The following is a 288358-nucleotide window of genomic DNA, read 5'->3' on the forward strand; positions in this document are numbered from 1 at the left end:
CGGCGAAAGAAAACATCAGCAAAATGAAAAGGAAGCCAACCGTATGGGAAAATATATTTGCCAGTGATACATCAGATAGAGGTTTGATCTCCAAGATATATAAAGAACTCACTCAACTCCACTCCAAGAAGACAAATGATCCAATCAAAAAATGGGCAAAGGACCTGGGCAGACGCTTTTCCAAGGAAGAGGTACAGAGGGCCCAGAGACATTTGAAAGGATGCTCGGCATCACTAGCCATCAGAGAAATGCGGATCAAAACCGCAATGAGATACCACATCACACCAGTCAGAATGGCCATCATAAACAGATCAACAAACGACAGGTGCTGGCGAGGCTGTGGAGAAAAGGGAACCCTAGTACACTGTTGGTGGGAAGGCAGACTGGTGCAGCCAATGTGCAAAGAAGTGTGGAATTTCCTCAAAAAGCTGGAAATGGAACTGCCTTTTGATCCAGCGTTTCCCCTGCTGAGACTATACCCTAAGAATTCCAAAATGCCAATTCAAAAGAACCTATGCACCCCAATGTTCATAGCAGCACAATTTACAATAGCCAGGTGTTGGAAGCAACCTAAATGCCCATCAGTAGACGATTGGATCAAAAAACTATGACACATTTACACAGTGGAATACTATGCAGCAGAAAGGAAAAAAGAACTACTAAACTTTGCGACAGCATGGATGGAACTAGAGAGCATTATGCTAAGCGAAATCAACCAGGGGGCAAAAGACAAATACCATATGGTCTCACCGATAAGCGGAACCTAACCAACAATACAAAGATGCAAGGAAAATAAGAGCAGCAACACTGAAAGGAAAAGAAACCAACAGAGACAACAGGGAATGAAGGAGGGGTGGGCAGGGGAAAAGGAAGGGAAGGGGAAAGTCAAGGAACATATAGCAAGGACTCATGGACAAAACCAAAGGGGAAGGGTTGAGGGACAGAAGGGGGAGGGGGCCGCAGAATCTGATGGGGGAGGACAGAGTCAAATGTATTTGAAAAAATAAAAATTCACTTCTAAATAAATAAATAAAAAGACAACTGAGATAAGAAATTAAAAAAAAAAAAAAAAGGACTGGGAGACAGAAACTGCAGAAGTCCCAGACAGTTCCTCTTAAGATACCTACGCACTGACTTACTCAGACTCACTCCCTCTGAGCTCCGGCATAAATCAACAGATTAAAAAGCACCAGAGACATACAGAGAGGAACTAAATTATCTGGTAGCAGGACAGGAGCTGGGGGATAGCTTTCTCCCAAACGGAAGTGGCAGCAGAGGCCATTGTTCCTTCTCTGAGGTCTCCCCTCACATAGCCAGCAAGCAGGTGCTAGATCTGAGATTCCATCAACCTGGATTCCCTTATTCCCCACCCCACTCAACTTTGGGGCTTACCCAAGCTATTTCCAGTGGCTTTTCTATTAAAAAATTGCTTTTCTTGCTTCATATTTTCCTACATTCTCTCAAACAAGCAGTATCTGGCCTCAGTGAGCCCTGTACCTCTTGCTAAGTGATCCGGGCCCCAGCACTATCAACAGCCCATGTTGATTCACAGCTTGGCCTTGACTGGGCACCTCCAATCCCAGCACACATAGCAGCCATCTGAAGATCACTTTGTAGCTTATGCCTGGTGGCCCTGGACAGAACACAGGCAGTGGCTGACCTTGAACATGCCAACAGCAATCAAGGTTCAACTACAAAATGAGGGTGTACACAGCCTAAATGGTGGGTGTTCCTCAAGTACCCAGCTTGGGTGACAGGGGTGGCTGTGCCAATGTACCTTACAAGAGTATATTAGGTCACTCTACCGAGCCTGGGAGATGTAGCAGCTCTACCTAATACATAGAAACAAACACAGGGAGGCTACCAAAATGAGGAGACAAAGAAGCATGGCCCAATTGAAAGAACAGAACAAAACCCAAGAAAAAAAACTAAACAATTTAGAAACAAGCAACCTAGTAGATGCAGGGTTCAAAACACTGGTTATAAGGAAGCTCAGTGAACTTAGTGAGGACCTCAACAGCTCAAAAAAGACCAGTCAGAATACTGTTACCAGAATCAAGATGGCAGAGGAGTGAGTAGAAGTCACACCGACCTCCTCCCAGGACCAACCTGGAATTACAACTAAATGGTGGAGAAATCACCTGGAACAAACAACTGAACAACAGTGAGAGAGGAGCCTTGTAACCTTGGAGACAGAAGAATCAGCTTTAGCGCAATATAACTGCAGCCTGAGAGGACCCAACAACCCCGCCACCAGGAGGGACCCCACCCCACCCTGAGCTGTCTAAGGCAGCCTGCTGAGTGCAGAATGACTAGATTACTGAAGGAGGCAGTCACCGACAGTAGATTCCTGGAAGTCTCCAACAGACTGCCTGAGGTCAGACAGGGTCAAAATCTGACATCATCAGAGGCAGATCCAGAAAGAAAAAACAGTGGTCTCCTACCATAGAAGTTCACACCACAAAGTCAGAAAGTCAAGACAGATCAATTTAATAGGAGAAATATAAAAGAAGAGTCTCATAAATAATGGGGAGACAAAGAAATACCCCCCAATCGAAGGGAAAGAAAGAAACCCCAGAAAGAGAACTAAATGAAAGAGAGTCAAGTAAACTATCAGATACTGAGTTCAAAACAATGGTTCTAAGGAAGCTCAATGAGCTCAGTGAGCTCAGAGAGAATTACCAAAAACTACAGGGAAACTACAAGGAACTTACTGCAAACTATATCAGCATGAAAAATGACATAGAAACTACCAATAAGAGACAAGAGGAAATGAAGAATACAATTTCTGAATTGAAGAACTCAGTAGAAGGAATCAAAAGCAGGCTAGATGAAGCACAGGATCGAATCAGGGAGCAGAAGGGCAAGGTAGAAAAAAGCTCCCAGAAAGAGCAAGAAAAGGAAAAAAGAAACAAAAAGAATGAAGAAGCATTTAGGGAAATTCAGGCCAACCTAAAACACCATAATAACCATATAATAGGGATACCAGAGGAGAAGAGGATGAGGAAGGGATTAGAACCTGTATGAAAAAGTAATGATGGAAAACTTCCCTAATTCGGGAAGAGAAAAAGTCACACCAGTCCAGGAAGCACAGAGGGTATCACTCCAGAGGAACCCCATGAGGCCCACTCCAAGACATATCATCATTAAAATGGTAAATATCAAAGACAAACAAGAATCCTAAAGCAAGCAAGGCAGAAAGAGGTAGTAACATATAAGGCAGCCCCGGTATCACTAACAGCTGACTTCTCAACAGAAACACTGAAAGCAAGAAGCGAGTGGAAAGAAATATTCCAAGTCATGAGAAGCAAAGGTCTGCAACCAAGACTGTTCTACCCAGCAAGACTCTCAATTAAAATGGCAGGCAAAATAAGAAGTTTCCCAGACAAAAGAAGGCTAAAAGAATACACTTCCACCAAACCAGCACTGCAAAATATGATAAAGGGACTGCTTTAAGAAGATGAAGAAAAAGAGTCTATGAATAACCAGTTCCTTTCACAGTTGCCAATACTTGATATTACCAATATTTTTTAATACGTATTAATATGATTGTGACAAAGATGTATCCTTTTAATTGTCACTTTATTATTTGTTGAAACTAAACCAGTTTTTGTATATTTCTTGCCTATTTCTATTATTTTTAAAAAGCTTTAAATGACTTTTTGGTATTCTTTATCCATTTTTTGACTAAATATTTGTAGAATATTTTCTCTATAAAAAAACAAACCATTAACCCTTTTTCATATGTGTTGCAAATACTTTCTTATTCTATTACTTGTCCTTTAACTTTTTTATATGTATATTACTGTATAGTGTTAAATGTTTAATATATTGTCAATATTTTACCTTATACTTTATGGGCTTGAATATTCTACTTCAGGGTAAGAAAAATATTAGTTTGTATTTTCCTCTAAAACTCCTTAGATTCTACATATTGATTTTTAACTCACCTGAATATTTCTTGTATAATATGTGAAATAGGGCTCTATGTTTGTTTTATTTCAAGTATAGTCATACATACACCTTATTTGTTGAATAAGCCTTATTTTTCCAATTGATGTGAAATATCAACTTAATCATATATTACATTGTTAGACATATACATTTGTCTCTAGAATGCTCATTATATTTCATTGATCTACTTGATTATTTCTGTGCTGGTGTCATGTTTTCATTGCCGAGACTTTACAATGGTTTTAAATTTTTTAGTATTTTATAATTAACTTTGACATTTAAAAAATAATAAAATCAATCTGCATTAAGAAGAAAAAATAAAGAGAAGACAGAAAGAAATAAAAAAAGAAGAAAAAAAAGAAAGAAAGAAAGAAAGAAAGAAAGAAAGAAAGAAAGAAAGAAAGAGAGAGAGATGAAACTCCTACCTTTTGTGACAACATGGATGGAACTGGAGAATATTAAGCTAAGTGAAATAAGCTAATTGTTTAAAGAGAAATACCATGTGATCTCACCTATAAGTGGAATCTATTCAACAAAATAAACTAGTGAACAAAATAAATCACAGGCATGGAAACATGGAGCAGACTAAAAGTGACCAGAGGGGAGGACAATAGTGGAAAGAAGGGGAAGTGACTAGGCAAAGAACATGTATGAATGACCCATGGACATGGACAACAGAGTGCGAAGTGACTGTGGAGTGGGGGGTGGGGGTGGAATGGGTGGAGGGGGGTAAAGAGGGAACAACTGAGACAACTGTAATAGAATAAGCATGAGTTATAAATTAAAAAATAAAATAAAAATAAAATTTCAAAAAAAATAAAAAAGACCAGTCAGAAATGAAAGATACACTAATTGAAATAAAGTACAATTTACAGGGATTCAACAGTAGAATGGATGAAGCTCAGAATCAAATCAGCAATTTGGAATATAAAGAAGCAAAAAAAATCCAATCAGTACTGCAAGAAGAAAAAAGAATCCAAAAACTGAGGACAGTATAAGGAGCCTCTGGGACAACTTCAAGTGTACCAACACTCACATAATGGGGGTGTCAGAAGAAGAGAGAGGGCAAAAAATTAAAAATGTATTTGAGAAGATGGCAGCAGAGTAGGTGGAAGCTACACTAACCTCCTCCAATAACCAAACTGGGCTTACAACTAAATTACAGAAAAATCATCCCGAATAACCACTGAACACTAACTGGAGAAAAGTCTTATAACCAAGAACTTATGAAAGAAACCACCTCACCACATCGAGACTGGAAGGAACTGTTAAGGCACCAGAGGGCTGGCTGGACTCCCACAGGCAGCAGCTGAAGTTTCAGAGGGATATTTCAGTGGCCTGAGTGTTCCCCCTGGGAAGGGTTGGGTCTAAACCCCAAGCATTTTTCTCCAGCCTAGAGCACCAGAACTGGGAAAGGAATTCACATAATATCCAGCTGTGAAAAGCAATGGGGATTCTGTCTGACAGGGAGAGACAGCTAGAGAGGCAGAGGTCCTTTTATAGGGCCAAAACACAAAATTTTGTCATCAGCCACATACCCTGGGCTCCAGCAGAGGGCAGGCAGAGCAGACTAGAGCTATGTAAGGAGAGTCGGGTTTGGTGGCTCTGAGGAGAGAGCTGAAAAGTCAGCCACAAGTATCCCTGCCCTGAGTCATTCCCCATATTGCAGATGTGATCTTATTCAGGCAGAGCACTCCCATCCGTGAGGCATCAGCCTGGTAGGATGCAATAGGCCTGCCTACAGGAATTACTCTGCTCCAACCTGTGGAGCTTAGGAGTACAGCTGAAATCACTTTCACTGATTAAGCCCAACAAAAAGCCTGAAGGTGAAAGCAGACCTCTGCTCTCTGCTTTTAGAATTCAGCTGAAACTCTCCCAGACCCAGTGCTAGTAAAATCCAGCTTTTTTGCACTGCTTGGTACTTTCTGGAGACACCCAGGCACAGCAGAGGGAGCCATAAGCTGTGGCTCACTGATAGCTCCAAACAAGTTGCTCAAGACAGGACCAGTAACAGACAATGTCTGAAATAGGCATACACCAGAGTCTTTGCAGCTCTAATACATAAAAATAAATACAAAGAGGCAGCCAAAATGAGAATACAGAGAAACAGACCCAAAATATAAGAACAAAAGAATTCTCCAGAAGAACTAAATGGAGGCAAGCAATTTATCATGTAGAGAGTTTAGAGTAAGGATTATAAGGATGCTCAACAGTATGAAAAAAAAAAAGACATAGAACCCATTAAAAAAAGGACAAGTCAGAAATAAAGAATTCAATATTTTAAATAAATAACACATCGGATGAAATACAGAGTAGGTTAGAAGAAAGAGAAGACCAAATCAGCAGTTTGAAAGACAAGGTAGAAAACAACACCCAAGCAGAGCAGCAAAAAAGAAAAAAAGATTTTTAAAAAAGGATGAGAGTTTAATAAACCTTTGGGACAACGTGAAGCATAACGATATCTGTATCATGGGGATACCAGAAGGAAAAGAGAGTGAGTAAGGGACTGATAACCCATTTGATGATGAACCACTTTCCTAACTTGGTGAAGGAAAAAGACAAACAAGTCCAGGAAGTACAGAGAGTCCTAAACAAGATGGAACCAAAGAGGCCCATATCAAGACACATCTTAACTGAAATGGCAAAGCTTAAAGACAGGGAGAGAATCTTTAAAGCTGCAAGAGAAAAGAAGTTAGTTACCTAAAAGTGAGTTCCCATTAGACTGTCATCTGACTTCTCAACAGAAACATTTCAGGCCAGAAAGGATTGGCATGAAATATTCAAGGTGATGAAAAGCAAGGGCTACAACGAAAGCTACTTTACCCAGCAAGGCTATCATTTAAAACTGAAGGAGAAATAAAGAGCATCCCAGACAAGAAAAAGCTAAAGGAGTTCATTACCACCAAACCAGTATTGAAACAAATTTTAGATGGCTTGCTTTAAGAAAGATGGAGAAAGGAAGAAAGAGAACAGAGAAGAGGGAGGAGGAAGAGGAGGAGGAGAAAGAAGAAGAAGAGGAGGAGGAAGAAGAAGGAAGAAGAAGGAGGAGGAGGAGAAACAGAAACATAGTAAAAATAAAATGGCAATGAATACATATCCATCAATAATCATTTTAAATGTAAATGGCTTAAATGCTCCAATTAAAAGACATAGGGTACCTGCATGGATTAAAAAATGAGACCTGTATATGTGCTGCCTCCATAAGAACCACCTCAGAACAAAAGATACACACAGACTAAAAGTAAAGGGAAGGAAAAGGTTATTTGATGCAAATGAAATGGGAAAAAAAGTTGAGGTAGCAATTACATCTGACAAAATAGACTTTAAAAACAAGGCTATAGTAAAAGACAAAGGACAGAAATAATAATAAAAGGAACAATCCAACAAGAGGACATAGCCCTAGTAAACATTTATGGACCCAACATAGGAGCACCTAAATATGTAAAATAAATCTTCATGGACATAATGGGAGAGATCAACAGAACTACAGTCATAGTACAGGATTTTAATGTCATAATGACTACAATGGATAGATCTTCCACACAGAAAATCAACAAAGAGACAAGAGCCTTAAATGATATACTAGATCAAATGGTATTAATTGATATCTACAGAGCATTTCATTCCAAAGCAGCAGAATATATATCCTTTTGAAGTACACGTGGAATGTTTTCTAGGATAGACCATGTTAGGACACAAAACAAGTCTCAATAAATTTAAGAAGACTGATGTCATGTCAAGCATTTGCTATAACCATGACGCTATGAAACTAGGAATCAATCACAAGAGAAAAACTAAAAATCATGCAAAGACATGGAAGCTAACTAATATGAATAGGTCAAAAATGAGATCAAGAAAGAAATAAAAAGACCTTGAAACAAATGAAAATCAGAACACAAAAACCCAGAATCTGTGGGGCACAGGGAAAGCATTTCTAAGAAGGAAAATCATAGCGCTATAGGCCTTTCTCAAGGCCTATAAAAATAAATAGAGGAAACACACCTAAATATAATAAAGGCCATATATAACAAACCCATTGCCTGCATCATTCCCAACAGGCAAAAACTACAAGTATCCTGCTTAAGATTGGGAAGAAGACAGAAATATCTGCTTTCACCTCTGTTATTCAACATAGTACTGAAAGTCCTAGCCACAGCAATCAGACAAGAAGAAATGGAAGGTATCCAACTTGGAAAATAGAAGTAAAACTGTCTTTATTTTCAGATGACATGATACTGTACACAGAAAACCCTAAATATTCCACCAAGAAACTACTAGAACTGATAAATGAATTCAATAAAGTAGCAAAATACACAATTAATATCCAGATATCTATTGCATTTTTATATGCCAGTAATAAACTATCAGAAAATGAAATTAAGAAAATAATCCCGTTCACAATTGCTTCAATAAGAATACATTGCCTAGGAATAAATCTAAACTAGGATGAAAAGCACCTGTACTCAGAAAATTATAAGACACTGAAGAAAGAAATTGAAGAAGATACAAGTAAGTAGAAGCACATACTGTGTTTCCAGATAGAAAGAATTGACATCATTAAAATGCTTGTACTACTGAAGCAGTCTATAGATTAGATTCAGTGCAATTCCTATCAAGATACCAATGATGCATTTTACAGAACTAGAACAAATATATCAAAAACTTGTAAGAGCGACAGCAATCTTAAGGAATAAGAAGAAAGTTGGAGAAATTACACTAATATCAAATTATATTATAAGGTCATAGTTATCAAAACAGCATGGTGCTGGCAAAAAAAAAAAAAAAGAGAGAGATTAATGGAACAGAATAGAGAGTCAAGAAATAAACTCACACCTTAATAGTCAATTCATATTTGACAGAGGAAGCAGGCACATATTTTATTTAAAAAATGGTGTTGGGAAAATTTGACAAACACACACAGAAAAATGATACTAGACCACATTTTTACACCACACACAAGAATAAAATCAAAAGGGATTAACAACTTGAATGTTGGAGTTGAATCTATAAAAATCCTAGAAGAAATCATAGGCAGTAGGCTCTCATACATTGTTTGTAGCAGTATTTTTTCAATATATCTCCTCAAGCAAGGGAAGCAAAAGAAAAACAAGTGGACTTACATCAAGCTAAAACATTTTTGCACAGCAAAATAAACAATCAGCAAAATGAAAAGACAACCCACTGAATGGAAGGATTTATTTGTTGACACATCTGATTTAAGGGTTAATATCCAGAATTTATATAGAACTTATAAAACTCAACACCAAAAAACCACAACAATACAATTAAAAAATGGGAAAAGGACCTGAACAGACACTTCTCCAAAGAGGACATACAGATGGCCAATAGACATTTGAAAAGATGCTCAACATCACTAATCATCAGAGAAATGTAAATGAGATATCACCTCACATTGTTGAGACTGGCTAACATCAATAAATCAACTAACAAGTGCTGGTAAGAATGTGGAGAAAAGGTAAGACTCTTGCACTGTTGGTGGAAACACAGATTGGTGCAGCCACTGTGGAAAGCAGTATGGAGTTACATCATAAAATTAAAAATGAAACTGCCTTATCACCTAGTGGCTTTATTTCTGGGAATTTATCTGAAGGAACACAAAACACTAATTTGAAAGAAAATAAGCACCCCTATGCTGATTGCAACATTATTTACAATTGCCAAGATTTAGAAGCAGCCCAAGTGTCCATCAGTAGATGAGTGGATAAAACAACTATGGTACATTTACACAACATATTACTTAGCTATATAAAAGAAGAAAAATTTTCCCTTTGTGACAGCATGGATAGACCTGGTAAACAATAAGCTATGTTAAATAATCCAGTCAGAGAAAGACAGAAACCATGTGATTTAATTCATTTGTGAAATCTAATGAACAAATTGAACTAATAGCAAAATAAAGACAGGCTCAAAGATAGAGAGCATGCCAACTGCTTGGTGGGGTGAAGGGGTTTTTGGGTGGAGGGATAGAATGAAAAAGAAAAAGGACTCATGGGTATGGACAACAATGTGGTGATTGCAGGAGGGATGGGTGTGAATGGAGGTGGAGGAGGGTATATGGGGAATAAATGGTAATGGAAAAAATAAATTAAAAATAACAATAATTTTTAAAGTATAGTAAAGCATTCAAAAAATAAATTTTTAAAAAAATCTATTTGGAAAAAAAGAATAACATAAAACTTACCTAATTTGGTGAGGGAAATAAACATACAAGTCCAGGAAGCACAGACAATCCCAGTCAAGATAAACTCAAAGATACCCACTGCAGGACACATAATAATTAAAATGGCAAAGGTAAAAGACAAAGAGAGAATTTTAAAAGCAGCAAGAGAAAAGCAGTCCATTACCTACAAGGGTACTCCCATAAGACTGTCAGCTGATTTCGCAAAAGGAACTTTGCAGGTCAGGAGGGATTGGCAAGAAGTATTCAAAGTGATGAAAAAAAGCAAGGACTTACAGCCAAGATTACTCTACCCAGCAAAGCTAGCATTTAGAATTAAACGACAGATAAAGTGCTTTCCAGACAAAGTAAAGCTAAAGGAGTTCATCATCACCAAACCAGTATTATATGAAATGTTAAAGGGTCTTTTTACTAAAAAGATCAAAAATATGCACAATAAAATGGGTACAAATATATTTCTCAACAATTTAATATAAAAAAAACAAAATAAACAAACAAGCAAAACAGAAACAGAATCATAGATGCAGAGAACATTTTGATGGTCAAAAATGGTGAAGGGATTAAAAAGTACAAATTAGTAGTTAACAATAGTCATTGGGATGTACAGTACAGCATAAGGAACATAGTAGCCAAAAAACATAGATGCATGACCCATGGACAAGGACAACAGTGTGAGGATTGCGAGGGAGTGTGGGAGCTGCGTGGAGGGGAGCAAAGGGAAAAACCTTGGGACAACTAATATCATAAACAATACAATTTAAAAAATAAAATATAAAATAAAGAGACATTGCAAAATAAATGAAATGAAATTTATTCAGCAATTACCAAGTAGTCAATCAACAATATTTCTTTCCTTTTTGTCTTTGTTTTTAACTTCTCTTACCTTTATATCCACATATTTTTCTTAGGTTTTGGTGTTTTGATTCACTAATAACTAGAGAGTCTCTGAAACGTGACTCATAAATCACAAACACTATCCATCTTCAACTTAAAAAGATCTGGAATAATTTCTTATTAAACTCCTAAAAACTGTTCTGTTTAGGCTGTGACTAAGCATGGAAATTTCAGTTAAATGGAACAATTTTCTCAAAGTTACATATAAGTGAAAAAGTTCTGAGGCATTATACTTTAAAGTTGAAATATTAACCATGCCTAAGCTTCCCTAAAAATTAACCTGAATACCAAAAGGGCAAGTTATTACTGAAAAGCTAATTCTAATTAACTTCTGTGAGAAAAGTGAAGAGAGAAAACAGGCAGTTCTATGATTTGCCAATATGAGAAGTAAAGATTAGAATAAGAATTGGAATTAAAATCCATATTCCCAAATTTACACAGAACTAATTTTGTATTGTTCTGTTACAGTTTACCTAATTTTCTCCCATTGCTCTACCTTGCCCCACCCAACCCCCAGCTCCCGCAGTCAATCCCTACCCTCTTGTTCACATCCCTGGGTCATTTATACCTGTTCATTGATTAGACCCTTCCAGTTCTTTCCCCCTTAACCTCTTTTGCCCTCCCCTCTGGTCACTGTCAGTCTGTTCCTTATTTCGATGCCTCTATTTCTAATTTGGTTTTTTGTTTGTTTTGTCCATTAGGTTCCTCTTATACGTGAGATCATATGGTATTTGTCTTTCACCACCTGGCTTATTTCACTTAGCATAATAGTCTCTGGTTCCAACCAAGCTGTAGCAAAATGGAGGAATTCATTCTTACTTTCTGCTGCATAGTATTCCATTGTGAAAACGTGCAACAGTTTTTTCATCCCCTCATTTACCAATGTGCACAAAGACTCTTTCCAGCACTTGCCTATTATAAATAATGCTACTATGAACTTAAGGGTGCATAGGTTTTTTGAATTGGTGTTTCAGGATTCTTAGGGTATAATCCAAGCAGTGGAATCACTGGGTCAAAAGACAGTTCTATCTTTAGTTTTTTGAGGTAATTCCATACTGTTTTCCATAGTAGCTGCACCAGTCTGCATTCCCACTAACAGTGCTCTAGGGTTCCCTTTATTCCGCATCTTCACCAGCACTTGTTGTTCATTGATTCTTTATTGATGGTCATTCTGATCGCTCTGAGGTTCTATCTCATTGTGGTTTTAATTTGCATTTCTCTGGTGGCTAGTGACGTTGAGCATTTTTTCATGTGTCTATGGGCCCTGTGTATGTCTTCCTTGGAGAAGCGTCTGTTCATGTTCTTTGCCCATTTCGTTATATTGTTTTTTTCCCCAGTGTGGAGTCATAGGAGTTCTTTGTATATTTTGGAGATCAAACTCTTGTCCTAGGTATGGTTGGCAAATATGTTTCCCATATGGTTGTTTCCCTTTTTATTTTGCTGATGTTTTCTTTAGCTGTGCAGAGCTCTTAATTTGATATAGTCCTATTTGTTTTTTCTTTCCTTCATATCCCTTGCCCTCGAGGACATATCGATGAAAATATTGCTGTAGGAAGAATGTGAAATTTTCCTATGTTGTCCTATAGGATATTTATAGTGTCAAGACTTATATCTAAGTCTTTTATCCATTATGAATTTATTCTGGAGTGTGGTGTAAGTCGGTGGTCTAGTTTCATTTTTTTTGCATGTACTATTCCAGATCTCCCAGCACCATTTGTTGAAAGGGCTGTTTTTACTCCATTTTATGCTTCTCCCCACTTTGTCAAATATTTTTTTATTTAAAAAAATGAGGCATAAATTGGTAGGTACAAAATAGACAGGGACATGTTAAGAATAGTATAGAAAATGAAGAAGCCAAAAAAACTTACATGCATAACCCATGGGCATGATTTAGGAGTGGGGATTGCTGGAGGGAATGGGGGTAACAGGCAGAGAAGAGCAAAAGGGGAAAATTGGGACAACTGCAATAGCATTCAATAAAATATATTTTAAAAAGGAATATTAAAGTTCTTGTGTTAATAAAACAAACCACAAGGATGATGTCTAAATGATTAATTACCAGTAAGCTATGGGCATATTCCTTATATTCAGTAAATGTTGACATGCAGCTATGCAGGCATATACATACTGGACATATTCTAACAGCTCAAGGTATATAGATTTTTTTAATTTTTTATTTTTAAATCATGTTTATTCTATTACAGTTGTCTCAATTGTTCCCCCTTTACTCTCTTCCACCAATGCCACCCCACCACCCTTTCCCAACAGTCAATTCCCACTCTGTTGTTCAGTTCCATGGGTCATTCATACATGTTCCTTACCTAGTCTCTTCCCTTTCTTTCCACCATAGTCCTCCTTCCCCACCACCTCTGTTCACTTTCAGCCAGCTCCATGTTTCCATGCCTGTCATTTATTTTGTTCATTAGTTTATTTTGTTGAATAGAGTCTACTTATAGGTGAGATCGTATAGTATTTGTCTTTCAACAACTGCCTTATTTCACTTAGCTTAATATTCTCCAGTTCCATCCATGTTGTTGCAAAAGGTAGGAATTCCTTCTTTCTTTTTTTTTAAATGCCAATTGATTGCATTTATTCATTTTTAAAAGTCAAGATCCATTATAAAATATTAAAAAATGTAAAACCATTATAAAGTCTCAGCAATTAACCCAACATGACACCAGCACAGAAATAATCAAATAGATCAATGAAATAAAATGAACATTCTAGAAACAAATATATATATCTGTCAAACAATGTAGTATATGATTAAGTTGATATTTCAAATCAATGGGTAAAATAAGACTTATCCAACAAATAAGGTACATGGATGACTATTACTTGAAATAAATCAAACATAGAGCCCTATTTCACACATCATAAAAAAATTCAGGTGAGGTAAAAATCAATATGTAAAATCTAAGGAACTTTAGGAGAAAATACAAAATAATATTTTTCTTACCCTGAAGTAACATATTCAAACCCAGATGCTATAAGGTAAAATATTGACAATATGACTATATTAAACATTTAAGACTATACAGTAATATACACATTAAAAAGTTAAAGGACAAGTAATAGAATAAGAAAGGATTTGCAACACATCTAAAAAGAGATTAATACTTGGGGTTTTTTTAAGGGAAAAAATTCTACAAACATTTAGTTAAAAAATGGATAAAGAATACCAAAAAGTCATTTAGAGCTTTTTAAAAATAAAAGAAATACACAACACAGGTTTAGTTTCAACAAATAATTAAGGAACAATTAAAATAGCACATCATTGTCACAAATTAATAAGTATTAAAAATAATGGTAATATCAAGTATTGGTGACTGTGAAAGGAACTGGATATTCATAGACTCTTTTTCTTCATCTTCTTAAAGCAGTCCCTTTAGCATATTTTGCAATGCTGGTTTGGTGGAGGTGTATTCCTTTAGTTTCTTTAGTCTGGGAAAGTCCTTATTTCACTTCTCATTTTAACTGAGAGTGTTGCTGGGTAGAGTAGTCTTGGTTGCAAGCCTTTGTTTTTCATGACTTGGAATATTCCTTGCTATTCCCTTCTGACTTGTAGTGTTTCTGTTGAGAAGTCAGCCACTAGCTGTACTGGGGCTCCCTTATATGTTACTATCTCTTTCTGTTTTGCTTCCTTTAGGATTCTCTGTCTTTGATATCTGCAATTCTAATTATGATGTGTCTTGGAGTGGGCATCATGGGGTTTCTCTTGAATGGGACCCTCTGTGCTTCCTGGACTTGTGTGACTTTTTCTCTTCCTGAATTAGAGAAATCTCCCATCATTATTTTTTCAAACAGGTTCTCTATCCCTTGCTCCTCTTCTTCTCCCTCTGAGAACCCTATTATACAGATATTATTACATTTCAGATTGTTCTGCATTTCCCTAGATGCCTCTTCATTTTTTTTAGTCTTTTTTCATTTTCTTGCTCTTTTTGGGAGCTTTTTTCTACTGTATCCTCCAGCTCGCTGATTTGGTCCTCAGATTCGTCTAGCCTGCTTTTGATTCCTTCTACTGTGTTCTTCAATTCAGAAATTGTATTCTTCATTTCTTCTTGTCTCTTATTGATAGTTACTATGTCCTTTTTCATGCTGATAGAGTTTGCAGTAAGTTCCTCGTAGTTTCCCTGCAGTTTTTGGTAATTCTCCCTGAGCTCACTGAGCTCATTGAGCTTCTTTAGAACAATTGTTTTGAACTCAGTAGCTGGTAGTTGACTTGCCTCTCTTTCATTTAGTTCTCTTTCTGGGGTTTCTTTCTTTCCCTTTGATCGGGGGGTATTTCTTTGTTTCCCCATTATTTTTGAGACTCTTCTTTTTTGCTTCTGCTTCTTAAGTTGATCTGTCTTGACTTCCTGACTTTGTGGTGTGAACCTCTTTGGTAGGAGACCACTGTTTTTCCTTTCTGGATCTGCCTCCGATGATGTCAGATTTTGACCCTGTGTGACCCTAGGCAGTCTGTTCAAGACTTTCAGTAATCTACTGTCCATGACTGTCTCCTTCAGCTGTAAATCTAGTCACTATCACTCCACAGTCACGCTTAGTCACCACAGGGCAGAGCAGACTCCCTCCTGGAAGCAGGGTTTTCAGGTCCTCTCACACTGCTGCCCATACAGAGGAGTGGTCTGCCCTAGCAAGATGGCTGCTGCCATATGGGGGAGGAGTCATCACCAGGATCCCACCAGCTACTCCCCCTATTCTCTCCCCAAAGCCTTCATCTCCAGTCTTTCCTCAAGTGTCTTTAGACCACTCTGCACCCCTTTAGCCAGGGATCTACAATTCTGTGGCTCTTTTTTCAAATATTAATTGTCAAATATTAACCATAGAGACTAGGGTTTATTTCTGGGCTCTCTATTCTGTTCCATTGATCTATGTGTCTGCTCTTATATCAGTACCAGACTGTTTTGATTACAGTGGCCATGTAATATAGGTTGATATCAGGTATTGTGATCCCTCCTACTTTGTTCTTCTTTCTCAAAATTGCTGAGGCTATTCAGGGTCATTTATGCTACCATGTAAATTTTTGAAATATTTGTTTTATATCTGTGATATATGTCATTGGTATTTTAATAGGGATTGCATTGAATCTATAAATTGCGTTTGATACTATGGACATTTTAATGATGGTGATTCTTCCAATCCATGAACATGGTATATGCTCCCATTTATTTATATCTTCCTAAATTTCTTTCTTTAGTGTTCTGTAATTTTCCAAGTGCAGACCTTTTATCCCCTTGATTAAGTTTATTCCTAGGTACTTTATTTTTCTTCTTGCTATAGCAAATGGTCTTTCTGATATTTCAGTGTTGGTGTACCAAAAAAGCCTTCAATTTCTGAATATTGACTTTGTATCCCACTGTTTTGCCAAATTCACTTATTAGGTTTAGTAGGTTTTTGGTGGAGACTACAAGGTTTTCTATGTATGCTATCATGTCATCTGCAACGAATGACAGTTTTACATCCCCCTTTCCCAGTTTGGATGCCTTTATTTCTTTTTCCTTCCTGATCACTGTGGCTAGAACTTCCAATACGATGTTGAATAGAAGTGATGAAAGCAGACACCCTTGTATTGTTCCTGATATTAGTGAGAAAGCCAATATTTGCCAATATTTTGTTGAGTATTTTAGCATCTATGTTCATCAGTAATATTGGCCTTTACTTTTCTTTCTTTGTTGTGTAATTATCTGGTTTTGCGATTAGGGTAATACTGACCTTATAAAATTTGGGGGGGGGGGGTCTTCCCTCTTCTTGAATTTTTTGGAATAGCCTGAAAAGGGTGACAGTTAACTCTTCCCTTAAATGTTTAGTAAAATTCTCCTGTGAAGCTGTCCAGTCCAGGGCTTTTCTTTGCTGGAAGTTTATTATTATTATTATTATTATTATTATTATTATTACTGCTTCAACTTCACTATTTCTTTTTTGTCTATTCAGGCTTTCTGATTCTTCTTGATTCCATTTGGGAAGGTTATATTATTCTAGAAATTTGTTCATTTCACCCAGGTTTCCAAATTTCTTGGCATATAGTTATTCAAAATAATTTCTTACAGTCCTTAGTATTTCTTGTTATTAGCTGTAATTTCTCCTCTTTCATTTCTGATTTTGTTTATTTGGATCCTCTTTCTTTTTTTCTGGATGACTCTGGTTAAAATTTTTTTATTTTGTTTATCTTTTAAAGGAATTAGCTCCTTGATTTACTGATCCTTTGTAATTTTCTGTTAGTCTCTATGTCATTTAATTCTGCTCTGATCTTGATTATTTCCTTCCTTCTACTTGCTCTGGGCTTTGTTTGTTGTTGTGCTTCCATTTCTTGTAGATGTAGGCTTAGATTGTTTATTTAAAATTCTTCTATCTTTTTTAGGTAGGTCTGTATTGCTATAAACTTCCCTCTCAGGACTGCTTTCACTGTTTCCCACAGGTTTTGGACTGTTGTGTGTTCATTTTTACTTGTTGCCAGAAACTTTTTGATTTCTTATTTGATCTCATTGTTAACCTGTTTATTATTTAATGGCATGTTATTCAGTTTTCATGAATTTGAATGTTTTTGAATTTTTTTCTTGAGGTTGGTTTCTAGTTTGAAGCCATTATGGTATAAGAAGATGCTTGATATGATTTCAAATTTCTTGAATTTTTTCAGGCTTGTTTTGAGTCATATCATGTGGTCTATCTTTGAAAATGTTTCATGTGCTTTTGAAAAGAATGTACATTTGTTTCTTTGGGGTGAAAAGTTCTGTATATATCAATTAAGTCCATTTGATCCAGAGTGTTATTCAATGCCACAATATCCTTGTTGATTCTTTGCTTGGAAGATCTATCCATTGTGGATAGTGGGGTGTTAAAAAACCCTACTATGAGTGTGTTGCTGTTGATATCTTTCTTGAAGTCCTCCAAGATTTTCCTTATATATTTGGGTGCTCTTTTGCTTGGTGTATATATGTTTACAAGGGTTATATTTTCTTGGTGGATTGTTCCCCGAAGTATTATGAAGTATCCTTCCTTGTCTCCCTTGATGGTCTTTGTTTGAAATTTATTTTGTCTGATATAAGTATTTCTACCCCAGCTTTTCTTTTTCAGGTCCACTGGCTTGGAATATGTTTTTCCATCCCTTTACTTTCAGCCTGTGTAGATATTTTGTTCTTAGATGGTCTTATAGACAGCATATATGCAGGCCATGTGTTCTTATCCATTCAGCTACCCTATGTCTTTTGATTGGAACATTTAATCCATTTCCATTTAAGGTTATTATAAATACTTATTCATTATCATTGTTTCCCCTTTGTACTGTGTTCCTCTCTCTCTCTCTCACTCTTTCTTCATCTTCTTAAAGCATTCCCTGTAGCATATCTTGCAATGCTGGTTTGGTGGAGGTATATTCTTTTAGCCTTCTTTTGTCTGGAAAACTTCATATTTGGCCTTCAATTTTAAATAAGAGCCTTGTTGGGTAAAGTAGTCTTGGTTGCAGGCCTTTTCTTTTCATTATGTGGAATAATTTCATGTCATTCCCTTCTGACTTGTAGTGTTTCTGTTGAGTAATCAGCTGATACCCTTGTCAGAGCTCCTTTATGTGTCATTAGCTGTTTCTCCCTTTCTGCTTTTAAGACTCTCTTTTTGTCTTTAAATATAGCCATTTTAATTATGAGGTGTTATGGATTGATCCTCTTTGGGTTCATTGATTGGGAACCTCTGTGCTTCCTGAACTTATGTGACTTTCTCACTCATCAAGTTAGGGAAGTTTTCTGTCATTACTTTGTCAAACAGGTTTTCTATCACTTGCTCACCTTCTCCTTCTGACATCCCTATGATATGGATATTATTACATTCCATGTTGTCCTACAGCTATCTTAAACACTTTTCATTCTTTTTTAGTCATTTTTTTGCTTTGTTGCTCTTTCTGGGATTTTTTTTCTACCTTGTCCTTCAGCTTTCTGATTAAATCCTCTGCTTTATTTGCCCTGATTTTAATTACTTGTCCTCTGTTCTTCATTTCAGATATTGTATCCTTCATTTCCTTCTGGCTCTTATAGATAGTTTCTACATCTTTTTTCATACTAGTGTAGTTCACAGTAAGTTCCTTGTAGATTCCCTGGAGTTCTTTATAGCTCTCATTGATCTCATTGAGCATCCTTATAACAATTGTTTTGAACTCAATGTCTGATAATTGACTTGCCTCAATTTCATTTAGCACTCTTTCTGGGGATTCCTCCTCTCCTTTCAATCAGGGGTTGTTTGTTTGTCTCCCCATTTTATGTGACTCTCTTTTTTGTTTCTGTTTCTTAGATTAGTCTTCTTTGACTCTCTGTCTTCGTGGTGTGAACTTCTGTGGTAGGAGACCTGCAGGCTTCATTGATGTAGTCTCCCTACTATCCTGAACCTGATGCTCTTGAGATTCCATTTATGCCATTTATGTGGGCTCTCTGGTTGTAATTGGATTTGGTTGTTGTGGGGCCATTCTTTGGTGGGCCCTTCCCTCTGGCTGGCTGACTAAGAATCATTCCATCCACCATGTCTTATATGCTGTTGTACAGGTGCTGCCAGAACAAAACTAAAGAAGCCAGGAAACAAACCCACACCTAAAATATTAATCCCCACTCACAGTCACACTATCAACAGTAAATGAGCCAGTATTAATAAAGGTGTACAAAGATTAAGACTATTATAAGAAAGGAAAAATGAATACGAAATGATTAACTGAAAGAAAAATGATTTTGAGAGGGTAGGGAGCACAGGAATAATAAGACTAGAGAATAAAGACAAGGTGAAGAAAGAAAGAAAAAAATTACATTATAAATAAAAAGGAAGTGTAGAAAGTGGAATTGAGTAAGATAGGGGAAATTTGTAGTATTAGGTTTAAACAGTAATTTTTGAAAAATAAATTAAAAGTTAAAAAATAGTGAGAGAGAAAAAAAAAGGAACCAAGGTGAAGAAAAAGATCCACCACAGTGTTGTCAACAACAATGAGCAAAGATTAATGTAGGTGAGAGGGGAATATGAGGGGGAAAAAGGGAAGAAAGAAAAGCTTAAGAAATGTCTGGAGGAAAGAGAAGTGATTTTGAGATGATAGAGGGAGAGAGAGTAATAACAGTGAGGAATGAAAACTATGCTAAGACAGGGGAAAATTTAAATTTAAAATGAAAATAACAAAGGGTAAGAGGAAGGCAAAATGGAGTAGGAGAGGGGAACAGTAAAATTTCAGATTTGAAAAGCAAAAATATTGAAAATCTAGAAATAAAATTGGAGAAATGCAAGAACAACCACCATATCCACAACCAATGAGCAACGATTGATAAAAGTGGAGAGAGAATAAAGGTATTTTAAGAACAAGAAAAATAATGCGAGATGACAAATGGCAAGAAAATGGTTTTGAGAGGCTGGAGGGAGGATATAGTAAGAGTGCATAATGGGAACAATTAGTAGCAAGAGAGGAAATAAAATTTAAAACACAAATAAGAAGATAGAAGAAGGTAAAATGGAGTAACAGAAGGAAGGAGCAAAATATGGGATTTGAAATAAACTGTAATAAAAACTAGTGACTTAATATGCACAAACTTAAAGGACAGGAAATGAATGTTAAAAAGCTATGCAAGAGGGAAAATGACACAAATCACGAAGAAGACCACAGTGAAATTAATCTTACTGTTTTCTCTTTCTGCATCTGTCCCTGGTGATGTCAGATGGTGTACCAGTCTGACGCTAGGCAGCCTGTTCAAGGCTATCAGTGATCCACAGTGTGTGGCTCTCTTCTTCAGTTGTTAACCTGGTCAATGTGCAATCAGCAGTCAGGGTTAAGCACCGCAGAGTAGGGCAGAATAATTCCTGTGGATGGAGCTATTGCTTTCCCTTAGGCTGATGCCATTTGGAGGGGACTGCTCTTCCTGAGCAAGATGACTTATGAAATGTAGGGAATGGCTCAGCACAGGGGTCCTGGCAGCTGCTCCTTCAGTTCATCCTCCAAAGCCACCATCCCTAGACTCTCCTCCAGCGTCTCTAGTCCCCTCTGTCCCCGCTTTTGCTGGAGCCCAAGGTAAGTGGCCGCAAATGAAATTTTATGCGTTGGCCCTTCAAAAGGCTCTCTGTGACTCCAGCTGTCTCTCCCTGGCAGACAGAAGTTCTACTGCTGTTCACTGTGGGATATTATCTGGGTTCCTTTCCTAGCTCCTGTGTTATAGGCTGGGGACTGCAGCTTGGGGTTTCAATCCCTCACTTCTCAGGGGGAACTCCCAGTCTCTGAATTTCCCCCCAGCACTTCAGCTGTCACCCAGGGGAGCCAGGCCAGCCCTCCCATTTCTCCTCTACACTCTGTACTGTTCACATAATGGTGTAGCAGTTTCTTCTGTTTGTCTGTGGTTATAAGACCTCTCTCCACCTGTTGTTCCATTGGTTATTCCAGGAGATTTCTCTACAATTTAGTTGCAACTCCAGATTGGTCCTAGGAGGATATTAGTGTATCTTTTACTTACTCCTCCACCATCTAGAATCTCTCAGAACTTGGCTCTCTGATTGTGGTAGAATTTTGTCATTTCTATATAGCATTCACATCCCAATGAAACAAAGTCAGGGAACTCCATCACACAGTAGTGTTGTCACTATGGAACGTTTTAAACCACAAATCTCTCAAACTATTATGAGTGATAACACTACTAGCTCTTTATCTCTGTTTATCTCTGTTTTTTGTGCTATTGCTGTATATTTTTAATCTAATTTCCATCTTCACTCTTCTTTTCTCATTGTATACTTATTACTTTTCCCTTACTCCTCACCCTCTCTCATTGATTAATAAGGTGGGTATCTCAACAGGGTCAGGAGACTCCAGTTAGGGTGAGAGAAATCTTTTTAGGATCCACTGACCCAAGATGGTCATTAGTGTAACTCACCATCACTCTGAGACAGTGGTCTGGGCCACAGAAACACCATGCATCCTGTCACTATGAGCTCAGCATTCATCCCTCAGTCACTTAGTTACATCTGTTAATAACCTAATTTTTCCCAGACACTGGACTCCACCCTCAAGAGTACAGTGGAGAGAAAGATACTTAACAGTTCTATGTTATAATTCAGTGTCCTATTACACATACAAATTACTATGTAGGCACAAAGAAGGGTAATGAAGCATCTTAGAGTGTCACAAAAAGATTCCTGACAGAGGACATTTAAGTTAAGACCTGGAGGATAAGGAGAAGTTAGCAAGGCTAGGAGGACAATAGAAAGAAGATGGAATGAGAGACAGGAGGGAGGCAAGCAGAAAAAAATAAAATAAATGAAACTGGAGACATTGGTGGGGATCAAATCATGAATGCCTGACATGTGTAGAGAGGATTAGACTTTATCATGCATTGAAGAATATGTAGAAACATGGCATGCTGAGATGTGCTTTAAATTGTTCATTCTGTTTTGTAACATGGCAAATGGAGTAACGAAGAGCAAGCCCCATAAGAAAGATGGGTAATGAAGCTGTAGCAGGAAGACAGATTGATTCAAGTATTCATTCAATAAATGTCAACTGAACTTCCACAATATGCAAGATTATCAGACAGTGTGAACCAAAATGAGTCCAGTTCATTCTCTCATGGAGCTCAAGCTTACAGGAAGAGATAAGCCTCAGACAGAAACACAGGTATTTGACCGCAACCCAAGATAAATACAATAAAGGCAAAGTATAGGCAGGAGAATTGCATGAATTCTCCAGCAGGAGGAAACGTAGGAAACTGGGGAGAGGAGGGCTGTGGGGAAATGGTGGCATGCAATAAAGTGATTCCAGAGGAGATGGAGATTTGACTGATGATTGATTGACTGAATGTATGAATGTGGGGAGGAGTGGAGAAAAGAGGAATCTTGGGCACCTAGATAGAGAGAACCCTGTCAGAGATGAAGATTTAACAGGGAAAGGTTAAGGTGAAGTAATAAAATCAGATTTAAACATTTTGAATGTGAGGGGCCCTGAGACATTTAAAAGGATATATTAATAAATAAGTGAATTTAAAGCAGGATCTGAAGTTTAGGGAAAAGTTAGCACTAGAAGGTGCATATATGCAGAATAAATGAAACAAAAATCAGAGGAATTGATGCAATTTTTTAAGACAGAGGTCTAATGAAAAAATTGCAATGGCCCATCAGCTATGTTAACAGCACTCCACATTTAAGAAATGAGATGCAGAAAGGGTAGCCTATAAGAAAAACTGAGAGATGTATCCTTTACATATGATGATGGCATTCTTGATCTATATTAGAAATGCATATAATTCCAACTATTTTACCTGGAATAATAATAGCAATGCACCAATACAACTCTCTCTCTCACACTCCTGTTTCCCCTAAGCCAAACGACAGAGGTGCACAATATGTTTGATCAGGTTTTAGGTACAGATGCTGGCCACAGAGCCAAAGAAACCAATTGCTCCATGAATGTCACATCTACAAATTTGTCTTAGTCTTACCAAATTAATGAATTCATCATAGCCTACACTGTGCATACTTACATATTTGCAAATTCATATACTCATTTCTGTACTCAAATAATTCAGATCTCAATTTTTACTTACTAATATGAATACTTAATATAAATTACCCAGGTGATTGATAAAGAATAGGAAGTTCAATTCCATGGATGATTACTTCAGCCATCTATTTCTGTATATACGCACAACTATTTCACATATGAATTTATAAAAACAACAGGCTTCAGAAGCAAAAATATCTACATACAACTAAAAAACTTGGCCTTGCCATCCACTCATTTTGTTCAACTTTTTGATCAACTCCAATCAGTGTAGTAAATTCATCATGAACTTTTCTATCTGATCACTAAACTTCCAGAATCAATTATTGAGCCCACTATATTCTAAGGATGCTTATTTCAAATATTGCCAAACTTCTCAATTACCTGATTTCCTAAAACCACACCTGACATCATTTCAGGTTACAGGTGTGATCCTCGGATTCTCAGATGGTATAGAGGCCGTAGTTGAAAGCTACTCCTAAAACAGCTTTAAGATAGTCTTAATCCCAGTCATGGTGATTTGCCTTCAAAATCAAAGTACATAAAAGACTAAACTGAAATTTTATCACAGCCATAACTGCCTTTATCATTATATATTATTGTTTCCTGCTATTATTAAGCTTTCCCCTCCACTGCACCATCATATTAAATCATACAATGTGGAAAAGAACGACATGCGGAATCTGTCTATGAAACACTCAAACAGTGCTCTTTTTCAACATTCAATACCATTATAAATATCATATAAGCACTACTAACAGTCCCACTGAACAATGTATTTGTTTATTCAAAGAGTTCCTTGAACTACATCATATCAATCAAATATAAATCCTGGAAAAATGTGAAAATACAAAAATATATGGAATATGCTTTTCTGTTATGTGTTAAAACATCTTAACTTTTAAAGATCTATCAAAGCCTTGGTACATCTTGGTTCCTCCAAGTCTTTAATAAATCAGAGGTAAGCTCATTTGAAACTCCAGCTGCACCTCACTCACTCTCACGGAAACAGGGATCTTCCTCTTTGCCCCCACAGCCCACACCTGGTAACTGCCATCAACAATGGAACCTGTATGAAACTGCCATCTACCAGTGAACATAAATAAATCATTGTTTACTGTGTCAGATAATATACAGATATTATTTCTATGATCTATCAAGCACAAAAATGAATGAGGTTAGTATCATTATTGCCATTTTATAGTTTAGAAATTGAGGCTAAACCAGGTCAAATCACAGACCATAGCCTCATGGAATGTCACTTGCCAAAGCTCAGGAATGGCCCACCAAAGCCTGCGCCCTAGAGAGGTGAGCTCCCCAACCGTCATCCTTCATAAACATCTAATGCACTGTCTATCCACACTCTTACTAAAAAGACACTTTTAAACAGTGGTTACCTCTGTCATTAACCTAATTTTTAAAAAGTTCATGAATAGTGATTTAAGTGGCCACCCAACAAAGGAGATAAGAGTGTTGAATTACATTCCTGCTGAGTCTAAATACCTTAAAGCCAAGGAACCAGACTGGCCATTTTTTCCTGAATAGACTAATATATATTTTTTGTTTAAAAAACAGATTTCCTGTTGAACACAGGTCAGCACAGCCTAGGACTTTCCCTTGGCTCTATGCTGAAAAGGATGTCTTTTCCTCTGATTATGATGCACTCAGGCCTCATCTGAGTTCTAACATGATTTTAGGGTAAAAAGCTAATTTTAAGGACAAAGAAGCTTGTTTTTTTCCCCCTAGCCCAGTGGTCCAGGGTGGGCCAACAAGCAGCCATGCTCCTGGCAACGGAAGCGGACTTCTGTTTCTTCCATCCAGTTTCTCCAGCATTCTCCAGGACATTGCCATCACCTACATGTTCAAAGATGGCTGTAAACTGTTCTGTACTGTAGTAGAAAACTAAGGGTAATGCTATGTGTAGGCTTAGAAATGTCTCCTATCATATCTGCTCACATTTTATCAGCAAGAATTAAACACATGCTTATAAGCAAGGCTTAAAACATAGTCCTTAGCTGAGAGGACACATGATTGGCTACAACTAGATTATTATCTTGAAGGAGTGGGAAAATAGATTTGGTAGACAGCCAGTCATCTTCACACTGATTCTGCCCACAATTCTTGGCTATACATGCAGTAAAATCCAAAGTCCCCACTACACTAAAGAAACAATGAATCAAGGAAAAAGATGACCTAATGAATGCCAATAAATAAAAACAAAATATTATTTATCCAAGTATAAGATTGTGAGCCTGAATTTTCCACATGTTTACTGTAAATCCTTTTTTTTAAATTTAGAACAACATTTTGAGAATGAAAGGCCACACGTCTTTCCAAGCATATGGAAATGGATTTAGCTAAGGAAAAGAACAGATAATAAAAATATTGCCACATGACATAGAAGGTCAAGGACATACACAGAATGCCTCCAAATCTGAAAATAATGCTGAATTAGAAATAAAAAAAAAAAAAACTAAGGCTCTCTGAGCCCAAACATACAGGCCTTAGACACACATATGGTTTCCATCTCTCACTGAAAGAGCTGGTTCTAAATGTTTCAAAACACATATGCAGCTTCATAAATAGAATTAGGTAGATCAGAATACCTTACAACCCAGAAATTTAGCAATGTCTTTTACACAACTAAAGATTTGCTGTTCTAATACCTAGTCTTTGCTAAAGTTTCCTGGCTAGTCTTGGATCCTCATAAAATTTGGTTTAAAGGCATGTTTTGTGAGAAGCCTAATGAGAATGCCAGAGTTTTCACTTTGGGGTAAAGTGTATAAATTAAGTCAATGTCTGAAAAGTACCTCAGTAACATGAATTTGTAAATCAGCTTTTCAAGAAAATGTATGTTCCATTTTTAAAAGCTTGACCAATGAGATGGTGATCAAAGGTAAAACTAAGTCATGTCTATAATCAAAGAAAATTTATAGAATCTACAATGGTTGCTTTTTCAGATTCCTTTGTCAAAATACTGTACTCAGCCTCTTCCATGAGCCCAAGCATAAAAGAAAAATCTAAAATTATTAGTCTGAAGTGAGTGAAGGAGATGTGAGGATATATCCTGAGGACCTAATTGTTCCTATTTGATCTAAATTTATGGAGTCACTGGTCAACTCCCAATTTTATCCAGGTAATGGAGACATACATAAGAAAAGTCCTTGCTGAGTGAGTTTGTATATGAAAATTTTATATTCTCTATTTCATTTCATAAGCTGTGCTACTGTAATACATTGTTTCTCAGTAAACCTCTGTTTGATTTGGAGAACGTTTTTAATGTTTTGCTTTGCAACTATTTGAGCTGGATTAGCTGATTAATTTGCCCAGTCTCATGACATGATTTCTTTAATTGTTACAATTCCAGAAAGAATTAAAAGCTAGAATAATGCTTGGTGCTCATTCTTCCCATTGGTACATTGACCAAAACTTTATAATTTTAATAGATTTCTATCCAACCAGCACTATCTAAATATAAGAGCTATTGAAATCATTAATGAAAATATTCCATTGAGGTCTCCCAAATTAACTAGATGAGTTATACAAAAAAAAAAAAAAACCAAAACTCAGAAAATTTCCTGTCTTGCTCCTTTGCTTTGTGATATGTAGACTTGACAGTAATTGTCTGGATTAATTCATCTATTTTGTTAGGAGAAGCCTGGAAGTCAGCCAGTGTGCAAGTCTCATGGTTAAGTCATTGAAACTGTGTCTTCAATATGAAATTAAGATGGTGTAATTACTAGGTGAATTCAAAACTCTTTCAAACTAGTCTAGTAAAGCATAAGGGAAGAGTGTAGAAACACAAAAATACACATTTGCCAATATGTTGTTTCTCCTCTGGAGCATTCCTTACAATTCACAAGATTGGTATTTAGAAGCATCTTTAGTCCACTTGCTTTTCTAGAGTTAATGAGAATAAGGTTCAGAGAGGTGAACAACTTGCCCCAGATTATGTCTTTGGACTCCCGTTCCAGTGTTCCTTCCTGATCATATAGCTTCCCAATATTCATCTTGAGGGAAAAATAGCTGTGGAAATGCTGAGCCTTCATAGTCAATGCTAGATAGCTTCAGTTCCTAATCATGCACTTCAAAAGCTGATAAGAAGTCCCAGAAGTGGTAAATGTGGCCTTCACAAGATATTACGGAAGGAATAAGAAATTCTCAAGGGTAGCAAGTTCATGCACAGGCTGCTACTCTCCTGAGTCAGGCTAATGGGGATCTCCCTGGACAGCATCTTGGAAAGGAAAAAAAATAGAAAGATTTTATTTGTTATGTCCTTTCTCAAAAAGACAAGTAAACCTTGGCAGCCCACCCACCTGGAGAACGGGTATAATAGCCCAGGAACTTGTAAATATTCACCTGCCAGAGACACTATCACTGAAAAGACAAACAGTATCTGGAGTTCTTATGAGGGAGTCAAAACACACCTTTCCCTCTCCAAGAGCTATCAATTCAAGAGGGCCCTCTCCATCACTGAGGGTAAAATTCTAAAAGTCAGACCTGAGCAGTGACATTTAGTTATAAAGAGGTGCTACTTTCAAGTTTCCTTCTATATAAAGGGGTTTTCTAGAAGTAACACATGTGAGTAGAGCTGCTCATATGCACTTCAACCAGCAGTTTGGATTTATCAGTAGAAGAAATTGATGCAGCTGTAGCCAGCTGTTATAGGGTCTCTGGAATGTCCCTATCCACAGCAATATCATCAGAGAATATAGGGCTGAAAATTAAACTTGGATCATCATGGGAAGTCACACATAGCTTATGTAGGTCGAGCATCTCAAATCTTTCCATTCTTGGTGAAATGGGTGAACTCTGTTAGGGAAGATATTATTGACAAGGTTTCACACATTTTCTCCATAACCATAAGTTTCTAAACAACAATCTAGTACTAATTAAATGTTCATTTTTAACTCATAGTCACCATTTAATCTATAAATATTCACTTAGTGCTGTGTTAGACATTGTGTTAGGCACCATTTAAGTTTCCAAGAGCAGAAGATGTGAATTTTCTGCTACCCTAATCATCTTTGGGATGATCTTTCCCTCTTCCACTTCATTAACCACTTTGCCAGTACTCAGAACAGGCTCAAACAGAATGGACACAGAGTATCCTTCAGGGGGGGGTTTAGTTTGGTGTGATATGTGTTTAATTATTGTGTTTGGTAATTACTACTGGAAACAGGGTCTGGATTCTTGGCTGCAGTGAAACATGAAATGGTAGCATTTGGATTCAGCACCACACTCTCCTTTTCACTAATCCATGGCAACAACCAAACAGCATATCAATTAGGCAAGGGGTGAGGGTCAAGGGCTGTTAGAGAACTACCCTACCAAATGCTTCTAACAATTTCTGTTTATCGGTGTTTCTATTGAGTACCTGTCACCTTAATCACCTAGTCACCTTGAAATAATAGCCACCTTAAAAAAACAAACAAACAAATAAGTAGAGGATACAGAAAATCCTTTCTTTCTGATAATACCAAAACATCCCTTGATCATCAAAACTTGGGAATCTTTTAGACATCCAAGACTCTTAGAGGTAAAGCTGAGTGACATCTATACATTCCATACTAGATTGTTGGGATATACTGTGCTATGCTATGGTAACAAAGGCCAAAGTAACAAGGTCTATTCTGTCTGTTAGTGCTTCTCTTCAGTACCTGTCACCTAAAAGAAGCTTATATCTTGTACATGCAATGTCAATGCAGGAGAGCAGGGCTCTCAGGGATCCAACCCCTTGTGTCTTGGAATAATATCACTTCAACACAGGGCTCACAAAGAAAAGAGATCATGAAAAGTTCTTAACTGCCTTGAAATGAAAATGTAACACTGCTTTGCTCAGAGCCCACTGGGCAGTACTAGTCACAGGGTCTCCAACTACTTTCAGGGAAGATTGAATCTTCCCATGTGCTCCAGAATAAAAGGGCACTAGATGTGGAAAGTACTAGACACTTCTACCACTGGTTTGACACCAATGGCCAAACTTTTATGCTAGGAGCAGATGTTTTCATGTAAACTATCTCCAAAATTGATAGTGACTGCCACATCTGAAGACTGCAGAAAGTCCTGCTATTTCAGAGACAACGAGTTCACCATGATCCCAAGGCTCCACCTTCCAGGCCAAAGAGTGGGGACAAGGCTTTTTTATCACCAGCTTCCAGGACCATCATGCCATCTCTTTCTTACCTGAAGATACAGATTAATTTCTGCTGTATCAATCTAGCCGCCAAAACATCTAGAGTAACAAGAAAAGAAAACTTTCATTCTCTAGAATCTCTTATAACATGAAAAATCATTTTTTGGTAAGGAAAATGCTTTAATCATGGTTGGATATAAATAAACAAATGCTAACAAATTGTGTGTTAGACAAATAAAGATGAAGTTACTCCAGATGAGGGAGAAAAAAGGCAAAGAGTGTGGGGCAGCAGAAGACCTCCTTCCCTGAGGTAGAACCTCCTCAGCAATTCCCCAAATTTGATAAAGCTACTAAATTGAAAAATGACATGTGTAAGAGTGACCTTTGAAGAAAAGCACTGATGTGCACTAGGAAAGTAGCACTAAGGATATGAAGCCTAAAGGAGGTTTAAGGAAGCAAATGCTAAGAAAAGGAGATGACAGGAAGGAGTCTGAGTTCCCTTGAGGCCATGGAATAAGGATTCCAGTCAAGTCTGGTGAGATCCTCAGGAGCAGGAGCCTCACTGAGCCCTTGGCCTCTGTAGGAAAATGACTTTGACTGTCCTGGAAGGGGCTGATGAAGGCTTTCAGCTATACCACCAGAGAGGAGGTACGGCTAGTGTAAGGGGGCATTCATTTCACTGTGCCCTGTCCAGTGTTTTCACATTACCTCACCTGAACACTGACATCAAAGTCACCCCTTTCACTTCCTGTAGAACTTACCAAACTGGCCTGTATTCATTGAGGAATTTAGTCTAACTTCTTCTACCTCACCACTTTTCATACGCACACACTCCTAGAATCAGGACTCAGAGGAATTCTCCTCATCTACTCAGAGATCAGACAAGAGAAAGGGGAAGCAGTGTCACATTATGGTTAGCACAAGAGCGAAGCAGTGTAACTGCACTAGCATGTATCCTGGCTCAGTCCCACATTTCAATTAAAAGTACTTTTCTCCTGGCCTATGTTGATAACTAACTGAGAAAAAGACTATAAAACTGTGAATATAAGATATGTAAGTTAGCCCCAGCAAATGCTGACTGCCATAACAGACAACAGAAAGAAATGATGACTTGGAGATAAAACACTGTGATACTAGCTCAGCTGGGCTGCCGGATTTGGGGGTGAGGGGAGAAAACTAGCCCCAGGAACCTTACAGATGACCTGAAAAAAAGGTCACAGCATAAAAAAAAGGCCATTTGTCCTGATGAAAGACCCAATGGTATTGAGAAATCTTGGGCTTCTGCTGAGCAGACTGGGAACATGGCAATGAAGGGAAGGCAAAGGCACTTCCCAGAGGTGGCAGAGACTGTGAGTGGTGTCCAGTGTGCTTTCTACTACTTCCATAGTATTTGGTTTTTGAAGAGTACCGGCCAGCAGAGTAAAGACAGCTCAATGCGGCCAGATGGCCAAGGTCCAGGCAGTGGGATATCAGTGAAAGTGTTGTGTAGGAGCTCCTTGGAACCTTCCTTAAGAAACAGCAGGCATCTGCCCTTTGCCATGTTTCTATCCCTCTTTCTTGCTGGCAGGAATGCAGGTGTGATGGGCAGCTCTGGTACAGTCACCTTGGACCAAGAGGCGTCTTTGAGAATGGAAGCTCACAATGAACCCCAAGAAAGAAGTAGCAGCAAGAGGTGGAGGATAAGCATCCCTGGAGGCATGTGTGCTGCACAAGTGCCTTCACTCCAGAGGAGATAGAAGAAAAGAAATGAGAGTAAGATTAGCAGAACTCTTCACCACCTACCTCCAGACTTTTATATAAAATGGAAATAAACCTCTATCTTTCTGCAGCTACGGTTATTCTGGGTCTCTTTTTATGCACAGTCCAACTTAATCCTCAAAGGTAGTAACTTTACTTATATGTCAATTGATGGCATTACCATTTTACTAGTCTTGGCTGTTCATTATATTTCTCCTCAATTGCGCTAGCACTTATTATTTCATTAATCTTATTTTAGCAGTGTTATGATTTCACTCCCATTTAAATGAAGATTGAATGTCAGTCCTACTACTGTCCGTCTTGAGTGGATATCATTAGAGTTTTTACAGAATTAATACAATAACAAAAAGGAGACAAGGCAAAGCTTGATGACTTTGCCTAGATCTGGCCCAAGAACACCTAATTCTGCCATGGGAATACATACAAGAAGTATTATTATTTGATAAAGGTTTCGGCCTTTTTTCACCCAGAGAGTCATCCTGAAGACAATCTCAGCATTCTCTATGACTCACCCAGGGTACATCACCATTCTTCCTGGGCGATCACTGAATGCAGGACAGTTCCCACCCTGAACTGGCTCCTTTGCCCCAAATGCCAAGTCTTGGAGATACTGCCTGCTGGCACAGTGGTTGATGTTGCTGACTGAGCCAGAGAAGAATAGAAGGGGTGGGGAAGCAGTTCCAACCAGGTGGCACTTAGCACCCTGGCCATTCCACATGACTTTATCCTCAACGACTGATGGAAAGTCACCTACCAAAGGTCAGGCTCCCAACCCCTTCTCCTGTGATTGTTGTTTAGAGCATGCACAGTTTGACCCTGGGAGTCCAACTCATCTATTGTTTAGTTAGCAGATATTCTTTTAAACACCTGTGTGTTTGTTCTGTTTTCTTCTTTTACCATCCTTAACAGGTATTGTTCAATTTAATCTTCATAACAACTTTTAGAAAGTAGACATGTATATCATTCTTGGTATTTAAAATTGAGGAAATCAAGGCCCTGGGAAGTGCCAACCACACTTTTACAACTGAAGTGCCTACCACCTCATGAGGAGATTTGGGCTGCACCTGAAACCTGGCCCAGGGCAGCTGGAAGGTCAACTTGGGGGACTTCAGGGTATACCTGGAGGGAAGACGCTTCCCCAGATGCCAAAAAGCACAGAGCGTGCTCTCTGCCACTCACAGAGTAAGGGGACATTTGAACTGAAATAAGAAATGCATAGTTTAGAATGAATAAGCAAAAAAGGAAAAAATAAATAAAAAGCCTAGACTGAAGAAAATGTGAAGATTTCACATCTTCAGACTTAGGCCTCTCTGTCAAGTAATACAGTGTGCAGTTAATGGACTAACTTACTAGATCAGTAGCACTCAGATGAATTTGGAATTATAAAACAGCACAGAAGGAAGTGCTCTGGTGTCCAGAATACCTTAGCTGTTTGTTTTGTTTTGTTTTGTTTTAACATGGGCATAAATGAGCCATGTGCATCAAGCTTTGTATTCCCCCCATTGTGATGTCACCAATGAAGAGCTAAGGGAAGGCTGTGGTGAGGTTAACAGAGCAAAGTGACCTGTGATGGAGGTTAAGCTGCCAAGGCAGAGGCCCCCATAAATCAGCACACTGGCTTCATGCACATGCCAGCAGAAGGACAGCCTACAGGAGTCTGAGTCAGCCAACTGAAACAGGACTACTATAGCTAGACAGTGTTTTCTAGAAACTAGAAAGGTCTTGAGACACAGATGGACTTTTGCTTTCTGAAAACTGTAAAACAAGGAGACAAGATGCAATATGCACAGAGAAGCAATGTCAATTGTCTTTATGATATTCTATTTTTTCCTGCCAAAAAAATCTGTAGATTTCATTTTCTATGTGGTGAAGGAGGTGCTCTGTTTTCTTTAAAGCTAATACTAATTTGAGTGATAAAATTAAAAAATCTAAACCTTCCTTTTTTGAGAATTGATCAGAGCTTATTTATGAACAGACATTAACTTATCATGATGTCAAAAAATAACAATTGCTAGCCATATTGGGGCTCCCTTATATGTTACTACCTCTTTCTCTCCTGCTGCCTTTAGGATTCTCTATTTGTCTTTGATATTTGCCATTTTAATGATGATATGTCTTGGAGTGGACCTCACTGGGTTCCTCTACTTCTCAACAGAAACACTGCAAGCCAGAAGGGAATGGCAAGAAATATTCCAAGTCATGAAAAGCAAAGGCCTGCAGACAAAGCTGTTCTACCCAGCAAGGTTCTCAATTAAAATGGAAGGCAAAATAAGGACTTTCCTAGACAAAAGATGACTAAAAGAATACACTTCCACCAAACCAGCATTGCAAAATATGATAAAGGGACTGCTTTAAGAAGAGGAAGAAAAAGAGTCTATGAATACCCAGTTCCTTTCACAGTCACCAATACTTGATATTACCAATATTTTTAATACATATTAATATGATTGTGACAAAGATGTGTCATTTTAGTTGTTCCTTTATTATCTGTTGAAACTAAACCTGTTTTTGTATATTTCTTGCCTATTTCTATTATTTTTAAAAAGCTTTAAATGACTTTTTGGTATTCTTTATCCATTTTTTGATTAAATGTTTATAGAATTCTTTCCCTAAAAAAAACAAACCATTAAACTTTTTTCATATGTGTTGCAAATACTTTCTTATTGTATTACTTGTCCTTTAACTTTTTTATATGTATATTACTGTATAGTCTTAAATGTTTAATATAGTCATATTGTCAATATTTTACTTTATAGCTTCTGGGTTTGAATATTTTACTTTAGGGTAAGAAAAATATTAGTTTGTATTTTCTCCTAAAACTCCTTAGATTCTACATATTGATTTTTAACTCACCTGAATTTTTTTTTGTATAATGTGTGAAATAGGGCTCTATATTTGTTTTATTTCAAGTAATAGTCATCCATGCACCGTGTTTGTTGAATAAGCCTTATTTTCCCCATTGATTTGAAATATCAACTTAATCATATACTACATTGTTAGACAGGTATGTATGTTTGTCTCTAGAATACTCATTATATTTCATTGATCTACTTAATTATTTCTGTGCTGGTGTCATGTTTAATTGCTGGACCTTTATAATGGTTTTAAATTTTTTAATATTTTATAATTAACTTTGACATTAAAAAGAATATAAAATCAATCTGCATTTATGAAAGAAAGAGAGTGAGAGAGATGGATCTCCTATCTTTTGCAACAACATGGATGGAACTGGAGAATATTAAGCTAAGTGAAATAAGCCAGTCGATGAAAGACAAATACCATGTGATTTCACCTATAAGTGGACTCTATTCAATAAAATAAACTAACAAACAAAATAAACCACAAGCACAGAAACATGGAGCAGACTGAAAGTGACCAGAGGGGATGGGGAAGGAGGACAATGGTGGAAAGAAGGGGCAGAGACTAAACAAAGAACATATATGAATGACCCATGGACATGGACAACAGATTGGGAATCGACCGTGGGAGAGGGGGGTAGGGGTGGGATGGATGGAGGGGGGTAAACGAGGAACAATTGAAACAACTGTAATAGAATAAACATGATTTATAAATTTAAAAAAATTATTTGTTGGATGCTCACTATGTGCCAGTGAGCTCACTGGAAGCATACTATGCTCACATGTAATTTTTTAACAATATCCTCCTGAGAAAGGATTCATTGGGACCATTTTGCAGATGATAAAATGTGGGCCCATAAAAATTAAATAATTTTACCAAAATCACACAACTAATAAGTATTAGAATTTGAATGTAAATGATCAAAGAACAAACCCCAGTTCACCATCTCATGGAGCTGAGGCTGTTTTACTGCAGTTTTCCTGCTGCTCCATATTGATATCTGTAAGAATTTTCCATAGGGTAAAGATATCACCATAATAAACTGCCTGCTGTTCTTGAGGGTTGATTGTATGCCAACTGCTTACTTGCATTGTTTGAGAGGGTCAAGATTAAATCCTTGGTACACCAGCTACCTCATGGTCCACAGTCAGTAAGTGTGTTGCTTCAAGCATTCTTCTTAACTCCCTGCCACTCACTGTAGCAGTAAAGGAAGTCAGTCTCAGGTAGATTACGTAACTTACCCATTGTCACAGAAATAAGCCAACGAATGCCAGAGCCAAGGAGCACACACAAACTCTCTTGAATTTAAAAGTCCATGTCCCTTCTACTGCTTCTGATAGACTCCATCAATCATTAAAGACAAGGGAGACCTTGAGGTTGTGGATTACAAAGCCTTTCATTTACTTACTAAGTGAGGCATTCATGAGGGGAAGTTGGCCAAGGTCAGAGGCAGGTAAGCATGGAATCAGGCAGGTGGCCTCTGGTCCTGTGAACTGAACATCCAGGTGAACTGTTGTGAAGAAGCGGGTTAATATCTCAGGTGCCAGGGGCTCAGAAGAAATCGTACCATTTCATTTAGAAAACTACACAGGGAAAGATTTGAATAAAAACAGGGCTTTTTTGCGTAAAATAGGAACTTAGAAAAGTTCACAAGTGACCAGTGTTACTAAATAATTAATCAAGGATAGGCGGGTGGCAATTTGAAATGTAAATGGGTAGATGAAGGTGCAATGCTGTCATCCAGAAGAAGACGATGTGACTGGAATGATGAACCAGCCCTACCTATTCCCAGTAAAGGCACAGACACAAAGACAAAGTGAAGTTATCAGACAAAGAACCCCAGAACCCCTCATTCCTGGCTTTGACCCACAGTTCACTTTCATGTCCCTATCCCCAAAGAGATAAAAAATTAGGACGAGCCAGCTAGGCGTGATGAAGAGGAAGCAAAACCATCTAAAGAAATCTTACCTGACAAGGCTGCAGGTGACACACTTGTGAATACCTTAACTTTCCTTCTGTTTTCCTGATTCTTGGGGGGGAAAACACACCTGTTGTCTCTCCTTCGTCCTCTTTTCTTCCCAAATTCTCTACAGCTCTTCCTGCAAGTGGGACTGTGTGACTCAAAGACAGGTGAGAGCTGTCAGCAAAAGAACAAAAAAGAAGACTGACCATGGAGAAAGAAGCAGGTGAGAGAAACTCCTTTACCTTAGCACACCAGAATATGCTAGGGCTTAAAAGATGAATTAATAAAGTCAGAAGACAGAATGCTTCTCTTCTAAATAAACATTGATCAAAAATCTCTATTCTGGAAAACTGTGACAGCTTGGCATTCTGATCATAGTATCTTAGATCTGGAAAGCACCTAGCATAGCCTAGTACATAGTAGGCGCTAAATACATGTCAGCTCTTTTTTCTCTATTTCCTTATCTAATATACTTTTCCACACAGGCAGGACTTCCCTTAAGCACATGAACCTTTGTAAGCTTCCGTTTAATTCTCTGAAAAACGGAAATGATCCAGGGGCCTACTTCACACTGTTAAGTCTAGCCCATACCTGGCAGTCCTGTGAGCTCCGGAGTGGCTGTGCTTTCTACCATCCCAGATAGAGGAAGCAGCATGTGCAAGACTGCAAGGACACTCAGTTTGTTTGGAAAAACTGCCAATACTCCTGGGTGGCCAAGGCACCGGGTTCAAAGTCAGAGTGGCAGGAGAGGCAGGTGATGAGGCAGGCACAGGCTGGAGCATGAAAGGCTTGGGGCGTCTGCTCTGTGCCACAGGAGCTGCTGAGGCTGGAGGACAGGACCCAGAAGTGGAATGGAGGTACATGGAGAGAAGGATGAAGTCCTGAGCCAGTCAGTCAGGATGGGGATGGAAAGAGACAATGTGGAAACTGTCAAGCACACTGATGAGTGCAATGTACTTGTGTGACCCCAGTCCCACCCTAATTGCCTATCCCAAGAATGAGTTGGGGGGTGCCAACTGCCAGCTCTTTTAGGGCCTAGGTCACTTGAGCATATTTTCAGCAACCCTGAGACCCCTCTGCCTTGAGTTGTCAGCTATTTTCTGCTTCTTTTCCCAGAAACTGACAGTTATTTCCCTCACTCTCTCCCTTTCTCTCTCTCCGCTCCGCTTCTCACACCTTTCTTTCCTCTCTGCTTCTCTCCCTCCCTCTCTCTCTTTCTTCTGGCCTTCTCTTTATCCTTTTCACCTTCTCTTTTTTGGAAAAAATCAAAAGTGACTTCCTCCCCCCAGAAATGTGCACCTACCTTATGGGCCTCTCCACACATCTTCTCATTTTCCTCACATTTCTTCATTTTGCTGGTAGTTGTGATAGTAAAAGTTAGTGCCAGAAGTAGGAGTTGGGACAACTGAGAGGAAGCTGGAAGGTTTTGTTTTGTTGCCAGTGATTGCTACAGCCTTCTGTCTGCCCGCTCCGCACCTCCTCCCACCCTATGCCCACTGCTCCGGGCATTGTCACACTGGAAATCAACTGTTTACTTGGAGACCCCTCATTCCTTTCTGAATAGAATCTCATTAAATACACAAAAGTAATCCATAATGGAAATAAAAAGAGAACAGAGCCAAGAACTGAAGCCTATCCTGTTATGCAATACAAACCTCTATGGGGCATACATGTTTCTCAATTTAAAAACCTAGTTCTTGATGGTTTAAGATTCAGAGAGACAATATAACATAACTCAAGTTCATGGACACTTTCTTTCCAAAAGTGTATTATTTATAGCATATACTTCTATAGGAAGGTGTTCATAATTTCAAAAGTTTATTTGCAAGACTCCTAAAACCTCATAACTTAAAAATCCACTATTTTACTGTAAAATATACATATGGAAATTGTATCAGCTAAGAAACATTAGTTTTGAGAAATTAAAAGTTAATTTATATTTAATCTAAGGAATATTTTCCAAAGGAGAAAAATAATCCTAAAAGTAGAACTATGAGCTTTTTACTATTGCAGCGAAGGCTTACAGGGAACTGGGTTATTGGATGTGCATGCATGTGAGTGTGTGCATGCATGTGTGCGTGTGTGCGAATGTGAGTGCACATGTGTTTGCTTTCATTTCTCATAGAACTATGGATTCGTACACAGACTGTTGAAATCAGCTCTTCTCCATTCCCATCTACCAGGGAATAAGAAGCTAGTGGCTTAACCTGAGTGAGAGGGATTTAGGGTCACAAGGAAGAAAGGGGGTCCCAACAATCAGGATTGTTAGGGCATCAGTAGAAGTTGCCAGACAGCTGGAATGTCCTTTCCTGCAGGGTATTACCATTTCTGAAGATTCTCACCTCTCTGGGAAGGTTTAGGTTTGCCATCCTCTCAAAGGAGTCAGCTTCCGAGGAAATCAGCGAGACAATTCCCCAAGTTACCCCATCTCATCAATGTCCTCATGGGCAGGAGGGTAGAAAGTGTACCCTCAAAAACCAAATGTCAGCACAGACACAAGCCAGTTGTGGGATACTAGAAGAATCACCTAATCTCACTCTGTTTCAATGTTTCACCTATACAGTAAACACAATAATAACAACTCTCCTAAACTAGTGGTGAGGGTAACAGCAGGTGTAAAAATGCCTGCTAGGGTGGAGCCTCTTACAAGCACTTGTTATTAAATCCTGCACGGGATGCACAGGTTGAACGTCATGAACCCTGCCCTGAGAGGAATTAAAAACCTGCAGAGGTGCTAATAAGTAGTTCCTAGCTCTTTAGGTCTTAACTGCCGTATTTTCCACATTAAAAAAAATGTTAACTTGTGCAAATAAGCAATTCAAAGGCCAAAGCAGCTCACAGTCCACCTTGAGCGACCAAAGAATTCCCACCGATCCCCTTCAGCCCTTGCTGTTACTAAGAAATGCCACAGATCCATTTGACCAGTAACTCCAGTTAGCCATAGACTCAGTATCTGTCCATACAGAAGGCCAAAGACCAGAGTGCCATTCATTCTAACCACATCAGTGAGCTTCACCTGAGTGGCCCCACAGGTAAAATTCGTCAAGAACATTTCTTCAGGGAGAAACCCTGGCAGACCCATCGTAGCCTTCATCCCTGGAAATGATAGACATCATGAACTTCTGGTTCATGTATCAAATTCTTATGCAATAACTCTCAAAATATAGCTAGAGATGAGGCTAATCCAGCAATGCAGACCTCATGAGCAAGCATTACCATCAACTTCCCTTTCAAATGCTTTTCATATTCCTCCTCAACAGTTCCCTTTTTAATTGACTGAAAGCCACACACATTGTGAGAACTCTATCAGAGTGTCTCTCACCATCTTTGACTTTCATTTGAATTTGACTTGATAATATCAGGCTCAGGTAATTAACCTGAAGTTGTCAAAAATGATAGAAGGTGGCAAGAATTGGTTCTATAAGAATATTTTCAGTATATGATGTTAGAGCTAAGATTGTATCTTAAGTCACTGACTGCAGACCAGGGATGGAGAAGAAAGCTGGTCTGGGTCATCGCTCTTGACCATCACTCTTCCCACCACTAGTGTCTTCCAGCCACATGAAGGCCAGGGCCCTGAGAACTTTCTCCCACTGGCAAGAGGAACAGGACATGCCTCCATCACTGAGCCGTCCACTACCTTCTACTTCATGGACATAAGCAGGCTTTGGTTTCTGGAATCCAAGTACAGCATACCATCTTCTGCCACAGCTGGTGGCCGTCCGCTGGTGACTTCTTACTTTTGTCATTAGAAAGACTTGTTGTCTGTGGTTTGGGTTGAGGTTGGGGGATGGGGAATGGTGGCAGACAAAAGGAGAGGAAGCTTGACTAAAAATAGCATAAAATGCAGAATTTGAAAAATCCCACATTTTTTAACACAGTTTTGTGCACTAACTAGTGTAGAGGAAGGATAGACAAAAGGATTTGAGAAATAGCCTCTTACTCAAAAAATATTAAGAATAAATTAATAAGAGACTAATAAACACTAGAGTTCAACCCCAGAACAGAGACACAAAAGTTACATTCACATTTAATTTCCAGTTGCTAAGGAAGTGGAAGATAGAGGGGCTCTATCACTTGGATGGGGATTTAGAAGTGTATTAAGCAGTATGACAGCACAGGAAAGGAAGAGTTGCAAAATGCTTCCTGATGGGATTTGTTTCTCCACTAACTGCTTCCAAAGTAATGAAAAGGGAATATCTTGCAGGAATCTTCCTTGAGGATATGTGTGGCAGGGAGAGAGGTCTGTGTCTCTTTGACTCTATCCCATAGCGGGGCACTGGCTGCATGTACATGGCCTCAGATGTCCTATCTCTGGGGTTAGCCCTTGTCCAGATCTCATTCTAGGATGGTGGCAGATTTCTGGGCCCCTGTCTGCCAGGGTCAGCCACAGCTGGAGGGCCAGCTACTGCTCCAACTTGAGTGAATGAGCATGTGGTCAAAGGGTTCAACAACCTGAACTAAGTTTTTCCCTGAAATTGCTAGATCAAGGGATGTATTCCTAAAGTTTAAGTACTGCATGTTGCTCATTGCTGTTTTAAAGGAAAGACAATCCTGGTATATGGAGTATGCTACATGAATGTGAGAAGAAGTTTGTCGTGATTTACAAATAGCCCATGAATTTGGCACTAGCCTCCCTCTCCACCTAGCAATTCCTTTGCTGAAGGGACTAATGACAGTGGAAAATAAAATCATTGAAAATCAAGCAGTATAGAATGGACAACAGGCTATAAGTTTTAATGAGCTCTGTTCTCAAAATCCAAAGATCATGGTTCAAAAACCAACTCCAGCCATGACTACCTGTGTGATCAGGTTATTTAACATCCCTGAGCTTGAGTTGTCCCCACCTATTACGCAGAGACTCCCAAATCCTACCTGTCCTCATAGGATTTCATGGTGGAGCTCACATGAAGTAAACCACCTGACAGCCTCTAGCCCAGGCCCTTTTTTCATACAGAGTGCTCAATGAATGTTCATTGCAAAGTACTGAAGGAACATCAGCTAAAATCATACCACTATTACAGAAATCATTGGTTTAGACTACTGAACATTCTACATCAACCTGTAGTAGAGATAGTAATACCTCACTACTTCTTCAAGTTCACACTCTTTGCATTTCCCCAGGAACATTTTTTTTTCTTTTGGGAGAACCTGGATCTGAGAACCTGGATCCTGAGAACAGCTCCTGGAGCCCTGTAAGCCAGTGCTGAAAGAAGTGCTCTCAGAAGGCAGGTCATCTGTGGCTTCAAAGTGTAGGACAAGCCTCTTATTCTCGCATCAGAACAGACTGCGTGGCTGGAATGCCTCTAGCAAGAGATAAAACCCTTTGGGCCACAGTTGGAGAAAAGGATGTTAGACCACCAGAGCTCCTCGCCTGATTCTAAATGCAGTGAGGAGAGGTATCCAATCGGTTTGGACTGTCATTGCCTTCCTGTGTCTGTGAAAGAGCTCTTCCGGATGGGCGGTGGCTCTCCTTGTTCTGCCTTTCCACCCACTACCCTCCTTGCTTCATTCTTCATCTCAGTCATTGTCATCACCATCAGCCTCATCATCATCTCCCCCATCTCCCTCCCTTTCTCTGACTCTTTCTCTCTTTCCCTAGTTCTGACGCTGTCTCTCATTCTCTTTCTCTTTCCCCCAACTTCCCCTCTCCCTGTCTCTCTCTCTTTTCAGTCCTTCCTATTTTACTTTTCAAGCATGTCATAATCCATTCCTTTCTCACTCTCTCCATGGTTTAATGTGGGCCTTCAGAACTGCTTGTCCAGTTGACCTCGCTTACCTCCTTACTGGTCTGGCAGCTTGTACCTCACTGCCCTCCACTCCCCCCGACCCCGACAATTGATTATCAAAATGTCTCCAAAGTTGTCTTTGTGTGACACAAATCCAAGAGTGTCTTCCCCCTATTGAAGACCATCAATGACCCCACAAAAGCCCTGGGGGCTGCCTTTTTAAGCCCGGTTCCCTGTCCCTCACAGGCACCAAACTACCACTGTCTGAGCACCCTCTACCACCAGGCACCCTCCTTGGTTCTGTCTATAAAATTTCTCATTGGATCCTCAGAGCATCAGTGTGAGGGGGCATTGCCATCTCTGTTCCATTAGTGAGGAAGCCAAGACTTGAGGAGGTATGTCATTTGTAGACAGCCAAGAAGCCACCAAGCCAAGAGTCTCAGCCAGATGGGAAGCTTTGAAAGGCACTGCCCTCTCCCTCCTCCAATTCAGCAGTCAGTGTCACTTAGCTGTAAGGCCTCCCCAACTTTGTGGGCCAGTTGCAAGGCAATTCTCCCTCCCTTCCGAGTGTCCCCATAACAAAAGTAAGCAGTCTCTGTCTCTCAATAGCTTAGCTGTAAGTCTGTGCCCTTCCTGCAAGACTAAATTCCTTGAAGGGAAGAATCATTTTGCGTTTCCAATGCTGAGCACAGAGCTGGAACTCACGGAGGTTTAACTGAATCAAGTGCTGGTCAGATAAATGAATGAGTGGTTGAACCAGTATCATATATTCAAGTGGTCACAACCCTTCCTGTCTCTTCCACAATTAAACCCAATTTATTTGCCTGTCCATGTTAGAAATTTTGGATATAAGTTTACTGGTTATGGAATATTATCAGAACAAGGTTAAATTTTCATCATTTAAGAATGAAATCACCCTTGCAATAAAAATGTCCCTGTGTTTTTGTCATTGTTGCCATTGTTGTTTACTATGAAATGTCACCATGCTTGAATTTTAAGCAGATGGATTTGTGCTTCATTCATAATTTCCCTAATTTAGGAACAATTATTATCACACACTGAGGTAGTGGCACCTGCCAACTGCCAGCGCCCAACAGCAGCTTTGGTCTTGGCACATGTGGATATGATCTCATGTTACCAGTGGTCTCTCCACAAGCTGCCTTTGCTGTTGGTCCCACTGACAAAAGGGTGAAGGATGGAGGCAGAGCTCACCCTTCTACAGGGGGTGGCAGGGGGACATTGAGATTCCTGGGCATTGTACCAGCTGAGCCATATGTCACCACAGAAAGTAACTGCTTTTTCCATATATGATCATAACTAATGTTGTGAAGCCTGTTTTGCCTGGATCCTTTTACAGGACCTATGCTAAATATGCTCTAAGCTTCCATTCCAGATTTTTTTCTTGGGATGAATGGCTCTGCACACACAGGCACAGACTCTTATTCGGTTCATCAGGAGTGATAATTATTCCATAGGCTAATCCTCTGAGTGTGTTACATGGGGTGATGTTCTGGCTCACAGAACAGGAGCTGATAGAAACAGGGACCCTAATGGCCAAATACATCCTAATGTTCTCCTTTCAATTCTTTTATTTTTTTTTTCTGTCTTTACCTTTTAGAAAATGTTAATGTATTCCTGATGAATTCAGTGTGAAAAAAAATATGTTTATCAGCTTGGGTTTAAAATTTTTATTCATAATAAGAACATAGTAGCATTGCCAATACTTCCCAAAATCAGTCCTGGAATCTTTGCCAGCTCTTAGGGGTGTCATGACAAGATGACCACACAGAAGAGACCCAAGAAAGGAATTTGGTGCCAAAATGATAAGCAAACATATTTTAACCAGGTATTGGTGTTTTATTCTTGCAGACATGGGAGTGAAGAAAGCATGCTCTGGTGGCAGATAACCCTGCACGTTGTCATTTGGTAACTACATAAGCTGTGCCTTTAGCCAGGGCCAAATGGATGATAAGTTTGTCACTGTTAACAGGTGCTAGTTACTTGGAGTGAATCAGTCTTCCTCTTGTGAAATCAAGCTACTGAATTACTTGACTGTATTTCCCCATCTATGAAATGGGAGCCAGGGAAGGTAGCTCCATGGCCCTTCCCCACTCAGCCTGTGATCCTGAGTACATGAATTGCCCGCAAACCCTCTTCTCCTTCAGTTTCCTCAGAGGGCCCACCATCAGCCATCCACATGTGATGCCCACCCCCCCACAGCCCACCATAGCCACAGAACCACTCCCTGGTAAATGTCTACACACAGAAGACTGCAGCAACATGAGATGCATCCAGTGCCACAGCTGGGTTGTTTAGTTTGTTGTGAAATGAATTCGAGAATGATACAGCTCCTCTCAATACAACAAAGTGCTTAAGTACAAGGGGGAAGAAAGAGACAGAGTTTCTCTGAAAGCAGGGCAGCACAGAGAGAGAGGCAGGATTGGGCCAATCTCCTCCTCCCATAGCTCAGGCCCAGTCCTCTCCACTGTAAACACACCAAGGGGGCACCCCCGGACCCAGAATGCAGGTGCTGGCCACAGGAGCACCTTGACCACTTCCCAGGCATTAGGAGCAAAGAGTGCCACTTGCTGTGTGGTCAGAAGGGACAGCCAGCTCTCTTATTGTTTAATTTCTAAATTTTCCTCCACCTCCCCAAGGCCTCTGAAAGCTCAGGGCTTGCAAATCAACATAATGTTTAATTTACTGCACATTCAAGTTTCCATCTTTCAAAGCAGGGAACTAGGGACAGTGCACTTTCTGAAGCATTCATTAATAAAAAAATAAATCCTAGAGCCTCTGTAGTCTGCGGTGGTCCTCACCACACTAGGCGGTTGCCTGACCTAACTCCAGGGCAGGGGGTGGGCCAGTTTCTTCACATACACTTCCATGGCGAGCATTGTTAGCACTCAGATCCAGTCTTGGTTTTGTTCCACCCCAAAGCGCTCTGAATTATCCTCCAGAGTTTTCAAGAAATACTAAAAAATGTTTCAATTATACTGAATTATGAATGCTTTCTTATTAAAATAAAAGTTATCTATGATGCACTGTTAAAAAGAAGTATGAATAATATAATTAAGGGCTGTCTATGCTGCCTATGGAATTCATGTGAGCAACTGTCATTCCCTGAGTATGGCAGAGGCACACTGGGAGACATAGCACAGTCAGCCAGCTTGACTTTAGGGAGCAACAATCAGAGATGGAAACAAAATGAGAGGGACCAGAATATATCCAGTGAGGTTCACCTCAGACAGGCTAGACTCTCCATGACACCCAAATTACCTCTCTCTCTCTCTCTCTCACTCACACACACACACACACACACACCCCTTGACTGGAAGTCAAAAATCACAGTGATTAGGAAGAACATTGTTCAGAAGTTGGTGGATGCTGGTCCTATTTCTACAACAAATCCACTATCTCCTCTGCTCATCTTGAATAACAATTGCCAAGATCACACACTACTCTTTCTGTTAGTTATTGTTGTCTCTCTAAAAAGGAATTGTCTTGCAATGTCTTGTTTTGTTACTTGTGCACATGGCTTCTGCCAATATTCGGAAGTCTTTGAAAAAAGGAGTGGATCTTATTTAATTTTGTACTATACACTATCATATTTATTTAGTCATGCTCACATGTAATTTCTTTGATGTTCTAGGCCCTGTACCAGCCTCAGGACATAGACACTAGCCCTGCCCTTCTGGAGGAGGCAAACAAATAATAAGACAGGTAAACAAATAATAAGACAGGTAAACAAACTAATTGTAATTAGTGTTAGGCAGAGAAAATAACAAGACCTATGACAACAAATGGTGGAGAGAAGAGATTAACTTCCAAACTGGATCTTTAAGGGCAGCTTCTGTGGAGGGGACATTCAGGATGAATCATGGAAAGGAGAGACAGAACCAGCCATGTGGCAAGCAAGGGAAAGGTGTTCCTGAGACAGCTTTCTTGCACACAGACACACAATCAAGGCTTCCTGACTCGTTGATAAGAGCTTATAAAGTAGATCAAATAAATTCAAATGAATAACAAAATCCAGTCAAAATGTACTTCTGTATAGACAAAGCAACCAGTAAGGGAATTCTTTCCTTTCTGGAAGGAGGTAGAGCCCAGCACAGATGACGGATTGCTTCTCCCTTAAAAGCTCACCTAAAACAGAAACAGACTCCAGGCTCAGTGCCCTCTTACCCTGAGCCTTTCCCTTTATATCATTTTCCAGATCTGTGGTCAGTGCCTAGCACAGGAAGTAAAACACTAGGGAATTCTAGGTTTTTCTCCACAATTCCTTTACATTCATCAACTCTCTCTGGCCTCTGGGTGTTCTCACCAGTGTGGCATCATGGTGGAAACAGCATCTCAATTTCCTACATTTTTTTTTCTTGCAGTCACCCGTGATATCATCCTGTATCAGAAGAATGCAGAGCAAGGTAGATATAATCATTAGTTCACATCGCTTGTGCAGCCAGCTTTGGGTCATTTAGAAATGTATCACATTCTGTGATAGAAGGTGTACCCAAACAACTACAGACTGCTGACACTTGGCTTTCACAGCATTGATCACCATGCCATTGTCCCTTCTCTTCTCCATTTCATGGCTGTGAGGCTGGAATTCACCAGCCATATTCTTCTGCTTCCTTAAGGCTCTATCTCCACTTAGGTGAATACCAAGAGATAGGAAATAGTTTGCTTCCAAATAACTAATGAGGTAGATTTTCCTGGCTGGACCCTGACTGATACACTCAAGCAGAAGATCAGAGCTTCTCCTATTACCTAATCAATAATTACCACCCATGTGCTCAGAGCCTAAAGGTGGAGGAGGGGAGGCCGAAACATCTGTATCTGTGTTACCTGATGGACTCAAGCAACATCTGGCTGCAAGACGTGCCTAAGCAACCCCTGAAATTGTCTGAGCCATTGATCGCCTTCCTCTTTTCTGTCCTTCACCTTTTTTTTGGCCTAGCCCTGCCTTGCACTGTTAAGGCCAAACATATGATGATAGAGCCAGTCCTTACTCTCAAACTCCCTGTCTCTTGGGAATGTATAAGCAGATGATGCCACAAAAAAGGAGCGAGTGATCACCACTGTGGTCATTACTGAGGTGGGCAATGAGTCTGAAGGGAGCACAGCTGACAGCCCATTGCCCAGCCCAGAGGAAATTGACAGGGTTCTCAGAGAGGAAAGCCAGGGTCAACTTTTGAGCTGGTAAAACAGTTAGGACTGACACTTAGGAAACAGGAAAGTTGAGGGGGTACAACATCAAGAAGCACATTACTGAATATAGTCCTTTTTGCTGGTTCCCATGCAGGTCTGTGGATTGATGAAATGGATTCTGATGACTGCACCAGAATCATGGAAGGCTACCACCTCCACCTCCACCCACACAGTCTAACCCAGTAGGCCTGTGTTAAGGCTCTAGTATCTATTTGTTTTACTTCTCTAATGAGGTGTGTAGAAGGTGTCTGATTATTTCATTCTCATAACATTCTCAGGAAACTACTTTGCCCATTAAAACTTTCGCAGGGATCAGCCAGTCCAGTGATTATGGAGCCTCCAGGTCATTCAGACCCAGGAGTAGTACAATTGATCACCAACTGGTTGGCCAAATTCCTTCTGCTGCAAAAATTTTCATGGCTGATGCTTCTTTAGTCTGGGCCAAGATTTAATTTGTGTGGCAATGGAACACTGTCTGTTGTCAATGACAAAAGGTGATATTTCCAATATTCCTTGAGAATAGGCTTCAAAGATTTCAGCTCTTTTTTAAAAAGCTTTTCAGCTTTATTTTGACGTGGCAGAAAAGTTTTGCATGCATCCTCACGCCCACTGTTGTGACAGCTGCATTTAATGAGTGCAAAATGATCAGAAAAGCATCCATTGCTGTGGATTGCCGTTTGGTGACAGGGGAGAGGAGGTGCTGAAATCGGAGCAGTGAAGTCATGCACACATCTGCTGGGGCAGAATTCCCACCCATCTGGTCTATATCAGGCAGCTGGAAGCATGACCTCAAAGCCAAGTCAGAGATGCAGACCTGTATCCCACAGACCCCTTCTTCAAACAGCAGGGTGAAGACTCAGCTGGACTGCTCCAGGCTGTGGTTGCTGGAGATTCATCCATGGATCTTTCTAAGTTGTCCATGTATCTGTCTTACTGACAGAAGATCGTTCTGGATTATCTAACATACTTACAAATAACAAACTCATAAGGAAAAAAAAGGAAAACTTTAAATAATTCTTGTGTAAAGGTATTCCTTTAAATATAGATAGTCATGGTAGATTACACTATTTTTTAGCAAAATTATTTCTTATTCTCCTCCCCTTCCCCAAGATAAACACATACTGACCTCCATGGGGTGAATCTGCTGTCTTATCCCACTGATGTTGACCTTGGCCGAAGGACTTCCTTTGGCCAATGAATGGTGGGCAGACACACTCATATGACAATTTGGATCCCAGGACCTCAAAGCATTGCATATTTATACCCACTCTTCTGAGAGCTTCCACATCTACCTTGAGAAGATCATGAGCTGGATAGTTCTATGTCCTCAGCTGATCTGCACAGAATGAGAGACAAGTGGAAGAGACCTGAACTCAATCTGCAGCTTAAAGCAGAGCTGTCCTAACTGGCCCAAGCACATGCAGAGAGTGCCCGGAGAACAGTTGCCTGGCTGAACCTAGCCTAGGTCAGCCAAGCCACAGCTGACCTGCAGTCCAGAAAGCATGAGGATAAATGGCAGTTAATTTAAGCCATTGAGATTTGGAGCTATTTGTAATTCAGCAGCATTGTGTTGTTTCATAAGCTTTTGAGAGAGATCACCAACAATGTATGCCTGATTATGTGGCAGAAAAAATATTCCAGCTTGCTGGATGCCTAGAGTACAATTGATACAGTATAAGGGAAAGCAGGCAAAGCAAATTCTCAAGTCAGTCGATCCTATCTACACAAGGCAAGGTGAATGACAACCTCAATAACTGCATTTTTCATTTCTGGTTCCATGTTGGAGTCATGGAGTTGCGCTTAATATTGATGTAAGTGCAACTTCAGTATGGCTTTCAAAGCAACTTCTTGGTACCAACATTCTTTATTGGTTGTTAATATCTCACACCTGCAGGAAAAAAACTAAAAGTACCTACCTGTGTCTCTTTCTCTGGAGTCTCTGTTTCATTTTTATATGGATCTATCCCCACTCTTATCTCTTTCTTCAATCATGGAAAAGACAGCAAAAATAAACCATCACACTGAACCATATGACAATTTACTCTTGAGGGGAGAATCCCGCTTACTCTAAGTTATATTTGCTTAATTTATGCTCCTACTGACAAATAATGAGGGCAGCAATTAATGTTAAAATGCAAATATGCTATATGTCTCACTGTTTTTTTTGTTTTATTTTGTTTTAAATATCCTTTGTCCTCAGTTCTACTGGTATTAGTCTTAATAGATTTACTTTAGCAAAGACACAAAATTTTTTCTAATGCTTTATTTACTCTATGGAATTGGACTTTTTACCCAATATTGACTACAAATGTTTGTTCAAGATCATATGCCATACAATTTAATAGAAATAAAAACCTGTAAAACAGAACCATCATTTTTATGTGTCTGTGGTTGATCTACCAGATTGAAGAATCAATTGAGAAGCAAATGTTCATAGCATGTGTTCATCTATATAAACTGGTTGCTGTTTTGTAGTCAGAGGGAAAATTCTTTATTATCTCTAAAAAATGCCCCAAAGGTATTCCTTGAAAAGAGAAATCTTTCCAACTATAAAGCCAAGTAAAATGAGCTTTTTTTTTTTTTTTTTTTACGTCCTCCAGTGCTGAAAAGATTGGGGACATAGTTAAAAGTCCTCTAAATGCTTCTTTCATTTGCTCATCCATTCAACATCTACTGACACCTGATATATGAATGCCCCACCCTATGCTAGCTTCTCAGAGTTTACTGCATGCTGGGAAAGTCAGACAAGAGAAAGCTCTATATATCTTTGTCATTGCCCTACCGGGCATAATTTTATATGCACATTTATTATTTTTCTCCTCAACTAGAATATGAGCCCAGAGAGGGCAGGGACTGTGTCTATATTCTTAGCATCCAAACAGGAACTACCTCAGGAGAGATACTCACTAAATGTCTGTGGCTGGTGAAAAGAGACAAGCAATATTTCAAAGACATAAATAGGATAAAATAGGAACCCAAAAAAGAGATGCCTTTCTCACCATAGTTGTAGTGTAAGGTTGATTGGTCAGAAAGGTATCAAGGAAGAGGTAAGGATGGAAGCAGGGGTTCCTGTGAGGAGACATGCAGGGGTCGCTTAAAGAGCAAAGTTAGAAGCACGTAGCCAATGTAAAGTCAAGGAGGAGGAAGCCATCTGGACAGGTTTGGGAATACTAAGGAGGTTCCACTGAAGTGTTGGATCCCTTGGGGGAATAACAGCAGCTGGGGTTGGACACATAACCAGGCCCAAGGCAGGAGTCATCTTATACCCAGATGAAGAAACTTCGTCTTTCTTTGTCATCACTGTTGACTACTGATTGATTGAACTATTTAGATGCCAAAATACTAATGTGTGTGAGCAGTGAAGACCATAGTCCACTTTGGGCAGGAAGCTGAAGCCCCATTACATAGCAAGTCTGTAATGCTTCTCCGCTGATACGTGACTCGGCTTATAGAGCCAAGGCCTTATCAACTAACACAAAAAGAGTACTTAGTCACTAACCATGCATATTTTTATTCCATTATCTAAGTATTTAAAGGAGAATCAGCATTTTGGTCTAAATTATCTAAATAATCCTAGAATTCTCCATTGACTTTTAGTAGACATTCAAGGTAAATAAAAAAATAAGTATCTTTAAAACTAAACATGATTCATATAACAAGTTTATTTCAAAACAACAGCAAAGTTATTTTCCTCTGTTTTCACCTATGGAAGAAATTCCTTCATATGCCAAAAACTAATGAAAAATGATCACAGAAGTTGGTGTTTTGGATTACCTTCTTTTGTTTCATGGACTTCCTTGTTTTATTAGGGAGAAACCACACGCATGTATGCAGATACAGTCACTTGCTTTCTGCCTGTTGCAGGTTGAGGTCATCAGTAAGTGGTAGCAGGCCACCTCTGACCTAATTGCGAATTCCTCTCATGTACACAGGCTTCAGTCCAGAGAAGACAAGGAATTTTGAACTTCAGTAAAAGAGAGGAGGAATCACAATAAATATTTCATTGTCTAGTCAGTCAACCCAATTTGTGACGCCTGTTTATTTCATTCAGCCTCCGGAGATTGCTACAGGAAGCCTCCCCAGATGTTCCCCCTTTCAGCCAAACTTACCACTGTATGTCAGGGGGTGGCTCGGTGTCTGCATGTTGGAAGCTCAGCTGTCAGGAAAGAGTCAGGAGAGAGAGGGTCTCACACACTGTGGGAGAAAACTGGATGTCACTTCCCACCCCTACCACACCACTTAACCAGTTCCTGAACTGGGTAAATTGACCAGTGATTGACAAAACCTTATTCTGCTCAGGTTTATACTGTGTTACAAGCTGTCATGGTCAGGGACCATATGGATCAAGAGAGTTCCTGAAGCAGCAGGCAGCTAACCATCCTCACTTCCCCAGATCAACAAAAGTCCTGAAAGAATGATGCTGATTGAATATATACTGTGCAAGAGTGTGACAAGGGCTTCGCAGGTGTTTTGCATGAGTCCAGACACTCCTGTTTCTCTTTCTGAGCTACACAGCACATGGTTTTCAGTAACAGTGAGGCTCTGTAAACTTGCATTATTATTCAATTCATATCACACATGATTCTTCAGATACTGGCACTTGTTCTCCCCCTTTGTATCATCCCTCTAGGTTTGAGTTTGTCCTTCTACCAGTCAAATTCCATCTATTCTTTTGATGTGATCATAGTTGCTGTACTACAAATACACTGTTGCAAAAAAAAAAAAAAAAAAAAAAGCTTGGACCTAATGTGAATAAGATGGATCCTAAAAGGTGAGAATTATCCTGCTACTAATCACCCTTGGGAGTCAGTCTAGCCAAGCTAAGATCTTGAAAGAGCTCTTCTAGAAGAATTCTTATTTGGGGTTCTTAAAACCACAAAGCCAAGATTGTGAAGGTGAATTTGATACTCCTATAGGTTGGCTGCATAAAATAAGGAATACAGTAAGCTTGTAACAAACAATAGCATGTTTGTAGCTCCTCGGTGATCTCCAAAGGCCATAACCAGGGTCTGAGGGAGAAAAAACCAGAGTTCACAATGGAGAGTAGAATGAATTAAACATAATTCCTCACAAGATCTGGTTGGTTCTTCTTTGCTTGGCAATTTCAGAAAGAAAAAAAGCAGGAGTTTCATTTTTCTAGTGCTGTTTCCAAGGGATAAGGAGTTTGTAATAGTGCTGTAAATAATGATAAATTATTTATTACACACTGACCAAGTCTTCACAGTACCACTTATGTCTATTAATAATCAAGTTTTACTAAAAATAGAATTAAAACATGAATAAAATCTGAATCATTTTGTAAGATATTGGAATCCTGTGTGTGTGTCTCACAAGAAATCCCATGTAGTCACCCTGTCTTTGATTATTAAAACCAGAATTTTATAATACTGGTACAAAGACTGAACTATTTTACCCACAAAATAATAGTTTTAGGCAGACACTTACTTATTGCTTTGACATTCATGAGGCAGAAAGGCTTTTGATCAAAAAAAGTTGCTTCTCAACATAAAAAGGTAAAATAAGATCCAATTGCTAATTACCTAATTAGAAAACTAAAGTTTTGAATTTTTTTCCAGATAGCTCTTATGGCTCTCCAATGGAGAGCTTTATGTTAATTTTCTCTTTTAGACATGTCATTTTCATTAGCCTCACCATGATATAAAACTAATAACAGTTACGTGTAATTATGGCCATATTTGGAAAATAATTGTGGTAAGAGCATTTTGTGATCAATCATGTGCTACTCCCCAGTTTATTACACTTAAATCTACCTACTTGTGGCTTCTCCAAAAAAACAGAGCTTGAGGATCACAAATATAAAAAAAGACAAGACGTTTTTCATGCTTTATGTTCTTACAATTTTTTTCATGATGCTGGATTTTTTAATTTATGATCTAATTCTTCAGACATTTCTCCCTGAATGGAATTGATCACATCTCTAAACAAAGCATTGATAAAATAGCCATTGGTTTTAAAGTATGCTTTGACTTTAAATATAAGACTTTTATTCTACCAATTACCTCCTAGGTTTAGTTATCATTATGTTTTATTTTATTGTTTCGTGGGGTTTTTTGCACCAGTAACCAAGGATATGTTTAATGCCTACATCTAAGTTATTTAGACCCAGAAAACACCCAAGATAAAAAGGTGATGTTGGCATGCAGAGGAAGACAAGTTCCAGTTACTATTGTTTTAATATTATCTCACTGGCAAGTCACCGTACTGAGCTATTGCCATACTGGTCACAGGAAAAAAAAATTCAGAATGAATTTCTTAAGGGACACATAGGAAGTTACTTAGGAACTTTCTTAACTTTATTTTTATTGTTGACACTATTGCACATGTCCTCATTTTCCCTTCCTTTGCCCACCTCTACCTAGTCCCTGCCCCTCTTTCCCTCTGGCCATCACGACGCTGTTGCCAGTTTCTATGTGAGAGATATATATAGAAAGGATATATATATCCTTTCACCTTCTTTCATCCATTCCCTCCTCCCTTATCCTCCCTGACAGCTGTAAGTCTGTTCCATGTATCCATGCCTCTATTTTACTATTTAGTTTATTGTGTTCATTAGATTCCTTATACAAGTGAGATAATATGGCATTTGCCTTTCTCTGACTGGCTTATTTCACTTAACATAATAATCTCTAAGTCAATCCATGCTGTCACAAAAAAAAGTAGGATTTCCTTTTTCATGGCCGAGTAATATTCCATTGTGCAAATGTACCAAGGCATTTTTTAATCCATTCATTTACTAATGGGAACTTAGGCCATTTCCAGATCTTGGCTATTGTAAATGATGCTGCTATGAACATTTTTTTTACCCTGCAGGGCCAGGGAGCGACCCCATCTGAGGAAGGGGATAACTGAGGGGCCACAGCTCCACGGATGTGATGTCCTCAAACCCAAGTGTGTTCAGGGGCAGCTGAGAGCAGAGAGCAGGAGTGGGGCATCTCAGAGGTTGCTGGAACCTTAGCAACCACCTGAATCATCACAAGGAACATGGCCTTGGGGCTTCTGAGTCTTCAAGGGATGTTGGACACCTGGATTTTGTTGGAAGTCTCCCAGTTTCTACATGTTAGCTCAAATGTATTTTACAAAACTCTTGCAAAGATAATGTTAAGTGAAAAATGTCAATAACCAAAGACCACCTGTTATATGGTTGTACATATGTGAAACGTCCAGAATAGGAAAATCCATGGAGAAGGAGCAGATGCGGGGAGGCTGGGCGGGGGTAGTGAGGATGGGCAGTGACTGCTAACTGGACAGGTTTCTTTCAGCAGCCTGATCTTGAACAATTTAACTGTCCTGAGTTCATTGATCTTATGTGGGCAATGAGATGCCACCGGCTCTCTGCAGACATGTGGTCTTTGGGCCCTGCTCATAGGTCAGCTCAGAGGTCAGCCAAGACAAGGTCTCTGGAGTGCATCCTGATGACTTCTTTTTTAAATGTTTTATTTTTAATCCTCACTTAGTATATTGTAAGCACCATCACAAGGAAGTCAGTGTTAAATATTGTGATCTTCATTCCAAGAGAGAAGGGCTGGACACATTCCCGTGAACCAGAGGTATGCTTTCATATGCAAGGAAAGAACTCATCGTGTAATGCAGTATTAAAATGTTGCGCAGCTGGGCATCAGTATTCTTTCTAACTAGTGTTTCAGGATTTTAGTATATATTCCCCAAAGCGGGATCATTGGGTCAAAAAGCAGTTCCATTTTTAATTTTTTGAGGAAACTCCATACTGATTTCCACAGTGGCTACACCAGTCTGCATTCCCACCAACAGTGCATAAAGGTTCCCTTTTCTCCACATTCTTTGCCAATAGTCGTTTCATTGATGAAACAAAGCTGATTCATTGACAATGGCCATTCTGACAGGTGTGAGGTGATATCTCACTGTGGTTTTAATTTGCATCTCTCTGATGATTAGTGAAGGTGAGCATTTTTTAATATGTTTATTGGCCATCTGTATGTCCTCTTTGGAGAAGTGTCTCTTCAGGACTTTTGCCCTTTTTTAATTGTATTATTTATCTTCCTGGTGTTGAGTTGTATAAGTTTTTTCTATATTTTGGAAATTAAACCCTTATCAGATGCATCATTGGCAGATATGTTCTCCCATTTTGTTCAGAGTTTCTTTTGCTGTGCAAAATTTTTTTAGTTTGATGTAGTTTCTTTATTTTTTCCTTTGTTTGACCTAAGAGATATATCAGGAAAAATATTGCTATGTGAGATGTCTGAGATTTTACTACCTGTGTTTTCTTCTAGGATTTTTTGATTTTGTGACCTACACTTAAGTCTTTTATCCATTTTGAGTTTATTCATGTGTATGGTGTAAGTTGGTGGTCCACTTTCAGTTTTTCGCAAGTGCTAATCCAGTTCGCCCAACACAATTTATGGAAGAGACTGCCTTTACTCCATTGTATGCTCTTGCCTCTTTGTCAAATATTCTTTGACCATAAAGACATGGGTTTATTTCTGGTCTCTCTGTTTTGTTCCATTGATCTATATACCTGTCATTATGCTAGTACCAGTCTGTTTTGATTACAATGGCCTTGCAGTGTAGGTTGATAGCAGGTATTGTGATCCCTCCAAATTTGTTTTTCTTTCTCAAGATTGCTGAAGTTATTTGGGTTTTTTTAATTCCATATAAATTTTTGGAATATTTGCTCTAAGTCTGTGAAATATGCCATTGGTATTTCAATAGGAATTGCATAGAATCTATTAATTGCTTTAGGTGGTATTGACAATTTAATGATGTAAATTCTTCCAACCCAAGAACATGGTATGTGCTTCCACTTATTTGTACCTTTCTCAATTTCCTTCTTCAATGTCCTATAGTTTTCTGAATACAGGTCTTTTATCTCCTCGGTTCAATTTATTCCTAGGTACCTGGTTTTCTTTTGTCATAATAGTAAGTGGGCTTGCTTTATTAGTTTTTCTTTCTGATAGTTCATTATTGGTGTATAAAAATGCTGCTGATTTATGAATATTAATTTTGTTTCCTGCTATTTTGCCAAATTAACTTCTTAGATCTAGTAGTTTTGTTGTGGAGTCTTTAGGGTTTTCTAGGTACAACACCTGTCATCTGTGAATAATGACAGTTTTATTTCCTCATTTCCAATTTGGATGCGTTTTATTTCTTCTTCTTCTTGTCTAATTGCTGTAGCTAAATCTTCCAGTACCATGTTGAGTAAGAGAGGGGAAAGTAGACATTCCTCTCTTTTCTCTGATTTTAAGAGGAATGCTTTTAGTTTTTGCCCATTGAGTATGATGTTTATTGCAGTTGTGTCATATACAGCCTTTATTATGTTGAGGTACGATCCTTCTATTCCCACTTTGCTGAGAGTTTTTATCATAAATGAGTATTAGATTTTATCAAATACTTTTTCTGCATATATTGATATGATCATGTAATTTTTGTCCTTCATTTTATTTATGTGATGTATCATCTTTAATGATTTGTGGATATTTTACCAATGTCACTTCCCTGGGATAAATCCCATTTGATTATGGTATATATTTTTAATGTATTATTGGATCCAGTTTGCTAATATTTTGTTGAAGATCTTAGCATCTGTGTGCATCAGGATACAAACCTAAAATTTTCTTTCTTTGTAGTGTCATTATCTGGTTTTGGAATTAGGATAATTCTGGCCTCATAAAATAAGCTTGGGAGTCTTACTTCTTTTTGAATTTTTTGTAATAGTTTGAGAAGAATAAGTGTTAGTTCTTTTTTGAATGTATAGTAAATTTGCCTGTAAAGCCATCCAGTCCAGGACTTTTGTTTGCTGGGAGTATTTTTGATTATTATTGTTATTTTGATGAATCTGTTATTGATTTATTCAGGTTTTCTGATTCTTCATGATTGGGTTTTTAAAGATTGTATGTTTCTAGGAATTTGTCCAGTTAGTCCAGGTTGTCCAATTTGTTGGCATACAGTTCTTCATAGTACTTTCTTGCAGTCCTTTGTATTTCTGTGATGTCTGTTGTTATTTTGCCTCAGTCATTTCTGATTTTATCTATTTAGATCCTCTCTGTTTTTTTGATGAGTTTGGCTAAAGGTTCATCAATCTTGTTTATCCTTTCAAAGAACCAGCTTTGGTTTCGTTGGTCTTCTGTATTTTTTTTTTTTAGCCTCTATGTCTTTTATTTCTGTTCTTATCTTTATTATTTCTTTCTTTCTACTTACTCTGGGCTTTTTATGGGATTTTTCCCTAGTTCTTTTAGGTATAGGGTTAGATCATTTGTTTGAGATTTTCTTGCTTTATGAAGTAAGCCTGTAAAGCTATATGAACTTCCCTCTCAGGACTGCTTTTGTTGTATCCCATAGATTTGGCATTGTTGTGAATTCATTTTCCTTTGTTTCCAGCTAATTTTTGACTTATTCCTTGATTTCATGGGTAACCAATTCATTGTTTAATAACATTATATTTAGCTTCCATGTGTTTGAATGTTCTGGAGTTTTTTATTGTAGTTGATTTCTAGTTTCATATCATTGTAATCTGAGAAGATGCTTGCTATGATTTCAATCTTCTTCAATTTCTTAAGACCTATTTTGTGTCCTAACATGTGGTCTATCTTTGAGACAGTTCCATGTGCACTTGAGAAGAATGCACATTCTTCTGCTTTGGGATGAAAGTTCTGTAAATATGAATTAAATCCATCCAACCTACTGTGTTAAGGTTGCTGTTTCTTTGATGATTTTCTTTTTTGTCTAGAAGATCTATCCATTAATGTCAGTGGGGCATTAAAGTCCCTTACTATGGCAGTATTGCTGTCTACCTCTTCATTAAAGCCCACCAAGAGTTTATTTTTATATATCTAGGTGCTTTTATATTGTGTGCATATGTGTTTACCAGGATTATATACTCTTTTTGGATCAATCTCTTTAGTATTATGTAGTGACCTTCTTTGTCTCTTGTTGTGGCCTTTGTTTTGAAGTCTATTTTGTTAAATATAAGTATTGTTACCACAACTTTTTTGTTGTTGTTTCAATTTGCATGAAATGTTTTTTCCATCCTTTCACTTTCAGTGTAAATCTTTTGTTCAGAAGTGGATCTCTTGTAGACAGCATATATATGGGTCATGTTTTCTTATCCATTCAGCTACCTTATGTCTTTTGATTTGAGCATTTAATCCATTTACATTTAAGGTTATTATTAATAGGTACTTATTTATTGCCATTTTTCTTTATATCTATGTTCTTCTTTCTCTCTATTTCTTCTTCTTAAAGCAAGCCCTTTAACATTTTTTTTGCAATACTGGTTTGGTGGTAATCCGTTAGTTTTTGTTGTTCTTTCATTTTGTTTTGTTTTTGCCTAGGGAGCTCTTTATTTTGCCTTCTATTTTAAATGATAGCTTTGCTGGATAGAGCAGTCTTGGTTGCAGGTACTTGCTTTTCACCACTTAGAATATTTCATGCAAATCTCTTCTGAGCTCAAGTGGGTTTTTTGAGAAATCAGCAGACAGTCTTATGGGAACTCCCTTGTAAGTAACAAACTGTCTCTCTCTTGCTGCCTTTAAGATTCTCTTGTCTTTAAGCTTTGCAATTTTAATTATGATGCATCTTGGGGTGGGTCTTTTTAGACTTATCTTGTTTGGGACTTTCTGTGCTTTCTGAGCTTGTGTGATTTTTTTTCTTCCCCAGGTTTGGGAAGTTTTCTGAGATTATTTCTTCAAACATGTTCTTTATCCGTTGCTCACTCTCTTCTCTTTCTGGCACCCCTAAGATGCAGATGTTGTTATGTTCTGAACCCAGAAGTCCCTTAGATTTTCCTAATTTTTTTAAATTTTATTTTCTTTCTGTTGCACTGCTTGGGTGCTCACTGTTATCTTGTTCTCTAAATCAGGGGTCCCCAACCCCCAGGCCATGGACTGGTGCCTGTCCACAGCCTGTTATGAACCAGGCTGCAAGTGAAGCTCACCTGAACTCTGCCTCCTGTACTCCCACCATCCACAGTGGATGAGTGAGCAAAGCTCTACAGAGCTCTGCTTCTCATTAACAGCATGCAAGCAAGCAAAGCTCACCTGAGCTCTACCTCCCCCTCACCCTGTCTTCCACAAAACCAGTCCTTGGTGCCAGAAAGGATGGGGACTGCTGCTTTAAACTGTTGATTTGGTCCTCTGCTTCATCTGACCTACTGTCGGTTTTTTAGTTAATTCTTTATTTCAGATATTGTATTATTCATTTCCAACTGGTTCTTTTTTATGGTTTCTCTGTCCTTTATAATGTTTACTATCTCTTTGTTTAAGTTTTCACTGAGTTCATCCATTCTTCCCTTATGGCCCTTGAGCATCCTTATAATCATTGTTTTAAACTCTGTATCTGGTATTTTGGTTGCTTCCATTTGATTTAATTTTTTTCTGGGTATTTCTCTTGTTATTTTGTTTGGGGCATAATTTTTAGTCTCCCCATTTTGGATCTCTCTGTATTAATTAAGTAGATCCACAATGAGTCTCAAACTTGTTATGACAGCTTTATGTTAAAGGGTCTTGTTGGGCTCAGTGTCACAGTCTTCCAGATCACCTGAGAAGCTCCATGTTTCAGGAATGATTCTTGTGGTTTATGTGCACCCTCCTGTGACAGTTGAGCTTTGAATTCTGTTGGCCTGTTCATGGGTGGAGTTAACCCTTCGGGCAGACTGGCTGTATGGGTAAACCTCGATCACCATGTTTGAGATGCTGTGTAGGGGCTACTCTCCTAGACAGAATTGTTCTCAGCCTGTCAGAATCGCTCTTTGGGTTTGCTGCTTGTGTGTTTAGTTGGTCAAATTCAGATGTAGTCTGAAGCCCATCACTGGTTGTGTTGGTTCTGGGTCCACTTGGGCAGGGTTCAGGTACAGGCCAATGTCAAATGTTGTAGGTAACTGGCCTTGGACTACCTCTCTAGAGCTACCACACTGTTCATTGTTTGTGGCTGCATCTATTGGACCTGGGTGTGCATGGGAGGGGCCAAACTGTGTATAAGGGTCAGCTTCTTTCAGCTTAGAGTTGTAGGTAGATTTGTAAAAGGACTGAGACTTCCTGAAATCTGCCTCCACCTGTCAGCCACTCAACCTCCCCCTGAGGTTGCATGGTTTCCCTTCAGAGTCTTCCAAGGAATGACTATAGGGTGGGCCCATGGGGGTTGTTAACCACAGCCTGTTCCACACGTTGTGACCTCAGCAAGGTGAGGCAACTGGGGTCGGAAGGGCAGGGCTAGTGGGTCACCTACATGGAGGTCACAGGGTCAAGCATTCAATGTAGGGAAAGTGGCCTCTACTCCAGAGCCAAACCACTCAGTCACTGCCAGACTCTTGCTGTAGGTTCAAGTTGAGTGAAATCATGTGTCCCCTCTGCTAGAGCAAGCTCAGCAGAGCAGGGCCACTGGGGCTCAGGGGGACAGATCAAGAGTGTCCCATTGGGGTGATGCCACCCCAGTCTGCAAGAGGAGGCTAAGCACTTTGTCTTGGTCCCAGGCAATAGCCTCCGGGTGGAGGTCTCACACTTTGAATGTCTCAGCTCTTAGACACTATCCCTTCCTCCCACAGAAAAGCCCAGCATCTGGGACTTGCCAGCACTGATCCGAAGAGTCTATTACTGGAGGTGGTGTTCACAAGCCTGTAGTGGGGAGCAGGTACTTCTTCCTCTTCCTGAAATAGCAGCAGGCTGAGCTCACAGGAAAGATAGGATTTGCCACTCTTCCTGCCCCTCTCAGTGTAGTCACGTATTCCAGCACCTGCCCATCTTGTTCCCACAAAAAAGCTTTTTGGGGAGACACGGTCTGAAAGTCCCAGCTCTGGGCAGCACTCTGTTCCCCCTGCACTGCTGCAGCAGGACAGGGCCAACCAAGTGATTCAACAAGTAGGGGAAGGGGCACCAGCTGTTTGCTTCTTGTGGAGGAGAGAGGCCCTCTTTCTGAAACCATACAATTTAGTAACTGAGTCTTCATCAAAAGCCTCCCTAGAAAAAGATGGCCACTTAAAGTCACTGCTAGCTGCACCCAGCAGACCCCTTTGCAGAACCCAAGCTTTGGCAACATAGTTTTGCCAGCGGTTAGAGACCAGGCAGTGCACTCCCCAGACTGGTGCTGCAACAATAGGAGCGCTTGTCCCTGGAAAGGTAGTGTCTGGGTGTCCCAGGCAGACTGAATCTCCACCGATTTTCCACTACCAGATGTTATGCAAGTTCCTCTTCCCATTTCTGTTACTCTGAGTTAGGGCTCCCTGTGTGGGGTTGAGACACCATGCTCTTGGGGAGAGGGAGTTTTGCAGCCCCAATATCCCTCTGGCTTCTAAGCCACTGCTGCACCTGAGTGTGGGGGTCAGCCCTTTCTGTGTCCTTGCCCTTCTTACTAGTCTCTATGTGGCTTCTGTAAATCCTTGTTTATAGTATTTCAGTTCAGGTAGTGTTAAGTTGGTTATTTGGGCTGATTGCTCTATAATTTGGTTGTAAATACAGTTTGGGGCAGAGAGCAGATGAATGTAGTTTCCACCTACTCTGCAGCCATCTTAAAAACCCCTTAGGGATTTCAAAAGAGATGAAAAATAGGAAAGAGTCCAGCTCCGACCAGTGTAGCTCAGTTGGTTGGGTGTCACCCTGCAAACTGAAAGGTCACTGGTTTCATTCCCAGTAAGGGAACATGCCTGGGTTGTGGGTTCAGTTCCTGGTCAGGATGTATATAGAAGGCAGCCAATTGATATTTCTCTCTCACATCAATTTTCCTCGTCCTCTTTTTCTCCCTTCTTTCCCCTCTCTCTAAAAAGCAAAAATAAAAATAAAATTTTTTAAAAGTAGGGAAGAGTCCAAAGAAAACTCAGAAGTTTTGTGAATAGAGGGTTGGGTGACAATAAAAGAACAGAGTCGTGTTCTCTTAAGCAAAACTCAGAATGAAGACTGCTGGAAGAATCAAATGTGTTTTAAGAATTAACATACCACACCCTGGCTGGTGTGGCTCAGTGGATTGAGAGCCAGCCTACAAACCAAAAGGTCACTGATTCAATTCCCAGTCATGGTACATGCCTGAATTGCAGACCAAGTCCACAGTTAGGGGCATGCAAGAGGCAACCAATTGATGTATCTCTTGCACATCAATGTTTCTCTCCCTCTCTTTCTCTCTCCCTTCCCCCTCTCTAAAAATAAATAAATAAAATATTTTTAAAAATTAACATACCACAGCATATACCATATTAAGAAAAATCCTTACCCACAATTTTACTGAATACTGAGTGTATTGTCAGAAAGCTGAAAATTTGGAAGAAATATTTAATAGGGTCCAAGAACCATACAAAGAGAAATATACTAACCACAATGACAAAATTAAGAACAAAAATTACATTATTCTCAACTGATACAGAAAAAAAAATTTGAACAGATTCAACATTTTTTTACTATAAAAAAATTCAACAAGCTAAGAATAGAAAGAAACTACCTCAACATAATAAAGGTCACAGCAAACACCATACTTGCTCATTAAAGACTCAATGTGTTGAAAGTGTTTCCTTTAAGATCAATAACAAAAGAAGGATTCCCAGTTTTACCACTTCAACATAACATTGAAAGTGCTAGCCAGAACAATAAGGAAGGAAAAAGAAATTAAGAATATAAATTAAAAAGGAGAAGAAAAATTATCTCCGTTCACAGATGATATAATCTTTTTTATTTTAATTTTATTTTTATATGTATTTTAATTTTATTTTAAAATCATGTTTATTCTATTACAGTTGTCTCTATTTTTCCCCTTTTGCCCTCCTCCACCCATTGCACTCCACCCCCTACTCCCACAGTCAATTCCCACTCTGTTGTTCATGTCCATGGGTCATTCATACATGTTCTTTATTTAGTCCCTTCTCCTTTCCACCACTGTCCTCCTTCCCCATCCCATCTGGTCACATTCAGTCTGCTTCATGTTTCCTTGCCTGTGGTTTCTTTTGTTTGTTAGTTTGTTTTATTGAATAGATTCGACTTACAGGTGAGATCATATGGTATTTGTCTTTCACCAACTGGCTTAATTCACTTAGCATAATATTCTCCAATTCCATTCATGTTGTTGCAAAAGGTAGGAGTTCCTTCTTTCTTTCTTTTTTAAATGTGGATTGATTTTATTTATTTATTTTTTTAAATGTCAAGATCCATTATAAAATATAAACGTTTAAATCCATTATAAACTCTCAGCAATTAAAACATGACACCAGCACAGAAATAATCAAGTAGATCAATGAAATAAAATGGCATTCTAGAAACAAATGTATGTATCTGTCTAACAATGTAATATATGATTAAGCTGGTATTTCAAATCACTGGGGAAATAAGGCTGATTCAACACATAAGGTACATGGACCACTATTACTTGAAATAAAACAAATATAGAGCCCTATTTCACACATTATACAAGAAATATTCAGGTGAGTTAAGAATCAATATGTAGAATCTAAGGCGTTTAAGGAGAAAATACAAAATAATATTTTTCTTACCCTGAAGTAACATATTCAAACCCAGAAGCTATAAAGTAAAATATTGACAATATGACTATATTAAATATTTAAGACTATATAGTAATATGCATATAAAAGAAGTTAAAGGACATAATAAAGGTAATGGAATAATAAATGTACATAAAGGTCATAATAAAAGTAATAGAATAGGAAAGTATTTGCAACACATCTAAAAAAGGGTTAATAGTTTTTTTTGGGGGGGGGGTTAGGGCAAAAATTCTACAAACATAGTCAAAAAATAGATAAAGAATACCAAAAATTCATTTGAAAACCTTTTAAAATAATAGAAATAGGCAAGAAACATATAAAAACAAGTATAGTTTCAACAAATAATAAAGTGACAATTAAAAGGACACATCATTGTCACAATCAAATTAATATGTATTAAAATATTGGTAATATCAAGCATTGGTGACTGTGAAAGGAACTGGGTATTCATAGACTCTTTTTCTTCATCTTCTTAAAGCAGTCACTTTAGCATATTTTGCAATGCTGGTTTGGTGGAGGTGTAGTCTTTTAGCCTTCTTTTGTCTGGGAAACTCCTTATTTCACCTTCCATTTTAATTGAGAGCCTTGCTGGGTAGAACAGTCTTGGTCGCAGGCCTATGCTTTTCATGACTTGGAATATTTCTTGCCACTCCCTTCTGGCTTGCAGTGTTTGTGTTGAGAAGTCAGCTGCGAGCTGTACCGGGGCTCCCTTATATATTACTACCTCTTTCTGCCTTGCTTGCTTTAGGATTCTTGTTTGTCTTTGATATTTGCCATTTTAATGATAATGTGTCTTGGAGTAGGCCTCATTGGGTTCCTCTTGAATGGGACCCTCTGTGCTTCCTGGACTTGTGTGACTTTTTCTCTTCCTGAATTAGAGAAATTTTCCATCATTATTTTTTCAAACAGGTTCTCTATCCCTTCCTCATCCTCTTCTCCTTCTGGTATCCCTATTATATGGATATTATTACATTGCAGGTTGTCCTGCATTTCCCTAAATGCTTCTTCATTCTTTTTGAATCTTTTTTTCATTTTCTTGCTCTTTCTGGGAGCTTTTTACTACCTCATCCTTCAGCTTGCTGTTTCAATCCTCTGTTTCATCAAGTCTGCTTTTGGTTCCTTCTACTGTGTTCTTCAATTCAGAAATTGTACTCTTCATTTCCTCTTGTCTCTTATTGATAGTTTCTATGTCCTTTTTCATGCTGATATCGTTTGCAGTAAGTTCCTCATAGTTTCCCTGTAGTTTTTGGTAATTCTCTCTGAGCTCACTGAGCTCATTGAGCTTCCTTAGAACTGTTGCTTTGAACTCAATATCTGAGAGTTTACTTGCCTCTATTTCATTTAATTCTTATTCTTCCTTTCCTCAACTTGGGGGTGTTTCTTTGTCTTCCCATTATTTGTGAGACTCTTTTGCTTCTGATTCTTAAATTGATCGGTCTTGATTTCCTGACTTTGTGGTGTGAACTTCTATGGTGGAAAGCTGCTGTTTTTTTTTTTCTTTCCGGATCTCCTCTGATGTCAAATGTTGACCCTGTCTGACCTCAGGCAGTCTGTTTGAGACTTTCAGGAATCTACTGTCTGTGGCTGCCTCCTTCAGCTGTTTATCTGGTCACTCTGCACTCAGCGGGCCAGCTTAGAGACACCACAGGGCACAGTAGTCCCTCCTGGTGGGGGGCGGGGGGTATTGGGCCCTGTCATGCTGCTGCTGCTCAGGGAAATGGTCTGCCTGAGCAAAATGGCTACTGTCCTCTGGGGGATGAGTCAGCAACGGGATCCCGCTGGCTACTCTCTCAGTTCTCTCCCCAAAGCCTCTTTTCCCAGTCTCTCCTCAGGTGTCTCTAACCCACTTTGCCCTCTCCTTTGCTGGAGACCAGGGTAAGTGGCTGCAAATAAAAATATATGCATTGGCCCTTTAAACAGCTCTTTGCATCTCCAGCCACCTGTCTCTGGCAGAGAGCAATCCTTCTGCTTTTCGCAGCTGGCTCTTTTCTGTGTACTTTTTGGGCTCTGGTGCTGTATACTGGAGATCGCCATTTGTGGTTTAGACCCTGCTCTTCTCGGGGCAGATCCAACTGGCCATTTCAATATCCCTCTGGTGCTGCCGCCCATGGGATATTGACCTTCTCGAGTCTCTACCGCACTCCTTTCCAGTTAGGTTGTGCTAAAGCTGATTCTTCTGTCTCTCTGAGGTTATAAGGCTTGTCTCTCGCTATAGTTCAGTTGTTTGTTCCAGGTGATTTCTCCCTAAGTTAGTTTTAATTCCATGCTGGTCCTGAGGAGGTCAGTGTGACTTCCACTCATTCCTCCACCATCTTGATTCTAGATAACATAATCTTAAGTATAGAAAATTCTAAAGACTACACACACACACACACACAAAACCTGTTAGAACTAAAAAAACTGATGCAGCAAAATATCAGAATGTAAAATTAACCCACAAAAATCAGTTGTGTTTCTATACATTAAAAATGAACAATCCAAAATGGAAATTAAAAAGATGATTCCATTAACAGTGGCATCAAAAAGAATAAAATACTTAGGAATAAACCTAACCAAGAAGATAAAAGACTTGTGTGCTGAAAAGTACAAAAAGCTACCAAAGCAAATTAGAAATGAATACATAGAAAGTATGCCATTGTTCATGAAGTGAAAGAAAATACAGTGGTTTCTTGGTAAATATCATTAATTCATTCCATAGCGCATGACAAGTGCCAAAACCAATGAGTACCGAATGACGAAGCATTTTCTCTTGAGGGATGGTGTCATGACTCATACAATTTCTAGCAAGTGCAATGAATCCCAAGTCAAATGCTAAAACATTTTTTTCTCATCAAAATTCAATGAGTACAGGGTTTGATGAATTCTGAGGCCAATGAGTGCTGAGGTGTGACTTTATTGGTAAGAGGTCAATACTATCTACAATCTACAGATTCAACACAATTCCTACCAAATCCCAAAGACATTTTTTGCAGACATAGAAAAAATACCAAAATTTATATGAAATCTCAACAGACCCTGAATAGCCAAAACTATTTTGAAAAACAAAGAGGAACGGAGTTTGAGGACTCACACTTCTTGGTTTCAAAATATGTTATAAAGCAACAGTAATCAAAGCAGTATGGTACTGACATAAAGACAGACATATTAGAGAACCCAAAAGTACACTCTCATGTATATGGTAATACAATCTTCAAAAAGGATGTCAAGACCACTCAGTGGAGACAGGACAGTTTCTTCAACAAATGGTGATGAGAAAATGAGATATACACCTACAAAATAATGAAGTTGGGACCTTATTTTACAAAATATACAAAAATTAATTAAGTACCTAATTGTAAGCACAAAACTATGAAACTTCTAGAAGAAACCATAGGGGAAAAGTTTTATGGCAATGATTTCCTAGATATAACACTAAAAGCACAGATAACAAAAGCAAAAAATAGACAAATGGACTACATCAATCTTTAAAAGTTCTGAGCATCAAAGTAAACAGTCAACAGAGTGAAAAGCCAATCTACGGAATGGGAAAATATTTGTAAATCATATATCTAATAAGGAGTTAATATCCAGAATACATAAGGAACTCCTACAAGTCAAAAGCAACAACAAAAATAACCCAAATAAAAATGGACAAAGAATTGAATAGACATTTCATTAAAGAATATATGCAAATGGCAAATGTGAAAATATGCTCAATGATGAAAACCATTACAGAAATATGAATCACAACCCCAATGACCAAATAATATAAAAAACTCATACACCTCAAAAACAATAAAAAATAATTAAATTAAAAAATGGGCAGAGGACCTGAATAGGTGCTTTTCCAAGGAAGACATAAAATGGCCAACATACATATGAAAACATGTTCAAAATCACTAGTTATTGGGGAAATGCAAGTCAAAACCACAATGAGAAATTATCTCACACCTTTTAAAATGGCTATTTTCAATATAAAAAGAAATAACAAGTGCTGGAGATGTTGTGGAGAAAAGCGCACACTCATGCACTGTTGGAGGGAAAGTAAATTAGTTCAGCCACTATGGAAAACAGTATAGGGTTGCTCAAAAAATTAGGAAAAGAAGTACCGTATCATCCAGCAATTCACCTTCTGGGTATTTACCTGAAAAACATGAAAACATTTATTAGTAAAGATATATGTACCTCTAAGTTTATTGCAGCATTATTTACAATAGCCAAGACATAAAAACAACCTATGTGTTCATTGATGAATGACTGGACAAAGGCATAGTATATACACACACAGTGCAGCACTATTCAGCCATACAAAAGATGAAATATTGCCACTTATGACAACATGGATGAATCTTGAGCATATTATGCTAAGTGAAATAAGTCAGACAGAAAAGAACAAAAACCAGGATTTAATTCACATGTGGAATATAAATCAAAAAGTAACAAATAGACTAACATAGCAAACAAAAACATCATTCATAGATACAGACAACAGAATGGTGGTTATGAGAGGCAAGAAGTCAAAATGAGGAAAGAGGGTCAAACTTACTGTAACAAAAAGAAACTAAACTTAAGGTGGTGAGCACACTATAGAGTACAAAGATGTCAAATTAAAATGTATACTCCTGAAAATTATATAATGTTATTAACTAATATACCCCAATAATTTAATTAGAAAACACAATGAAATAGCACCTAATGCTCTTTAGGATGGGTACTATAAAAAAAAAATGTTTAAACAGAAATTAGCAAGTGTTGGTCAAGATGTGAAGAAACTGAAACCATTGTGCACCATTGGTAGGATTATACAATAAAATGATGCAACCACTATGGAAAACTGCATAGAGGTTCCTCAAAAGAATAAAAATGCAATGAGATATTCCATTGTATTTTTTTTACACCTATTAAGTTGGCTAGTATCAAAAAATAGAAAACTGTAAGTGTTGGCAAGGAATCCTCGCGCACTCTTGGTGGAATTATAAAATGGTACATCTGTTAGGGAAAATAGTATCACAACTTTCTTTTCAAAACATAAAACAGAACTATTATATGATCCAGCAATGCCATTTCTAGGTATATATTCAAAAGAATATAAAGCAGGTTCACAAAAAACATATATATGTTCATAGAAGCATTATTCACAATAGCCAGAAGGTAAAAGAAATCCAAATGTCCATCAAAAGAAGAATGGATAAAGAAAATAAGACCTATACATACAACAAATTATTCAACCTTAAAAGAAAGGAAATCCTTCACGTGCTACAACATAGATGAACCTAGTACACTACATTAAGTGAAAGATGCTAGCCACAAAAAGACAAATACTATATGACTACACTTGTATGAGTTATCTAAAGTAATCAAGTTCATAAAAACAGAAACTAAAATTATGGTTACTAGAGGTTTGGGCAAGGAAGAAAAGTGAAGTTGTTGAACGAGTATAGAGTTTCATACTTGCAAGTTCTGGAGATCTATTCCACAACAATGTGAGTACACTTAATCTTAATTAACCATAAGACTAAAAATGGTTAATATGGTAAATTTTTGCTTTTCCCTACAATAAAAAGTTGTTTAATTTTTAATTTTCTTTAGAAAGAGGGAGTGTTGCAATGGAAAGGTAGTCCAGAGGAAGTGAAGTTCACTTGGAGGATGAGGTGGGAGCAGAGTAAGGAGAAACTAAGAGATTTTGAAGCACAGGGGAAAGCCAGCAGGAAATATGTTTCCAGAGATATCAGAAAAAAAACATATGATGGAATGAAGTCCCAGGAGGAAGCAAGCCTCCCACTAGGGAACAGCCAGGCTCCAAGGGCACCAGACAGAGGAAATTTTAAAGAAGACAGGAGGATGTTTCTTGCCCAATGGTCCCAGTGTTCCATTTGAATAAATCACTGAGATTATACGCAAAAGCTGAGCCTTGGCATTTCTGCATCACTTCTCCAAGTTTGCAAGATAAACAGCCTGACTGTGAATTAAAGTGTTTTTCTCAGACGCTAAACAAAGCAAGCAATGAAAGAGATCTCAAAATTGTTACCAATCCAAAAATAATTTGTGTCATTCATCCTTTCAACTAGCCTTTCCTCTGTGCCGGGCCCTGCTGTGGGTGCTGAGGGGAGAGAGAAGTGTCAGGAAAACTCTGATCCCGCAGGACTTGCACCTTAGAGGCACACCTCAGTTGTGTTCTCTTCTGTCACACAGATATGGCTGCATTGTATGTCTCTACATCCTTGATTTTCTGTGTCTTTTAATTTGTTGGTAAACTCCTTAAGACCTTGGACCAATTCTCTAAGACTCTTGACAGTTATAACAAGCCACTGTTTGTGCAATGATAGGTAAAAACATCCAAGTCCAAGATGGATGAGGAAGCAAATGGGAGCTCTGTCTATAAGGCAGAAGAGAAAGTCTGGAACTGCCCGCACAGTTTAAGACTTGGTAGGCCAGTTATGAGTCTTAACCGAGAAGCAGAGAGCACACAAGAGGGAACACAAGTGAAACTCAAAGAGCATCAGTGAGGCCTTCAAGTGAGTGAAGGGCATGAAATAAACTACAGAAGAAAAAAATCATTTAGATCATTTGCTACAGCACCTTATGTCCTGTGGTTCACAGAAGTCCAGTGGGCAGCTTGGACCAGGCAGACCACTATGGAAGGAAGCCTTGTCCTTGACGGGGGTGCAAAAAGTTTTAGTGCCCTTGAGGCTTCTACAATGAAACTTAAAAAGCTTTATCTATCTCTGGTCTACTGGCCACAAAAGGACCCCCATATGACGTGGGGAGAAAATATTACAACTTCCATATATATTTAATATCTAATTATATTTTACTTTTCACCTTTATATATATTTTATAATGCATATACTTTCTATTAGTGCAATAAGTACTAATTAACCAATCAATCAATAAGTATATATTAGGAGTTTCTGCTCAAAATATTTTAGTCATAGGGTGAGCAAACAAAAAAACTTGGTGATTACTGCTCTTAGAGCTTGCTGATCACTGCTCTTAGGCAACCTGTCCTTTAATAAAATCTTGTGTCTTTAAGGAGGACCAACAGCACCATGAATTTGCAAATGTCTGTTCCCTTTTGTATCAGACCAACAAGATGGAAGGAGCAGGGAAATAAAGTGGAAAGTAGGGGGGGCGAGCAGGGGCTTAGCTACCAGGCGGAAGTACTTCAAAGAAACAGAAGAGGTGGAAAAGGCTCCAGAAAAACAGAGAAAGGGAAGGCAAGGATTTCCAGTCTTCAGTAAGGACTGTGGAGTTTTTTGCCAGATGGCAAATTTTATCAGACTTATCTGTGCTTTCCCTTGGCATTTACATCCCATGCTGTTCCATTCAAAAGATAAAGGATTCCCTACAGGTAGAAAGGTTTTATTCTCAGGGAGACAGAGTTTGTGTCTTATTTGATTTATTAATTCCCCTGAATTTGTCCTAAAAGAAGCAACAGCTTCTCTAGGTGAATAGGGTGTGGTAGCATCCTCAGTTGGATTCAAGACTCTCCAGTGACCTCACACTCAGAGACACACATTCACTCATGTGCACAATGCAGTCTCACAAACACACATGCATGCATACACCCATGCACACAAATATGTGCACACATGTACTCTGTTGGGAACCGCCTCACCTGGTTTCAGGGACTGTAGCCTCACCAACAGGCAGGAGGACTCCAAGGCTGGTGGTGAGCAAGGAAGCCTTGGAAAAATAGGCCACTGAGGAGACAAAACCTGCCTCCCTCACATCATCCTGCTTAGCCCTGGAGGATGTTAGTTAGTCAGTGACAGGTAAGACCCCTTGATGGCAGGGGCAACCTAAGACAGGCACAGGCACATAGGGGCCATCACAAAAGGACTTGGAGGACAAGGAGATGGGGAAAAAGACCCTCACCCCTCAGCTTTCTTTGATATGGCCGGAGTCCTCATTCTATCTGAAAGAAGTCTCCTCATCTCTTGGTGGCTCTGCCCCTCCAGCCTGGCTCAGGCTTGAAACAATACTAAAGGCAGGTACAGCCCTAAACTGGATCTGGCATTTCCAGGGGACAGTTAGGCCTGGAAAAGGAGTGCATTAAGTCCTATGAAACTTCTTTGCTAAGAATGCCCTTGAGTTAATGAGTACTGGTGTTTGGGGTTGAACATAGAATGTAATCAGTTTCCCAGGTTTCAGGGCTGAGTGGGTACAACCCTGACCTGAGGCAAATCTCTTGTGTTCCTTCAATTGTTATCTATGATGTCTATTTGTTTTCTGTAAACATAGCCTTTTGACATTGATTGATGAGCCTTACATCCATGCTGTATACCCCCACGCATATGGTTCTCAGTAAAAGCTACTACAAGAGAAGGGTTTGGGGGCCTTCTCCAATAGAGAGAAGTGCCACCACTTCCTCTGGCAGACCGAGAAAAGTGTCTGGAATAACTTATTTTATTTCCCCATCTGTGACGACCTGGAGCGTATTCTGTGGGACAGAGTCCGCCCTGTACCTCATTACACGTGCAAACTCAAGTCCATGATTCTAAAACATGGATTTATATGTTTCAAGTCTTAATTGCTATAATATTAAATATAATGTCTCTAACAACTAAAAAAATTAAGTAAAAATTTTTATGTCATAGCCATCATTTTCATGAGGTTGTCTACTAGGTACATTATTTCACACCTTAATGGACCCAGGGAGAAAAATATAATTACAAGGTTGATAAAGAACTTAGAATCTATATCCATGTTATAAAGTTGTCCTCATTTACAATAGCTTCTTGAAAATCCATTATATACCTATATCACAACTTATTTTTTCAAATTCTGCTGGAAAGGAGAGGTAGAAAGGCAATGGTCAAAGGGTACAAAGTTTCAGTTATGTAAGCTATGTTCTAGAGATCTCATGTACAGCATAATGCTTATAGATAATAATTATGTATTATATATTTAAATGTGCTACAAAATAATAATAATAATAGTAAAGGAGAGAGGAGGAAACTTTGAGAGGTCATGAATATGTTGATGGCCTTGGTGTTGTTATTGGTTTCATGGGTACATATTTATCCCCAAACTCATCAAGTTGTAAATATTAAATAACTACAGATTATGCATGTCAATCAAACCTCAATAAAGTGTCGGTTTTTTTAACTACTGATGAGAATTGAAATGGTTTCCAACTGTTAACTGCAGCAGGGGACATCTTTTTTTTTCTGTTTCTGTTGTTTATTATGCCAGCTTTCATTCATGGGATCCACAAGGTACATCTTTATGTTAGTTTTCCATTTGCTAAATGGCCAAGGTGTCAGGTTGTTGGGTCAAAAGGTATTTACTTTAAAAAAAGTGATCTCAGCAGCTTCTGGCAAAGGCGGAGGTATAGGTAGATATACTTCACTTCCTTGCACAATCAAAAGAAGGATAACTACCAATTAAAAAAAAAACAGAACTGCCAGAAAATCAAACTGTATGAAAGTCCAACAACCAAAGAGTTAAAGAAGAAACATTCACTCAGACTGGTAGGAGTGGTGGAGATGGACAGCTGGGGTGGAGAGTATGAACAGCAAGACAGCGGCTGGCAGACTGGGCAGGCAAGGTGGCAGCTAGTGGACCTGCTGGTCCCAAATTCACATGCAGATAGCCAGGAAGAACAACTGGGGAGCGAGACAGATCATGCAACCCAGGGTTCCAGAGTGGGGAAAAGAAGGCTTCAAAACCTCTGACTGCAAAAATCTGTGAGGGTTGTGGTGGCAGGAGAAACTACCAGTCTCACAGGAGAGTATGTTGAAGGTGTCCATAGGGCCCTAGAATGTACAGAAGCCACTCTGCTACCAGGAATTTGCTTGTAGGAAGCAGAGGAGAGCAACTGAAAGTGGGGCAAGAGCCAAGCAAGTGGCATTGTTCCTTCTCTGACCCCTCCCCCACATACAGCCCCACAACCCAGCAAAGTGGGTTGCCCCTCAACCTCCGGAGAATACCTAAGGGTCCTCCCCTTACAACATAACAAGTGTGACAAGACAAAGAAATATGGCCCAAATGAAAGAACAGATCAAAACTCCAGAAAAACAACTGATGAGGAGATAGCCAACCTATAAGATGCAGAATTCAAAATATTGGTAATCAGGATGCTCACAGAGATTGAGTACAGACACAAAATAAAAGATGAAGTGAAGGCTATACAAAGTGAAATAAAGAAAAATATACAGGGAACCAACAGTGAAGGGAAGGAAACAGACTCTAATCAATGATTGGGAACAGAAGGAAAAAATAAACATTCAACCAGAACAGAATTAAGGAAGAAGAATTCAAAAAAAATGAGGAGAGGATTAGGAACCTCTGGGACACTTTTAAACATTCCAACACCCAAATCATAGGGGTGCCAGAAGAAGAGGAAGAGCAAGAAATTGGAAGCTTATTTGAAAAAATACTAAAGGAAAACCTCCCCAGTCTGGGGAAGGAAATAGACAGACAAGTCCAGGAAGCTCAGAGAATCCCAAACAAGTTGCAGACCAAAACACATCATAATTAAATGACCCAAGATTAAAGATAAGCAGAGAATCCTAAAAGCAGCAAGAGAAAAAGAGACAGGTACCTACAAAAAAGTTCCCATAAGCCTATTAGCTGATTTCTCAAATGAAACCTTAAAGGCAAGAAAAGGCTGGAAAGAAGTAGTCAAAGTCATGAAAAACAAGAACCTATATCCAAGATTAATCTACCCAGCAAAGCTATCATTTAGAATGGAAGGGCAGATAAAGTGCTTCCAGGTAAAGTTAAAGGAGTTCATCATCACCAAGCCCTTATTATATGAAATGTTAAAAGGGCTTATTTAAGAAAAATAAGATTAAAACTATGAACAATAAAATGACAATAAACTCACAACTATCAACAACTGAACCTTAAAAAAAAACTAAGCAAACAACTAGAACAGGAACAGAATCACATAAATGGAGACCACATGGAGAGTAATCAGCAAAAGAGGGAGGGGAGAGAATGGAGGAAAAGGTACAGGGAATAAGAAGCACAATTAGTAGGTACAAAATAGACAGGGAAAGGTTAAGAACAGTATAGGAAATGGAGAAGTCAAAGAACTTATATGTACAACCCATGGACATAAACTAAGGAAAGAGAGTGCTCAAGGGAGGAGGGGTACAGGGCAGAGGGAGACATAGGGAAGAAAAAACTGGGACAACTGTAATAACATGATCAATAAAATATACTTTAAAAAGAAAAAAAATAGTGATTTGTATCACCAGCTATCCCTCTAAAATATTGAATCCAACAATATATTAGAGAGTCATTTTCTTCACACATTTACTGTCACTGGTGATCCTCAATTTTTTCATCTTTGTCAATCAGACAAACAACAAAAATGACACCTTGTTTAAGTTTACATTACATTTACATTATTTACAACTTTAACCATTTGAATTTATTGCATTATTGCTAGTTTGTATATTTCCCCAAAATAAGTAAGGACTTAATTTTGTACTGTTCAGGTTCTCACTCACCTGCCAGAGTTGTTGGTTTTGTTTTGTTTTTTTACAGACATTAGCCATTTATCTATAACTTAAAAACATACTTTCTCCAGGTTGATTCTGTTCTGTCTTTTAAACTTATATTACTTTTGCTATGCAAAAGTTTTATTTTTAGCCAATTTTATCAAACTAATCAACTTTTTTGCTTTACATCATCTTTTCTCAAGCTTCAAAGAATTTTTCTACTACCAAATTGTTAAGCTAGTCATCAATATTTTCTTCTGATATTTTACTATTTTACATATTTAAATATTTTATTTATCTGTAATCTTTCTCAAAGGACTGAGGGGAAGTCTAGCTTCATAATTCCATATGCTTGGTCTCAATAAGATCTGCCCAGCACTCTAATGAGTAATCCATCTCTTCCCAGCTGACATGAAATGACACTTCCATCATATGTTCCTGTCCTTTCTCAGCTCTCCAGACTTCTCCATGACCTGTCTTTTTCTGTACCAGCACCACATCCTCTCACATATTGTAAAATCTTATTGGGCTAGTCCTTCCTGACTGCTCTTCTTTTTCAAAATCTTCATAGCCTTTCTATCACCTTTGTTCATCCAGCTGAATTTTAAAATTGTATCATTGCACAATTAAAAATGAACTATGTTGAAACTTTAAAATTTCCATACATAGTATTAAATTAAGGCTCCCCCAAAAATGTTATTTAGAACAGGATTCAGCAAAAATTTCTCCATAAAGAGCCACATAGGGAATATGTTCGCTCTCACAACTACTCAATTCCAGCCCTGAAGTGTGAAAGCAGCCATAGAAAGCAGGAAAATTAGTGGACATGGCTGCCTCAGTGAAAATTTCCTTTAGAAAAAACAGGCAGAGGTGCAATGGAGCATTACTCAGTCACAAAAAAGGAATGAGTACTGAAACATGCTACAGCACAGATGAATCTTGAAAACATTATGTGAAGTGAGAGAAGACAAAAAATGTCACATATAATATGATTGTATTTATGTGAAATATCCAGAATGGGTATCCATACAGATAAAAATCAGATCAGTGGTTGTCAGGGGTTAGGGAGGAGGAAAATAGGGAGTAATTAATAGGTATGGTGTGTTTTTCTTGGTTAATAAAAAAGTTTATAAATTAGAGAAACAGCGATTGCACATCATTGTGAATGGACTAAATGCCTCTAAATTATACCCTTTAAAATGGTTAATTTTATGTTATGTGAATTTTACCTACAGTAATAAAAGCATTATACACTAAAAATATTCCTGTCCTAGATCACTGTTCAGGTGTCTACGTGAAGGGAAGAGGGCTAGAGACTTAGACAGATGCCCCTCCTGCTTGGTACTAAGTGGAATCTTGCCGGGGCCAAGTGCTGAGAAGCCTCTGTGAAGCCTGGGAGGACTCCCCCAGCAGACCTTGGAGTAATTAAAAAAAACAAGGGTGAAAATCAGCCCGTCCTCAGTAGAGGCAATGATAAGTACATGGGCCCTATGGGTCATCATTAAAACCTGCACTCAAGTAGAACCTGGGCTATACATTAGGATCACCTGGGACCTTTTAAAAATCCTGATGCCAGCTTCCATTCCAAGAAATTCTGTCTTAATTGGTATAAAGTGGACCTAGGCATCAGGATTTTTCAAACGTAACTGGATGATTCTAATGTGTGCTCATGTTACATAATCACCGGCCTACAGACAAGGTTATGGGCTGCCTGACTTCTTCCCTGGGGTAGGCAAGTCAGTGGCAATCACACCAGAGGTTCTTATCCTGACTGTGCATGGGAATCCCCCTGGGGAACGTTAAAGATTACTAATATCCTGTCCCCCCTCCAGATTTTCTAATCTGGTGTCTAGCCTGGACACAGGGACTTGTAAAAGCTTCCCAGGTAATCCAAAGGGCAGCCCAGTGGGCAACCCTGCACTAAACACTGTGTCCTAAATGTCTCCGAAAATAAATATCAACTGAACTTCTTTTAAAAGACAGAAGAAAAACGGAGCAGGAGGAGTGACCCCAGTACCAACCAGAGACCTGCTGATGCAGGAAAAAGGTCTGGTAATCATGGAGCCTAACAAGGTCCCAAATTTATCCTTATGAGTTGGGGACACTCTGTACTAAAAAGAGATTACATGTAAAAAGCAAACATTTGAGTGTGTATGTGCATGTGTGTGAGTGTGTGTGTGAGAGGGAGAGAGAAAAGAAAAAGAGAGAGAGGGGAACTGTTCTATGTTCATACCTAGGAGCCTGGGGTGACAAGAGAAGTAGAGGGTGTGAATTCTGGCCTCCAGAGAGGGCCGTCCCTGGTACAGCAAAATACAAACTCAAACTCATATTTGCCCTAATTGGTACCACTTCCATAGGACATCCACAAATTTTTTATTCTGCGAACAGTTAAGTTGGAAAAACTTCCTATTTAAGAGCTCAGAGAATTTAATGGACTTTCATTGACTGCCTTGGTCAGTGGGCCAGCCAGAATTATGCCCATATAGTTTGCCAGCCGGACCAGCACCCCTTCCATAAAATGTTGATGTTTGGAGCTACAGCCATTATGTGGAGAACCCTTCACTGCAACTAAATGATTTGAAATGGACAGCGAAGAGAAACAAACAGGGGAGGAAAAGTATGTAAGACTATGTTCTTGAGAGCTGTGGTCTTCAGTGATGAGTCAAGAGCCAGGACTAAGGGGACAGAGGTACCTGCTTCCTCTACCAGCACCTCCCCTGAGTTTCTGACACCCTCCTGATCCCAGGACAACATAGGGCCCAATGGGGCCAAGGGCCATAGTTGTGCTGGAGCTTTCCATCCAGTCAGAAGTAAAAATGAGAGATGGTGATGGTGAGATATTACCCAAGGATCAATAGTCCACAGCTTATCCTTTCCTCTGAATGCCCCTCCCACACTGTTCATTTACTCAAACACAATGTAACTGTGCACCATGAGCCAGGAGTCCAGGGCAGAGCTCATTGTCTAGGGACTTATCACTCAAAGACTTGCTGTATCACCTGCAAGCTGTCAAAAAAGCTAGATCTCAGCCTCTACCGCAGACATACTGAACCAGAATCTTCATCTTCACAATTCCAGAATCTTCCATTTCACATGATTCCAGGCAATTTGAATGCATATTAAAGTTTGGGAAGTGCCGATTTAAATGCCAATTTCCATGAATGAAAGCCATTTGGACCATGAGCTCCAAAGGAATATAATTTGGGTTCCTTTCCCTTCACTTTCATGAGAGTTGGCATTGGAGAAAATTACTCTTCATCTCTTAGATTTCAAAGTGATCTGAGAATTCACCTAATCTGACTGCCTCATTTTGCAGATGATGAAAACAAAACCCAGAGAGGTAACATGATTTCAAAGGGGAAAAGAAAGGATCAGAATCAAGAAATTTACTCTCAAGTTCCATGTGCTGAGGACTGAGGAAAGCCAATCAAAGTGTCCATGAAAGAGAATGGACAGAAATGAAACAAAGAGGATGGGCAGCCACACCACTGCAGTTCCTGAGGGATCCCTCAAAAGTGTTACAGGGCAGACCATTTATGCAGCCCCTTTTCAAGTCTGCCCTTTTAGACTCTCAAAGTTGATCCAAGGAGAGAAATGCTGATTGGCTTTATCTTCCCCATATGAATGTGCTTTTATTTTAAGGGTGCTATCCATGTTTGTGAGACCTACTGAGGTGGTACATGAAGATGGCCATGGGGTCAGTCTGTCTGCATTCATCCAGCTGGTTTCCATGAGTAACCCTTGCATCCAAGATGTCCCCAAAGTCTTCATGAAGTTTACCCTGAGGTCCTCAAAACCCTTGATCAGATCACTGAAAACTAAGCCATACATTTTATTAGGAAGTGTATAAATTATAGCACCCTCTGTGGAGACAGGCTACCCAAATGTGCTACCCTACCAAAAGTTGCCCTTTAAATCCAAGCTAGTGAACAAATATTGTCAAGGAAGCTAACAGCTCCCTCACTCCTCCTCTCATTTTAAGTGTTCTGCCCTGGACTGCTCTAAAACTCAAACTGGAATCAACTTGAAAGTTTTCCCCCAAGAACCAGCCCATTTTCTCAAAAACCAGAGAGATTAAAAATGAATATGCATATCCCCTACACCTGGTAGCATCAGAGCAGAATTTTCTGAGCCGAGGCAGCTGGAGCCTGTCAAGCCTGGGCCAGGGGTGTGTGATTGACCTGTTGCCTCCTTTTCTTCCCACCCCAGTAATAAGTAATCAATTTGAAAGAGTTGACAGAGACATGAGTGAAAAGCAAGCATGACATATTTATGAAAAGGACATTTCATGGGCTTCTTAAGTACTGTGCCTTGAGTATTTCAAGAACATTAAAAGAAGGGAACACCTGTTTCATGTTGCATGACCACAGCTTGGATGTATGATTAAATGGCTCACACACTACCAGGAAAAAAAAAAAAAGGAAAGGAATTCACAAATTAACCAGAATTTTGTATTATTTCTAATTAGGAAATAGAGAGAGACAGACATCAAATCTCCAGGGGATAGAAACAATTTGTTTCTGGTTGAGTTCTTTCTTTTTAAATTTTTTAAATTTTTCAATTACAGTTGACATACAATATTATGTTAGTTTCAAGTGTACAATGTAGTGATTAGACACTTATGTATCTGGTAGAGTTCTCATAAAAAGTTCCTGACTGTGGTTTCTGATAGTGGAAGGGAGTATCTTTATGACAGATTTTTAAATGTTTTTATTTAAGTGTAGTTGGCATACAATATTTCATTGGTTATAATAGTTTCAAGTGTGGAAAATAAGTGATTTGACAATTTTATACCTTATGATGGATTTTGTTAATCCTTTCCCTAAAAGTTGATATTTGGAACCACAACTTATTAACTTACTCCATGCTTCCCAATTGTGATGAGTTAAGTAGAAATAGTATTTGTTGTCTCCATGAGCCAGTGTTTCCACTGAAGCAAATGGAGTTAAGGATTTGTCACTTGATCTCATAGCAAAGACTTTCCAACAGACATGCACAGAATCATTGATCAATGTGCCCTCTCCTTGTTTGCATTGCAACACTGTTCAATTTATACCAATTAAAGAATGCTTGGTTTGGGTATTGAGGAATAATTAAGGGATGCAAATCCCCCAAGGGCTCCGAGAAATGACATCTGACTAGAATGGTGATTAAGGCATGAAGGCAGTATTAGTATTTGAATAGTTTGACTGATATACAAAATCACTACAATGTCTCTCTAGGAAAAATGATGTTAGGTCAATGTATGTACTTGCCTGGTCACCGTAAACAAATTTGACATGTCTAATTTCAAGTAATTGCTCAGAGTTTATTGGCCACCTCTGTCCCCACAAGGGCAGCTATCTGGACTACACCTTGTAATTGAGATATGTCTTTAAACTATATGTGTCAACCCAATGTGCAAATATGCTGTCAAAAAAAGTAAAGGGTTGATGACATCCTGGTGAATCATTTTCCAGTCACATTTCAACATGAAAACTTTAGGTATTATTCAATTCATCAGCTAACCCCACCTCATCCCCTATAGGAAAGATTGACTTTACTGGCTGTGTCAGACTCCAGAGTTGATCTGAAGACCATCAAAAAGTGTGATCCCTGGACCAGCAGCATCAGTATCACCTGAGAACTGGTTAGAAATGCAAAGATGTGAGCCCAACCCCAAGCCTGATGCATCTCTAGGGGTGAGGGCCTGAAATTAACATTTTTAAAAGTCCTCTCAGTGATCTAAAGCTCACTCAATTTTGAGAACCACCAATCTAGACTCATTGACTCACTTTATTGATGATGAAATGGAGGCCCCAGAAAATTAGGTAATTTGTCTAAAACCACACAGCTCAAATGGGAATGGACGCTAATCATATTGTGCTCAGCACATTTAATTCCTGACTTTTATTATTCAGTTGAAATGTTTTGCTGCCCTTCTTGTGTCAGTACACATGTGTGCATGTGTGTGGTTGTGCATGCACACACGTGTGCATGAGGCATATGCATGTATCAGTATGTGCATGCATGTACATTTATGTGCACATGTGCAGCCATTAGGTTCTCCCTGAGAACATGTGCAGAAAGTTTTCTGGCAGATGACCAGGTCTTCTCTTCCTCCTAGATGCCAGAGTCAGGAACAGCCATTGGACTGACAAGTTTTTAGGGGAATCATCTCATGATCCAGATATTTTATTGCCAGTATGAAAGCCTTCAAAGGGACCTTCTTCTGCCCACTCAGACATGAATACACAGTAGAGAGTGACCCTTCCTTGCCCTGGGTTTCTAACCAATCATGATGACAGAGTCCCTGCTGTCCCCACTGGATGTGCAGTGAGAAAAATAGGAAATAACATCAAGCTGCTAATGTTTGGGAAATGTTTGTCAATACTTTATAACCCAGAATACCACAGGACCTTTTGGGACTCCTGGACAGTCCCCTTTCACTGTTAAAATTGAATGATGCATAAAACAGAGTGGAGGTAAAAAGGAGCATCTTCCCCACTTAAAATATAACTGAATATAATGAGATTTCCGAGAGAACATAAGGGCACAAACCAAATTTGAGTTAGTAACCAGATAACAGATTTCAGATTTAATTTTCTATTTTTACAACTCACTGATCTTTTGCCATTTAATCCCAGCCCAACAACCCTTACACCACAAGGAACCCAGATACCCAACTGGAGGGAGCAGATAGAGTCCAAACTGAACGATAAGGGAGGGCTCATCTGCAGGTGATACAAGCTGGCAATCCCTGTGCCCCATGGAGCAGCTCAGCCAGACAGCTAAAGTGTAAGAAGGGGTTTCTTCCCAACTTGCCCTGGATCCCAACAAAAGGATAAAGCCTATTCACATTGTTTGCTCCCCTCCCTCCCCACTCCGTGTTCTTTTCTTCCCAAGTGCCCACCACCCAGGTGAGGCTGTGCACCCAGCACTCCCCTTCCCTCTCCTGTTTTCTCCCTTGTCCCTCTCTCCATAGCAATGGTGCGTCTATCAGCCACTTCATTCCAGGCTCCTTTTGCCCGGCAGAGGGTAAAATGTACCTCTGAATGAGGAGGAGTAGACAGCGTGGATTGATGGCAGCGAGAAAAGGGTGATACAGCGCGGGCAGAACAAAACGAGGGTGACCCGGACAAAACAAAACATCACAATAGATCATTTCTGAAAAGTCATCCGGGCAGCTTTGAAACCCAGGGCTGAGTGTTCCAGGGCAGTTTCACAGCCACAGGCTTTCAAGAGACATGAATGGGAAGAGAACAGTAACTCTTTTTCATACCTCTTTTCAGGGGTCTTGTCGGCAAGAGAAGGATTTACCATGGCATTCCCATACTTGTATGTGGGAAATTAGAAATTTTCCCCTTAAAAAGCATTTTAAACTCTCATAAATTGTGGTGATTTAATAGATTTACCTAAATTCCTCCTGCTTACATAACATTTTAAAAATATGCATACAGACAGACATGCACACACACAAATACACACGCACAAACATTTCCATCTTCTCCACTTTTCTCAGCAATATTTTATTCATAAAAATCTCCAACCAAAGAGATATTTTATCTTTAAGCTTGATACAGGGCTTAGTTTTTGTACTTCACTATTTCTTCATTTTACCACATTTTACCATAAACCAGACTTTTTTCTGACAAAAAGACCTATCCCAGGAAATATTAATCACCATATATTTGGAAAGGGGGAAGTATTGGACCAAGCTGGTGAAAAATCGGAAGCAAAGTAAAATAGGACATTCGTTCCTTCATTCATGGACTCAGCAGGCATTTACCAAGCAGCCGCTCCTGTGACTAGCCCTGATCCCATGCTGTTCCAAATCGTCTACTAAAAATAGTTAAGTTTTACCAGAAAAGAACTCGATAAAATAGCCCAAACTGGAATGGCCTGGCCAGTGTTTCAACAGTGGACAGCACATCTCTGTCTTCCTCCTTCTCAGAAGCCGGCAGTGTTTGGCCATTTTAAATCTCATTTACTTTCCCTATCAGTTTCATTCAACTGGACAGAAATGGAAAGGAGAACATGAATTCCCGAGACTGTGGCAGGGAGAAGTCAGGCTTTGGCTCTAGGCCAGTACCTTTGATTGGGACTCCCCAGGCCTCCTCCAGGTGCTCTTTTTTGGAGCAAGGGAAAAGAGTACACACAAGGAAACCATAGGAAATCCAGCTGTGGGTGACCCCACACTTTCCTCTTCCCTCCTCCTGCCCTGGGGAGAGCCTGGCTCCCAGGCTGATTCCGGGGAGCAGCTGTGCTGATGAGCGGCCATTCTCCAGGGGCAGTCAAGCATGCCCTGATTCCCAGGGAACCCTTTGGGGTGAAATGCACCCTTTGCAGTGAGAGATGGGCAAGAGGGACAGAGGGAAGAAAAGAAAAAGGCAGATTTTCATCCTCAGCATGTCTGTAAGGCGAGACTGGGGCACACTAACCATTTCCTGATGTGCAAAAGCTGAAACTTGGACTCCTTGTTAGATTTCTTAGATATGCAAAACACTAACCCAACAAAAGGAGTCTAACAATACAGTCAACTCAGACTATTTCAAACCGCTATATTTCTTCTTCTCTGTAAAAAAATAAGAGAGATAAATAAATTTCCTATTTCTGAGAACAGTGTTAAAAACCTCAGTAATTTGCAATATATGCATATGAAGTTCACACATTGTACACCTAAACTTTCACAGACTTATATGTGAATTATATCTCAGTAAAGCTGAGGGAAGATAAAACCTTAGAGAGAAAGGCCAATAATAACTACATTGACATCTGCAAGTCTGAAAATTGTATCCTTTCCTTCCTGAAATAACTTGCTTGTTAATAATTACTTCAAAAGGAGTCAGGATATTGCTCTGTAAGACACAAAATCTCACTTAGAAAAATTATATATAAATGAAAATGTGGCTCTTAAATATGGACCTCATTTACTCCAGAAAAAAAAATTATGTCACTGTAATGGTCTGGGAAGTTTTATAAATTAAAATATTTCCTTTTCCTTCTTCACTATCTCTAAACCAGAGGTAGAAATCCCAAAGGCCAGGCTCCTTCGAGACTTGCCAAAATCCTGTTATAACAACTCCCACAACCCACAGAAATGGCAATGCTCTGTGTATCTGGGGAGATCCCTTTTCAACAGCCTCACCCACAACCCAAAACTACAAATGTTGACTAGATGACAGTACCACTAACCTCTAAACCAACATTTCCCAAACTGCTTGGAACTGGACAGCATGGCACCTAAGAAACCCTCTTCCAACTTAACTCTTAAAACTGCTGATTTACACTTATTATTTTTAACTGATTTCAAATATTATATGATTAGAGAAATTATTCTGTGATTTTTTAATACCCTTTCACAAAGTCCACTGCCAGGACTACTGTAGTCACTGGTGAGCCTCAATTTTTTTCATCTTTGTCAATCAAACAAACAACAAAAATGACACCTTGTTTAAGTTTACATTACATTTACATTATTTACAACTTTAACCATTTGAATTTATTGCATTATTGCTAGTTTGTATATTTCCCCAAATAAAGTAAGGACTTAATTTTGTACTGTTCAGGTTCTCACTCACCTGCCAGAGTTGTTGTTTTTTTTTATTACAGACATTAGCCATTTATCTATAACTTAAAAACATACTTTCTCCAGGTTGATTCTGTTCTGTCTTTTAAACTTATATTACTTTTGCTATGCAAAAGTTTTATTTTTAGCCAATTTTATCAAACTAATCAACTTTTTTGCTTTACATCATCTTTTCTCAAGCTTCAAAGAATTTTTCTACTACCAAACTGTGGAAACTGTTTGGAGCTGTGGAAACTGTAGAAATTGTTACATTTTCACTACTCTTTCTCCATAAAGCAGTAAAAGTGATCTTAAACAATAATCAAGTGAATTATACACACACAAACTTTTTGTTAATCTTCAATAGGTTCCTGGTGCAGTGAGCGTAAAACCAAGACCTGCCTCCCACCCACATTGCTAGTCTCCTATTGTGCCTCCCTTTCCTCTTCTTTCTTGTCTTCAGTTCCTTGTGCTCAGGAAGAATGGATGCCCCAATCCATGCACACCTGCTCCTTGTCTCCCTTAAGAGCTCAGCTGAAATACCACCTTCACATAGAGGATTCTCCTTCCCCTACCTCTTGTCTAAAGTAGCTTTCTCTGGCCCATCCAGTTCTATTCTGGCCTCAAGTTTATGGCATTCACAACACATATTCTGGTCTGTAGAATACATCTGGTCTACATCTGTCTACTTCAGTTACATCTGTCTACTTGTTGTTCTCTTATCTGCCCTACTAGAATGTAGGCTTCAGAATAGAGAAATGGCTCTTTGGTTTACCATCACTAGCAACTTGCACATTGCTAAAAGTTAGTGCTCAATAAAAATGTGTGGAAGACCCTGGCCACATGGCTCAGTTGGTTGGAGTGTCATTCCATACACCAAAAGGTTGTGGGTTCAATCTCCGGTCAGGGACATGCCTAAGTTTTGGGTTTGATCCCCGTCCCCGTCCCCTTCAGGGCACATACGGGAGGCAACACATCAATGTTTGTCTCTCACATCGATGTTTCTCTCTCTCTCCCTGCCCTGCCCTGTCCCTCTCTTTCTCCTGCCCCTTCCCTTCCTTTCCCTCTAAAACTCAATAAGCATATTCTTGGGTGAGGACTTTTTTTAAATGTGTAGAAGGAAGAAAAGTAGGAAAGAATGAAGGAATACAAGATATTGACTTGAAATCAGTGCTCTACTTCCCAGCTCAGGAATGTTCTGTATTATTTAGGGTAAGAACCTCCATTCTTCTATTAAACAGATCTCATAATACAGTGGCTCACAAAATTGAATTGCCTCTCTTTTACACTCTAGAGTCACACATTCCAGGCTTGTGGGATGTCCTGGTTTGCACAGTGAAGAAGAGACACAGATTCCCCCTCTATGGTTGCTCTATTCTACTGGATGGTATTCATCTGCTTGGCTTAATGGAGTCATCAGCACATCCAGGTTCCAGCCCACAGGAAATCTAAAAGAGTGATTTCCAGTTGAGACAGGAAACAGAAGTTGCACATATCACTCTGCTAACATTTCTTAGGCAGTACTTTAGTCTATGCCCTGAAAGGAAGGTTGAGAAGTAGAGTCTCTAGCTAATTGGCTTCATATCCAGAGAGCAAGAAAAATAGATTTGGGGGGAACTGGCCATCTGCCACATGTTTCTTGACACCTGTCTTAGTAGAAAATTTTCAGAGACCTGTCCCAGGGTAGGGGAACATGTGTGCAGACTCTGTCTTTGATAGGAAAAGAAAGACCTCTTGCCCATCACAGAGGAAGAGGATTCCCACCACACTGCAGAGCTCATGGGAGCTGGAAGGAGTCAGCAGGACCTCAGAGGGCAGTCACTGCAGCCACCATGAGCACCGAGACACCAACATGCCCAATGCTTCCTGTTGGTTCTGAAGCCAAGAAATACCCAGATGCATTTTTGTTTTTGCATATAAACTTTCCCATTCAGTTCTTCACTCACTGTGCAAGAATAACATGCAAAAAGCAATTGCCAGAGTGTCTGTTGCGCTCATGTGAAGCGAGGAAATAGACAGGCACAATTCTTTGGTATCCTCCACACAATCCCAGTTTAGCAACTGAATTGATTTTCGTAAGTATTTGTCCAGTCCCATTGGCTGGATTGCAAGCTCCCTGAAAGTAGCAGATACCATGCTGTGTTCCCATAACTCATTACATCTGACACAGTGGCATAGCATGATATCCACTCAACTAACACTCCACTAAGTTATTGAAATGGAGATATCAGCAGCTTGAAGCTAGGACTACATGACCCTGAAAATAAATTAATTCAGCTGATTTGTCCCAAACATTGATTGAGTCAGATTTCTTTTTTAAATAGAAAAAAAAAATCTGTTTATGTGAACTGAATGACTAACTTACTATCCCTATGTAGAAGCTGAAAGTGTTGCCTAAAATTACACACTGGAACTTCTGGTAACTCAGGATGCTGCCTCCTGGGTGGTGTGTATCCCATGCCACAAACACCTGAATTACTGAAACTGAAATCAATCCAGATGCTGTGTTTGGGGTTCCAGCACTTTGTGGACTGGCACATGTGCCTGACAAAAATCTGGGGAATGCTTAGCCTTCCATTCCTCTGAGAATTTTGCTATTTTCCAAGAAAAGCTAAATAGCTCATTCATGTTTCACCCGCTGTTCTTCCAGGCTGGTTTCCTGAGGATATTTTTTAGCCAGACTGGTGGGACTTTTGGGGTTTTTTTTAATAGGCTGCTAGAAACTGAGAGTTGTAAACTTAAATTGGATGAATCTTGAATGCATTATCAAATGAAGAATATTATCCTTATTTCATCTATTACAGATTAAAAAATATATACACATAAATGGTGTCCACTCAGAAGCTTTTGTTGCCAAATTCCCCTGGAGTATGACTGAAATCCACATGAATCTCTCAACCCTGTTTCTGAGGGGAGCTAACTAATAAATGCCATCAGGTAACAAAACTGTTATATGCTGTTTCTTTCTGCATCGCTCTTATCATCAAGAGAAATTGGGAACTTCATATTTTGAGAGCTTTTTGCACAGGAAACCCTAGCATGGACTGAACACACACTACTGAAGTCTCCAGGGGGGAAATCTTGGAGTAAGCTGAAAAACTTCAACAGAGGAGCAAAGCCACTTGACCGGATGGCATCCATCAGCGGCTTCCAGAAGGAAAGTGATTAAGTATATAAACCACCCACAAATGGGGGCACATTCCAGCCATGAAGAAGAGCTGCCGTGAGCTGCAAAGCACAGAGTGCAGATTCACTCCAAACCTAAGCTATAAACTAAAATGCAGGCAAGGAAAATACTTGGTTTGGCTTGAGTTGACAGTCCGGGCCAGTGTACAAAAGAGTTGAAGAATCTGTAAAAGTCCGTTAGAAAAGCAAAAAGGGGCCAGTCAATAGAGGTGGCCTGATGATGCTCCCCCCAAAGATAAAGCTCCCTGACTACATCCAAAATGTTCATGGTGCTAAGGTATGAAAGTTAGATGAATTTTTTTTAACTTCTGAATTTTATGTTCCCTATAGTCAACATGTATTTTTTCATAATTAGGAAAATAAAAAAATTAAAATTTAAACTTTAGAAAAAAAGATAAAGTTCCCCTTCTTCAAGTTGATGAAGCTAATGAAGGTTTCTGAGAGGATTCTTGATAGACTTTATCATGGAGGAATAAAGTGTGGTCTGGAGACATACAAGTGGCCCCATGAGCACAGAGCAAGGGCAGGGCTGGCAGTACAGAAGGCAGAGCTTGATGGGAAGAGTCTCAGGGACCACGCTGAGGTGCTGGAACACCTTCCTGTAGGCTGTTGGCAGCCTGATGAATTGGTCTATGATAAACAGATCTTTGTGGGCCCCCCACCACTACATTAGGTATGGGTTAGCCAGTCATCATAGAACACAATTGCTGTCTTCAGAGAACCTGTAAGAGGTACCCTTGTTTCATGATGTAAAATGATAATGAATCACATGGCTTACCAAGAAGTAATCGAGTCACAGGGAGCAATGCAGCCTGAAGCCTGATGACATTTATTCCAAAACCGTGCAGGTGACTACAAGCAGTATTGTGATAAGAAGAGCCATAGAAGAAATGGCATTTTTCTCTGGCATTACCTTCTAACCTACTGTGGCAGTTGGCGTCCCAGTGGGAAACAGAGGGCCCATTAACACGGGAGCCTGGGGGGACTAACAAAGGGTCTATGTACTGAGGTGTAGTTAGAGTTAAGAAAACCAAAACCATGGTGAGCAGTTACCACCCCTAGGCTTGAAGGAGCAGCACTGGGGAGGGGTGATTCTCACTGACAGAAAAGTAATTTCTGTCATCAAGAGAAATGGGGAACTAATTATGTCACCCTCAGGGTGGCAGTAGGGATTGGAGCATCAGCATCCTGACCTCACTGTCCTGCTCCGCATCTTCTGGCTCCCTACCCAGCCAGACCCTGAGGGCAAAGAAGACATTAATGCCACCTATACTGACCTACATCCCCAGCGTTATCCACATAGCAGGGTGCAAAAGGAGAGAGAGGGGTCCAAGGGGCAAATGAAAAATGTCCAGCCCACGCACTATATATTTTACTCTGAAACATTCGTTTCTTACTGTTTACGCACCCCCACTAGAACATAAGCTCATAGAAGATGAGGACTGAGCTAGTCTGTTCCCTGCTGGGTCCCTAGTACCTGCACATGATAAGCACTCAGAGAATATCTGGCGGAAGCCTGAATAGGAGCAAAAAAGAAAACCATTTGCCCAGTATTTAACAGTAAGTAATTAATAAGATGAGCAGAATTTTATATAAGGTAAAAATGGCCCTATTAAGCTGTTTCTTATTTTGACCATTCTGCCCAAAACAAAATAGAGTCATACATATGTATGAAGGAAAGTAGGGTGGATATAAGATTTGCTGAAAAAATTATATTTATGCTTTGCTGGAAGTGAAGAAAAGTTTTGGAAAGTAGGATGAAGACTTTTAAATTGGCTTAAAAAAATACAATATATCTTCCTCCTAACTTTCAGACCTGTGGTCTAGGAATGAGGGAATAGTGGCCAGGATTATTAAAGGAACTCTGTTAAACAGTAGAAAGATATGAGGTTGTAGGTTTTTAGGCCATGGGAGGTTTTAGAGACCAACATTGTCTGGATTTGATGGCAGGTAATGACATTAACTAATTAGAAAACTAATCACATTTGGAGCCGTGAAAGCTGAGATCATGTTAAGCATAATCAAATCCCTGACTTCAGGGCTTCAGGAATCAGAGGATAAGTTTTCTCCCCTAGCAAAGCTTGCCCAGATGCCTTTTGGAGTCCTTTGTCTAAGTAGTTTGGAAGCTACAGATATGAGAGTTGGCACCAGCATTCTGAGAGGCAGTGCCCAGTGGCTGGACTGGTACTAACCAAGGGAACCATAATAATGCCGTGTGGGTTCTCACTGGCTAAAGATGAACTTGGCCTACCCTGTCATCAGGAACTCCATCAAGGTAAGCACTGGCGCCCTACCATCTCTTCCCCTAAAAGCCTAAACCTGTACACACCTCACACCATCAGTGGTCATGTCATTTTGAGGGGCAAATTCCAACCCATTAGAACCTCAGTTTCTTCCTCTACAAAGTGTAGATGAAAATATCAGCCCCACTTGTCTCAGAAAATTGATGTGAGAATCCAGTGAAGTAGAGTGTACTTTGCATGTTATAAACTGCTTGAATATAAGAAGCACTGTTAGTACTAAGCCAATGACAGGCCGAACTACCTGTGATATGCATACCTCGATCATCAGGAAGATAGAGAATCGTTAAAATAAAGAAGCTGGCCACCTTCTAGTGGTCAGTAATGCCTCTGCCAATTCCCCTCTTCCCTCTTACTCTCTCTGACCCCTGGGAGGAGAGGGAAGAAGCCAATCTTCTTCAGTCCATTTCCAGCCCTTTCAGCAGATAACAGAGCAGTGGACTGTGCCTTAACATCCTGGTCATTCTTCACATTCCTTAAGCCCCATGTAAAACTTCAAAAGAAATAAAATCCTAAATGTCAACACTCTTTCAGTCACTTGGAAAATTATCTACCTCTATTTTCTCTCCCTTACCAATTCACTCACCTTCAGCTAGAGCTGTCCTTTGAGTTACACCTCAATTTCAGAAACCAAGCAATCACTTAAGAAAGAGAAAAACATTAAGAGATCCCAATTTCAATTAAGTCTACCATTGATTTTTGTGTAATTCTGGGTAAGGCATTATTCTTTGGGTAAAGTGGGGGCAAAGAATCCAAAGATTAATGAAGGTTCTGATGATGGTGGCAGGCAAGGACTGAGATATTTGTAATCAGTCCTGTTCCCCAGACCCTGCTAAAAAGCAAAAATATTAGAAAATGACCTGAAAGAGAGACTTGCTGAACTGCCCATGACTATGGAGAGTCTGCCATTCAGGCTGAAGGCCTTTGGTTAAATTGCTTCATTGCAGTTTTTCATTTTAATTCAATTCATATATTCCTATTTTCCACAACTGTGTGATTTACTTAACTGGTCAGTAAAATGTATATCCAACCTTGTTTTTTTTAAAGCTGCCATTGTTTCATAATTGTTGAATACATATTGATCATAACAAGGGATCATTGAGTTAGCACATACATATAGGCATGCACACACACACACACACCATAAATACTATAGAGGAAACCACTGATACAGATATAACTTGTAATATGTTGTGTCATTAAATGTCTATTGCAAGAGAAATGTCTGTGAAAATAGATTTAAAACAACAGGCAGTTTAATCAGATACATATATAGCATTCATCTCTGTCCCCTAGAAATATGATTTCAGCATAATGGATGAAGGGAAGGAGCTCATTGGAATCCACCTCTTCTGAGCAATAGAATGAAACATGAAGAACCCTTTCCTTAGGGCTGTAGGAGAGAGTAGGGCCCACTGCTGTGATGACTATAAGGGGGAGGAGGACCATAGTCATCAGTAGATAAACTATTAGAATTGAGTCAAGAAAATAAAGTGTCTCTATAAATGATGCAATTTGGAGTTTTCTTTAAAAGGTTTATTCCAACTCTACTTGACTTTCTGATGGGGAGTTTAACCTTGCAATACAATGCAACAATTTTGGGAAGCCCCCACTGGGGTAGAGCAGGAGGTTCCCTTCTGTAGAGGTCAGTGGTCAGATTTTCAAGGAAATACAAGGGGAATGAGTTGAAGCAAACATCTTCATCTAAAATAAAATACAAAAAGTAAGACTATTTTGCAAAAATAGCCACCCCCTGTAGAAGTGGACTTGTTGCTCACTGCTTTTGTTAAAACCAAAGTGTCAGATTTGAGTGTGGTAATATAGCTCTTTAACAGTGATGTACGTGCTGACTCCTAGTAAACAATGAGGTTGGTAAGGGAGCCTGACTAGGATCACCAGGGCCCATGCAGAGTGACCCTCACACATGCATTGATCACAAACACATGTTGTGTGCTAGCCTAGTCCGAGGCCTTTATCTTCCCACAATCCTGTGAGGCAGGCTCCCTTTTACAGATAATGCAGAGATACCTGAAGTGATTTGCCCAAGCTCACACAGTTATTAGGTGTAGAGAGGCACTCAAAGCCAGACCACCCACTCTGAGATACCCAGTAACGGCTGCTGCTCAAGCAAACTGAGTTTAACTGAAAGAAAGTCAGAAAAGCGGTGGGCTTTCGAAAAGACAGGAAATGGTTTGGCTTAATTATAATCATCTCCAAAATAAAAATCAATTGGCTCAGTCCTCCCCCTCCATCACAGCAGAATTCAGCAATCTCTCCATGAGCAGAGAGAGGCAAACATCCTCTTTCCCCCGACCCACCCCAAATCTTCAACCTGAATCCTCCTGCACAGCGTTCCAGCCCTGGGACTACAGCACACTTCACAGACTGTGAGAACAAGGAAGGGGCAGTCACAGAGGTTGGCTCTGAGATCCTGGAAACTGACCTCCAGCAGCTCTGCCCCAACCCCCAGCCTTGTGAGTGGAAGGCAGGCCAGACCTGAGGGCTTACCCCAGGGCAACTCACCAAAGAATGCTTCTCTCTGCCTTCTACCCATCCTAATACAAATCTCAGTCCACAACTCAGGTAGATTAAAAATATAAAATGTTATATTTTATTATAATTTCTATTAAGAAGCTTTATTCTTCAAGGGTGGCACTCAGTCTTGGGGGTCTCACCTTCCTCTAAGTTACATGTAAGTTCTAGGGATCTTCTGTTCTAAGACTTGGTAGGCAAGAGGCCATCAGTGCTTGATGCCATGTGCCTACTCAGTCAAGGTCTAAGATGTTATTCAATTCCCCTACTTGGTCCTCAGGTATCAGTGTGCCCAAGCTGTCCTGGACTGTACACTCCTGTTTCACACTTATGGTCCCTTTCCATGTGTCAAGAGAACAAGGACATTCCTGACTGGTGTGGTTCAGTGGATTGGGCATCATCCTGCAAATCAAAAGGTTGCTGGTTCAATTCCTGGTCAAAGCACATGCCTGGGTTGTGGGCCAGGTGCCTGGTTGGGGGCATGTGAGAGGCAACTGATCAATGTTTCTCTTGCACATCGATATTTATCTCCCTCTCTTTCATCCTCCCTTCCTCTTCCTCTAAAATACTAAAATAAATTCAATCTTTTAAAAAAGAGAGAACAGGGACCAATCTCCTCTTCTCTACTCCACTACCATCATGACTGAAATGTCCCCACAGACTTGTCCTTTCAAGTGTTTACCTGGGCCTTAAGGTCTTTCTGTGCCCCTAGCTCCAAAGCTATAGCAAATCAAAGCTATTTACACTTGGACAAATATCATAAAAAGCCAACAATAGAGGCTTGCCCAAATACAAAAGTATTATGGGGCAAGACAAAAAAATATGGCACAGTGCTAAAAGATGCAATCAAGGAACCAGGCACTTTCAGTCCTCTGCCCAGCCACTCTTCAGCAATGGCAGCTGCCCTCTGGGCATCACATGCTTTCTGAGCAAGGAAAAAGCAGATGTGAAAGAAGCGTTGTCAAGAGGCCATGGCCTAACTTTCATAGGTCAGTGCAGGAGGCATGTGCCCACTCTAATTTGTCAGGGGATCTGGAAAGGTGAGCTTTTAGCTTTCTCACCCCCATTGCAAGTAATCCCCAGTTAAAAGTGAGTTAAAGAGGAGATTGAGGATGTCAGCCTAAAGAATCTGCCACAACCAGGGGAAGACTCATTTATCACTGTCACTTCCTTCCCCCAAAGCAATGAGTAGGTGTTGGTCTATTTGCTTGAATGAGGTAAAGGTGAAAAGAGAAACTAGATGTAAAATGTTGCATAATGTTTCATTAAATATTTTACCACCCAGATTCAAGATCCTCTGGATCTAGGCAGAGAGCTCAGAGGAAGTTCAAATGTTATTGGCACCTCAGCATAAAACAGATTCAGCATACTAGACACTTTAGACCTTCGGTTCAAACCCCTACTACTCATCATCTGCATGGCCAACAGCAAGAGCCTCTGTCCTTCCATCCCTATCCTGCCTTGGCCCAAGAAACCCAAAAGGCACTCAATGAACAGGTGGGTCAAAAAAGAAACACCCAAGCCGCCCATTTTTGTAAATTGTGGAGGCTGGGCTAGAATGTGGTAGGACCTCATTTCCTAACATACATGACATTGGAAGACTCCATCTCTAAGGGAGAACCTACAAGTGAACCATGCCTCAGTTGGCTGAGCTATGTCATGCCAACTGTGTGCTACTCGGCTCCTTCCGGTGGCCCAGAAGGCTCAACTCTAAGTTCAGTCCATCTGCAGAGGTCAAAGGACCCCCTCCCTTCTCCTACAGCTTCAGAATCATTTTGTCTACCACATGGTAGAACAGAAAGTCTGAACTGCCTGAGTCAGAACATTAGGTCTGCTACTCTACAGCCATGGAAAAGTTACTTTGAACCAAGCCTTAATTTCTTTATCTGAACACTGTAATATCTGCCTTGCAGAGTTGATGTGAAGATGAGACATAATAGATGTAAAGTTCCCATCCACAGTGGCCTCTGGTCATGGGAATAGGTCTTCTTGCAGCAGTTCCTGGAGACTTGGATTGGACCAGAAATGGAACCCAGATTGGTGCAACCTGCTAAGAGACAAGAAGAGGAAATGTTTCCACCCCGGGATATTTCCACCAGGCTGGAAGGTGCTACAGAATTGGGTTTGGTTGGTGGGTGGGTTATTTTGTGGAAGAAGGATAGTGGCAGGGCAGGTTAACTGAGGACACTCCTCAATCTGGCATGGCTGATGGGTACAGACCTCAGTTCTACATAGAACTGTGGATACATATCCACATTCCATGACATGGGATGGCATTTTTATCTCTACCACACAGTAACATCACTTGCAAATTGATGAACTGTTTGGGGCTCGTAGGGCACCTTTAATATTAACATATGCTTTCATATAGTCATTTGTACCCCAGGGCATTTTAATCAACATTCTGTGTAGCACCACTAAAAATAATACATCGAACAGACTAACAGCTGTCAGAGGGGAGGGTAGAAGGGGACTGGTGGAAAGGATTAGCCAGAGAACATATATACATAACCCATAGACACAGGCAACAGTGTGGGGATGGCCACAGAGAGGGGGATTGGGGGATGGGAGGAGGGGCATAAATGGGGTGGGAGCAATGAGGGCATCTGCAATAGTGTCAACAATAAAAATAAAGAAAAAAAACAATTTTTTAAATTATACACTTGCCAAAATTTTAAATTAAATAAAAATAACCTCTGGCTACATTAGTGATATAAGAACCAAGGAAGCAAGACCCCTATGTGCCCAAGCAGATCATACCTGGAGTTCTGGTGCATTCTGTGAGTGTCCCTGTGAGGTAGGTCGGACACACCTACCACAGGTCCAGAGGAGAAGCTGGCACGGCCACCAGCCACAGAGACAAATTCCTTGTAAGACCCAAGTTGAGGAAATGGGGAGGTCCTTGCCTGGTGGGGGAAGAAAGAACAAAAACTGTTTTCAAATATTTGGAGATTTCATGTGTAAGAATGAGCCTTATTTCATAGTCATCAGGAAGTAATACTAAAGCCAAACACAGAGTGCTCCATGATGGCAGGTCTTGACCCAGCCAAAGGCAGAGATTTCAATTACTGCATCCGAAGACAGACACACAGCACTGAGCCACAGTGAGCTCCAGAGCCAACAGTATTCCAGGCTGGGGAATGTGTGCTTGCTGAGGAAATCATAGTATACCTGTCTCACAGGGCTGGGAGGAGCACCAAGGAGACCATTGTTTCAGACCCCCTTTCATGCTACCTCTCAGGTGGTGACTTGGACACACTGCTCTGGACTGTCACCTCCTGTTTTACTCCAGACTTCCCATGGCACAACCAATGCAGCCTCTTCCCACATCCTCTTGACTGGTCTCTGCCCTCCCATCCTAGGGCTTCCTGTTCCTCCTGAAGCATGAGACACTCCAGCAAAACTCGAGACCCAACCATGCTCAATCCAGAGGTCAGAGGGGAAGTAAAAGAGTATTAATGTTCCATCAGGAAAACCACTGACAAATCAGAGGTTGAAACTGGCAAATAAATTATTTTCCCTTCCTTCCTCTCCCTCCACCCAGGATATCCTGAGACCTACTAGTGTATATTCTGAGAGAATGGTCCCTGTATTAGTTTCTTGTGGCTACTGTTACAAACTGCCACAAATATGAGGGCTTAAAACACAGAAATGTGTTATCTTACAATTCTGGAGGCCAGCTGTCTGCAGTCAGTCTCTCAGGTCCACATCAAGGTGTCAGCAGCACCATACTCCCTCCATAGCCTCTGGGTCCCCTTCTCTCCTCCTCCAGCTCCTGGTGACTGCTGACATACCTTGTCTTCGTGGCCACATGACTTGAGCTACTGCCTCTGTGGTCACACTCCCCTCTCCTCCTCTCTGTGTCAAATCTGCCTGTGCCTCTGCCTCTTTCTTATAAAGACATGTGCACTTGGGTTTAGGATCTACCCAGATAATCCAAGGGCAATCTCCCTATCTCAAAACTCTAATCACATCTGCAAAGACTTTGGCATATAAGGTAACATTCACAAGTTCAAGGAATTCAGATGTAGACATTTCTTTGCAGGCCTGTATTGAGCCTACCACAGTCCAGAGGACCAAGCAATCTGTGTCCCTTCCTGCCATTTGGGACCACACCAGTAACATACCCTTATGTTTGCTCCTTTCACAGCAGCCTCACTATTGCCCCTCCAAAGTACCCTACTCGAACTCTCCACTAAAGAGACAACCATGAGGTTTCCCTCAAGCTCTCCTTTCTGGGGAACCCCAAATAGTATGTGTAAACTATTGAGAACACTGCACACAGTAGTGGTACAATAATGGTAGTAGGACTATTACAATAACAGTTCCTATTGTTTTCAAAGAGATTTAACATTTTTGCACAGTAACGCTTAATCACTTCAAAATAGGCCTCCACACTGTGGAAACGGAGGTCATCTATTTCAGGGGGATTTTACATGGTGTTAAACAATCTGTTTCCCTTTACAAAACATTTGCAGTATAGTAACACTTTTTCAGTAGAATATACCTGCTTAAAAATTGGATTAGTAAAAGAAGGGTTTTTCCCGCAACAATTGGAAGAATATGCACTCTGATACAGGAAAGTTAAATAAATTAGTTAATGCTTCCAAATTTCTTTCAGATGAAAAGTGTTATCTGCATCAGTGCTAAGTCCTTCCATGAATATGCTTTTTGTGTACTGAAACAAATTACATTTCTTAAAACAACAGTGTCCTGTGTCCAGAAACATCTGAGAAGTAACACGGCTTTATGGATAAGTTGCAGAATCAGGTAACACCACCTCCAAATTCAGGCAGCAGGGCCATGCATGACATATGCGGGGGCAAAGAAGAGAATAAAGCAAGATTTTCTACTGTAACCTGTCAGACGTCTTTGCAGGTGACAATTTTAAAACAGAGGGTTCTGAAAGGCTGTTTTCTTACTGTGGCAACTTCATTGGCACCTTTGTTTCAGAAAAGCATATGACTTTTAGGTTCACAGATAAACCTGAAGAGAACCACGCTGAATCTAATAAAAGAAAACATTGCTGAACTTCCCTTTTAAAAGGGCAAGTGCCAAAAACAGTTAGAAACTTAAGAATTTTAGCTCTCCTACCATGAGAAGGCAAATTTAACATTTTGGTAGAAGCTCCTTCCCTCAGGCACATTTGATAATTATCATTTCAAAAATTATAGACAAATCATTGAATAACTACAACCTGGATGAAGGCTGTATTTAATAGTATGGTAAAGTAAGTTCACATCTTGCTTCTTTAATACATGTCATTTAATTGGATAATTCATATCTGAAAATTTCTCTGAAAGAATTCCCTTGAATTTTATGTACAAAATCTCAACTTTCAAATCTCCCAAACCTAGATTGTTTCCATCTCTAATTGTTGGCACAATCTGCTATCAGCATTTCAATGCCTCTCATTCTCTTTTCTTTCATGGTATGTACACCCATACAGATGGACACACATGCATGCACGCACACTACAGAAAACAAAGTGTCAGGCAACATTTTGTTGGGTGGCAGGATTGCTCTCCATTTTTTATTCCATCTTCTGTCTTGTCATATCTCAATTAAGAGCCAACTCCTAAAGCAGCATGGGGGAAATCAATAGGAGGACCTATATACTTCTAGAGGATTCCATCCAGAGGGGTCCAAGAACAAAACTGATCTGAGAGTCTTCCAACTTGTCTTTATGCAGTTATCATTCTCCCTGAAAAATTCAGCTTTATTTCCAATTCATGGCAGGCTCTTAAATAATGTTGAATAGTGAATGAATGAATGAATGAACAAACTAAAGAACTGAGCACTTCTGAAACCATGGAAAGAAGCATGATGTAGAAAAGCATGTACTTGAACTAAGACAATCGTAAGTAGAAATGTAGTAAATTGGAAAGAGCAATAACTTAAAACCCGGAGACCCAAGGGTCAGCTCTTCTGCTGACTTACTATTTGATCTTTGGTAGGCTATCTGAGTCTCATTTCTCACATGCCAAGTAGATATAACACTTATTCTAATGTTTTTATAGATAATGTCTATGCCACAAATACAGCAATTTTATGAGTTAGAAAACACTTGGGCTTACATCTTCTCACTTGACCTTCCCAACCACCAACTGGTGGCAAAGAGTGCCCATATTTTGGCCTGGAAGGGGTTAATAAAGGTGCCCTTCAGGTGAGAAGTTCCAGCTGTTGTCTACACCTCCTCCTCCAGCAGCAGGCAAAGAAAGAGCCAAGCCTGTGATCAGTTACTTGCCACTGAGACCATCATGTCAGAACCTTTTCTCAAACCATGACTTCTTGCTCCAAATCCCTCTTGCTTGTCCCCAATCCTTCTCACTTCCTGCTATCTGTACACATGTACTGAACACCCATAACATTGCACATTACCAATGCCCTTGTCAAATGAGGACCACTATAAAAATTCCTACAAATATGTTTCTCGGCATGGAGAGGGTATTTAGAAGATACACAGTGAATTGAGACCACATTGGGAGTCAGCAAACATTTTCTGTAAAGGACCAGACAGTAAATCATTCAGGCTCTGCTGGGCCTCACGATCACTCTCTCTACTGCTCCCCGTTGCAGCACAAAAGCAAAAACTGACAAGACACAAACAAATGGGCGTGGCTGGGTTCCAACAAGTCTTTATTTATGAAAGAAGACAGCAGGTTCGATTTAGCCTTTGGTCCTTTGTGTGCCAAACCCTTGGACTACAACAATTCTGAGAAAAGTCTTGATGTCAAAAACATTATGTTAACACTTCCTTTTAGAGGTAGAGTCCTGACAACTCTTGATTAATATGTCTAGCCAGGCACTTGTATCCCTCTTCCTCCACTGTCCTCTGATAAAGACCAAGCAGCAGAGGGGACATGGAGCATTTATCCTTCAACCACAGCTATTCTGAAAGACAAAGCAGGGGCAGAGATTAAAACCAGACCCTAGGTCTTTGTGCCATACCCAGCTTATCAAGGGCCCCTCTTCAAATTGTACTGAGTTTTCTGTATATCTAGTATAGAAAAAAGAACTATTCTTTCACTTAATAGTTTTTTAGTAAGGGTAGGGGGGCCAGGTTTGCCAAAGGCCTTTATAAGATGCCTGCTGAAAGGCAACAATACCGCTTGGCACCATAGAATCTTTCTTCATGTGAAGCTACATGATCAGTTTTCACTCTATTTCTCTAACACTCTATGGCACCCATCCATGTATTAGGCTAATAACTGCATGAATCTAGTTAAAAGAAACTAAGCAATTATTTTAATTAGTAGAGAACAAAAATAATGCTCCTGGATTCTGTGTTAAGGGGCAAGAAGGAAGTAGTCAGAGCTCAGAAAAATCCCACAAAATATTTTTGTGAAAGGAAAAATAATTAAGGCCAAATTTAGAATGTACTTGGCAATAAATGGGCCAAATAAAATGAATGGCACCACTGTGCAACTAAAACCCATTCATATATAAGAGCCTCAGAAACTCCATTTTTATGTGATACCATTTTCAGGGTATAGCCAATTTTACAATGTGAAAGTGAATGTCTAGTAGAGATTTTAATGATCCTTGTGAATCTCTCACACAATTTCTTACAGAGTTCTGTGTAAACTCTTTTACTGATAATAAAAAAAAGTATATTAGTCAATTTGCCATTTAAATAAGGTTATTTTTTCATTTAAACCCTCAGAGTAAATTGTTCAGATTTATTTCCCTGGAAAAATATACCTTTACAAAAAAGCTGTTACCCATCTATTCTACAAAAAGATTCCAACATAAGAAAGTTGTAATCATTTGAACTGAATTCAGTCATACAGGAAGAGACTCTATCTGCCAGTTGTCCCTATCCTTTGCTGTCCTGCCTCCCTTCTGGTCATGCATGACATTCTGGCCATTTTATTTCATCTCAGATTTCAAAAAAGAGACAAAGTGAAATTCAAACTAGTCAACTTGTCAATGTTGTCCCTTCTGTTTGAATCTGTAAATGTTTTGTGAGCATCGGTTATCTACTAGCAAGCGCAAGTTACAGGTGTCCACAGATGACTGACTGAGACCCCACCTTCAAAGAGTTCACAGTGTAACCACAGAGACAGAGGCACAGGCAGAGAGGAGACTGTGCAGCCCCGGGATCTGGCCTAAACTGCCCATTAATGAATGGAATACCCAAAGAGAAAAAGCAGCATTTGCAAAAGCTGGGACACAAGGAATCCCAGGGGATGCATGAACTGCAAGCTTCAAGAGCTGCTGGTTGGTGATGCCCAAGGTCAGAGCAGGGCAAGGAGCAGACCCCGGGGAGTGGGGCAGGAGGCAGACCACAGAAGTCTTATGTGCTCCATCAAGACCCCTGACTTCATCTTGTACAGTGATGGAGAGCCATCAGGCAGTTTCCAACAAGGAACCACCAGGGCCAGTTTTCCACTGTGAGCACTTGGATGATTCAGAAGAGGATGGAATGAAGACTAGGTGTCCCACCAATGCCATAGCCCAGGCAAGAGATGATAAGGCCTTGAACTAAGACAATCCTAAGTAGGAATGGAGAGATGGGGTCAGGCATGAGAGTACAGTATTGAAGTTTTTTTTTAAACTTATGTAGAACTAATGACAGACAGGTCAAAAGTAGGAAATGAAATTGGCTTTGGAGGTTCCCAGTGAGGAGGGGGTGTTTTAAAAATGCCTATCATATGTCCAAAAAGTCTCCCTCCTTATAGGTTCTCCTTTAAACCCAGGAGGGGCCTTGATAATGAGCCCCACGACTGAGATGCAGTGAAAAACTTTAGCTTTGGGCACATGAGCATACTGCTGTGTGCCATATGAAAACTAGAAGAGAGTCTAATTCGTACTTACTTTCCCAATCAAAATTCACCCCAAAACAGTTTCCTGCCAAGGCTAGGGATGAAGCTGGGATGGAAGAAAATTTTAATGAATACTTACTGTCATGGTTAATTTCCTGTGGCATCTTGACTGGGCTCAGTGATGCCCAGATACCTAGTAAAATGTTATTTCTGGGTGTGTCTAGGAGAGTGTTTCCGGAGAAGATTGGCATTTGAATTGGTAGACTAAGTAAAGAGGATTTCCCTCCCTGGTGTGGAAGGCATTCTGCAATCCACTGAAAGCCTGAATAGAACAGAAAAGCCAAGAAAGCGTGAATTTTCTCTTTGCTTAAGCTGGATATTCATCTTCTCCTGCCCTTGAACATCAAATCTTCTGGTTCTTGGGCCCTCAGAATCCAAGAAGAGTTTATACTATCTCCCTACCCCAACCCCCAGCCCAGTTATTCTCAGGTCTTCAGACTTGAACTCAGTTATACTATTGGCTTTCCTCAGTCTCCATCTTGCACACAGCAGATCATGGGACTTCTCCGCCTCCATAATTGTGCTAACAAATTCCTGGCATAAATCACTCTATATATACATATATATATCCATCTTACTGGTTCTGTTTCTCTGGAGAACACTGACTAATAGACTTAAGATACACCATACACACACACACACACACACACACACACACACACACACACACACATGCACACACTACAATAAAGGGAAATTACAAGTAAATTTCATTCATACACATTGTTGTAAAAATCATCAAAACATTCACCAACACATAAAGTAAAAAATACATCACAACAACGCTGAGTTTTGATCAGAAATGCAAGACTGGTTTAACATTCAAAAACCTATTGAATAATTCACCACGCTAACAGAATAAAGGGAAAAAGTCATATGATCATTCTATAAATACATGAGTACTTAATTTATGACAAAAGTGTCACTTCAGAACACTGGGGAAAGGAAGTCTTTTCCATTAATGGTCCAAGTGGGCATCTTGGAGGAAAAACCAAATTTGTTCCCACCTCACATCATATACAAAATCAATGCCATTGGATTATAGATATAATCAATAAGTAAATAAAATGTAATCTATAAGTAATCTATAGCTGTAAATGGATAAGAGAAACAACAAAGCTTCCAGAAGATAATATAAAAAGATATTTCCATGGCCCTGAAGTGAGCAAAGTTCTCTTAAATAGGACTTAGAATGCACTAATTATAAAGGAAAACTGGTCAATTTAGCTACATTAAAATTAAAAATCTTCTATTCATCCAAAGATACCATAAAGAGAGTGAAAATTCAGAGTCAGGGTGGTACATGATATACGCAATAAATATATCCCAAAAGGGGTCATATCCAGGTTATGCAAATATCTCCCACAAATCAGTAGGATGAACAATACAATAGAAAAATTAACAAGACATTTGAAAAGCCCATTCACAGAATAGCCAAATGGCCAATATATATGCAAAGATGCTCGATTTATTAATAATCTGGTAAATCAAATTAAAATCACAACGTAATTCAACTACATACCACCAAAATGACCAAAATCAAAATGAATGAAAACACTAAATGTTAACAAGCATAAAGCAGCATAACTGTCACCCACTACTGGTGGGAGTGGAAACTGATACAATCAGTTTGAAAAGCTGTTTGACACTAGCAAAGCTGAGCACAGTCATGCAGTACAACACAGTAAGTTCCCCTGTAGTCAATATACCCAACAGAAATGTATGTACCCACCATCAAAGGTGTGCACAGGAAAGTTTCAAAAGCACTCTCTGAAATAACTTAAAGCTGAAAACAACCCAAATGTTCTTCAAAGGTAAAAACAGCAAAACTGTGGTATATTACTGATACAGTGGAAGGAAACACAGCAGAAAAATATACTATAACTAAACCCAACAACATAGGTATAACTCAAAAACATAATGTTGACAGGTTCAAACCAGAAAAAAGAACACCCACCTTATGATTCCATTTATGTAAATTTCAAAAACAACACAAATCTACGGTATCAGAAATTAGGAGAGTGGTTATCTCAGAAGGGGTAATGTCATCACAGGGGCCATTGGACACGCTGCATTCTCTTTCTTGTCCTGAGGGTGGTTATAGGATGTGTTCACTCCAGGATAAGGCCTCATGTCTCATACTCTGCTCTTGGCAATCTTCCATATGTGGAACTCCACGTTGATTTCTATTTCTTAAGTGAAACAAATGGAGGGGCTCACACAGAAAATGTTATGGAATATCTTTATTAAAGTCAATCAGTGGTTTGTTTTACCTGTGCTCAGTTTGCTCCCCTGATGTCAGTTACAGAACAGAGAAGGGGAAGAACCACACAGGAATATAGGTGAGCTGTACTCAGAAGAAGATGCCCTCCCCTGGAATGAAAAGGGATATAACTGGACACTTTGTAGTTTAGCTAAGAGCTAAGTAATGTATAAAGAGGAAAAAAGAAAAGTTAAAGGCCTGATGTATGAAATAATCACAATGAAGCCCCCAGCCTTATTATATTGTATAAAGCCGGATTAAAAGGTAACAAATTTAGACTGGCTACAAGGAAATGCTGTCTCACAAAATGTATAATTAATCTACACCCAATGGTTTAGTAAAATCCAACACCTCCCTCAAAAAAAAAAAAAGAAAGAAAAGAAAAACACAGAAAGCTATTTATAGCAGCCAAACCAGCTTCTGCAGTTACACTGACTAATATTGTATTACAAAGACTCCTCTGCTTCCAGGCAAAAACTGATAGCCAGCTGGGGTCGGGAAGAAAATTTTCCCTTTGGTGTAGTATTTCACAGCTCTGTTATCTAATATTGAAGCAGGAGAGGGGCTTCCTAGTAGTTGCACCTCCGTTTGGGCACCTGGCTTTGGGATCAAGAAGGCTGCAATGAAACAGGCTATTGTTTTAATCCCGGATGATAACACCTGTAGACCTGTATTTAGGCAACACCTTATGTTTCCAAAGGTAAACACAATGAATATCATCAAAATTGTTCCTCACAGTACTGTTTTTGCATCAACAATCTATAAATATATGGGCGGTCTCGATATATGAGTAAAATAAACAGAGCAGGTATGCCTACACTGAGCTAATTCAAAAAACAGCTCTATCATTTAGCGACCTGGATTTCAATTGGTGCATTTTTAGGTATGAAAAACGCAGAGATTATTCATCAAAGTGATTGTCCTGCGCACTTGTATGCCTTATATAATTTATTTTTCAGGGCTTTTTACTTCAAAGAAATCACCAGCTAATGACATTTCAGACTTTAGAAATTATTCTGATAGCACACTGAAATTCCCTCAGGGACAGGATTGTGAATAAGTGGATTTTTTTTAAAGATCATTAACAGATATTACAAACCAATTCAAGCTGAGCATTTTCTTTCCAAATTACTTTAACTTTTAAAGCCACTGGAAAAAAAAAAAAAAGAAGAAGACAGTGAGTGATTTAATTTACTTAACCTGTCAACAAATTGCAGCTTTGTACTCCATCGGCGATTGCATTTCTCACCAGTAGAGATTATTTCTAGATCTATTTCTAATAGAGATATTTTTCAAAATTATCATTCTCAATGAGTGATATTTCAAAAAGATAGTCATGCTTTTTTTTTAATTTAGCAAGTTGCCCTGGAATTTAGAATGTTTATTTTATTGATATGTTTAAAGTAAAAACAGAACCCTGCGCTCTACATCTGTTGCTTGAGTTAAACTTTCAGGTAATTATCAGGTTCATCATTTCCTGAGCGAATGGATGGTAGAGCTTGGGAGGCAGATTGTGAGGTTTCTTTGGGGGGGTTAATAATAAAACCATAGTTCTGGGCTAAAGAGCTAATATGTGGGGTGAGAAGCACCACTACTCCCCCCACATACATCAGGCTGGATTCTTATTTGTATCAACACCCCGTCGTGTATGTTTTCCATTCAAAGAGCTCCTGTGGACTTCAAAGGGAGCCGCCTGCAAGGATGGGCTGTGTGGGAGTCCTGAAAGGCTGCAGAACAGGCCCAGAACTGGGAAACCATGCCAAAACTAGCTCAGGCTGGAGCTCCCAAACCATGTCCCAAAGCGAACCATCTCCCCTGCCTAAGCCATCCCACAGCCATCCCACAGCACACATGGGAATTGTCCCTGGGCTTGCCAAGCACTGCACTGGCTTCTCGGGCTACCACTTATAAATATTTGATGAGTGGTGTTCCATTTATAAGAAGTGTGTTAATAAGAATATTCTTTGAAATTGGAGTTCAATGCAGGCTTTAAAAAGGGTCATTGTTTGAGATACTACAGGTTTCTTTCCTTTCCTTTTAAAGTGAAAAGTCAATTTACCACAAACCAAACAAAGGAATCTATCATCCTTTTGGATGCCCCATCAGTAAAAAAATGAGTAGAATTCTACTCTAAAGGACATTCTATTTTTGGAAGGATTCATTAAATTATTTAGTGTAAAGGATCATAGAAACTAATGTTTCTTGAGTGTCTCCTTGTGTGCCGGATATTTGAATTCTCCTCTTTTAATATTCACCAATATATAATGAGGCGAACTGCACTATCCCCATTTTAAAGATGGAGAAATGGGCCTCACAGAGACCATGCAAATTGTCTATTCCAAAGTCCCACAACAGTAAGTGCAGAACTCATCTGGAACCCATATCTACCCAACCTCAAAGCTCATGTTTGTTTCTCAACCTCACACTAACTCCCAGGTATCTGCCAATTTCAAGTGTCAAGTTCACATCTGTCAGGAGAAACTTTTCTGAAGAGCTAGAACTTAATGATTATGGGATCCTTCAGTTCAGGTTCAGAGAGGGAATACTGTATTCCACACGCCGATGATTAAGTTGCAAAAGAATAGTTTTGCCCAAAGTTCCCAGTGGGATTCTGCAAGAAAAAGAAGGATCTAAGGCAGCTTGAGATCTACACTAGGGAGTTTGAGTGCCACATGTATGTGTCTCAAAATGCTAACACACCTCTCTGAACTTCAGACAACAAAGGTGATTCTAGTAATCACAGTAGGCTCCATTGGACACAAGTTCAAGACAGAGAAGGAAGACAGGCAAGAGCTCCAGGGTGACAAAGGACCCAAATATTAATCTATAGGGAGCTGACACATCCAAATCATCACAGGTCCATGTTATTAATTGTCGGGATGGGAGGAGAAAGATGGACCTTTCAGTGATCCTTTTGGGCTCGTCAAGATTTAGGAGCCCTGATAAGGTGTAGGGTGTGGCTATTCAGTGGCCATAGAGTGAGCAGACACCGGCCAGGGACCCCAGCTGCCCCACAGTGGTCATAGGGACCAGCCACAACCACCCATGAGCTTCCTCCTGTTCTCACAGACTCCTACAGCAAGAACCCAAGCAGCTCCCTGTGACCACTGTAGCCACCATTTGCCCTGAGCTCACAGTAAGTTCCCTAGAACAGAGGCACTGTTCCTGGGACTACTCACAGGGACACCAAGTCTTCCTCAACTTCTCAAAGGCTGTTTCCTCATCTGCAGCATGGAGACAGCAGGAGTACTACCTCCTTAGCCTAGAATGCTAAAGATGGGTGATGCTAAAAATGGGACATAACCCCAATTGTATTAGTGTTTCAGACAACCCATGCTGCAGGAATCGTGTCTCATTAACCTTTTCTTTAATTCCAGGCATATTTCTCAATGTCAGACTTGTTACTGTATTCTCATCACTTGGTCTTTTGGAGTGTATTAATTTACATGGGAGTGATGTATCATGTGACAGAAGTCAAAATCAAAATTTAAAAATAAAAGGTTTTCTGAGCATGGGACATCAATTTTTTATATATTTTGCACTACTCAACAAATTTTTACACACACTGAGTTGAGGCGTAGGCTCTGCATTATGCTGGATTTCTAAGCACACTTTCTCTGGCCTTTGCACTTAGGATAAAATCAAACACCTAAACGTGAACATGTCTGAGGCCAGGCATGAATTGATGCCTGCTGGGCTCTCAAGCCTCATCCTTTCCAGCTCTCCCACCTTCACGCTTTCTGGGCACACTTTGAAGAAGGTGAGCTGCAGTCCTGCCTCCTGGGTCTCCCTTTTGTGGCTGGATATTCACCTGATGATCCCAGCTCTTCATGTCTGACTGAATTCAAATGTCCTCTCACAGAGACACCTTCCATTGTCTCCTGATCCAAAACAGCCCAGCCCTGATCTTCCCGCCTCTTTTGGTATCATTATCATGTGACACTCTCTCTGTTTGGTCCCTGAAGAGCCAGCCATTCATCTCCCCAATGCAACTGTAGCCTACAGAAACTGAGAGATCATCTTGTTCCCCTGACTTTGTGCCCGAGCCCCAGCATAGTGCCTGGCACATGAAGGACATGGGAAATGGCTTTGCCTTAATACAGCTCTACCTAATATAAAATAACGTGTAAGACCCAGTCAGACACCTTGCTGCATGAGCTGCACTAGCAGCCAGCCCTTGAGCTGAAGGAGAAAAGTTCTTATTTTCCCTCCCCCTCCAAGCTCAATTTTTTTTTCCCTGAAAGTGAAGCACACCTGATCTCAAAGGAAGGCCTGTGTTTACTCCCAGCCAGGGGAATGCCTTACCTGTTGGCCAGGGTCCTCCTGCCTGCAAAGGAAGCTTGACTTCCTGTCATGTAAGTGTGAGATGGTGATAAGCTCCGTGCCCTGTGGGGCTCACGTGTGACTCTCACATGCTTCCTGGGGCTCTTCTGCCTGAGCAATCTTGGGCTCCAGTGACAGCCTGGAATTTCAGCTCCTCTTGCTTAACAAATTCGCTGTAGAGTGTGGAGAGGCAGGCCTCGCTCACCACATGGACATCTTCTCAGTCTTAACATCTGTTTCTTTACTGGATCATTTCTGAATTAGAGAAGTTAAATATACTAGTTGTAACAAGTGAAACACTTACAAATGTGAACAAAAGCAAAGATAATTCTTTCTCCCTGCCCTATCTCATTACCATGCCTATATTCATGTTACTTATATAATTATAACAATATATGTACAATGTGTTTAATATATATTTAAAATATTTGTATATAATCATATATTAATATATAATTATGTTATGTGTAATTTTACATGAGGAGGTAAATATACATGCTGGGGAATTTTAGGATAGCATTTTATCTTATTTAGTTACCACACATCTATGTGTTTTGCTTGCCTTTCCCAGGTCTGGTTACTCCAGAGACATACTGGAGAGCACAGGTGTGCTCTGGCCAGAGGACCACACCTGTGTGCAGTGGTCCCAGTTTCCATTTCTGTTCTTAAACACACCCGCCTTGGTCACACTGGAATTCAGGGGAGTCTTCAAAGAAGCGGCACTGCTAATGTTTTCTCAGTTGCTGGTTAGGGAACATTTGAGAGAATGCCTTTCCCCCTCTCACCCCACCCCCATCCCCAGACCACAGACCACAGACCACCCCTGGGGATGGGTTCTGGTTTCCCACCCCTACGTGGGCCCCCTGGCTTCCTTCTGTTTCTAATTGGCTTAAATTTCTAGCTGACAGCCCCGTATTATTTCTGACCTTGTCTATTTCCAGTGACCTTCTCAAAGTAACAAATCTCTACCCTAAGGCCTCTTTCCCTTTCTCTACAGGTGCCTCTCCCTACCTTGCCTTCTCAAAGCATACCCAAGCCTTTACTCCCTACCCATTTACTCAGCACATTTGCCTGCAAGTGACTATTCCTACTTACACTCACCCTTCCAGGTCACAAATTTCATCAACACATTTGTGTAGTGCTTTCTAGGTTTCAAACATACACAGATAGATTACTTCAACTAATTCTTACAACAGCCCTATAAAATAGAGGGTAAGTATATTGGTCCCCAAATGCTATGAGCCTTCAAAGACATTAACAGGCAATTTGCAAAGAAAATGGTAAAATGGCCACATTAAAAAAAAAAAAAGCACTAAGTTTCACTATTAATAAAAGAAATGCAGAGACTATATTGATAGAATCTTTGCCTACAAATTAACAAATACTTAAAAGAATGACAATATTGACTGTTCAGCAAGGAGAGGGGTAGTACACTAGATTATTCCAGGTAGGAGCACATATTAGTGGCACCTCTCTGAGACACAGTTTGCCAGCACACAGTGAATGAGAAAACTGTGGAGCCATGCAATTCCTCTTAAAGAAATTTATCCAAGGAGATAAACAAAGCTCAGCAGAAAGATTAAGCTACAATGATATTTTAATATGTTACTGATTAAGTTGAAGTCATGCAACTTAATGCTCCTAACAAAATTAAAAGTAATAATGTGGAAGAAAATATAACCTAATGCAAATTTTTCTGATATAAGTAAAAACAATTACACAATAATACATATTGTCTAAGTCATATATACGTATATATAACATATATGCATATAGATATAAATATCATACACCTCAACATATCAAGAATGACTATATCCAAATGATGGCATTATGGATGGTTTTATTTTCTCAGTTTCTTCTCACGTCTATTTTCTAAATTATTTTCAATAACCATGGAAATTTTTGTAAAGAGAAAAAAGGAAAATGACATTAAAAAAACTGCCTTTGTCTCAATGGAACCAGTTCTACACTTCTTTCATCCACTCATTCTTTCAACAAATATTTAGTGAGCTCCTACTATATACAAAGTATTCTGTGAAGTGATAAACATACAGTGATTAAACTTTTTTAAAAATAAAAACTAAGAGGTGGCCCCTGTCCTGGAGAAGGTATTCTTGGTAGATGGGAGAAAACCAGTGGGGATGCTGGTTTGAACAGCGAATACCCCCTTGCACAGCTGGAGCTCATTAGGCACTCCACTTCCCTAAACCCAACAAATGGCCTCAGAGGATATCGATGCATCCCGTCATTCTTGGATGAGATTTGGCCTGAGAACTGGACCTGGATGTGAAAAAGTGGTTTCTAAGAGTGGACAGTAAAAGAGAAAGCACAGAGTGACATTCACTCATGCTCTTAAAGCTCAGAGTTACTGTGTCTCCCACCAACTTAAAACAAATGTCTGGAGTGGCCTGGCCAGGGAAGAAATGGGTTCACCTCATGGGTTGCATGACCAGATATTAACTGGAAGGCCTCAAATGACCAATCTTATAGATAAACGATTAGTGAAAATTCAACAAAATCCCCCAAAAGCATTCTTATAAGTCTGCCTCCTTAATAAGCATACAGCCTGCTACTCTTCCTGGATGATACTCTCCTTAACTTGCAGGATTCGAATCTCCCACACACATCGAAGCTGGTTTTCCTGGCACTGAAGCCACCTGCAGGAAGTGTGGCACTCTGCAAGAAGTCTCTGCAGTCTCTAGGGTACATTTTGTTATCCCACAGGAATAGTGTTATAGTCTAGGTTAACTCAAGGCATTTGCTTTGAGTTGGGGGTTTTTACCCACAAATGATAAAGAATTTGTGTTGATTCTTCCCCAGAAGGCCATTTGTGACCAGTGTTCACTTGGAGGGCTGGCTGGCATTTGGAGAGGGACCATGGTGAAGTGAACCAGTCCTCCTGGGGAATGAACTCATGATCTTATTAGCACAGGGTCCCAATCAACTGAGCCACCAGGCACATACCTCATTTAAGGCACTGAAGCAATAATTTGCTAAATGTTAATTTTTAGATTAACTACAGATGAGTAAAGTTCCTAGAGGGGGAAATGAGATTTGTTAATTCTTCAAAGGCAATTTAGGTCATCTGTTGATCCCTTTGGTTACTTTTAATATATAATTTTAGCATTTGAAGATGCTATGCATCAGGGTCTATACTGCCATGATTTTTCCAGCAATACCCTGAAGAGGAGACTTTCAAGGAAAAAACAAATGGTGTCACTCCAGCACTTGCAAAGCAATGTACAATGATTTTCATATTGATTCCTCCATCATTTCTGTTTCAAAATCAGTCACAAAACTTAGGTGGCAACATAAAGGAAAGGTTTCCATATTGAGGCAGAGATGGCCCTATTAGAGAGGGAAGGGCTAGACCCCATTAACTCTCCCCACTCCCAGAGCCCTAATTCCTGCAGAGAGAGGCCCTCCTCCCTTTGGAAGAGAAGACCAGACTTGCAGCCCTGGCTCAAGCAAGGCATGCTGTGACCCACCTCACTTCGCCCTCTTACTTTATCACCAGCACACCCCCAAGGAGCCAGCCAGATTTACAAATAGCAAATATGGTTTGGAACAAAGCTTTGACACTGACTCAGTATCCTGTGCTCATATTACATTTCTATGAATATTCTACTGACTTTTCAACTCTGAAGAACAGTTTCCGCTCTAAGGCTACATTTATTTAACATTCAGGCCATTTTAACTTCAGTTGCTCCCATTCTGAAAGCGATCTTTGAAACTGATATGGCCCCGAAAGAAGCCAGAATGACTTTAAAATATTAATAATGGGCTAGGTTCCCAGTCTTTGTAATTTTGTGGAAGAAACTCGGTGAGAAAGCACATTGGGAATTGAATTGAGTGTATGCCCATGCTAGCTGTTCCATGGAAAAAAGCCTGCTTGAAAATGCATGGTTGTTTTGCAGGAGAATTTCTATGAAGTGGAAAAGGATAGGAACCTACCCATGCATTTTGCACTTATCACCTCCTGCCCCAGGAGCTTGAAGACCATCCTTTTTTCTTTTTCTTAATTGATTTGAGAGAGAATTGTTGTACCACTTATTTATGCATTCATTGGTTGATTCTTATGTCTCCTGACCACCATCAAACCTGCCACCTTTGTGTACTGGGACAACATGATAACCAACTGAGCTGCCCAGCCAGGGCCAATGACCATTTTTAAATATCCACATCTATGCCTGTTGTAAGGGAAACCCCACAACATCCAGTGGAGAGAACCAACCTGACATCTCAGGAGCACCCCACTTTCACCACTCTCCAGCAAAGTGCTTGTGGAAAAGTTAAGCATCTTTTTGAGTTGTCAGCTTCACCTGTAAAATGTAAAACAGTAACTGTCTCCACATGACATAATGACAGAAAATCCTTTAGTCCATTGCCTGGTACATAATAACTATTCATTGAAACTTAACTACTGTAGCTACTATCTACCTCCTAAGAAAAATGTGGCTATCTCAGTGGAATGTGTCTGCAATCCAGATATCCCTTCCTTTATAAATCTAAAATAAAAATCAAGTCATCCATAAAGAAGATTAAACTGACCACAACCAAGCTTAAATAGTGTGCTTTGATTCAAATACCTAAGAGGTAACAGCTTAACATGAAAATAGCCAGCCCTGATTCCTAAATAACGCCTTTTTAAAAAACTTTTTCTTATGAAATGCATTATAAAATGGCATAAGGAACTTTCCAAACTGGCATGATCAAAATATATGATCTTTAAACTGTAATTCCCTACAACATACCAAAATTTTAGTAAACCTGAAGATTCTCAGGAATTTCACATTTTGAATCTGTAAAAAATTCTAGCAATTCAAATAAAATCATACTAAATACACTTTTATCTGAAAATACAATCTAAGACAATCCCATTTTATATTGAAGGAACATTCTTATAAGCATTTGTAAGTTACAATGTAAAACCTCTACTCAAGTGCAAATTGACAGTTAGGAACCAAATAAATAGAAACTAAATTGTTTAATTGTACCTATCTTAGTGCTATGGGTTCAATTTGCAACTTCAATCTCCAGCAGGGAATATTAAGTCAACAAAATAAATATTTTTAACTTCCTCTATGTGATTCCTTAAACCATGCCAATGTATTTTTACTTAAAGGATTTGTGAAAGCAGCCCCCAACTTACTTAAAAGAGATTGTTTGATTTTCATATGAGAAAGAGGAATGGATGTGAGTGCTCATTGTTTTAATGCAATGAGCCCTTAATCGATTCCAGTTCTGATTCATCAGAAAGGTAGTACTCTTGGCTTTTAGGGGAGCTTTTTTTGGTCATTAAATATTGTCTTTCATTTTGAGATACTTATTTCTTGCCAGTAAATGATACTGTATTTTTCTTCTAATGATGAAAGATGAAACATGGAGAGAATTCCACTCAGTAATTATGGGACCATGAAGAAGTAAACTGATTCAGAAAACAAATCCCCTAAAGAAAAATAAAACATATTATGTAAGGTGGAAGCAGGGAATTCTTGGCAAATATTCAATTGGAGCCAGGATTGGTAATTTAATAATATCCTTGTTTTGTTAATATTGGTCGGGGGTTGAGGGGTAAAGTTCTAGGGCCTTTAGCTTCGGAACAGAATCCTCTCTCTTCTCTCCATCATTACTTTAGGCAGCAAAGGGGGTTAAAGACACAAATGCCTGGAGGCTTTTCAAAGGACTGTTAAAACTACGTAGCCCATGGGCAAGGTCCAAGATGCCATTTTGCCCACGTAAGCCAGAGGTTATGACAGAACTTTGATCTCTACAGCTCAGCAGGCAGTGAGAATCACACCCCACAGAAAGCGTACTCTGAACACTACTCCCAGAGGCCTGGAGCATGGCACCCACATCAGAGCAGACAGGTGACTTCATTAAGTGGGGCCTGCAGTTTGCAATAATCCTGCCAAATTCTTCTGGTTCCCTGGGTAACTGTGCCACTTCACGTTGAACTGGTCCTTCTAGCTTCGCCCTGACTGTTGCTGAGCAGAGTTGAGCAGAAAAAAATCTCCCTAACTTTGGTAATCCTGGCCACACCTGGGCATTTCTACGGGGTACACCTGGGTAGCATATGTGGTAAAACAGTTGAAGGGCGTGCTGCCACAATACACAGACCCTTTCCGGGACCTGAAGGTCATGAAGTATGTCGTTTTTTTAGCTCTGGTTTTCTTCCAAGTTTAAAGGAGAGAAAGTACCACAGGAAGAAAATTGAAATTGAAAAAAAAAAGACAAATTGAGAAGGGAGAAACATAGGTTTAGTGCAAACCCAGTCCCCAAGACACTTCTGAGTTGCCACTTTTCTTCCATGACCTTTTTAGTTCCTGGATTATGTAATGTGTAGAAGAAAAAAAACTGCTAAAAATAGTATCTAAATTTTGGTCCCCATGACGGTCTGAAGAGAAACATTGTATGGGTCACACAAGCATGTGTTTCTAGTGATAGATGGTGGCAGTACCGGAAGCACTAGCGATGGTCATGATGGCGGGGGATGGTGAGAGGGCGGTGTTGGTGATCACAGTCAAAGCCCTCAACAATGAATTAAACACTGTGACTTATGTATTAGAGACTGAGAAGTCTATGCTACCTATTTTCTCTGAGTCTTAACTTCCTTACCCACCAAGCGTTGATATCCACCAAAGATGTTGTTCTTAAGACTTGAAAGGTACTTTCAAAGGAAAGGGGAAAAGTGAAGTTTAAGAAACTGCTTCAGGGATGCACTTCTCTTTGTGGGTGAGTTTTTGTTCTTCATTATTATTTTCATCATAACCACTGGCCCTAGAACTATTTCAAAGTATCAGTAGTCTTTGAAGCTGCTAAAGCATAAGATTCCAAGAATGCAGAACAGTCACTTCATGGGAACTATTGTGGAGATATGCCACACTTTTTACCAATGCTGAAAATGTCTGGGCAGAGAAATTCTGCTGCCAGTGGTGCAAATTAGCATAAACATAGAGAAATCCCTTCCCTATGTGGCTGTGTTTAATAAGTGATGAGTAGTCATAGGCAGTCTACTAAATATTTATCTTCTCCTCCTTCTGGACTCATAGTAGGATTGAATGTCCCCAACAACTTTGAAATTAGGCATAGTCAGGTGACTACTTTGACCAATGAAATGTGAGAAGTGGCATGTGTCACCTCTGGGCAGAAGCTTTAAGAGCCAGGGCAAGTTTCACCATGTTCCGTTCCCCAACTATGGAAAATGTAGAAACAGGTGTGGAGAGGAGGCTACATTGTCCTAAGTCCCTAAATGTCTACAAGCAGCAGACATGCCTTCTGGCTCACAGTGGACATGCAGTGGAATCAGGAAATAAACTCATGTTTGAAGCTACTGAGCTTTTGAGATTGTGAAGATTATCTGCTACCACAGCATAACCTTCTCTATTCTAACAGATTTGGTGGCAAATAGCCCAAACAAGGGGTTTAAAGTCACTCGTGGTCATATCAGAAAGAAGGAATCTACATCCTTCTGAGAAGAGACTGAAACCTCAAGCCTCTCTACCCATCTAATCCCTAACTCTAAGACATTTAACCATTCCCTAGCGGAGGTCTGTCTGGACAAAAAGTACCTAGGGAAAAGTTATGCTGTGGCCTGCAAGCAATCAAAAGTCACTCTAGTCCACAGAAATTGCAGGAATCACTTAGAGCTCTCTTCTATGTTCTATTTTAAACAAAAAATCACCTTCTTCCCACCATCCAGGTGAACAAGCACAGATTCCTCATCACTTTCAGAACTGTTCACTTAAAAACTGCACTGCTCAAGGGATTAGCCTCCTTAAGGAATTCTACTTTTAAGAAAACCAAACCTCACAAAATTAGTACATTACCACATTCAAAGTGAGGTGCCAAATGTGAACAGCCCATCTGTGTCCCCTCCCGCCAACCCCACATACCCTACCACTATCCAGAACTGCAGCTAGGCATGAAAAATCAAACACATGCAAAGTATAGAGGTTCTTTGAAAATTTGCTCCAATATGTCTTATATGTGAGCTGCAGTCTTACAGAGTCTTGCCAACAACAACAAAGAGGAAAGAAAAGGGATGGTGTTCTTTTCTTTGGACTTAGGAATGAAACATAAAACTCCTCTTTTCTATGAGGCCGAGTGGTCTGATTTTCCACACTCAGGGCGATCTAGCCATCACCTTCATAATATCCATGTGGCTTTTAGTGGGCATTTCTTCCCCACAAATGAAACACATGGCAGCAGTGGCCCAAAGAGATGCTCCAGTTCCCAATGAAAGGCCTGGGGTGCTCACCAAACCTCAGGGTAATTGTAAAGAAAAAGGAAATGGATGATATAAATGTTCTTTAAAGCTCTGGAAGTGCTGTATTAATGGCCTTATTTCTAGCACTCTCACTTCTACCACATCTGCTGTGTCCGTCGCGTCTAACTGCTTAAGTTATCTGAGTCTCTCTACATAGGTAAATACAGAGGAATTAACACTGACTGGAAATGCTCCAAGTACAAAATTTTAGACAGGAACCCTGTGAGTTGGGTGTTATCTCCAAGAACACAGAGAAGTGCAGAGAATTCAGTGGTTTATCCAGGGTGCCACAAACAGGGGTAATGTGGAGAGCCCCAGTCAGAACCCTATCTGCTCATGGATTCAACACACACACAGTGCCTCCCATCGAAAGGGTTCCCATGCTACCAGCCAAGTCTATTCCAAAAAGGATGCTTGCGGAAGTGCTGTTTATTTAGCCAATGAGAAGAATATACTAAATTGCCCATTTTAGGTTGCCAAGACAGAAGTCTTAATCTAGAGTTTCTTAGATGTAACCACAGACAACAAGACAAAAGCATCCAGACAGGAAGTAAGGATGAAAGGAAAGGGCCTGTGCCTATTAGAAAAAGAGGGTAAAACACAGCAACTGTGAAGAAGAAATTAGCAATTAAAGCCAATTCAAAATTCAATGAAAATATGAAAAGGTAGTTGTGTACTAATAAGTATTGGTTTGAAATGTCCAATAGCTTGGAAAATTTCTAAGGAACAAGACAACATTTTATATCCATAAAAGCAAAGAGAACAGGGAGAGATAAAAGATAAAAGTAAAAAATAGTTTATTGATGCCTAAGGAATATTGACAGGGAAATTCGATGACAGAGCAGAGAAAAAAATCCCAGAGGGAAAGCAGGGGACCAGGGAGTAAATGTGGAAAAATCTGTGGAAAGTTGACTTTAAACATTAAAATGGAAAACAAGACAAAAGGGAAGAAAATCCAAGGAGGAAGTTGAAAATAAACTAAAATTAAGTAGATTGAAATGGTGAAAATTATTCTACTGTCTGGATGACTCAGTTGGTTGGAGCATCATCTGCTCAGCAAAAGGTTTCAGGTTCAATCCCCAGTCAGGGCACATACCTAGGTTGCAGGTTTGATGTTTCTCACATCGATCTTTCTCTTTCTCTCCCTCTTTCTCTCTCTCCCCTTCCTTCTTCTCTCTCTAAAACCAATAACCATATTCTTGGGTGAGGGTTAAAAAAGAAATTGTCAAAATTACTTCTTCAAAAAGCAAAGACATACTGTCTTCTGGGAAAACAAGCTGAAATAGGCATCAGAAGCGCTAGAAAAATCACCCAGGTCCAAATCATCTAACTCAGGTAAAGAAGGCTGATAAATACATTAGCTACTCAAGAAGGCATAACCAAAATAAGAGAAAGAAAAGTCTTTTAATATTCAAAACATATACAGGTTTCAAAACAATACTTTTGTGGCTAACCTCCAGATTTTTAGCTCAGTCTTTTTCTCCAGTTGTTTTCCTACTTTACATACCCAAAGTCACATATGCATCTCAAATAGTTACAAAAAACAATTTGCAATCTCTTTCTTCATTTCTTTGCAAATGGCATAATAAGAAATTCCTTATCTTCGGATATATGTCCATATTCCTTCACAGAATTCTTGATTTTCATCATACTTGTACTTTTCATTCTTTTTAATTTAGCCCTACTTAATTTGTTTACTGAGTTAACTGGTTCACCAACCTCACTGGATTTTATAGCTGAGTATCACTCATTTCAGCCCAAATAGGCCATCCATTTAAGAACATAGACACAGGATGGGCTTTCCTCCATATTAATTAATTTGCACTGCATCTTCATAGCAAATTATTACCAAAATGGCTTTTCTTAAATTCTGGATCTATAATATGAACATTCAGAATTGCATAGTGAGTGTTCACCATAAATTTCCAAAATTAAAGGGATAACTTAATAGTCCATGCCACTTTACTTGGATGATTTAGTTGCCCTTGTCTTTTCTTATGGAAAATTTTATCTTTAAAAAGCACATTCCCTAATCTTTTAATAATCTTTTTCATCAGAAAAACCTTCTTGGTTGATGGCATGAGAAAAGAGTAAATTTAAGACCTTATATTTTAGTAGTCTTAGAGAAACTAGCTTTAAAAAAAATGTTTCTATACTTAAGATGATATTTTCCAGCCTACCATGTAAAAATATAGTTTCTGAACTGCCTAGGTCATATTTGTAATGTTGTGGTTATATTTCCTAAGTAACATCTATGGAAGAATCACTTAGTTACTCGTCTCAGTGCCTTCACTGGAGAAAAGCAAGGTGACAGAATGTCTGATTTTTTTTCATCCTGATGCCTGATTCATTTTTATTTAGCAAAACTGCCCTGGAAATGACATAAATGATTACTTAATAAAATTAATATATAAAAGGTTAAGAGATATAAGAAAAGATTTGCTAGGTTGACCTCAGACTAGAAAGCCAAGTTGAAGGGTCTCAGTTCTCACCTACACAGGTACATCCCGTCTTCAAGGTGGAGTTTCATCCCCCAGTTCTGAATAAAACTATCCAACCATGTCAAACTATCCAACCATGTCATAAAAAAATTATCATGACAAACAAGTGGTGTTTTCAAATCAAAATAATGAATTTCAAGTACAGTGGGAATACCAGGGCCTTAGAGAAAGGACTTGAAAAGTCTGAATCAGGAACATCGCCAACGAGTATCAGAAATCCTTTTGTTTCTCTCTCACCTGCCCTTTCATGGGATGTCTTATAGTCCCTGGCTGCACAGCAACACTTATTCACCATGAAGGTAAATACTTTTGTCCTGTAAGGCAGTTTTTTCTAAGGGGCTTTTGATGTACTTTATTTCATTTCTCCTTCCAAAGTCCTAATGATACTGAAGTCAAATAGTAAACAGGTATATTGTTGACTGAAGAGGTATTAGTTAAACCTAAACCAGCCAATGTTATTGACGGCATGACACAGTTTTATTGTGGTTGCTTTATCTATATGCTCAAAGAGTCTCCCATGAGAATATTCTAGGTAGAAAGTTCAAATGTCCTTTGCTGAACCACAGAGTCACTGCAACACACTGGATGGGACTCGGGAGAAGCAGAGTGGACAGGATGTAGAGTTCTCACACAACAGCTTCCATCAATTCAGATCTCTCCCAATGGGGACAAATGGCATCAACAGTTGGCAGTCTTTTATATCTCTTCCTTCCAAAAATGAAAACACTACATCATTAGCCAGGTTTACTCTGACCCCCCACCTTCTGGGCTTACCTGGCACTCAGGTTGGGTCAAGGTATCTGGTGGTTTCCATCAAGGTAAGTAACAGTAAGAGGCAGATCAATGACTTAATTGCTTAAGAAAAGCTTCAGTGCAGGATGTAGTTCTGGTTTTGATAAGGCTTTCAAGCATGAGGGTGATGGTCACTTAGAAAAAAAGAAATACTTTTGTCTCATTCCTCATCGAAATTTTGTCTGACAGTTTTAATCCTTAGTATTCATACTCTCTCTCTCCCTCTCTCCCTCTCTCACTCTCTCCTTCTCTCTCCCTCTCTCCCTCTCTCACTCTCTCCTTCTCTCTCTCTCTCTCCCTCTCTCCCTCTCTCCCTCTCTCTCTCTCTCTCTCTCTCTCTCTGTCATTTTCTTCTTTTTCCTTTTTTTTGTCATTTCAATCAGCCATAAAAAGTTCTGGCAAGTATTAGAAGTATGAATTAATAAAAAATCAATCCCAATGTTCTCAGATTTCCAAACGTCATCCGTACACATCAAAATGGATGTGATTTAGCCAAATTTCTTATGAAGTTCTTGACTGCTGACATCTCAGCTCTGTAGGAGCCTTTTAAGACATCTCCCAGAAAAACAGTCTCTGTGGGGATTTGAACTCAGAAAAAGTTCCATCTCTCATTATATTGAAAGATTTTTAACAGATCTGCAATATAAAAAAAAAAAAACATCTGGGGAAAAGAGAGAAGGAAAAAAAGTAGGAGTGGGGTGGGTGCCTTCCTCTGAGGTTGGAACCTGGTTGGTAGTGTACATGTGGGGTCAGTCCAAACACACAGCTGCCACCACACAGACATGATCACTCTTAAGGGCTCAAAAAAATTTCTGGGAGAACATGTCCCACTAATACCTCTCAAACTAAGAATGTCTTACCAATAGATCATATCAGCTTTGAAGGCTGGGTCTATATAACTGTAGCAACTGTTAAGTGAAAAATTTAGAAAGCCTTGTAGATGTTGAAGCTACATCATGTCAAATAGAAATTTAGAGACACCCTATAGCCTGAGGCCAGCCGTGCCCACTGCAATAGCCTACCCAGTAAAGGTGGGTCTCTCCTAGCTGATCACGTCCCTAAATCCTGTGAAGGTGCTACAACTAAAGACCCCAGCCCTCCAGCCACGCTTGTTATTCTTCATCTGCCCACCCCAAGGAATCCTCTCTGACCTCTGGAATTGAAATATCAAGCTGAATTTTTTGGAATTTATCATCAGCCTAGCATCTGTGCTCAGCAGAAGAGCTTCTGAATTCAAATCAGGACTGTTTCGTGGCTCAGAACTCCAGCTCCAAATTCCTTAGGCTTGAAAATGATGGGAAAAAGAGATCTTCGGTATTCCTCTGATTTAGAAATCATTCAAACTAACAACAGATAAGAAATTGACAAGGAGATACAATGCCTTAATTTACATAGCTGTCTTTTTTCTTTTCCTCCTACATAGTGAGAAAGAGAGTGTTCTTAACCTTGACTCTCTAACTTCTCTCAGTTTAAAGCATGACCCATATCATTAATGAAAGTGTGTGTGAGCTGGAGGGTACAAGTTCTATTCCACATGCTGCACCACATGGCATTCTAGAAGAGCTGTACCATTTGTAGGGGTGCTTTTCCTCCGGTTTATATATATGTATGTATGCAGCCCTGCACACTTTTCGGCATAACCTAACCTATGTTCTACACAGAAAGTGCACAATAACCACCTAAAAATGAAGGCGGTTAATTAAAAAAAAAAACACAGAGGGCATTGTTGGCTTATGTATTTAGGTAGATGGAAGTAAGTTTCTGACTCAGGACTACTGAATGCTGGTGCTGAAAAGGGCAGCTGAGATTTTCTGGTGCAACCCTTTTATTTTGCATGTAAGCCCTGCAGAAGTGAGATGACTATAGAAGGCAGGTTGAACAGCTACCGAGGAAGGGGAAAGCCCAGGGATTTTTCATAATTCCAAGGCTTTCCACTATGCCAGGATCATAAACCTCTTTGAGATACTAATGTGAGTTCAGTCTTTTCCAGAGGGGAAGTGTTTATAAGTATGTCTGTCCGGAAAAAATCCAGCCATTGTTAATTTAACGAGAACGGTTTACATGACATCAACGTAACCTGGCAGCCAAGAGGTGAGTGGACTGGAATGCACATGCATGGGCAACGATGACTTCACTGTACTAGTCAGCAGGGGGCGGTAGATGCCATTGAGTGAGCATGTGTACTGTCGCATTCAAAATTACTGAATGAGTAGAGTAACAAATCTACACGAAATTTTGTGTTAAGCTTGAACATTTCTCCACGGAAGCTATTTAGATCATTCAGAAGGCCTCAGCTATGGGCAACTAGTGATTGGCAGCTTCATCACGACAACAGGCCTGCTCATGCATCACATCTCATGCAGAGGTTTTTGGTGAAATATTAAATCACCCAGGTGACTCAGCCCCCTACAGCCCACATGTGGTGCCCTGTGACTTCTGGCTTTTCCCAAAACTAAAATTACCTTTGAAAGAGAAGAGATTTCAGACCATCGATGAGATTTGGGAAAATACAGTCGGGCAGCTGTGGCAATTGGGAAAACTGTGTGAGGTCTCCAAGTGTCTACTTTGAAGGGGCCTGAGGTATCACTGTCCTATGTACAATGTTTCCTGTATCTTGTATCTGCTTCAATAAATGTCTCTATTTTTCATATAACATGGTTGGATACCTTTGGGACAGACCCGTATATGCATATGTACACACACCAATGTGTGCAAATAATCTCAGGAGGTTCACAAAGCCCCAAGCTCCCTTCTGGATGCTTAACAGGTCCATTAACGCTAGATTAAGAAATTCTGCCCCTGAATAAGCCACTCTTCCGAGTAGAAAGTACTACTTTTAACCACTCTAAAAACTCAAAACTAAAGTAGATTTAATGATGTAATATGTAAACTTCAAGGGAGAAGCAATTCCAACAACTCAGATGAACTAAGCCCTAATCAATATTTCCATATTTTTAACATATGTCTAGCAAAAAAAATGCACAGGAGAAATTTAAACCTCCATGCATTTTACTACTGATTTCACAAATGGACATGGAATATCTTTTCTCCCAACATGGAGATGGCTCAGCAGTATTTAAATGATTCCTTATTCCAAGTCATATAAATATGCACCAGATGTATCTTTTGTAAATGTTATGTTTTTCAACTTCTCAGCATTTGCAAGTAGTTGAAAGTTATGTCAAGCATGCCTTAATGGAGCATAAAAGTATATTGTATTCAAAGAGATGGCACAACTATGTAATAGGTGAAAATACAAATGTTGTCAATGGATATATTTTCATTTTATTGATTTACACTGCATAATAAAATGTCCTGTATTCTTCTTTACATGAAAGTTCTTTCTCAATTGAAATATAAATAGACATTTTAAAATTATGCCTATATTAATGGGTTCTCTAGATTACAGAAAATTCAAAGCACAGAAATTTATGACCAGAAGGCTACTTAAGATCAATTAAATCCCAACCCTATGACTTATCAGATGACAAAACTGATACCAAAAGGGTTACATGAGACAACCAAGTCACTAAATTAGTTGTTGCTCACTGTATGAATTTATATACCCATAAATACAAGGAACTTTACTGAGCTCTTTATACCTTTGTCTCTTGACTACCTAAACAAAAGGAAGAAGGAGGAGGAGGAGGAGAAGAGGAGGAAGAGGGAGGGGGAGAGGGGAGCAGAGGGAGGAGAGGGAGGGGGAAGGGAGGGAGGGGAAGGTGAGGGCAGGGAGGAGGAGGAGAAGTAGGAACAGCAAAACATATAATTTATTGATTTCTTAAGACATACTGGGAAGAAACAGACATGATCTATATTTTTCAAACTGTCAAATTATCTCATGGGAAATAAATATAGGAAGTAAAATGCCAAATGTTAGCATTAAAAATTGTCAAAGAATATATTCGTGCTATTAGCATTAAAAAGTGTCAAAGAATTTATTTGTGCTATTTTTTAATATTAAATTCTAATAGACTCAAGATTCACTTTTTTATTTTTAATACAAAAGATAGCCTAGTAAATTCTGCTCAGAACATTTTCTTAGATGTTAGATATATCAGAGATGTTCAGGAAGTATATTCAAGTCAGATGTAATTGACAGTTCATCTGTGACTTTTTTTAATAAAAGTTAACATAAATTTATAGTTTAGTGTAAAACTGGTTTAATCTTTCTTTCTTTTCCTTCCTTCCTTCCTTCCTTCCTTCCTTCCTTCCTTCCTTCCTTCCTTCCTTTCTTTATTTCTTTCTTTTTTTGGCTACAAAGAAAGCAAACCCTATCCCAGGTCATTCCGTATGACTTTTTGATGTCTCTAAGCCGAGTACATTTAAGAACATGTATCTGCTTATTCTGATTTTATCTGGGCTCACTTTCCCTACCTTAGGTTTTTCTTCTGGCATGCATTTCTACAAACTGCCTCAAATTATTTCTTGGAATGAATCAGAATATTAATTTATTAATATCTAATTAATTAATAGGTGGAAGTCATTTTGCTGGAAGCCCAGTAAGCTTTTTACTTTGACCTTCACAAATAACATTTTGCCCTTTGGGGGCCAGTGGCAGAAATGACTTCATTTAGAGAAATCACTATTGAGTGGAGCACCAGTGTTTCTCAAAGCTCCATAGCTGGCTCTATTTCCTCTTAGACCTCAAACAAAACCTCCATTCCCTCTGACTGTAAACCCCCATTTGCATGCTCTGCTCCTGAGTCCTTGTAAGGGGGATCCTTGTACAGGTTCACAGCATTCCTGGGGTGGGGCACAGAGTTCTGCCTCACTGTCTTATCCTGGGACCCCTGAAATAGCTCCAAGACCACTGAGGAGGTTTAAGACAGTGGCTCTGGCTCTGGCTGTGAGGTGTCCACACTGCTCCTTCGAAGGTGTTTGTGAGCTGAGGACACTGATGAGCAGAACCAGCCAAAGCAGTTCACTGGCTCTTCCATCAGCCTAGACGCAGGGACAATACCCGGAGTCAAGAGTCTCCACCATGTTTAGGGACAGTGCTTCCAGGCAATAGGTTATTTTCTTCCCTAGAGTGCTCATATACAAAGAAGCTGGCATGATACTACATGTATATTTAACATAAGAGTTTATAGAGGTACACATCTGCACTTTCTGAGACCCTATAACCTGCTATACTTCAGTGTAAATGTACCATCTAAGTCAAATTGTAATCATCATTCCATGTTAATATGGTGAGCTTTATTGTGCTCTCATTATCACATAGGGCTGGGAGATGCGGCTGACTGTCGTAATGGTGTGTAAACGAAACCTTAACAGCCTTTACCATCCTTGTTCTGGTATGAGACTAGTAAAGCACTGCACTCATAGATGTCACATGACTGCTTTGCCAGCTAGCACAGGTGTCTCTAAAGGGGAGAAAGCAGCAGGAGCCCCCAATCTTTGGGAAGCAGTGCTATTAAAAGTACATTGCCTCTAAGACACATGACTGATGTTCAAAACTGGGTACCACCACCACATCATGATCTTGGTTGGGCAAGTGACTAAGCCCCTAGATGCCTCAATTGACTCCTGTCAAACCTGGGTACGAGCTGTACTTTAAAGGGTGCTTAGAGATTAAAATAGGACGATGACCATAAAATGCATGTTTTAATACCTGTTACATGGAAAATCTCTAGTAAAATTGTGTCATTATTATTACTATTATTGTCATCATGGTTGCTGTTGTTATAGAAATTCTCTTTTGAGTCATTAGGCATGAAAACAAGAAAAGATTTGCTTGGAAAAGTTCAACTTTTTTCACCTCCCCATATGCAGAGAGTGAACACAGGCTGCTAAATTCTGGTGGATCATTCTCCCTCCAGTTCATTCAGAGGATGAGAGGGGAGAGAGTGCCCAGGGCCCAGGATACAACCCCTCTGCCTCTTGTCAGCTGCAGCAGTGTAGTCCAGCTACCTGCCCTGAGCATGGCTACCTTGCTCCCATGACAAAGTCCACACTGAGGGTGGCAAGAATATTTTCAGAAGAAGCCAGAGGAAAATCTCAGAGGTTACCCTTCTCCCTGCTGTTCCTCCCAATAATCCCTTCTGTTTTGGTTCCCTGAAGGTAAGAAGGGAAAGTCCCATCAAACTTAAAGTGATAATAAAGAGGTATCTGTTGCGAGGTTATGAGGGTCAGGGGAGTCCATACTAAGCAATCTCACTCACCTCTGTTGGGTCCATTAACAACTTATATTTCTTAAAGAACATGGCCCATTAGAACTGAGAGCCAACAACTATGGTTGGCAAGGGTTGTTTCTTGACATCATTTATTCCACTGCCACACACTCCTCCTCTCTTAAGTTACTCCAAAGTCTTGGGAAACCAGTGCAAAGCTGTCTCAATAACAGTATAGACCTGTGACATCTTTAGAGCATAAAGATTGGCACAAGAAAATTTAAAAATAGATGGCAAATTTGCATTCAATACTTAATGCACCTACCCCTTAGGAAAATGTGTATAAAATTTATTTCTCTTCTCCCAAAACTACTTTAGCTGTTACCAATGCCATTGAATTTACTAAGATTGGAAGCTAAAAATCAGCTCACTGACACAACCAAACTGGTTCTGCCATGACTTCAAAGATCCAGGGTACATAGTGAATGTGTGGCTTAGGGCCTGTGTCAAGTTTTCTATGAGTGTGAGGAAGTTGCTTTAACTTGTACTACAGCAACTTCCCTACCCACCACACACGTATGCACGTGCGCGCACACACACACACTTAGACAGTGTTGGAGCCAGGCCTTGTGGGTTGGTCCCACTTAATAGATAGAAGTGAGCTCTAGGTGGCCTGAGGAAGGGAAAAAAGATAAAGAAGTGGTCACACCCATGCTCTCTGAAGGGTTATTCGTGTAGTCACAATTTGGTTTTTGTCTACTGATTTGATTTCAAGAGCATCTCATCATCACACTGGGTCTACAGCCTCACAAATGGGACCTTTACTTCCAGCTAACACAATGGCTGCTGGTGTAGCCAATTCACTAAAGTCAGTATTGGAAAACATCATTACTTTCAAGATATTTTATAAATATTATAAAGCATATTTTTTTAAAAATCATGTCAAATGTGTTATTGTCTTCGACTTTTTTTTCCTTTTTTAAGGACGATATACTTGGACTAAGGGCAGTTAACAGTAGACAGTCCTGATTGGCCAACATCTGTTTCTTTATAGGAACCTTACTTGCCAAGTAGCTGGACAGCAATACCCTTTTGGTATTCATGGAAGTACTTGCTGAACAATAATGACAATAATTGCCTCTGATTCTTGTGTTTACAACACTGCCAAAGTATCATTAGGGCCTTATTTATAGATAATAATGCTTATTAATCACAAGTATTTGAATTTTGGAATGTATTAGATTAATATTCTTTTGTACCTCAGTTCTGTACTAATGCTGTGAAAGACATTTACTGAATGCAACTCATTGCCAATGCTCATTTTGAGCTGCAAAATAATGTGTGTAATTTGCAGGTGAAAGATAAAGAAATTACTGGCTACCTCTCAACAGCCTGCATCGTGATCAACGGCCAACACCGAGAATTAGGCCCTCACTGTAAAATAAAAAAGAAAAGAAGCAAAATAAATATCTCCGTAGGTATTATTTCAAAAAAATCCTGTAAATTCTTATGACGGAAGAACTTCCAATAATAAGTCTATTATCTTGTTTTGCCATAAATCTTCAGTGGATGGCATCAATTTATTGAAAAGGGTCTAGGTTGAAGAATAATTAGTTATTCAGTAAAAATTCATATTGCATAAGTTTTTGGAAGCTCAAGGAAAAAAAATAGCATAGAATGACTAACAGTTGTAACCAACAAAAGTACAACCTTTGGTCTAACTGCCCCGTTGTTAAACATCCTTCATTCATTTACTCATTAAATCATTTTATATGTTTAATTTCTGTGCAAACATTAAACCTATCAAGTACTTCCCTATTTTTATATGCATATAAAAATCAAAATCATTAAAAATTTCAAAAGATTATCACTTTTTTCCTAAGATTAATACAAAAAACATAATTTCTGTTAGTACAATAAAATGACTTATTAAACATAAAATATCACCAGTTCATAGTTTTCACCTGGCCATTCCCTGCTGAAATTATAGCAAGAATTAAGTCAGCAATGTTTTCTTTTTACCTAGCATACGATTTTATTTGTTCTTGGAGTATTCATGCTTTATGTGTGAAAACAATATTTCAAGTAATTAAGTAGATAAATGCAGGATACAGTGACATAATTTTCCAGAAACATTTGAGAAAGAAAGCAAAGCTTATTAATATTGTTCTAGGTGCCATTTTAAAAATAGTATTTGTGACCAGATAGCTTTTTAAAAATTGCCTGTAATTAATGTTTACTAATATTCTTTAGACTAAACCCAAATGATGCTTAATTTTATCCTACTCTATCCAAGACTACTTTAAAATAGTGTATGGGTCTAATAACCACCCACAATATATGAACATTGTCCTCTCATTCTCTCAATTATCGTCCCCCACAGGAAGTAAAGGGATTGTACCTTTCAATTCACCAAATCACACTGAGAAAATTGTCCTTCCTAAAAGATCCTTGAAAATGTGTTCAGCTAACATTTCCAAGTCAGAACATACAAGGAGACTAAGATTCTAACTCATTAAATGTGTAATGTTAACATTTCAATCTATCGCTAAATGTAAATAACCTTAGCAATCCCAGTTGGACTATTTAATATTAATTTAAAGTATTTTATAATATGTGAGTGTCTCCTCTCCTGGGGCTAAGTAGAGGGTGAACAATTATCTAATAACTTCAATCAATGTACTCAGCCAAACCTGGGAAGTCAGGCCCCTTCACTCTCTTTATTTAAATCTGGTAAATGTCTCAACAGGAGGTCCATTCAGGTGTGTGTTTCATCTCTCATAACACTGGGAGAATGAGAAGTCAAGCAATAGCTTACAGAATTAGTTGAATATTGGCACTATAGAGAGCCAATATAGATTATTCAAATTTCACCATGTCCTTTTCTCTTTTCTTAATAGGTAGGTAGAAGAGAAAGGACCAATGTCTGAAATCTCCAAATCGTTAATTCGATTCTCCAGTTTATTTTGCTTTCAGTAGATATTGTCTGATTCCCTCTTTAAAAGTTACTAGTAGTGGCTGAGGAAAGAAATAAACATTCTGAGAGAACAGATATATCTCACCTCAATGTGTGACAGTGATGATGTCTAAACATTGAGGTTTAATACTTGAACTCCCCCTCCGGTGTCTCTCTGAACCTTACTGAATAAGCCTCACCTAAGTGTTTACAGACTTGAAAAGGAAAGAAAGACAGAAAGAGAAAGGGGTAAAGAGGGAGACAGGGAGGGAAGGAGGCAGGGAGGGAGGAAGGGACAAAATTGGTAGTCCATAAAGTTAGGCTTTAAATTTGAGAGCACTGAAAAGATAACTCTCTATGAAAAATGGTTTGACAGAATAAATTGTACTCCACCAACATCCTAACAATTTTCTGACCCTAGTCAGATATGAAACTTAAGATCTGTCAACATATTATAGTTGTTCTGAGTTAATAAGCTTTTCTCCTTGTTTTCCTTAACTGACAAATTTTTTAATAAAATTTAATCTTGGATGCCTACATTCTGGGAAGTTTTATTTGCTACATTATAATTCTGTCTGCTTGCAGGCCACAGAACACCAAAATATTTATTCATACAAATCTTTCTATGGTTATAACTTGAACCTACTTTACCCACTTCATTAATTAATTCAACATAAAAAAGATTTTACATTTTTGTAGAGAGTAACACTTCATCCAAATTTTTGAATGAACATTGTGCATTGACTATGTCTCCTTAACTCACGGCACACCATCAGATAGAAAACTTCCTGAAATAAAAACTAACTTATTTTTGCAGTTGACTTTAAAACCCATCTAAAATAAAATGTTTGCATCTCTTTCCAAGTAATAGTCTTGTTAAAGACTTTCACTTTAGTATTTCTATGGTTTTAACTTCAAGCATTTTAAGAGACTAAGAAACAAACCTCAAAAAGTCAGTTGGACTAAAACTGATTTTAATTTTCACAAGCGCATCACTAATATTTAGACACTCCTTAAGAGTCATCAACCTTTCAAATACTGTCTCTGAAATAAATAAGCAATAAATTATACGTGGAAATAAATGCCACCATAAACATCATATATGTTTTTCAGTAAAGAAATATACATTTACATAAACAGAGAAAAGTCAACAAAATATTTTATAATATCAGTAAAATTAAGTCTCACTACATGAGAGAGCTCCTATCACGGTTTTCAAGAAAATTTTAAAACTATTTTTTGATTCCTTTATCAACTAGGACAAATAGCTGTTAAGTTATAACATTCGATTATAATGTTTCTTTACATTTGCTTAGCACAAACAAGCATTGGATTCCTGCCAATGTATTCATTTTAACTGTATTATTTTAACTCCAAAAAAAGCCTTTGAAAATGAAAGATTTAAAAAACTAACAAGAAGTAACATGTCACACCATATTGTACATCAGTTCAAGGATAAATATGTGCTTCAAATTTTTTTTTACATTTTGAATTATCACCAAACTACTAAATGTCTTTTAATGACATAAAGGACCGTAAAATTAAACTACTTAAAAATGTTTCCTTTACAGTAGAATGGAAAATAAAATTAATGTTCTTTGTTATTGCATTCAGAATTTAATTTTCGTTCTGTCAACAGTATTTAATTTGCAGAGAGGAAAAAGGCAAAAAAAAACACCCTGATTTTGATAGAGTGTGCATATTTTAAATGTGCATTCAAAAATATGATAGCTTTTATTTTATGTGAAACAAGTTATTAAAGTTCATAGTACTTTTAAGTGGGGTGTATTTAAAATATAAATACTATACATATATTATTTATCAATTTCTGTGGTGTCATATACAGTTGGCACAATTCAGATTTCAGTAGAAATTTTGAAATTTGTGTTAATAACATTAAGATATACTCACTCTTTTCTTATTTTAAGACTGCCTGTTACAGAATGTATGTTAATCGCAGAAGTTTGGCATATTACACATGGACTTGTTATATGCAAATACATTCAGCTGGGGTAAGTTATTATTTTGTTATGTACATTAATATCTACCCTTGTGCATATGTATATTTACATCATGTATAAATGTATGTGTTTCCAAAGGGTACTATACTAAAGGAAGAGGAGGAGCATCTAAGGATTGTCATATAATATTTTAGTTAACTGTTAATTGAGTGCTGTTTTCCGTGAAAGTAATTAGGGTTTTGCTTTCCCAAAGGTGGGTGTTTATAGACATGGTTTGGTTATTTACTGTTTTCCTAAAAGCTAGTTTTATAAGCTTATGCTCACATAGGCTTTAAATCAATGAGTGATACCCTCCCCTTCACCTTTCCCTTCTCTTAGGAAGGCCTATGGGAAAACAGCGTGATAAATAATTCAAAGAAAAGCTAAACTTTGATTACAAAAACAAAAGCTTATCTATTTAATCATTAACATTTTACCATTAATATTCTTTATTAAAATTTAGCTGTCTACAAATTATCTTATGAAAAGGAATGATCAAAATTAGATCAAGATATTGGCTGGTGATGGTCTCTTGAAGTGAATGTGTACAGATTTTATGGAGAGCCCTTCCCCAGGACAGGAGGTCTTGTAAAAAGTTATGGTTAATAGTAAAACTATCTAATATTAACAAACGAGAAAAAATACATGTATACCATTAGTATTTATAAATTATTGAAAATCCTCAGATACACACATCAGGGCCAAAAAAGGACAACTAAACGTATGAAGTTTCTTTTTCATATCCTCTGAATCTCATGTTATCAAAAATACAGTTTGGTAATTCGGCTCATATTTTCCGTGATGGAAATATTTCACCTTTTTCTGAATTCTCCCTGCCCTTCTTTCCCCTTGAAAGTTGAACAGTCTCGATGGGGCTGGTTAATGTTTTCAAAAGGAGAAACTTCGTTTGGCCCAAGATTTTTTTTTTTTTTTTTTGCTAGTCTGTTTTTCTGTTTTCTAATGAGAGATAACTGACAGCTCTGTTTTGTAATGAAATTATGGAAATCACAGACTGCAGGAAAGGGGAGTCATTATTTCAGAACTGAAAAGGTGTGAGTGTCTTTATCCTCCCTCCCCAAATTTCCCATCACTGGAAAGGAGCCAGTAAATTAGAAAGGTGCTGAGGACAGTGCCACATAACAGGACAGCTAAAGAGACCCCCAAAACCATTTTTTACTAGTTCCTGCTGCCTCCCTATGCCTCCAAAAATAAAAACAACCTACATGCAAGCAACAGTTAAAGCCAAGACAAAAAGGAGGCAGATACTCAAGCCCCTGAAACGCGGCTTCCCGGTGAGGGGAATCCTGTCTAGAGGACCAGGCTGGGCGATGGAAAAGCTCTCCGTGGCATTTCTGAGCGAATATTGTCCCTTTCAGCCCTACCCTCGCTCACGTGAGACAGGGTGTCAATGAATATCCCTGGACCACAAGAGGGATCTCTTTTGCAATCAGATGGGACGCAGGAGAAAGGACACTCACGTGTAGAGAATGGGGGTGGAGGGAGGGGACGGGAAGTGGGGAGGAGGAATGAGCTCAAGGGCTGCAGATTCAGATCGCACAGCTGAAAGGTTATGCTGGCTCCCGAGCGTGCTGCTACGCCTCCTGACCTGACCTGCGCGCGCACCGCACCGCACTCATCCGCACACCCGCCCTCTCCTACACTTGCACATGCACAAGTCTCCAAGCCTCTCTCCTCGCCAGACTGCAGGGGAAGCGCCCCCTCTGAGGTGCGCTCGCTAGAGGTGAGGCGGCCCAGGCCCGTCCAGCGCACAGGGCAGCTCTCGTAGCTCCGGAGCCCGCGGGCGGGGAAAGAGGCACACTGCCGCGGGCACCAGCGGAGGCTGCCCAGCTCCGGCCCCGAGTTGAGGTGGAAGTGGAGGGGCGGACCCGTGGTGGGCAGGGGCCGAGGAGGGGTGACACCGCTGCATCCCTCTGAGACCTCTGCCTCCACCTCCCCACCCCCACTCCTCCGCCTCTAGGAGTTCGGGTTTGGAAAAGCACAAGGCGCCGGTGCCGGCGCCGGGTGTGTATACGAGGTAGCTGGGCCAGTACGTGGGCCACACGGAGAACCAAAGAGGCCCCGCACGATCGCGGGAGGCGTGCGGGCTTCTCTAGCGCTGGCCTGCAGGGGGCGACGGCGGGTTAGCGTCCTGCGGGGACCCTGCCGCCAGGCCCGGCTAGAGGAGGGGCCGGCGGGGTACCTGTACCAAAGCGGGTTGCCTCTGAGCCTTTCCGAAAACTCGTGCCAAGTCCAGCAGATTGGGGCAGTTGTCACACGTTACCAACAAGGTGTCGCTTTCCAGTCTCTGCGACTTCAGGTAGCCTCCAACTGCTGGAGAGTTTGCCTCCAGACTGCTGGCTTAATCTCTGCTCTGGGGTAGGGAAGGGGGGGTTTTGCTTTACCTCGTGGGGCAGTTTCCTACATCTTTGGGGACAAAGACAGATGGACTGCAAGCTTTGCTTCCTATCTGTGACTACCAGAAAGCACCAGAAGTCTCACCGGCGAGCTTCGCCCTTGGCCTCCTCAGCAACCATTCTCAAAAGCATGCCCCTTCCCTGGCCTAAGGGGGCCCAAGGCTGCCTAAGAGATGGGCGCGAAGATGCAGCTGGTCCTGGGCTGGGGGCCTGTGGCGACCTGTGAATCTGTCCTCGCAGCTCCTGGGTGCCCACCCATTGCCCAGCTCGTGGGCTGCGCCCTGCGCCCCACACACGGGGACTTGCCCACTCTGTAGCTTTGCTGAAGGAGGAAAATGGGGCCTACGTTTCCAAAGGAACAGAGTTCGCGTCCTCGCCGGGCACCTAAGGGGACTCCATCTGGCCCACGGGCTCCTCAAATACTCCACGGGGCGACCAGGGCCAACGGTGCCTTTGGAACCGACCTGATTTTGTGAAACCTCAAACTCCGGGGTGTCCACGTCCCTTCCTCACTCCAGAACTTCAGCTGAGCTTTAGGTGGTGGCTGTCTCCCGTCCTGATTCGGACCCAGCAGCCAAGACAAACCCAGAAGTGTGCTGATTTTGTTTTTTAACCCACATCTTATAAATGTGAGGTTTTTATCAGGCAGCACAGATTACTTAAAGCGTACCATTTCTCCGCGATCCAATTTTATTAGGATTTACTCTCATTTGTGCTCGGCTTCTCTGGGGAAATAATGCTTTGATTAATGTAATCCTTGCCCAGGATCCGCCACATGCCCCTCGCCCCTCTCCCAAGAGAAAGGGCCTGTTTGGCAAACAATAACAGAGCAGCTACTCTTGCAATCTGCCCACACCTTTGGGGGTGGCTAGGCAGGAGGTGACACGCGTTCGCAAGCCGTTTGGTAAATGCAGTAGTGAGAGGAGTGAGCGGGCTCTGCATGGGGTTGAACTTTCCAGACGCACAGCCCTAGGTTCCAAGGCGAGGGTCCTTATGGGGAGGAGTCCCGGGTGGGGTGCGTGCGTGGATGCCTGTGCGTGCCTGCGCTCTACTGGCTCGAGTGTCTGCCTCTTTGTCCCCCGCCACAGGCCTCCATGGCGAGGATCTGCACGCTCTCTGTGAGCAGCCCCCGGACCCAGGGTGCGTCCACCAGCGCCCACCCGCGGCCTCAAAGCACCTCGAGAGTAGATCTTCAGGAATAAACTGGTCACCAACCAGGGGCGCCCTGCAGCTACCAAAACCTCTGCCGGAAACCTAGAACATATGACCGAATTCAACGATCCTCCTCACGCATGCATCTATCCACGAACCCATGCATACCATACAAATCCGCGGACACAGGGATACAGAACCAATCGCTGTGCCCTTCCCTTGCTTGGGCTGAGAGCAGGAGTAGGGAGGGCTTTCCCGCTGTCCCTCCTCCAGCGCAGCCCTCTCCTCCTCCCCAAAGGGAGAACATTCAATTATGAAAAAGGTACAAAAGAACGAAATCCCAGGTCGGAGACTCCCGGAAACACTCCTTTGGTCCCCGTTCCTGTCCTGCTGCCCCACCTCCACTGTTCCTAGCTCGGGGAAGGCGGGGGCAAGGCAGTGAGAGGGGTCCTGCCCTGCACCGCCAGAACAAAGACCACCACGGCATCCTGCGGCCACGCACCGAAGCGGTGACAAAGGCGTGTGTACTCAGTGACCTGATAAGATGACTCAGCGTTTACCTCTTCGCTGTCCCGCACCCCAATCTTCCTCTCTCGTCCCTTTCCGTCCCCAGTTTCCTCCATGTCTCCCCGCTTTTTTCTCCACCTCATTCATTTTACCTTATGCCCTTCTCCCTTTGCTTTTTTTCATCTTTCCGTTTTTCTTTTCCACGGAAAAGCAATGCCAATTCGACTTCTGAAGGCCGCTCTGCGTGCCTGGTGTTTAGGGAGAAAAGAGGAGTAATGGGATCCTCCTACTTTTATTCTGCAAACCATGTTCTAAATAAAGTACAGTGCAGTCTAAAGAAGTGGAGCTCGGACCTGGGACCCCCACAAGTGGCCGCCTCTTTGGGAGAAGTGACTTATGATGGCCACAAATCACAGGAGGCCAGACAGGAAGGAGGCCGCCCTCACCTCTTTTGGAATGGAAACCTAAAGTGTCTGTTGTCCCCCAAAACAAACCTTTCTAGGGAAAATTCCAATCTGATTGTATAACCCTGGAAAGGGATCACTTGCCACACTCGTGCTGTGAAATAGTAGTGTTTCCGAAATTAGGATACTTTAATAGTCACTGTTTGTTTTTCTGAGTGAAATTTTGTTTTTGCAATGAGAATTAAAGAGAAGATAACCCACTCCATTTGGATAATGCACCCCTTGACTTCTGGAGGCTTTTTGTGTCCTGATATAACACTAAATTAAGATTTGTCACCTGTCAAGCTCCACTCAAGCTGGGAATCCTCCCCTTGGGCTTTATTGAGTACCCAGAAAATTCGGGAGGAGGGGTAAGTGTTCAAAGCAATAGGGGATACAAAACTTTTAACATAGGACTAACAAACTCGAGCGGCATGAAGCTGCAGTGGGCAAGGTCACTGAGTTCTACCACCAAGGTCTCTTCACCAGATATTTTCAGGCTGAAATTATACTGCTGCAAACAAACCACGGAGTATTTGAAGTATCAAATGTTCATGAATATTGATACTGTATTTGTTTAAGTGAACAAAATAGCCACACTTTTTTGTAGACCCCTCTAATGCTGACCAGTCCAGGGTGGACCTATGGAGGGAGAAGGACAGTGAAGTGGGAGCTTCAGCAGTCACAGGAGAGAGGACACCACATAAGCACCATTTGGGGAAAATGCCCAAGAGAACAGCCTTCAGCCTAGTAATCTGCAATTTGCACCCTGCTTCACAGATAATAGCCAGGTTTAAATATTTAAAAATCTAATTTAAAAACCACAGGCACCAAAGTAAAAGAGTTGTTTGTTTGTTTTGTTTTTTCCCCACAATGTGCCGCAATGCCTCTTATCCATCACAGACTACTCAGTTCCAACCTAGAAAGGAAGTGCTATCTAATATATAGGAAATGGTTGGAGTTGGGGGGAAGTGTCCCCGAGGAAGAAGAGAGTTCACTTCTGTTAGGACCACAAGCTCAAAAATATCCAACTACTCCTCTAGCAAAGCCGACTTAATATTTCTAATGTTTGCTTAACACGCGCCCGTGTGCGCGCGCGCGCGCGCGCGCGCGCGCACACACACACACAGAGTCGACCTTGATATATTTTTCTAGCTAGGATGTACCTACAAGTTTTTGTTAATAACTCATTATCATCATTCCAGTCAGTCAACTGGGGCTCTACTTATCTATCCCTGTGAATTTAAATTCGAAGACCCTTATGATAGGTTTTAGGGTAGGGATGTGAATGGGCAGGCAAGAACAGTGAGTGCATCACTACTGTGTCAGCTATGGCTTCCCTAGCAATCGGTAGCTTTCCTTAACAGACTTGTCAGGTGTATGCATGCAGCTAGAGCAGGCAAACGTTGGAAATGGGTTGTTTCAAAAGTATGCACACAAAAACCAATCTACCATGCCTTCCCAAATTAGGTCCCCCAATCTGAAATGCCTGGTAGTCTAAAGCTGCCCTATAAGCATCAGAAGTAAAGCTTCTTATTTTACGGTGAGAAATTATGGTGTCTGAATTTATAAACGCTTCTTCAAACCCATCTAAGAAAACTAAGTGCTTGCTCTTTTCCTACAGATGAGATAAATCAGTTATCAAAGCAATACAAAGAACTAGAACTATCAAACACTTCAAAACACTGAGCAAGATCAGGAAACAACTCATCCACTGTTTGAGATGACACATATTCATTTTCACCCAAAAGTTACCACTAAAGAGCCCTTTACTTTGTATATAGCACACACTGTAAGTTGTAAGTATGTTTAACATTTTCATTTGTAAAAGCTAATGGCAAATGTACTCCTGCACAGCTAGGGTATCCAACACCTTATCATTCTCAAATGAAAGCAAATGAATAAATACCCACTTTGTGTTTTGTGCATTTGACCCAGGTAATGTTCTTCATTCTATCATTTGGCAAAAGCAGTTTCACCATCCCCAACAATTAAATTTTGTAGCTTTGCCCAGCACTTTGAATCTTAATTCATACACCCAGCTTGGTCGAGTCCACCTCTAAATCATTATAGAATGATAATGCATTCTCTATAATATATCAGCTCTCAAATTAACTTGTTGCTTTACTCAGAATCACTATTTTCTGTTTCTTTTACTTTAGGTAACCTAAGACTACAGATATCATGAGGAGCAAATTTTTTTTCTTTCTTTTAAAGTACTTTTGCAGAAAAAGAAAAGAAAGTATCAGCCAAGATAGTAACAATTACAGATCTCATGAAAAATAATACAAAAAAAGTATCCGCTAAATATGTATATACAATTATTGCCTAACTAGTGTTTTGCAAAATGTCCGGCTAAATAGAAAAGTTTCCTTTCTCCCTAATAATTTTTAAATGTATTTAGCGGCCCAGGTGTGCGAAACAAGCTAGAGCTTTTGAGGCACTTGTCCAGTTCATGTAGATTTCCCCCAGAAATCCTTTGTCTGGAGAGCCTAAGAAAAAGCAATGTTTGGGCTCAAATTACAGTTTTTTCAATTATCCACTTTGTTTTATCAGCACAAATCTGACAGTATATTTCCCAACTCTAAATGTGAGGGCTCCCTGACAAAAATCACGGAATTAAAATGATTTTCAGAGTGTCTCCTTTGCTTATTAGTCCCAGAATCCTTCAACCTTCTCAGATGAAATACCATGTAAAGCTAAACCTGGACTTTTCAAAGTTAGTTTCAAAGTAAAACTCATGGCTGGAAGCTGGCTGACTTGGAGTTGACTTAGAAAAAGGTGTCTTCCTCTCTCTTCCCGAGGAACATTAGAGCTTCACGTCCTGTGCCCCTTCCCAACAGGCTCAGTGACACCGGCACAGGTGCACGGAGTTACTGAACTCTGTGGACACCAGCTTCTCCCAGTCACTTAATGGCTACCCTTTCTTAGTCATGCTCTCTAAATCTCGTTGTGAAAATTGTTACTAACAAACTAATTCCTCAAAACTGTACAGAATTTGCCCTTCACTATTTTAGGAAGTCTTTCACGTACCTTTTTTTATCCTATACCAAAATAAAGTTGTCTTCATAGGCAGTATTTTAAAATCTCTGGGGCTGAAGGAAACCTGGTGCTCTATTAACAACTTTTCTTCAACTGTGTTAATATTATGCTAAAAAGTTTCAAGCTCACATTTATTTCTAACCGATGGCTATTTTGTATTTTCTTTTCCCTAACAAACCCTTGGAAAATAAATCCAGACTCTTTCTACAGCCATAGGAGATACCAATAATTAAAGTAGCCATTAAATATCAAATGAAGTAAAAGAGATCCTGGATGCTTTAACTAAATCTCCAGGGTCTTGAGTTATATTTAGAAGTCAAAACATGTATCAAGTTGTAGAACATTCATTATATAATAGGTAATACCTTAGGATGCATTCTATTTTCTTAACTGTTCCTCCCCTCCCAATACAACCTGAATGGTAGTTTCTGAAGTAGTTTATTACATACCCTTAATAATTTTTTTAAAGCCGTTTTGCTTCCACAGCCCAATTCTGTTTTCCAGCCTTATATATATACTCCACTGAGAGAAATGGACAAATCCTTTAACTGTTTCTTTCAGGGCTATTTCACAGACATGGATGGGTGGGAGATGTGGAAGTCATTGTCCTCGTATTTAAAACCCTGTGTTATGCAACGAATTCACTCGTCGGGAATCTGCACAGAAAGGTTTGCTCCTTTGGCATGTTTGAATGAGCCGATTTACTTTGCAAACAGCTACATTTTACTCAGTACCTGCTAAAGCGAGTCAGTGCGCCCCCTGCTGACAAGTTCTTAGTGCGATTCCTGAGCACTTTGAAAGTTTATTTTGTTCAGTAAACCGTGTCATATAAAATTAACAACAACCAATAAAATTAGCTTATATGTTTCAAGTGTAAAAGTCCAAAACAAAATAAAACTAGTTTTAGTGACGCTAGAAATCTCTAGTTTGGCTTCTTCTCTTCGGCTGAACCAAGGTCCTTTTATCTAAAGCCCAGTGCACAAACATATAGCTTAATGTGACTAGTGTTCTTCCTTTTATTTCTTTCTCTATGGCAACCAATATGCTCTGCTCAGAAATGTTCCCCATCAAGGAAACAAATGATCTTCAGGGAGCAGCTCTATATGGCATCTGGTCCAATGGAGCACAGAGAGTTAACCCCAGTCAAAAGCGAGGCTGCCAAGCACATAAACAAGAAGTGGAAAACCAGCGATTCTTACTCCTCTCCCAACTGAAACCTCTTCCTCCCTCCTTAAAAAACATTTCATTGATTTGTTGATTTGGCCAAAGAATGTTGCCAAAGAAACTGAAAATTTTAAATTGCAAGGTGCTCTGAATAAAAAATGCAATAAAATTCCAGCCATTTAAGTCTACCCCCTCATCACCCAGACATAGCTGCCTTTAAAAATAATAAAACCAAGAAGCCTTAAGAATCCTCTCCAGCCTATTTCATGAAGGTAAGGTGCCCACATAAGCTTGGAACTGGCCTAGCTATTTCCTCCAGCCATATTTATCTCATTAACTGCATCTAACAAGTAACTGCACCCTTAATTTTTACAAAACCCAGGGGGAAGTGGCTAGGAGCGGGACGTGGCCAGTTGTCAAATATAAAAAGACAAAAGTAAAATCTAGTTTGCAATGCTCAAGCTCTAGCCCCCCTTTGGGAATAAAGTGTAGGATGTCCCCATTACTTTTGATTGATCGCCCTCTTTCTGGTGGACTTTCACTAGCAAGCTAGGTGGCTGCAACTAACCGTCTGCTCACAGAAACTGTACTAAGCCAGGATGCACTGACTTCCTGCCTCTTCTCCCCCCCCCCGCCCCCCCCTTCTGTAGCCTGCAGCTTTTTGCCCTCCCTTTGCCAAGTCCCCATCCCAACCCCGGTCCCCAGCAGGAATCCCCTCACCCCAATCCCAAGCTAGTACACACAGTTCATTATGTCTGTACTGGCTACAGAAAGAGGGTTTTTTTCCTCTCTGGTCCTCACTTTTATAATTCCTCAAACAAGAAATGTTTATGATAGTGTGCACTTTATAACTGTTTCTTTTCTAGGGATTTTTCCCCCTCAAAATCAACAATTAAATTTGATAGCACACCCCCCACCCCAAAGTGCCTTGCTGCAGGAAGCTTTGGAGTAAGTCCATCTTTTCAAACAATATTTTAGCAGGGCTGGTTTGTTGTTTTTTTTTAACTTTCTCCCCCCAACACACTTTCCCTTCCTTACTTACAAACGGTTGCTCTCTGAACCCTCTCTTGTCCCAAGCACTGAAAATAAGTTCCCAAGCCTACAAGAACATTTTTAAAAAACCAGAAAGAATGGGGAGAAAAAGGGAAAACATGGAAAGAAAATGAAAAACACTTACCAAGCAAACTTCCAGGGTTAGACTTTATAATAAAAGATGCTTTATTTTTTAAAGGAGGTGACGGGAGTGGGTGAAGGCATATTCTCAACTCCCCAGAACCGATGCATCCTTAGCCTTCCCTTCACACTGACTCCTCCGAGCCCAGCTCTCCACTAGTCTATTATTTTCACCAAAATATATGAAAATGTATGCAAATGAAAATCAGCACTAACTGTTCTCCCCTTGTTATATACTTTGGATTTTTTTTTTTCCAGACAAAACAATCACACTCGCAAAGGGAGGGAGCCGTTGGGGTGGGGCTGGGGTGGTGGCTAGGGTGCGACTGGAGCGCTAAGTAGGAGGAAAGGGGGGGACTAAGGGGACAAATCTCGGAACAGAAGCGCATTTCTGTTATCGAGGAGCACTGCGTTTTGGGGGGCTTCCCATTTGCCCACACACCCTCCTTGAAAAGAAAGAAAGTGGATACGTTTGCAGAGGCGCTATCACGTTTCATCAGGCCACCTGAGACTGCTTTTGAAAGCGTGCACTGTGAAATTCATAGCAGTAATTTAGACAAAATCCTCACTGTATATTAATGAAAGACGGCCCCATGGCTCTGTTCCTATCCTCCCCATTCAGTGTAAACAAAACCACGAGACTTTCTCAGTTTTTGAGCCAGATCCAAGCAAAATCGGCAGGAAAGCAAAACACGGGGTGCTGGCACTGACTATTCAAACGTCTGCACCTGGAGATCTCAGATTTATTCAATGAAATCTGTGTTCCATCTTTTATATATACATATACGCATACCTAAATATAAAAAAGGAATCTTAAAGAAACACAAAAGGAAAAATTCGTGCTGTTTAGGGTTTGGTTACCTCTGCTTTTCACATCTGTATCTTAGCAATAATGGCTTTGCTAAAACCTTCCTAGGCTTGTATCTCATCTCTCCCTGGGCAAGCAAGAGCTGGACAAGATCCTACATAAATTCCTCGCGCCTACTGCTAATCTGTAGATCACCCAAAGGCTGCAGGGCTGCGGCTGGGTTCTCCGGCTTTAACTGGGTTCACCTTACTAAGCCCAGCACAGGAATTATTCCCCGGGAGGGAAGGGCAGTTCCGTTCACACTTTAATCGGAGCACTCGGCAGCTCCGCATCTACGTCCAGGCCCGCGGCGCCGCCGCCCGCCGCCCCCGCGAGCCGGGGCCACGGGTGCAGAGCTGGTGCACTGCAGCTCTGGTGCGGGTTGCGTGCACACGCACACTCATTAAGAACGAGGTATTTATTTGAACGTCCGAATTTGGTTAGTTCATTTGAAATCCCCGAGGAGGGTTCAATTTGCCCTTGTTTTCGTTGCCACTTTCTCTTTTTTCTTGGTTCGCTGAGGTTCCTCCGAGCGGCGTTTCCGCTTGGCCGCGTCCCCCTCCCCGCTTCTCCCGCCTACCCCTCGCACTCCCCCGCCCACCCCCCTTAACTCTTTCAACCCGGTTGGGGCTGAGAAAGCGCTTGTTGTCGCCAGCCCCCTTTACCACGCAAACCCACTGGAGACAGAAAAGAAAGAAAAGCACCACCGTGCCTTAGAATCGCCAGCAAGCAAACCCCACCACTAATAATCACACTGAAATTACACACACACATACACTAAGCACACTAAGCATACTAAGCACACACAGTAAGCGGTGGAGGGAGCCGCGAGTGGATTCGGGCTCTTTAGCCCGGCTCCTGCTGCAACGGGAGCTCGTAAAGCCACGGGGAAGGAACACACTTACGAAGTATCAATGGGGCAAGGTCGGCCTGCTTTTCCAAAACATCGCTCGACTCTGCAGACCGGCACCCCCCAAACTCACAGGGGAACGCAAGCTACTTGCCTGGCCAGGAGGAGGGAGGAGGGAGGGGGAAGGAGGAAAGGAGCGGGAGCGAGGCAAGGGAAGTGGGGGCGAGCGCAGCGGCGGCGAGAGGTCCGCTCGCACGCACGGGCGCCGCGCTGGTCCCGGGCTGCAGCTTTCCCAGAAGATGGCATCCGAGAACTTAAACAAAGGGGACCGCCGCCGGCGCGAAGCGGCTGCGGAAAGTTGCGGTGGCGGATTTCCAAGAAGCGTGGCCAGGACCCGAGCTCTTGGCGCTGCGAGCTCCCCTTTCCCCACCCCGCCGAAACAGAGATGGGGGCCGACTGGTGAAGGAAAAAGGAAACTTTGAAACCACTGGGGTCACATCTGTCTCTAGGTATTAGCTTGAAAGGTGCATCTCTGCCGCACGCTTTACAAATCTCTGAGGTGGGAGGGGGCGGGAGGGCTGCGACACGACACAACGCAATCCTAGGTGGAATGGATGGTTGCGCTATTTCATGATTTTTTTTCCCCTCTTCGTATTCCCTCCGATTCTGCCCGCCCCCCCCCCGCGGCCCCGCCTTCTGTCTCTCGCTCTCTTTTCGCTCTCCTTTCGTTCCGTCCTCCCAGGCCGCCTGCGAACGTCCGGAGCCGCGGAGGGTACGCCTAGGACTCCGCCGGACACTAAGAGTTAAGATGTGGCGGAGGGGGTGGCGGGGGAGGGGCCGAGAGGAGAAAGTGGAGAGGGGGAGGGAGCCTGAGGGACGACAGATTTCCCGCATCTACGAAGCTCTGCCTAAATTAAAAAGCAACCAATCGGAACGGCCGGAAGGGGGGCCTCGCGTCCTGAGCCAGTCATTTCGGGCCTGCCAATCACACAGCAGGTAGCCAATCAACGGGGCCCCTGGTGCTCGACTTCCTTGTATTTGGGAAAGTGTGGTGATGGGTGTGCGCTCGCGGCAGAGGGTAAACATTCGACAGTCCCTGCTCTGAGAGGGAGGGACCGAGAGCGAACTGTCAGATTGGAGCGCGAGCGGGCGGGCAAGACTGGGGGAGAGAAAGAGGGAGAGAGAGAGAAAGAGAGAGAGAGAAAGTGAGAGAGAAAGAGAGAGCGCAAACCAGGGCGCAGAACGAGCTCCCACTGCAACTCCGCTCCGGCACGGCCCGCGCCAGCGCCATCCGTGCACCCTACGAGCCGCGCAACGTGCCCACTGGAGTTGGTTGTGTATCAAGGAATCCCTGTATGCACACACATCCCTCCACCTCCACCAATGCACTCTTCCTCCTCCTCCTTCTCCTCCTCCTCCTCCAGACAACTGCTGGGAAAAAAATAAAACACCAACCCCAACCTTCAGCAACAAGGTAACAGAGCCATTCGACCTCATTTTTCTCCTGTTAATTTTTCCTTGTTATATTTGTTTCCTCATTTCTGCCCGAAAGGAAAGATGCCGCATCAGACTGTGACTGTTGCGAGGAGAATGAAAGAGGACTCTTGTTTCAGAGGTAACCAAGAGTTCCGGCAATAGCAACTTCAGAGAAATGCAGCATCGCAAGAAGTTTTTCTAGGACAGAACAAAACTTGAAACGACAGGACCCAACGAGGAGAGCAGGAGCTAGCCTCTCCTCTCGGCCGCACACGCCAGCAGCCAGCATCACCACGCCTTCAAGGACTAAAAAAGTTTTACTACCACAAGGGATAACGAGTGAAATGTGTTCCTGAGGAGAGAGGCCAAGGAAAGGAGCAGGCCGGCTGTTGGTCATCCATAATTTGATTCAGGAAGAAACGGCTTCTTTCTTTGTTGTCTCTCGTGAAATCGCCACATAGCAGGTGGATCGAACCCCGCGTCCGGGCAGAGTCCGCATTCACCGGGACAGGAGAACGAGTGGGAGCCGGGCGTCCCGGCTTAGAGCCCGAGCGCAGGCCCGCGCCCCGCCCGGCGAGCCCCGCGGGAGGCAGACGAACGCGCCGGGGCTGGGGGCCGGCCAAGATCCCCCCTGAAGGGGGCGGCCACGGAGCGCGCCCCGAGAAGCTAGCCCCACTCCCCAGAGCGCTGCTCCTGCTGCTGCAGCTGACCGAGGCCGGCCGGCGACCCCCGCGCCTTGACGAGCGGCCTTGCAGCTCCGGCCGGGGGCCTCGGCGGCGGCGGCGGCGGCGGCGGCGGCGGCGGCGGGGGAGGCGGCGGCGGCGGCGGCGGCGGCGGCGGCGGAGGCGGCGGGGCCGACCGGGGCCCGCGGCGGGGGCGGGGGAGGAGTGGGGGGGAGAAGGCGGGAAGCGGGGGGGGGGGCGGGCGCGGCGGCCGCGGCTGCTGCTGCGGCGGCGGTGGTGGCGGCGGTGGGGTGGCGGGAGAGGAGCGGCATGGCCACGGCGGCTTCTAACCCCTACCTGCCGGGGAACAGCCTGCTGGCGGCCGGCTCCATTGTACACACGGACGCGGCGGGGGCCGGCGGCGGTGGGGGCGGGGGAGGCGGCGGCGGCGGCACAGGGGGCGGAGGGGGCGGCCTGCAGCCCGGCAGTGCCGCTGTGACCTCCGGCGCCTACCGAGGGGACCCGTCCTCCGTCAAGATGGTCCAGAGCGACTTCATGCAGGGGGCCATGGCCGCCAGCAACGGCGGCCATATGCTCAGCCACGCGCACCAGTGGGTCACGGCCCTGCCCCACGCCGCCGCCGCTGCCGCGGCCGCCGCCGCCGCCGCGGTGGAGGCGAGCTCGCCCTGGTCCGGCAGCGCCGTGGGCATGGCCGGCAGTCCCCAGCAGCCGCCGCCGCCGCAGGGCCCCGACGTGAAGGGCGGCGCCGGGCGCGAAGACCTGCACGCGGGCACCGCGCTTCACCACCGCGGCCCGCCGCACCTCGGGCCCCCGCCGCCGCCGCCGCCGCCGCCGCCGCACCAGGGCCACCCTGGGGGCTGGGGGGCCGCCGCCGCCGCGGCCGCCGCCGCCGCCGCGGCCGCTGCCGCGCACCTCCCGTCCATGGCGGGGAGCCAGCAGCCGCCGCCGCAGGGCCTGCTGTACTCGCAGCCTGGGGGCTTCACGGTGAATGGCATGCTGAGCGCGCCCCCCGGGCCCGGCGGCGGCGGCGGCGCGGGCGGCGGAGCGCAGAGTCTGGTGCACCCGGGGCTGGTGCGCGGGGACACGCCCGAGCTGGCGGACCACCACCACCACCACCACCACCACCCGCACCCGCCGCACCCACACCACGCGCAGGGCCCGCCACACCACAGCGGTGGTGGCGCAGGGCCAGGACTCAACAGCCACGACCCGCACTCGGATGAGGACACGCCAACGTCGGACGACCTCGAGCAGTTCGCCAAGCAGTTCAAGCAGCGGCGTATCAAGCTTGGCTTCACACAGGCCGACGTGGGGTTGGCGCTGGGCACGCTGTACGGCAACGTGTTCTCGCAGACCACCATCTGCCGCTTCGAGGCTCTACAGCTGAGCTTCAAGAACATGTGCAAGCTCAAGCCGCTGCTGAACAAGTGGCTGGAGGAGGCGGACTCGAGCACCGGCAGCCCCACCAGCATCGACAAGATAGCGGCGCAGGGCCGCAAGCGCAAGAAGCGGACCTCCATCGAGGTGAGCGTCAAGGGCGCGCTAGAGAGCCACTTCCTCAAGTGCCCCAAGCCCTCCGCGCAGGAGATCACCAACCTGGCAGACAGCCTGCAGCTCGAGAAGGAGGTGGTGAGGGTTTGGTTCTGCAACCGACGCCAAAAGGAGAAACGCATGACGCCGCCCGGGATCCAACAGCAGACGCCCGACGACGTCTACTCGCAAGTGGGCACCGTGAGCGCCGACACGCCGCCGCCACACCACGGACTGCAGACGAGCGTGCAGTGAGGGCCAGGGGCGCAGCGACATGAGGGCCCGCCACCGCCGCCGCCGCCTGTGCAGTCGCCGCCACCGCCAACGCCCGGACTGCCCCGGGCCCCGGCCGGTACGCCGGGCTTCCCTCCGCCCAAAGACAAGCTTGCCCACCCTTGGAGGAAAAAAGGAGAGAGACAGATGAGACGTTTTCTGGAGCCCAAGAAAGGAGGGGCAAAACAAACAAACAAAAAGCATAATAAACACCCAGATGGTTTTACATACATGTACAACAAGCAAAACCAGAAGAGAGAAGAAGGTCAATCGTGAGATCTCATTTGTACTGTGGTGGTGGTTAGTTTTTTGTTCTTGTTTTTGTTTTCAAAGAAGGGTGAAAATGCCAGCGCGCCAAAACTGCACTCGTGGAGTTTTGCCCACCCTGAGAAGTCCCCCACGGCGACTGTGGACAGAACCTAGCACCTGCCTTTTCCTCTCCTCTTTAAAAAATAAATAAGTAAAAGCACCCTTCTCTCCTGACCCCCTCCCTCCAAAGGGCTGCCTAAGGTGACCCACCGGTACCTTGTTTCCTGAGAGAGATCTGAAAGAAAGCAGAGGCACCGGGTTTAATCAGGGATGACTCTGATCCGGGACCGGTTCTTCTTGGCCATATTAAAGTCATTTTGGGACAAGTAAACTGACTATGAAATGGGAAGGAGAAAAAAAAGAACAGTCTCCAGCAAAAATAATATTCACAGCTTCTGAAATTAACGAACTGAAGAGCAAAGCCAAAAGAAAAATAATGCGTTTCCTCCAAATAACCTCGGAAATAAAAGCATCACGAAACAGCAGAGGGATGAGCGAGGGCGAAGGGGACATCGCTCATCCCTCATCCGACAGGGAGTGAGAGAGCCAGGCAGAGCAGGGGCGCGTGTGGGCACACGGCATGGAGCGAGGCCTGGCCAACAACCCTGACTGCAATGGCTGCCATTCGGGTGGATGATGCCTAAAGATGCCACCGCTAATATTTTTTTTATTAATATTTTTATTTTTTATTTCTGGACTGACTCAGATAAAGGGATTTGGAAAGACTGAGCACCAGCCGCTGCCCTTCTTGGACTTCGCTCCTCAATCCGTTGCCAACTTTGATTGAATGGGTGCTGTGGATGTGATTATATAATACTGCCATTTCCAAGCAGTGTTTTTGGTAGGTTTTAATAAACAGACTTTTCAAAAGACGGCAATATAGAATTGTTAGATCCGTTGTTGATCTAAAAATATTTGCTTTATATTTTCATTAAATGACTTCTTTTAATATTTTATTCAGAATACTTTATGAACTGCTGCAAAACGGTAATTTATTTTTCCCCAGATCTTGTATTACGTGTTTTTTTCAGACGAGCACAAATCAAAATGAAATGAAAATATGGACAGTTGTTAGGTAATAAGGGTATCTTTTGATGTGATCATTTGATTGTAATTTAATTTGAGTAGTGATTCCGTAAGAGCTGATCGAGAAAATAAATTTGTTAGAATGAAATAGTCTGTGTCTGATGCATAAACACTGTGGGAAGAAAATAGTTCTTTAGAAAATATTTTTTTACTAATGCATATCCTTAAGTGATAGTGCTAAGGAAGTAAAGTAGAGCTTACTGCACTTAAGGTAGATTTGGAAATCTAGAGTAAAGGACAGACTGACAGAAACTGCTAGTACTTTAATTTTACCTTAGTAGCCAACTCCTTGGTAAACTGTAAATTTCACAACATTTTTCTTTTCCCTTAATTTCAGCGGGTGTTTTTAGTGTTTTTAGGGGAAATTGTCTAAATACTGGTCCTTTCCTTGGAGATACTTCGGTCCTTTTCATATTTATTAAAAGATTGGACAATGTCACCAGTAAAAATTTGCCAACTGATTATGAATGATTAGTATAGAGCCCCCTTCCCAATGTTTAGCCTCTTTTCCCTCTCTTCCCCCTCACATTGCTATATCTCTTTCCTTTTTTACTGAAGACTAATATTTGTGAAGATTAGCTTACAAGTCTATAACATTTTACATCAATTACTTTCCATTGATGACTATGTGATTAAGTTTAAATTATTAAGCCATTTCTGGGTTTGTTTTGTTTATTTTTCCTGTAATGAAAGAATGTAGTTCTAAAATCCTGAATATGGTCCACACGGCATTATCCTCAGTTTGATTACCAGCTCAGACATAAGATTCTACATTTCTGTGTTTTGGTCTTTCCCCAGTGTGATTCTGTATCTTCTTTACAGGCCCTGGCAGTTGGGGTGGGGGGGTAGCTTTTTGAATCACTCCTAAGATATACCCTGTAGAGTGGTCACATTTATCACATTAATGTATCAATATTTACAATGGGTGGGGGAGGGATGAAACTGTGATGCCTCAGGTTGTGAGTACTAAAGACAAAAAAAGGCTCTACTTAGTTGCGTCCTTTCATATTGGACTTTAAAAAAGTATTTGGGGGTGATAAAGCTGTGATTTTATAGAATAATTTTCCCTTAATCTCATTTAGTTGTCACTCACTTTTTGCCTTCTTCTCTCATCCTCACTTCCTCTCCCTAAGATATCAGTGCAGGGGTTTAAAAACCCGGAAAACTGTAAGAGCAACAAGGAACAGTTATTTCTTCCAGGCAGACCCTTTGTCACTTTCATAAATCAAGCCCAGCCAGATGGCCGTGTGTTGGGTTACATTATTTTAAACACCAAATCGTACTAAAAATCACAATCATTTTGATTTGTGAAATCTGAAAAGGGCCATATTTATTAAACAGAAAAAATAAAAAATGAAAACAAGAAACCGCAATTTACTTTTCTTGGCTTTCCTGTTTCCTTATTTCTCTTGCTATTGTAATCTCTCTGCCCAGTAAACTTGCAATCTGGAGTGAGGAGTTGGGGCAAACTTCATCATATTTTAGGGTCTACAGGGGCAAGCAAAGATGCCTTATTGGACAGCTAAGGATTGGGTGTGGTTGTTTTTGTATGTTGGATAATTCTCGCATGCGAGATCAAATCCTTTTTTCCCTATAGGATTGATGGTGGTTGATTGGACAGCGGGTCTATTTAAAATTTTAGGAGCTATTTGCTTACTTGATTTGGCTGACAACAAAAGAACTACCTTTAGATTTCACATTGTTTTCTATTAAAAATCAACCTTTGCTGATTACTTTGGAAGAAGCCCTGATTTATGGATAACAGAGTAACTTTTAACTGGAGAAGCTGGGAAAGCAAGACCATTTTATTTCATTATTTTACAGTTTTTAAAAGTGAGCTAGTGCTGGAACTCCATATTTTGAAAATCAACCCTTTGAATGTATTTACAAAATGAAATTTATGGTTGAAAAACAACAGACAGCAGATACAACTGAGAGATTTTGTGTTAAGGCTTATATTGTTACTAACATAAATAATGAAAATATTGTTATATATCACCAGATCTTTTTAATGAATTTGGTCATTGTGTTCCTTTGCAGAGCAAGTGTCTTGTGCTTCGTAAAGTGCCCATTTGTTTCTTCCATTTCAATTCACCCTCTCCTCCCCTTCCAACTGAAAGGAAAGGGACAAAGTTCTGTTCCATCAATCTGGCTAATCCCAAACTAGGTCCATTTATACATTGCAGTCTCCTGTGGCTCCTGATGTGTTGTCCAAGCCTCAGTCATCTCATTCACCCAACCATCTTCTCCTGAAAGTCTGGGCGATAGATCATTCAAGGTGTATTTAAAATAGTCACTGTGCTGTAGTTGCTCTGCCTTTTTTATTTTTTTAAGTACTTAGCTAAGGACTACTTCTTTGTTCCAAAACAGAATTGTTCATGGTCGATCTTAGAGAGTTGCTCGGCTTCCCTGTAGCCTCCAGTGTTTGCTCATTACCATGCTCATAATGTTTTGTATGAATGGTTTTCAACATTCAGAGAATTGGTTCTAATATTAAATGCAGTATATACTATTGATAGTGTATCAATAAGTGTAATATTTTAAATAATTTTAACAATTAAATTTGTTTTTAAATTATATATTTGTAAAGTATTTATCTTGTTGGAAGCAACAATATATTGTTGTATTTATTCATTTATTTTTGTAATAAATGATCAACCTCTCAAGCTAAATCACAAATGACACCTTTATATATTTATACGAAATGCATTTTAAGAGATAGGCATGTTTGCACCAATTTGTATGTAAATAGAGAAAGATCCATCAATAACCTGTAGCTTTCAGAACTAAATTGAAGGAAGAAACATTCTCTCCACATGGAGTTTAGTTTGCCCAAGTTCCAGGGTAATTAATCAAATTCTAAAATGGATGCAACAAGTATTGGCACTGGATGCAGACTTGAAATTAATTATTTAGGAGGTGGACCTGTTTTTTTTCAAGGCAGAAGGATAGAAATTAAAGAATTCTTTCATGAAGTACACGTGGCTGACTAGGCAGATTAGAACAGATGCTATGTATCAGTGATAAAACCTAATACCTGGCGGTCCTCAGACATCTATGCTGGGGAAGGGTGTTGAAAGAGAGTTAAGACTTTTGAGGTTATCAGTGACCCAGAAACAAGGTAACGTAGAAAAAATAGTTGTGTTATATTATTCTTTTTAAATGTCTTCTTGAAACAGCTAAGTGAAGAGCCTCTTTCTCCTAGTCCTGTTACTGACAGCACAAGCAAGCAATCAGCACAGGTGTTAGTGTTGTTGTTGTTGTTGCTGCTGAGTGTGACACATGTAAAAAGTGTGGAGGCCACCTCTTCAGATCTCCAAGTTTTGTAGGTTTCTTGGTCATCTCAGTTCCTTCCCTGAAGGTCTCCCATGTGACCTCCTGGCAGCGGAGCTCCACCCTGGGCTTGATCTTGATTTCAGTAAGGAAATCAGAGAGCTCTGGGTTTGCCTCCTGAACCTTGGAGTCTAGGAAAGGAAGTCATGCAGAGGCTGGAAGAAAGGGAGGGGGGCAGCGGAGATAGCAAGAGGGGTACTTGTGTAATCAGATTCTTTGATTTTGTTAGCCTGGCTCATGGCCTATTAATTAGATTACTCTCTTTCATTCTTGATTTCACATCCGTGTTTGTCCCAGCATCCTAAAATGTGGGCGCGAGCGTGGCGAGCAGGAGCCTATGATGTCACTGCCGGCCAGCCGCTGCGACAGCCTGGTCTTCTGGAGGGCTGTGGGCTGAGTTCTTTATGAGCCGGCTCTGGAAGTGACCTCAGAGGGATCTGGGCAACTGGCCTTCACGTGGTGGCACGATGTGTGCGCCAGTGTGTGCGTGCCCGCGTGTGCGTATATATGCGTATCTGTGGATGCAGGTGAGGGAAGGGGCTGCGGGCTGTGGAAAGTCGCAGTCTGGTCTCTGAAGCCCTAGGGATGCCCTCTGGCTTGCTCAGGTGCGGGGCCTGCCTCAAGTGGAGATGGGGCGGGGGACCTGAAGCAGCGGCTGTCTTCCCGGGGCGCAGGGCAGAGCTGGGCGGCCAGGTGCGATGGTGGCGGACGTGGTGGGGTGGCATCCTTGCTCGGCCCTACCCCGGCGTAACAGCTGGCCAGTCCCACAAGTTGTTTTCCTCGTGGAGACCATTCAGCAAAACGCAGGATCCTTTCTCAAAGATTTAAATTTCGCGGATGAATTACCATACAGCGGTTGCTTAGCAACTAAATTCAAGCAGGGCTAAGAATATGCAAGCTTTTTGTATTCTCATTAATAAAAATGCCACTCTGACACAGCAACCCGACTTTGGATCAGTGCAACTTCTGTAAAAGCCGTAGGAGAATACAAACCGATCCTGCCATTTAATTACAGATCAAAATAGCTTGAAACGCGATATTTTGTTCATCTATCTTCCTAAAAGCGATGTAAAAAATAGGCTTTTCAGAGGCAGTAGTAAATCTGTTTTGTTTTTTTTTAATGAAGTTGTTTGTTAGGGTTACTGATAATTGTCAAAAGAAACTTTTTAAAACAGGTCGAAATATTCTTTTCCATCAACGTTTCTACTCTCCCCCTCAGTCCACTATCTTCTAACCTTGGTCTCCTCCCCCAGCCTAATAATAACAATTATTATTATAATTCTGTAAATACTCAAGCCTTGGGAACCCTAGAGACTAAACGGCAGTTGGCAGAGCAATCCAGGAGGCCAGTGGCTGGAGAAATATTAAAAAAAAAAAAAAAAACTGAGGAGAAAACAAATAGAAAGTTGTGAAAGTTTTCTTGGAAGGTTGGAAGAATAGCTGAGCTAGGGTGGGCTTACGTTCCAGAGATTCTGGCGCTTTATTTTTTGAACGCAGGTGGGAACTAAAGGCAGAAGTACCTTTAGACCTCTACTCGACATTGTCGAATTTTCCATCCTGGGTTCCAGCCTTCTCTCCCCAGGAACTCGATTGCCGCCTCCCTTCTTGGGACCCTGGAGTTCAGAGGGGCCTGGCTGTCTCTGAGATCGACCTCGCCGGTGCCCCAGCCCTGGAGCCCTGGAGGAAAAAAAGTCAAGCCGGAGCTGGACCCGCTGAATCTTCTAAGTCTGTGGCCTAACCTAGAGACCAGAGCCTGGGATTGCCATAATGGGTGCACTTTGGGTCTCTCTCCAAGGGTACCGCCCAGGGAAGGGGACGCGTTGGCTCAGAATAAGGGTCCAACCCTCTGCTGCAGTCCAGCTGTGGGGGAAGCAGGGGTCAGCGAGGAGTGGCCTCACGCGCGGATGGATCGCATTGTTGGGGAATGCTGGGAGGTCTTTGAACCTGGCCTGCGTAGCAGGGGCAGGACTGGAGGCTGCCGGTGCTTTGTGAAGTTTCTGCCGCAGGCTGTGCGCCCCACAGTCTCAGTGGAGATCTAGGGAGCCCGAGGCGCCTGGGTCACGCGCCTCCGCTTCCCGCGGTTGGGAAATTCGAGAGCTCCCGGAATGGCTGGGTTGGCTGCCAGTGCCAGGCCGCCTTACGGTCACCTCCTGCGCCGCGTCCCTACCCAGAGACTGCGGCCCGGTCCTGCGCGGGGTTGCCGAGCTGGCGGTGGGAGAGCGCAGGCAACGAGTTGGTGCCCAGTTCATGGGCCAACAGGATCTCACGCCGGCTTCACTTCTAAAGCTGAAAAAGGAGATCGTGGTCACCTTTAAAAAGGTTCAGGGGCAAAACTGAAACTCCCCAGACTGATTCCAGTAATATTGCCGGGGAACTTTCCCGCTTTGCTCCTATTTTGGCATACGTGAGAACTTTAGAGGTGACTCCTCCCCAGGTCAGCCTGGACGTCGAAGGATGATGACCCTCCACCCCAACTGACTCAATTTAACACAATTTCTTTCCAGTGAGTACAAAAAAAAAAAAGTGGGAGTCAAAGCATACGTTGAAATATTTCCTGTATTAAGTGCTCCAGAGGCATTCGAGTTCGTTTGGATAATAAACAGGAAGATATTTATTTACAAATACAATTGCCCTAGACAAGCCACATTCCACGTACGTAGTTCATTAATGGAATTCATTTCTTCTCCTCCCTTTGGAAAGAGAATTTTTAGCTTTTAAAAATAGCTAGGTCTTGGAGGAGGGGAAGGAAAGTGGTTAGTTTACCAGTTCCTAGAAAAAGCAGCAGGGGTGTCTAGTCAATTCCTGCCTGCGGGGATGTTAAGCCGTGTAAAATGACCACTCACGAGATATGAAGGGGTGCTTTTTTCCCCCTTTCTTATTCTTCAGAAAATAAGTTTGTTGGTTGTGGTTGCTGTCACCAGAGTTGGCCAGTAGAAATGCGCTGGTAATATACCCCTAGTTGGTATGTTGTGTGTGTATGTGTATGCATGTGGGGGAAAAAAACACTCAAATCTAAATAACTTGAGCTGTTTGGGACTATACCAGAGCTTTATCTGTAAAACTCACTTAGTTGCAATAATTTTAGTAACGTCTGTGGTAATGCTCCTGCAGCCCTTCTTCCTGAGAGGAGTTATACCAAGTGGGATAGACACTAGCTCTTGGCTTCCCAATCACCAGTATAAGCTGGTATCGCTTACCTGGAGAACCTGAGTCTGGTCTTCTTTAATCCAGGATGCTTTCTCTAAGGAAATCCTTTCCCCCTGCAAGTTGGGAGAGGAGCATTTTGGGGGCAAGATTTGTTCAGGGAAAGGTAAAACCAACTGTGAATCTCTAGGTAACCCATTGAGCCAGGAATAAACATCAAAAGCGCAAGACATACCTGAGGTATATCTGGGTCTTAATGAGTTCCCAATACGATAAGACACGTTTACAAATGTAAAAACAACAACAACAAAAAAAAAGGATAACCGTTTTTTATGTTTCATTGTTGTAGCTACAAATAATGTGGAGGAACTGAGAGGAAAGCAAAAACATCTTTTTAATACAAAACAAAAGAACAAGGGATGTTCTGATGAAAAGCTTCGTGGGAGATCACACATTAGTCCTGTCCTCTAGGACTGCCTCTCTGCAGAAGGCGAGCCCATTTAGTGGGCTGGAACGTTGCATACTGAAATAGAATAGACGCTCATCTCTGAAGAGCTCACCTCGTGCCAGAATTAAAGGTGCCAAACCTCCCACTGTCACTCTACCCAAGTTCAGACAGGGCTACTTTGAGATGTGAGTGGGGGCCAGGCAAGTTTGTTCCACTCTGCCTGACACTATAAGAATCTTAAAGGGAGAGTCTATTTTTTCCTGTACATGTCCAAGGTTGAAAATCCTCCAGCAGAGTTTTTAAAAACAAAAAGGTCTAATCAGAAAATATAGTATCACCCCAAAACTACCAAAATGGAAAGAAATGCCCTACTAGCTTGGTCTGGCAAATTTGTAAGGAAAAACCCATCAGTTAATAAAATAACCCCTACAAACTGTATTTAATTAACATTTTTGGAGGAGAAATCTTTAATACTTGCTTAGGCAATCCTACTGATCAGATTTTGTACTCTTTGAAGATTTCTTCCAAACAGGGCTTTAAAAATGTATCAAACCAGAGAAATGTCATTACCTCTCCCAGGAACTATTTAATAGTCATCCTGAATATTTTTAACAAGAAAGATGGTAAGCCAGTAGCCTTGAGTCCAGCGACGGTCTGGGAAATGGAAGCGGTGAACACTCAAAGGCTCTGAACAGCCTACACCTAAATGAGCTTTCTTCCTTTCAGTAAGCGGGGCTGGCGGAGGTCAGCACTATTTACATACGTACCTGATCCCACAGGCTCTCCCCTGTTTATCGAAGCAGAGGGCCTGCCGGTAAGGGGTTATAAGTGAAGGGAGAATAATCCAAAGATGGATCAGTTACCTATAGCCTTTTTCCTTGGGTCTTGAACTGGGGTATCAAGGAGGAAAATAAAAGCCCTCACCTCTTGGAAATGAGGCCTGTACCTCCATTTGCATTACCTTGACACTCTGCCTCACCCCATCACAGCCAGGAACCCTCTTGCTGGCTGATTTGTAGCAAAATGGTAACTTCAGGACTCCCTGTGAGTGTTACACAACATACAGAGTCCTGCACTGAGGTGCTCACACTTGACTTTTCACCAAATGATTATGTATAAGCAGAAAGGCTAAGAAAGGAGGAATGAAGACAAATTAAATAGAAAAAACTACGGAAATGTGCAGCTATAATAAGACAACACAGGTAAGCTCACGTGGATGAACACAGCCATAACTTGCACCTCCTGTGTGTCAGAGCATCTTCCTTTAAACATTTGCCTAGAGCTATACTTTGGCTATAGAGCAGTCAGGCCTAAGTTGGCAGGTGAGGGGAGCAGTCCACTCCAGAACACTGGGAACTTCTTGCCCTGTAGCCAATAGGAAGGAACGAACTGAGTTCGGAGCTCTGGTATCCTCAGCCTACTCTTTCTATCATAATCCTTCAGTCCTTACTGTGGGAGTGCAGGTTACCCCCTACCCATGTGCTCTGCTGTACTTACCCCAGGCGCCCCCAATCTGTGTCTGTGGTCTGAGAGCTACTTATTCACTAGCAGCAGGAGTCAGCTGCAGCAGCAGCCTGAGGTCACATTCTGAAAGCTTTTTCTTCCAAGAGAACCTCACCCCAAAGGTAAAGGCAGTGCGAAACATATTCATTTGCCCCAAGCATGAAGGGGAGATCATAACCTAGGGACAGGCATTTTGCAGGAGGGGATCTGGAGCAGGGCAGTTTATTTGAGCAGATTCCCTACCCAGACCCTCTCTGCTTTGGGGTGTGGGGAGGAAATGAGGGGAGCGAGCTGCTGAAGGCATGCAGGCTGACAAAGCTGTAACAAAGGATTCATGCACAAGTAGTACCAAGGATCTTTAAAGGACCACACACCTTACAGACATGTCCCCAGCTCTCAGGAGGTAGAGTCTGTTGATTGTTCCCTGGGGATCTGCAGATGTGTCCAGACTGGCAATGGTTCAGGGCTCACAGCTGGGCCTCTAGCCTCGGACCCGCTGCTCCTGCAGGCCCCCTTGAGCGTGAGAGGGTGGCTGCACCTGAGTTCGAGGGCCTTGTCAGTGGCTGTTCACCAGACAGCCACCTGGTGAAGCAGTGGTCTTGCTGGGCAGCATACCTCGCCCTTGGTTGGAACGAGAAAGTCATGGGCTGGCATCTGGCATGGATATGTGGACCCAGAAGCAGCCACAAGCCTCCCTGCTGGGCAAGAGGAAGCTTGCTGGAGAAGTGGGGATCTGGTAGAGTCTGTCACTATGGCCTTTGCAAGGAAAACTTGGAGGATGCTGTGGAAAAGGCACCCCCATAATGTGCTACTGGAGCTCTCAGAGCAACTAGTAGGGCATTTCCTCTGCCCTGCCCCCCAGATTCTTCAAGGACCCTAGTTCCTCTGGATCCTCTACACTGCATGCCCTGTCCTCCTGGCAGTGACCCAGCATCTGAATGCAACCCCAGCCTCCAGCTGGGACTTGGGACTCGAGAGCCTGGGAATAGGAAGACTTGAGATCCAGGCAAGGGAGTGATTATTAGGTGCATGGTGAGTGGGAATATTGTAATGACCCCTAACTTTGCCCACAACCCCATTGGACTCCCAAAAGACTCTGGTGCAGCTTCCATGAGCCTCTCAGAGTTGGTGGGAGAGGCATCAGTCTGGGACCCTGGGGGCCTAGGAGTGAGGCTCAGTGGAGAACTTTGCAGGAAGGAGAAGCCCAGGGTCTGAATTCAGGACTAGGAGTAGATGGAGGAACCCATCAGGCAAAGGTGTCCCTCCACTAGTGACAAATGGGGTAAAGAGGACAAAACTTTGGGAGGGGGTTAGAAGTGGGTATAAATGTGGTCAGTGACTCCTTTATGGTGTCCTCTTTCTTTAATTCAACCCAGGAGACAGCCCCACAGAGTTGCTGTGTCCACCAGCCAGGCTTTCTAGCCCCTGAGCTGCTCAAAGCAGTCTGCCAAAGCTGACTCAAGCCCTCAAGCCAGGCCTGCAGATCCCTCCCCAACTCCTCCCGTCCCTGCTGGCCTGGCTGGGCTGGGGCTGTGATCTGGACCTCAGCAAATGGCCCCTGCAGTGGGGCCTTCTCAGAAATACCAGCCAGTCAGCCCAGCATGGTAGGGAGGGCTGGGGGCCATGGTGGGGACACAAATGCTTTCTCCTGGCTACATACAAGTGCAAATGAGATGCATTTTGGCTGATCAGTCCACTGTATTTTATGCATCTTAATATGTCTATGTCTTGTCAACTCTTCTAGTCAGGAAGAATAGCAGAACATTTTAAAGGAGTTTTTCTGTGTGTGTGGTTTCCAACTGCAATTGCATCCAGGGAGATGGGGTGAGAGTGGAGACAGGAAGGCTTGCTCGCACAAACAACCCTCCTAAACACAGCAACCTTAAGCCACAAAGACAAATGGAAAAAGAGATGGGGGTGGGCTATGGTTGCTGATGAAAGGCCCTGAGGAAACTAGGTGGCTTCTGTCTAGGAAAAGTTTAAACCCATAACATTTCTCTTAAAGAAGTGAAATTCATTTGTATTTACTTGGATAGAGGACAGATCATACTCCTCCCAGCTTACCTGACATCTTGAACAAAGTGTAGAGGTTACTTAGGGAGGGTATCAGGGGTTTACCAGGAGGAAAGAGGTTCTCTGATACCATGGAGCCCCTATCTTGGCTGCGTTCCAGATCTCCTCTTCATGTATTGATTTCCAAAAGAGTTGTAAAAGCAGAAAACGTGCCTCCAATTCTCCCTATATCCCCCCACTAGGTTTCCTGAGAAAGCAAGTCCTCTCAGACCTAGGTGATATGAGCCTCTGTAAAGTAAGGGGTGGGAGAGGGGTAGCAGGTCTGAGAGACCAAATGACCTCTGGTATTCTGCTCTGGGCCACCTCCTGTGGTTCAAAGGGCATTGTCGGGGAGCTCTGGTCTTTTAGCTCAGAGCCTGAGAACTGCCAGAGGACTGCCAGAGAGGACCCAGTACAGGGCCAGCTTCACCCTCCACCCCTACTCCTCTTCACAGGTATTTTCTGTCTCAAGTTAGTCTGCAGCTGATCCAAGGAAGGAGAACAACTGATTTCCTTAGCCCTCTTCACAAACCCTGCCCCTCTCCCCTCTGCCAGGTTTAGTGACAGGCAGAGCCCAAACTGCTAGGAGTTACTGGAGCTGTATGCCAGCCTCTGCTCCCTCTTTCATGGGGCTCTCAGAGTCTGCAGGGAATTTGTTCTCAGGGTGCCTCTGGGTTCTTAAAGACAGCAGGGAATTTGCTATTGACATATGAAACTCTTCTGTTAAGATCTGATGCTGGGGTTGGCTGCCCACTCACAGAAGCTCTAGTAGCTTAAAGGTCAGGAGGCAGAGTCTAATGTAGGTTGCTAACAGCCTAGGCCAGGCAAAAGAGGCTTGCACCCAGGAAGCCACTGATAAAAGAAAACCCCAAGCCCATTTCATTCAGGTGGGGTTTTTCAGGTGAGGACACCCTTTGGGTGTCCAAAATTATTCCACCCGTTGGTGTTACTTGTACCATCCTGTTACCTAGGGAAGATTCCTTCCCTGACATATTCTTAGGCTGAGGTGTAAGATGCCCTCACTGTGGAGCAATTAACTCTAACAGAATAGAATGGGGAGTGAGGTCATGTGCTTCACATCAAGAGAAGGGGCCACCCAGCACTCTGAAACTATCTCAACTTTTACACTGCTCAGCAGAGAAGTTTGCCCGTCACACCAGCTCAGGTTTCTGCCATGCAGCCTGGGCATTTCCATACCAGGCTGGGAAATACATCAGAACCAGATGTGTGCTGCTGCTGTGGGCTTCCCCCCAGGAGCCAAGGTGCTGGGGAGATGTCCCAAACAAGAGAGACTTAAAATTCATTGCCCCAACTCACCCAGTGTTCTAACAGGCACCATGAAGGGCTGAAGGGCTGCACTGTGGGCCAGTGAACAGAGGTGACCTACACCGAGAGAACTGCCAGGCTCCCTCGCTGCGTCGTGGCTGACCAGAGCCCCGGCAAGCTGCCCTCTGCTTTTTCCTTGCTGTGCATGCCAACAGCAATTTACTCCCTCCCTCCATGTATCCTCCTCCCTTCCCAGAACTGAGCATGGATTTCCATTTGGGAGAAGAAGGGTGTCAGTAAAGATGCAGGGTGGGGTGGTAAACCGTCTTCAGTAGTACATAAATCCAGCCACAGTAACCTTTACACAAAGACTATTCTCACTCACTTTTTCTTTTCAAACATTCAATGTCCAAAAACATTTCAACCCATAAGCAAAAAGAAATTTTAAAATGAAGACCAAGTTCCTCTTTCTCCTTCGCTCCTGGGGTTGACCATCCCTCATTTTCTCACCTCCGAGCTATCCCAATATCCATACCCCATCTGAAGATTTAAAACACTTCCTTAAAATCTTTCAGGGTTTTCAGCATTACTAGAGTACTTGGAAGAAGAATGTACCCTCCTCAGCCAAATTCTGCATCCAAACCAAATATGTTACAACCACCATCATCAATTGCACTTTGCATACTTGACACTCCAGCAATGTAGACTCACTGTTTACCAGAAGTAGCAATAAACTTTACTGAAAGAAAGAAATCAACATTGACCATGGGATACCTACTGGCAAACTCTGAAAACATCATTCCTCTTTTTTTACCTCCTTTATTGGGGTAGAGTGCTGTAAAAATCTGGGGTAGCAGAATTTTAAAACAGCTTGATTACCTTAAGTGCTTTCAGAGTCCTCAACTCCAATCATTAGTAATAAAGTCATTAATAGTCATAATTAGTATTTAATTGCTTTATCTGATTGTTGCTTTATTCATGACCCAATTTCATGGGGAGGGGGGAGTACAGGTGGTTCAGAATAAGTAAAGGAAGCCATTTGCAGACAATTCAAGCAGAAAGGAAAGTATTTTTGTTATATTTGCAGACGTGTCTCACACATTTTCCTGCTTTTTGTAAACTACCTAAAAAGAAACATTACCGGTCTAGGTTTTAATTTATCTAAATGGGATCATAACATACCTAGGGGACACACACACACACACACACACACACACACACACACACACACACTACAATTGAGGAAAGCTGAAAAGAAACTCAATGTGAAATCAGTAACTGAACTGATCGTGGAATCAAGTATCTTATTCCTTCGCAGGAAGAGGGCAGCGGCGGCGAGAGAAAGTTTCCCGAGTCTTTGAAGAGGGACACCGGGAGGAGGGCCAGATCTTCCCACCAGCTACCGCTGGGGCGCTGGGACTGTGCGACCTTTCTTCCCAGATCACCGCCTCCTCCCCCAACACTCTCACATTCTTCTGCGTTCCTGGACGTCGTTTAACCCCGTCTCCCATTTTCAGAACCTACCGGAGAACTTCCTCCGCAAGGGTGCCCTGAGCTCCTGCCTTCGCCCTTCTTCTCCTCGGCCCCCGGGCTCTGGACTCACCCAGCGAGGTCCTTCCACTCCATACACGGGCAGGGAACAGGCCTCGTTCAAAGCACCATATGAAACCACCCTTTAGCAATACCATCAAAGCCAAGAGCGCACACGTCGGGCTCTCAGTAATCAAGACCGCTTCTTGCAGAAAACCGGGAAGATGGGGCAGAAAGGGCAACAGATCCTCTAGCCAACCGCAACTTCAGCTTTCTTTGAGAAACGACAGCCACGGTCGCGGACCCAGAGCCCAGCCTGCCGGCCCCGGTTCTCGCCCCAGCCAGCCGGTGCTGCCGCGCTCTCTGCGCTTGGGTCGCGGCGCGCGGGGAGCGGGCTGGTGGGCTCTCCTCCGGCCGGCCGCACTCAGTATTAAATATTCATAAAGATCGCTACTTTCTTAAAGGAGAACCTACCGCGCGGGAAAGTTCACAGCCAAGGGGCCGCACAAAAGGTTTCCGCTCCTGCCAGATCCCGAGGTTGGGGAGACGCAACCCCTCCCTGTGCAGTGCCCGCTCGGACTGACATTAAGGAGAGCACTCGGGGACGAGTTCACCTTAGCGTCGTCACTTTTCTTGGAGGGTGTGGAAGGAGTGATGAACTTGGCAGAGTAGAGAAAGCTCGCTCCCTGATCCCTAAACAGTTATTTTCAAACCAGCTGTCGTCTGCTCACTCCCCGATCCCTAAATAGCTATTTTCAAACTAGCCGTCGCATCGTACGCCTTAGGGTCCCCAGGGGCTTTTTTTGTGTGCGTGTTAAAATAAGAATGTTTGATGTTCCTCTGGCACTGGGGACGCAAGAAAGTTGGCCTGTGTTGTTTGAAGCCACGCACGCATCAAGTTTAGTAAACCTTACCCTAAACAACAGTATCATTTGAACGGTCAAAGCAACAATCACACCCGCACTCAGCCCCTGCTCTTAAAAAGTGAGCCCCGTTTGTGACGGTAAGTCAGGGCGGAAAAAGGGACTGCGGTTTGCACGTTATCAAGTCTCCTGTCTCTGTCCCAGTTCTCTCTTCGGCGCGTCCCAGAACTGCTCCCTCCTGTGCTCCGAGGCCCCGCGGTCCCGGACAGTAGGAGTCCGCTTCTCCAGGCCGCGCCGCTGCTCGGCTTCTCCCAGAGGAGCGCCGCCAGGGAGCCTGCCTAGCAGAGGTGGGAAGAGGGAGGGCAAAGACGAAAGTTCTGGGCTGGCCGGCCGTGCAGAACCCTGCCCGGGAGCGCGTCCTCGCCGGGGCCGGCCGACCCAAGAGGCGGCCGCGCGTGGTGTCAGGGCGACGCCGCGCCCTCGCAGTCACACACACACTCACACCCGCGGTTCTTTTTGTTCCGGACCAAGAGCACTTTCACAAGTGGTTAGAAAGTCTTGGGCGCCATCTAACGGGAGCAGCACAAAGTTGCCGCCGGGTGAGGTTAAGATCGGCGGGAGAGCCGTGGAAAGGATCTCTCCTCCACATTCTCTCTCCCGGGCTAGTCACCAACCCCCAACACAGAACACACACTCTCTCTGAAACCCGAGTCCCCCGAAGTCCACCTTCCCAAAGGCTAGGAGCAGCGCCCACCTGCCCGCCTGGGACTGTCCCTTCGCCCCTGCCCTCCCCTCCCTTTCAAGTTCCCCCAGGCCACTGAAGAGGAGGACCGACCTGTCTCGCACCTGCCTTAATAAGGTCCCGGTGTCATCCAAGCTCTCTCTTGTTCCTCTTAGCCTGTGATGGAAAGGCCCAGGTAGCAGCGGGTGAGCCCACTTTTCTTCTGAAAGGAACAGTTACCTAATGAAGAGGTCTGCAGCCCAAAACGCTTGCAGAAGATGATGGGCCCAACCGAAAGATTCGGTCCTGCAGTGGCCTCAGGAGAGCCTCGGTATCTCCTGAGAGGAAGGGATTGGGTTCTAAGAAGCTGTCCTGGACACTGGGAGCTGCTGTTTGGAAAAGCCTGAAAACTGGTAAGCTCCGAGGGGCCTCTGGATGGAAGAGAGGGACCGACCTACCCAGAAAATGGGTTGGAGCTTGAGGAGACCCAGGACTTTCCCAAAGGTTCCAGGCCCTGGTGAGAGCAAGTAGTCATGGGAGATTTAATGCCAACCATCTCTCCTGTCAGCTCAGGGCATTTCTGCAGAATTCTGGAAATCAGCAGAAGGTCTGGTGTCTCTAACCAAGTGGGAAACAAAGATGAAAAGGGAGGAGACAGGCCAGTCAGGCCCAAACCACCCTCTCCTCAGATCCCAACACATGCCATCTGTTTTGCTGGTTAACAAAGGTGTGACCTATCTCCATGCCTCCGAAGGGCCAAAGGCAGAAGAAGCTGGTGGGCAGCCCTAGACACCTAGTGGCTGGCCCTTGTGATGTCACCAGAGGTGCCTAAGCTTGGAGTCTAGATTCCAAGGGGAAAGTAGTGGATCCCATCAGTCCAGGCCCAGAGTTGTTGAAAGACTGAGAGCCTTTCTGGGTTTGTAGCAAGGAGACTAGAATACCTGTTCCTCCCTCAAGCATGTTCTGAGGTCTATATAAAATCAGATATACATGTTAATTTATTGTGGTAAAATACACATAAAACTTACCATCTTAACCATTTTTAAGTGTATAGTTCGGTGGCATTATGTACATTCCCGATGTTGGGCAGCTATCACCACCATCCATCCACAGAACATTTGCATCTTCCAAAACTGAAACTCTGTACCCATTAAACACCAACTCCCCATTCCCACCTCCATAGCCCCTAGCAAAAACCATTCTAGTGTGTTTCTCTATAAATTTGTCTATTCTTGCCACCTCATATAAGTGGAATCTTACAGTATTTGACATTTTGTCTCTGGCTTATTTCACTTAGCCTGTTTTCAGGATTCATCCATGTTGTATGCTTCAGAATTTCCTTCCTTTTCAAGACCTAATAATATTCTATTGCATGTATGTAACACATTTTACTTATTCATTCACCCATTGATGGGCACATGGGTTGTGTCTACCTTTTGGCTGTTGTTAATAATGTTGCTATGAAAGTGATATACACACATCTTTTTGAGGTCCTACTTTCAATTCTTTTGGGAATATGCCCAGAAGTAGGATTGCTGGATCATATGGTAAACCTGCATTTCATTTTTTGAGCAACTTCAATACCATTTTCCACAGTGACTTCACCATCTTACATTCCCAACAGCAGTGCACAAGGGTTCTTCACATTCTCATTAACACTTATTTTCCATTTTGTTTTTTTTAAATAATAGCCTAATGGATGTAAAGTGGTACCAAATTGTGGTTTTGAAACAGTTTTTTTTAGTGTAAATATACAAACATAATGAAATAATACTAATAAGGCAAATTAGCCACAGGTTTTAGCAGAGTGGAAATATCCAGACAATTATTTCAAATTTTTGATCTTTAATTTTTGAGTTCAGTTCTAGAAAGAAGGAATGAGGAGAAATGGCCAAGGTAGAGGAGCACACAGAACTAACACTATTTGATGATCATATTTTGTCCTCTCTTTCTAATTGCAAGCTGAAAAATAGAGGGGCTGTCTTACTAGTGAGCCCTATTCCTTTCTTTATTTCTAGAGGGAGACCAGAAAGTCAACCTCTCTTAAGTGGAGAGGAGACAAAAATTCGTGCTTGTCTTTCCTGGATTGTTTGATTTATTCCAATTGAAAAGGAAGCTACTGTCCCAGATATGGACCATGTAGAATTGTGCAAATCTTTAGAGTTCTTTTTTCCAGAAAGGGACTGAGAAATAGCAAGTGTACAAGTGGGATTGCTGCCACTCTACCCCTGGAGTTCCCTGGTTTGGGAGCTATCTCACCGCATCCCTCCACGTCTTTACATGGCCTATTTTCTGGTAACCTCAGGTCAGACCTATTTGGTCCTTATGTGTACTGTGTGTACAAAGTGCTCTAATATCCTCTCTTCTTTTTTATAGTCCAGCCTGGGAAACAGGTTAGTTTTCTCTTTTCCCACATTTTAAGTGAAAATATCCAGAGTGGGCACAAGATAATAAATGGAAAGGGCTGTGGTGACAGGGTCATGGCCGAGGCTTCATGCCTGAGATAGTCTTTGGCCTGCTGAACCACACTGTTTCTGTCATCTGACAGGAGGGTTGGCACAGGACAGAGATGGGAGAAACCAGAGCAGCAAGCCTTGGCAGAGGCCTCGACCTCCCTTCTGCCACCAGGCCAACTTTGCCACTTGCTGAACCACTGAGACTCAGTGGTGTTTTGCTCTTCTGTGGTTCAGGAGCATGGAGGAACAGGCGGGGAACCCCCTTTGGGAGGGGCTTTGGGAGGCAGTTCCCAGTACCTCACCTCCAGCATTGGCTGGCCCTCCCCTTTAATTGGTGCTGTCTGCTCACCAGAGAGGATAGACTGACTGCACATAAGGAGCTCTGTAACTTAAGATAAATCACTCCCATGACACAGGGGCTCACACAATCATTTCCTCTTCCCTTGGTAAAGCTACTTCTGTATGAAAGAAGATGTGGAAGGATTACATTCTGAGGGTGCTAGGGCCGGAAGACCTCTCAGCATTCTGAAAGGGCTTTGCAGTGTTTGGATCCAAGCCATTTGTTTCTAGACAGAATCATGTTAGGTAGGGGCTTGCTTTTTACATTTGCAATGGCTTATTAAGTATAAGCATCTCTCTTTTCTCTGTTTATTGAGTGATTATCTCTCCCTCCAACTGACCCTGCCACAGGAGATAGCCAAAGTGTGTCGTTAACAGGCAGTTACTCTGAGAAATGTCCTTCCTGCAAACCCAAAGACCACAGACAGGCTCATGCTTAATTCTGGTGTCTTCTTTTCATAGTCTGTAATGAGGATCTCCACCGATGATACAGTGTGATGATACTAATGCCACCCTTATTTAAATGGCTCCAGTCCAGTCACAGTGCAGAGGGGAAGGTGGAATCCAGCTGTGTCAGAGGCAGACCTGTGTTGTGCGCTCAGCACATGGCTTGTCTGGTATTCTACAGCCTCAAGCTCAATTGTTGTCACCAACTTTTTTCTAAGTTATACAGTGATCCTTTGCACAGAATACTGTCCTTCCTGCCTTTGTGGGACAGGATGAAGATGAAAGGAAGAGGTTCCTTCATGTACCTGGATGCAGGCAGCTGAAAAGTCTGGCAACTTCTAAGCAAAAAAGATTAACCAGATAGTGGCTGATTAGTAGATGGTTGCCTGGCTGAACTGGATGGGTCCTAGTAGGTCAGTTTAGTGTAGGGACAGACTGGCTGCACTTGCAGACCCAGCCTTCATCAGCCATATTCCAAAGGTCATGGTGGAAACAAAATCATGCAATTTATCCAAATTTCAGAGACTAAATTCAATTGTAGGATTTGGCCTGGAAATAAGGATGAATTATTTCCAACTAAGGTGGATTCTTTTTCCTCTCTGCCAATTTCTTAACAGCAATATATAGGGAAGCCTAAGATATGTTATTGATATTGTTATGTGAATATTGTTTACCTTCATATATCATATGATAGACCATAATGAAATGAACTATTTTCAACCTCCTCCACATTTTCAGTGGATGCCTGGTGCTTTTGCTCCATGCTATGCCTTTGTGATAAGGCTGCCCTCTTACTATTCCACAGTTAAGATTCATATGTAAGTGTTGTGTTCACTGTATGAATCTAGTATTATTGTATAGTTGATAGAATACAGGACTGAGGCAGATCTGTGTATAGGAGTTGGCATCTCATCTAAGGGTTGGTAGTATTCAATCTGCCAGTAACCCCATCCTTGCCATCTTCCAATGAAACATAGACCACTCAGATTGCAGCACTGAGGAAGGGTTCTAGGTGCTGGTGCTGCATTTGTACTTAATGTTGGTGCCATTGATTTTGTCCCTGTAAGTGTTCATGGAAGTCCACTCTTGTTTCTTCAAGCAGTGCCACAAAGTTGTTCTGATCTGTTGAATTCTCCATACCAAGCAATGGATGTCAAAGCCCAGAAAGGAAAGAAAACCTCTCTACTCTGCAAAGTTAGACTTGAACTCTGATGTCACGATTCACTACACTGTGTCCCAAGATGTGTGTGTGTGTGTGTGTGTGTTATACCATATGTGTCTTAATTCACATTGGGGCCCTGACCACAATTCTACCTTCTCTGGGTATCCTGGAGACCAGGTCCTAGAGGGCCACATGAGCTTTTGTGGGGTAAAATTTTGTACCTCAGTTGAGAGCAACTGAAAGAGGCAAAAAAGGTGATTTTTTTGTTTTTGTATTGAACTTGCTATTTGTTTTCTCCTTATTTTTTCAAGTCTCTTTGAAAAAACATTCCTTGTCTCAGCTAGACCAAGAGAAATTCCCAGAAGCAAGATTTTCCCACATTTGGGCCAGAACATTGAAAGACAGCTGCTAATCCTTTGGCAAGTAGAATGGGGTGGGGGGTCAATCTTGAAGGAAGGAGCCACCCCGGGAGGACAATGAGTCCCCTCTTCATTGTGGAGGCTCCCCCTGTCACTGTGGCCTCTGTGCTTTGTTTTCATAGCAGAAACCCCATCACATGGCTCCTCTTGTTAAATACATACCTACTGAGGGGTGCAGGTGATAAGTCTAGGCTACAGAAAACAAGTCACAGGACAAGCACAATGTGTCTCCCTGAAGTAAAAATTTACTATGTGATTCTTTGGGGGACAAGTTAAGGAATTTAACTGATATTTTCAAACTATACATTTATGTTAAAATCAGCATGGATCTATTATATAATAGCATACAAAATTGCCATATAATTTAAAAACCAAAACCAAGACTTCAATGCATTTTGCTACTGGACATAGTTGCTTTAGACCAATACCTGCTTCTTCTTCTCATTGACGTACAGGCAGTTTCTTCTGACAGTGACATTTTGGTGGAATATTGTGACACTGCTACCTTAGAGCATATCGTGATTGATTGAGATATAACATTCAGGACATTATATTTTCAGATTCAGCCTCTTCGCACTACATAGACAGATTTGGGGCCACCTGCTCACTCCGCAGCCAGGAGGATAGCAAAGCTTCCTCCTGCCAGATTCTTTCTTTCATCCTGCCTAGTCCACAGTAATGCCCACTCCAGCATTTCAGGAGAAAGACTTCCCTTGGCTCTACTTCCAGGTTCTGTGCTTGGACAAAGCACTGCTTGCACAGCAATGAACTCAGTAGGACTAGCTGAATGGAGACCACAAATGCACAGAAAAGACCCATTATTCAAGGGGTAACAGCCAAGGGATCCCCAACACCTTCACATTGCTTCCTTGATCCTAGGCATGCTGTATGCCTGCCCATGCTCCCCACTGAGATACGGTACCACATTTGTATTTGTTGCTGATGCCATTGGTTTCTTCCCTGAAAGTGTTCAAGTCCACTCTTGTTCCTTCAGGCAGTGCCATCAAATCTATTCTTATCTGCTGGCCTCACCATACCAAGTAATGGTCCGGAGCCCAGAAAAGAAAAGAAACCTCTCTGCCCTGCTTTCCTCTTTTCTCCCAAAGATCAGAGTATGTTTGGCTAGTTCTCTGCAAACTCTGTGGGCATCACTGTGCTCTAGAGCAATGGCTGTGAGCACAGTACCCACCTCTTCTTTTGGCCAAGGATTTCAGACAAGGTTTATCTTTTCTGGGGAGGATTGGGTTTTGTGCTGTTCCACTAAATAAACCAATACTAGGCTGCCCTTTGCCCTGAGCAAAGCTTATGGAATTAGACTCAGTTTATCATTTAAATGCTCTAAAACAGTCAATTCAGCAAAAACCATGCATCAAAAACAACTTATTATATCAATACGGTAAACATATTCTTTCTTATAGGCTTTAGACTCTTAAAGGATAAAGGACAGCCAGTTTATTTCATACAAAATCTTTTTATTTCACATCTACTTTATTGTACATCCAATTTATTTCACATAAAATCTTCTTTTATTTATATCTGACCTTTTTTTACACACAATTGTTACACAAAAATTCAATGTGCTTTTCTGTCTCTGTCTTCATCTCTCTCTCTACACATACACACACACATATGTATGTATTAGGTGATATATATATATCTATATATAGATATCAGAATGCAATCTGTAGAAAATATAATATTGTATAATATATATTTTTTTTCAAAATGGGTCTTCAACTGGTTGCATTGGCTTTCTTCTGACATACCATTAAGTTTGTCTATAAAAACCAATACATTTGCCTGAATTCAGTAAAATAATCTTGATTTAAGTTTTAAACTATGGTAATTTTTTGAGAGTGGTCAAATGGTAGATCCTGCATGGCTCTTAGTGTGCATTTCTGACATGTGCTGTCTTAAGGTGTCTCATACCTGGGACATCTGTCACTCCATTATTATTGTTTCTGCCACTCCACTGCATCTCAAGGCTGCTCTTCTTTTCTTTCTGCTTTGAAAATGGGAGAAGAAGTCCCTGGCCTGGTGGTTCAGTTGGTTGGAGCATAGTAACACACACCAAAAGGTTGTGGGTTTGTTCCCCAGTCAAGGAACATACCTAGGTTGCAGGCTTGATCCCCAGTCAGGATGTGTGTAAAAGACAACAAATCGATGTTTCTCTTGCATGGCTACATTTTTTTCTCTCCCTCTCCTCCCCACCCCCATTCCTGTCTCTCTAAAATCAATAAACATATCCAAAAAATGGGAGAGGAAGAAATAAAATCCACACTTATAAGGAAAATAATGAGCAAGTTGATATCTTCCTTATTGTCTAGTGGGAAGAGTTATTGGCTCACTAAAAGATTACTAGAGCAGATAAAAATATGCTGTTAGGGAATGGCTTTCTAAGAAATATACAGTGTTTCAAAGGAAAAAGTTGTTTGTTTGTATATTTTTTAAGTCTTATCTGAGCTTATAAATTTCAGATATTGGCCTGACTTAATAAGCGCAATCTTTTTGGTTGAAAAGAAGACCTGGATGGTTTTTTATACTCTTTTCTTTCTTTGGCTTTGCCTAGTCTCTCCGCAGATTGAATATTGGAATGAAAATGGCATTTGTCCTGACTTTGAGATCCCATACATTGATGGTCTCAGAAATCCAGTGCATTTTACCATCTTCATCTGATATTGTGTGACTAAAACACTCAAAATCTGAGTTCAGAAACAAATTCCCATTCTACTTGATTTGAGGGTTGTACATACCTTCTCATGTGACTCTTTTCTCCTCTTTATCGTTTTAATGTAACTATCTTGCCCTAGGAAAGAAACAAGAAGAAACATCACAGAATAAAGTGAAAGCTTTACAAAGTGACAAGAATTGAATACCAAAACAATAGGTGAAAATGACAGGTAGTAGTAAGCAAGCATATTGACTATCAATAGAGAATAGCCATCCACATGTAATTCTGTACCTAGGTAAATCCTAGGGGAAACATTATTCCCACATCTTTCAAGCAAATCCCTTTCAGAGAGGAGGGGATGACCAGTTTTGCTTCTTTGTGGAAAGCAGGTCTTTCTTGTGGAGAATTACAAGATTACCCTTATGTGGAATAAGGGGCAATACTGGAGAAAAGGAGCCTATATTTTTTGACCTGTAGTCAATGAAGCCCACTCCAAGTGGCAGGGGCCATTAAAAGGGTGAATCCCCTGTGTATAATGCACCAGCCATGCAGCCTCCCTGCCCCAGGCCTATCAGAGCCTCAGCCTCGGAGTTTTTTGCAGCAGTTTAAGACCCTGGATAAGCTTTGGGCCATAGAAGCTGCATGCTGAGAGGTTTGACATTTTCTTCTTAAAATTGGACATGAAGGCGCATTGGTCTGTCATCAGGCAGGGCTGGAATGAGTGGTCTTCCCTCAGTGGGGGTTTTGTGCAATGTGCTATCACTTGCAAAAGATTTGGCACAGGAGAGCCAGAAAGATTACACAGCCGCTCTGGATTCTGTCCAGCTCCAGAGTCTCAGCCCAGTTCACGTCTTTTAGCATCTGGAAGACTAACAAATGCAATTCTCTACTTTCGATACAGAGAGAGGGGTACACATTTCCAGGACCATCCCATTCCGATCGTATTTTTGATGCCTAAAAATTAGCATGTTGTCTTGTCATGTTACATTTAGGAATGAATATCAGTAGGGTTCTGACTGTTGGGAAGAGCCGCTGGGATTTTTGCCCCTTCACTAATAGGAAGTCAGAATATACATGGGACTGTAGTGAGCTCTGTTCCTACAGAAATCCTTTGTCAAAACTATTAAGCCTGCCATCAATTTATGGACAAAACTAGAGTAAGAACAGGGAATGGGGAAAGCATTCAAAAAGACATTTTCTTCAACCCTTGCTTCCCTAGTGGACTCCTCAGGGGTCCATTTCAAATTGCTACAATGATGTAGAGTTGCTCTTACCTGTAAGAACTGATTAGACTAGGGATCATGTTCATGAAGATAGAGATAACACTATCTTGGTATAATTGGTAGAGAGAGGATTGTGAAAGGGACAAGAGGAAAGAGTGTGAGTACAAAGGATGGTAAAATTAAACTTAAAATTAGTTTGGAACTGTGGTGAAAATCCAAACACATTCCTTTGAAGATGATGTCAAAAGAAATCCACTGGGAACAAATTCAGGGTAATACCAGAAGATGGAGAAACTGACAGTAGAGAGAGACTTCATTGAACCTTGTGGAACTCAATGCTCCTGAACCTTGGAATGCAGTTTAGTGGCAAGCAGAGGAGTCCCTTTCTCTACCCTGTTCTGATTCTCTAAGGAGGGCTCATCTTGACACCACAGGATCTTTTTTATGCTGTTGCGGTCCTCACTGAGTTACTTCAGCATCCTTATAACCACTGTTTTGAACTCTGCATCTGATAGATTGTTTATCTCCATTTTGTTTAGTTCTTTTTCTGAAGTTTTGATCTGTCCCTTCATTTGGGCCATGTTTCTTTGTCTCCTTGTTTTGGCAGCCTCCCCGTGTTTGTTTCTATGTATTAAGTAGAGCTGCTATGACTCCCTGCCTTGGTAGCATGGCCTAATGTAGTAGGTGTCCTATAGGGCCCAGTGGCACATCCTTCCCTGTCACTGAAGCTGGGTACTTGAGGTGTACCCTCCATGTGAGCTAAATATTCCCTCCTCTTGTAGTTAAGCCTTGATTGTTGCTGGCCAATAAATAGGAGGGATTTATCAGACCAACCAGCTGCAAGGACTGGCTGTGACCAATGGCCACCAACCTCTGCCCTCTGTAGAGTGTCAGCTGCATGGGGGCAGGGTGGTCTGGAGCTTTCCTGGGTGGTGCAAGCCAAGGTCAGCCCTTAGTTTTGCCAGGAGCCATCCTGAATGAGCTATAAAGCAATCTGAGATGGTTACTGCTTGTGCTGGTCTTGGAGAGTCCCAGGAAAAACCAAGCTGTGAATCTAGGCTGGCCTCTACTAATGTCAGACCTGGGGCCACTTAGCAAGAGTTATAAGGGGTCAGGGCTTACTGAGGTGGGCTGTTGCTTGTTTGATAGGATTTAGGAAGTTGTGAATCATGAACCAAGACCAGCCATTCATATGGAAAAGTCATGGTTAACAGTATGGGTGGGCCAGTATGTTGGGTGAGACAGAGTCTCGGGATCTCCAGGGCAGGGGCAAACAGTGTTAGTCAGGTTGATGGAGTCTCAGATATGGTACCTGCCTGCTCGCTCTGTGGCTCTATGGAAGGAGGGATCAGAAAAGGGACAATGGCCTTTGTCTGTCTTTCTGTCTCAGAGAAAACTGTCCCCAAGCTCCCTCCTTGATGCCCGACATTTCCTTTCCTCCCTGTATGACACTGGTGCTTTTCAAACTGCTACCCCAGCGCTGGAGCTCAGAGAGAGTGAGTCTGAGTAAGTCCATGTATGAGTTCTTTAAGGGCAACTGCTTGGGACTCCAAAAGTTTCTTCTACCAACTCAGTCCCCACTGGTTTTTGCAGCCAGAAGTTATGGGGACTTATCTTCTTGGCACTGGCACCCTGGGCTGAGGTACTTGGCGTGGGGCTGGGACTTCTTAATCCCAAAAGAAAATACATCCATTTCAGCTATAAAATATCCCATTGTGTCTCCCAAATTTTTATCCACCACACGTGGATGTGGGACCAGCCCATTCCATGTCACCACCCTTCCTACCAGTCTGGAAAGATGTGATTTCTTTAATTCCGTAGTTGTCACACTTTCATTCAACTCAATTTCTGACAGTTCTGAGTGATGGTTGTTCTATGTTTTAGTTGTAATTTTGATGTGGTTGTGTGAGGAAGTGAGCTGTGGTTACCTATATTACTGAAAAATGTCTGTGTATTGACCTGATGATAGAATATTCTCAAGGCATCATTGAGCCAACCAATTTTTGTGACATCACTGTGGATAACAGAAGAGACTCAGCTGGCTTTCCTTCATTCAGCTCAGGGCAGAGCTGCATACATAGACAACAGGAAATACAAAAGGAAGAGTCATGTAAGAGTGAAAAAGTTTCTGGAAACTTACATTTAAGCATAGGCTGGAGTCACCAGTGGAGGCTTATTTTTATTTATTTTATTTATTTATTTATTTATTTATTTATTATCCTCACTTGAGGATATCTTTTTGATTTTAGGAAGAGAGGAAAGGAGAGAAAGAGAGAGATATACAGAGAGAGAAACATCAAAGTGAGAGAGAAATATCGATTGGTTGCTTCCCATACACACCCCTATCAGGGATCAAACCCACAAACTAGGTTTGTGCCCTGACAGAGAATTGAACCTGCAAACCTTTGGTGTAGAGGGTGATGCTCAGTCCAATTAAGCCACCAGCGAGGGCAGTGTGGGCTCATTTTAGGTATGTAATTTCTTAGTGTCACAAGACTAGATTAGCTAAGACAACCAGGTGGAATGGTTTCATCATATCTTGGCAATGAAACTTCAAATTTCTCAAATTGTACCCCCTACAGAGAACCTGGAAGCATGCCAGCATGCAGTGGGTGCCCAGTAAATGGGAAATGTGGGCTGCAGTGACTGACCCACTAAGGCCTTTTCCAGTGTTATGCACTTCCCTGCACAAGATGCAAACTATTTTGAGCAACTGGGCCTACCCTTCAACCACCAAGACTAGTATCCCATGTACCTTATAGCTCTGTATTCACAAGCAAAATCATTTAGAGGCTTTTAATGGAGATACCAAAAAACAGTGTTAAAAAGGAGAACACTCAACAAGTACAACCTTTTGTTCTGAATAACAATTAGGAACAGTTAGGTATTTAAATCATTTAGATTTTTTGTATCGTAGGATTGCAAATGCTGTACAGAGCTTGCTCTTCATGACAGTGGAGAGTAAGTACCAACAACAAGGAACTGCTATTATTCATTAACTGATGAAAGTGCATCCATTTCAGATAGAATGTGCCTTTAGTACCTGTGCTGCACTTGAAAAAGACACCTTTCACCTGACAAGCACACCCCTTCATCTTTCTGTGGGCAGCCTTGCTATGTGTGTGCAATAGGCATATTTTTATAGGCTCTTAGGGGCAAACATTAAATACTTTTCAAAGGGTGAAGGTTTATTAGGGAGGTCTAGCAGATTTCTTTCTGTTGTGCAAAAAATCAAGAAGCTCATGTGGGTTTTGGATAGACTCTGTGTGATGAGCCACATGAGGAGCTACAAACATTCCTGGATAAAAGTGCAGCTGAGATGCCAGGCTGGCAGGCAGGTTTGCCATCTCCTTGTTCTTCACTGCACAGTGATTTGGAAGGCTTTCAAACATGGTGAGTGTATGCTTTGTTGTTGTTGATCAAGGATTTCTGCATCTTGGAAGGTATTGGCCTTGATTATGGGCAGAAAAAGTGAAATGTCTTTCAAAGCATGGTTTTGTTATCTGGACTCAAGAAAATGCTTATGTAAATCCCACCCCCATGAGAAAGGAGGAAACATGAAGGGAATATTTGTTGATTCATCAGATGGAGTCCTTGGTTTTCAGCCTGGTTTTGCCATTCCTTACCCACCCATTCACCCACGCACTTCCTTCCCCAATCTCAGGAGAGTCACAGTAACCAATTTGGGGTTTATATCTAAGGCCTGCAAATCTTGGCTAAGAGACCTCCATCTTTTCTCTTTCACTACCCGCCCCCCACCCCCTACTGATCCAAACACTTTGAGTCAGAGCTTCCCGAATTATGCCACTGAAAAGAAGGGGGAAACTTTTTGCATTAATACTGAAAAGGCCTAAAATGTTTGTTTTCAATAATCCTAGTCATTAACCTTTAATCAAATTTTGATAATGCTTTTTAAAATAATTTGAACCTAGCTTCTAATACATATGTTGGGGCCTTGCTCAGTTTGACTCCAGTGGAATTTAGTGTATGAAGGCCCCACCCCTTTGGCTGTTATAATACCAAAAGCACCTTCTAGGAGCCAGAGACTGTGCTACTAAGTATTTTGCACTCATGATCTCATTGAATCCTCAACTGTATGTGCAAAAATAAATGAAAAAAAAATGAAAGATCAGAGGAGTTAAGTAACTCAGCCAAGGTCCTGTAGCGAGTCATTTGGACCCACACCTTGGAAGCCTGGACCTTTTTACATATGTGAACTCCTCTCCTTTGATCAGGGTCTTGCCTTTAAGATGGTCCAGAATTCTAAAACTGAGACCCACATTGAAAGGGGCACCATTGTCGTTAAATTGCCCAGCAGGTTAACTAGTCCTCCTCAGTTTGGTATTTCTACCCAGTAGGAAGACACATAGCAAGTATCAGGTAAATGCTTGTTTAATTGAATTAGCTTACAACTTTTACAAAAACTGTTAAGAAATGAAGAAGTTTGACATGTCTAATTAATAGATGCTGCTAATATATAGCAAATATATTTTAAATCATTTTTTCTCGTGGAGCTTTGAATTTTGTTCAAATGGAATGTAACAAATGGGACCTTGGTGGCCTGTCTAGATGTGATATGACCTTTCTTCCTGATCTGTGTAGCATACACTGTGTGTTTGCAAGGGACCCACCTTCCATGTTATAGTTGCGGCTGACTCTTGCAGGACTCTCAAATCCCAACATTCTTTCTTCCTTCTTCCTTTTTCCTCTCATGACCGCAGTGAAATATCAGAAAGGAGGAGACTCATTAGCTCAGCTACTAGTCTGAGAAGCAGCCTGATGAGAGAGAGGAAGGGACATCAGGAATCCTTATGAAAAAGCAAAAGTGCCACTCTCTGAATATTTCTAAGTTCCTAAGCATTTGGTGTCAAATACTTGGATGTTTGCTCTTTCTTCTCTGGCTCCATTGGGTCTCCAGACCCCTTCTGATTCAGTATTTTTTTTAATTACTCTGAGAGGTTATGATCCCATAATTTCTAACCTGCTGGGCTCTGGCCAGTATGTGAGGGGAAAACTGGGCCGTCTTAAATGTTCCTCCATACCTAGGGCATGACAGTCAGAGGGATTCCTGTCCCACCTGTTCCAACCATAGGCCATTTAGATACATGTAACTCATGGCCTTCTGGAGGCCAAGGCTAAGAGCTGTTTTTTGATCCAGCAAGTAACCCTAATGGTACAACTTCTAGAGCAGTACAGAAATTACAGCTGGGGACCTAGGAGAGAGCTGGATCCAGGGAGCACAAAGAATAAAGGCATGGGCTTTGGAACTAGACTGTCCTGAGTTTACTTTCAGGTTACCTCAGCTATTAGTTATGCAGTCTTGAGGGAGATCCTTCACCCTTATGAATTTCCCCTTTAGTAAGTGGAGAAAGCAGGCTCTACCCCAAAGGATTTTGCAAAGATTAAATGAAATCGTTTATTAAGCATTTAGCACCACACTTAGTTCCTACTACATATTCAGTAAATATCAGCTCTTTTCATTCAGAGTCTTGTCACTCTGAACCATTTTCCTTATCTATATACGTTTGCCCTGAGGGATGTCATTCAACTCAATTTAATATAGTTTATATTGATCTAAAAAAAGGAATCAAGATGGAGGAGGAGTGAGTGGAAGTCACACTGACCTCTTCCCAGGACCAATCTGGAATTACAACTAAATTGTGGAGACATCACCTGGAACAAACAACTGAACACAGCAAGAGAGGAGCCTTATAACCTCTGACAGACAGAAGAATCAGCTTTAGCACAACCTAAATGGTAAAGAGTGTGGTTGAGACTGGGGAAAGCAAGCGGGGTGCCCACAGGTGGCAGCACCAGAAGGATACTGAAACGGCCAGTTGGATCCCCCTGAGAAGAACAGGGTCTAAACCATAGGCGGAGATCTCCAGCCTACAGCACCAGAATCATAAAAGAAGAGTCTCACAAATAATGGGAAGACAAAGAAACAAAAGCCAATCAAAAGGAAAGGAGGAATCCCCAGAAAGAGAACTAAATGAAATAGAGGCAAGCAGACAATCAGATACTGAGTTCAAAACAGTGGTTCTAAGGAAGCTTAATGAGCTCAGTGATCTAAGAGAGAATTATCAAAAACTACAGGGAAACTATGAGGAAGTTACTGCAAACTATATCCGCATGAAAAAGGACATAGAAACTATCAAAAAGAGACAAGAGGAAATGAAGAATATAGTTTCTGAATTGAAGAACACAGTAGAAGGAATCAAAAGCAGGGTAGATGAAGTAGAGAATCAAATCAGCGAGCTGGAGGACATGGTATAAAAAAGTTCCCAGAAAGAGCAAGAAAATGAAAAAAGACTCAAAAAGAGTGAAGAGGTGTTTAGGGAAATGCAGGACAATCTGAAATGTAATTATATCTGTATAATAAGGATACCAGAAGGAGAATGAGAGGAGCAAAGGATAGAGAACCTGTTTGAAAAAGTAATGATGGAAAACTTCCCCAATTGGAGGAGAGGAAAAGTCACACAAGCCAAGGATGCACAGAGGGTCCCATTCAAGAGGAACCCAATGAGGCCCACTCCAAGGCACATCATAACTAAAATGGCAGATATCAAAAACAAACAGAGAATCCTAAAGGCAGCAAGGCAGAAAGAGGTAGTAACATATAAGGGAGCCCCAATATGGCTAGCAGCTGACTTCTCAACAGAAACCCTGCAAGCCAGAAGGGAGTGGCAAGAAATTATTCCAAGTAATGAAAAGCAAAGGCCTGCAACCAAGACTGCTTTACCCAGCAACGCTCTCAATTAAAATGGAAGGCAGAGTAAGGAGTTTCCCAGACAAAGGAAGGCTAAAAGAATGCACCTCCACCAAACCAGCACTGCAAAATATGATAAAGGGACTGCTTTAAGAAGAAGAAGAAAAAGAGTCTATGAATACCCAGTTCCTTTCACAGACACCAATACTTGATATTACCAATATTTTTAATACTTATTAATCTGATTGTGACAATGATACGTTAACTGTCACCTTTATTTGTTGAAACTAAACCTGTTTTAGTATATTTCTTACCTATTTCTGTTATTTTTAAAAAGCTTTAAGTAATTTTTGGTATTCTTTATCCATTTTTTGATTAAATGTTTGTAGAATTTTTGCCCTAAAAAAAACTATTAACCTTTTTTTAGATGTGTTGCAAATACTTTCCTATTCTATTACTTATCCTTTAACGTTTTTATATGTATATTACTGTGTAGTCTTAAGTGTTTAATATAGTCATATTGTCAATATTTTACTTTATAGCTTCTGGGGTTGAATATTTTACTTCAGGGTAAGAAAAATATGATTTTGTATTTTCTCCTAAACCTCCTTAGATTTTACATATTGATTTTTAACTCACCTGAATATTTTTTGTATGTGTGAAATAGGGCTCAATATTTGTTTTATTTCAAGTAGTAGTTGTTCATGCACCTTAATATAGGTTATATTATTAATTATATGTTAATTTATAAATGGCTGTATATTACTATATAACAAATAATATGTTGATATTTTAGTATATTAAAATTAATAAATATATAATATCGATTGAATATGCACCTAATGTATATATCAAGTGTCTATTATGCACAGTGTAACAAGATCAGTAATGGCCTACGTTTTCAGGTTAGGTGACTTAAGCATTTTGACAGGTTTTAGACTTTTTTATTAAAAATTGTGGTAGCAGCAAAAACCAATTCTAAAATGTGATAGAAGTGTTTGATGACAGCAGAGTTCTAAAGAGGGTTTTGGGGCAGATTCCCAAAGCGCAAGTATGTGGCCATGGCTGGAAAGCAAACCTTTGCTTGGTGTGTGGGGAAAGAGGGATTGTTTCATCAATCGTACAGTTTTTACTCATAGTCATTTCGTGAAAGATAAAATATATATATGGAGAAAGAAACTTTCATATAAATCTTTTTTCCCTTGGAGAATTTTAAAGGCCCAATCTCCCCAACATCAAACATTTCTGTGAAAAATTAAAAACCCAGTCAATCAACCAGCTGTTTCTAAATATACGAAAATATGGAACAAACCATCTGAATTTGTCAGTTTTTGGTTGGAGAAATACATCATTTAGACACAGCCTAAAGCACATTATGCACATAGCTCACTGAAGAGCACAGTTTTCCTGAGGTATAAATAGAGGAATATCACCAGCAAAATTTCCCCATCAGGAGACTAAAGTACACGTATGTGCTCATATCAAAACTGCTGAGGTGAGCCCAGACTCTGAAGGTCCAAGATGAAGACCTGAGTTAGAAGCCCCAGTGAGCCCTGAACCTTTTGCATACTTCTGGGCCATGGACTCTTCACCTATCAAATGGCAGATTGGATAGCATGAACCATACTTTCTAACATTGTGTCTCTGATTTTGTCATCAAGTCCCCTGGCAAAGATAGCCCCACTGGGAGAGCAAAAACTTAGGAATGCCCTCACCTCAATGTGGGACAAGAACAACCAACTGCATCACACACAAGAAGACTTCCCCAGGTGTGTACATTTAGTTAGTGGTATGTTTGGAGAAGCTACAGCTTTTGAGTATTTGAAGTCATGCTAGCATCTGATAACCTTGGTGGTCTTACAAACCTAGCCAACAAAAATATTTTCTTCTCAGACCCAGACACCTTCTATCTATAAAAACTAGAATCAGTCGAGTGGTCAATAAAAATAGAAAAGGTGTAACAATAAAATCTCTCAAATTAGCAAAGAAACTTATTATCTTTTGGGCTAATAGGTGATATCCTTCTTCTTATGACAGTGAAAATTCTCAGCATTATCTGGTTAATGCTTCCTAAAGGAAGCAAGAGAAAACAGAGATAGAGGATATGAAATAAGAGATATATAGAAAGATACAGGAAAAGACACACGCAGAGAGCTAGATAGACCAATGAAGATAGGGCAACAGAAAAAAAGTGGTCCTATTGATAGCTATCAGTGAACTGGATTGAATCAGACTGATGAACACCCAAGGGGATGTATCAAGACTCTCCAACAGAAAATCAAAAAGTAGCCTACCCAAATGGCCTTAAGCAAAAACAAACAAACAAACAAATAAACAAAGTGGTAAAGACTTGGTCATTTAGGAGATTCATGCTTTAGATTCTCATGATGGAAGATAAATAATAAAGATGAAAGAGGAGAGCTTTCTTTGATATAATCTGCACATGTAATTTTTATAGTCATTAGATTCAGGAATTGGACATTTACATTAATGTTATTTCATTAAATTAAAATAATACCCTTCCTCACAGAAAACCCCCTATGTGTAAGGGAAGGGTCACTCCAAAGAATTGTTTTGTTTTATGGGGGTTTTTTTGTTTTGTTTTAAAGAGAGGGAGAGAAACATCAATGTGAAGTTGCCTTTCACACACCCGTCACTGAGGACCTGGCCTGCAACCCAGGCATGTTCCCTAGACTGGGAACCTAACCGGTTTGCAGGCTGGCAGTCCACTGAGCCACACCAACGACGGCCAAAGAATTAAGTTATATATGCCTTGAGTGGGGTGGCTCAGCGGATTGAGCACTGGCCTATGAACCAAAATGCTAGTTCAATACCCAGTCAGGATACATGCCTGAGTTGAAGGCCAGGTCCCCAGCTGGGGGCACATGAGAGGTAACTGACTGATGGATAATAGATGTGTCTCTTGCATGTTGACGTCTCTCTCTCTCTTTCTCCTTCCCTTCTCTTCTCTCTAAAGGTAAATAAATAGCCCTGGCTAGTGTGGCTCAGTGGATTGAGCACCAGCCTGTGAACCAAAGGGTTCCGGTTTGATTCCCAGTCAGGACACATGCCTAGGCTGCAGGCCATGTCCCCAGTGGGGGGCATGCGAGAGGCAACCACGCATTGATGTTTCCTTCCCTCTTTTTCTTTGTCCCTTCCCTTCTGTCTAAAAATAAATAAAACCTTTAAAAATAAATAAAAGTAAATAAAATCTTTTACAAAAGTTTTATAGACAATGGGTGATGTTTACATTATATTACGTGCACATGCACTAGCATAAGCCTTGAATTTCAGGATCCTCTGAGTCACTCAACAATGTTCTGTGCCTTCACTCACTTTATAAAAATGAAATAAATAGAAGTTGGCACAGAAGAGTTAAAAACACTCCTAAAACGATTAAGATCCCCAATGACATGTCCATCGTTAGGAAGATGGCTTGCTTTTGCACTCACTCCAGGTCCAGATCTTCCTTTGAAAAAGCCTGATTTTACTTAACACCAAAAGGAGGGAGCTGTTCAGATCAGCTCTTCAGACTGTAGAGAAAACAAACCAGCCCAGAAGAGAACCAGTGGGGTTTGGCTGTACAGGGAAATTGAGGAATTACTGGGTAATCTGCAGAAGACAATGGTTGGCCTACTGATGGAAAAGAAAAGTCTTGGACCAGAATAACCATATAAGCTCTCTGCATAGCTTTTAATAAAGATACCTGCACTGACATCACTAAGTTGAATGAGGATTGAAAGATGTAGTGCATGGAAACGAATTTACACCAAGTAGGTACATTCATAATGCTTAAATCAGGTTAGCTCCTATGACAGAGTTACATATTACTAGATATGGAACTATATGGATGGCAGTATTAGCATACTGATTATGCTAAATGCTTGTTGTAAAGGCGCATCTCCTGGTGGGCTCCAGGATCTGACCATCCAAGTTGAGATTCTGGTTCTGCCAATAACTCCATGGCCTTGGGCCCACCCTCATTCTCTCTATGCCTCATAACCCCTGTGTACACAATGCAGTTTAGTGAAAGTTTCTGTAAGGATTAAATGGGATCAGATATACCTAGCACATGGACAGTGTCTAGCACACAGCAAGCACTCAATTAATGTTATGCATAATTATTATATTGGTAATTCTACGTAGAATCACCTTCCTCTTCACTTACTGCACTGCCACATTAGATTAATTTAATGATATAACTTTTAAAACTGCTTTCAGGTCCTTCTATGCAAGTATTAGTTAATCTTTTCCCTTAATTCTTTTAAGAAACATGGGCAAAAAGTTTACACTTTCAGGCAAAAAAAAAAAATATGACAGTGAGTTCCCTGGTCACATAGTCCATAGTCACAGGTGTCCTCCACATCTACCTTCTGCACTGGCACCCGCTGGTCTGCATCCACCACAGGGCAAGGAAAGGATGTTAGTCTAGCTTTGTCGTTCCCTCATCTCCTGATGCAGGCACCTCACATGGCTGGCTGGGTGCTGCGCAGGATTAACTACCATGGATAGACAGTGACAGTTCCATCAAGGAGAACATTTGGCCATTTCAGTAAAATGCACACTGTCTAAACATCGGTAGAGACATCACCTCAAATGGCCCCAATGGTAGACAGGCAGAGGGAAGATGTCCCTACCCTGTGTTGCCCTAGATGCTAGGCCTCAGTGCTTTTCCCACCCCTCCCCCAGGTGTGAGAAGATCAGCAGCAAAGGGGGCTCCCAGGTCTCTCCCAAGACTCCTTGGTTTGCTTGTGGGCCTGAATTTTTCTTCTTTTCTGTGTGTACTCATCGTCTCTCCTAAAAATTCTGTTTACCTGAGGGATTTTTTTCTAGGGCTTGACCAGAAAATTCCTAATAGATAAGACCTGCCAGTTCACACTGTAGCTCGGCCACTGTGTGTGCATTTGCCCACTGGCCCTGTCTTCTTCACTGCACCTGCAGCCTCACCTCTTGGTGCTGAGGCATCCTAGGGCCCCTGTTCTATTTCTCTACAGAATTTGACAATTTCAAAGCCAATCAGACTTGATAGAAGCTCAACGATTATTATTTTTTAAAAACTTCTTCACCACCAATTGCCCATATATTTTAGGTAAACAAACAAATATAACCAGGTCACTGTGAGTCTGGGACCCCTTATAAGGAGCCTCAGACTGGAGGCTGTGTGGTCTCTCTTGCACCAACCTGCTACCATCAGTGTACTCCCCTGAAATGCGAGTAACACTTAAGTAGCTTCCCGGTTTGGGGCTCCTGTGTTATACCTGTCGTGCTTCCATATTCTTCCCTGTCTTGGGGGTTACCCAGGCTGCATGATACAGTCCAGACCAGGTCCAATTCCAGCCAGACCAAAGATTCCTCTATGATTCTATGTAACAGACCCTGAGATGCCAGCAGTTTTGATGAAGATTTCATGCCATAATACAGTATCTCTCAAAGTTCAGTCAGTTACATAGCAGCTACATTATTTTCCCCTTCCCTTCATATTAGCTATAGTTTACTAAATATTTTTTAATGACTCACAACCTCATCTACAAGTGACATGAGAAGCACACCTTAGGAAACACTGAGATTATTTCAGTGATTTACCTGGCACTGAGCCCATCTTACAGTCAGATGGATTCAATGTCAGTTTCCTCCCCAGCCCCTCTGCTCAGTTTCCTCTTGGTCCTCTGTTCTCCTTCCCACCCTCCACCTCACCCTGTCCTTGGAGATAGGTGTGGAGCTTATCCACGGATCTGTACCCAGAATCTCTTGGAAGGAGGCCGGTTTTAACTAGGATGGATGTGGGTGAAATTATGGTCTCACACCAACAACAGTCATTGTTTTTGCCCACAGACTCCAGGTTCCTGGCCTGGCTCACCAAGGTGCAAGCACGAAGTGGACTTAGAAGCATCAGGGTATCTTGAACTCTGCCTTTTGGCCACTGGACTTTTGAGTCCCTCTTTTTTCCTTTCTTCTTACAAGTTGCCATTACAACCTGTGTCAGAAACTTGAGATAATACTAAAGCAGAGGTAGGAGTGGGGATTGACTACCACAGCCAGAGTGGGTAACAGGCTGCCAGAGTGTTTTAGAGTGAAAGCATCCCTCTTTATGGCTGAGGTAAAGGAAGCCAGCAATGGAAAGTGAGCTGCCTAAGATGAGGCTGTTACTGAGAGTCAGAATGAAAACCTAGAACTTCTATCATACTGAGTCTTTCTTGCTACAGAAAAGCTGCCAGGAGCTCCTCAACCCAGAACTGGAGACCTAGGCCTCTGTTCCCAGTACTGGGCAGGTGCTAAGAAATTATTCATTTTGGTAATGCCACACTTGGGAGAGTTAAAGAAAAAAAAAAAAGGAGCTTCTCAATTCTTCCTTTGCTCACCCATTTCTACTTCCCCACCTGGAACAGGAAGAGATGGGGTATCTGAGGGGAGCAAGCCACAGGCATGGCCAGCAAACCAGTCCCAGAGTCCTACCTGTCAACCCACAAACCACTTAGTGGTGGACTCCTCCTGAATGGCCAGAACTGACCCCTAGCTGGGAGGCTTGGCCCTAGCAACAAGAAGGTATAGCAGATGTTTTGTGGCCTCAGACAAAGAAATTATTGGTGGTAAAAAGGAATAGAGTCTCAGGCTGTGATGACTCAGAAGTTGCTCTTTTTGTCTGCATATGGGCAAAACATTAACATAAAAAGTAAAACATCATCTCAAACCAAAAGTTTTGTATGCATTTCAACCAACCATTAAATATTTGGAAACATTAGACATGTACTGACATTCCACTATCCCCTCAAAAATCAGAATATGGAGGCTAATAAAGACTTCCCTCTGGCCTTGTGAAGACAGATAAGGAATAAATTTGGCTATGTTTAAAACTCCAATTCATGTAGCTACTGAAATATCTGAGGGAAAAAAAGTTTTTCTTAAGTGTCATGACAGTTTGTGTTCCCTATGCACCCCCACCACCTGTCCAAATTCTATATTGAAAGCTAATGTCCAATGTGATTTTTGGAGGTGGGTCTTTGGGAGGGAATTAGGTCATGAGGGAGGGGCCTCCCTGAATGGGATTAGTGCCCTAGCAGGAAGAGAAAAAAGAACTAGCTTACTGTCTTTCCACCATGTAAGGACACAGCAAGGAATTGGCTATCTGCAACCCAGAAAAGGGCCCTCACCGGAAGCTAACCATGCTGGCATCCTGATCACAGACTTCTAGGCTTCAGAATTGTGAGAAATAAATTTCTGTGGTTTATAAGCCTCCTAGTCTGTGGTATTTTGTTATAGCAGCCCAGACTGACTAAGACATTAAGTGAAGATAGATATATCTTCACTTAAGTACCTCTTCCTGGGGATATTTTTGTTTAGATTAGAAACATACAAATATTATTATAAAATTTTATATAGAATAATAAATCTTCATATCATTTTGATGGATTATGCCATCAATTTTGAAGGCAACAACACATTGAGACAGAGTGATATTAAGTAAAATTTCAATATGTAAGAGTAATTCTCATATCAAAAATGTGAAATATTTGGCACTAGAATTTCTATTATATGTGAGTAGCCTAATATAGATTGTTTGTATATTTTACGACTATGAAGTAAAACATACCATAGCGGTCCTTTGGTAGATCTTACTAGTAAAATGGACAGAGAAAAAATATTTTAAAAAAACAAAAAACTTTGAATTTTTTCTACTTGAACTTCTGAATATTTTTTCCTTAGATGTTAGATTTAGAATAAGATCCCTTCCCTTTTGTACTTTCTCTGCCTGAGTTAAACTACTCACTAAAAGTAAGCATTTTAAAGTTAATAACCACAGGATATGGAGAGAATGTATTCCAGTAGTCCACTTAGGGAAATCAACATTCTTTTCCTGTTAAATTTTTCATAGAATTCCTGCTAATGGTAGGAATCAGCAGAATCAGAAGATAGAATATATACAGAAAATTATTCGATTAGTGATTGGAAGAAAAGAGGCAACAGAAGATTCAGCCATTCCTGAAAATCCTCCTGGTAAAACAAATAAGGTAAGGCAAAACCAATGGATTTTGGCCAACTCAGGAAACCTGAGTCAAAATTTGAGAAGCATCGTGAGCATACGATGCTGCTGAAACACCAAGAAGATAAACCCTTCCCTGATGGAGGAGAATTGGCAGAACCAACACACAATTAATAGATCAGAAGTATTGATATATGTGTCTGAGGGTGTGTGCCTGAAGCTGTGTGTGTGTTACTGTTCTATATAAGCCCCCTGGTCTATAGTACTTTGTTTACACACACACACATGCATGCACATACACATGGAAAAAACTGCTGCTGTAGCACAGCAGTATGAACCCCGAGCAGAGATTCAGGATGGTTCCAGATTCTTTCCTTTCATCTTTCCAATAGAAGGGAGAAACTGGAAAGAGACACATCCTCCACTCTGTGCCTGGGGATATGGCATTTCTGGCACAATGAAAAGAATCAAATTCTTAAGCATAAAACACATCTCTTGCTATAGAGCTTATCTGTATGTAGTGAGTCTATGTCATCATCTATTATGGCTTTGTTGGGGCTGGATCCAATTACCTACCTGAATCCAAGCAGTACTTCAGCAGATAAAAATATTGGCATGGGAAAGATTTCTTGATAATGAAGATAATGCAGAATAATGAACAGTAGCCAAAGAGAGAGAAGATGTAAAGCCAGTCAAAGGGTGGGCAGATGTCTAAAGTGTCTTTTGTTATTCAGATTGTGATCCAACAAAAGCAGTTATGTTTCTGCCTCCTCAATTTCCAAACAGGAGAGAAGCACTCTGAGGGTACCCAGTGCTCTTGTCTCTTCTGCACTTGATGCTCTCAATGGGGGATCATGACACCACACAGAGCCTACAGCCACCAATGCCAAGCTGAGCTCAGAATTTGGGACAGGTAAGGAGGTGAATGTGTGCCAGACCACACAGGTGAAATTCATATATTCCAAGATTGCCCACTTGTGTGTTTATGTAAATACACACATAGCAAGACACCCAATTTAGCCCTGCTTTCCATCCAATAAATGAATTATAAAAAACAAAAGCACAGGTCTACACAGATGTGGAAATGATGTTGGGTAGTCTACATACAAGCTGAAGGAGAATGGCAGCCTAGGTTTTTGTCACGAATGAGCACAGCTGCAAGATGGAGTTTGTAGTGTCTTTATGGTACCTGACTCAGCAGCCCCGTGTTCTTTTTAGCAATGGAAGGCTGTATAAAATAAAAATGTTATGGTTTGAACATATCTCAGACTAGGCCATAAAATATGTATCTTGCATATATTAAGTTACACATTAGCAACTGGCGACTGCACATCAAATAAAGGTGTCCTGTTCTGCACAACTTGATAGAAAAATATGGAATGGGTAAAGAAGAAAGAAGAATCGTGTGTAGGAGAACCATTCCATTTTATTCCTTATATGTACAAACATGAATAATTTGACATGATGTTTAGACAGTTTCTCCCTAACTTAAGTCTTTTAATTAAAATGAAAGGAAGGAAATGTGCTTTAAATATGAATGCAAGAAGGTGTGAGCTGGCAGCCCCCAGCCCGCCTGCTTCTCTCCCTCTGTTGTTAAGGAGCACAATAAAATTTCATCTTCTCATGCTGTCTTTCATAATGTTTATGATTGTTTTAGGTAACACATAAACCATGCCCGATGTGATATTCCCCTTATTACATATTGAGGGCACATATTTAGCTAGAGCCTTATTCTTCTTACTTTTGTGACAAATCAGTCAATGTATTTTCCTCGACTCACCAGACAATATTGTAGGGATGCCTATGGCTCAGAAGGTAAATGCTAACATTTCAGCTTGTGCCAAATGGCACACCCTGGACTCACCACCCAGTGAATGAGAGCAGTATATTCTGGGCTGAAAAATGGGCTCAGATGTTGGCCCTAATAAATTACGTGATGATTACTATGCTGCACTGTTCCAGCCCATATTATTTTATTCTATTTTTTGCCAGTTCCCCTGCCAGTAAATGCTTGCTCCACTTTGCCTCTGTTTTCTGTGTGCTTAACTTGTGAAATGCTAAACAAGTTTTGATATTTACCTGTTTATGATTAAATTGCAAAATGATCTGCTCAGTTCTGTTCTAAATTAAGGTCTGCATTAAATGTCATAGCATTTATCTTTCATAAAATGAGACAGCAAGGACACTAATTTCCGAGGTATTCAATCACTGCCCTGTGCTACTTGAGGGACAGCCCAGAAGAAGCCTGCCCACAGTTCACAGCTCACTGACAGCCCTGAGATGGAATCATAAAAGTCAATTAATCATTAAAAGCTGTTACAAGCACATATCGAACCAGTCTGGCACAAAATGTTAATCAGTCCAATATCAATATAATAAATTCCTGCAAATTGGAGCAATCGATACGTTTAGGGCCTAATGAATCAATTTGAGGGCACTGGGACATTCCTTGGGGTCCCCATGACATGGCAGCCAGGCCAGGGCAACATCTCCAGGCGCACTGCCAACAGAGGTCACCTATCCTAACAGGCTGTTCACTTCAGCCTCAGTTACCACGGTGACAGCATGTCACTGTTGCCCTAGTGTCCTTCTAGGTAAGGTGGAAACCAATGCATCACTGCCCTTGATGGATTTGTCAATAATACTTAGCAGGGGAGGGGGCTGCTCACATAACCCTCACAGAACTACAGTCCCCAAGCAGTTTGGTGCGATTTAATTGTCTGAAGAGGGGTGTGCTTCTGCATTTATGCAGGAACTAAGCAGTGGTCACAGGAAGAGGGAGTTGGCAGTCTAGCCAACTGTGTTCAGAAGCCTTGGGAAAACAGCACAGAAAATAACAGGAGACCAGAGTGATGGCCAGATCAGTGTTGCATTAACCAAGTAGCTATGTAAGTAAGAAATAACCTGGAGCCTCTCAGATTAAGAATTTATTAGCAACAAAATTTTAATACATTACTTATAAGTGGAAGTGGAATTGCATATTATTCCCCCCAAGGCCTAGACTCCACGGCAGCATTTCTAGACACCTGCTTACAGACTGTAGATGTTTGCCAAGGAAAGTCTGTCAGGATAAATTTGGGGCAGGAGGAATAATTGGCAGGGGTCTCTCTCTCTCCCCCAGCCCCACCCTCTCTTCTCCACTTACTATCTGCAGCCTCCTCTTTGTCCAAATACAATCATGATTCCAAAAGCTTGAAGCAGACTGGTCGGGATTTTCTTTCCTTGGTTTGCACATAGATCAGCAACATTAAGAAATGAGATTTTAAAGCAGATTCTTTATTCTCTGCTTTTAAACATCAGAGTTTTTTATGTTTCAAACCATTTTATTTTTTGGTAGGCTGTTAGAACTGACCACTGAAGGGAGCCAAGAGCAGTTTCAGCATTGCAGAGTGAACTAAATGAAACCTCTGTAGAGATAAAAGAAATCTTGGTTACTGAGACTCTGGGGAATCACCGTGTTCCAGAACCTTCACTGTCATTTAACACAAAACATAAAGGTTACCACTGAATAAAATGATATCTTAGCTGATTATTTTAATAGTCTCAAACTACAGCTTTCCCCCTAGATTGCCATTATAAGGCATGGACTGTATGTAAATACATGCTCCTGCAGCATTGGCGGGGTAGTTTTATTTGGGTTAGTCCCCAACAGTTACTGTGTGCATCTCCTTTGTTGTCATTTATTCCCTTATAGAAAAATAGAAGCTATGCCAATCCAAAGAAATGTTTATTTCTACTAGCTCTTACTGTGAAAGATTTTTTTCTTACCTGAATAGAGACAAGAGAGGGAAAAAAACTATTTGTTATAATGATGGCCTGAATTATGGGAAACATCAAAATAAATTACAAATTCCATGCTAAAGAAATAACTATTCAACATATTGAGACAGGGTGATGTTAAAGGTGTGCAGACAAAGGTAACACAGTGTCTCTGCTTAATTGCCCTAACACTGTGCTTAGTTCCTCCAGCTACATTCTGAGAGCTAAAAATCTCTCATTGTTATTAATTGTATTCCTTTTAGAATGTAATGTCATATTGCTGTGGGCTGAGCTAATGAAACATACAATATTATCAAAATAGGCATATTTCTTTTTGTTCAGTGCCTTCTATTAAAACTGTCTACTAAAGACATTGTGTTAAAGATCCTTTCATAGAGTAATGTACAGAATATCTCGACTACCTCAACATTTCAATTACATGATTACTAAAATACCCAGGAGGACTAAACAATATAGTGTGAACTCAGTTATACTATAAGACTTTAGAAACATCGCTAATTCTTACCTTTGATTTGTGTTAATATTAATGCTAGATTACATGCTATGCCTTCTGAACAGTCGCTGCATACCAATGTGCACAAAGGCAGGATGCTCACTTGCACTGGAGCTATATGCCTCTATTATAATGAGAACTTGAATTATTTATCTCTATTTATTCTACAGGAGTTCACTCGATCCTGGTCTAATTTTCTTTTCCTACTGTACATCAGTGCATGTAAACACGACTTCATGGTTGCACAGCTCATATGTCCTGTCCTTTTTCAGCCACAAGGCATAGCAATAGGCAGTACACAAAAACCTTACAGCACTAACAGAATTCATTTAAGTATTTATTTGAAGTAAACTCTCTTAATTAAGTCAACTTTAACACAGGCACAAAATGGCAGCATCCATATGTATCTGGTGCCTAAACAATGTCTGGTGAGCCCCAAGGAAGTCAGGCTGCAGTGAGCCAAGAGGACAGTTAATAAATTCAGTGTCTCCTTTCTATAACCTCTCTGTTAGAACAATGGTGTCTATGGGGTCTTCTGTGGGTTCTTGAGGCAGGATGGGCTTTTCCTTCCTTGGTTTGGACAAAGATCAGCTATATTAAGATAATTTGCTCATTCTAATTTTCCTCTGATATTCAGGTTGGTCTGATGCATGGTGAAACCAATATTTCTGGATCTCTCTTATTCAAAGACTGTGTAGAAAGGCTGAGGTGAATCAGAATGATTGAAAGTCCAAAGGGGTATTCAGCCTCATAAAAATACATTTATTTATTAATTAGAAGGAATTGGCTCATGCAGTTATGGATACTGAGAAGTCCTATGACCTGTCGCCTACAAACTAGAGACCCAGGAGAGACAATGGTGCAGTTCCAATCCAAAGGCAGAGAATACCAATGTTCCAGCTCAAGCTCTCAAGCAGAGAGAAAGAAAGCATGAATTCTCACTTCCTCTGCCTTTTTGTTCCATCCAGGCCATCAGTGGATTGGATGATGTCCACTCACATTAGGGAGAGTCATATATGTTATTCACTCCACTGATTCAAATGCTAATCTCATCCAGAAACACCCTCATGCCCAGAAATAATGTTTTACCATCCATCTGGTCATCCCGTGGCCCAGTCAGATTGATTCATAAAATTAACCATCACAAATAACTTTAGTTTTCTGGGAATGGGAAGATTCAGAGGGCATAGTGTATGAAATAGGATGTGATGTGAAACTGTGGCAATAAAGCCTTGTCAAAGCTTTGCAATTCTGATATTTCTGTCAGTAGAAGAGTGAGTTTCCAACAATTGGAATTCTCAGTGTTTTAGATAGCCAAAAATGGCAGTGAAAGGAATACTCTTTATTCTGCTGCATTGAAGGGCTGTTGGAGGGTCAGTTACTTAGCGCCAATTATCACCGGTTAAACAATTATCTGAATCTATTAGAGTATAGTCTATCAAATGCCACTGACAGACCCAATGTAAAGTATATATAAAATAGAATTGAAATAGATAAAGCAAAAAATTTTAGAACATGAGTTTGTATTTATATACAAAAAAATTACTAAAGAATCAAATGGTAAAATATTAATGAATATATATGGCAAATGGCAATACAGTGGAATTAACCCAGTTAATAACCAATAATTTGTAAAAAAAAAAAAAAAAAGGAAAGTCTAAAACAAGAATATTAAACATGAATATGGTAGGACTTGGGGCTTAGAATCACATAGGACATAGTGGGGTTTTTTTTTCCTATTACTCTGTATTCAAGTCATGGTACAATATTTAACACAGAGCACACAATTCCCTAGTACACCCTGCAGAAATGCATACTCAGATGTATACTAAGAGTGGCTACTGGTTCTTGTCTTTTATGCATTTCAAGTTCTCAAAGAGGATAGGCTGAAGTTCTTAAGGCTGTGCTACCACAGTGAGAGAGAGGAGGACTGGGGAGCCAAACAGATGGAAAATGGTAGGCAAGGCAGGTTGGAGAGGAGAGAGGTAGAGGCTGGGTCCCTGTGTTGGCTGAATTCCTCAGGCCCAGTATCCCCAGCTGGACCCATGAAACATGTTCCAACTAACTGGGAGATTCTGGGAATAGAGCCATCATCCCAGGAATCCTAGCCAGCCCCCGGACTTAGAATCAATCCCCTGGATATTTCACCAGCACAGGCAATCACCATCATGGCAACAAGGCCCAGCTGGGACCAAGCTGGGTTTGGAAAGGAGCAGTTGGACACCTGAAGTCTTAGCTGGCTAACTGCTCGTTTTCATCCTGGTCAATTAATCTCCCAATAACATGACCTTTCATTTTATACAATTGAATTTTTTGGATTCCGCTCATAACATTATGGCAGGCTTTTGTACATTTTCTCTTTTAAAATTGCATCCTATTATAAAGGCAAAACATGTAGCCTACAAAATAGTCAGATTGTACAAATATATGTAATGTGAAAGTCCTCTTTATTCTCACCCTCCAGAATTAACTACTGTTGTTGTTTGACATTATTTCAGATTTTTTAAATTTACATGTGTGTTAATGTGTAACTGACAAAGAGTGTATTAACAAAGTTAACTTTAATAAGCCTTAATATCAGATATTAATGTGTGTATAAGTTTCCTGGGGCTGCTGTAACAACTTACCACAAACGAGGTGGCTTAAAACAACAGAAATGTAGTCTCTCAGTTTTGGAGGCAGGATGTTCAAAATCAAGGTGTCACTAGGGCCATGTACCCTCTGAGATTCCAGGGAAGAATTTGTTCCATGTCTCTCTTCTAGTTTCTGGTCACTTCCAGCAGTCCTTGGCATTCCTTAGCCTCTTCATTCTGATTTCTGCCTTGGTCTTCACTGGCTGTTGCCCCTTTGTAAGTGTGTTTAAATTGTCCTCATGACGACACCAGTCACTGAATTGTCTACCCTAATACAGTATGATCTCATCTTAACTTAATTATCTCTGCAAAGATCCTATTTCCAAATAAGGTTACATTCGCAGTTTCCTGAGGTTAAGATTTGAACATATCTCTTGGAGGGACACAATTCAAGCCACAGCAATATGAAGTCATTTGGCTGGAGATATCTTTGAAAGTCATGAGAAAATAGGATTTAAACCCACAGAATTGAGTGAGTTCAATTAACTTTAAGGGTTTGTTTGACTGCTTACTTCTTTGGCATTCAAACAATTTTTTATATTTATGTAGTTTGAGTTGGCAGTCATTCCTCCCATGGTTTAAAAAGTTGTATTATGCTTACAAAGGTCTTTCTCGCTATAGGATTACAAAAATACTCATTTTTTTCTTTATGTCTTTGATGCATTTGAGTTTATTTTATGAACAGTTAAATAGTGATCCAGCTTCCCCGCCAAAGGGCTAGTTAACTATTTAATAACCCAACTTTTCTGTGTGGATGTGCCACTTTTAAAATATAAAAAATGTGTGAATATATTTGGGTTTTGGCTATTCATTTGGTCCTTTCATCTGCTTGTCCATTTCTGTACCTGTGCAGTTCTCATTCATTCCTCTGTTTTCATGACTGTAGTTTTATCTTACATTTTGTAGCTAGTAGATACTGTCTTCTGTTGTTGAACATTTTTTTTTCTATCACATTGTCCTGGCTACTCCCAAATAAGTACTTATTTCTTAAGATGGACTTTGGTATGCTGTGAATCAAACAGTATATGTGTTTATGGGTAAAGTGCTCTACAGGTACAGAGAGAAGAGAGGCCTAAGTGGGGGAAAATAAGGAAAGTTTGTTCACTAAGGAGTAAGTTTTGGATGAATCCCAAAAGATTGCTGTACTCTGTGTATATTGTACTTTATAGCAAGCATTATTTTGAGGAGATGCTGTGTAAAAATAAAACTTTTATGTAACCAAAAAAAAAAAAGATGGACTTTGGAATCATTTTGTCATATTAAAAAAAAATTGGGGGGGACTGCACTGAGTTCTTCAAATGTCCAGGTTGTGGTTTGTTGGTTTGTTTGTTTTTGTTTTTTCCTGTTAAAGCAAAGTTGTCTCTCCATTATGTAAGTATTCTTTTTTCCATTTTCTCAATAGGTCCTTAGATTTGTATAGTTTTCTTTACCTAGGTTTTGGACATTTCTTGTCTAAAGTATTTTTAGACATTTCACGTTTTTGTTTGTTTTCTATTGTGAGTGGGATCTTTGAATTACACCATGATTTCTCCTCCTACTCATTCTCCACCACATCATCCTGCTGGCAAGTGCTGGAAGATCTTTCTACATCTTAAGTGTCTGTCAACATACACACATTTCTCTGTCACACCCCACTAGCTCCTCTCATTTCAAAGATGGTTCTTTCCACCCACATTTCCTTCTGTGCATTCTCTATATGTCATCCAGAGTTAACTTTTCCAAGAGCACAGGAAACCTTATCAATGCTAGGCCCTTAAAGTTAGGCTCTTCAGTGGCCTCCTATTGTACTTACAATAAAGTAAGTCCAGATTCCTGAACGTGCCCTGCCTAATGCTGCGTGGTCCTGTGTGATCCTGTGCAATGCTGCTCCAGCCCCTTCCCAGCCGTGCTGGCTCTTCACTATCTCTAACATGTCACCCTTTGTATAGCTCTTTCCCTTTCCCCTGTCTTGTGTCCTTTATTTCCTCTGCTTAGCTCTTTGATTTTTGTACCACCAGCTCTCTCTCACCCTTCTGGTCTCAGCTCACATTCCACCTCCTAGGAGAAGCCTTTCCTAGGCTAATGTAGTACTCTGCTCAACTTGCCCCTGGCCTAGTTCCATTATCCCTTCACAGTATTCTCCTGAATTCCTTCACAGTACTAACCACTGCCTGAAAAGTCTTACTTGCCCATGTATGTATTTGCTGTTTATGGATTGCCTATCTCCTCTAATTATGAGAAACAACAAGGACTCTGTCTTACCATAGCTGTGTTCCCAATGCTAGGCACAAAGGAGCCTCTCAAGAAAAAACTGTTGAATAAAGAAATAGAATGTTGTCTCCATCTTTTTTCTTTCATTTTATGTTTGTATGTTTAAAAGCTATTAATTTTTTTTTAGTGAGTGGCCACCTATTTCTTTTGCTTTTAAATAAGATTTTATTTAATTCTCATAGGAGTATGCAAATAATAAAAATGCTGCCTTCTTCTTTAGCTGCACTATTTACACCTCTTATTTTGTGAATTTAATTCCTTTGACTAGGACTTCTGAAACAATTTTCCATAATACTAGTGATAACAGAGACCGTTGACCTCCTTTGGCTTTAAAGAAACACTTCTCTTTTAGGATTTTACCACAAAACATGATACTATGATACTAATGCTGGAATGAATATGTGTGTGTAGTTTTATCATGTTAATGAAGTATGGCTCTAGACCCATTATAGGGAGGTTTTTAAACAAAATCAGATTGGAATATTACCTCTAAGACATGTTTTAGCATTTATTCAGATCAACAAGGGATTGGTGATTAATTTAATAGAGTGGTGAATTATATTAATAGATTTCTTAATATTGAATAATTATTGTGTTCTGTAGTGAACTCCACTTGACCTTTTTTAAAAATGTGCTGCCATTTCTATTTGCTAATATTTTTTTCTGGATCTTTGAAGCAATATGCATGAGTCCCAATTGTATTTGAGGTGGTTAGTCATATATGGTTCACTGTTCAGGGCTGTCATTAATAAATATACTTTGGAATAATAACATCTCTAGAAGTGAATTTAAGATAGAAAAGGAAAAAAGAACAGGATGTAGAATTAGTATCACACAGGTTTATAATTTGGTAAAAATTTGATAATTTGTAGAAATATCTGAAGCTCAGTCACAGCTGATAAAATGCCCTACAGAATTAACTAGTGTTCATTCAGAACATGACTCTGGGTCAGAAGATGAGAAGGAACAATCATTCTTTAACAGTAAAAAGGATAGAACTATAGAAGAAGGCTGGGGTAAACTTTCAAGTGTATGCTGTCTGAGGAGAAAGGAGCAGCCAAGGAATCTCCCCGTGATGATAGTTGTCCCCAGTGATGATCTGGCGCCACTGTGATCACATGATCTTCTACGAGTTAATGGTGCATAGGCAGAGTAGAAGCCAAGAATGACTGTAATCAAGCAAGAACATGGAGGATTTCCTTTTCACCCAGCAGTGCCAACACTTAGGCTCACTTAAATCCACCGTAAATGTAGTTTCACTAAACATTTTCCAAGGATTCACAGCAAAGAATTCAAGAATCAATCCATAATCTAAGCAACTCATGGGAACATCAAGTATGCTAAAATTTATTTATCTTATTTCATAAGTTATTGAGACTAGATAGTGATGCTTAGTTCACTATGACCTGCTGATCAAACTAGAAAGTACTTTGTTTGGCAAAATAGATATAAGCATATCCTTTAAAACATTCTATTTTTTCCCTTTCTCCTTCCTTTTTAAGTACCTGCACTTTTTAAAGATTCCTAGAGAACCAGATGGATGATGGAAAGTATCAAAATACCAGGTTTCACATGTGATACTAATAATGGGAGAAAAAAGTGGCACTAGAAATTATTTAATTATTCTGAAATCTGTCACATCTTAAAAACAGCATCCAAATTAGAAAAGAAATGATCATGTAATATTTTCTCACATTTTCAATACACTAATGAATCACAAAGCAAAAATCCCTTAAAATGTTTACTCCAGAGCCCTTGTCTGAACACAGTCTCTTGACTTCCACTAGAGAAAGAATTCCCAAACTTCCTGGTGAGGAGGAAGCTATGTCCATCATCCCAAGTGTCCGTATGAGCCACTGAAAATCTGGACAGGAGCCCAGAAGTTATGCAGAAGACAACCCCCCAATCCCAGCCTGAAGTATAAAAAGGGAGATCCGCTGAGCACTGTGTGAGTCAATTCAAGAAGCCAGGTGTGATGACATTAATTCTCTCAGGAGCCCTTGATCTAAGAGTCAACTGAATGGTTGACCCTCTCTTTGAGGGTCAGTTGGAATTCCCCTCTATATCTTTGCTTGCCCTTTGGCCACTGGCATCACCTGGATGCATCCCACTGCTCCTGCCTGAGCTGGTTCCTTGGGGCCACTACCTGTGTAAGCTTCCCTGGCCACAGGCTGAGCCAGGTCAGGCTGCTTCCCAGCTTAGCCCCCAGCAGCCATGGTCAGCTCCCATTTGGACAAGAAACCATTTAAGTGGAGAACCATCTTTATAGAACACTAGTGACTGGTAATGAAGACATGAATGATGCTTATGAGAATTTTATTTAATTTTAAATCAGTTGTGTATTCTAATTTTTAACAAAGGGAAAAAGAAAGAACATAGGGGTGCTTAATGCATGTCATTATTCAAGTAGAGAAGAGTTCTTCTTCATATAAAATTCTTAGAGAAATTGTAGATCTCCCATTTTCCCTGAAAATCTATTTTTATGGAAGAACTTGGGCCCAAATCATCCTGTAAAATTAGATTTGACTTTGACATTATGCAAACAAACAAACAAAAAAAGTCCAACCAAGTTCTTGACTGTATTCTTTTAATTCATTTTTTTATTGTATAAATGAGCTAAAAATAACATTATTAACAACAAAAAAACCCTGGTTTTAATAATAATATAGTATCTGAGGAAAATAGTATCATACTATTATGGTACAATTAAAGGCCAAAAACTTGCTGTTATAGAGAGACTGGGAGGTTCTTTATGGAGGTCGAACCTCTTGTCTTCCTTGGGCTGCTCTGCTTACTTTGGGGGTTAAGTCACGGTCAAATCTGGGCAATTGTGATTGTTCTAGCTCTTCCTAGCTTCCCTGAGACTTAGGAGAGTAAATATCTATAATCAGTCCTTCTCTATGATATGAATGAAGAGAGTGAAAAGGAAACATATCTTAAAAGTTCCCTTTCCTTCTCAGCAGGTCTTCGCTTGGCATCTTCCTTTGCCATGTGACTTGGGCAAGTCACATAAAATTTCTGAGTCTTATTTCACTCATTCTTAAGATTATAGTAGCTACTTCATAGGATTACTATAAGAATTAAATAAGATATTATCAACTATTGCAACAGGTAAGAGCTTATTAGACTGCCAAAAATATAGTCAGTATTCCCAAAATGTTAGCTAATATTATTATTGCATGGAAAGGGGAGTATAAAACTCTCCAAATGAAAGAATGACTTTGAATGTATTCAAAATTTAGCAAATAGGTTTTTTCTGTGTGCAAAATGGGCTCCAGTTGACTTTAAGAAAGAGTACAACTGTACATATTTAAACTGTGCTGAGAGGTCACTCACAAAGTCAGAGAAAATTTCAAGGGATGTAATGAATGGGATTTGCTGCCTATGATAGTCCACGAAGAGGGCAGGTACCACCCATACTGCATGGTAGTGCAAGGTTGTGGTAGAGGGTCAGAGTGGATGCGTGAAGCTGGGGCCTTTGGATGGAGAGTACAGTGGGACCTGTGTCCTGAAAGTATGTGAGAAGAGCATTTCCCAAGGGGGTTGTAGTAAACTCTGATGACTTGGGAACCTTGTTTCCAGTCAGGTTAAACAAAAGTTAGGAAGAGAGTGGAGGAAAAAAAGTGGAAGAGAAGGGAGAGGACAACTAGAGGGAGAGCAACCACTCCAGGCTAGGATGTGTGAAAGCAGATTCAGAAAACTCAACCTCATCAGAGATACAAAAGAGCATAGTGCTGAATCATTAGATTTCAGGTATATGATCTTTCCCACTTTTGATGAAGGAGGGAGGGAGGGAGGGAGGGAGGGAAGGAAGTTGCAATCTCCATATCAGAAAAGTATGTGTAGGGTTTTGTTTAAATTAATATACAAGTATAAGCTGTTATATAACATGATTATATTAAGAATTTAAGAGTCAGTTTCAGAAAGCCTTCACTCTTCAACCAAACCAGTTAATGAGAGTGTGTGCACCTGATTGAGATACATCTGTTTTCAACCCTCTGGGGTGTTTCTGCTGCTCACTGACTCGGGTCTGGAGGTTCAAGGGGCCTCTCTGCCTCGACCTCAGATTCAGAACCTTGAGTCCCACAGCACCCAGGGCAAGTCCTGCCATGGAAGCCCTTTATTCTGGGTGCCAGGATGGCATGTCTGATCAACATCACTACACAAGGAGTGCGCTTGTTTGCTTAGGTTGTAAGGCAAGCGACAAGCAGGAAATACAGCATGTTGTAGCTGGTCAAAGCCTGCTGTTTGAATAGAGGACAAAAGCAGTTGCAGCTAGGAGACACAGCACTCTCCACACACATCATTGACCACCATGTCCTCTCATAGAAGGCTGGTCCTTGTGCCCACTCCTGGTCAATCTTTGTATTCTCATTTCAAAGCTGTCAGGTTTTGAAAGCCGATCAATTTTTCAGAATCTCCATACCGTTTTCCACAGTGGCTGCACCAGTCTGCATTCCCACCAACAATGCACAAGAGTTTCCTTTTGTCTACATCCTCACTAGCACTTGCTGTTCGTAGACTTTTTGACAGTAATCATTCTGAATGGTGTGAGGTGATATCTCATTGTGGATTTGATTTACATTTCCCTGATGATTAGTAATGTTCAGCATCTTTTCATATGTCTGTATGCCATCTGCATGTCTTCTTTAGAGAAACATCTTTTCAGTCCTCTGTGCACTTTTTTTTTGCAGATCTTAAGCCTTTTATTTTTTTTTTCCCTACATGTTTATTTTATTTTATTTTTCTGGACAGTTTTTTTATTTATAAATCATGTTTATTCTATTACAGTTGTCTCAATTTTTACCCCTTTACCCCCCTCTTCCATCCCACCCCCACCCCCCCACTCCCACAGTCAGTTCCCACTCTGTTGTCCATGTCCATGGGTCATTCATACATGTTCTTTGTCTAGTCCCTTCCCCTTCTTTCCACCATTGTCCTCTTTCCCCATCCCCTCTGGTCACTTTCAGTCTGCTCCATGTTTGCCTGCCTGTGGTTTATTTTGTTCTTTAGTTTATTGTGTTGAATAGAGCTCACTTATAGGTGAGATCATATGGTATGTCTTTCATCAACTGGCTTATTTCACTTAGCTTAATATTCTCCAGTTCCATCCATGTTTTCATAAAAGGTAGGAGTTCCATCTCTCTCTCTCTCTTTCTTTCTTTCTTAAATGCAGATTGATTTTATTTATTTTTTAAATGTCAGAGTTAATTATAAAATATTTAAAAAATTTAAAACCATTATAAAGTCTCAGCAATTAAACCAACATGACACCAGCACAGAAATAATCAGGTAGATCAATGAAATATAACGAACATTCTGGAGACAAACGTATATATCTGTCTAACAATATAATATATGATTAAGTTGATATTTCAAGTCAATGGGTAAAATAAGGCTTATTCAACAAATAAGGTGCATGGACCACTATTACTTGAAATAAAACAACTATAGAGCCCTAATTCACACATTATACAAGAAATATTCAGGTGAGTTAAAAATCAATATGTAGAATCTAAGGAGTTTTAGAAAAATAGAACTAATATTTTTCATCACCTGAAGTAAAATATTCAAACCCAGAAGCTATAAAATAAATATTGACAATATGACTATATTAAACATTTAACTATGTAGTAATACACATATAAAAAAAGTTAAAGGACAAGGAATAGAATAGAAAAGTATTTGCAACACATCTAAAACATGGTTAATAAGGTTTTTTTTGTTTTTGTTTTTTTTTGGTGGGGGGGGGAGTTCTACAAACCTTTAATTAATAAACAGATAAAGAACACCAAAAAGTCATTTAAAGCTTTTATTTAAAATAATAGAAATAGGAAAGAAATATACTAAAACAGGTTTAGTTTCACAAATAATAAAGGAACAATTAAAATAACATCATTATCACAATCAGATTAATGAGTATTAAAAATATTGGTAATATCAAGTATTGGCAACTGTGAAATGAACTAAATATTCATAGAAACTTTTTCTTCATCTTAAAGCAGTCCCTTTAGCAGATTTTTCAATGCTGGTTTGGTGGAGGTGTAGTCTTTTAGCCTTCTTTTGTCTGAGAAACTCCTTATTTGCCTTCCATTTTCATTGAGAGCCTTGCTGGGTAGAGCAGTCTTGGTTGCAGGCCTTTGCTTTTCATGACTTGAAATATTTCTTGCCATTCCCTTCTGGCTTGGAGTGTTTCTGTTGAGAAGTCAGCTGCTAACGATACTGGGGCTCCCTTATATGTTACTACGTCTTTCTCCCTTGCTTGCTTTAGGATTCTCTGTTTGTCTTTGATATTTGCCATTTTAATGATGATGTGTCTTGAAGTGGGCCTCATTGGGTTCCTCTTGAATGGGAACCCTCTGTGCTCCCTGGACTTGTGTGACTTTTTCTTTCCTCCAATTAGGGAAGTGTTCCATCATGACTTTTCAAACAGGTTCTCTATCCCTTCATCCTCTTCCCTTTCTGGTATCCCTATTATACAGATATTATTACATTTCAGGTTGTCCTGCATTTCCCTGAAAACCTCTTCATTCTTTTTGAGTCTTTTCTCATTCTCTTTCTCTTTCTGGGAGCTTTTTTCTACCTTGTCCTCCAGCCCTCTGATTCAATCCTCAGCTTCATATAGCCTGTTTTTTTATGCCTTCTACTGTGTTCTTCAATTTAGAAACTGTATTCTTCATTTCCCCTTGTCTGTTATTGATAGTTTCTATGTCCGTTTTCATGCTGATATAGTTTGCAGTAAGTTCCTCGTAGTTTCCTTGTAGTTTTTGGTAATTCTCTCTGAGCTTACTGAGCTCATTGAGCTTCCTTAGAACCATTGTTTGGAACTCAATATCCAATAGTTTACTTGCCTCTCTTTCATTTAGTTCTCTTTCTGGGGATTCCTCCTTTCCCTTCGAGTGAGGGGTATTTCTTTGTCTTCCCATAATTTGTGAGACTCTTCTCTTTTGCTTCTGCTTCTTAAGTTGATCTGTCTTGATTTCCTGACTTTGTGGTGTGAACTTCTATGGTTGGAGACTGTTGTTTTTACTTTCTGAATCTGCCTCTGATAATGTCAGATGTTGACCCTGTCTGACCCTAGGTAGTCTGTTCGAGACTTCCAGTAATCTACTGTTTGTGGCTGTCTCCTTAAGCTGGCTATCTAGTCACTCTGCACTCAGCAGGCCACCTTAGACAGCTCAGGGCATGGCAGAGTGCCTCTTGGGGGCTGGGTAATGGGTCCTCTCGTGCTGCTGTAAGGGAGAGTAGTCCACGCTGGGATTCCACTGGCTACTCTCTCCATTCTCTCCTCAAAGCTTCCTTCCACAGTCTTTCCTCAGGCGTCTCTAGCCCATTCTGCCCCCACCTTTGCTGGAGACCAGGGTAAGCAGCTGAAAATAAAAATTTATGCGTTGGCCCTTTAAACTGTTCTTTGGGTCTCCAGCTGCCTGTCTCTGGCAGAGAGCAACCCTGCCGCTTTTTGCAGCTGGCTGTTTTCTGTGTTCTTTTTGGGGTCTGGTGCTGTGGGCTAGAGATCCCTGCTTTTGGTTTAGACACCGCTCTAAACCAAAGGGGATCCAACTGGCCATTTCAGTATCCTTCTGGTGCTGCCGCCTGTGGGCACCCCACCTGCCTTCTTGAGTCTATACCGCACTCCTTACCAGTTAGATTGTGCTAAAGTCGATTCTTCTGTCTCCAAGGTTACAAAGGCTCCTCTTGCTATTGTTCAGTTGTTTGTTCCAGGTGATTTCTTCCCAGTTCAGTGGGAATTCCATGTTGGTCCTGGGAGGAGATCAGTGTGACTTCCACTCACTCCTCCACCATCTTGATTCCTCCCTCTGCGCACTTTTTATCAAATTTTTTTGTTGAGTTGTGTGAGTTTCTTATGTATCTTGGATATCAACCCCTTATTGCATACATCATTTGTGAATATATTTTCCCATTCAGTGTGTTGTCTTTTGTTTTGTTGATGGTTTCATTTTCTGTTCTGAAGCTTTTTAGTTAGCAGCTTCTAAGGAAAACCGTATGGAGATGCCTCAAAAAAATGAAAAATGGATATACCATATGACCCACCAATTCCACTTCTGGATATATACCCAAAGAAAACAAAAAACACCAATTCAAAAAGATATGTGCTCTCCTATGTTCACTGCAGCATTACTTACAACAGCCAAGATATGGAAGCAACCTAGGTGTCCATTGATAGATGAATGAATAAACAAGATGTGATTTTATATATATACTATTACATTTGTCCCAATTTTTCCCCTTTGCCCCCCTTCACCTGGAACCCCCGTCCCTTCCAGCAATCCCCTCCCTTAGTTCATGTCCGTGGGTCATGCATATAAGTTATTTGGCTACTTCATTTTCTATACTGTTCTTAACATTCTGCTGTCTATTTTGTACCTACCAACTTGTATTTACTAATCCATGCACCTTTTCCCCCATTCTCCCCTTCCCCCTCCTGACTGATAACCCTCTAAATGATCTCCATATCTACAATTCTGTTCCTGTTAAGCTTGTTTGTTTAGTTTGTTTTTTAGATTCAGTTGTTGATAGTTGTGAATTTATTGCTATTTTAACGTTCATAGTTTTGATCTACTTTTTCTCATATGATTCCCTTTAACATTTCATATAATAATGGCTTGATGATGATGAACTCCTTTAGTTTTACCTTGTCTGGGAAGCACTTTATCTCCCCCTCAATTTTAAATGATAGCTTTGCTGGATAGAGTAATCTTGGCTTGTAGGTCTTTGCTTTTCATCACTTTGAATACTTCTTTCTAGCCCCTTCTAACCTGAAAAGTTTCTTGTTGACAGTCTCATGGGAACTCCTTTGTAGGTATTTATCTGCTTTTCTCTTGCTGCTTTTAAGATTCTCTCTTTATCTTTAACCTTTGACATTTTAATTATGATGTGTCTTGGTGCAGTCCTCTTTGGTCCATCTTGTTTGATACTCTTTGTGCTTTCTGGACTTGTATTTTTATTACCTTCGCCAAATTGGGGGAGTTTTCTTTCATTATTATTTCAAATAAGTTTTCAATCTCTTGCTCTTCCTCTTCTTCTTTTGATACCCTTATGATTCTGATGTTGGTACATTTGGAGATGTCCCAGATGCTCCATAGCCTCTCCTTGTTGTTGGTTTTTATCCTAATTCTTTTTTCTTCTTGTTGTTCTGATTGAATGCTTCTTTTCTTCCTTGTGTTCCAAATCATTGATCTGATTCTTGGCTTCATCCCTCCTACTGTTGGTCTCCTGTAGATTTTTCTTTATTTCACTTAATGTAAACTTCATTTCTGCCTGGGTCTTTTTATGCTGTTGAAGTACCCAATGAGCTCCTTGAGCATCTTAATAACCAGTGTTTTGAACTGTGCGTTGAATAGGTTGTTTATCTCCATTTCACTTAATTCTTTTTCTGGAGTTTTGTTCTGTTTTTTTCTTTTGGGCCATATTTCTTTGTCTCCTAATTTTGGCAGTCTCTCTGTGTTTGTTTCTATGTGTTAGGTAGAGCTGCTTTGACTCCCTGTCTTAGTAGTGTGGCCTGTTGTAGAAAAGTGCATCTGTAAGTTGTATGGGGGGAGCCTTAGCTAATTTCAAGGGTGGGGCAACCTGTGCCACCACTCTGTGGCTCCATGTTGGGGAGGGCTCAGAGAGAAGACAATGCCACTGCCTGGCCTCTGCAATTTTGTCCAGAAGAAGTTATCTCCTGCCAGTCACTTCCGTTTTTCCCCATATCCTTCTGGCACCCTACCAGCTCTTGCCCTGTGCTGAATTCCAGAGAGGCTGAGTCTGCATAAGTCCTAAGTCCCTTATGGACTTTTTAAGAGGAGTTTTCTGAGAATCCCAGTTTCTTCCACTGCCCCAACATCCACTGGTTTTTACAACCAAAAATTATAGAGACTTATCTTCCTGGTGCTGGAACCCTAGGCTGAGTGGTCTGGTCTGGGGCTGGGATCCCTCACTTTCAAGGTATCCCTACTGATTTTTTTCCACCACACATGGATGTGGGACTACCCAAGTTGAGTCTCCTAGCCTCTCCACACCACTCCACATCTCCACACCTCTCTACTTTTCCCTGAGTCTCTGCATCTCTGCCCCTCCTACACACCTGGATGACTGTGGCTTCTTTAAATCCTTGGTTGTCAGACTTCCATACAGCTTGATTTTCTGACAATTCTGTGTGGTATTTGTTTTGTAGTCTAGTTGTAATTTTTGCTGTAGTTGTTCAGGGAGGCAAAGCATGTTTACCCATGCCTCCCTCTTGACCAGAAGTCCATAAATGGAATGAAATTTTACCATTTGTGACAACATGGATGGATTTAGAAGGCACTATGATAACTGAAATAAGTTTGCAAAAAAAGACAAATACTGTATAGTTTAATTTATATGTGGAATCTAAAAACAAAACAAAACCAAAACAGACTCAAAGAAACAATGACCAAAGGGATGGTTACCAGAAGTAGTGGGGTAGGCTGGAGGAATGGAGGAAAATGGGAAGGAGAATATAGTCAATACACTAAAATCCTCAACAAAATATTGTCAAACCGCATGCAACAATACATTAAAAAGATCATCCATCATGATCAAGTGGGCTTCATCCGAGGGATGCGAAGATGGTTCAATATACACAAATCAATAAATGTAATACATCACATAAACAAAAGACAAAAACCACATGATCATCTCAATAGATGCAGAAAAAGCATTCAATAAGGTACAGTACCCATTTATGATAGAAACACTCAGCAAAATGGTAATAAAGGGGGCATACCTCACCATAATAAAGGTCATATATGCAAAACCTACAGCAAACATCATTCTCAACTGGCAAAAAGTAAAATATTTCCCACTAACATTGGGAACAAGACAAGGATGTCCACTTTCACCTCTTCTATATAACATAGTACTAGAAGTCCTAGCCACAGTGATCAGACAAGAAAAAGAAATAAAAGGCATCCAGATTGGAAAGGAGGAAGTAAAACTATCATTGTTTGCAGATGACATGATAGTGTACATAGAAAACCCTATAAACTCCACCAAAAAACTACTGGACCTAATAAGTGAATTTGGCAAAACAGCAGGATACAAAGTCAATATCCAGAAATCAAAGGCATTTTTGTACACCAACAATGAAATATCACAAACAGAAATCAGAGGGAAAAAACATTTGCTATAGCAACAAGAAAAATAAAGTGCCTAGGAAGAAACTTAACTAAGAAGGTAAAAGACCTATATGCAGAAAACTATACAATAATGAAGAAAGAAATTAAGGAAGACAAATAAATGGAAGCATATACCGTGTTCATGGATCAGAAGAATTAACATCATCAAAATGTCCATACTACCCCAAGCAATTTATAGATTCAATGCAATCCCTATTAAAATACCAATGATGTATTTCACAGACATAGAACAGACATTTCAAAAATTTATATGGAATCATAAATAACCTCAAATAGTTGCAGCAATTTTGAGAAAGAAAAACAAAACAGGAGGGATCATAATACCGGACATCAAATTATATTACAAGGCCATTGTAATCAAAACAGTCTGGCACAAGAACAGACACATAGATCAGTGGAACAGAGCAGAAAGTCCAGAAACAAACCCAAGTCTCTATGGTCAATTAATATTTGACAAAGGGAGCACAAGCATAAATTGGAGTAAAAATAGACTCTTCAACAAATGGTGTTAGGAGAGCTGGACAGCTACATGCAAAAAATTGACATTGGATCATCAGCTGACACCATACACAAAAATAAACTCAAGACGGATAAAAGACATATATAAGTCACAACACCATAAAAGTCCTAGAGGAGAACTTACTCAGGAAACTCTCAGATATTCCACGCAGCAATATTTTCACTAATATGTCCCCTAGAACAAGGGACGTAAAGGAAAGAATAAACAAGTGGGAAGTCATCAAAATAAGAAGCTTCTGCATGGATAAAGAAAACATCAGCAAAATGAAAAGGGAACAAATCTTATGGGAAAATTTATTCACCAATGATACTTAGGACAAGGGTTTGATCTCCAAAATATATAAAGAACTCACACGACTCCACTCCAAGAAGACAAACAATCCTATTAAAAAATGAACAAAAGACCTGGGCAGACACCTCTCCAAGGAAGAGATACAGAGGGCCCAGAGACATATGAAAGGATGTTCAGCATCACTAGTCACCAGAGAAACGCAAATTAAAACTACTATGAGATATCACTTCACACTGGTCAGAATGGCCATCATAAACAGATCAACAAACAACAGGTGCTGGTGAGGCTGTGGAGAAAAGGGAACACTAGTACACTGTTGATGGGAATGCAGACTGGTGCAGCCACTGTGGTAAACAGTTTGGAATTTCCTCAAAAAGCTAAAAATGGAACTGCCTTTTGGCCCAGCGATTCCACTGCTGGGATTAAATCCTAAGAATCCCAAAACGCCAAGTCAAAGGAACCTATACGCCCCAATGTTCATAACAGCACAATTTACAATAGCCAAGTGTTAGAAGCAGCCTAAATGCCTGTCAGTAGATGATTGGATCAGAAAACTATGGTACATTTACACAATGGAATACTACGCAGCAGAAAGAAATAAAGAACTAAAAAACTTCGTGACAGCATGGATGGAACTAGAGAGCATTATGCTAAGCAAAATAAACCAGGGGGCAAAAGACAAATACCACGTGATCTCACCTATAAGTGGAACCTAATCAACAAAACAAACAAGCAAGGAAAATATAACCAGCAACATTGAAAGAAAAAAGAAGCCAACAGAGTCAAGAGGGAAGGAAAGAGGGGTGGGCGAGGAAAGGGAAAGGAAGGGTCAAGTCAAGGAACATGTATAAAGGACCCATGGACAAACCAAAGTGGGGAAGGATTGAGGGAGGGAGGTGGGGGAGGCAGGGGAAAGTGGTGGTGGGAAGGTGGAGACAAATATATTAGAACAAAAAATAAAAATTAAAAAAATAAACTATTAAAAAAAGAATATAGTTAATAATATTGTGATAAGTTTGCATGGTGACAGATGATTACAGAATTAGTGGGGTTATCACATAGTAAGGGGTAAAAAATGTCAGATCACTATATTATACACCTGAAACTAATATAACCACTATAAGATTATATACCAAATACACTTAAATTTTTTAAAAAGATGATTAAAAACACCGGGTGCTGTGGGTGATCCCCATAGCAGTAACTAATAGGTGAAGAGGAATCCTCTGCTCAAATCAAGTGCATGGGAGCTTGATCACTCTCCGCTCTTTCTCCCAAAACATCATTTCCTCTCCATTATTTGGGATGTCAAAAGGAACATAAAGATATGTATTTTATTTATTTTTTTATCATATTTTATTTTGGTGTAAAAGCACCCTGGGCCTTAACACTGAACTGTAGCCTGGGTCAAATCTACAATATAACAGGATTGGGCATAAACGGGAAGTCATCCAGTGTACTGAGGATGATGTTTACCAGTCAGGGTGAGCACACACCACAATGAGTAATCGTCCTGCTGACCCACAGGAAGAAAGTGCAATGATGTCACCATCCCTTCTAATTCTGAGTGGTGTGACACTCACCATGTCAATGCCATCATCACCTTGCTGCTTTATCTGGATTTGCTTTGGAGAAAAGATTCTGGACTGTGTTCAAGCATTACTCATCTTTTTTTTTTTTTCACCCAATAAATTTTTTTAAGTACAATGACTTTGTGAGTGTGTGTGTGTATGTTCAATAACAATTTAATTTATTTTCTTATTCTCATCCACCTCCCCTACTTTAGCAACCATCAGCTTGTTTTCTTCATCTATGGGTCTTCTTCTGTTTTCTTTTCTTTATTCATTTATTTGGGGTCTTTTTAGATTCTATAAATAAGTGAGATTATACTTCACCTAATAAGTTTTAAATTATTATTCACAAGATTCATGGGTTTATTTTATTTACTTAATGGAAAATGAAAAGAGTTGTGGGATTTCATGAGCAGCCTTTAAAAGGAATTCAAACAACCCAGGTACCACACAGTTTAAATGAGACTTTATTTAGCCTCCTTGTCTGGCCCACAGGCCAGAGGGAGAGTTTCACAATTCTGATGAGCAAAGCATCAGTGGGCTTGTTGGGTTTTTTAAAAGGGTAGAGTCCCCATTGCCACTAATATTCCTGTCACTTTATCCATGCCTATTAGAGCTTTGGAAACACATACTATCAGAACATTTAAATAACAAGCTCTAACATAGTCAATCAGCCTAGGAATTAAACAACAGGAGCTCTACTGCAGGATGTAGTACTGGCAGGAGACTTCCATTAAAATGTGTGTGAATAATGTTGGTTTTCCAAGACCTGAATGAGAGCTATGATCTTCACCACTGGTATTCTTAAAAACTTTCATTGAAGTATAATATACATACAGAAAACACAAACATAAACATTTACCCCCAATTTTTCATCATTATTTTATTCTTGTTGTTTTAAGCTATATTTTATTGATTATGCTATTACAGTGGCTCCATTTTTTTCTCCCCTTTTTTCCCCTCCGCCCTGCACGCCCACTTCTACCAGCATTCTCATCCTCCTTAGTTCATGTCCATGGGTCGTACATATAAGTTCTCTGGCTTCTCCATTTCCTATACTGTTCTTGACCTCCCCCTGTCGATTTTGAACCTACCATTTATGCTTCTTATTCCCTGTACCTTTTCCCCCATTCTCCTTTCTGTCCCTCTTTGCTGATAACCCTCCATGTGATCTCCATTTCTGTGATTCTGTTCCTGTTCTAGTTGTTCACTTAGTTTGTTTTTGTATTTTGTTGTTCTTTTTTTAGGTTCAGTTGTTGTAAGTTTGTTGTCATTTTATTGTTCATAGTTTTTGGTCTTCTATTTCTTAGATAACTCCCTTTAACATTTCATATAATATGGGCTTGGTGATGGTGAACTCCTTTAACTTGGCCTTATCTTTACCTTCCATTCTAAATGACAGCTTTGCTGGATAGAGTACTCTTGGATGTAGGTTCTTGTCTTTCATGACTTTGAATACTTCTTTCCAGCCCCTTCTTGCCCATAAGGTTTCTTTTGAGAAATCAGCCGATAATCTTAGGGGAACTCCTTTGCAGGTAGCTGTCTCCTTTCCTCTTTCTGCTTTTAAGATTCTCTCCTAATCTCTTGTCTTGGGTAACTTAATTTATGATGTACTTTGGTGTGTTCCTCCTTGGGTCCATTTTCTTTGGGACTCTTTGAGCTTCCTGGAGCTCTTGGAAGTCCATTTGTTTGCCAGACTGGGGAAGTTCTCTTTCATTGTTTGTTCAAATAAGTTTTCAATTTCTTGCTCTTGCTCTTCTCCTTCTGGCACCCTTATGAGTCAGATGCTGGAATGTTTAAAGTTATCCTGGAGCTTTTCCTAAGCCTCTCCTCATTTTTTTTTTTAATTCTTGTTTCTTCATTCTGTTCCAGTTGAATGTTTATTTCTTTCTTCTGCTCCAAATCATTGATTTGAGTCCTGGTTTCCTCCCCTGCACTGTTTGTGCCCTGTATGTTTTTCTTTATTTCACTTTGCACAGCCTTCACTTTTTCCTGTATTTTGCAACCATACTCAACGATTTCCCTGAGCATCCTGACTACCAGTGTTTTGAACTCTACATCTGATAGGTTAGCTATCTCTTTGTCGCTTAGTTGTTTTCCTGGAGTTTTGATCTGTTCTTTCATTTGGGCCATATTTCTTTTTCCTGATGCTCCTGTTACATTGTAAGGGGCAGAACCTTAGGTATTCACTGGGGTGGGGTAACCGAGGCTGTTGCGTTGTGGTGCTGCATGTGGTGGAGGGGCCAGAGAAGGAACAATGTCTCCTGCTCAGCTCTTCACCAGCTTTCAGTCACTTCCCTCGCTACCCACAAGCAAATTGGGCCCTTCTGGTGCTGACTCCTGGGTGTGTGGGTTTAGTATGCTGTTAGACACTATGCATCTCTCTAATGATCACTCCTTTGAGGATGAGAGTATCTCCCGCTACTGCAACCCCCACAGATTTTTATAACTGGAAGTTCTGAAGCTTTCTTTTCCTGTGCTGGAGCCCTGGGTTGTGTGGTCTGTCTCGCTCCTCTGTTGTTCCTCCCAGTTTATCCTCACTCCAATGTGGGAACACAAGCTACCATCTTGCCTTCCCAGTCCTCCAGCCACCACTTTGCCTGCCTAGTCTGCTGCCTTGCCATGTGTCCTTTCTGCACCAGCTGCCCATCCCCACCCCTCTGACCAGTCTGGATGAATATTTCTTCTTTAATTCCTTGGTTGTCAGAGTTCCGTGTAGTTTGATTTTCTGGAAGTTCTGGGGTTTTTTTGTTTTTAAATTTGTTGTCCTTCTTTTGGATGCGCAAGGAAGCAAAATGTAACTACTCATGCCTTCATCTTAGCTGGAAGTTGGATTAGGTCCTATTCTTGTTATTTTAATCAATGGATCCATACACTTAAAAAATAAACAGAAGTATTATTTTTAATACTTATACTAATAAGTATTTTTATTATCCACCATTAAAATTATATATATAATTTTACATAGAAATTATATATAATATACATATGGAGAGTGAATAATATATAATGTATATTGTATACATATATAACATCCATATGGACACTTATTCACTCATTGTAAATGATTTTTTAAAGCTGGGAAACCCATATTAAGTGCAGAGATTATAGCTAGATTTTCTATTGTTCCTCACATTCTGTTTTCATTCCAACTCCTCTGTCAAAGCCACATACTTATTTATCCTCTCTGCATATGTTCTTGGGATATTTCTATTTAGTATGAAAGCAATACTGATGAGCATCTCTGTTTAATTTTGTCAAACAACAGAATATCTGGTCCTTTGGCCAAAATTTGTTAATCTGTCATTACAGCTCTGTCCCAATATATCTTGGAAAGGCTGTTTTCCCACATATTCTTGGGTTCATACTTTTTATCAATGGCATTCATCCACTTGTTAACAGAGGGCTAATTATTTATGTCAAATCTCAGCACCATTTTTTTGTATGGCATTTATGTTTCTGAGGAAACTTCTACTCCATATTCTAACCTCTCTGTTAGATTGATTTATGATAGGAGCTGATAATTTCTACACCAGTTTCAAAACCTTAAAATTTGAAAGGAGAAGCAACCCAGGAGTAAAACTTCTTTTTATGAAGAAAAACTAGGGCAAAAATTTCCTATCTTTACATAATCAAGGACCCTTCTGAATCTGATTATTTAATTTTTATTTTTCCCTTTTTAAAATGTTTATTTAATTAATTGGGGTGACATTGGTTAATAAGATTATATGTTTCAAGTGTACAATTCTATGATACATCATCTGTTTACTGCATTGTGTGTTCACCAGCACCGTAAGTCAAATTTCTTTTGTCACCATATATTTGATCCCCTTTACCTTCTACCTCCCCCACTTCTCCTCTGGTAACCACACACTATTGTCTGTATTTATGAGTTTGTTTGCTTTATTTGTTCATTTGTTGCTTTCTATTTTAGATCCCAAGTGAGTTAGATCATATGGTTCTTGTTGTTTTTTTTTTCCATCTGACTTATTTTACTTAGCATGATATTCTCAAGGTCCATCCATGTTGTTATGCTGTTGCAAATGGCAGTATTTCATCTTTTCTTATGGCTGAGTAGTAGTCCATTGTGTATGTACCACATTCTCTTTATTTAGTTATCCACTGAAGGACACTTAGGTTGTTTTCATATCTTTGCCACTGTAAATTATGCTATAATGAACCTATGGGGTACATACGTCTTTATGAACAAATGTTTTCAAATTTTTCAGGTAAATACTCAGAAGAGGGATTTCTGGGTCATATGGTGACTCTCTTCTTAATTTTTTGAGGAACCTCCATACTGTTTTCCATGGTGGCTTCACCAGTTTATATTCCCACCAGCAGCATGTGAGCGTTTCTTCTTCTCCACAACCTCTCCAACTCTTGTTATTTTTTCTTATTGATAATAACCATTGTAACAAGTGTGAGGTGACATCTCATTGTGGTTTTGATTTGTATTTCCCTTATAGCTAGGGAAGTTGAACATCTTTTCACATATCTGTGGGCCATTTGTATGTCTTCTTGAGAGAAGCGTCTGTTCATTGGCCTGATGATTTTAAAGTATTGTTTATCAAATCACAGTAATTTCAGAAATTACAGCTTGTGCCTGGGCTGTGTCTATGGTGAGGATTCACGTGTATCTGTATATGTTTGGTGACTGGAAAGAAGACAGGCTGAACCAGAACCAAGCTGCACAGGCACCTGGCAGTAGTTGGAGGGGGAGAAGGTTTTAGCGGAAGTTCCCTGGAGAAGGGGATAAGAAAGTGTTTGTCTCCTGCCTTTTCTCCCACCCAAGGATGAGTTCTGACTCCTGATGGGAGTTTTGCTATCAGCACAAGCTACGAGCATGGTGAGACTCCCTGAGACTATGACAAAACAGTCCTATTTTAAGGTTCAGGAGTCAGAGGGTGAAACAAAGTTGAGAGAAGGGACAGCCTGGTAACCTCTCTATGGAGCCCTGAGTGCCTGAGGAACAGGAACACTCACATAACCTGTGCCCACAGAGGCAGCAGACACTGCCAGCAAGCTGGTAGATATAAGGTGCATGGCAGACGTGGCTGAGCCACAAGGTAACCCGAGAGGTCAATGGCTGTAGAGGGATGATTTGCAGCAAGCTAAGATCTTGTATAAAGGCAGAGACAAGAGCCATGAAAATATGACTTATTTCTAGCAAATAAAGTCCAATCAAGATTCACCACCTAGGGAAACTTAGGGTAAGTTGAGTTAAATAATAATTTATTCATTTTCCAAAATTTAGTCTTTACAGGTTTTGACAGAGTACCTTGTTTCAGGTAGCAGACTATGTGGCCCAGGGGACAATTTCAGTGTAGGGAAGTCATAGTGATGCTCATCTTTGTGAACTAACCAAAGATGATTTAGTGGTCTACTACAATGTCAGGTACTTTGGGTGAATCTGTGTAGTGGCCAATGATTGAAATTAAATAAAAACTATTTGTCTCCTGCCCCATAATACTTTGTTACACAAAAAGCAAGTTTCAGACAAAATTATGCCACTGAAATATTTACTAAAAAGTAGGATTAAAAAATTATAAAGGCCCATTCTGCTAAGCTTAGGGATGTCTTGCTCTTTGTCCCCAGCTCAGAGTAAAAAGTTTGCTCTATGGCCCACATTAGTATTCATGGCATCCCTGCTGTCTCAGAGTCAGCTCAGCAGAGTCTTGCTTTGGAGAAGACCAAGGCACAGACATTATTGGCATAAGAGTTATAAGGATCCTCCAAATCCTTCAGGTCAGCCGTAAATTTAAATGCTGCTCATTAGAAACAAACAATGAAAAGTTGTCTCTAACATCAGTTGTGCTGGTTGGCTGACCCTCAAGACCAGATGTGAATGAGATTTGAAACATTTGCCTCTATAGTGTGGGTTCCTAGTGAAAATCTTCTACCTTATAACTAATCACCATTGTGGTATGGATTTCTGATTAGGGACTTTCAAATGCTAAGTAGCCATTCATTGGTGTTATACTTAAAGCGAATGCACTCATGTACCAGACATCCCTTGGTTGATAGTGAAGTATCCGAACTACCACATAGGCAACATGATGTGCCACATGAGAGAGTGAGCACCTGCAGCAAGGATGGCCCTTCACATCAAATAAGGCCATTAGTCTCCCAGATCACTTTCAGAACATTAAAAAAACACAAATAATTAAATAAATCCAATATGCGTGCCCTTGCTTGTAGTTTTAAGACACTCATGTATAAGACTATTTAATCCTCATTTTAAGATGAATATCTTGTTTTAATAATGAAGAACACAAGATTTAGAGAACTTGAGTGCTTTACACAAGCTCCTGATTAGAGAATCCATGAATTTATGCATTATTCATTTAACTAGTATTTAGCAGGTGCCAGGGATGGTGTGATAAGCAAGTGTATTATTCACTTATCACTGGGTAATAACTGAATCTAAAACTTAGAGTTTATTACAACAAATATGGATTTTCTCTCAGTTCTCGTGGTTCAGGAGTCTAGGCAGAGCTTACCTGGGTGCCTCTGGTTCAAAATCTCTCATGAGGTGCATTCAAACTGTCAGCGGAGGCTGCAGCCACTCAAATCACAAATGGAACTGAAGGACCCACACCTAAGTTCACTTCTGTGGGCTTCTCTCCACAGGGCTACCTCAGAACATGGTGGTTGGCTTCCCCAGAAAGAATAATCTAAGAGAGACTCAGCCTTCCTATTAGTAATCTCAGAGATGATCTCTGGTTCTTTGGATCATTTTCTATTAGAGCTAGCCCATAAATTCAGCCCACATTCAAGGGGTGAGGATTCTGCCAAAACATGAGTTTCATGTACGGGGAAGATCATCAGGACCATCACAGAGGCTGCCCAGCAGAGCAAATCATACACTGCCCTTCCTTCTGGGGTTTACTATATGGTCACAAAGATAACTGTTATTCAAAACAACTATTATTCAAATTATTCACTCACAGTTACACTTATATTTAGTTAGAATTGACTTATTTGCTATAAAAAGAGAGGCACAGGATGTTGTAAGAATATACACAACAGGAGCCTAAACAAGTCTGGAGAGTAAACAGGAAAGTTTCTTTGAAGAAGTGATACTTGAATGAAATTTGGGGGTGAGTCAGAATTAGGGAATGGGGTGTCAGAAAGGAAGAGGAATGGGTATAGTCTGTGCAAAGGCTCTGCAGTGGAAAGAAACCTAGCTTTTTAAGAAACTAAGGGAAGATCAGTGTTTTCATAAAACTGTACACTTTGTTCTGGATAACATAGAAGTTTTTTTTTTCTTTTAAGAAACTACATGACTAAGCAGTCCAGAACTTAAGTAATAGTGGTGCCCATGTCCAAGGAGCTGGGCTTCTTCTGTCTTGTTCTTCACTTCTGGGGGTTTGGCCCTTGTTCTCAGAATCCCTGATGATCAGACCCACACTGGTGCCCTAAGCAGCAAGAGTGGGGAGGAGGATGGGAGCAGGAAAACACACCTTTCCTTTTCAGGATGTGATCTAGCAATTACTTGCTGGGTATAATTTAGTTACATAGCCACACCCAGCTGCAAGAGAGGCTGGAAGAAGAGAGGCTGGCTTTATTCTGGGTAATCATGTGTCCAAGTAAAATAGAGAGATTTTGTTCTTGTGAGAGCACAATAATAATCTCTGCTACTGTCTATTCCTTAGACCACTCAAAGATCTGTGTATACCCTTTTTCCTTGGAATTTATTCACCCTTCTTTCCAAGTAATAAAATCCTAGAGCTTCATCTGAAGGCTGCAGGCAGTTTGAATTCAAGTATCTCTCAGTGGAGCTAAGTTCCCTCCAGCAGGTGCAGATGTGGAACTCCATTTCTGGTGACCCAAGAAATAAAATACAAATTATCTGCCCTGACACACGTTTGCACAATAGGGAAAAAAGATCAGCACCTTAAGGAGTGAATTGTGTCTCTCTAAAATTCATATGTTGAAGCCCTAACCCTCAGTAACTCAAAATGTGACCTTATTTGGAAATAAGGTCATTGTAGATATAATTAGTTAAGATGTAGTCAAACTGGAGTAGGATAAGCCTTGATCCAATATGAGTGGTGTTCTTATAAAAAAGGGAAATTTGGATACACACAGAACACCATGAAATCAATGAAAACAGAGACAGAGGAATGAGTCTACAAGCCAAGGAAGCCAAAGGTTGCCAGGAAAACCACCAGAAGTGAGAAGAGGGTCCTGGAATGGATCCTCCCCTCAGAGTGTCAGAAGGAATCAATCCTTCTGCCATCTTGATCTCAGACTCCTCACCTTCAAAACTGTGACACAATAAATCTCTAAAGTTGGGCTATTTTTTAGGCAGCCTTAGCAAATACACAGAGTAACTATAATAACACCAACCTTCCCTCCAAATTTGAAAAGGGAAAGATGGGAAATTTATAGTAACCACTCATTCATAAAAAATTTAGAAACAACCTGCACTGCCCAAGGAGTACAGCGTGTGTGTGTGTGTGTGTGTGTGTGTGTGTGTGTGTGTGTGTGTGTGTTGCCCTTCCATCTGGAAGCCCATCTGATTCCTGGGAGGAACCCCTGTGCGGTGGCTCCTGAGATCTTTTTTTTTATTTCTCCTTTGTGACAACATATAAGATGATCATTGGCCAGTATACTTTTCTTGGCAGCTGCTCAGCTTTCATAGCTGCTTCTAGACAGTGTCATTTCAGGGGCACAGAAGTGGTTCTAAGGGTTGACTGGGCACAGGTTTAGGCAAGCCAAACGCCTGACTTCCTTGGCAATATAATCTCCTCAAAAACCCAACTGTTTCCTGGTCTATTTGCTCTAGTCAGATCCATGTGCAAGAAAGCTCAGCCAAATACCAAGAGTTTCTCAACATCAAGCCTTTGGTTTTTTCCTTCTTAACCCTGTGTGCTATCCATTTCTCTTTTCAACTTAATCATAGCAATGTGAGACTCTCTGGAAGAGTAGGATTGAGAGGGAGGACATGCTCCCTCAATCTAGTGTTTGACACTAGACTGGCATTTGCCCTCCCCTCCATTCTACTCATCCTCTCCTTCCTTCTCTTTCTCCTCCTCTTCCTCCCCCTCCTCCTTTCTCTCTTTCTCATTTTTGGCAAAATAATTAATTAATTAATTAGCTCCCCATAAACACTCTGGATCACATCACAATATTATTTCCTCCTAAACCCATGGCTTCATTCAGGGTCAACGAAATAGTGGATTTTTAACTTGGTCTCTCAATCAACTGACCCAAATTTTAGGCTGCAGACTTTGATCCCTGACCTTTGCAGAACAACATCTCTTTCTATCACTGCCTGTCACCTGACTACCTATCTCTAGCTTTCTCTTTTAGGCCTCTGCTAAAAGCAGCAAGATGCAGCCAATGCCCATGAGAATTCTCAGTTACCCCAACCATTTTCCCTAGAGCTAAGACTTGATCAGTATGTGATCTGACTCCCAGTTTATTACAGAAAATGGTTTTTCCAAACATTTGCCATGCCACAGAAAGGATAACTGGCCTTCCAGGGGCTTGAAATTTCTGAGTCCTTAATACTGGTTTCCACCACAAAATCTATGCTACATAATTTAGATATTTTTAGTACCAAATTCTATCTTATTTGTATATGCTGTATGTATAGCTATATATAAGAGGGACTCAAAATAAAAGGAACATAGATTAAATAGACATTTATTCTCATTAATGTAATTGTGCATAGGCAGGTGACCCAAGACTAGTATATGACTGTTTCATATAGTCATTAACAGTTGCTTTGTTATCTCTTATTCCTATGGTCCATGAAGGTTCACTTCCACAGCCATGTCTCAAGCAGAGGATAAGGAAGAGGGAGTAATATGGACACACTTTCTCCTTTCAAGAACTTTATCTCAAACTGGCATCTACCGCTTTTGCAGATACCCTTTTGCTTTGCATTCAATCACACTGCCGGACCTGGTTGCTGGGAGGAGAAATAGTCTTTACTCTATGAGGTCATGAGCCCAGCTGACAGTTGGAGGATGTGTTATTAAGAGAAAGAAGATTTCTTTTGTCTCCAGATGCAGCTGGTTATTTAAGAGATATAGAAAGGCTCATTTGCCTCCAACTGACCTTCCCTTCAGCCCACTCTAATGCTTTTGTTTTCATCACTTTAAGTTAGAAATAAGATTGATCTCCAAGAAGTATCATGTTTCACACTTTTGTCTGTATTTGTATTATCAGTATTTTCAACAATATGAAATAATTATTGGTTCTTCTTTATAATCTTTAACCAAAATCGTTTTCCAATTCATTCTCACTTCCAATTCATAACTGCATCTCTCCATCTTTTGATCTCTTTTTTCAATTGATTTGCCACTCCCCTCCCACAATCTTGCATCTGTTGGTCCCACTTTTCAGCTGAACAAAATTCTGCTTGTTTAATAACGAAATGCAGCCCCAGCTGCCCACACTACTCACTAGTTCTGTTAACCATATCCAAATTGGGCAGTTTGTAAAAGGTGATTAGTTGTAAGTATGTTCTTCCATAAATCTAAGGTGTTGTGAATGTAGCCTTATGTGTCTATTGAGTGCAGCACATTTTTAAATGAATTACAGATAGGCAACTTTTGCCCTGAAAAGATGCTTTATTGCAGCAACTTTAAGTGCACGGAGAGAACTTACTATTTAGGTTCCACCAGGAAACCCTAATCACTCCTTACCTACCTTGACACATATGGGGTGCCCTGCTCTTTGAGGGTTTGTACTCATGCCTATACATGATTGAAAGAATTGGGAAACTAACTTCTCCACCAGCCAATCCAATGTTGGGTAGTTTTGGCTATCTCTTACGCTGGGACAAGTGAATCTTTATGTCTTTATCTGAGAACACTTTTAGTGACTTGTGTCTCAGTCCACTGTGTAATGAAAGGGTAAGAGGAGTCTTCAGTGGGAGTAGACAGAGAATTGATCCTGGGTGTTGGAAGGATGCTGAAGAGATTGGAAATAAAAGAAGGGAAGAGGTTGGTGAGAAACAACCATGGTTTTCTCTGGCTTCCCTGGACTCAAACCCCTTACTCTAGTCCTCAAAATAGAAGCAAAAGAGGGCAGGGAGGAGGCCTCTGTACCAACCAAACAGCATCTCCTTAGAATATGCAGAACTGGGTGCTACTGCACACCATGCATCCTGCAGAGCCCAGAGAAGGCATAGGAGAAAAGCTCTTAAATGCCCACTTAATTTCAAAAGGGAAAAATGTAAGGCCACAAAGGAAAACTAAATGGTTAGTTATGATCCAGCCAAGGATGAAGGTTAAATAGAAAAGACTATTGGTTTTCCACAGTCAGAGAGAGGAGCCCTGGCAGCAGTCCTGAGCCTGTGCTCTGGCAGAAGCAAGAATGACAGCCCAGCCACAGAGCCTTTCCACTCGGAGGGAGAATTTTCTAACAGCAGTTCTTCTGTTTGTTTACTTAAAAAATCATTTTGGACTAGATTGGAAATTCTTCCTTTTGGGAGCTTTTTAAAGACATACACAAACACAAAGATGAAAGGACAGGGAGAGAGGAAAAAAAGGGGAGGGGAGAGAGAAAAGAATAAGGATTGAATGCTGGCAAATAAGGCGTAATTTTAAATTACAAAAAAAATTTGTGAGTCCTGGATGGTGTGGCTCAGTTGGTTGGGCATTGTCCTACAAATGGAAAGGTTGCGGATTGGGTATCGGTCAGGGCACGTGCTTGGGGTGTAGGTTCAGTCCCCTATCAGGGTGGGCTGGGGAGGCAGCCAATCAATGTTTCTCTCTCACATTGATGTTTCTCTCCCTCTCTTTATTCCTCCCTTCCCTTCTCCCTCTCTAAAAAAGAAAAAGAAAAAAATTATGAGTCGACTGGACGAGGAATCAGGAGAGAAGGGAGAAGCCAGGATTTCCTGACTTTGCCCCAGCCCACATCATGGCAGAACTCATGTAATCTTCTCAACCCACGTTAAAGTGGGCAAATGTGATAGCAGACATTATGACCCTCCTTGTAAAGAAATAGCCCGTGATGAAACTATTGACCAGGGAGCTTAAGTGACTTTTCCAAGGGCACACAGCTCACCAGTGTACAGAGTAGTCTGACGAAGCCCAGTCCCTCATGAGCTGTCATCCCTTATTTAGGCCATGCTGAGGTCAAGAATGGATTCTGAGGCCCAGAACTGCTCCAGACTCTGAGCTGTCCCCAGCATGCCTTTGAGCAAGCCATGGGCTCCTCCAAGTTCCCAATGTCCCTTTCATTTACACCACTCTTGTCTCTCAGAATTCCTGTGTTCTGCTAATTTGAAAAGTGCACTTCCATTTGTGTGTGAATGTTTATTATGGTGAAGTAAAATGTATACCTGTGCACAATTAAAATTCAAATACTACAGAAAGATGTGAAATATAAAAAAAAAAACTTCCTTCCTTCTCCTGACAGCCCTTTCCACAGAGGTAAAGCAATGTTAATGGTTTTATGTGTGTTCTTCCAGAAAACTATCCTAAACGTATAACCAGGTCTGTATTTAATAAAGACCTTCTGCTACAATGTCATAACCCAAGGAGTCAACAATGTTATGAAGATCTGAGGTATAATAATCATGGGGTAATAATTCATTTTTGTGTTATTGTTATTTTTAAAATACAACTAATTAATGGCAATATCTAAGGCTTACTAGTAATTCTTTTGGATGGACAATATTCTATAAACTTTTTAATATATATTACTTAATCTTCACAACAGCCTTGTGAAGTTAGTAGATACTAGAATTTTACAGAGAGGATACTTAAGACCTTAGAGAAAATAAATCTCCTAAACTCTTCTAGCACTAAAGGGTACAGTCAGGAAATGTACCCTGACAGTGTGACCTCCATCTTGAATTGTTAAGTACACTAGATCACCCTTCATCCCAGAAATGTCACAGGCACATTGGAAAAACAGAGAAAATAAGAAAAACACCACTGTCCAAATAAAATCCATAGTTTTATTTATTTTTATCTGTTTCTTATTGTGACTTTCTTTTCTGAACTCCAAATCTAGACACGGAAACTCACAACTGATTTAATTGCTTGATTTGTGAGTGTATTTACACAGAAGGTTTACAGCAGGAAAGAAATTCAGTTGTTGTTGGTTATACAAGAAATCATGAGTTCATCTGAAAGGAGGACTATTCTAGACAATCCAGAATTTGCTCTATAACTAAAGTAGAGGGGGAAATGGGTGGTGTGATTGCACATGGTCTTTCCATAGGGTGGTCCTAGAAGGGGTTCCCAAACAGTGAGCAGGCTGTAGGTAGCCTTGGCAGTCTGCACAGCAGCTGAGAGCCAGTGACAGAACCCCCTGGGCACCCTGACAGCTGGACCCTCCACATTGCTAAAAGACAAGCAAGAGGGCCGGGGCGACACGGACGCCAAACGCTGTTATCTTCTATTTCAGATGGCACACAACCACGGGACTGCTGTGAGTCTAAACAAAACACAGTCGTACTTTGGATCCCTGTAAGGAAAGGAATAACAGCTACTCATGAGTGTCATCATTTCTAATTTAATTACTATAGGGGCAGGGGAAATAGCTAGAGAAATTGGTTTACAAACTGACTAGCTGGGTCTAGGTATTTGTTGTTATTAATTATGAAGAAAACAGGAATCTTAATAGCCTTGTTACATTAGAGTCTTACGGATGTTTTAGTTTTTAATGTGTTTGAGGAGAACTGACTGAAAAGTGTGAGCTGCAAATCGCATTCAAAGAATGCTGCTAAGCATACATATTTCATTTCATTCCTGAATGTGGTCAGATATAAATAGCAGCACAGATATTTAAGGAGCTATTCTCATGGAAAAAGAAGTAATTAATTGCTGTTATACACAAAGGACTTCTCTATTTTTTGGGGGGTGGGGTGTGGGGGGTAACCAGCACAGCTTTAATTACAAGTAATTGTTCTCAAAATCAGGCTGCTCGTTAAGTTCTGCATCCTAGACAGTGATTACGCATCAATACACTAATCTATCACTTTCATTATTTTAGTCATTTGGGTGTGTAAATTTAAATTTCATTCAGACAACAAACTAGACAGTTTCCACTGTTACTTTCTATCAAAGTATGTCTTTTTAGGCACAATTTGGGTGATTCAGATTTTTATTCATTCCTTTTACTCAGGAAAATAATAGTACATTGTGGGGTTTTTTTGTTTTACTTTGTTTTATTTCTGGTGACTACTAGGTGAATACAATGGCATTAGATGTACAAGGAACTAAGTTTACTAGTTAACTGAGAATTTTACTAGATGTCCCACCAGAACTGCATTTGCTGTCTTGTTATAATGAGCTGAAGCTTAAGGAAATTCCCCTCCAGGTATCTTTTAATAGATTAATAGGAGGCTGTTCCTGACTTCATTCAGAATTTGTACCTTCCTCTCCTTCCAAATTAGACATGAGAACTGTTGCCTGGATCACTAAAGCCTAGTACACTTTTTTCTGGATCTTTATATAGCTAAGTAAATTTCAAAAATCAAAATTGAAAGCCTTTCCAGGATACCTGATGGGAGCACATTAGCTCCCTCTCATCCCAGTGGACAATTGCATTTTCTTTTCTGATATCTTATTCATGCATACAGAAATCCTTTATTTCCTAAAGAAAGTGAGTTCCTTGAATGTAAGACAAATGGTGATACCCTTTGTTTTTTCTAACCTTGTGTGTGTGTTAGTCCAATTCCTAGAAAGTTTAAACAAGAAAATTAAGTTAATTCTGTCTATACTTTCAAAAAATAAAACAATCAAATGACGTCTCTGGTAAACATTGGTCAAATAACCCTCACAAAACATGGCATAAAAAATGCTTCAATTAAACTTGAGACTACATTATCTGATGACAAACTGTACTGTTATCCATTTCAAAACCTTTTAAAATTAGAAACATTGAACAAAATTAACATTTAAAACTACTCATTTTCTTCATTAATTTTTTTTAATTAAGCTTTCTTATTAAATGTGCATTCTATGGAGTTGAACTAGTCAGAACCGGAGTGCTTTTGTGGACATATTCTATTCTATCTTTCTTCCCCATGTAAAATTTTTATTGAAGTTATGAGAATTTCACTTAAATTTTAAAAAAATGGCTCTGGCTGGTGTGGCTTAGTGGATTGAGTGCTGGCTTGAGAACTGAAATGTTGCTGGTTCAGTTCTCATTGAGGGCACATGCCCCGGTTGCTAGCCAGGTTCCCCAGTTGGTGGGGAGTGTGAGTGGCAATCTATTGGTGTATCTCTTGCATACTGATGTTTTTCTCCCTTTCTTTCTCCTTCCCTTCTCCTCTCTCTAAAAGTAAATAAATAAAATCTTTACAAAAAAAGAATTTAAAAAATTACCAGTAATTTGACAATATTTGACTTCTGTGATCTACATAGATATTCAGTGAAACTGGGACCCATGATAAAAAAAATAACAAAGGTGATGATGATAAAGAACATATGCTTTTCCTCCTGGAGGAGTTCATAATCCACAAATTAAATTATGTACATGTGCACCATGCATACACACACACACTCACACACAGCTCTTGTTCCAGATAAGTAAATGAATATAGTAAAACTGAAGGACTGAACATTGAAGAGCCAAGAATCTCTGAAAGTTGAGAGACCACATTTACATTAAGGTTTATTTGGAGAGTTTCTAGAAATACAGTGAAATGAATAATATAGCTTGTCATCAAATAAAGTAGTCTTAAGTTTGATTAAATAATTTTTGTTTCACAATGGTTATTTAACCAATGCATACCAGTACTTTACTATAGTTTTTACTTAAATGAAACTTTAAAAATTTGGTTTTGGAAGAGGTAAAAGGTTACAGGTTGGTGAGGTTCCAGGGTACTGAGAGACACAAGGAAAAGTTTCTAGGCCAGAATGAGCAAATCAAGAGCAAAAAGAAGCTGGGATTGTTGAAAACACTATATTTGGGGGCTGATTACAAGGTAGGTCAGGTAATGCATTGGACAACAAGCAAATGTGTCCTTTAGTGTTTGTTATGCAGAACAAATAAATGTTGAGGAGTTGACAGTAACTGTAATATCAAAAGTTGATGAAAATGATCCAGCCTGCATATAAAACTGAAATACTTCCAGGGAAATAAGAGTTACTACTTTTGCCAAACAGTGGAAGGTCTTAACCTACTAGAGGAAAAGGACGGCATGGCAGTGAGCCTTCCCTGGAAAGAGGAGTGGGAATGCACACTCCCTGTGGATTCCTGGAGCAAGTTGTGTGGGGAGCTATGGTGCTGTAAAAGGGATGTTGGTTTTTCTGAAAAGGCTTTTTGCTTCTATCATTCCATAGGTAGAGGCTGCTTTGAATGATACCTGCAAAAGTCTTATCACAAAACAGGCTGAGTCCTTGGGTGAGAGTTTAACTGTCATATGTCTTTTCTGGGCCTGTGAATGGCCACCTATTTTCAGCTGCCTTATTAACCACCCAATAACAGACTGATTTTTACTGAGCAAGTGGACACAGCCCTGAGCAGAAATATAAAGACTTTATAGTCTTTACCTTCAGGAAACTTACTATATTCTTAGAAGGATCACACACACACACACACACACACACCCATAAACAGATGATAAAACCACATTTTAGGCATGAAATCATTTCCACAAGAGTAACAGAAGAGCTCTCAGAAAAAGGAAAGGTTTCTTCAGAGAGAGTGTCCAGGGCACTAGCAATAGGGCAGAATGCCTGATTTCAAAGTGAATGTTGTCGGGGAGGAGGAGCCCAGCAGAAGGGAGGGAGTCGATCTGGGACCCAAGTGTGCTGGCTTCCCTGTTCTCCACACATGCTTGTGTGTGCGCCATAGTCTACCTGAGGAGTACTGGCCAGGCAGCAGTCCCTACTGCTCAGCCTGGTGAGGCTCAGGTGACCAGAGCCTCCCTTTACATTCTTGCCCACTTCTTCTTCTGCTAAAATTACAATCAACCCCAGTGAAATGATGTTCACAGAGAGATGCAGAGAGCCAGGCCAAGATCACATTTTTCTACCTAATCTCAACCTTCCTTTTTTATAAACTGATTTACAAATAAGTCTAACTTCAAAAGATTGTATTAGGTCAGCCTGGGCTGTACATAGGCTTAGGGAATCAATTGCTGTATTATTTTTTTTAATTAATCTTATTTTTCTGTCTTATCAATAGCATCTGGACAATCTTTCAGTTTTGTCTGGTGATAATGAAATCATTAAAAAGTGCACCAGAACCCTTTTTGCTTATCTGTGTGCCATTTGGAACATATGTGAATAAACTAAATACCACTGGTTCTTTGGTTTTCTTTCTTTTCTCTCTTCCCTTGCTTTTAAAACCCATGTTTGAATTCAGTCACTAAAGAGCTAGCTAGGCATCTGAGTTCAGTATGATGCTGGAAGGGACACCTCCAAGGCCTCTGCATGGCCTTCATGTAGACAGCAAGCCACAATCTACCCAGCACATTTCTGTGGCTTAAGGGACCTAGTGTCTGGGACATTTCTTTGTTGAGGATTTTCTTTAGTTTCCAACTTGATTTTAGAGCAATAACACCCATCCCAGTTTGGGCATTTCACAAAGAGCTCACAGATGGCCACAGGAAGTCAGCTGTGCTATTGGGACTAGCAGCTAAAATATCTTAGAGCGCTTGACATACATCAAAGAACATCTTTCCCTTTCTTAGAAATCACGTTGCCAGCCTTTTCCAGTCATGGAGCCCATGTTAAGCAAGAAGAGAGCAACTCTTGCTTGTCCCAAGAGAGGACCCCTGAGAAAGAAACGGGAAAGACTTCCAGAAGGAGCTGGCTCCAAAGCATAAAAGGTTCAGCCTCCAGCCTATTATTCAAAAAAGTTTTTAAAGCCCTTTTAAGGAAACAATTTAAACCTAGCTGCACTTATCGATCTGTGATTTGATTTTGCTTTGTTAGGAAGGATTTGTAATCTGCTTTTAAATGTTTTTTGTTCCTGGCCTTCATTGATAGCAAGTTCTGCCTGAGGCTATTCCTCAAAACTTACAGACGCTTTCGAGTATACAAGAATAACTAGGATAATTTTAATCTGTATACCTCCCCACCCCTTTCCTTCAGTGCTCATAAGGAAATGTTATGGAGGTTTAAGAACATTTCATCAAATTCTACCAAACCTACACTTTATAAAAAGGACTCATTTGTCTTTAAAAGGGAGCACAAGGGAGCAAATTCTATTTACAAAGTCAGAGTCAAGTAGATTTCATTTTCTCAAGCACATTGTTAGTCTCAAAAAGTATACAACTCCCTAAGCCTTGTCTCTGCCTAGTGCCTGCTGCCATTAAAAAAAAAAAAAAAATTCCTAAAAATACCTGAATCAGAGCAGAACATATTATTTTTTATTTACAGCTTTTAAAGGTTGTCATTGTGCCTTTAATGGCACTGTGAGCTATTAATTTTATGTTCTCTACCACAAAATAATGGTTTTTCTATTACTATAGTATGAACTAAAGAACAGTGTGGTCCTAATTTAACTAATCACTTCTGATATTCCACAAGCTTATAAAAGCCCCAAACACTTATAAGATGTCTGTTCTTTGATTTTTTAATGAAATGCAAACATGTGTTATTTTTTATAATATAGCATATGCTTACACATGTATTATCCTTATAAGTTTATTTAGCAAGAAACCAAGTATGTAAGGAAGACAGGCTTTTTAAGTGGCACTTTAATTGTCTTTCATGCATGTTCTACAGATCATTACTGAGTGTTTCCAGGTCCTGCACGGAATGACTTTACACCAAAGAAGAGGGAAACATATCTTCATTGTTTATAAAAATGACAGCTTCTAATGGACCATATTAGCTTTAACACAAACTATTAAATCCCCTTCATTAAATTTTTCTGTGTTCTGTTTCAGCATTTCGTTAGCTCAGGGAAGTAGGTGCAAACGGCGAAGGAAACGTGAGCACACATTGAGACGATTACAGATCATGGTTATTAGATAAGCCTTGGGAGGATGTTTTTCTTGGGCTGCTCATAACATTTTGAAAGAGCTGTGTTCCAGGTTTGAGGTCCCGTGTTTCTTCCTCTTAAACGATGAGCAGCTGTCGCACATGACCTACTTCTGTAGGCCCTGTAATGATTTCCTTCCTTCGGAGGCTTCAGGAGTCCTCCTTCTGCCCTGTGAAAAAAGGAACAAATATTTTAATCCAAGCAAAATGCTGAAGCAGGTTTTGTTGGTTTCAGGGAAGAAACTCAATACAGCTCCAGCTCTGAGTGTAGGCCTCAAATTGGAACCATCTGGGCTGCACCAGTGCTCAGAGACCTTTGTGGAAGGCGGGAACAGTCTTGCCTAGGGCTGCAGCCCATACACCTGCAGAGATAGTGGACGGCTTGGCAGGCTGGCTGGGCTCTCCCAAGAATCGGAGCCATTCGCAAGGCAGAGAAGCCCACACTGCCAGGCACTGGCAGTTTGGAATGTCAAGTAACAAAAGGTGACAACTAACTGCTCAGGCGACAATACATTACGTAACTATTCCTCATACTTGACATAAATTAGACAAAAACACACATCTTCTAACTTTCTTTCTGGTGACCAAGGGGAGAAAGTCTTCAGGAAACTATAAGTTTATACACACAGTATTTTTAGTTATCCTTAAAACTAGTGGGGGGAAAAGGTATTGAAAAAGCAATACATGTATATCTGACACACTCTGTACTCTTTTTATTTTTCTGTTTACATGCTGTTATTGTTGGCTAGTTGTACTTTCCAAGTCAGTGAAAGCTCTTTTCAAGTGTGCTTTAATATCTAAACACAGAAGACATAGGCCAGCTCCTGGGAGCTTAATTTAAATGAAGTATTTCTGTAAAGTTTGTATTACAAACTTTCCATGGGTAAAGGATGAGAGTGTTAACCCCTTTTCAAACAAAAAGAACTAGAATCTTTGCTTTGTCACAAACCAGAAATCGTATCAATTAATTTTAAATCCAGCTCATAATATAGTTTCTAGAAAGAAAATAGGGCATGAGGAACAAATTGAAGTGTACACAATTTGTCCATTTAATAAACATACTTTCCAAATATTGGTGATGATGAATATGTCATTTTTAATCTGGGTTTTAAGTTATTTATTATAGTGAGAAGCATAATGATTACAGAGTGGCCATTATCAAATCCTAAACAATATGACCAAGAATAACATCCTGAGAACGGGAGACCCACAACAGCCTCCGCACAGAGATCAGAGGGTGATAACAGTGAGAAAATGTAAGCCACTGGAAAAGTTGGTGATTCAGAGAAAATATAGGAGAGGTTGTTGAAGTTTTGAGTTTAGTTAAATTCTTAGAAGTGTAAATTTATTGGGCTTCCTCTACCTAATTGTTTTTAAAAAGTCAATGGGTCTCACATTTTTGCTCATTTATTGTAATAAAATTTATTGGCTGAATGAAATCATACAGTCAAGATGTAGGTAATACACAAGAAGTAAAAAATGTTATATATTTTTAAAAATAAGAATTGTGAGCTTGAAGACATTTTTGAATCTCTAGAAGAAAAATAAAAATTTAGAAATAATATTTGAATAGGAAGGCTCACAGAACATCCCTTGCTTTTTACAAAATTGCGAGAACAGAAAGGATGTATACGGTGAGTTTCTGAACACATTGCAAAGGGTGAGATGGCTGTGTGTGCTCAACCCTGAAGCACTCTCACTAGCACAGTGCTTCACAAGCCGACTGGGAGGACTGCAGGACAGCTGTGTGTGTTAGGCTCGCTATTTTTCGCCCTGTTCTGAATTTATATGCACGAATCTAATTTTTTTTACCAAATCTTTACTCTCTTTCCTCTTCAAGAGGCTTCACACTCCTGCCTATGCACCCAGCTGCACCCAGATAGGCCTCCCTCCCTCCCTCCCACCCCAAAGGCCTGCACCACCGTTCAGCCACAGGGTGAGACTTAATGGAGCTGAGCACACTTCCTATCAAGCTTCCTGTGGAAAGCCAGTCAGCTGAGACTGGGAAAGGCCCAGTGGAAATCAAATGGGGAGCCCTGCATGGGGGCAGCTGGCTCTTTCATGCTATTATTTTGATACCTTTGATATGGGCTTGGGTTTCTCTAGAAAACACCGCCACTGTCTAATTCAAGCAGCTCTGAGAGTGTATCCAGACCCAGTGGACCCCGCAATTCCTGTGAGTTGTGAAAGTCTGAAAAGTATCAATGCCTAGGCTCAGGAAATTAAGAAATTTTGCAGTGTGTCTTCATTAGTATTTTTTCATACTAGGTTTGATATCTTCAGCTTAGCCCCTAAATTAAAGCAACAATTATAACAATCATAAAGCAACAACAACAATGTTCTTATGACTTTATTTGAAAAGAACCATTCTCTACAAACAGGAACTAATTGATATAAATATATTACATATACATACCTACATATATTTGAGAAAAAATCTCAACCTCCTCTCAGGAAAGGTGACACTTGGGGGTGGACACCTTCATACTGATATATGAGCTGGGAAAGAACTTCTGATTATAATTTTTTTTTCCTTTGGTCCAAGTGGTTAGGAGGTGATGAAGACTGACTGCCCAGGGCTTTGCTGCCAAATCTAAACTGTCTGAAAACTTAGAGAAATGTTTGATTAAAACTAGAATAAAAATCTCCAGTTGCCTTCAGCAAACCACAGCACAAGGGTGGGAAAAACAGTGCCAGGTCGCAGTTTAAGTATAGTTACTTGGCGCCTGCTGAAAGTACTGCTCCCTTCCTGTTTAATAATTAATTCGCCTTTAGAGCCCCAAGGATCCGGACTTAGCACCAGCCTCACAAAGCAGTACAGAAACAAAATGCTTCCAGAACTGGAGGGGTACACAGGAAGAAAGAATCTAACGTTTCAAGAAACATCACCACATGGGGCTGGTGCGCAGGGCTGGGGTTTGGAGGTGGAAAGAACTAGGGTGGAGAAATTCAAAATAAAATAAATACACACAAAAGCAAGGTTATTCCTGGCCACTGGCACCAGGATGGAGCGACACAGTAAGCCAGAAGTCATCCATTTGGGAAGCAGTCTGGGTGCCTGCAGGCTAGTGGGAACCAAGGGGGTAACGGGCTCCGTCTTTAGAAAAGGAGAGACCTAGCCCCATTCTTCCTCAGTCAGACCATCTGGCTGGAAAAGGCATCAAAAGAAGGCAGTCGTCCCTGCTTTCACCCCTCATCCTCCAACCCACCCTGGCTTCAGGCTTCTCCTACCAGGGATGGCAGCTATGGAGGGAACTGTGGACAAGCGCGGGCGCGCGCACACACTCACACACAGCTGAAGGAAGAGTGGGAGAACTTACTGAGTGGAAGCTGCTCTGTGCATTAAGAAGAACACGAAAACCTAAGCAGGTTACTAGACTTAAATATTCAGTTACAGAAGTTAACACCCAACACAGCAGCAGGCCACCGCAAAAAGGAGCCATACATACAGTGGGTGACCGTGCACTGTGCTTTGTGATTTTTATAAATCATGTGCTGGTGATTCCAGCTCAGAAAGTAATACACTGTGGATGCTTTTACAACAGGCAGACGCCCCAAGAGCTCATCAAGTCTCTTCTGTACGATCCAGTATCATACCACGCAGACCATACTTTTGTACCCCAGGAAACCTAAGTATCCCAAAGCATTTCAGAGAGGTAGTACGCACCAGCAATGAACAGATTCATTAAGCAAAATGAAGGCCCAGGTGGCCCAGCAGAAGAGGAACACTTATTTAAACACCAAAATGTATTTATTTTTTGCTATTATTATAAAGAAGACATGGCATAGAACACTCACACATTTCCTTTGAGACTATATAGAGTATTTTGAAAGACATTTAAACATAATTAAATGGTTGAGTTGAACAAATAATGACTTGAATATTTTTCTAATCTATAAAGTGGAATGTTTTTAATATTCCACAATTATCCAAACTATATGCATTTTTAAATATTTTATTTTATACATAAATTAGTTCTAAAATGTTTAAATTGCCCCTATTTTATCTGTTTCCTCTTACATCAGACGGATGGCACTGCCCTGAAAATGCAGCAGCTGACTTAAAAATAAGCCTTGTTTTCTTATTGACTGAACCCTCAAAACTGTGACAAACTTAAGTCATAAACTACTTTCCAGTTATTAAACAATTCCAAAGGTCTATGTTTTCTCTATTGTGAGTTGATCAATATCTAGCTGCTATGTTTTTATTTTTTAATTTCAAGTTCATATTCAAGCTAATGTCCCTGTTTTATTGTGAAGCTCATAGTGGTCTGGGTCAGTGAGGGACCTGGCCTCAAGCACATTACCTAACCTTGCTGGATCATCATTTTTCTTACCTTGCCAGATTGTGACAAGGCACAATGCTTGTGGGTGCCGAGCACAGGACTCGCTGTAAACGAAGCTCCCTCAAACCTGAGAGAAGTCCAGCCCTTCCTCACATGCCCCTGATGCTGTTCTGAGCCAACTCTCTGGAGTGTGGTTATTTAACCCACTTGGTATTTTCTGAATCTTTGTGTGCTCTCTTTCACTTTACAAAATACATCAGTTGTAAAGAGTTATAAATTGAATTTTTGTAAAGCCAGTTGTATTTCTAATACCCAGGGGAGACTCCTGTTTAAAGGAGTGGCCACAGTGAATCCATTCATAGAGAAGCAACATCTTTGTAGTTAGAATAATTGTCTACCAGCTTATCTTTTTTTAAAATAATAAATCCAGATGTTTGTATGAGGCCATGCATTGTAGTCGAAAAAACACTAGACTATGAGACAAGCCAGCCTGTAGGCCGGTCCAACCACTACCTATGCAAACCCAAGCAAGTTTCAGACTCAGGTGCAAAGACCCAGTTTCCACCACAGCCTGAGGAGGAGGGGACCACACTTCGCTTCTCAGGGACTCTTGTATTTGCTGTGTAGAGGGAGCTCCAAAGGCACAACAGGGAACCTGAGGGCAAAGGGGACTGTGAGTGTGAGCTTGTTTCTTGGGGGCAGGCTCACACCCACACCCACAGCTCATGCTGAATTGGTTCAGATTGAAATAAGTCCTATAATAGAGCCATAAATTAAGTGGACCAGAGGATTTATAAAGCCCATCCAACCCCACAGTTCTCTGATTTCATGTGAATCATGGGTTCACCAACATCCAGGCTAGTGCTCCAGGCACTGACCCCCCTCACCAAATACTGACTCTGCCCTAATCACTCCTGTTCAACCTGGCCTTTTTAATGCAATCCACAGGGAAAAGGTGATGTTAGGTGATCCAGAAGGTTCTACTCTGGGTATGAATGTGCCCTAAAAAAGATAAAAAGGTGATTCCTTAAGAATAGACCTCCAACTTGACTCTGGGCAACCAATTTATTCATTAAGGCAGGTGGATTCAAAATTTACCCACACACATTTAAAATATTTTGTCGAAATTCATGGATAAAACAGAGGACTGTGAAGAAAATGCCACCGCTTCTTCTCAACCAAGTCCTCTTTTTGTGATCCTCCCTCGCCATTGTTTGCAAGATGCCTCACTCTGCCTCGTAGCTGAGTGTGAACCCTGGAGTCTGACAGGGCAGGTTTGTCACCTCAGTTTTCTCATCTAAAAAGTGGGAATAACAACACCAGAGAGCTGCATGTGTTGACTGATATATGTAAGTCTCCTGCAGACTGCACAGCATTGACCAACCAAGTTCTCAGTTAGTGACAGCCATTATTATTAAGATAGGAGCTACATTTAACCAAAGAGGCTGTGCTTGGTACTATATAACTAGTTATTATTGAGCTGAGATACTTTAGCCCCTATATTAGTTTGTTAGAGCTGTTACAACAAATTACCACAGGCTGGGGGTCTTTATTATTTATTTATTTTTCATTTTAAAAAATATTTTCTTGTTTATGCTATTACAGTTGCCCCAGTTTTTCCCCTTTTGCCCTTGACCCAGCCCACCCCCCACTTCCATAGTCAATCCCCACACCATAGTCCATGTCCATGGGTCCTTCATATATGTTCTTTGACTAATCCCTTCCCCTTCTTAACAATAGGAATTTATTTCCTCACAAATCTAAAGGTTAGAAGTCTGAGAGTACGCTGTCAGCAGCTCAGTTTCTTCTGAGGCCACTATTCTTAGGTTGTAGGTAGCAGTATTCTCCTGTTTCTCGTTTGTGTTCTGATCTTTTTATAAGGACACAAGTCATACTAGATGAGCACCCACCCATTTGACCTCATTTTAATTTAATTATCCCTTTAAAGACCTTATCTCTAAATACAGTCACATTCTGAGGTACTTGGGGTTAGAAATGCAACACATGAATTTTGCGGGGGTAGGGAGGGCACAATTCAGGACTAATACCAATAAAAGCATTGCTTACATTAAGATTTTAAAAATAACAGAAGCTCCAATTTGTACACACGGATATACAAATGAAAGAATAAGAAAACAATCTCCATGTAAACTCTGGATACACCATCCATAAAACAAAGTCCCCTGGGCTCTCTGACTGTTTCCTCATAAAGAGTAAACTCTCCCAAACTGTAGACATATCTCCATCCAGCAAAGGTGAAGACTGTGGTAATACCAGTGGAACTGATAAGGAGAGTAATCTACTTCTTCACTCAATTTGCAAAGCTTTGATAGCAGAAATGAACAGGAATCTTCTGGAACCAGGTGCATCCAGGCCAGAAAGGAACAGACAAGCTGCTTGGTCTTTGGCTGGCTCAACCCAGCACCCCCAGTCACTATGTCTTTCATAGAGAATTTCATGACCTATGAATTCATGAAGAGACAAGAAATGTTTTGCAAACACAGTACCACACTCTGCCTCTGCAATGTTCAGTAACTGACGGACCCTGGGCTTCCCACAGGGTTCTCTGGGATCCGTCCCTTCACCACCTTACCTCTGACTGCCTTTTTGCACCGTATCTGTGTTACCCCTGCCTTAGTGCAAGAGAGGAGCAGGCTCATTATTTAACTGATCCCTATTTTTAAATTTCTTTGCTTAATAAATTTAAATATCTATTCAAGTCCCTTTCAAATGTTTCTCTTCTGGGCTCTTTTAGACTCTTATTTTTGGGATTTACTGAATACCTAGTCCAAGGAAGGTATTTGAGCAGCATATAATTCTGTTATATATTGGTACCCTATTGCTTAAGCATGAAGCTTTCAAAGAAAATTAAAGTGAAAAAAATCAGATCTGGTATTGGTTATTACCTTCACCTCAGTGTGACTTCTCTTCAGGGGCAATTAAATAGCAGCTCTGGGCTGTTAAGTTTAGTGGCTATACTGGTATGTGGCACTTCTTCAAGGACAACCTCCATTCAGATCTGCTGTGATTTTATGTGATGAAGCTGAGGCTGCCTCTGCAAAACCAGATTCCATTTGAAATTGTAAGTGTAACCATATATACATGCTTTGACCTTTCTTCTTTAAGAAACAAGTTTTGCATTACCAGGTAAATGCCTTTTGCATGGAATTTTTATGGAACACTGGTGACATCCTGTGGTCAGTTTGGTTTAGGCAGCTGGTCTTTTTCAGCAACTATCTCAGGAAATAAAGAAATGCCCCACATAAATCCTAGTGTGTTTTGCAAAACCAAAGAAAAAAAAGAAAAATATTCTTAATCCTAATCACTTTTACAGTATGGACATCTCCTTTCCTGAATTATCCAATTTATCAGTGAATGTGGACAAAGCAAGTTGTGGTAGGGAGTATTTGGGGTAAAAATAAGTATTTCATGGAAACAAAAGATGACTTTATCAAAACCGACGATGAGTGCCATATCAGGCATCATTCTGCGATCATACCTGCTTCTCACCATCTGCCACTGTAAGTTCCCTGTACCTTGGCTCAATGTCTAGTCATTGCAGGAGACAGCCTTCAGCAAAAGAGCACACAGCGTGACTTAAAGGGAAAACAGTGGGTGTTTTGCATTTTTATACCAGTGACAATAAATTGAAGCCATTAGTTGTAAATGTGATATTACACTTGATGGTTTCCTCTGGCAAAGCACCGAGTGGCCCATATTGAACAAAGGCAAAGAAATGGAACTGGGGGATGCAAAGTCAGTCACTGGGGTAGCCGACGAAAGGGGCTTGTAATAGCATTTGTCAGCTCTTTAGAATCATAACTCAGCTCAACACTCATGGTACCAGGAGCAACTGCCTGGGTTGAAACTGAGGAGAGCAGGCAATGGAGTCCATGTTGTTCTTCTGTTTATTAAAAACGGATGGGAGCGCTTGACAGAAAAATCAAACTTCTGGTCATGGCTCATTAATCCCTGTTGTATCTGTCGGTGTACATGTGTGTGGAGCTCCAACAAGGCTCTAGAAGTAAGATTGCTGCTGAGCTCTGGTATTTTCTCTCATTTTGAATGGGAAAAAATCTTCTAGGTGCCAATCACCTAGAAAAGAGAATAGGAAGTTATTTTTAGCCCACCTACTTGGAGGACATTAAATAAAAGTGAGTTGGTTTAAGATAAAAATGATTTTGGTGAAGAATTTTATTGCCAATATTTGTCAGAAAGCTTTCTCCATAAGAAGATGAAGATGAAAGAGAAATAAAATCTACAATTATGACTCTTATGAAAAGCATAGCTCTTGGAGATAAATCCTCAGGAGGACTCCTTCTATCTGCATATGGTTGTTTAAGTGCAGCCAAAAGAGAATAATCTGAGACATCAGCCTCCTCCCCGGAAATGGAATGAAACTCTGGTCAATCCAGAAGGTTTATGTGAACCCACGGGAAAGAACCAGCAATATTCTAGTCCCTCTGTTGGGAACAACGATCGTCTATCTGTAAGCAAATGCATGTCTCAAAGCCTCCATTTTATGCCTGACTCATCCTTACAGCTGAGGAAGACCACAAGACCAAGAGAAATGCTGTTTTTCCTGCTGATTTCTGAGTGTCCAAAAGCCTGAGATTCCCTGTGGGTAAAAGGTCAATAAGGGCAATAATTTAACATCTACCCCTGAGGATTTCATAAGGATTAGATGAGATAATGTGCATAAAACACTTAAATACAGCACCTGGCCATAGGAAGCACTCAGTGAAAGTCATTCAAGAAATTATTATTGGTGACACTGTCATCATCATTATTATGGATAGCACTGTTTGCCCTAAGCTGTGCTTTCTCCACATTGCATTCTCAAGCAGCATGCTAGGAGCATGTAAGTTGAAGTACAGGTGAGGTCAGACAAAGGTCCTGCAAAGTCAATTTATTCTACTGGTCAGTGCAATCATTCAGCTAATAATTTTAACTCTCTTCCAAGCTAGGTGCTGTGGATGTTACAGAGAAGTTTTAAATGTAGTTTCCAGATTCATAAACTTAAATCTAATCCATGTTTGTGAATGCAGGAAGTTTTCTGTGTAGCAATCTTAAGTCAATAGCTTTAAAGCAAAGTAGGCTAAGCCCCTGAAGGGAAACCAGAGCTGAGTAGAGATGAGGGAGTGGGATCCAACCTGGTGCCTATTACACATTCAGGTTAACCTCCTAGGAGATAAGGATCAGCTGGAATCACACCCTCGAGGATTTCTAGCAGGGCCCAGTACCTTCTGTGTATTTCTGATTCTTTATCATTTGGTTTTTGTTTAATACGTACACAGTGGGTTCCTTTCTTTGCCTAACGTTCTCTAACCATGGATAATTGAAATCAAATTGTCCGAGCATGGAGCAAGTCTGAGATACAATGGCCCCCCTTTATCCATAGAAGATCTGTTCCAAGACCTGCAGTGGATGTGGATAGTACCAAACTTTATACCTACTAACACATACACACCTTTTTTCTTAAAAGAAGCTGTTACAGCTTCTGTGTGGCATATCCAAATTGCCAGCATTACAACTCTTGCACATTGGGGTGATTGTTAAGTAAAATAAGGGTGACTTGAACATAAGCACTGCAATACAGCTACAGCTTATCTGAAAACCTAGTTGCCTACTAAATGACTAACGGGCAGGGAGTGTGATTCACACTAAAGCGGGACAGAGAGAGACAATTCAAGATTTCATCACACTACTGATAATGGCATACAATTTAAAACTTTTGAATTATTCATTTCTGAAATTTTCCACACTATTTCAGGACTGTGGTTGACCTCAGATAAGTGAGACCTGTCAGCAAGTGAAACTGGGGATAAGGGGGGACTACTATAGAAGTTAGGAGCTCTGATAACCTCTACCATTTTGGTCATTTCTTCATCTACCACCTAAACTCCAAGGAAATTCTTCCAAAAATAGTCACTGAATAACCAAGAGGGTGAATATATACCATGATGTCATTCGAGATCTGGCAGGAGAGACCCAGGTGGCACGCCTTTTCCATCAGGGAGCCTACGTTCCAGGCAGAAAGAAGCTTCATGTACACAGAAGAGTATGATGTCAAACTGTAAATGTTAGCGAAATGCATGAAGAGCAAGGAAAACAGTATAGAGTTCAGGGCAGAGAGAAAGACTTTCTCTTGAAAGTCATCAGAAAGCTTTCTGAGTTAAAAGATTTTGTTTTTACTGGGTCTTGCAAGGGGACAATAAGATTCTGGGCAAGTGTGACAGAGGTGTCTATGAGACGGCCCTGCCAAGTACAGGGACTAACGGGGCAGAGGCCTGAGGACAAGGAGTTATGGTGTTTACATAGGAAAAAGATTAAGAAGCCTACAAAGTGTCTGATGAAAATCTCTGCTTGAAGGACAAAAATATTTCAAGGAATGCATTGCATGGGAAACTCTGTCCTGATAATCTTGTTGGAACCAGTTCCTTCCACCAAAAGAGGTGAATCAAAATTTAGGATTCTGCTTAACCCTGTGTTTTTTATTTATGTTTATGACTCAAACCTGTTTACCCCTTCCTTCCTCACTCAATCAGAGCTTATGAACCTAAGGACCAAGAGCAGCAACTGGCTGTATTTTTGTTTTTATTAGCATTTCTTATTTGTCCACAGCCTGATTTCTTTTAAGCTTGACATAATTTGCATGATTGAATTAATCCAAGTGTGAAATGCAGTAGGAACCCAATTCAATGGGTGGCCGCATTATTAGGACATAAAAGAGACAGAGCAGAGCTCTGCCTCCCAACTCCAGGTGCAAACAGACTATAATAGGACTCTCAAACTGATCTGCCAAAAAATCAACTATGTGTAGTCAGCATCTGACATGTGTGTTTCAAGACCCACCTCTATAAAATATTTTCGCAGTCTGGGCACCATATTTAGTGGGACAGACACTTTTCATGTGGCATCAAAATCTCTCAGGCCAACTCCTTTAGCACTCCTTGTAAATAGAATATTTTCAGCACTTAATTTACTTTTTAACATTTTATTTTAAAATAATATTAGACTTATAGAAAGGTGCTCCAGAGCCCTAGCCGGTATGGCTCAGTGGATTGAGTGCCAGCCTCAAACCAAAGGATTGCCAGTTTGATTCCTAGTATAGGGCATAGGCCTGGGTTGCAGGCCAGCTCCCCAGCAGAGGGTGCGTGACAGGAAGGAAATTTAGGCTGAGAGTGGCAGTAGGTTTCACACACACAAAAAAGAGAGAGAGAGAATCTTAAAAGCAGCAAGAGGAAAAGAGAGAGCTACATGCAAGAGAGTGCCCGTAAGACTATCAGCCAATTTCTCTTACAGGCAAGAAGAGTTGGAAAGAAGTATTCAAAGCCATGAAAGGCAAGGACCTGCATCCAAGATCACTCCATCCAGCAAAGCTATCATTTAGAAAGGGCAGATAAAGTGCTTCCCAGATAAGGTCAAGTTAAAGGAGTTCATCATCACCAAGCCCATATTATATGAAATGTTAAAGGGACTTATCTAAGAAAAAGAAGAAGAGCAAAACTATGAACAGCAAAATGACAACAAACTCACAACTATCAACAACTGAAACTAAAAACAAAAACAAAAACAAAAACAAAAACAAAACAAACTAAGTGAACAACTAGAACAGGAACAGAATCACAGAAATGGAGATCACATGGAGGGTTATCAGCGGGGAGGAGGAAGGAGAGAATGGGGGGGAAAGGTACAGGGAATAAGAAGCACAATCAGTAGGCACAAAATAGACTGGGGGAGGTTAAGAATAGTATAGGAAATAGAGAAGCCAAAGAACTTATATGTACAACCCATGGACATGAACTAAGTGGGGGTAGGGAATGCTGGATGGTCGGGGGGTACAGGGTGGAGGGGGATAAAGAAGAGAAAAAAAAAGGGACAATAGTAATACCAAAATAAAATGTACTAAAAATAAATATTATTATCTGTAATATATTACATCTTAATTTTATCGAGGTATATTAACAGTTAGGTAGAGATTTAATCATACTTTACTGTATCAAATATATTAAAAAATCCATTTTTATGGCCTGATATTTAGAAATTTTGCATATTTCCCTTTAAAAATTTACTGACTTATTTTTTAATTTTTGCTTCTTTTTGCCAATGACAAGATGAGGGAGAATATTTTACACTAATACTTGTAAAAGGATCACAAATAACATGATGAGTGTATTAGTAGCTTTAGAGTTTTAACTCTCAGTCAGTTAAAAACCAAATTAGATGTAGTTTTATCATTTGGACATTGAATTTTGAAGTGCTAGTGACATGGTTGTGTACAATATAAGACATTCTGCAGATCAAGCAGATAATCTTAAAAGAAATTTGCAGGCTCATTTTTATTTTATGCTTCTTATAAATAACCATTTTGTAATATCAGTATCCCTTATGCTTTTCTTTCTAGCCAAATAACCAAATATAAGTTTAAACTATGCAACCTATGACTGCAAATAAGTCAGTGAATCCTGCACAGTAGTGAAAACCAGTCTGGCTTGGGAGGTTTTCAGGTGGGAGACCAAATGCCTGGGCAATCCAAAGTTATCCCCAAATGTGCTTACTATATACCCATCAGAGTATAGACAGTTTAGACAGTTTAAACAGAAAAAAATCCCAGGAGTTTTTTATCTATCAAATCTACTGAACAACGTGATCGTGGGACACTTGCACATAGATGTCAAACTTCAGGTTTTGGAAAGGCCCAGGAGGAGGAACCACAAGCTTTGGACATTTGGGGACAGGAAAGGGAGGAAAGTGGAAGGGAAGAGGGACAGGTTGAATGTTTAATCACTTGCTGTTGATGGCCTCCCTTCAACTTCATCACCTTCTCTCATATGATTCTTTTATCTGAACATCCTATCCACCAAATTCACAAAGGTGTCCTACCAAACTTTCTGACAAATTATTCCACATGGGGAGAGACAGGTGGCCAAATGGAGAGAAAAAAAGAGCAGAGAGAAACTATATACTCAAGAAAAAAAAACTTACTATAGTCTCTAATCTGGAAACTATATTCCCTACTTAATCTGGCAGTGAAGCCATTAATGATCATTGACAAGATTCATTGTTTTATTTGGGGTTTTAATATAATGACATTCTATTTCTACTATTTCTTGAAAAAAGCACACTTACTTTTTTTAAATAAGCCTCCTTCATTTCAGATGCAAAAATGGAAATAACATCTGCCTTACCTACATCGCAGAAATGTTGTTGGATAGATACGAAAAGCATTGGGTAGCTGAAGTAACCATGCAGCTGTATGGTAGACATCACAGTTGATGCCTCCAAACCCATTTGGCTTCAGAGGAAGCGCAAAAACCAATCATGTAATAACTGACTTGGGAATGGCTTGTGATCCAACCCTCATAGATGAGTCATGGGAAGAAGAAAGCCTCCTGAGAAGCTTCTGGGGAAAGGTCCTTTCTCCTCAGAGAGAACCATAGGAAGTGGCAGTAACTCTTCTTTCCTCTAAACAATGTCATTTCTGGAGTAACACCTGGAATGGCTGCTGTTACTTGCTACCAGCCTTGCTACTCCACTGAGAAGAGGTTGGATCCTTGATGACACTATTAACCTGCTGAATCAACCAACTCTAGAGCCCACTTTTTCTTATGAGTCTCCTGCTTTATAAGATAAAATATTTATTATTTATAGATAGTTTGAGTTGGGGTTCCTGTTGCAGCAGAAAACATTCCAGCTAGTGTAGGTCAGGAATGATCATGGTGGTGATGGTGATGAATGAGGCATTCTTAAAAAGTGCCAAGACCAAAGTCAGTATTAGAAGTATTGAATAGAATTTGAACATGTAAATATACATTGTTAGTCAACACTTATTGTGTATATACTCAATATAAAGCATTGTACAAACCATCAATGAAATTCCACACAGATTTCCAGAAGTGGTCTAGACATGATTCCTAGTTAAAAGATGCCAACTCTAATTTCTGTGCTGGGAAATGTTACCAGCCCATAACTTCATGGTCTTCCTTAAATATGGTTTTCTCTTTAATGTGGAACCATCATGAAATATCTTTGGATGATAATAACATTTATGATGGAGGAAGCATTGAATTCAGTTTTACCTCAAGAAAAGTCTGGATGACTTTCTCAAATGGTGACTTGTTATCCATGGCTTGTAATACACTGTCAAAAGCACTTTAAAATGTACAATATCTTTTTCATTGGGAAAAAAATAGTTTATTTTTAAAACACAAAGTAATATAATTATTTCTAAAAGATATTTTTAAATCCCAGAAATATTCTGTATGCACACAACCTTGCATCTAATTTATGTATAACATCTCTCATCCTAGGTTACAATATAAAATTGGGTGTTCTGGAAAATGTAAGAGAATGAAAGTGAAAGTCCTTCAGAGAATTTTGTTAAGACTTCTTAACAAAATGCTGTTAGGATGTCTTACTGGATGTGTGTGTGGTGGGGAGGGGGGCTCTGGAAATTGCTGCCTAGCAGGAAATATTAAAATTCATCTCCTAATCTGGGATGGAAATAACAAAGACCTAACCCAAGTGAAGAGAAAGGGTCAAACCAGGAAAGAGTAATAGACATGATTGTAAAAAAAAAAAAAAAAAAAAAAAAAAAAAAAAAGGACAAAACATAGGGAACCAGGACCTGGGTCCAGAGAATGCCACATTTCAGGAATGAGAAACACACTTGTAAATGAAGTGTAAAAACATACACTAGAGTCCCTAGAACAAATCAAATCACAGACTAAATTCAGAACACATTATCCAAGATGTCTTGGAAGAGACAAAAGGGCTTGATTTTTGTCCAGGGAGATAGAAGCTCATAGGTTAAACAGAGTTACCTTGAAGAGGATATAGGGAGGCCCAGCTAACATGAGGAAGTGACTCTTAGATTGGTATGGATTTTACTTTAAACCAGTGAGGTGATCCTGGATACCTAAGGAAATGGCCCTACTCTGAGGGCCCAGACCCAGAATGAATTAGAAAAGGTGATTAGTGTAGGCATGGGTGAAGCATAGGCTAAGACAAGGCTCCAAGAGCATAAAGTCTATGAATAGAAAGGTCTTGTCTCACTGTGTAGTGGAATTAAACGATTTATGGAATGCTGAGAGTACTGGGGTCAGGTACCAGGAGAGCAACATATCAGATCAAGGTTCAATGACAGAAAAGATGCAGGCAGGGTCAAGGGCTCAACCAATTAGAAAGAGCAAAATCTTTGCAAGACAAGGTCCAGGGAAAAACTGAAGTCAAGGTCATTGGGCATTAACAATAAAGAGGGCTAGGACAAGTATTACTACTAGGTCAGAACCAGTAACTGCTATGGATGCCTGTTTGCCAAAGACTTCCTTTGAAGGTAGGGCATCTCAACACTACAAGTGCCTTTTTCTCAGCCTTGAAGACCTGGATGCTGGGAAGAGCAGATAGGGTTTTTGACCCTCAAATTCTTATGACAAAGAACATATATAATATTAATTTATGAAAATCCTGGCAAATGTGACAAAGTATCCAGCTAGGTCTGGGCTTGGAAATCTTCCATTTGCCCCTCCAGATCTAATCCTCAGCCTTCTCAACCTGCTCAGTGAGCAGTGAGTTGATCTGTATGGACTGCATCAATGGGTTCCCTTGTCCTCTGGCTTCTGGTTTGTTAAGCCCTCAGAAGACATCAGCAAGAGGTCACAGGGAGGGTAAAGAGTGAAGGATGGACATTTATTCCCTCTATATCTTCCCTGCTAAGTCACTGTTCTCTACAAAAGACCACAACTCCCATCAGTTGGCTCACTCCACTAGATAAACTCATAGTCATACTTTGTATGAGCAACCCCCTTCACACACACACACACACACACACACACACACACACACACACGACATACACATAAGCGCATGTGCATGCACACACATCTGGTAATCCCTTGTCTCCATTCAATGTCAGATGTGGTAAAGTTGTTGTTAGTAGCTACAGGTACTGCACTATCCCTTGCTGATTTTCCTGAACTCTGCACACATCTTTGTAAAGAATCCCATTATAAAGCTCTACTCAGTTAGTTGCCCTTCTCTGAACGTACACTGAGACAGGCTTCTCACTGACACATGGAATAAACTAACCATTGTCAATAAAGTTTTTTGTTTGTTTCTTTACTTTCAGGATAGATTTTTTAGTTAGTAAAGCAATCGCATTTCTTGTGAAGAAAAGGGAAGGGCAAGATGGCCCTCTTGTGGGAAACAGCAGGTGGTAGTGATTGAAAGCTAAGCAAAGAGCCAGGTCCCCTGCCTCCATACCATGCCACAGTGATAAGAAAAATCAGCCTGGAGAGAAGGCAGACAGCTCTGTAGGCTGCTATCTCCAATACTACCCTGGTGTCCAGGCAGGTCCACTCCTGCCTTAATGCTTGGGTCAGTGAGATGGCTAGAGCTAGGTCATTGGATCCCAGCTTCACAGGAAGCATGGATAGAATAGCTACAATCTGAGAGTGAACAGAGATGTAATCTGTTGCTGCTTTTACAAAACTTGCCTGCTTATCTGAGCTGCTCTTTGGCAAAGTTCTTCTCCTTCTTCCTGGAAGGGACAGACACCCTGCTGCCAACCATCACCTGCTTTCCAGAAGTCAGCTCAGTGAAGAGGAACTGGAGGCCAGGAAAAACTCCCTCCTCTCAAAACCTTCTTCACCTTTACATTCTAGAACCTGGATTTCTGCCAGAGGCTGGCACACTCTGTCTCCCTGACATTCAACAAGAATCTTCACTGCTTCCTCAGTGGCTTCCACAAGAAACCTCAGTGTTCTCAGATGGTGAGGACAAATCCATTACTCAGTGGTGAACATTCATCAACAAATACTCCATGAGTTTTCTTATAAGCAATATTCCATAGATGGTTTTTCAGGCAGCTTAGTTCTCTCAAAGGTCAATTCTAAAGAGTCCAGTCAATTCTTTCTAACCTGAATTAGTCCATCTCTTCCAGTAGCCCAAATCCAACAGGGGATTGCAGGTATTGTTTTCATTTATACTGTGTAGCCCATTATTCCACTCATTCACTCATTCAACAAATATTTATAGTTTGCTAGGTACTGAAACTATACTTGGTTATGAGGATAAATAAGGTGATGGTACCTTCCTGAAAAGCTCCAGCTATGTCCAAGAAACAGAATAGTCAACAATTGCATGGTACTCACTGTTTTTAGGACCCAGGGAGTCTCTGAACAAGGAGCAATGGAAGAACAGAATGGAAGCTGCTGGTTCTGCTGTGAGGGGAATGGTGTCAAAGGAGTCAGAAAGGACTCTCAGAAGTAGCAACACTTCGTTGGGTCTGGAGAGATAAATGGAATTTAACCAGGCAAAGAAGGAAGGGAAGGGCATTCCAGACCAAGTAAAAAGCAAGAACAAAGGTATAAAGTTGTGCCTTAGCCGACCCACCTCTAGTCCTTCTCTTCCATACAAATTTCAGACATTAGAGGCCCTTGGGTCTTAGGTCAGAGTTCTCTTCTATTTGTCTTCTATCATGAATCCTCATTAGTAAGCATATCTGATCTTGTGCATTTAAATCTCCATGGTATCTCAGAACTCTCATATATCCAACTCTAGGCTCATATATCCAAATCGAGACTCATATATCCAACTGTTGACTTGACATTTCCATTTTGGTGTCTATAGGCATCTTGAGATCATCCCACTCAAACAGACTCTCAATAAATGGCCACACTATTCTGAAGAAATCTGAGTTTTCTTTTGCTCTTTCCTCACCTTCCCTCTGCCCATCCAATCTATCAATAGGACCTGTTCTCAGTTCAACTGCCAAAAATGCTACCTAAATCTATCCAATTCTCCCCATCTCAGCTGTCACTCTTTGTGTCTAAGCCACCTACATATTTTGTCTGGACCATTGAAATAATCTGGTTTCCTCTATTCTATTCTATTCTATTCTATTCTATTCTGTTCTCCATATGGTATCCAGGCTGATGTTTTTAAAGCATAACTGTTTTGCTCCCTGGCTTAAAACCATTTAAGTATTTCCCATTGCATTTAAAATAAAACATACACTCTTCAACTTGGCTTATGAAGGCTGCAGAATCTAGCCCTGCCCACCTCCATCAGTTCCTAGAACCTTTGGGGCTCTTCCTAGCTTGAGGGCATCTGGACTGTGTCTTCTTTCAGAGCTTTATGTGGCTGATATCTTCTCACCCTTCATGTGTTCACTAAAATGTTTCCTACTCACAAGGATTTTCCTTGACCACCTTATCTAAAATACTGCCCCCTCCACCTACTCTTTACAATATCCCCTTATTGACCTCCTTTCAGAACTCATTACAACAAGCAGTGTATAGATTCTTAAGTTAATTCTTACCATCTCTCACTCACTGGAATCCTGGTCCCCAGTGGTGGAAACCCTGGCTGTCTTGTGCTCCATCCAATTCTAGGGTCTCTCTCATTGCCTCACACAGGATAGGCTGTACATAAATACTAGTTCATGAGAAAATGGATGAATGAAAAATGGCTTTTTTCTCTTGACTCTCCTTAGGTCCTTCATCACTGAACCCTCACCCCGATCCGAGAGCATTCTCCTGGAAATACAATCCTGCACCAGGTCCTGCATTGACTGATTGAAGCAGAAATGGATTCCCTCAGTCTGGATTCCTTCTAGACTGCAGATATAAAGTTGACATCACAATATGCAAAGTTCAAAGTCTCCTGCCTTTGTTGCCAGCTTAGAAAAGCCCCAGTGCCAACTTTCAGCCAAGATGGAGGCATAGGAAGATACACCTTGCCTCTTTGCACAACCAAAAGAAGGACAACAATAGTAAAAAACAAAAACAAAAAACAAAAAAAAACCCCACCAGAACTGCCAGAAAATCGAAATGTATGGAAGTCAGATAATGAAGGAGTTAAAAAAGAAACATTCACCCAGGCTGATAGGAGGGGTGGAGACGGGCAGACAGGGCAGAGAGGATTTGCAGCAAGGTGGTGACTGGAGGACTGGGTGAGCGAGGCAGCAGCTGGTGGATTCCATGGTTCCACATTTGCATGCAGATAAACCTGGAGGAACAAATGGGGAGCAAGGCAGACCACACAACCCAGGGTTCCAGTGTGGGAAAGGAAAGCCTCAAAATCTCTGGCTGTAAAAATCTGTGGGGGTTGCCATTGGGGGGAAACTCCCAGCCTCACAGGAGAGTTTGTTGGAGAGACCCAGAGGGTCCTACAGCATACACAAACCCACACACCCAGGAGTCAGCACCAGAAGGGCCCAATTTGCTTGTAGGTAGTGAGGGAAGTGACTGAAAGCTGGTGAAGAGCTGAGCAGGAGACATTGTTCCTTCTCTGGCCCCTCCACCACATGCAGCACCACAACGCAACAGCCTCGGTTACCCCACCCCAGTGAATACCTAAGGTTCTGCCCCTTACAATGTAACAGGAGCATCAGGAAAAAGAAATATGGCCCAAATGAAAGAACAGATCAAAACTCCAGGAAAACAACTAAGCGACAAAGAGATAGCTAACCTATCAGATGTAGAGTTCAAAACACTGGTAGTCAGGATGCTCAGGGAAATCGTTGAGTATGGTTGCAAAATACAGGAAAAAGTGAAGGCTGTGCAAAGTGAAATAAAGAAAAACATACAGGGCACAAACAGTGCAGGGGAGGAAACCAGGACTCAAATCAATGATTTGGAGCAGAAGAAAGAAATAAACATTCAACTGGAACAGAATGAAGAAACAAGAATTAAAAAAAAAAATGAGGAGAGGCTTAGGAAAAGCTCCAGGATAACTTTAAACATTCCAGCATCTGACTCATAAGGGTGCCAGAAGGAGAAGAGCAAGAGCAAGAAATTGAAAACTTATTTGAACAAACAATGAAAGAGAACTTCCCCAGTCTGGCAAACAAATGGACTTCCAAGAGCTCCAGGAAGCTCAAAGAGTCCCAAAGAAAATGGACCCAAGGAGGAACACACCAAAGCACATCATAAATTAAGTTACCCAAGACAAGAGATTAGGAGAGAATCTTAAAAGCAGAAAGAGGAAAGGAGACAGCTACCTGCAAAGGAGTTCCCCTAAGATTATCGGCTGATTTCTCAAAAGAAACCTTATGGGCAAGAAGGGGCTGGAAAGAAGTATTCAAAGTCATGAAAGACAAGAACCTACATCCAAAAGTACTCTATCCAGCAAAGCTGTCATTTAGAATGGAAGGGTAGATAAAGTGCTTCCCAGATAAGGCCAAGTTAAAGGAGTTCACCATCACCAAGCCCATATTATATGAAATGTTAAAGGGAGTTATCTAAGAAATAGAAGACCAAAAACTATGAACAATAAAATGACAACAAACTTACAACAACTGAACCTAAAAAAAGAACAACAAAATACAAAAACAAACTAAGTGAACAACTAGAACAGGAACAGAATCACAGAAATGGAGATCACATGGAGGGTTATCAGCAAAGAGGGACAGAAAGGAGAATGGGGGAAAAGGTACAGGGAATAAGAAGCATAAATGGTAGGTTCAAAATCGACAGGGGGAGGTCAAGAACAGTATAGGAAATGGAGAAGCCAGAGAACTTATATGTACGACCCATGGACATGAACTAAGGGGCTGCGGGGGAGATGCTAGTAGAAGGGGGATTGCAAGACAGAGGGGAAAAATGGGGAGAAAAAAATGGAACCACTGTAATAGCATAATCAATAAAATACACTTAAAAGAAAAGGCCCAATGCCAATGGGAATGCCTCCGGGATTTTGTTTTGTTTTGTTTTTAATTTCTAATCTAAGCCAAAGTTTCCCCCCTCTTTATGCACTGCATATTCCTCCTCCTTTCATGATGGCTCTGGGCCAAGACTGACTACTGTCTTGGTTATATTTCCCACGTGTTAGGTAGAAGTGCTTTTGATGAGACTGATAAAGGAGACTGAAGGAGATGGTGAGTTACCTGCCTACCAAGTAAGGTCACAACAGTTGGACGTTTCTGATTCCAGCTCAGCCAAAAAGGATGGCAAAAGTAAGATGAATATGAGCAGTAAGACAGGGTATTGAATATTAATATAATAATGTGCTCCCCTAACAAGACTTAAGAAGGGACTTCTGGTTTCATTTCTACTTCCAATTTTTTTTCAAATTTATTTATTTTCAAAATAATCATAATGAATTGAAATGAGAAAGATATCTTTTTGGAAAATATGTAATTAAATACAGTATTTAATCTAAAAATTAGCTGATATTCTCATTTCTCCATTTATATAGATTACAAGCCATTTACTGTGTGTGTACAGTATAATTTATGGAAGTTCAACATTTACTGGATATACATTATATGCTAGATAAGAAGAATATCAGCCATGAGGGATCCAAAGATGAATTAGACCTACCCTACCTGCCTTGAAGGAAGTTCAGAAGGCAGGCGAACATTTAAACAATTAATTAAAACAGTGTGATGTTGCAACAGTAGGAGTCTGCGCAAGAGAGGGAGCAGGGAGTGTATATTGCACATGAGAGAAATATAAATAATCTGTGGCCAGAGATCAGACTGTGGCAGTGTTAACCTAAAAATTAAAGGCTTTCAAACGAGAGGCAACAAGCATTTATTTGAGATCAAAAAGAATAACTATTTGGGAAGCATTGATTGAGACAGAAGCCTAAACAGTGTTTAGATTAGGATACAAAGGCAATGGGTATTTATGAGAAAGGGAAGAGGAACAATCCTATCAGTAGAAGGAAGACATTTCTGAAGAGAAGATGGAGGAGGAGTGAATGGGAGTCACGCTGACCTCCACCCAAGACCAAACTGGAATTGCGACTAAATAGCGGAGTAATCACTTGGAAAACAATGGAACGATAGTGGGAGAGGAGCCTTGGAGCTGCGGACAGTGGATTCGACTCTCACACATTCCACCGGGTGAGAAGTGTGGTGGAGGATCGAGAAGGTGGGCTGGGTGCCCACGGCACTAGCACCAGAGGGACATTGAAATGGCCAGTTAGCTTCCCCCAAGAAGAACGGGGTCTGAATCATAGACAGGGACCCCTAAACTACAGCAGCTAAAACCAAGAAAATACAGACAAAACACAACCCCGAAATGCTTAGGGGCACTCTCTGCCAGAGACAGGTGACTGAGGATGCAAAGGGATATTTAAAGGGCCAAAGCAAAAATTGCAAAGGCAGCCACCCTCCTTGATCTCTGGGTAGAGGCGGCAGCAGGGTGGGCTGGTGCCTGGGAAAAGACTGGAGAGGAAAACTTTGTGAAGAGAACTGATACGGCGGCCAGTGGAGCCCGGGTGATAACGCACCTCCCACTCTGCAGCTCCCATCTAACTCAGGCATAAAGGAATCAATTAACCTGCCCTTTGTGCGCTCCGCACACAGCTTGTGCACATGAGCTGGGGGACTGAGTGTAGACTGGCTGGGGAGCCTTGAGGAGAGACAAGAAACGGACACATTAGGGAGAGAACGGGAGGAGGAACCAGGGAGTCCCGACTCCTTCTCCTTGCCATAGTCTCCATTGCGTGGGAGGAGGCCACACCCCCAAAGAGCCAAAAGCCGAAAAGCACACATAGACACCCCAGAAACACCCAGTGCAGGCGCGCACACTTGCGCCGAGTGACCGGCGACGGTTGGCGAGCGTGTGTGTGACCCGCGCGGGCTGGCGAACGCTTGCACCGGCCAGCAAGGCCTCCCACAGACTGGCACCCATAGGGCCTGAGAGGGAGTGCACGGAGCCGCAAGGGCAGGCGTAAACTGACCCGCCTGCCCGCGATTGCGGAGTGGCCCACAAAATTAGTAGATCCCCAGCCGAAGGGGTCACAGAGCTGCCCAGAGTCCCTGGAGGAGAGACCGGAAACAGGATTAACCGGAGAGTCCTGGAGCTGACTTCCTCCCATTTCCGTAGTCCCCATTTGGCGAGGGCAAGGAACGCACCCAAAGAGCCAAAAGTGGGGAAAACACACAATAGACGACCCTAAACTGACCAGTGCCGGGTAGCTCGCCGGCCAGGGGGTCAGATGAGTATGCAAGGTCCCAAATAAGCCCCCTGGTCTGGGGCAAGCACATGCGAACCGATGCAGGCGGGGGATCCTGCCGCCCTGGGGAGCACGCTCAGGGAGCCGGCGTGAGAGTGCAGAGCGATCCCAAAAAATACCCCAGCTCTGACCTAAGGGGTCACAGAGCTGCCCCAAGCAGGAGTCAGACACAGACAGTAGACTCCTGGAAGGCTCAAACAAATAACCCGAGGTCATATAGGGTCAACAACTGATATCATCAGAGGCAGACCCAGAAAGAAAAGTAAAGGACAAAAATAAATAAATGAATGAATAAAAAGACCCTCCTACTACCATAGAAGTTTAATCCACAAAGTCAGGAACCCTAGAGAGCCCAATTGAAGCAGAAGCAAAAATAAATAAAAAAAATAAGTAAATTACTTAACAGACTCTCACAAAAATGGGAAGAAAAAGAAGTTCCCCCCAAATGAGTGGAAAAGGGGACTCCCCACAGAGAGAGCTAAATGAGATAGAGGCAAGGAACTATCAGATACTGAATTCAAAACAATGGTTCTACGGAAGCTCAATGAGCTCAGCCAGCTCAAAGATAACTATGAGAAACTGCAGACACTATCAGGATCTTACAGCAAACTATATCAGCCTGGAAAAGGACATAGAAACTATCAAGAAGACACAAGAGGATATGAAGAATACCATTTCTGAATTGAAGAACACAGTAGAAGGAATCCAAAGCAGGCTGGATGAAGCTGAGGATCGAATCAGCGAGATGGAGGATAAGGTAGAAAGAAGCTCCCAGAAAGAACAAGAAATGGAAAAACGACTCAAAAAGAATGAAGAGGCATTTAGGGAAATGCAGGACAACCTGAAACGCAATAATATCCACATAATAGGGATACCAGAAGGAGAAGAAGAAGAGGAGCAAGGGATAGAGAACCTCCTTGAAAAAGTAATGATGGAAAATTTCCCTAATTTGAGGAGAGAAAGGCTCTCATGGATCCAGGAGGCACAGAGGACCCCACTCAAGAGGGACTCAAAGACGTCCACTCCAAGACACATCATCATTAAAATGGCAACTTTCAAAGACAAAGAGAGAATCCTCAAGGCAGCAAGGGAGAAGGAGAAAGTAACATGCAAGGGGGCCCTGATACGCCTAGGAGCTGACTTCTCAACAGAGACACTACAAGCCAGAAGGGAATGGCAACAAATATTCCAAGCCATGAAAAGCAAGGGCCTACAGCCAAGGCTGCTCTACCCAGCTAGGCTCTCCATTAAGATAGAAGGGGAAATACGGAGTTTCCCAGACAAGAGAAGACTAAAAGAATACATCTCTACCAAACCAGCACTCCAAGATATGCTAAGGGGACTGGTTTAAGCAGATGAAGGAAAAGAATGAGAGAGAGAGGAACACAGGTACAAAGAGAAAAGATGAGTAAATTTCTATCAGTAATATCTCTCAATGTGAATGGACTAAATGCCCCAATCAAAAGACACAGGGTAGCTGAATGGATAAGAAAACGTGACCCACACATATGCTGCCTACAAGAGACCCTCCTCGGAGCAAGAGACCTACACAGATTGAAAGGAACGGGATGGAAAAAAATATTCCAAGCAAATGGGCATGAGAAAAAAAGCCAGGGTTGCCATACTTGTATCAGACAAAGTAGATTTCAAACAAAGGCCATAAAGAGAGACCCAGAGGGGCACTTTATAATACTTAAAGGAAGAATCTACCAAGAAGACATAAACATTATAAACTTATATGCTCCCAATATAGGAGCCCCCAAGTTTATAAGGAAATTGTTGGATGACCTCAAAAAAGATATAGACAGCAACACACTGATAGTAGGGGATTTCAACACCCCACTGTCAAAAATGGACAGATCTGCCAAACAAAACATTAATAAACATATTGTGGCGCTGAATGACACGCTGAATCAAAGAGACTTAACTGACATATATAGAACCTTACATCCCAAAGAAGAAAAATACACATTCTTTTCAAATGCTCATGGCAGTTTTTCAAAGACAGACCACGTGATAGGACACAAAGCAAACCTCAGCAAACTCAGGAAAATTGAAATAATACCAAACCTTTTCTCAGACCACAAGGGCTTGAAACTGGAAATCAACCTCAGAGAGAAACTTCAAAAACTTGCAAACTCATGGAGACTGAACAGTACACTATTAAACAATGAATGGGTCAATAATGAGATAAGAGAAGAAATCAAAAAATTTCTGGAAACAAATGAAAATGAACAGGCAACAGTCCAAAACCTATGGGACACAGCAAAGGCGGTCCTGAGAGGGAAGTTCATAGCAATACAGGCTTACCTAAAAAAGATAGAAAGATTTCGAATAAAAGACCTAACACTACAACTTCAAGAACTGGAGAAAAAACAACAAATAAATCCCAGAGCAAGTAGAAGGAAGGAAATAGTCAAGATTAGAGCAGAACTGAATGACATAGAGACGAAAAGAAAAATTCAGAGGATCAACCAATCCAGAAGCTGGTTCTTTGAAAAGATAAATAAAATTGACAAGCCTTTAAGCAGACTCATCAAGAATAAAAGGGAGAGGACCCAGATTAATAATATCCAAAATGAAAGAGGAGAAATAACAACTGATACCACAGAAATATAAATGATTGTCAGAAACTATTATGAACAATTATATGCCAAGAAATTTGAAAATCTTGATGAAATGGACAAATTTTTAGAAAAGTATAATCTTCCAACACTGAAGGAGGAAGAAACAGAAAGCTTGAACAGACCGATAACAGCTGGGGAAATTGAAGCAGTAATCAAGAAACTCCCGGCACACAAAAGCCCAGGGCCGGACGGTTTCCCAGGAGAATTTTACAAAACATTTAAGGAAGAGCTAACCCCTGTCCTTCTCAGACTATTCCAAAAAATCCAAGAGGAGGGAAGACTCCCAGACTCTTTCTATGAGGCCAGCATCACCCTGATCCCAAAACCAGATAAAGACCCTACAAAGAAAGAAACTACAGGCCAATTTCGCTGATGAACATAGATGCTAAAAACCTCAACAAAATATTGGCAAACCGCATCCAGCAATACATTAAAAAGATTATCCACCACGATCAAGGGGGATTCATCCCAGGCATGCAGGGATGGTTCAATATACGCAAATCAGTAAACGTGATACATCACATAAATAAAAGAAAAGACAAAAACCACATGATCATCTCGATAGACGCAGAAAAAGCATTCGATAAGGTACAGAACCCATTTATGATCAAAACGCTCAGCAAAATGGGAATAAATGGGGCATTCCTCAACGTAATAAAGGCCATATATGAAAAACCTACAGCCAATATCATACTCAATGGGCAAAAACTGAAAGCTTTCCCACTAAGATGGGGAACACGACAAGGATGTCCGCTCTCACCGCTTCTTTTCAACATCGTATTGGAAGTCCTAGCCACAGCGGTCAGACAAGAGAAAGAGATAAAAGGCATCCAAATAGGAAAGGAGGAAGTAAAGCTGTCATTGTTTGCAGATGACATGATAGTGTACATAGAGAACCCTGTAGACTCTACTAAAAAACTCCTCAACGTTATAAGTGAATTTGGCAAAACAGCAGGATACAAAGTCAACATTCAGAAAGCAAAGGCATTTTTGTACACCAGCAATGCAATAGAAGAAGAAGAAATCAGAGAAAAAATACCATTCAATATAGCAAGAAGAAAAATAAAGTACCTAGGCATAAATTTAACCAAAGACGTAAAAGACCTGTACGCAGAAAACTATACAACATGAAAAAAGAAGTTAAGTAAGACACAAATAAATGGAAGCATATACCGTGCTCATGGATTGGAAGAATTAATATCATCAAAATGTCCATACTACCCAAAGCAATTTATAGATTCAACGCAATCCCTATTAAGATACCAATGACATATTTCACAGAAATGGAACAGACATTTCAAAAATTTCTATGGATCCATAAACCACCCCGAATAGCCGCAGCAATTTTGAGAAAGAACCACAAAGTAGGAGGGATCACAATAACCGGACATCCACCTCTACTACAAAGCCACCATACTCAAAACAACCTGGTACTGGCACAAAAACAGACCCATAGACCAGTGGAACAGAATAGAAAGCCCAGAAATAAGCCCAGGTCTCTATGGGCATCTAATATTTGACAAAGGGGACAGAAGCATAAAATGGAGCAATAATAGCCTCTTCAACAAATGGTGTTGGGAGAGCTGGACGGCTACATGCAAAAAATTGAAATTGGATCATCAGCTGACACCATACACAAAAATAAACTCAAGATGGATAAAAGACTTAAATATAAGTCGCAACACCATCAAAGTCCTCGAGGAGAACATTGGCAGGAAACTCTCAGATATCCCACGCGGCAATTTTTTCACCGATATGTCTCCTAAAACAAGGGACATAAAGGAAAGAATAAACAAGTGGGACCTCATCAAAATAAGAAGCTTCTGCACGGCAAAAGAAAACATCAGCAAAATGAAAAGGGAGCCAACCATATGGGAAAATATATTCGCTAATGATACATCAGATAGAGGTTTGATCTGCAAGATATATAAAGAACTCACTCGACTCCACTCCAAGAAGACAAACCATCCAATCAAAAAAGTGGGCAAAGGACCTGGGCAGTCGCTTTTCCAAGGAGATACAGAGGGCCCAGAGGCATTTGAAAGGATGCTCAGCATCAGTAGCCATCAGAGAAATGCAGATCAAAACCACCATGAGGTACCACCTCACACCGGTCAGAATGGCCATCATAAACAGATCAACAAACAACAGGTGCTGGTGAGGCTGTGGAGAAAAGGGAACCCTAGTCCACTGTTGGACTGGTGCAGCCACTGTGGAAAGCAGTGTGGAATTTCCTCAAAAAGCTGAAAATGGAACTGCCTTTTGATCCAGTGATTCCCCTGCTGGGACTATACCCTTAGAACACCAAAACGTCAATACAAAAGAACCTATGCACCCCAATGTTCATAGCAGCACTATTTACAATAACCAAGTGTTGGAAGCAACCTAAATGCCCATCAGTAGATGATTGAATCAAAAAATTATGGTACATATACACAATGGAATACTACGCAGCAGAAAGAAAAAAAGAACTACTAAACTCCTTGACAGCATGAATGGAACTGGAGAGCATTATGCTAAGCGAAATAAGCCAGGGGGCGAAAGACAAATACCATATGATCTCACCTATAAGCGGAACCTAACCAACAATACAAAGATGCAAGGAAAATAAGACCTGCAACATTGAAAGGAAAAGAAATCAACAGAGACAAGAGGGAAGAAGGGAGGAGTGGCAGGGAAAAGGAAGGGAAGGGGAAAGTCAAGGAACATATAGCAAGGACTCATGGACAAAACCAAAGGGGAAGAGCTGAGGGAGGGAAGGAGGGAGGGGGCAAGGGAAAGTGGTGGGGAGGAGGCAGAGACAAATGTATTTAATAAATAAGTAAGTAAGTAAATAAATAAATAAATAATTTAAAAGGAAAAGAGTGTGATGGCAAAAAAAAAAAAAAGAAGGAAGACATTTTTATTAACATAGATAACATAACATAGCGATGTCAATTCTAAACAAAGTCTTTAATTTTCAGTCCAGTAGTCATAATAACTGCATTATTGTTATTTTTGCAAACAATTCTTTGAGATACAACATTGTTTTAGGCCCAATCCACAGGTTTGTTTCCCCTGTTTTAACATTTTAAAGGCATAAGATGTGTAAGGCAGTTCTTCTGGGGTGGCACCTCCAACTCCACTTGAAAGTGGTTTCATTTATATTATTTTTTAGAGCAGTTTGTAAAAATGGACCCTGAATCCATTGAAAATTCTCCTATTGAGAGAGAAGATCTGTGTCCCCTGCCATTGAACCTGAGCTTTGTGACTGCTTGACTGACATAGAAAACCATGGAAGTGACATATGCCAGTTTCCAAGCCTTAAGGAACTGGCAGCTTCTACTTCTTGTCCCTTAGGTTGTTTGCTTTTGCAAGCTGACTATATGTATATGAAGGAAGCCCAAAGTAGCCCACCTGGAGAAAACAAATGTGGCCCTCAGACTTTCTGATGAGAGAGAAATATACTGGCCAGTCCTCTGCCACTTTGGCTGAGACTTTTGCAGCTTCATCCACAGTCTGACTGAGCTCCAACCAGGAAGTTCTGCTGCTCCCACTGTGATCTCATGATGGAGTTGAGTCAGTAAGTAGCTAGAGTTGGAGTCATCTAAAGGCTTCACTGGGACAATGGGGTGGCTGACCTCTCTCCTTCTCCACATAGTCTCAGGGTCTTCCCATAGGGCCGCCATCTCTGCCAAGGTGAGAAAAAGATGGCTCTGTAAGTGTTGGGAAAACTACAAACTAGATTCAACTGCTACTACTTGAGTAAACTGCTACTGCGTGAGTGACAAGATGAGGCTGAGATGACACTATAGAGACAGGAAGCGAATAGGGAGGAACCAGCACCCACTTCCACCTCCAAAGCACAGTACCTTCCTCTAGCACCCATTATTGGCAGAGTCCATCAGCGAAGAAGTTGGCAAAGCACAAGTGTGGTTTTCAGAGTCCTGGCCATGATACCATAAAATAATGTGCAAGTGGGCTTGAGAAGAGTGGGTCAGGAGATAATAGCTTAATAATGGCACATTTAATAATACTTTGAAAATAAAGCTGACATCAGAATCCCCTCCTCCAAATCATAGCATTAAAAGACACTCATTTGGGAAAATGCTTTGAATTTAACTACTTGCTTTTCATATTAAGCTATTGCTTTGGTACTGAAAAGGAAAAAAGTGTTACATTATTATTAGAAAGCCTGCACTCAAGTAGCACAAATCTGTCTTCAAGTTCATTTAACAAAGTGACATTTAAATTACTAAGAAGAATGGAATAAACTCTATGTTATTTGCACTCTCCCAATACACTGGGATGAAATTGTTCTGGGATCAGCAACTGATTAAGTTGATTATATACCTCATACATGTAGGATGTGGTTTTCAACTGGTCACAATCAAAATACAATTTACTTCTGTTAGTATAATAATGTAGATGGTATAAAAGACATCTCTTGGTGTTTTCCACTTACATTTCTCCTACTCCCAGCACAGTGTTTTCACAGCCTCACTCTATCTTCTCTCTGCCTTCAACTGCACATTATTACCATGGAATTTTGGGGATTTTTCTGGACCGATTCAGTAAAGACACCTTGATGCATGATGGGAATGGAAGGACCCAGCTTCTGGGCTGTTGGGAAACCCTACAACACATGCTAGCCTGGAAAGTGATAGTCAAAGGTAGGTGGTTCTTGAAGAGGTGTTGAGGAAAAAGGTGTGAACCAGTGGAGCAGCTCAAACAGTGCCAAAAAGAAATGGAAATAACAACCAAAGAAAAGGCATTCTCTGTGTATACCAATTCTAAAAGCAACATTGGCACAAGTGCAGGAGTTCCTATGGGCAGTGGTTCATCAAAAAGGAAGAAAACTGTACTTACTCACTCTCCATTCAGATGACTGGTCTAATGCCTGTTGTCCTCCTCTAATCACCATGGTGGTTATCATACCTCCTCAGATCCTCAGCAGAGATGCTTCAGAAAGTTATAAGCTGCGGGACAACTCTTCTGATTAGCTTCTAGTCAGTAATGCAGACCATATGCGTAGTTCTAAAACCTCTCTGTCTCCATTGCCACAGCCCAGTCCATGTTTCCTCATCCTTGCATATTGCATCATCCTTTCAATTATTCTGCATAAAGCAGTCAGAGTGAGCTTTCAGAAACTCACATTGGATCATGCCCCTCCCTTCATCCAGAATCAGATGTGCTTTCCTCTGCGGACCACAATCTGACTGTAGCATCTCCAATGGAATGCAGTCCCATGCCACAGTGATATGAGCCAGCCTCTCAGTGAGAAACCTGCTGCTTTAATTGCTGTGGCCTGGATCCTAAATACAGCAGGGACAATGACAGAAGTCATCAGACCTAAAAACAAAGAAAGAATATGCCATTCTTTTTAAAGCACTGCAAAATGAAAATGTTTGGTGCAGCATCAAAAAGGCCTGGGGCTTTTCACTATGACCACTCTAATAATTTGGCTCTTTTTTTTTTTTTTTAAGTTCAAAGGGGACAATGGTACTTGGAATTTCCAGAAGCACCTTTGTTTCAAAGCTTCTCATTCTCTGTATGCTCTCTTGAGCTCTGTGTAGGAAGTATGGGCAGAGAGAAAGCAAGTGGTTTTTCCCAGGTCACCTGGTTATCAGCTGAGTTGGAGGCAGGACCGTGGCTTCCCACCTTTAAGCAAACACCTTGACTATTCTTCACTGCACCTGCCTCCCCCAATTCCACAGCATTCAGGGAGCCCAGAAGAATCCTGACTGATATATGGAGGCTGGTTAATTCCACATTCTGCAATTTAAGAGAATTTTTTAAAGATTTTTTTTTTACAAGCAGGCTTCTTGATTTAAAGAGGTGCTTCAAAAGGAATCAGTTGTTTTACTTTCAAATTAAAATAATAGCTACTTCTCAGCCAATATAAACTTAAATAATATCCACATCTTGGCCTAAGCACAGGATAGTGAAGCATTTTAGAACATATGAATGGAAAACGGGTCTTTACAGTTACAAACCCACAAGGCTCACTGATTAGGATAGAACACATCTGATCAAGGAAAAGAGATAAGAAGCAAATTTTATCAACATCAGTTTATTTCTGATTAGTCTGTAAATTAGAAAGAAAAAAGGAGAGTATATAAAAAGGAGAGAGAGACAGAATAAGAAAGAATAAGAGATGTTTTAAAAAAAAGCCTACTGGTGGCAAATATAAAACATGTCTTTCTTATTCAGAAAACTCCAGGTTAATTTAGCCAATTTACTCCATTTACAAAGGTCACTTCAAAATACTTTTATCAGTAAGCTTCCTCTACTGATGATTTAATTTTCAACCTTCTAAAGTATGTCCCAATTTTGAGATCCAAAGTTTTGGGTCTTATGATCTTTAGTCATTTATTGAAAGCTGGATTTTTAGGAGCCAGACTACCTTAGTGAACCCACAGAGCTTTGAGAAATGCTCCACCACCACCAATGTTGATTTTGTTCAGGTCAAAATTAAAGTAAAATGATGTTTCTTTTGTCTGGGCTAAAAATATCATTTAGGATTGTTCCTCTGCAAATAAGCAGAATGTTTCAAAATCACATTATACAACAGGTTCTGGAGCAATGCCATTCACATCTTTACAGAACTAGTTACACAGGTAAGGCTGCCTGTGAAAGGATTATAATTCAAAGAGCAGTAATCCATATGTAACGTGAATGACATCAAGTCTTCTAGCCCTCTAGGGTCACCCTGTCCTTTCATATGTAGATAAAATGACTGGGGCTCCCATCACATACATTATGGGACGCCGCTATGTGCTTTCCCATATTTACAAGGATTCTGCGGAAAAGATGAAGAGCTCCAAATTCCCACTTCTGTTTCAGTTCTCAAGCCTTCTCACTAGCTCCCATTTAGTGGCTTAGCAGCTCCCTCGGGACCTCTTTCCTCACACAGCCCCCTTCCTCCTTTATATCCTGAACAGTTTTATGTAATATTCCCTGCTGAAGGCTTGGGGACACAGAAGGAGATGTTGCGCTGCAGGATGGAATAGGAAACAAGAACAGAAAAGTGGTCCTGCCTTCTAGAAAGGAAGGCAAGATATGCATGTGTGCAATGATAGCAAACACTATAGGCTAACACATTGAAAAGAGACGTCTATACAAATGATGAATACAGAAATACTTGTATTCATTTGTACATTCCAAAAACAATATGGAGTGTCTATTATCTATCAAACAATGTTTGGATTAGAAGATACATTATACCAGAGATGTTTGTTATTAACAGTCACAATCACAAGGTGATTTTAAAACATTTTAGTTGGAATTTGCACAATTTGTATAAGATTACTATATTCATTTCTCTTGAAGGGTTTGAAGAGGTGCTTTTTCAAGAACACCCATGAGTGAATATTAATTCAGTTGGGTTTCCTTTCTTGAAATACTTAATTTCTGATAGGAAAAAACCCAATGGCATAATATTTATTTGTATGAATAGTGCTGTAAGTATGTGCCACTGCCAGCCACCTGAACCACCCTGCAGTGAATAATGGGAAAGTAATGGGAAAGGAGTCAAGAGGTCCAGCTTGCAACCTTCATTCTTTCACTTACCAATGATGTGACCTTGGGCAAATCCCAGTCTTGAGAATCCGTGTACAAAACATGGGAAGAGAAATATTATCACCTTATAATAACATGTGAATAAAGTTCAGTTAAACATAATGTCACAAAATTTAGACCACTAGATTCATGAAAACCCTTTTTCCTCTCAACTACAGATTAATATTAGAAAGTGCTTTGTAAATTTTCAGGTACATTAAAGGTGTTCTGCCCTAACTGGTGTGTTCAGTGGATTGAGTGCTGGCCTGAGAACCAAAGGGTCGCCGGTTCAATTCCCAGTCAGGGCACATGCCTGGGTTATGGGCCAGGTCCCAAGTAGGGGGCGCCTGAGAGGTAACCACACATTGATGTTTCTCTTCCTCTCTTTCTTCCTTCCCCTTTCTCTAAAAAAAAATAAATTTTAAAAAAGAGATCTAAATTTAAGAGAATAACTAATTTAATAATATATCTTGCATTCATATAACAAAGATCTTAGAGTATACAAAAATGGGCTTCCATTTAGAAAAGGAAGGTATATTGTGGTGCTGCTCCCTGCAGAAGTCTTTAATCACTGTGTTCACACTATTAATCTTAAAGAGTGACTCCCCATTCACACGTGGGATATATCACAGTACTTTGTATCACTTATAAATTTCTTCCTCAGATTTTAAAGTATTTTTACCTTTCCCAACATTAGTTTGTAAAACATGACAACATTCTTATAAAAGAGCAGTAATTTTTCTTCATATTTTGCAGGCTGAAAACAGAAAAGTAATGGGAATTCCTTGAAATCTCTGAGCAAATTATTGGCTAAGGCAGGAGGAGAAAAACCAAATCAAACAAACAAAAATTCCTTTCCACCAGAACACATAGCCTCCAACCCTAATAGCATCATTGAAATTCCATTCTCAATTCAAATTAACATAAAATTAAGAATTCTATATGTGCAGAGAGCTTTGAAAAGTTTAGACACATCTCTTACTAAATTTAAAAAATTCTTAAATGCAAGAAATGATTGAAGAAAATGTTTCAGCTCATTTTTTACCCAGTAAGTAATAAAGGTAGGTTGACAAATTAGTAAAATCAAGTCATAGACTGAAAAATAAGACTTACCTTGCCTTTCAGGTTCTATAAACACATTGTATGCACCCTTTTAATTACCCTTTCGCACCAAGGTGAGCAAGAACTTAATGCAAATAACTATCTTTCTTTCTGATGAAAATAACATTAACTTTATATTTCATACTGTAGCATAATATGTTGGTTATGTTTATTACAATAATCATTCTAAAAATTTTGACTTAAATGTCTTAGCATTAAAAACATTTTCAAGAGCATAATTATGTATTTATCATTTATTTGCATAAAGAAAAGGATCACTTCAGTCAAAGGAAATGTATGCTTTCATTTGCTAATCCATTCATTTGTATATGAATTGCATGCCTACTGTGTGTTCCAGGTACTCAGGATATCACAGTGAGGAGAAAAAATGTACATTAATAAGTCTCATACCATACACTCTACCTGGGGTTATAACAAGCATATAATAAGAAGGTGATAAGTGCTTTGGAAAAAAATGAAGTGGAAGGGGATAAGAGCTGGGGCCTATACTTTAAATACTGTAGTCAAGGAAAGTATCATTAAAATAAGGACATTAGAAAATATTCTTGAGGAAGGAATGAGGCCACATGAATATCTGGGACCAGGCATGAATATCTAGGGTGAGAGAGAAGAGCAAGGGGAAGAGCACTATGCAGGAGCATATTTGGCATATTTGAGAAATAGTAAAAAAGAGTGAGTGTGGCTGGAGCAGAATGAGCAAGGAGGACGTAGTAGGAGATGAAGTTAGAGAGGAAAGTGCAGTGTGGCAGGGATAGGGCAGATCCTGTGGAGCTTTTGTAGATCACTGTAAAGACTTTTCTTTTACTGTGGGTGAGATGCAAGCCAGTTCTGATGAAAGGAATGACATGATCCTACTCACATTTCAAGACAGCAGGAGTGGAAGTAAGGAGGTCACTTGGAGGTTATTGCAACAACCAGATAAGATAAGAGAGTGGCTTGGGCCAAATTGGGAGCAGTGTTGGAGGTGAGAAATTAGTGGATTCTAGGTTTATTTTAAAGGGAGATCCAACAGGATTTCCTGGTGGGTTGGATGTGGGGTATGAGACAAGGGGAAATCAAGGATGACTCCAGGATTTTGGTCTGAATGCTGGAAAAGAAGGGAAGAGTGGGACTGGAACAGGGCGCGGGGAGGGGCAGTGATCATCAGCTCACTTGGTGGTATAGTGAGTTAGAGATGTCTACTGGACATACAAGTGGAGAGGTCAAGTGGGTAGTTGGATTTCCTTGTCTGTATTCCAGAGGGGTGTTCAGAACTGGAGATTGAAATTTGAAGCCATAAAACTGCATGAGATTATCAAGGGAGGAAAGTGGAGGTTGAAAATCGTATTGGTCCCAGGACTGTGCTCAGAGCACTCCACTGTAAGGAAGCAGGGAAATGAGGAAGAACTGGCAACCGGAGGACATCCGGCACTAGCGATGAGCTGGGAGCCAGGTGAAGAGAGCATTTCAAGGATGGACAAATCGACACTGACAGATGCTACTACTTGCAACCAAGAAGATAACCACTGAACATTGATAATGCATTTAGCCAAGTGGAAATCATTGGTAGCCTTGCCAGTAGAATGGGTTTATGACAGGACAGGAGGAGAGCATTAGACAAATTATACCATAAAAGGGAACCGAAAAATGGCACAGTAGCTCAAAGGGAAGTGGTACCAAGGAAGGGGTTTGTACATATAATATTTCCTCCACTAGGTCTCCTTGTGTCCTTAAGAGTTCAATATGATACTTTGACACAGGTTATTATGTACAGGAATTGATGCACAAATAAAATTTTTAAAAATATATATTTTTTTAGAGCAGTCTTATGTTCACAACAAAATTGAGAACATACAGGGTTTCCCACATATGCCTTACCCCCACACATGCACTGCCTCTCCACTATTAGCATCTTGCACCACATGGCACACATGTTTGTTACAACCAATGAACCTACACTGACACATCATTACCACCCAAAGTCCATGATTTACATTAGGATTCTCTATTGGTGTTGTACATTCCATGGGTTTTTGACAAATGTACTAACATTTTAAATAATTTAAAATAAATTATGTGATAATGCCTTTTTTATTGTGTAAGGACATTTAAGATGAGATCTACCCTCTTAACAAATTTTTAAATGCACAATACAGTATCTTTAACTATAGGCACAGTGTTGTACAGTGAAACTCTGTAACTTAATCACCTTGTGTAACTGAAAATTTATATCCATTGCACAACTTTCTATTCCCTCTTCCTCCATCCTTGGTAGCCACCATTTCACTCTGTTTCTATAGTGTAGCTACTATCAAAAAAACAAAAGATAAGAAGTGTTGGTGAGGATGTGGGGAAACTGGAACCCTTGTACACTGTTGGTGAGAATGTAAACTGGTGCAGCCACTATGGAAAAGAGTATGGAGGTTTCTAAAATATTTAAATAGAACTACCATATGATCTAGCAATCTGACTTTTGGAAATATATATCCTAAAAATTTGAAATCAATATCTCAAAGAGATATTAGCATTCCTATATTCATTGCAAAACTATCTAGAAAAAGCAAGATGTACAAACAATCTAAGTGGCCATCAACAAATAAATGGATAAAGAAAATGTGATCTATACATACAGTGAAATACTATTCAGCCTTAAAAAGAAGGAAACCCTACCATATGTGACAATATAGATGAACATATGGACATTACACTAAGTGAAAAAAAGCCAGTTACAAAAAGACAAATACTGCATAGTTCCACCTTTGTAAGATATCTAAAATAATAACATTAAAATATTATTTTAAAAATAATTTAAAACATTTTTAAAATAAGAGCATTTAAAGTAATATTTTTAAAAGTGTTATATTCTATCATGTACTGTCTTTTTGGCTAGTCAGGGTAAATATTATCAACTAGAGTTATAATATCAGAAAACAAAAGTACAAGTGTCCTGCTCCAAAGGCAGCACTTTTCCATGACCCCCAATAAAGCGCAGACAGCGCAGTCAACCAAGCTACAGAGCTCAGTCTCCACTGAACCCACTTCAGTGCCAAATGTATGTGCTGCCAATTAAACCATTTTCAGAATACTAATATGCTTAACAGACTCTGAGAATAAGTTCAATGTATAAACTAAATGTTTTCTCTTGTAAAAGAAAGTTTCAAAGTATATAACTAAAAATGACCTTCAAACATAATTCAGCCATGTTCTAGTCATGCAAAGTACAATAATAACAACCATTTATAACAAACGTACCTTCTGCTAAGAAATGTATATATCTTGTTGTTAGCTATCACCAACCCACCTGCAGGGTTGGCACTACTATCCTATTATGCAGAAGCAGAGACAGGGGCTCAAGGAGGTTTATAGCTAAAGAGCTGGAAAGTGGACGTGGTGGATTCTGAGCCAAATTGTAGAAAAGCAAAGCCAGTGCTTTTTCCTTTGCACTTTAGTAACCCTTTGTTCATTACTCACAAAAATCTTTCTGGGAAAAATGAGAATTGGACATCTAAAAGATATAACACAGAGAAACAAGATGGCAGAGAAGTGAGTGGAAGTCACACTGACCTCCTCCCAGGACCAACGTGGAATTACAACTAAATTGTGGAGAAATCACCTGGAACAAACAACTGAACAAGAGCGAGCGAGGAGCCTTGTAACCTCGTAGACCAAAGAACCCGCTTTAGCGCAATCTAACTGGTAAGGAGAGTGGTACAGATCTGAGAAGGCAGGCAGGGCGCGCACGGGTGGCAGCATCAGAAAGATATTGAAATGGCCCACAGCACCAGAGCCCAGAAAATACACAGAAAACAGCCAGCTGCGAAAAGCGGTAGGGTTGCTCTCTGCCAGAGACAGGCGGCTGGAGACACAAAGAACCGTTTAAAGAGCCAATGCAAAATTTTTATTTGCACCCACTTATCCTGGTCCCCGGCAAAGGTGGGGGCAGACTGGGCTAGAGACGCCTGAGGAGAGACTGGAGAAGGAGGCTTTGGGGAGAGAACTGGGAGAGTAGCCGGCCGGATCTCGGTGCTGACTCATTCCCCATGCGGCAGCAGCCATCTGACTCAGACAGAGACCATGCCCCCTGAGCAGCACAGACATCAAAGGACCCAATAGCCCCACCCCTAGATGGGATTCCACCCTGCCCCTTGCTGTCTAAGCTACCTGCTGTGTGCAGAGTGGCAGCCACAGACAGTAAATACCTGGCAAATGGGGGCACAGAGAGGTCTGGCCACACTTGAGGAGAGACTGGGGATGGAGGCTCTGGGGATAGAACTGAGAGAGTAGCCAGGTGGGATCCCAGTGCGGTCTCCTCCCCCATATGGCAGCAGCATAAGAGGACTCAATAACCCCGCCCCCAGGAGGGACTCCGCCCAGCTCTGAGCTATTTAAGGTGGCCTGCTGAGTGCAGAGAGAATAGATTAACAGCTGAAGGAGACAGCCACAAACAGTAGATTACTGGAAGTCTCAAACAGACTGCTTAAGGTCAGACAGGGTCAATCTGACCTCACCAGAGGCAGATCCAGAAAGTAAAAACAGAGGTTTCCAACCATAGAAGTTCACACCACAAAGTCAGGAAATCAAGACAGATCAACTTAAGAAGCATAAGCAAAAAAGAAGAGTCTCACAAACTATGGGAGGACAAATAAACACCCACCCCATCGAAGGGAAAGAAAGAAACCCCAGAAAGAGAATGAAATGAAATAGAGGCAAGTAAACAAACAGATATTGAGTTCCAAACAATGGTTCCAAGAAAGTTCAATGAGCTCAGTGAGTTCAGAGAGAATTACCAAAAACTACAGGGAAACTACGAGAAACTTACTGCAAACTATATCAACATGAAAAAGGACATAGAAACTATCAATAAGAGACAAGAGGAAATGAAAAATACAATTTCTGAATTGAAGAACACAGTAGAAGGAATCAAAAGCAGGCTAGAGGAAGCCGAGGACCGAATCAGAGAGCCAGAGGACAAGGTAGAAAAAAGCTCCCAGAAAGAGCAACAAAAGGAAAAAAGACTCAAAAAGAATGAAGAGGCATTGAGGGAAATGCAGGACAACTTGAAACATAATCATATCCGTATAATAGGGACACCAGAAGGAGAAGAGGAAGAGGAAGGGATAGAGAACCTGTTTCAAAAAGTAATGATGGACAACTTCCCCAGTTGGAGAAACAAAGTCAAACAAGTCCAGGGAGCACAGAGGGTTCCATTCAAGAGGAACACAACGAGGCCCACTCCAAGGCACGTCATCATTAAAATGGCAAATATCAAAGACAAACAGAGAATCCTAAAGCAAGCAAGGGAGAAAGACGTAGTTACATATAAGGAATCTCTGATACAGCTCACACTTGACTTCTCAACAGAAACACTGCAAGCCAGAAGGGAATGGTAAGAAATATTCCAAGTAATGGAAAGCAAAGGCCTGCAACCAAGACTGCTCTATCCAGCGAGGCTCTCAATTGAAATGGAAGGTGAAATAAGGAGTTTCTCAGACAAAAGAAGGCTAAAAGACTACACCTCCACCAAACCAGCATTGAAAAATCTGCTAAAGGGACTGCTTTAAGATGAAGAAAAAGTTTCTATGAATACCCAGTTCCTTTCAGAGTTGCCAATACTTGATATTACCAATATTTTTAATACTCATTAATCTGATTGTGACAGTGATGTTATTTTAACTGTTCCTTTATTTGTTGAAACTAAACCTGTTTTAGTATATTTCTTTCCTATTTCTATTATTTAAAAAAAAGGTTTTAAATGACTTTTTGGTATTCTTTATCCATTTATTGATTAAAGGTTTGTAGAATTAAAAAAAAAAAACCCTATTAACTATGTTTTAGATGTGTTGCAAATACTTTCCTATTTATTACTTCTCCCTTATCTTTTTTATATGTATATTACTATATAGTCTTAAGTGTTTAATATAGTCATATTGTCAATATTTACTTTATATCTTCTGGGTTTGAATATTTTACTTCAGGTCTTGAAAAATATTAGTTTGTATTTTCTCTGAAAACTCCTTAGATTCTACATATTGATTTTTAACTCACCTGAATATTCTTGTATAATGTGTGAAATAAGGCTCTATAGTTGTTTTATTTCAAGTCATAGTGGTCCATGCACCTTATTTGTTGAATAAGCCTTATTTTACCCATTGACTTGAAATATCAACTTAATCATATATTGTCAGATATATACATTTGTCTCCAGAATGTTCATTATATTTCATTGATCTACCTGATTATTTCTGTGCTGGTGTCATGTTGGTTTAATTGCTGAGACTTTATAAGGGTTTTAAATTTTTTTAATATAATTAACTTTGACATTTGAAAAAATAAAATCAATCTGCATTTAAGAAAGAAAGAGAGAGAGAGAGGGATGGAACTCCTACCTTTTGTGACAACATGGATGGAAGTGGAGAATATTAAGCTAAGTGAAATAAGCCAATTGATGAAAGACAAATACCATATGATCTCACCTTAAGTGGACTCTAGTCAACACAATAAACTAATGAACAAAATAAATCATAGGCAGGGAAACATGGAGCAGACTGAAAGTGACCAGAGGGGATGGGGAAAGAGGACAATGGTGGAAGGAAGGGGAAGGTACTAGACAAAGAACATGCATGAATGACCCATGGACGAGGACAACAGAGTGGGAATTGACTGTGGGAGTGGGGAGTTGGGGTGGGATGGGTGGAACTGGGTAAAGGGGGAAAAATTGAGACAACTGTAATAGAATAAACATGATTTATAAATTAAAAAATAAAAAATAAAGTAAAAAAACAAAAACAAACAAACAAAAAAAGATATAATGCTACGTAAAGGAAAATGAGTAAAGGTAATTCACCGATCTGCAATGTTGAATGCATTCTGTTCTTACTGGAGATTGTAAGATAGCTCAAAAGAAGTCCCAGAAACAGTGGTGGACAAGAGAACATGTTCAAATACTTTATGAACTCAGCTGGGAAGATTGTACATATTTGAACAGTTCCCTTCTAAGATAACTATGAAGTGTTACTAGCCAAAGGAATAAATTGTGACATTTCTTTTTTTAACAATCTTCACAATTCTGTCATCTACCCAGAAAAACAAACATAGATAATATTTAGTAGAGTAGTAAAATCTAGACGGAATGAGTCAAGTTTCCATCATCATATTACACCACATATTGTCATTTCAGCAATAATGTGAGTGATTATATATTGGCTATGTGTCTAAATGCTGGTCCATATCTATAATTTAGATACATATCATGCTAAATAGTGTCATTGTGCAAAAGCCAAGAGGTATTCAGTACTTGATGTTTTCTCTCTTCTCAAGACACAACTATTATGTTCTCCAGTACACAGGTGTAACATTGGAAAATGCCTTAAAAATTCCACTTGTGCATTTGTCTGGGAAATTAATGGACTTCTTTAAGTTATAAAAATATATTGGCTTTTCCATCTGAGTGGGTGAATGGAAATGGGTAGAAATGTACCGTTTCCCACAGATACATTTATATTACTGAAACCTGGAAAACATTTCAAAATAAACAGTCCTAAATAGTTAGGCTAATAGGCTGAAATGTTTGTCATATTTTTGTTTTGCATTGAACCATCACTCGTACACATTAAAATTATATTAATAGTATTTTAGTACATTTGGAACTTGTTTTTTCAAAAAAGTGATTTGCTGTAGGTGCAAGGTCAGGAAAAACAAATATTTTCTTAAACTCGAGCACAGTGAATTTATGGCAACAAAAAGAATTATGAAAAACATGGCTGGGAGATAGTAATCATGCTATGTACACCTTCTCTACCTACAGTGAGTGCCAAACAAATGGGAATTAATGCATAGCATCTGCATACAGTATCAGTAATTGAACTTAAACTTCATTGCAAAATGGTCTTGGCAATAGCTTGACCTGTTTACATAAAGCCTATTTCAATTCTTCTGAGCCCAAATTAAATAGTTCGAATATGGTACTTACAAAGAAACAAAAGGTGTATTTATTCGATATCATGGACCAAAAAGAAAAGATATAAGTGGCTTTAACTTAAGTGGATAATCTTTCTATTCATACTCCCCTAGTCCAAAGCAGCAGTGTCTCATTAACTGGGCATTCTTAGGAGGGTTGTAAGTGGTCAAAGAAGCTGTGTCACTAAGCTATCGTATACACTGGGTTGGTTACTGCTGGTCTCCTATTTACTGTTACTTTTCTTATTTTCTTTGGGGAGTTGAGAAGAAGGCACATAGGCCTGAAGGTATTGTGGTTGATTATCAACTGTACCCATAAATTATTTGTAACTCCACTTGTCAAGAGGTGAAGTCTATTCTCCACCTCTTAAGTTTGGGATGTTTGTGGCCTGCTTTGAACAATAGAATGCAGTGGAAGTCTATGCATTTCAAGCCCATGTGTCAAGAGGCCCTGCTACTGCTCTTCTAGCTGTTGGGAACCTTTTTGCCACCATGTAGACAAGCCTGCACTGACCTGCTGAAGCAGCACCTGAAGAGAGACCCTAGCATAAAAGCTGCCCCAGCCTTCCCAGCTGAGGCCCCAGACCTATGAGTGAGCCTTGCCAAGAAAACTCAAGGTGAGAACAGACAAGAAATGTACCCCAATGAGTTCAGTCCAAACTGCTTAAGTTTGGGGTATTTTGTTACACAGAACAGATAACTGTTTCTAGCATTGTCTGTCTCATACCAGCCCTCTTATGATTTTATCTCCTCTTCTTTACATTGAAGGGACATTATTTCTCTTTTTTTTTTTTTTGAGTTTTATTTTTTTAATTTTATTTTAATTTATTTTTTCAAATATATTTGTATCTGCCTCCACCCCCACCACTTTCCCTTGCCCCCTCCCTCCTTCCCTCCCTCAGCTCTTCCCCTTTGGTTTTGTCCATGAGTCCTTGCTATATGTTCCTTGACTTTCCCCTTCCCTTCCTTTTCCCTGCCACTCCTCCCTTCTTCCCTCTTGTCTCTGTTGATTTCTTTTCCTTTCAATGTTGCAGGTCTTATTTTCCTTGCATCTTTGTATTGTTGGTTAGGTTCCGCTTATAGGTGAGATCATATGGTATTTGTCTTTCGCCCCCTGGCTTATTTCGCTTAGCATAATGCTCTCCAGTTCCATTCATGCTGTCAAGGAGTTTAGTAGTTCTTTTTTTCTTTCTGCTGCGTAGTATTCCATTGTGTATATGTACCATAATTTTTTGATTCAATCATCTACTGATGGGCATTTAGGTTGCTTCCAACACTTGGTTATTGTAAATAGTGCTGCTATGAACATTGGGGTGCATAGGTTCTTTTGTATTGACGTTTTGGTGTTCTAAGGGTATAGTCCCAGCAGGGGAATCACTGGATCAAAAGGCAGTTCCATTTTCAGCTTTTTGAGGAAATTCCACACTGCTTTCCACAGTGGCTGCACCAGTCCAACAGTGGACTAGGGTTCCCTTTTCTCCACAGCCTCACCAGCACCTGTTGTTTGTTGATCTGTTTATGATGGCCATTCTGACCGGTGTGAGGTGGTACCTCATGGTGGTTTTGATCTGCATTTCTCTGATGGCTACTGATGCTGAGCATCCTTTCAAATGCCTCTGGGCCCTCTGTATCTCCTTGGAAAAGCGACTGCCCAGGTCCTTTGCCCACTTTTTTGATTGGATGGTTTGTCTTCTTGGAGTGGAGTCGAGTGAGTTCTTTATATATCTTGCAGATCAAACCTCTATCTGATGTATCATTAGCGAATATATTTTCCCATATGGTTGGCTCCCTTTTCATTTTGCTGATGTTTTCTTTTGCCGTGCAGAAGCTTCTTATTTTGATGAGGTCCCACTTGTTTATTCTTTCCTTTATGTCCCTTGTTTTAGGAGACATATCGGTGAAAAAATTGCCGCGTGGGATATCTGAGAGTTTCCTGCCAATGTTCTCCTCGAGGACTTTGATGGTGTTGCGACTTATATTTAAGTCTTTTATCCATCTTGAGTTTATTTTTGTGTATGGTGTCAGCTGATGATCCAATTTCAATTTTTTGCATGTAGCCGTCCAGCTCTCCCAACACCATTTGTTGAAGAGGCTATTATTGCTCCATTTTATGCTTCTGTCCCCTTTGTCAAATATTAGATGCCCATAGAGACCTGGGCTTATTTCTGGGCTTTCTATTCTGTTCCACTGGTCTATGGGTCTGTTTTTGTGCCAGTACCAGGTTGTTTTGAGTATGGTGGCTTTGTAGTAGAGGTGGATGTCCGGTTATTGTGATCCCTCCTACTTTGTGGTTCTTTCTCAAAATTGCTGCGGCTATTCGGGGTGGTTTATGGATCCATAGAAATTTTTGAAATGTCTGTTCCATTTCTGTGAAATATGTCATTGGTATCTTAATAGGGATTGCGTTGAATCTATAAATTGCTTTGGGTAGTATGGACATTTTGATGATATTAATTCTTCCAATCCATGAGCACGGTATATGCTTCCATTTATTTGTGTCTTACTTAACTTCTTTTTTCATGTTGTATAGTTTTCTGCGTACAGGTCTTTTACGTCTTTGGTTAAATTTATGCCTAGGTACTTTATTTTTCTTCTTGCTATATTGAATGGTATTTTTTCTCTGATTTCTTCTTCTTCTATTGCATTGCTGGTGTACAAAAATGCCTTTGCTTTCTGAATGTTGACTTTGTATCCTGCTGTTTTGCCAAATTCACTTATAACGTTGAGGAGTTTTTTAGTAGAGTCTACAGGGTTCTCTATGTACACTATCATGTCATCTGCAAACAATGACAGCTTTACTTCCTCCTTTCCTATTTGGATGCCTTTTATCTCTTTCTCTTGTCTGACCGCTGTGGCTAGGACTTCCAATACGATGTTGAAAAGAAGCGGTGAGAGCGGACATCCTTGTCGTGTTCCCCATCTTAGTGGGAAAGCTTTCAGTTTTTGCCCATTGAGTATGATATTGGCTGTAGGTTTTTCATATATGGCCTTTATTACGTTGAGGAATGCCCCATTTATTCCCATTTTGCTGAGCGTTTTGATCATAAATGGGTTCTGTACCTTATCGAATGCTTTTTCTGCGTCTATCGAGATGATCATGTGGTTTTTGTCTTTTCTTTTATTTATGTGATGTATCACGTTTACTGATTTGCGTATATTGAACCATCCCTGCATGCCTGGGATGAATCCCCCTTGATCGTGGTGGATAATCTTTTTAATGTATTGCTGGATGCGGTTTGCCAATATTTTGTTGAGGTTTTTAGCATCTATGTTCATCAGCGAAATTGGCCTGTAGTTTCTTTCTTTGTAGGGTCTTTATCTGGTTTTGGGATCAGGGTGATGCTGGCCTCATAGAAAGAGTCTGGGAGTCTTCCCTCCTCTTGGATTTTTTGGAATAGTCTGAGAAGGACAGGGGTTAGCTCTTCCTTAAATGTTTTGTAAAATTCTCCTGGGAAACCGTCCGGCCCTGGGCTTTTGTGTGCCGGGAGTTTCTTGATTACTGCTTCAATTTCCCCAGCTGTTATCGGTCTGTTCAAGCTTTCTGTTTCTTCCTCCTTCAGTGTTGGAAGATTATACTTTTCTAAAAATTTGTCCATTTCATCAAGATTTTCAAATTTCTTGGCATATAATTGTTCATAATAGTTTCTGACAATCATTTATATTTCTGTGGTATCAGTTGTTATTTCTCCTCTTTCATTTTGGATATTATTAATCTGGGTCCTCTCCCTTTTATTCTTGATGAGTCTGCTTAAAGGCTTGTCAATTTTATTTATCTTTTCAAAGAACCAGCTTCTGGATTGGTTGATCCTCTGAATTTTTCTTTTCGTCTCTATGTCATTCAGTTCTGCTCTAATCTTGACTATTTCCTTCCTTCTACTTGCTCTGGGATTTATTTGTTGTTTTTTCTCCAGTTCTTGAAGTTGTAGTGTTAGGTCTTTTATTCGAAATCTTTCTATCTTTTTTAGGTAAGCCTGTATTGCTATGAACTTCCCTCTCAGGACCGCCTTTGCTGTGTCCCATAGGTTTTGGACTGTTGCCTGTTCATTTTCATTTGTTTCCAGAAATTTTTTGATTTCTTCTCTTATCTCATTATTGACCCATTCATTGTTTAATAGTGTACTGTTCAGTCTCCATGAGTTTGCAAGTTTTTGAAGTTTCTCTCTGAGGTTGATTTCCAGTTTCAAGCCCTTGTGGTCTGAGAAAAGGTTTGGTATTATTTCAATTTTCCTGAGTTTGCTGAGGTTTGCTTTGTGTCCTATCACGTGGTCTGTCTTTGAAAAACTGCCATGAGCATTTGAAAAGAATGTGTATTTTTCTTCTTTGGGATGTAAGGTTCTATATATGTCAGTTAAGTCTCTTTGATTCAGCGTGTCATTCAGCGCCACAATATGTTTATTAATGTTTTGTTTGGCAGATCTGTCCATTTTTGACAGTGGGGTGTTGAAATCCCCTACTATCAGTGTGTTGCTGTCTATATCTTTTTTGAGGTCATCCAACAATTTCCTTATAAACTTGGGGGCTCCTATATTGGGAGCATATAAGTTTATAATGTTTATGTCTTCTTGGTAGATTCTTCCTTTAAGTATTATAAAGTGCCCCTCTGGGTCTCTCTTTATGGCCTTTGTTTGAAATCTACTTTGTCTGATACAAGTATGGCAACCCTGGCTTTTTTTCTCATGCCCATTTGCTTGGAATATTTTTTTCCATCCCGTTCCTTTCAATCTGTGTAGGTCTCTTGCTCCGAGGAGGGTCTCTTGTAGGCAGCATATGTGTGGGTCACGTTTTCTTATCCATTCAGCTACCCTGTGTCTTTTGATTGGGGCATTTAGTCCATTCACATTGAGAGATATTACTGATAGAAATTTACTCATCTTTTCTCTTTGTACCTGTGTTCCTCTCTCTCTCATTCTTTTCCTTCATCTGCTTAAACCAGTCCCCTTAGCATATCTTGGAGTGCTGGTTTGGTAGAGATGTATTCTTTTAGTCTTCTCTTGTCTGGGAAACTCCGTATTTCCCCTTCTATCTTAATGGAGAGCCTAGCTGGGTAGAGCAGCCTTGGCTGTAGGCCCTTGCTTTTCATGGCTTGGAATATTTGTTGCCATTCCCTTCTGGCTTGTAGTGTCTCTGTTGAGAAGTCAGCTCCTAGGCGTATCAGGGCCCCCCTTGCATGTTACTTTCTCCTTCTCCCTTGCTGCCTTGAGGATTCTCTCTTTGTCTTTGAAAGTTGCCATTTTAATGATGATGTGTCTTGGAGTGGACGTCTTTGAGTCCCTCTTGAGTGGGGTCCTCTGTGCCTCCTGGATCCATGAGAGCCTTTCTCTCCTCAAATTAGGGAAATTTTCCATCATTACTTTTTCAAGGAGGTTCTCTATCCCTTGCTCCTCTTCTTCTTCTCCTTCTGGTATCCCTATTATGTGGATATTATTGCGTTTCAGGTTGTCCTGCATTTCCCTAAATGCCTCTTCATTCTTTTTGAGTCGTTTTTCCATTTCTTGTTCTTTCTGGGAGCTTCTTTCTACCTTATCCTCCATCTCGCTGATTCGATCCTCAGCTTCATCCAGCCTGCTTTGGATTCCTTCTACTGTGTTCTTCAATTCAGAAATGGTATTCTTCATATCCTCTTGTGTCTTCTTGATAGTTTCTATGTCCTTTTCCAGGCTGATATAGTTTGCTGTAAGATCCTGATAGTGTCTGCAGTTTCTCATAGTTATCTTTGAGCTGGCTGAGCTCATTGAGCTTCCGTAGAACCATTGTTTTGAATTCAGTATCTGATAGTTCCTTGCCTCTATCTCATTTAGCTCTCTCTGTGGGGAGTCCCCTTTTCCACTCATTTGGGGGGAACTTCTTTTTCTTCCCATTTTTGTGAGAGTCTGTTAAGTAATTTACTTATTTTTTTTATTTATTTTTGCTTCTGCTTCAATTGGGCTCTCTAGGGTTCCTGACTTTGTGGATTAAACTTCTATGGTAGTAGGAGGGTCTTTTTATTCATTCATTTATTTATTTTTGTCCTTTACTTTTCTTTCTGGGTCTGCCTCTGATGATATCAGTTGTTGACCCTATATGACCTCGGGTTATTTGTTTGAGCCTTCCAGGAGTCTACTGTCTGTGTCTGACTCCTGCTTGGGGCAGCTCTGTGACCCCTTAGGTCAGAGCTGGGGTATTTTTTGGGATCGCTCTGCACTCTCACGCCGGCTCCCTGAGCGTGCTCCCCAGGGCGGCAGGATCCCCCGCCTGCATCGGTTCGCATGTGCTTGCCCCAGACCAGGGGGCTTATTTGGGACCTTGCATACTCATCTGACCCCCCTGGCCGGCGAGCTACCCGGCACTGGTCAGTTTAGGGTCGTCTATTGTGTGTTTTCCCCACTTTTGGCTCTTTGGGTGCGTTCCTTGCCCTCGCCAAATGGGGACTACGGAAATGGGAGGAAGTCAGCTCCAGGACTCTCCGGTTAATCCTGTTTCCGGTCTCTCCTCCAGGGACTCTGGGCAGCTCTGTGACCCCTTCGGCTGGGGATCTACTAATTTTGTGGGCCACTCCGCAATCGCGGGCAGGCGGGTCAGTTTACGCCTGCCCTTGCGGCTCCGTGCACTCCCTCTCAGGCCCTATGGGTGCCAGTCTGTGGGAGGCCTTGCTGGCCGGTGCAAGCGTTCGCCAGCCCGCGCGGGTCACACACACGCTCGCCAACCGTCGCCGGTCACTCGGCGCAAGTGTGCGCGCCTGCACTGGGTGTTTCTGGGGTGTCTATGTGTGCTTTTCGGCTTTTGGCTCTTTGGGGGTGTGGCCTCCTCCCACGCAATGGAGACTATGGCAAGGAGAAGGAGTCGGGACTCCCTGGTTCCTCCTCCCATTCTTTCCCCAACGCCTCCGTTTCCAGACTCTCCTCAGTGGTATCAGGGCAGTTCTGTTACCCCTTTGGTCAAGGATCCACCCCCTGTGCAGACTGCATTTCAATCGCAGGCAGTCTGGTTCATGCGACCCTGCTTCTGCCTCTTTGGGGTCGTGCCTTTCCAGCCCACAATGGAGACTACAGAACGGGGAGGGAGTCAGGGTTCCCTGGTTCCTCCTCCCATTCTTTCCCAAATGTCTCCGTCTCCAGTCTCTCCTCAAGGCTCTCCCAGCCAGTCTGCACTCAGCCCCACAGCTCACACGTGTACAAGCTGTGTGCGGAGCGCACAAAAGGCAGGTTAATTGATTCCCTTATGCCTGAGCGAGATGGTAGCTGCAGAGTGGGAAGTGCGTTATCACCCGGGCTCCACGGGCCGCAGTGTCAGTTCTCTTCACAAAGTTTTCCTCACCAGTCTTTTCCCAGGCACCAGCCTACCCCGCTGTTGCCTCTCCCCAGAGATCTAGGAGGGTGGCTGCCCTCCTGGATGCAATGCAATTTTTGCATTGGCCCTTTAAATGTCTCTTTTCATCCCCAGCCACCTGTCTCTGGCTTAGAGCACCCCTAAGCTTTTCGGGGTTGCGTTTTGTCTGTATTTTCTTGGTTTTAGCTGCTGCAGTTTAGGGGTCCCTGTCTATGATTCAGACCCCGTTCTTCTTGGGGGAAACTAACTGGCCGTTTCAATGTCCCTCTGGTGCCAGTGCGCTTGGGCACCCAGCCCACCCTCTCGAGCCTGCACCGCACTTCTCACCCGTTGGGATGTGTGAGAGTTGAATCCACGGTCTGCGGCACCAAGGCTCCTCTCCCACTATTACTCCACTGCTTTCCAAGTGATTACTCCACTATTTAGTCACAATTCCAGTTTGGTCTTGGGTGGAGGTCGGCGTGACTCCCATTCACTCCTCCACCATCTTCTGGGTTTTCCCTAATCTCCATTATTTCTTTTTAAGAAAATAAACTTATTGGTGTAACACTAGTTAATAACATGTAAGTTTCAAGCATACAATTATATGATACATCACCTGCATATTGCACTGTGTGCTCAACCCCCAATGTCTAGTCTTTATATATATATTCCTTACAAATTATATACATAATCTTTACAAATAAGTGTCTTCAAATTTGGGGTAGATACCCAGAAGGCAGATTACTGGATCATATGGTAACTCTCTTCTTAATTTTTTGAGTAACGTCCAAACTATTTTCCATAGAGGCAGCACCAATTTACATTCCCACCAACAATGACAAGCGTTCTTTTTCTCAACAACCTCTCCAATGCTTGTTATTTCTTGTGTGATTGTTAATAGCCATTCTAATAGGTGTTAGAGTAACTTATTGTGGTTTTGATTTGCATTTCCCTGATAGTTAGTGAAGTTAAGCACCTTTTTGTATATCTGTTGGCCACCAATATGTCTTCTTGGGGAAAGTGTTCAGGTCCTCTGCCCCTTTTAATTGGGTTTTCTATTGTTGTTGTTGAGTTGTATGAGCTCTTTATATATTTTGGTTAGCTGAAGGAAGACTGTTTTTAACAGATCCTAATCTGCCAAAGGTCATTATATCAGCAACTGCTTTATTTTCCTTAAGAAGGCAAGCTTACTGGTGAAATTCAAAAGGTTTCTCAAGATAACTTATGCTGGCCAACAAAAAAATCAACTCTGATCTACTTTACATATCAAATCAAAAGAAAAGCACTCTCCTGTGTTGAGAAGACTACAAAATAATAGTCTCCAGATAAAAGACTCTCCAAATAATCAACAGAAATGCTTCACAAAATAGCCCTGGTTGGTGTGGCTCAGTAGATTGAGTACCAGTCTGGGAACTGAAAGGTTGTCAGTTAGATTCCCAGTCAGGGCACATGCTGGGTTGCAGGGCCAGGTCCCCAGTTGGGAGTATGTGAAAGGCAGCCAGTGTTCTTCCCCATTCTTTCTCCCTTCCTTCCCCTCTTTCTAAAAATAAATAAATAAAATCTTTTAAAAAACAAAAAAGAAATGTCCCACAAAATAAAGAGTAAGTTTTACAACTCTGACAGAATCAGAGATCACAACACTGTCCTAGGAAAGTGTCCATAAGACTGCTCTCTCCACTTACCACTCTGCTGCTTTTCTTCCACTCTACTTTGACAAGCAAATGGGAAACTGAGCTGAGAGGAGAGAAAAAGGATCCTGTTCCATTTCCTTGGTCTCCTTGTAGAAGACACTGGCTGGGTGGGGGAGCAGTTTTTAATTAATTCACATTTTAATTAATTAAAGACAACTATAGTAGATAAAACAACACCTCAGAGGACCTAATCCTTTGCTTGAAGCCACACCTCTCCTTTCCAGTGGAGGACCAGAATTGGTATTGATGATAACTAGATACTGTTTTGGTATTGCATTCAAAAGGGAAAAACCCAGTGTTTTTCTTTGACTTACTTTTGCTTTTGGTGTCCTAACACTGCAATTTAAAAAGAATCAAAGAATCACCTGGCTCAGAGATGGCAAATTTCTGAGCTCAGTAATCTCTAAAATGTTTATCACATCAGTCCCTCATGTCGGAGAACTAGGCAGTAAGAGGAAGGAGAAGATAATATTATGGATGACACTCAATATGTTCTACCTGCAGTAATAGTCATGTGCTGGTGTTGATAATATATATTACAAGATACGATAGTCTTCACTTAGCACCAAATTTAATTACCTTTGAAAACAGATACAAATGGACCACAGAGTTAATAAATATAGTTATAAAATATAAAATGGTGAGAAAAAAAATAACAGAACAAAGTCTTCAAGTTTTTATACTTGGCACCAAAAGTGTGATCTACAAAAGAAAAAAATGTAATATCAGAACATTAGACCTCAGCAAAATTAAAAACATTTGTTCTGTGAAAGAGAATGAAGAGATAAGCTACATAATAGGAGAAAATATCAGAAAACCACATATCCAGAAAAAAAACACTTCTGGAATACAGAAAGGACTCTCAAAGCTCATCATTAAAAAAGTCCTATTAGAAAATGGGCAAAATACATGACCAAACATTTTACTGAAGTGGCTATTCAGATGTCCAATAAGCACATGAAAAACTGTCCAATTTCATTAGTCATCAAAATATGTAAATTAAAATTACAACAAAATACCATTACACATCTTTTGGAATGGCTAAAATAAATACATTGAAAACAAAAAACCAAATTGTGTTAACACCAAATGCCAATGAGGAAGCTGGGAAACTGGGACACTCACACATTGATGGTGGAAATGAAAAATGGTACAACTGCTCTGTCTGCGAAACAGTTTGACACTTTCTTACAAAACTAAATTTGGCACTACCATACCACCAGTAATCACACTCCTGAACATTTATCCCTGAGAAATAAAAATTTGTGTCCACAACTTCTGGCCAAGATGGAGGCTTAGGTAGACTCGCTTCACGTCCTTGCAAACCATAAGAAGGATAACAGCCAATCTAAAAACAAAAAAACTCAGAAATGCCAGAAAATTGAACTGTATGGAAGTCTGACAACCAAGGATTTAAAGAAGAAACATTCATCCAGATGGGTAGGAGGGGTGGAGAAGAAGGATTGAGGCACAGCAAGGCGGTGGTGGGCAGCAGCAGCAAGACAAGGGCAGTCCCACATTAACATGCGGCAGATAAAAACCAGGAGGGACAATTGGGGAGCAAATGATCCCAGCTCCAGGCCAGACTGTGCAGCTCAGGGTTCCAGTGATGGGAGGACAAAGCCTCATAACCTCTGGCTGCAAACTAGTGGGGGTTGGTACAGCAGAGGAAAATGCTGGTCTCTCAGGAGAGTCTGTGTAAAGGGCCCACGGGGTCCTAGAATGTCAGCAAACCTACCCACTCAGGGAATCAGCACCAGGACAGCAGATACAAGGGCACCAGACACTTATGGGAAGTGGGGGAAGTGACTGGAAACAAGGCAAGAGCCGAGCAAGTGCCATTGTTCCCTCTCTGACCCCTCTCCCACATTCAGCATCACAAAGCAGGAAAGTGAGCTGTCCCACTCTGGCAAATATCTAAGGCTCTGCCCCTTACAGCGTAACAGGTGAGCCAAGCATGGGATTCAAAGCAGCTCTACCTAACACACAGAAACACAGGGAGGCTGCCAAAAGAGACAGGGAGATAAGGCCCAAATGAAGGAAAGGATCAAACACCAGAGAAAGAACTAGGTGACATAGAGATAGCCAACCTATCAGATGCAGAGTTCAAGGCACTGGTTATCAGGATGCTCACAGAAATTATTGAATGCAGCCATAAAATAAAGAAAGACAAGAAGTCTATGCAAAGTGAAATAAAGAAAAATATACAAGGAACCAACAGGGAAGGGAAGGAAGCCAGGATTCAAATCAACAATTTGGAACAAAAGGAAGAAATAAAGTCAACCAGAACAGAAAGAAGAAACAAGAATTCAAAAAAGAGGAGAGGCTTAGGAACCTCTGGGACAACTTTAAATGTACCCACATCTGAATCACAGGGGTTCAAGAAGGAGAAGAGGAAGAGCAAGAAATAGAAAACTTATTTGAAATAATAATGACAGAAAACTTCCCCAATTTGGTGAAGGAAATAAACATAGAGGTCTAGGACACACAGAGAGTGCCAAACAAGTTGTACCCAAAGAGAGCCACACCAAGGCACATAATTAAAATGCCAAAAGCTAAAGATAAAGAGAGAATCTTAAAAACAACAAGAGAAAAGAAGAGAGTTACTTATGAAGGAATTCCCATAAGACTGTCAGCTGATTTCTCAAAAGAAATTTTGCAGTCAAGAAGGGACTAGCAAGAAGCATTCAAAGAGATGAAAAGCAAAGACCTACATCCAAGATTATTCTATGCAGTAAAGCTATCATTCAGAATGGAAGGGCAGGTAAAGCGCTTCCCATACAAGGTAAAGCTAAAGGAGTTCATCATCACCAAGCCCTTGTATGAAATGTTGAAGGGACTTATCTAAGAAAAAGAAGAAGATCAAAACTATGAACAGTAAAGTGACAACAAACTCACAACTATCAACAACAGAATCTCAAAAAAAGAAAAATCCCAAAACAAACTGGGCAAGCAACTAGAATAGGAGGACAGTCATAGAGATGAAGGTCTCATGGAGGGTTGTCAGCAAGTACAGGGCGGGGGAAGAATGGGGGTAAAGGTACAAGGAATAAGAAGCATAGCTGGTGGGTACATAATAGACATGGTGGTGTTAGGAAAAGTATGGGAAGTGGAAAAGCCAAAGAACACATATGTAAGACCCATGGACATGAACTAAGGGAGGGGATTGCTGGAGGGAATAGGGGTACCTAAGGGGGGAAAATGGGAAAACTGTAATAGCATAATCAATAAAATATACTTAATTTTGAAAAAATATTAAAAAAGAAAAAAAAATTGTGTCCACAAAAACCTATACACAAATGTTCTAACAGTTTTATTCAGAATATCCAAAAACTGGTAACAAAAGCATAGATGGACCTGGAGAACATTAAGGTAGATGAAACAAGCTAGTCAAAGTAAGACAATACCATATGATTTCACTCATATGTGAAATCTAATGAATAAACTGAACTAACAAGTAAAATAAAGACAGAGACTCAGAGAGCAGGACAAGAACTATAACAGGTTAGAGGATGGAGGGATTGAGCAAAAAAGAAAAAAAGAAAGAACTCAAGGACATAGACAACAGTGAGGTGATTGCTGGGGGCAGAAAGAGAGATGGGTAGAGGTGGAGGAGTGTATAGGAGGGATGAATGGTAATGGAAAAAAATACAGTAAAGTTTAATATGCTAAAAAATAAGACAAAAACAGATGACCTTAAATGGGTAGGTGGTGAACAACCTGTAGTACATCCACATCACAGGGTACTACTTAGCAATTACAAGGAACAAATACTTCACCTACATGACATCTTGGATAAATCTCCAGGGAATTATGGTGAGTAAAAAAAAAAAATCTTAAAATGCTACCTATTGCATAATTCCATTTAGACAACATTCTTAAAATAACCAAATTATAGAGACAGAATAATGTAGCAATTGCCGGAGGTTTAAGGGCAGGAGGGGAGGTTATAAAGAAATGTCATGAAACAGCCTTTGTGATTCCAGAACTTTTCTGTACCTTGACTGTGGCAGTGGTTACATGAATCTACACAGGAGATAAACTTGTATATTAACAAACACACATGCATGTGCACATACACACACAAGTGCACATGATCTGGTAAAAATCTCAATAAGCTCTGTAGACTCTCGATTTCCTGGTGTGACATTGTACTACAGTTATCCAAGATGCTACCATTGAGAGAAACTGGGTAAAGTTTACATGGGACCTCCACGTAAATATTTTTGCAACTTTCTGTGAATCTATACTTATTTCAAAATAAAAACAAACAAAATACAGGACAGGCAATATAGCACACACAGGAACAGCAAAGAAGAGGTCTTACAATTTCCAGGCTCATGTTCCCATAAACCTGTCATTCATTCAGGATGGGTCACAAGAGGTCATGCTGAGTGGGCATGAACTCATGGAAGCCTTCTGCTGGTTGGACATGTGGCTCTCATTCTCTAGTGCATCTCCATTTCATCAGAACTGGTGACTCACTACACAGTGATCTCAACAATGAGGACAGGTTCTAGCCTCAGTATATAGACCTAGGCTCAGTTTTCATGTATCTCAGATCTCTTATAGATCTCTTCCTAACAGATCCTTATGTTAGTATTGGAAAGGGTGTTCAATCAAGAGTCAAAACCTCTGGATCCCTGGAGGAAGCTAGAAGAAAGGCCACACAGCTAGAAGTTCACCCTATCCTTCTGCCATCTTAATATCTTACAGTGACATTAACTAATAGCAGCCAAATATTTGGAATTAGGGTTGTGCAATAAATTTCTATCTAAACTCTAAAATATATATATGAGAATGAGAGTCTAGCAAAATGAAAATGATCAATGCCTGGGGCCTAGGGAAATCTGCAGAGCCTGTTAATTGTCAGAAACTACTCTTAGATTCTTTCTCATTCTAAGAGGGAGTGTGTATATGTACAAACATACATTTTTATTGTTCATCAGGGGATATAAAGCATCATTCTGAAAACTTAGAATACATTTCTGAAAATGGCTAACTACAGAAATCAGAAGAAAGTTTAAGTAACAGTTGGGGATCTTTATTAGGATGAAAGCAATAATGTTCTCAATGACATCAGAAAGAAAAGTTAAAGTAAAATGTTATACCAAGATGAAAAGAAAGTTGGGACAGACAAGAAAGTGTTAAAGGATATTACACAGCCAATAGCACATCAATAACTTTGAGTTTTTAAGTGATGGAGTAAAGGAGGAGGATTGCCCTTACTCTCCTCAAAAATCATCGTGGAGTACTAAGAGAATAAGTACATATAAGAGTATTAAAAGAATAAGAAACAGATTACAAATCGATTTTCAATGAAACTAGAAGACATCTGTAACCTTGAACCACACTGTATAAGGAAAGGCTGGCACAAAAAAAAAATCAAACAGAAGTGCACAACTGCTAAGGAGGGAAGCCCCCGATGCAGAATGCAGAGGGCATAAGCAAGTCATGGAGCCTCTTTCAGTCTTAAACACAACTGCTCTTCTAATGCTTTGTGATACTGGCACTCTGCAAATCACATTTCCCTGATAGAGTCTTCTACTATGGGATGCTAGAAGAAACCAGAAGGAAAAATTAAATTTCAAGGGCTGCAGTTCATCCCAGTGGTGGCAGTTGGTTCCAGAAACAGTTGATTCCAGTTCCAATTTTTCCTACATTCCCAGAACACTGACCTCATCCCCTCTGAAATTCCAGTAGCCACTGGCTGACACTTCTCCTCAGAGGTCCGTCTCCCACCCCACCAAGCTTCTAGTTTGGAATAACCAACCCCAAGCTATTCCCAGCTAGGAGTCCTGGCTGCCTCCTGCAGTTACTATATCTAGGTTAAGTGCATGGTCCCCTTTTCCATTTCCTACCTTCCAGTATCTGTTTAATCAAGTCCTTATATTAAATTCACTCTGTTAAAATAAATGGTGGAATTATGTTTGCCCACTGGATCCTGAATAATATACTGTGAAGGGCAAAATTAATAACTCCTGGGAGCTGGTTGATGGAATGTCCCTGACCTTAGTTTGAAGTGAAGCTTCCAGAAGTATGGAGGGTGATGCTGGATACACCATCACATAGATCACAATTGGAGAAGTGGGAAGGAAGGGAGGAGGTTTGGCCTTATGAACTGACTGCTGTGCTGATGTCCTTAGTCCAGGGAAAAGTCACAACTAAGAGAGCACTCACACAGATTCTATCACAGGAACACTTGCCGGCCTGGGACACAACCTTGCCTGCACTCTACACCTTCCATAGACAACTGGTTCAGGGAGAGTTTGTCTCATCCAATGGTGAGTGACAATCCTAAATGAAGTTGAAAGAAGTTACATGCAGATACATACTATGTCCTATATGAGAAAACAATAGCATAAGAATAAATAATCAAAATTCTAAGAAAAATATTAGCAAATGGAGTCAAGCAGTACATTTTGAAATAAAAATAACTAAGATTTATTTTTGAATTGTTAGATGCTTTGGTATAATAACACTAAAACTGTTACATTAATAAACCAAAAATAAAAGCTAAATAACCAGTGACGATTCTATTTTTTTAATAGACAAAAAATGTTTAATAAAATTCTGTATCCATTTATTTAAAATGCTTAATAAAATAAGGAAGACTCCCTAATTGTTTTAAACAGTATTTATCAGAAATCAATAGTTATCAATTCTGAAAATTTAAAGACATTCTGACTAATGCCAGGCACAGGTGTGCTCACTATCTGTATTATTCAATTTTACTTTGGACAGTCTATTTAATGGAATAAACCTAGAAAAGAAAATGAGGGGGGAATGAAGAAGAGGCAACATTACATAACATATGATTCTTTCATAAAAAATCCAAAAATTGTAACTTTTAAAAAAACTAATATAATGTTATACATTGATTATATCTCAATTTTTAAAAGCATAAGTATTTACAAGTTAATATCTTTGCTCCCAATTAGCCATAACTACTTAGAAATGAAGTGAAAAATAAAATCTTTCACAAAAATAGCAACTAAACAAAAATTCAACAGGAAAGAAAATATATAAACATATAAAATAAATAATGCAAATTTACTGAGAAACATAAAATGAAGCCACAATTGAATGGGAAAACATACTACACTCCTGAATAGGAGGACTCAAATAGTATAAAGATGTCACTCTTCCAAAAACAATATACACTATAAACATAATGCTTTTTTGATCAGAATATCAAAGTAATTTTGAAGAACTTAATAAACTGATTCTAAATTTCATCTGGAACATTAATTATATAAGAATTGTCGAGAAAGCTTTGAAAACAATAATGAGCATAATAAGGATATGATTAAATTACCCTTAAAACTATTATAATTAAAGTAATATGTTATATCAAGAATAGATGAATAGTTCATTATACCAGAATATAATCCATATATATATGTGTGTGTGTGTGTGTATATATATATATATATATATATATATATATATATGCATGCTATATATGCTAAATTCCTAAAATCCACTCCAAACCTACTGAAACTGTAAGGGTCTGGCCCAGCAATCTGTGTTTTAACAAATTCTCAGGTCATTCTGATGCACACCCAAGTTAGAAACCATTGCTTTAAATATTAAATTAAAAACCCAGTATGTAGTGTAACTATATTTGATGTTCTTGAGAGAGAAAAAACCAAACATAAATTTCAGATGTGAAGAATACAATAACTATATTTTAAAATCCAATTGATTCATTTAGTAGCAGACCAGATGAACATAGCTGAAGAAAGAATGACTTGCCTGAAAGGTAAAACAAAGAAAATAGTATAAAATTAAGTACAGAGAGATAAAAAAGGAAAGTATAAAAGTGAGTTTCTAAGATATGAATGCTTGAATGATATAACTAATGCAACCGTGTTGATGTATACGTATTGAACACTCAACCCCACAAATAGAAGTTCAAAATCATATGGGCTCTTTTCTGAGCACAGAGTTGCAGAAACCCTGGGAGAACGCTCACCATTAAGTCATTGTCATCCAACAAAGGATGGGAGTCACAGCTAAGGGTAAAGGTGAGCCTGTGGCAGCATTTCTAGAGAGAAGTAGGTATATACACACAGAAAGACTAGAGACTTTTGCCCACACCAAACAAGCAGAGGGTCTAAATAAGCATTTATAATATTAGATTAGACTAAGGACAGTAGGGTTGGAGTAAACTTATATTGGGCTGGCAAAAAGTTCATTTAGTATTTTCTGTACAGTGGCTTTAATGGTGCTTTGTTTTCTTTAATTTCATTTGAAACAATTCTGTTATATTGTACTGTGACAGCTGTCATATCAGCATGCATTTTTTTTAAAAAAAATCAAAATTGAATTTTTGTGCAGCCCTTTTAATACTGTAGATGGAAAAAGATGAACACATTTGGCATATTATGCTTTATTATTTCAAGAAAGGTAAAAACTAACTGAAATTAAAAAAATTTTGTGCAGTATTTGGAGAAGGTGCTCTAACTAATCAATTGTGTCAAAAGTGGTTTGCCAAGTTTTTTGGCACTATTGATATTTTGGCCCCATAATTCTTTGCTGTAGGGCTGTCTTATGCATTGGAAGATGTTTAGCAGCACCTCTGGCCTCTACTCACTAGAAGCCAGTAGTGGGAGATAGCCAACATACTCAAAATATCCAAATCAATCAAGTTATTGGTGAAAATGAAAAATGTGTCTTTTATTTTATGGAAAAAACTAAATGGACCTTTTGGCCAACCCAATATTTCCATTGCTTTTAAGAAATGATTGTGAGAACTATCAAATTTCAATTAGACTTGAAGGGAAAAAGTCAGACTAAGAGTCTTGGCTCTTTCCTACAAGAGAATTCAAGACATTTATTCACTAGTAAATTGAAGAGTGTGAATTAGAAGTTGCTTGTGGCAAGTAATCAGTACCAGCAGTACTTACAAATAGTCTATTATATGCAGGTTTTATATGTTTTAGAAAGTATATGATTGAAAATTAATATATAATTATAATTTAAAAAATTAAAACTCTTAGAAAACCAAAGACAGAATGCTATCTTCTGGACATGATAAAGAATATGTAAACAATAGCCAGCATCATACTTTCACAAGTCACCCAAGAGGTCATCATTAAAATATAGGTCAAAGATGACTGCTAGCTACAGACTATATACTCTCATTTGAGAACAAAATAAGAAAATACACAAAACTCTACCAAATTAATTTATAGAACACAAGAATTTAAAATAAATATAGTTAAATTGGTATGTAAATTTTCTGTCTTTGAGATTCTTTAATTTTACTATCCTGTATTAAATGTAGGATTTTATTACTTATCCTGTGAACTTTTCCAATTAGTTCATTCTGTGATGTCTCATATTTCTTTCATTCTA

The 288358-nt window shown here is 40.6% G+C and overlaps 1 protein-coding gene across 1 annotated transcript; it reads left to right on the forward strand.

Moving 5' to 3' along the window:
* Window positions 1-144763: 144763 nt before the first annotated feature.
* On the forward strand, window positions 144764-146239 carry POU3F3 (POU class 3 homeobox 3). Its single transcript, XM_054585347.1, has one exon. It carries the CDS (start codon window positions 144764-144766, stop codon window positions 146237-146239), a length of 1476 nt encoding a protein of 491 aa, XP_054441322.1.
* The last annotated feature ends 142119 nt before the right edge of the window (window positions 146240-288358 follow it).

The sequence above is a fragment of the Pteronotus mesoamericanus genome, unplaced genomic scaffold (assembly GCF_021234165.1).
Source record: "Pteronotus mesoamericanus isolate MK-2021 breed Mesoamerican mustached bat unplaced genomic scaffold, CSHL_Meso_final contig_121, whole genome shotgun sequence".
Taxonomy (NCBI): domain Eukaryota; kingdom Metazoa; phylum Chordata; class Mammalia; order Chiroptera; family Mormoopidae; genus Pteronotus; species Pteronotus mesoamericanus.

Bases quoted from the DNA above. Each gene is read 5' to 3' on its own strand.
- POU3F3 (XM_054585347.1), top strand. From the start codon at position 144,764: ATGGCCACGGCGGCTTCTAACCCCTACCTGCCGGGGAACAGCCTGCTG.